The sequence below is a fragment of the Mustelus asterias genome, chromosome 18 (assembly GCF_964213995.1).
Source record: "Mustelus asterias chromosome 18, sMusAst1.hap1.1, whole genome shotgun sequence".
NCBI classification, from domain to species: Eukaryota; Metazoa; Chordata; class Chondrichthyes; order Carcharhiniformes; family Triakidae; genus Mustelus; species Mustelus asterias.
Genome location: NC_135818.1, coordinates 51262928 through 51540035, shown reverse-complemented (window position 1 = coordinate 51540035; position 277108 = coordinate 51262928). Strand labels below are relative to the sequence as shown.

Genomic DNA, 277108 nt, shown 5'->3' with positions numbered 1-277108 from the left:
GGAGGGAGGGCTTTATTTTCATAGACCAATGGGAGGTTTTCAGGAGAGGATGGCACCTGTACAAGAGGGAGGGGTCACAACTAAGTTGGAAGGGCACAAATATCCTGGCTGGGAGCTTTGCTAATGCAGTTCGGGGGGGTTTAAACTAGTATGGCAGGGGGGTGGGGATCAAACTATTAGGTCTATAAGTGTGGTGGCTGGGGACGAGCTTGGGGCTGGGACAAGGCTGGCAAAGAAGAAGAGCACTCTGGGGGAGGACGACCTCACTGAGCCTGGGGGTCTGGAGTGCTTATACTTCAATGCAAGGAGCGTAGCAGGTAAAACAGACGAACTTGGGGCCTTAATGCGCACGAGGAATTTGGATGTGGTTGCGGTGACAGAGACTTGGTTGAAAGAGGGACAGGACTGGCAGCTGAATATTCCAGGGTACAAGTGTTTTAGGCGAGACAGAGGAGGGGCCAAAAGAGGTGGGGGAGTAGCGGTATTGGTTGGAGAGCATATTACAGCGGTGCAGAGGGAGGACAATTCGGAGGAGTCGTGTAGCGAGTCACTCTGGGTGGAGCTTAGAAACAGGAAAGGCGCAGTCACTATGTTGGGGGTGTACTACAGGCCCCCCAACAGCCCAAGGGAAGTGGAAGAATGGATATGTCAGGAGATACTGGATAGGTGCAGGAAAAATAGGGTTGTTGTAGTGGGAGACTTCAATTTCCCTGGTATAGACTGGAAATCGCTGAGGGCAGGGACTCTGGATGGTGAGGCATTTGTAAAATGTGTACAGAATTGTGGTCACTATTTGCCACATGTTCCCCAACCAAAACTTTGAAGACCTGACCGGGCTCATTCCCCAGCACCAGGTCCAGTATAGCCCCCTCTCTAGTTGGGCTGTCCACATATTGTTCCGAACCCAGGAGGGTTCGTTGGAACAATATGTGGACAGCCCAACTAGAGAGGGGGCTATACTGGACCTGGTGCTGGGGAATGAGCCCGGTCAGATCTTCAAAGTTTTGGTTGGGGAACATGTGGCAAATAGTGACCACAATTCTGTTAGCTTTAGGATAGTGATGGAAAAGGATGAGTGGTGTCCCAAGGGTAAGGTGTTGGATTGGGGGAAGGCTAACTTTATTGGGATCAGGCAGAAATTGGCAACTCTTGATTGAGAGAGGCTGTTTGAGGGTAAATCCACATCTGGTATGTGGCAGTCTTTTAAGGAACGGTTGTTAGGGCTACAGGACAAGCATGTGCCTGTAAAAAAGGATAGGAAGGGTAGGATTAGAGAACCGTGGATAACCAGGGAAATTGAGGGACTGGTCAAAAGGAAAAGAGAGGCGTATGTTAGGTCCAAGCAGCTAAAAACGGAGGGAGCTCTGGAGGAGTATAATGAAAGTAGGAAAATACTCAAACGGGGAATTAGAAGAGCAAAAAGGGGTCACGAAATGTTCTTGGCAGACAGGATTAAGGAGAATCCCAAGGCATTTTATTCATACGTTAGGAACAAAAGGGTTGTTAGGGAAAAAATCGGACCTCTCAGGGACAAAAGTGGGGACTTATGCTTGGAGCCCAAAGAGGTAGGGGAGATCCTAAATGAATACTTTGCGTCGGTATTCACTAAGGAGAGGGATGTGTTGACTGGGAGTGTCTCGGAGGGGAGTGTTGAACCGTTGGAGAAAATCTCCATTACAAAGGAGGAAGTGTTAGGGTTGTTAGAGAATATAAAGACTGACAAATCCCCAGGGCCTGATGGAATCTATCCAAGGCTGCTCAGGGAGACGAGAGGTGAAATCGTTGGGCCTCTGACGCAAATCTTTGTCTCGTCACTGGACACAGGTGAGGTCCCAGAGGATTGGAGGATAGCCAATGTGGTCCCGTTATTTAAGAAGGGTAGGAAGGATAACTCGGGTAATTATAGGCCGGTGAGCTTGACGTCCGTGGTGGGGAAGTTGTTGGAGAAGATTCTTAAAGATAGGATGTATGCGCATTTAGAAAGGAATAAACTCATTAACGATAGTCAACATGGTTTTGTGAGAGGGAGGTCATGCCTCACGAACCTGGTGGTGTTTTTTGAAGAAGTGACCAAAATGGTTGACGAAGGAAGGGCCGTGGATGTTGTCTATATGGACTTTAGTAAAGCATTTGACAAAGTCCCTCATGGTAGGCTAGTGAAAAAGGTTGGATCCCATGGGATAAAGGGGGAGGTGGCTAGATGGGTGGAGAACTGGCTTGGTCATAGAAGACAGAGGGTGGTAGTGGAAGGGTCTTTTTCCGGCTGGAGGCCTGTGTCTAGTGGTGTACCGCAGGGCTCTGTATTGGGACCTCTGCTGTTTGTGATTTATATAAATGATCTGGAAGAAGGAGTAACTGGGGTGATCAGTAAGTTTGCGGACGACACAAAACTGGCAGGACTTGCAGATAGTGAGGAACATTGTCAGAGGCTACAGAAGGATATAGATAGGCTGGAAATTTGGGCAAGGAAATGGCAGATGGAGTTCAATCCTGATAAATGTGAAGTGATGCATTTTGGTGGGAATAATGTAGGGAGGAGCTACACGATAAATGGAAGAACCATAAAGGGTGTAGAGACGCAGAGGGACCTGGGTGTGCAAGTCCACAGATCTTTGAAGGTGACGTCACAGGTGGAGAAGGTGGTGAAGAAGGCATATGGCATGCTTGCCTTTATAGGACGGGGCATAGAGTATAAAAGTTGGGGTCTGATGTTGCAGATGTATAGAACGTTGGTTCGGCCGCATTTGGAATACTGCGTCCAGTTCTGGTCGCCACACTACCAGAAGGACGTGGAGGCTTTGGAGAGAGTACAGAGGAGGTTTACCAGGATGTTGCCTGGTATGGAGGGGCTTGGTTATGAGGAGAGATTGGGGAAACTGGGGTTGTTCTCCTTGGAAAGACGGAGGATGAGGGGAGACTTAATAGAGGTGTATAAAATTATGAAAGGCATAGATAGGGTGAACGGTGGGAAGCTTTTCCCCGGGTCGGTGGTGACGTTCACGAGGGGTCATAGGTTCAAGGTGAAGGGGGGGAGGTTTAACACAGATATCAGAAGGACATATTTTACACAGAGGGTCGTGGGGGCCTGGAATGTGTTGCCGGGCAAGGTGGTGGAGGCGGACACACTGGGAACGTTTAAGACTTATCTAGACAGCTATATGAACGGAGTGGGAATGGAGGGATACAAAAGAGTGGTCTAGTTTGGACCAGGGAGCGGCGCGGGCTAATTGTTCCTGGTTTCTCGTTTCAAGGCTTCATTCTATGATCATCTTGCTGGTGCCAGTACAGAGTGAGACTGCGGATAGTTGGGAACCTGTCTCGGGAGCAGGGAATTCATATGGTGTTCGTGGAAGTGGAAATGACTCGGGTTGGGAAGCATTTTCCGATCGGGGCCATTGTGATCTCCTGGACTCGTTTCGATCGCCTCAGGGGGTCGGAGAGGAATTTCCCAGATTTTTTTTCCCCATATTGGCCCTGGGGTTTTTCACTCTGGGTTTTTGCCTCTCCCTGGAGATCACATGGTCTGGAATGGGGGGGTGGGGGTAAGTTAATAGGTTGTAATGAACAAAGCATCGTAGCTGTGAGGGACAGCTCGGTGGATAGGATATTGGTATGTAGATAGGCTGGAAAATTGGGCGGGGATCCTGGATTCAATCCTGGACCGGGGAGCGGCGCGGGCTTGGAGGGCCGAAGGGCCTGTTCCTGTGCTGTATTGTTCTTTGTTCTTTGAAACCCATGCAGACATGGGGAGAACATGCAGACTCTGCACAGACAGTGACCCAAGCCGGGAATCGAACCTGGGTCCCTGGTGCTGTGAGGCAACAGTGCTAACCACTGTGCCACCAGGCTGCCTCATTTTATACACCTGTTAAATGCAGATTGTAGATCAGCAGGATGTGGTCAAATCACTTCACAACATATTCTTGGCTAATAGCTTCAATAATAAGAATTTTATGAAACAATTTAATCACTCCAAGGGCAAATATGCATTTTGCACATATTTTCTTACCATGATATAAAACACTCTTATTTGGAGGCAAATCGTTGATTCCTCAATCTGACCTGGCCATAGCTTCTCCTGATGTCATCTTGGGATTAAATAATGTGCTGCATCTACTCTGCTCCAATCAGTATATGAAATTCCTTACTCAACCATCAAAGTATACAAAAATGGGCATAAGTACATTAATCTTGCCTGACATGTTAATTGCTAGAATCTAATAAGTAGGTTGTAGTAGAATATTTAAATCATTTAATCAGGCAGAGTCAACATGGATTTGGGAAATTGTATTTATTAGAATTTTTTAAGGAAGTCACAAGCAAGCAGGATAAAGGGAGACCTGTAATTTTTATTGGATTCCCTAAAGGCATTTGGTAAGATGCCACATCAAAGATTACCATAACAATATTACATGCCGCAGAGCAGGCAACAAAACGTCCACAAAGCCCTGCTTTGCAACCCCCAGCACCAGTTTAAAACTACTGTCAAAGAGGGGAGTTTCAATGGAAAATTCTGCTTGTAGCTGCTCCTCAGGTCATTTCTCTCCCACGTTTGCTGCTGAAGGCTGACTAGTGAGGCTGTTGGCAGCAAATGAGAGAGACAAATAGTCTCTGATTGGAGGAGCAGCAAATACTGCCATTGGTAAGCGAGCTCAGAGTTGCTGGGCAGAGGGAAGCAACGGTATTGACAGGGCTGGAGCCCAGGGAATACAGTTTTGGTGGGCCCAGGAAAGAGTGCTATGGAGAGTTATGTGCGAGGGATGGAGGGTGTGTGTGGAGGAGATTGAGAAAGTGATTGCAAAAGACCGAGTGGGTGAGTGTGAGTCTTATCTTACACCCAGTCTCTGGTTTCTCTCACTTTCTGCACCACACACTAATATCCACCCATATACTGACCAATAGAGGGCCAGTGTAAGGTTAGATCACATGGGATCCAGGGAGAACTAGCCAATTGGTTACAAAATTGGCTTGCTGCTAGGAGACAGAGGGTGTTAGTATAGGCCTGTGACCAGCGATGTGCCACAGGGATCAGAGCTGGGTCCACTGTTTGTCATTTATATAAACAATTTAGATGACGTTATAGGAGGCATGGTTAGTGAGTTTGTGGATGACACCAAAATTGATGGAACAGTGGACAGTGAAGGTTATTGGAGACAACAGGATCTTGATCAACTGTGCTAGCAGGCTGAGGTCTGGCAAATGGAGTTTGAATTATAGGGAGAGGTTGGGACTTTTTTGCCTGGAGTGTAGGAGGATGAGCGGTGAACTTAAAGATTTATAAACTCGAGGGGTATAGATAAGGTAAATAGCCAAGATCTCTTCCCCAGGGTAGCAGAGTCCAAAACTGGAGGGCATTGCTTTAAGATTTAAAAGGGACCCGAGGAGCAACTTTTTCACATATATGGAAAAAGCTGCCAGAGGTGGTGACAATTACAACATTTAAAATACATTTGGACAGGTATGTGGATGGGAAAAGTTGAGGGATATGGGCCAAATGCAAGCAAATTCGACTAGTTCAGTTTAGGAAACTTGGTCAGCGTGGACAAGTTGGGCCAAAGGGCCTGTTCCATGTTGAACATTGATTATTTACCCTTTCTAATTTAATTTTTTACTATAGCAGCTCTATCCTTAAGCAATTGTTTCTTTCCATAAACCCACATTTAAAAAAAATTCTTGTGCCAAACCGTATCTTTCTGTAATTTGCTCATGAGGCCCCTCGAGTGAGAAAAATATACAAATGTGGGCTCCCGAGCCTGATGTAGGGGATAGCATATTAGCTAGGTTAAGAGGATTGTTTAGCTGATAGGAAGCAGCGAGTATGGTTAAATGCTTTTTCGGGTTTGCAGGCTGCAACAAAATGTCACGGATTGATGCTAGGCCCTTAACTATTTACAATCTACATAGAAAGGAAGTTGTTGAGAAGAGGTAGAGATTCTGCAAAGAGATATAGACAGGTTGAATGGACAAAAAAAAAAATGGCATCTGGAGTAAAACGTGAAGTTGTCCACTTTGGTAGGAAGAACAGAAAAGCAGAATTGACATTTATTGCAAGGGGATTGGAGACTAAAAGCAGGGAAGTTCTACTGTAGCTGCATCGTGCCTTGGTGAGACCACATTTGTGCGTGAATTTTGGTCTCTTTATTTGAAGGATAATTGCATTGGAAAAAGTTTCATTCCTGGGATAGAGGGGCTTATCAAATGAAGAAAGGTTGAACAGTTTGGGCCTACACCCATTGAAATTTGGAAGAATAAGGGGTGACTTTTTTGAAACAAAAGATCCTGGGTGGACTTAATAGCATAGATATAAGGGGGATGTTTCCACTTGTGGGAGACTAGAAGTAGGGTACACAGTTTAAGAGGGCTACATTATAAGAGGTGAGGAGAAATACCCTCTCAAAAGTGCCATTAGTCTGTGGAATTCTCTTCCCCAGAAAGCAGTGGAGGCTGGGTCATTGAATTTATCCAAGGCTGAAATAAACAGATTCTCGATTGACAAGAGAGTCGAGGGTTATGATGGGTTTGGGGGGAGGGCGGGGTGCAGACAACAAAGAGGAGTTAAGACCACAATCAGATCAGCCAGGGAACTTATTGAATGGTGGAACAGGGTCAAAGAGCTGAAAGGTCTAATCCTGCTCCTAAGTCCTACGTAACAGTGTAGAATTTTAGGAGAAAGATAACTATAGCTAGCCCATGGCATAATACATCTGTGGAGATATGCCAATTGAGTTGCTTTCAAGTCGACTGCATCCTAGTTAGCTGACTGGCCGAAGGATTAATGAATACTTGCAAAAATCTATAAGATTCAGTTAACTTTTGTTGTTCTCTGCAAAACAGTAGCCATTGGATTAGCCGTGTTAAAAATGTTGCCTTACAATTAATCTAAGATGCATTTATCTAGCACAATGTAATTAGCTATCAACGTATTAATTATTTTGCTGCTTTTTCCATCTAGTTATAATCAAGGTAAGTAAATATTAGAACTATTTGCTTATGTGGAGGGTAAATGATGACATAGAATAGAATGGTCTTTCTTCAGTGTTGTCACTTATGAGCCATGTTGTAAATGTATTCAAAACTACACACTTCAAGAGATTGATATTTTATTTGCCCTTTGCACAAAAATGGTATCCTTATAAATAAATACATAAATGTATTAACTCTATTCTAAATAACATTAATGAAAAAATAATCTCCAGACCAAAAACTGTACGTAAAAGCAGCCATAATTCCAAAAAAGCATAACATGCTTTCTTGTATGGTTCATGTAGTTTCTTTTTAAAAAGCATATACTACAAATGTAATTGTTGGGCCCAAAGATGGATGATATGTGAAGTTTGTGAGAAAGTAGTCGGTACCGTAAACTGAAAGTGACATTTAACGTTGAACTTAAATTTAGACCTTTGCCATCTTGGTCCCATAAATAATAGTGCCCAAACTGACAAAATCAGTCGTTGCAATCCTTTACAGCATTTCTCAACACCCAAATAATAGATAAAACATGCCCACATCAATAGTAAACCCAAGTTTCTACAAATATTAGCTCTGATGCAGTAGTATAAAACTAAAGCTTAGTATCTTAGACAAAACTCTTAAAAATTAACATAGGGTGAAAATATACAATCTTTTGTAAAGCAAATTCCTTCAGATTATTAAATGTTACCATAGCTGCACCCTTTCACGCTAGAATTTACCTTTACCTATAGGAAATAGTGCTTTCTTTGACAAGTTAAAAACTATATACAATATATAGCCAAACCTCCTGTTCCAATTTTTACTTCAGTATTTTCACACAGCTTTCATATATTTTGTCCTTGTAACAATAAGCAATGGCGATTACTGTTCACTTCCCCAAACCATTTTTAATTTGTACAATATACATATATATTAGAAAAAACTACTGAAGTTGTCTAGATCTGACTAGTCAAATCCCAATGGGGATACTATATTTAAATTTATGAAGCCATCTCAAATAATAATTTTACCAAGTCATAGATTAATTGTAATATTTAGACAAAAAAATTGTAACAAACAAAACAGCCTCCATTGTGTATAGCAGAGAGGTGTGTTGTTACTCCCGTAAACTGGCTAAAAAAAAAAGTAGATTCATATCATTAGGGAGAAATGTGTTTTTGTTTCTGTAATGTTAATTATGTAGACTAAAATCTGACGGGTAACAGGAATTAACACCGAGTTGCAAGCTTCTTTTGCATACAGAGCTCGCCAGCAGTTTAGCTTCATTTACACATATTTAAAGAAAAATAAGATATGCAGTAAATTAGATAAATGTGTACTTTGAAATAATCAAATTTAATTTGCAAGATGAATTAAACAATCTGATTATGTTGGCAAAGTCACATTTGGTCTAATTACACGTCAACAAGCTATCTCAGACCAGCAGCAGAGAGCACTGGTGTTACCTTGTGGGCTGTTTGAGGCTGTGAATAAGTATTCCTGTTCCTGCCAGAAAGGTCCACAAAGGCAAGGTTTCACATAGGCACAAAACTTTGCAACAACGTTTTAAAAAATGCAATTGGGAACACTCACACAAAGCATTTTAGTATTGCCACTTCAACTTGGAAAGTGCCCATAAGGTTCATGCACCGTCAACCCAAGATTCTGACACTTGTACTTTGGACTGATCAGGTCTCTGGTAATTCCTGCAAAATTTGTATTGATGTAAATGAAATTGCTTCCAAGTAATACAAAAGTGGCAGTATAATTGCATCCTTATTTCATTGTGGCAGGCAGAGCATCATCGCAGGCACGATTACCAGTTCAGTTTTTTTTTTAAAGATCAGAAATTAATGCATAGAAATGTTCTGCTCCAAGTTCGAGACAAATCTAAGACAAAGATTTTGGAGCCAGGCAAGCAAAAATCCTTTGCTAAAATTATCTTCATCTCCCGTTTCTAAGTAAAACAATATTCCTTGTAGTGCTTTAGATTGCCCTCAAGCTAAAGTTTAATAAATTTCAAGTGAACTATGCTGCACTTTTCCCATCACCCACAAGATGGCTCAGTCTGAGAATAAAACACATTCTTAAATTTCAACTATATCTCATTACCACTACAAAGGCAGGAGAAATTGCCATTCATAGCAGAATATACTATATGCAATCTTACAGTAATAGGTCAGAATAGCAGTTTACAGCCAAATCTCCAACATCGTTTCAGAAACAAATAAGCAATTAATTCAGCAAATTTCAGTCAAAATATCTGCACTGCATGTACAGTTCTTCTGCAGTTTTAAATCCAAATTTTTGATAGAAGGCTTCATTCTTTGGTAGGCACTCTAATGTAATTTTGTAACAGTTGAGTTTCTTGCTGAGAAGTGTGAGAACTGTAACTAGCCTGTCAATAGGACAAAACACATAGCGACAGTTTAGTAATATAGTTTATTTTCACTTGTATATACAGTAGTATTTTTTACACTGCGTCCCTTCGGACAACATGAAGGTAGATCAACGTGGAACAATCACAATATTACAGAAAATTCAATACAATACAAATGTTTAGGATTAACTAAACGATGAAAAGTTACTTTTGCTGTTAAAGCATGGTCAAATCTAATGTTTTTGTTAGAAATCATCCTGTAAAATTGGAGTTTGCTAAACAGGAATAAGATTTCTCCATGGATAAGAAAATCATATACAAAAGGGACGATGAGAGAGAAATATTAGTCTCTGGAGAAAAAGGTGTCATAAGGTTGGACAAGTGAAGCACAATAGGACTGTGATACTTAATGAAAGCAAGAAAAAAGCAAGAAAAAAGCAAGATCAGTCACACTGACTATTCAAGACCCATTAACTGTTTGATGTTGAAGTGTAGCCATCCTCCCTCATGTTCTTTTTAGGATGCAGTTCCAGAAGTACAAGCAATTCTCCAGTACCTCATAGGAGTGCCTTCTTGGCGAAAAGTAATCAAAAGGCTCTACAACCACAACTGGTTCTTAGCCAAGTTCAAACCCATCCTCATCAGTTGGCGGGATAGCCATTAGGTGCAACCACCCTGGTGGATTCTCCCGTTAGCCTAAACAGTGTACACACATCACCTCAGCCAAGAGTAGAAGGGAGGATGGAAATCTATTCACAAGTTGTGCATTTGGCTCATTAAACCCCAACTTTATGCTAATCAAATGAACCCTTTTAAGTGATGGCCACAGAACCTGATCAGCATTCCAGCTAAACAGTTAATGTTTGATGCTCTTACAAAGGAGAGAGGCTGGGGAGGACAGATTTTATTCTCCTTAAACAGGCAGTTCCTACCTCCAGTTTAACCAGGTTGCGGGAGGGTGAATGGGTGGGTTACCTGCTCTAGAGCAGTGGGCCAATAATTTGATTACATTAACGATATGCATGTCAGACAACTAACAGCTGCAGATCATGTTTCATTTTTCCAGAGCTCAGGAAACTTGGCAATTAGGAATTGGCAACAAATGCTGGCCTTTGCCAGCCATGTTCACACCCCACCAACGATGGTGGCGATGAAAACCAAGATGAGCAGGTTGTTGCTTTACTACCACAGTCTGTGGGTCAGAAGGAGGAGCCTTCAACCCTCAACCCTCCCCACAACCTGGTTAAACTGGAGGTGAGAACTGCCTACCTCTATTCCCAAAGAACAATCAGAAAAACTGACTCATAAGGATTTCCACAATTAGGGAGAATAAGGATATATTTTTGGTTTTGGTTGCAACTGGATGTGTGCTATCTTCTAGTGCAGGGCCAACGGACATAATGATGAGTAGAAATGCTTTGGGGAAAGGAAGAGCAGCAACTAGAAATCATGGCTCATTTAAGAACCAATGCCACAAGAATGAGTATAACAGTGGCCTGTAAAGGCCAGTTTCAGTCATTATGTTCTAAATTGAAGACCAAAACTACGAGGTTGGTATCTCACTATTACTCATGATGTTACATACCGGTCTGGCTCAGGCAGAAAGGATTACGCACATCAATATGTGGCTTAGGCACAAAGTAGAAGGGAGGCTTTCACGTTCAGGGGTGAGGAATGCTGTAGATTTGGGCATTCTCTTGATTTGGACTCATACCAAAGCCTTTGTGGAAAAAGGACAAGCACTGGGAAGGATGTAAACTAGAGTCAGCGGGTGGTGCAAATGTAGAAGTAAAGGAAATAAAATGATGGATATAGAAAAGATACAGAAGCTTAAAAAATTAGGGTACTGAAGGCTGTTTGTGAACAAAATGTTAGAAGGAATCCTGAAAGTGGAGATAATTAACCCCAGATAGACTCATCCAAGATCACTTCCAATATCAAAATACATAAGACTTCAAAACACTCAGACTTACAGTTTCCCAAGTTGTTTTCCTCTGCATTCATCACTCACGACAACCTCTTCTATTCTCCCTCGCTAAATTTGAAAAAGAATCTAGATCTTAATGTGATATTTTAACGGTTAAATGTAGACAAATAAGTTAAAGTTTATTTATTAGTCACAAGTAAGCTGACTGTGAAAATCCCCTTGTTGCCACACTCCAGCGCCTGTTCAGGTACACCAAGGGAGAATTTAGCATGGCCAATGCACCTAACCAGCACATCTTTTGGACCGTGGAAGGAAACCGGAGTACCCAGAGGAAATCCACGCAGACACGGGAGAACGTGCAGACTCTGCACCCACAGTGATCCAAGCCGGGAATCGAACCCGGGTCTCTGGCGCTGTGAGGCAGCAGTGCTAACCACTGTGCCACCGTGCCACCCCTAGACAATGGAATCATTCTGAACACTGATTAAAATTTTTCTCTATGCACAAACGCATTGCCAAATTTATAATATCTTAAGTAAACAGAACAGGTTAAATACAATTGCTTTATCAATAGCAACAATTCCACAACTGAATGGTGTCATGAGGCTATGTTCCTTTATTGTTGAAAATATGATTTTTCAACTTTCAACTGACTGGGAATTTTTCAATTTGAACTGAGACAGAGCAAACTGCCTAAAAATGCAAGGCCACATTCCAAGGTGAAGGCAAGAACAAATAAATCACCCTTAGAGGAGTGTGAAGAGAGACATTTTCTATACTACTGAAACTCATCAAAATTCGTAACTATTTAAGGAAGAGGCATAAAAAAATGCTACGTACTGGATATTGAAACAACAGCTTTCACAGACACACCCACCCAAAACCCATCTTGGAAATATACAATGGATAAAATATTTCAAGGCAAGGCTGCCCAATCACTAGAGAGAGATTGCAAGTGACACAGGTGGTGTCAAGAAAGTCTTCAGCAGAGGAAACAATCTGAAGACTGTACTCTCTTTCTCTTGGAATAAGCGTGTTGCTCGATTTGAGAAGCCAACTCTATTAGAAACCTATTAGTGAACTAAGATCTCAATTATTGCAACAACTTGTACGTCTGACCGCATCGAGTAAACCAGCTAATCTAAATTGGCTGCAGCATTTAAAATCCACACCTTAAGGACAACCAAAGGACACTACCTGTATATTACTTTACCTTTTTTATTGGACTCTGATTACTATGCATGTATGTGTCTGTGTGTGGGCTCTAATAACTGCATGAGGGCTGAAAGCTTGACATTGCATTTTTATTATTTTTCTCTGGCCCCTCATTACTCACAGCTCAAGTAGTTAAATACATTCTGATTTGAAAAAGACCTATCCTGGTGAAAAAGAAACTTAAATCTTTGCTGTGATCAGCTGAGGAAGTTGAATAGAGGGGAGTCAGTTCACCTCTTCTCATCTGGTCACAATAGAAAATTCAGAATCCACAGAAAAACAACATTTTAATTTTACAGTATCAGTTGAAGACCCACCTTTGCACAAGCGTGTATAAATTTATGTTCAATTATTAATGTTGCTGTAGCAATGACCTGTCCAAGGTTAGTGTCCTCAACAACAATGACATAATAGTCTCCAGTTTTCTTCATGTGTTCAAACTTATCTGTGAATTTTTAGAAAATGATCAGCAAAAAATAAAATTTTCACTAGTAAACACACTATTCGCTGTTTTACCTTTTATCGTAATTTATTAATTCTAAAAGGATTTATGCAATTAGCACCAGAGCATTAAAGCATGTAAATCCACCATAGAAATTTTGATTCTTTCCCCCTCCTACTTAGCAGTTAGGGCTTCAAACATTGTCTATATACCATCACACTGATGGTATACAGACAATCTTCTTCAGGCAGACCACTGGTATGTCCCCAAATGCAATTTGTTACAGGGGAAAGATACTAAGAATTGGGGGGGAATGGTTGACAGGAAAAGAGGGCAGGGAGAGAAAAATAATGCATGGGGAGGGTGATGCGGAAGGTGAGCGGTACATTTTCCAGTCCCGCCCACTGCGTGAATCGTTGCGGGTGGGTTGGAAAATTTGACAGGCCTTTTAAAGGTCTGCCTATATTTATTTGCAGCTTGTGTCCTCCCCAGTTTACATTCCCACCCAACCTTCTATCGTCAGCAAACTTGAATATATTATTCTTGATTTCTCTATCCAAGTTACTAATATGGATTGTAAACAGCTGAACCTTGGGACCCTCCATTCGTTACAGCCTGCTAACCTGACAATTCCCCATTTATGCCTACTCTTCAGGTGGGATTTTCCATCCTTGGGGCAGACATGACCTGAAAATCCTGCCCCAGCAGCTAGCAAGGTGGAGTGCACCGAGAGCATGGGTGAGGATGAAGAGCATAGTAGCAGAACTAGAGGAGTGAGAGGAAATCATGGGGAATATAAAAAATAGGAACAGGAATAGAGTACATGGGCACTCGAGCCTGCTTTGCCATTCAATGTGATCATGACTGATCTTCAGCCTCAACTTCACTTTCCCACCAACTCACCATATCTCTTGGTTCTCCAAGAGACCAACAATCTATCTCAGCCTTGAATATGGAGCATCAACAATCCTCTGGAGTAGAGAATTCCAAAGATTCACAACCCTTAAAATAAAGAAATGTATCCTCATCTTGTAAAAATGATACACTCCTCAAGCCGAGATTGTGCCACTGTATGCTAGATTCCATAGTCAGGGAAAACCACCTCACTGCTTATCCAGCCAAGTCCCTTTGAATCTTATATGTTTAATAAGATTGCCTCTCATTCTTCTAAACTCCAGAGAGGACTGTCCAGATTTACTCAGACTCAAAAATCTTGAATAATTTTGTCAATCATAATTTCCCTTCAGTAAAACCATGTGTGTCTAATCATACAAATGATTTTCTAAGTTCATTAAGGCTTTCTTACTAATAGATTCCAGCATTTTCCTTACAACTGATATCAGACGAACTAGCCTATAGTCCTTTCTTGAATAGCAGTCTTACATTTGCTTACTTCAATCTGCTGGGACCATTCTACAATCTAGGAAGTTTTGGAAAATCATAACAAATCATCGACTATCTCCACAACTACCTCTGAAAGGCCCAAAGGATGCAGGCCAGCAGATCCTAGGGATTTGTCAGCTTTTAATCCCTTAAGTTTTTCGAACATCTCTCTAACTATATTAATAACTTTAAGTTCCTCACTGTTATGAGTGGCTTGGTGACCCTCCATTTCTGATATGTGAATTGTGTCTTCTAATATGAAGACAGAAACAAAATATTCAACGTCTTTGCCATTTCAAAGAACAGTACAGCATAGCACAGGAATAGGCCCTTAGACCCTCCAAGCTTGTGCAAGCCATCCTCATTTTCCCCAATAGATTTTTCCAGTCTCTGCCTCTAAAATACTTCAGATATTTTCCTTTTTATATACTTATAAAAAGTCTTGCAATCTTTTTATATTCCTGACAAATGTACTCATATTCTATTTTTCCCCTTTTTAAAATTAACCTTCTGGTGGCCCTTTGCTGGTTTCTAAAACCATCCCATTCTTAAAGCTTATTGCAATTTTACAAGCCTTTGCCTTTAATTTAGTACTACCCTCAACTTTCCTAGTTAACCATGGCTGCAACATTCTAATGGAGTTTTCTTTTTAAATGAAACATATTTTTGTTGAACATTTTTCATTCTACCTTTGTCAATTTAATTTGCGCAATTCATATAAGAAGATTAAAGTCCCCCACGATTATAGTATTGTTTTGTTACAAGTTCCAATGATTTATTTAATGCTCCATCTAACAATATAACTATTATGGGATGGATGACCTAGAAACTTCAACTGGTGTTTTTACTCTCTTGCCTACTAATGCTACTTCCTAATCGTCTGGGACACGACCTTTGCTTACTACTATCCATATGTCACCCTTTACTATCATGGTTGCTCTTCCTCGGTTTTTATTCTATCTTTTCAAAACATTACCCACCTGCAATATTTATTTTCCAAATGTTGTTAACTTGTAACCATGGCCAGGATTTTCTGGCCACGCCGTGGTGGGTCCCGCCAGTGTTTGCAATCAAAAGTCCATTGACTTTGGTGGGAACGGAAGATCCCACCGGCAGGGGGGTTGGAAAATCCTGATGAATGCTTTATGCATTCAAATGGAAGAGACTTTACTTTTTTTAACCATTCTTTGCATGGACCTTATTTGCTGATGCACTATTACCATTAAACTCCTTGCCCCTCCCATATTACCCAAATGGCAACACCGCAGTGTAGCATCGACTCTGCTCTTTAGACTTCTAAGTTTCCCTTTACCTGACTTCTTCTCTCCTCGTTTTGTTTAAAGCCCTATCCACAGCCCAGTCACAATTCACGAGGATGTTGTTCACAGCCCAGTTTAAGTGGAGCCCATCCCAAAGGAAAGGGAGGGTGGACAGGAGGGGGAGCAGGATGGTAGTGGTGGAGAGCGGCAATGGAGGACAATGGGATTGAGAGGAGGAGCGGAGAATACAATATATGATTCATTTGCCAAATGTTCCCCTCTCCACAATATTTGCTGCATTTCTTAATTCTGTATCATGTACAAAATTTAGAATTTAAGTTCACGAATTAAACAAACAGCTTTACGCTGCACTGAAATTCACTACAATAATAACACAGCCTGGATAGCTCCTCGATGATTTGTAATAAAATGTGTGATCATTTTAAAGGTGTTAGTCCACTTACTTATAAATATTTCAGGTGCAACTTGGTCCACTTTTGTTAACTGTGCGAGTACCTTAAAAAGACCTATTTACAAATTAGAATTAAATGAGTTACATCAGCAAAATCAAATGGTTTTTGTGCAGAGTTTTAGACATAAGCTGGTAGATAGTGTAAGATAGATGATAGCATTCTGGCAGGCAATTTCATTTCTCTCTCAACTTTTGTTTCCAACAAAGTCAATAGAAATCAAAATCAGGGAGGAGGCGAGCACTCACCATCACTTGTCTTACACCATTGTATAAAGTCAAGATCTACACCAATCTGACTTACACCAAGTCTATTTAAAATGCGTGACTGGGTTTAATTTATTTACATGTTCCCACTCATAATTAATTTTGCTACAATAGGAAAGTGCTTTATTGCTGCTTATTAACAATTAAGCTCCATTTAAGTCATTCCTTCCACTAAACGGAGGTTGGATAGCAAGTTTGATGAATTGGGAAGATGCAGTAGAAGAGCTTAGACAGCCTGTACAAGATTTCTTGGTGCTGGTGCTTCTTATCCTCAAACAATAACTATCAGCACAGTCCCAGGTTGTCAAATAAAAAACAAAACCAAAAAAAATCCCTTGGTCAGCTTCAAATAGGCGTGCACCTGAGGGGCAGCCATTTTGGGCACAGCAAGATCTCAGAAACAGCAAGAAGTTGATCAACCAGTTAGTGCGCATGCAGATATAGATACTTTTAACTTAGGATTTGATATCAATACTTTTACATGTTTTCTCCAGTCAATTTTCATACTGCCAGTTTTGAGTTAATGAACAAATTTTCACATCACAATTGTCTTTTTTCTTAAACCTTTGAGTTCAAAGACAGAAGGATTGGAAGGTCTCTCTCTTTGAGAGAGTCGTTAAGTGCCTATGGCAATTTAAGCAGAAAACTGCCCATAGTTTTGTATCAGATTGAAAGAGGTTATAAGGACTGTTAGAATGTAACCGGTGACAACTTTTTAATCGGATGTAATATGACCAACGGTAACAAGCTGTAAGGGTCAGCTGACCCAGTAAACCATAGAACCAATTACAGAACGATGTGACGGTCAGCTGACACAGTATAAATAAGAACCTGTTGGGAATTGTGGGGAGCTTGGAATAGCCCAGGGCGAGGCCCCAAGTTTGGAGTAATGAAGTTTCTTTAATAAACCCTTTCTTTGATTTATAAGTTGGAGTAAGTTTTGTTTAATGTTTATTGTTGGCATTTGAAGAGTTCCTTCTGGAGAAACAAGGAACATCTGTTTGCAAAGTGGAAAATTTCACATGAGTGCTAAATTAAAGAATAATGGTTGGTTGTGAATAAGTACAAGAAAATAAAGATGGATGGATAAATGATAAAACTAACCATAACTCTGGAATTTTCTTACCTAATGAACAATCAAGAAAAGTATAAAGTAATTAAAACTGTACTACAGATACAAAAACACGGCTATAGCTGTTTCAGTCCCTTCCCTGCATGTTCCTAAACTATATACACTATCTTACAATTAACCGCGTAGAATGGAAGTTCAAAATATCTGTCAGTTAGCCAAGACAAACTGCCTGTCAATTTATTTTGATTATTTCATAGGAGTTGTATCACAATTCAAGTAGCTAAGTGCAAAACACGAAAATATATATTCAGACAAAGTAATGTGAGAATGAGAAAATAAACTGAACCCTTACAAGTTTAATAGAAAAAAAACATACTTGCACAAATATATTCAACAAAAAAGCAAAAGTCTATCTAAAAATTAGACTGAAATTAAGTTTTAACTTTCAATTTCTTCCATTGATTCTTTAAAAGTTAAACATTTTACATAAACTGAGTTAGTGACATAAATCTGCTCATAACATGTAAATTACATTTCAAATAGTACCTCTGTTGAAGTCAGCTGTACAGAGAGGCCTCATAACAAGTCCATCCCCAGGGTTCAAAGGGGAAATTTCAGGAGAGAATTTCACCATATTCTGGCTCCAGTCCAGGTCACTTAACATTATGGGATCAAACAAGGGTGTGTCATCAAGAATCATGGCAGGAGGAGCACACAGTCTGGACACTGTTGTAAGAAAAATGTAAAACACTTTAAAAGCCCTAATCAAAGATACATTTTTACTTACTTAGATTGATACAACTCTTAAAAAGCAGTTAAGAGAAATATAATTGTCGTTTCTTTTGCTGGTATTGCTCAATATTACAGCAAGTTAGAAATTGTGTGTTGATAAATTCTCAACATAAACTTGTTTGAGGAGTTGTGGTTACTGCACGCGAGCACATTACTAGTCAATCATATTTTGTAGCACTGTGGCAATAAAAGTAATAATGTAAAGAGATCCAAAAATGTCAAAAGCAAAACTGCTCTACTAGGAGGGATACAAAGCACAGATAGATTGGCAAAGGCAGTTGCTGGGTATACCAATCACAGGGTAATGGAGAACATTCAGGGAACAGATAGTTCAGGTGCAAACTAAGCACATTCTTTTTGAAGGGGAAAGGTAGAGTATCCAACCAGGATACCAAAGAAAATAAATAAATAAAAAAACAGGAAAAGTGGGCTCATGACAAATGATTCAGTTAATTACCAGGAAGATTGTGGAACATACAGATGGGAAATTAAAAAGATAACGCAGGAGGCAAAGAAAGTTACCCTGGCAACATTAAACTGAACTTTATAGCATAAAAAGGGTATGCAGTTACTAGGGAAAAAGTTAAATATGTTAAGGACTCAAAGGGACAAAAGCAAATCACTGAAGATGCTGGAATCTGAAGCCCAAAACGAAAATGCTGGAAAATCTCAGCAGGTCTGGCAGCATCTGCAAGGAGAGAAAAGAGCTGATGTTTCGAGTCCAGCTGACCCTTTGTCAAAGCTAAAAGGCCACTTTCTATGCCTGAAATTTGGTATGTCACCTGGTTCAGATAAAATGCACCCTAGGTTGACAGAAGAGCAGAGGCTTTTTATCACCTGTCAATACCCTACAGAACTCCCTATGACTACTGCATTTCTGCATAAAACCAAATCTCTCATTGTGCCAGGGTTTCTTACTGCTCATGCTAAATATACTGTGCCGAGAACCAACAAACAGCGGAATACTTGGAAAGGCTTTGGTGATCCAATTATTTGGCCTTTTCTGAATCATAATTTTATTTAAAAGCAGCATTTTACAAATAAACATTAACGGTTCAGCTAACCCAGGCCATCTGCATCTCATTTCGCTATTTAAAATTTACATTTTATAAATTTCTGTTGCTGATTTAAACATGGGAGTTGGATTTCATTCCAATCTTTCCAAAATTTCTAACATGGACTTCATTCTGGAGGAAGTCTGCACATAGTAAGACTAAAACAAATTGGAATTCTTCCAGAGTTTCTCCAAATCCATAGGTTGTTCTTGTTAATGTTTAATTTAATTTTTAGTCTCTGACTTTAGGGCCTCCAGCAATACCTTTCCCTAATTGAAAGAACAGGCAAGCTAGTAAGCTCTGACACTGGCTAATATCAGTTATTTTAATCCAGTTAGTGGTGTGCAAAATAATCAACTCTTTCCCTTCTCCTGCCCTCCATCATCTTGCTACCCTTTTGTGAGGAAGATGAGAGGTCACATGACACCAGTGTTTACCTGATGAAGGAGCAGCGCTCTGAAAGCTTGTGATTTCAAATAAACCTGTTGGACTATAACCTGGTGTCGTGTGACCTCTCATCTTGTCCACCCCAGTCCAACACTGGCATCTCCACATCATGGCCTTTGTGGGGAAGAATTTAGCTGCTTTACTGCCTTTACCACCAAGCTCCCCTGTCCTATGCAACACATAAGATCACTAACACCATGGCCAATGTCCTGCTAAGGTTTACATTTTTAAACAAACAATACTAGAAACTGTTCAGGTAAAGGATTTTTCACGTAGAGTTTCACAAGATTATTTCAGAGAAAAATGTGGATGCTTAAAAATGTAGATCAGGCAGAAACAAATTGGTATCTCTTTCCACATTGAATGTAGCCATTCACTATTCCACTATTACATTGATATAAATGCTCAAGTGTGCAAATGGTTGAAATCCACAGCTGTGTATATATTAATAACTGGCATCTAAAGAGAATCTACTACTCTAGGTGGTAATATTAAAAAAGTGTCATTTTGCAGCTTGTACATGGGGTATTGGTGCTGCAACCCAGATTCAGAGCGACAAAAAAATAAAGATTTTTGTTTAATATTTAACATGGTATTAGTTTCTTTAATTTTGCCATGGTAACCATAAATTATATCCATTTCATCCAATTAAATGAATAGTTACTCTGTACCTAGAGTGAGAGAAAGGCCAAACTAGTTTGATTCAAAAAATATCTTGCGGTATTTATTCAAATATATATTTGTTTGGGATACTTCTATGAAATTCAACAGTCACTTAACCTGTTTTGTCCTCAGCCATTTTTTTTTCCAAGGAATTTATTGGCCAGACTTGTTCAACTTGGAAAGTTTAAAGTCAGGCTGGGAAGTTTACACAGATAGTGAGAAAAAGTCATTGCACAAGAATATTCGTTTCAGCAAAATGTAGCGCCACAGCTTTAAAACTATTTACATACCATCCAAGGAGCTAAGCAGCCAGCATAATTGAGGATCCCATGCACCCCGGACATACTCTCTCCTACCTTCTTCCGTCGGGAAGAAAATATAAAAGTCTGAGGACACGTACCAACCAACTCGAGAACAGCTTCTTCCTTACTGCCATCAGACTTTTGAATGGACCTATCGCGCATCAAGTTGATCTTTCGCTACATCCTAGCTATGACTTTAACACTACATTCTGCACTCTTTCCTTTCCTTCCCTATGTATGGTATACTTTGTCTATATACCGCACAAGAAACAATACTTTTCACTGTATACTAATATATGTGACAATAATAAATCAAAATTTAATAACTACTGTTAAAAGTATTTTCTCCTTTTTGCTTTTCCTTTTGAGGGTTTAATATATTTGTTTGATTAGTGCAATGTCAACAAGCTAACTTGCTTTGGGTTACTTACGAGATCAATTGTGACAAGCTAATATCAGAAAGTAGAGATTTGAATACCAAGTGACACAGCAGCTGGTATACAGGGCTGATTTCACAATTCAAAATACAAGAGCCACGTAACCAAATTTCCTCCTTTCTCTTTCAGCTTTCTCATGTTACATGGGGCCACCACAATGCTGGTTAATCTTCATATCAGCTATTAGTTTTTTCTTGGATTTGCATGATGGCACAATGGCTAGCACTGCTGCCTCACAGCACCAGAGACCCGGGTTCGATTCCCGCCTTGGGTCACTGTCTGCACATTCTCCCCGTGCCTGCATGGGTTTCCTCCCACAGTCCAAAAAGACGTGCTGGTTAGGTGCATTGGCCATGCAAAATTCTCCCTCAGTGTACTTGAACAGGCGCCTGAGTGTGGCAACTAGGGGATTTTCACAGCAACTTAATTGCAGTGTTAATGTAAACCTATTTGTGACAATAATAAACTTAAACTTAGTTTTACAGCGCAAGAAACAATACTTTTCACTGTGTATTAATAGATATCCTTCCTGCTGCCAAGCCTCCCAATTTATCTGGACTGGGAACTGGTACCGAAACCCGCTGGCTTGGATGCATCAGTACCATGTAAATGAATTCATTTCACATTTTTCTTCAGATTTTGATCATGATGAAAGCTTGCTGTACAGAGAAAGTTTATAATATGATCACTACATAAATAGATCTTTTTCAGGGGTATGGTATATTATTGCATGCTTTAGAATTGATTTGAGTGCTTTGTTAATGCTCGGTGCTGACATCGAGTGCAAGGAGAAGGTGTTTAATTCCCCAACAAGAAAGCTATTTAAAATTTGGTTTTAGACATTTGATTCACATAAGTTTCTAAATGTCAGCTCTTGGCCCATCGTAAGGAGCAACTACAGTTATAAACACAATGGACGTTGTTTTATAATGTAATACAATATCTTATATACTTGACACCTTAATGTCACCATTTACAGGATATCTATTTCACATGGCAGAAAAATGGACTAATAAGAGGTGGAATCGAGAACACAGAATTCATCCTCACACACAAATGAACAAAAGCGACACAAAGCCACTAATGATTGATTTTCAACTTTTTTTGCCTCATGCAATTTTCTTCTCTTTCATTGAAGGCTTTGATTTCACAGGTGAAAACAAGTTCAGTACTTTAGGCATCAATGAACTTGATCAGGAATGAGAACTTTGGCTTATTTTTTCACTTTCCAAGCCCTGATATGTTTGTTATAATGTATGACCTGGATCACTTCCATTTTCTATCTCTAATAGCCTTCGCTGAATTAAAGAACAGATGAAAAAGGAACAGAAGTAGGCTATTTGATCCCTCAAGCCTGCCCCGCCATTCAGTAAGCTCATGGCCTCCACTCACTTCCCTCTCCCCCAACAACCCTGAACTCCCTTGAAGATCAAAGATCTGTCTAATTCAGTATTGAATATATTCAAAGATCCAGCCTCCATTGCTCTTTGGAGTAGTGAATTCAAAAAATCAAGGACCCCTGGAAAAAATTCCTCTTCATCTCCTCCTTATTCTGAAACCATGACCCCCTCATTCTAGATTACCCCACGAGGGGGAGCGTCCTCTGTCAAGCCCCGTCAGAATCTTCAATGTTTGACTAAGACACCTGTGTCTTCTAAACTTCTACAAGTATAGGTCCAATCTGCTCAACATTTCCTCATAAGTCAATCACTTTACCCCTGGAATTACCTTATGAACTTTCCCTGAACTGCCCCTAATGCAAACATATCCTTCCTTAAATAAGGAGACCAAAGATGAATTAGTGCAGTCTCACTAACACTGTACAGTTTAGCAAAATTTCCCTACTTTTATACTCCACACCACTCCATTTCTTAATCACTCATTGTATCTGCACGCTACATTTTGTGATTCATTTATGAGGACACCCAGATCCTGCTGTACTCTACATTTTAAAATTCCACAGTTCTCTTCTTCCCAAAGTGGACAGCCCCACATTTTTCCACATTATATTCTATCTGCCAAATTTGTCCACTCACTTAACCTATCTATATTCCTTTGCATACTCTTTGTGCCATCCTCATAAACTTGCTTTCCTACCTACCTATCTTCGTACATCAGCAAATTTGGCTCAGTGCCTTTGTCTAGTGATATAGATTGTAAATAGTTGAGGCCCTGGCACTGACGTGGCACCCTGCGAGTTACAATTTGCCATCCTGAAAAATGATCCATTTATCCCGACCTGTTTCCTGTTAGTTAGCCTGTGCTAATATATATCACACCCAAAACCATGAGTCATCTTGTGTAGCAATCTTTTATATGGCACCTTATCAAAATCTAATCACTAAACAACTGATACCAACTGTTTCCTTTAAAAAAGGAGAGATAAAAAAGGTGAGATTAAAAATATGCAAGCAAAAATAAGTCACAATTTACTAAATCCCTTTAGGCTCTTTTCCCCCCACTCCCACCAAACCCTCTGTAAATCCTATTAGGCGTGTCAGTGTAGATGCACAGGTAATTTATCATACATAATATATTACTACAGAAAATAGTCTTGTTTTATTAACAATAATTTACTTCAAAATGAAAAAATACTGAGCTCCTGTTTGTGATAGATTCCTATTCCCGTGTACAATGCCCATTAAAATCAATAGCCTGTGAAGAAATCAAATGACAAATGGTGTTACATATAAATACTGGAGGAGCAGTGAGCCAGGATTCATAACGCAAAACTTACAATTCATTGAGCCAAAAAATAATTCCTGCCACAACTACTTCAAAATAAACTGCAACTTTCAGTGTTCCAAAAAATCCCTGTATTATAATACAATATATACTACTTTTCCTAATGTAGTAATCAAGCAATGATCTGGATTATGGCACGGTGGCAGAGTGGTTAGCACTGCTGCCTCACAGCGCCAGGGACTCGGGTTCAATTCCCAGCTTAGGCCACTGCCTGTGCGGAGTCTGCACGTTCTCCCAGTGTCTGCATGGGTTTCCTTCGGGTGCTCCGGTTACTTCCCATAGTCTGAAAGCTGTACTGGTTAGGTGCATTGACCATGCTAAATTCTCCCTTGGGGCAGCCTAACAGGCACCAGAGTGCGACTAGGGGATTTTCACAGTAGCTTCATTGCAGTGTTAATGTAAGCCTACTTGTGACTAATAAATAAACTTTAATTACAAAAGCTATTAATTCTTCAGCGTGAACATGTCACATTGTATTACCCACTGGGGAAGTAATCTCTATATCAGGGAGCGTGCAAGGCATTTTGCAAATTATGAACCTCACCTTACCTCAGCCTTATGTCAGTGGTAGGGAAATTATTGGAGAGGATTCTTCGAGACAGGATTTATTCCCACTTGGAAATAAGTGGATGTATTAGTGAGAGGCAACATGGTTTTGTGAAGGGGAGGTCGTGTCTCACGAACTTGATCGAGTTTTTCAAGGAAGTGACAAAGATGATTGATGAGGGTAGGGCAGTGGATGTTGCCTACATGGACTTCAGCAAGGCCTTTGACAAGGTCCCTCATGGCAGACTGGTGCAGAAGGTGAAGTCGCATGGGATCAGAGGTGAGCTGGCAAGGCGGATACAGAACTGGCTCAAGTTTGTGGATGATACAAAGGTTGGTGGATTTATGGATAGTGATGAGGACCATCAGGGGATGTAACAGGATATAGATCGGTTGGAGGCTTGGGTGGAGAGATGGTAGATAGAGTTTCATCCGGACAAATGTGAAGTAATGCATTTTGGAAGGTCTAATACAGAGAGGAAATATACAGTAAATGGCAGAACCCTTAAGAATATTGATAGGCAGAGGGATCTGGGTGTACAGGTACACAGGTCGCTGAAAGTGGCAATGCAGGTGGAGAAGGTAGTCAAGAAGGCATATAACATGCTTGCCTTCATCGGTCGGGGCATTGAGTTTAAAAATTGGCAAGTCATGTTGCAGCTTTATAGAACCTTAGTTAGGCCGCACTTGGAATATAGTGTTCAATTCTGGTCGCCACACTACCAGAAGGATGTGGAGGCTTTGGAGAGGGTACAGAAAAGATTTATCAGGATGTTGCCTGGTATGGAGGGCATTAGCTATGAGGAAAGGTTGGAGAAACTTGGTTTGTTCTCACTGGAGCGACGGAGGTTGAGGGGCGACCTGATAGAAGTCTACAAGAAGAGGGGCATGGACAGAGTGGATAGTCAGAAGCTTTTTCCCAGGGTGGAAGAGTCAATTACTAGGGAGCACAGGTTTAAGGTGCAAGGTTTAAAGGAGATGTACGAGGCAAGTTTTTTTTTTAAAAACACGGGTGGCGAGTGCCTGGAACCCGCTGCTGGGGGAGGTAGTGGAAGCAGATACGATAGTGAGTTTTAAGGAGCGTCTGGACAAATACATGAATAGGATGGAATAGAGGGATATGGTCCCCAGAAGGGACCAGCTTAGTTCAATCGGGCAGCATGGTCAGGGCAGGCTTGGAGGGCTGAAGGGCCTGTTCCTGTGCTGTAATGTTCTTTGATATTATACCAGGAGCCAAAACCAGAAAATACAGAACTTTACTAGTGACTGTAACTATTTCTTTAGTGGAGCAAAACAGCAATTAAATTATACCTACAATATTAACATTTCTTAGCACTTATAGTGCAGGAGGAGGCCATTCAGCCATCGAGTCTGTACTGGCTCCCTGAAAGAGCATTTTACCCAGTCCCATCGTCCATTGCCTTCCTGCACATTCATTTTCAGATAGCAGTCCAATTTGCTATTGAATACCTTGATCAAACCTGCCTCCACAACCCTCTCACAAAGCTCATTCCAGACTCCAACCACGATCCGGGTGACAAAAAATTCCTCACATCACTGACTCCTTTTGCCAATTATTCTGAATCTGTGCCCCTCTAGGTTTTGATGCTTTCTTGAGTGGGAACAGTTTCTTAATATTTAGCCTGCCCATACCCCTCAGGATCTTGAATCCTCTCAGTCTTCTTTTCTCCAAGGAAGACCGGGCACTGCCCGCTGGCCACTCGCACACGGCCAGACCGGGCACTGCCTGCTGGTCACACACGGCCAGACCGGGCACTGCCCGGTGGCCACTCGCACACGGCCAGACCGGGCACTGCCCGGTGGCCACTCGCACACGGCCAGACCGGGCACTGCCCGGTGGCCACTCGCACACGGCCAGACCGGGCACTGCCCGGTGGCCACTCGCACACGGCCAGACCGGGCACTGCCCGGTGGCCACTCGCACACGGCCAGACCGGGCACTGCCCGGTGGCCACTCGCACACGGCCAGACCGGGCACTGCCCGGTGGCCACTCGCACACGGCCAGACCGGGCACTGCCCGCTGGCCACCCGCACAGCCGGACCAGGCACTGCCCACTGGCCACCCGCACAGCCGGACCAGGCACTGTCCGCTGGCCACCCGCACAGCCGGACCAGGCACTGCCCGCTGCTCACCCGCACAGCCAGACCAGGCACGGCCCGCTGGTCACCCACACAGCCAGACCAGGCACGGCCCGCTGGTCACCCACACAGCCAGACCAGGCACGGCCCGCTGGTCACCCACACAGCCAGACCAGGCACTGCCCGCTGGTCACCCACAGCCAGACCAGGCACTGCCCGCTGGTCACCCACAGCCAGACCAGGCACTGCCCGCTGGTCACCCACAGCCAGACCAGGCACTGCCCGCTGGTCACCCACAGCCAGACCAGGCACTGCCCGCTGGTCACCCACAGCCAGACCAGGCACTGCCCGCTGGTCACCCACAGCCAGACCAGGCACTGCCCGCTGGTCACCCACAGCCAGACCAGGCACTGCCCGCTGGTCACCCACAGCCAGACCTGGCACTGCCCGCTGGTCACCCACAGCCAGACCTGGCACTGCCCGCTGGTCACCCACAGCCAGACCTGGCACTGCCCGCTGGTCACCCACAGCCAGACCTGGCACTGCCCGCTGGTCACCCACAGCCAGACCAGGCACTGCCCGCTGGTCACCCACAGCCAGACAGGCACTGCCCGCTGGTCACCCACAGCCAGACCAGGCACTGCCCGCTGGTCACCCACAGCCAGACCAGGCACTGCCCGCTGGTCACCCACAGCCAGACCAGGCACTGCCCGCTGGTCACCCACAGCCAGACCAGGCACTGCCCGCTGGTCACCCACAGCCAGACCAGGCACTGCCCACTGGTCACCCACAGCCAGACCTGGCACTGCCCACTGGTCACCCACAGCCAGACCTGGCACTGCCCACTGGTCACCCACAGCCAGACCTGGCACTGCCCACTGGTCACCCACAGCCAGACCTGGCACTGCCCACTGGTCACCCACAGCCAGACCTGGCACTGCCCACTGGTCACCCACAGCCAGACCTGGCACTGCCCACTGGTCACCCACAGCCAGACCTGGCACTGCCCACTGGTCACCCACAGCCAGACCTGGCACTGCCCACTGGTCACCCACAGCCAGACCTGGCACTGCCCACTGGTCACCCACAGCCAGACCTGGCACTGCCCACTGGTCACCCACAGCCAGACCTGGCACTGCCCACTGGTCACCCACAGCCAGACCTGGCACTGCCCACTGGTCACCCACAGCCAGACCTGGCACTGCCCACTGGTCACCCACAGCCAGACCTGGCACTGCCCACTGGTCACCCACAGCCAGACCTGGCACTGCCCACTGGTCACCCACAGCCAGACCTGGCACTGCCCGCTGGTCACCCACAGCCAGACCTGGCACTGCCCACTGGTCACCCACAGCCAGACCTGGCACTGCCCACTGGTCACCCACAGCCAGACCTGGCACTGCCTACTGGTCACCCACAGCCAGACCTGGCACTGCCTACTGGTCACCCACAGCCAGACCTGGCACTGCCCACTGGTCACCCACAGCCAGACCAGGCACTGCCCACTGGTCACTCACACAGCCAGACCAGGCACGGCCCACTGCTCACCCACACAGCCAGACCAGGCACTGCCCGGTCACCCACAGCCAGACAGGCACTGTCCACTGGTCACCCACAGCCAGACCTGCCACTGCCCGCTGGTCACTCACACAGCCAAACCAGGCACTGCCCGCTGGTCACTCACAGCCAGACCAGGCACTGCCCGCTGGTCACTCACACAGCCAGACCAGGCACTGCCTGCTGGTCACCCACACAGCCAGACCAGGCACTGCCCGCTGGTCACTCACACAGCCAGACCAGGCACTGCCTGCTGGTCACCCACACAGCCAGACCAGGCACTGCCCGCTGGTCACTCACAGCCAGACCAGGCACTGCCTGCTGGTCACCCACACAGCCAGACCAGGCACTGCCCGCTGGTCACTCACACAGCCAGACCAGGCACTGCCTGCTGGTCACCCACACAGCCAGACCAGGCACTACCCGCTGGTCACAGTGGCGTTTGCTACCAAATAAACCTGTTGAACTTTAACCTGGTGTTGTTAGACTCCTCACTGGTCACTCAGTGAGGGGGGGGGGGTTTATTCACCCTGGGCTATCAGTGTCTGTGGCCACACTGACCGGCCTGGCCAGGTAGCTCTCTGGCCACTCAGTGAGTGGTCACTCAGGCAGTGAGGGGGTTATTCCTCCTGGGCTCTCAGTCTCACACTGACCAGGTTGGGTCTCTGGTCACAGACAGTCCGGGGGGTTGTTCCCCCTGGGCTCAGTCGCGTCCACTCTGAGTGGCTGGTCTGTCTCTGTCTCGGACGGGCCATTTCTCGGCGCTCCAGCTGCCAGCCGGACCCTGTCCGGAGGCTCTGCCCGCGCCCGGGGCTCGGCCATTGGGGCTGGGATAGAGAGCAGCCGGCGCTGCGCCGCACTCACCTCACAGGGTAACCGCTCCTGCAACCTCTCCGCTCCGCCTTTCCGCCGGTTGAATTTCCCGATTCTGCTCGGGAGTTTAACCGTCCCTGTGACGTGGCAGCGCGGGCACGCAGCGGCGTGATGACATCACGGCGGGCCTGGCAACGTGGGGGGGCGGGGCGCGGGGCCTAGCAGAGCGGGGGCGGGGCCTGGCAGAGCGGGGGCGGGGCGTGGCAGACTGCGCGGGGCCTGACGGAGTGGGAGGAGTCGGGCGGACTGGGCGGGGGCCTGACTGAGTGGGCGGGGCTCAGCGGGGCAGGAGGCGGGGCCTGGAGGACTGGGCGGGGCCGGGCGGAGAGGGCGGGGGCCTGGTTGGTGAGTGCTAACAGTGGGTATTCCTGGGTGGACAATGTGTCCCTGGCTGGCGGCCGCTGGGCCGCTGATTCACCCACCGCGCCATCACCTCAGAGCTTTAATAATCACATCGCCACATTTAAATGGCGCACAGCAGCCACACTTCACAGGTCACCGGGAAGAGAGGGCTGCCAGGAAATCTGACCCAAAATTCCCTGATGCCTCCCTGAAGAGCCTCTGTGCTCTAGAGGCAATCTGTAATATCATCTACACACTGGGCAAGAACCCAGCAGCAAGGTCACAGGGTCTTTCTGGTTGTATCACAGCTTGGTATGGCTCCTGCTCTGTTCAAAAGCACAAGAAACAACAACAGGTTGTGAATGAAGCCCAACCCATTACTCAAACCAGCCTCCCACCCATTGACTCTGTCTACACTTCCTGCTGCCTTGGCAAAGCAGCCAGCGTAATCAAGGACCCCACGCACCCCAGACATTCTCTCTTCCATCTTCTTCCATTGGAAAAAAGATACAAAAGTCTGAGGACATGTACCAACCGACACAAGAACAGAGGGGCGGCACAGTGGCTAGCACTGCTGTCTCACAATGCCAGGGACCTTGGGTTCAATTGCAGGCTTGGGTCACTGTCTGTGTGGAGTTTGCACATCCTGTGTCTGCGTGGGTTTCCTCCCACAGTCCAAAGATGTGCAGGTTAGGTTGATTGACCACGCTAAATTGACCCTACTGTCAGGGATTAGCAGGGTAAATATGTGGGATTACAGGAATAGGACCTGGGTGGATTGTGGCCGGTGCAGATTCGATGGGCCAAATGGCTTCCTTCTACACTGAAGGGATTCTATGATTCAATGAACTTCTTCCCTGCTGCTTCAGACATTTGAATGGACCTACCTCGCATTAAGTTGATCTTTCTCTACACTCTAGCTTTGACTGTAACACGACATTCTCCGCATTCTCTATGAACTGTATAGTGCGCAATGTCTGTATGGCGCGCAAGAAACAATACTTTTCACTGTATACTAATACATGTGACAATAATAAATCAAATCAAATCAAAATGCAGCACAGGAGGTAGTGGCACCAGTCGTGAGTGCCAACACCCTCATCCAGTGCCGCAAGAGGATGAATGATCTCCTTCCTTCTATCAGGGTAAGTCACCCTTCTCATCACTCTCAGCTCACGCACTCACACATCCACACGGATCTCACTCAGTTCCAGCTCAAAGGACACCATCACTCGCTATCCCACATACACACCTTCACCTCCCTGGGTTGTGTCCTCATCCCAACTATGATCCCACTCAGCACCCACCCATGCCAGGCATCTTTATCATACATCCTGCTGACACTCTCTCCATCTGTCTTCATGCTGGACAAGCTGGCACACAACAAGAGGGAGAGATCCCAGACGGGCAGTGGGATGCCCAAACTGAAGATCCTCACAGACTCCGAAGAGCGAGGACTTCAGCCAGCCATTAAGGACAGAGACCAAACCTGTGCTCATGCTGAATGCAGCAGCAATAGACCAATTGAGGATCCAGCACTGCATCGGACAAGCATGCTGTGAGTGTTTCTCAGGATACTGCCATGCACTGATGACCTCTATTTTCTTTTGCAGGCACATCTGGGAAGCAGCCTCAAGAGTCCACCAGCCAAGTCATGAACACCAGGTCAGAGCATTGATTTTTCTGTACTCTGAGTGGGATATCCATCACAGTGCTCACCCACACCCGCCACCAGTACGGATACACACAGGTCAGTGGGACCTAGCTTCAGAGCAGCTTCAGGTTCACTTAAAAGCGGACAATATCTAGGTCCAGATGAATTGTGTCCCAGGCTGTTGTGGGAGGCAAGGGAGGAAATTGCAGGGGCTCTGACCCAAATTTTTAATTCCTCCCTGGTCACCGGACTGGAGGACTGGAGAACAGCTAATATGGTCCTACGATTTCATAAAGGTTGTAGAGAAAAGCCAGGGAACTACAGACCAGTGAGTCTCACGTCTGTGGTTGGGAAACTACTAGAGAAGATTCTGAAGGAGAGAATCTATCTCCATTTGGAGAGGCAAGGTTTGATCAGGGATAGTCAGCACGATTTTGTCAGAGGGAGGTCATGCCTAACAAATTTGATTGAATTTTTTAAGCATGTAACCAAGTGTGTGGATGAGGGTAATGTGGTTGATGTAGTTTACATGGATTTCAGCAAAGCTTTTGACAAAGTCCCACATGGGAGACTTATCAAGAAGGCAAATGCCCATGGGATACAGGGTGATCTGATAAAGTGGATTCATAATTGGCCTAGCGGTAGGAGACTGAGAGTGATGACAGACGGCTGCTTTAGTGACTGGAGGCCAGCGACCAGTGGCGTACCACAGAGATCCGTGCTGGGCACCCTATTGTTCATCATTCATATAAATGACATAGATGACTACGTGGGGAGGTAGGATCAGTAATTTTGTCGATGATACAAAGATTGGCTGGGTAGTTAACAGTGAGGTTAAATGTCTTGGGTTATAGGAAGATATAGACGAGATGATCAAATGGACGGATACGTGGCAGATGGAATTTAACCCTGAAAAATGTGAGGTGATACACTTTGGAAGGAGTAATTTGACAAGGAAGTATACTATGAAAGGTCTGACACTCGGAAATGTTTGTCCATAGATCTCTGAAGGCAGAAAGGCAGGTTAATTGGGTGGTAAAAAAGGCATATGACACACTCGTCTTTATCACTCACCTCCCTGACTACCTGGATCCACTACAGTTTGCCTACCACCGCAACAGGTCCACAGCAGACACCATCTCCCTGACCCTGCACTCAACCCTGAAACACCTAGATAACAAGGACACCTATGTCAGACTCCTATTTATTGACTAAAGCTCAGCCTTCAACACTATTATTCCCACGAAACTCATCTCCAAACTCCGTGGCCTGGGTCTCGGCACCCCCCTCTGCGACTGGATCCTGAACTTCCTAACTCACAGACCACAATCAGTAATGAGAGGCTGTGTTCTCAGCCCCCTACTATATTCCTTATACACCTATGACTGCGTGGCCAAATTCCCCTCCAATTCAATTTTCAAGTTTGCTGACGACACCATCGTAATGGGTCGGATCTCAAACAATGATGACACAGAAACTCATCTCCAAACTCCGTGACCTGGGTCTCTTTTGCTACCAAATAAACCTGTTGGACTTTAACCTGGAGTTGTTAGACTTCTTACTGTGTTTACCCCAGTCCAACGCCGGCATCTCCACATCATGGCCACCTAAGTGCCAGCCAGTGTAAACTGTGGCCACATTGTGCCAGTGGGGATAGGTGTACGGCAGATTCCATGTCCAATGGTGGCCTGCCATGGACTTTAAAGGCGGCATGCGGAGGCACCCCTGCGTATGAATGGCCAGCTCTGGTAGACACAGCAGCCAGCAAGAGGACAGCAATGTGCTGAGGGCTCCACACTGTGCTGAGCCCAACACAGAAAGCACTCCCTCAAAACCCCAAAACACCAACTCAGCTCACTCCCTGAAACTCCCAACTCCTCATGCAGATTCGCTCTATTCCCCTTTCACCCTGCCCTCAATTTTAAAAAGCAAAGAAAAAGGTTGGTCCACCTGCCGTGTTTCCCGTGTGCCGAATTGCAAGGGGCACATAAATTGGTCAATTGGGGATTTAATCGTATCGACATGGTGGCACAGTGGTTAGCACTGCTGCCTCACAGCGCCAGGGACCCGGGTTCAATTCCAGCCTCAGGTCCCTGTCTGTGTGGAGTTTGCACGTTCTCCCCGTGTCTGCGTGGGTTTCCTCCAGGTCCTCTCGTTTCCTCCCATAGTCCAAAGATGTGCAGGTTAAGTGGATTGACCATGCTAAATCGTCCCTCAGTGTCAGGGGATCTAGAAGGGCGAGGGATTCTATGGTCACTCTATGGTTCTATGGTCATCAACTAGCATCATAATTGTTGGTTGGCGCACTGCTGATCCGTGCCTCTGTCTGCCGACTGAAATATCGTGCGAGTACTCGATGATATCGGGATATGTGCCGAACACCATCACGCGCTGTTTAATGTGCTTCAGGATCGGGCATGCGCCTAGCAGACATAAAATATTACCCCTAAGTTACTGAGTTTTTAAATTCACACAATTTATGGCACGACAGACTGAGAAAACTCGGAGAAAGGCTTTGACAAATCAGCAGTCTGTGGTTGCCTCTTTATTCCTTTAGCTGCATCATCAAAGACTGGCAAAAAGGTTTTCAAGATTTTAGGATATAAAATGAATCTTAAAATGTTTCAAAGAGAATTAAATTTTTGATAAATTGGGCACCTTGCATGCACAGTAAGCATTTTTTTAAAACTCCAAACTAAGTTGGAGTACTGAGAAATAGGTGCATTTTGAAGCACTATTTTCTGGATACAAAGTGGAAGCCTTCTCCCCATTCAGACACATCACATAGGAGTTCAGAATTGATTCAATCCACTAGTAATTATGGCCCATTGTATTCCGTCCTTGTTGACTGACCAACTCGTCCAACTCACCAGTGCAACTCTTAAGAGAATAGGCCTGTCACTGGGGGCAAAGAGTCCATTCAGCTCCAGATAACCCTACAAGCAGTCAAAGTGATGACCAGTCTTAGCCGCACAAACGATGTGATATCCACCACGCTAATAGGGTGTCTGATTTTTTCTGGTTAACTCAACAGCAGTATCTGTGCACACAATTAAATGCTGATTTTAACCTCGCCCAGCTGGTGGAATTGGAGTGGGTTCAGGTTGGATGTCTGTTGTTCACACTGCCTGATTTATACTCCATTGTCTGCCATGTGGCTGACAGCATTGAGGTACGCGAAACTTGGAAGTTGGGAAAAGAAACAGGATTTGGTGTAAACACCGGGATATGAGTGACAAATCCCATGCACCATTGAAAGCATCCTTTCCAGATGTATCACAGCTTGGTATGGCTCCTGTTCTGCCCAAGGCCATAAGACACTACAAAGGATCGTGAATGAAGCCCAGTCCATCACGCAAACCAGACTCCCATCCTCCCATCCATTGACTCTGTCTACACTTCCCGCTGCCTCGGAAAACCAGCCAGCATAATTAGGGACCCCGTGCACCCCAGACATACTCTCTTCCACCTTCTTCCGTTGGGAAAAAGTCTGAGTCATGTACCAACCAACTCAAGAACAGCTTCTTCCCTGCTGCCATCAGACTTTTGAATGGATCTAATTCGCACTAAGTTGATCATTCTCTACACCCTAGCTGTGACTGTAACACGACATTCTGCACTCTCCTTTCCTTCTCTATGAACGGTATGCTTTGTATAGCATGCAAGAAACAATCCTTTTCACTGTATGCTAAAACATGTGACAATAACGAATGAAAAAGAAAATTAAAATCTTAAAGTTTTTTTATTAGTCACAAGTAGGCTTAGATTAACATTGCACAGAAGTTACTGTGAAAATCCCCTAGTCGCCACACTCTGGTGCCTGTTCGGGTACACTGAGAGAGAATTTAGCATGGCCAATGCACCTAACCAGCACATCTTTTGGACTGTGGGAGGAAACCGGAGCACCCAGGGAAAACCCATGCAGACACGGGGAGAACGTGCAGACTCTGCACAGACAGTGACCCAGCCAGGAAGCATGATGTTGTAACAAAGTGGCACCCTGAAAGAGGGCATATGTGACAGGTTACTGGGAATGTAGTATTTTCACTACTTAGGGCAGAAGTTTACGGTCCTGTCACAATGAGGGCAGGGCTGGAAAATATGATGAGCCGTTCAAAGGTCCATTGGCTTCTTCCGGGCCATGAGGTGGTGGGAAGAGCCAGGAACCTCCACCCTTCGTTTATTGTTTAATTTCACAACGCACACACAATTTTCCCAATAACAACTTCACCAGAAATTAACTTTGAAATTAAAAGATCTTTTTAATTTCTTCCTGCATTTGTGGTTGCCTCCTTATGTTGTTCATCATTGTAATGCTTCATTCTTAAGACCATGCTTCTCCAATGGAAAAAGAATAAGTGCCTTGAGCACATCCTGGTTGCTAAGAGCTTTAAGACAAGGTATTATTCTGGTGATCCTCCTACTGACCTGTTGCAGTGACCTCATTATGCTGCAGCAGGTGAGAAGACCAAATCTGAAACAGTACTCTAGATCAGTGCTCCCAATCGGTGGCAGCGGCGGCACACTGGTGTGCCATGACGATCCCACCCCACCCCCACCCTGCCAAGTGTGCTGCAAAAAATGATTCAAAGTGACTAAAAATTAATGTTATTAAACTAAAACTTAGTGGTGGTCAGCATCTCCAAGACCCGATAAATGTCAGGCCTTCCGCACACTTGCTGGCTGGGGAAGAGCCACACATACGTGGTTCAGATTTCTATGTTGGTCAGACCCATGTGTGTGACCAGTGGGACTTGGAGCTGAAGACAAAGTCCCCATGCGCCCACACAAAAAGGGTGCAAGGAAGTGTGAGAGACAGAGGTTAGAAAATGCTGTTCTGAAAATCACAATATTGAAACCATGCCAAGAACTTGTATCTGCAATTATGTTTAGCTAATGCCTAGCAATGAGATTAACATTATGCTGAGACTTCTGTCCTACATGTCAGCTTTCTCTACCTTTTTTAATGATGTTGCCGTTTTTATCTCATATTTCAGTTTTCTACCTGAGGTACAGTAGTCAAAATATTAAGAGCAAAATATTACAGATACTGGAGATCTGACATAAGAAGAAAAAAGGCTCGATAAACTCAGATAATTGGGCAGCATCTGTGGAGTGAAACAGTCAACATTCATGTTGATGGCCATTTGAAAATATTAAATCTTGCGCGAACTGGATAAACGATTTGTGACACTGAAGGGTTTTTAGAGAAATCAAGGTTCCCTTTATACAGTTTACATTGATATTGTATTTACATTTTCCAAGTCAATGGCTCAGATTTTGTGATAGCTAGGATGGCGTGATGGCACAGTGGTTAGCACTGCTGCCTCACAGCGCCAGGGACCCGGGTTCAATTCCGGCCTTGGGTGACTGTCGGTGTGGAGTCTGCACATTCTCCCAGTGTCTGTGTGAGTTTCCTCCGGGTGCCCCTGTTTCCTCCCACAGCCCAAAGATGTGCGGGTCAGGTTGATTGGCCATGATAAATTGCCCTTTAGTGTCAGGGGGATTAACAGGGTAAATAGGTGGGGTTACGGGGATAGGGCCTGAGTGGGATTGTTGTCAGTGCAAGCTCGATGGGCCAAATGGCCTCCTTCTGCACTGTAGGGATTCTATAATAGAACTGAAACAAACAGTGCTCAGCATTATTATGGTGGAAATCAGATTTGTGGCATCCACACATGCACAGTAAAATATGGAAGTCCATGTTTCCCGATTCTCTCCCGATTTTCTGCTGTTCCCTCTGACAGCAAACACAGGCCGAAAATCGGCCCAAAAAAGTCTATGGCTAGAGGGCAGTTCAGAGAAAATAGGAGGTGTGTCTCAAAATGTTTGCATAGTATGGTAACATATAAAAGCTTGGGAACCAGTGGTCTCGATGTGGATGTACCAAAGTTTTTTATAAAGTAAGCGTTGTACATCTAGTTCAATATTGAACTGTCCCAGTTATCGTATTTCGTCTGCATTCCTAACTCCCATGTCAGAACTAAACTTACTCAATGCCCTCACTTGTATCATTAATAAAGAAAATGAAGAGTAAACATCCCAACACAGATTCCCATGGGAGTTTATTAGTGATGATGTGGAGATGCCGGCGTTGGACTGGGGTAAACACAGTAAGAAGTTTAACAACACCAGGTTAAAGTCCAACAGGTTTATTTGGTAGCAAAAGCCACACAAGCTTTCGAGGCTCTGAGCCCCTTCTTCAGGTGAGTGGGAATTCTGTTCACAAACAGAACTTATAAGACACAGACTCAATTTACATGAATAATGGTTGGAATGCGAATACTTACAACTAATCCAGTCTTTAAGAAACAAAACAATGGGAGTGGAGAGAGCATCAAGACAGGCTAAAAGATGTGTATTGTCTCCAATAAATCCAGTACTCTACTGGCCAGTCTCCCATCTCTCACCCTCCATAAACCTCAGCTCATTCAAGGAAAACAAGGTAGAGGCGGTAAGACATAGGGGAGGAAATTCCAAAGTGTAAGGTCTTTGCAGCTTCAATTGCAGAGCGATTAAAATGGAGGATGCACAACTGGGGCTGGAGCATAAATCTCCATAAATCTTGGAGACAATACACATCTTTTAGCCTGTCTTGATGCTCTCTCCACTCCCATTGTTTTGTTTCTTAAAGACTGGATTAGTTGTAAGTATTCGCATTCCAACCATTATTCATGTAAATTGAGTCTGTGTCTTATAAGTTCTGTTTGTGAACAGAATTCCCACTCACCTGAAGAAGGGGCTCAGAGCCTCGAAAGCTTGTGTGGCTTTTGCTACCAAATAAACCTGTTGGACTTTAACCTGGTGTTGTTAAACTTCTTACTGAGTTTATTAGTGACCCATTCAGACCTACTTCCATTGATTACTGCCCTCTGCTGACAAGAATGAAACAAATCCACTTTCCAGTGTGAAAACTGTCCGAGATTTCTATGGAATGAATCCGCACTCAGCCGTACATCTACCTGCACATGAAATGTTTATGACTGAACACCCCGCTCCCCTCCCCCCACCTTCCAATCATCATCATCCATCCATTAAAAAAAACCCTTAATCTCTCTATTTTACAGATTACCATCCCATCTTCAACCTTCCTGAACATGCTGGTTGCCTCCCAAAAGCCCATCTTTCCTGTATAGACCATGTTTAAATTCTTCTAATTAGGTTTCCAACTCTGCCACAGCACTGCATCTGCCCTTATCAAAGTCACTAATGATTGTGACTCTGGTGAACTATCCCTCCTCATCCTTTGCATCTGTCTGCAACAGTTGCTCACACCATCCTCCTCCAGCACCTCTTCTCTGTCAGCCACTTGTATGGGCTGCCTTAGCCTGGGTCCATTCTTATCCATCTAGTTGTAACCAGAGAATGACCTGCAATGGCTTTCCTTCCCACCACCACACCATTACATCTGGAGTCCCCCCTGCCCCCCCCCCCCCCCCCCCCCCCACACCCCAAGGATCTAGCCTTGACCCCCTCCTATTTCTAACCTGCATAATGCCCTTCGGTGGCATAATCTAAAAAAAAAATCAAGCTCCACATATACACTGTTAATAAGAAGCTGTACCTCACCAGCACTTCTGTCTCTGACTTTTCACGCTGCTTGTCCGACATCTAATTCTAGAAATTTCATCCAGCTAAACATTTAGAACTGAATCCATCATCAGAAACTCCATTCCATAGCCAGTGATTTCATTCTTCTACTGTCTGTGGCTGAACCAAACAGTTCACAATATATATGTCCTATTTGACCCTGAAATGAACTTCCAACCACACCTCTGCTCCAACACCAAGATCGCCTGCTTCCAACTTTATATCATGACCTGACTCTGCCCCTGCTTCAGCTCCTCCATGTGTTTGGTCCCTCTGTACTTGATAAATCCAGTACTCTACTGGCCAGTCTCCCATCTCTCACCCTCCATAAACCTCAGCTCATTCAAAACTCTGCTGTCCTTATTCTAACTTGCACCAAGTCCTATTCACCCAACACCCTAAGTTGGTTCCCAGACCAGTAACTCTTCAACTTAAAAACTCTCAGCCTTGTTTTCAAATCCCTCCCTGGCATTACCAATCTCTATTTCCGTAACATCCTCCAGTCCCAAACTCCTCTGAGATTTATGCTCCAGCCCCAGTTGTGCATCCTCCATTTTAATCGCTCTGCAATTGAAGCTGCAAAGACCTTACACTTTGGAATTTCCTCCCCTATGTCTTACCGCCTCTACCTTGTTTTCCTCTTTTAAGATTCTTCTTAAAATCCATCTCTTTGACAAAGCTTTTGGTCACCTGTCCTAATATCTTTTTACATGACTCAATGTCAAATTTTGTTTGAGAATACTTCTGTGAAATGTTTTAAGACATTTTACTGTGTTAACAATCCTGGATAAAAAAAATGCAGGTGGCAATGTCAGGGAGAGATTACACGGGAGGGGAAAGTTTAACAAGAATCATAGAAACCCTACAGTGCAGAAAGAGGCCATTTGGCCCATCGAGTCTGCACCACCACAACCCCACCCAGGCTCTACCCCCTTATCCCTACATATTTACCTGCTAATCCCTCTAACCTACGCATCCCAGGACACTAAGGGGCAATTTTAGCATGGCCAATCAACCTAACCCGCACATCTTTGGACTGTGGGAGGAAACCGGAGCACCCGGAGGAAACCCACGCAGACACGAGGAGAATGTGCAAACTCCACACAGACAGTGACCCAAGCCGGGAATCGAACCCAGGTCCCTGGAGCTGTGAAGCAGCAGTGCTAACCACTGTGCCACCGTGCCGCCCTAAGAGCGGGAGGTCAATGAATTCAGATGTGAAAGGACAAGGGGAGCCGAGATAGAGAGGTTGAGAAAAGGAAAGAAAGACAATAGAAAACTCTAGGATTGACGTGGTGGGTGAATCAGTGACAATGAGGATTTTAAAGGAGATATGAGACAGGTGAACCAAAGTTCTTGAAGGAGGTGAAGGTACCAAAGGAATAATGGGAAAGGCACTATTGGTGGAAGGGTCAGATCATTACAGTGGGAGTTTAGACAGGTCAGGTAGTGAGTGGAAAGTATAGCCTGTTATGGGGGGGGTCCAAGAGCAGCCAAGAGAAAAAAAGAGAAAGGACTTGAGGTCCAGGGCAGCAAGCAAAATGTAAATGGGAGTGGACACAGATGGAATTCAAATCACATAGTCATGGCAGATATAATAAGAAGTCTCACTGGCTACTCACTCACCTGATGAAGGAGCAGTGCTCCGAAAGCTTGCGATACCAAATAAACCTGTTGGACTTTAACCTGGTGTTGTGAGACTTCTTACTGTACCCACCTCAGTGCAACACCAGCATCTCCACATCATGGCAGATGTAAGGAGATACAATAAACAATGGATATTTCGTATGTGTGAAACATGGAATATACCGTGTATATGCAATAATATCCTGCCAGGTAAATTGAAAAATAATACACTCGTACACTAGCTTTCAGCACCAGCAAGCAGGATCTGAAATAATCCTGTACCACTAACATAACCTTTCAAAAATTGTTAATATGAATCTGGACATATGCATCATATAAACAGAATATGGCAAAGGAAATTGTTGATTACGGTGTTCCACTCATGAAGACATCTGTATAATAATCCACTTGACTTTGTTATGAGTCATGCAGTCTCCTTTGCTGATGGAATAAATATAATTTTAAACAACTTCCTTTGCAGCAGTTTCTTTGCACTGTACGCAGCCCTACAATTAGCTAAATCTTTGACAAAAAGGATTGAGTCAATACAGTTAGAGAAATGCTCTGTTGTATTTCTAATGATGAAAGGATGGCAACAGACCATGAACATTATCGTGTTAACCAATGTTAATCAGGAAATGCTGATCATGAACTGGAGTCATCGAGAGACAAGCATCTGCTGTTTGTCACCTCCATTCGAACTGAGCTAAAATCAAAATTTATTGCATTGTCTCTTAATCCGACTGAACAACTTGCATTTATCTCACACCTCGAACATAGGAAAGTGCTTCAGACATTGAGGCGTGTAATCAGAAACAAATAGACAACAAACCAAAGGCTATATTTGCAGGAATGACTACAGTAGAAGCTTTCTCAGAGAGGTGAATTTTAAGAGGGATAAAGGGGAAGGAATTGTTGAAGCAAGAAATTCCAGATTGTGTACCCTGGGGCAGCTGAAACTACAACTGCCAAAAGGCATCGCATGTTCCTCAATAATCATATGAAAACATGTCTTTCTAACTTGCCCCTTGTTCTAATGATCCAGTGACTATTCGCTTGCTGCAGATTTGACCAACAATGGAAACAAGCTTTCGCTATTTTGCAACATCTTCCATCATTTTTAATCCTCTGCTGGGCCACTTTTCTCTGTTCCATTGAAGTCAAGTCCTTGTTTTCAACATTGTTATGTCTCCCTGTTCCCATAATTTAGAAATGATCACACTTCAGACTTAAAATGCTGGATCTTCATCAAGTGTATTTCTTACAGCTCTGTAGGTAGTTAGGGTCGCTAACTCTTCAGGATTGGCCTGGAGTCTCCAGAAATTGAAGATCAATCTCCAGGACTTTATGCAACTCTGGAGAAAAATCATTCTTACATTAAAAATATATTTTTTGTCCCTTTTTTTCCTTGAACATTTCTTCTTACCAGAATTAAAAATTATTGAAAATGGGGGGAACGGCAGTTTGGCTGACAGTCCAACACCATCCAATTGGATAATGAGTCTTATTGCTTTCCAGTTGGTTGACTCTCAAATGCTCTCTGAAATGGCCTAGCAAGCCACTCAGTTCAAGAGCAACTAGGGACAAGCAATAAATGCTGGCCAGGTAACGATGCCCATATCCCACGAATGAATATTTTAAAAATTGGTGTAGGAAGGCAGTGATACATCACCAGGATGAATGTGTTGGCTGACTGATGGCTGGAGCTTGGCGGCAAGTTATGTGATGAAACCTCCAGGAACACATTTAATCACAGTTGGCAACCTTGCATGTGGCTGGTGGACTGACCCGGCACGTGACAGCAGTGCAGCAGTAAAATGGGGATATACATTCTCATAACAATTGATTCCTTTTTTAACAAATAATGTAACAAACAATTTCTTCATAATTTCACCCTTTTATTCTAATGAATCTTTGCTGTGTCTTTGCAGTGATGGAGTGCCCAATGGTGCCATCCACTGTGACCTAACCAACGTCCTACAGACATTCATCAACATAGTAAAACACAGAATCTTATCTTACCTTTTTGATAGCCTTTCCCAGCTGCACATACAGCCTTGAAGATCTATATATCCCACAATGTATCTGACATTTCTCCACACTAACTGAATCTCTTTGCCAAGCTGTTAACCAGTCCATGCCCTTCTGCAGCCACCTACATTGCAGACTCGATGGGCAGAATGGCCTCTTTCTGCACTGTAGGGATTCTGTGATTCTATGATACATTCTTCCTCACAGTTCACCACGTTCCTTCATTAGGTATAATAACAAGCTCTAATACAGTTCCTTTGGCTCTTCTGGCAAAATAATTCATTTAACTGGGAAGGAACAGAGGTGTTAGAATAAATCCCAGGTGCACAGCACTAGCCAAATCCTACAAATCCAAAATCATCCATTTACACTATTTGCACAGGCTTCCTGTCTGACAGACATATTTCTAAACATGCTGCCTTATTCCCTTTAATAACTTAACATTTCGATTTCTCATTGCACATTTTTTGAAGCACATTAGGTCAAATTTTGTGAAACCAAGTGTAGGTCCTTTGTTACAGTCAGCAAAAACCATTGGGCGGCACGGTGGCTAGAACTACTGCCTCACAGCACCAGGGATCCGGGTTCGATTCCCAGCTTTGGTCACTGTCTGTGCAGAGTTTGCACATTCTCCCATGTGTGCGTGGGTTTCCTCTGAGTGCTCTGGTTTCCTTCCACACTCGAAAAATGTGTGGGTTAGGTGGATTGGCCATGCTAAAATTGCCCCTTAGTGTCAGGGGGACTAGCTGGGGTAAATGCCTGGGGTTATGGGGACAGGGCCTGGTTGGGATTGTGGTCGTTGCAGACTTGATGGGCTGAATGGCCTCCTTTTGCACTATAGAGATTCTATGTCTCTATAACCTAACAGGAGAGCAGCCTGTAAATTTCCATCTGTTTGAAATCTCCTGAAATGACTTCTCTTTCTGTCCTGCAGAGTTAGCGTGGAGTCACCCAAGTGCCTATCTTTGGCCCCTTCCTATTTCTCACCTGCTTGCTGCCCCTCACTGACAATCATCTGAAACCCAGAATGTCAGGATTTACTTGGAATGAAAGAGTCATTGTAGCATTGAGTGGGGCCATGCAGCCCATGAGTCCATGCTGGATCTCCATTGAGCCATCCAGTCAGTCCCATTCTTAACTCTTATAGTCCTGCAAGTTTATTTCCCTCAAGTGTCCATCCAATTTCCTTTTGAAGTCATTTTTTGTTTCCACTGCCATCAACCTTGTAAGCAGCCAGTCCCAGATCATTATTACTCACTGAGTTAAAAATTTCTTCCTCACATCCCACCTGCACCTCTTGCCAAACCTTAAATCTGTCCTGTATTCCAACGGCACTTAACTCTCCCTCACCACATCCCTCCTCAACAAATCCTTCATTTGTCCTGTTGCTTGTCCAACATCCAATATTAGATAGCGGGCACGATCTTATCAGCTGTTCATGACCTACTGCCACTGCAAGCGAGGATGGAGAGTTTGGCATCTCACTGCAGTGGGACCAGAAAATCCCGCTGGTGTGAACAGCTGGAAAATCCTGCCCAAAGTTTCTTCCAATTAAATATCGGAAAGACCAAAGTCATTGTTTGTGGTTAATAGCACAAATTGCTTTCTCTAGCCACCAATTTAATCCCCTGAGCCTGAACCAGACTTGACAATCTTATTTCACCCTGAGCTGAGATTCCTACCCCAACATCATCGTCCATCATCAAGGCTGCTTACTTCCACCTCTGTAATATTGCCCATCTCTGCCCCTCCCCCAGCCCATCAGCTGCTAAAACCATCATCCATGCTTTGGTTACTCCAGATGTCATCATTCTAATACTCTCTTGGTCAGATTTGCATATTCTGCCCTCCGTAAACTTGAAGTCATCCAATTCTCCACTGCGCTTGTCCTGTAACCCACACCAAGTTCCCATTCACCATTAACCCTGCGCTCACTGACCTACGTCTGGCAATGCCTCAAATTTAGGATTCCCAAATTTGATTTCCAATCCCTTCATGTCCATATTCTTCCCTCTGTTTTTAACTCCTCAAGCTCCACAATCCCAAGATCTCTGGCCTCACAGTCTCTCTATTCTGTCATCCCACCATTGGTAAGCCAGTCAGCTCCCTAGATGTTAAATTCCTGAATTCCCGCACTAAAACTCTCTGCCTCTCTACTTCTGTCCCTTTATAAAAACTTTATCAAACCTACCTCCACGACCAGTCACCTGTCCTAATGTGTGGCTTGTTGTCAGATTTAGTTTGATAATTCTCCAGCGAAACAGTTTTGTGTGATTTATTACAGTAAAAGTGCTATCTAAATACAAGTTGTTATCGCTGTTACCCTCTCTGAAAGTCCACACATTCTATCTTTCTGTGGACTTCAGTCATGACTTTAGTCTTCAGCTGAGGAGTGTTTGCGGATGATGGATAATTTGTCCAGTTGTAATTAAGTCACCACTTTTAACAATGTCATAAATTTCGGGGAGGCGGTGGCGTTAGTGCTATTGTCACTGGACAACTTTTCCGGAAAGCCCAGGGTAATGCTCTGGGGACCCGAGCATTTGAATCCCACCATGGCAACGGGTGAAATTCGAATTTAATAACACTTGGAATTAAATGTCTGACCAGGGTCGCAAAAACCCATCTGGTTTACTAATGTCTTTTAGGGAAGGATGCTAAGGCATCCTCCACTTGGAATCCAAGAACAAAGGCCTTTATAAAGTCTTCAGCCTTTGTAAGTGAGCTTATATCATGTGTGTCTTTACAAGTCTTGATTTCAACATTCCTAGTTTTCAGGTTAAATCTCCTTCATGTGACTCCAGACCCACAGCAGCAATGTGCTTGACTCTTAACTGTCCTTAGGAATGGAGAATAAATGCTGGCCCACAGCAATATCCACATCCCATGATGAATCTTTTTTCCACATTTCTAATAGGATTTGTTCTTGTATCTGTGGCTTCCTGATGACGGTGATGCATTGGCATCTCTACTGGCAGGAGGCTGCAATTACACGGTGGCATATTTACATGGGCAGCAGCCATTTTGGATGTAGACACAGAAAGACAGAAAGTGCACAGAACTGAAGATTCTTAATCTATTACAGATGTTAACTCCTCTGCATTCCCTTCACCCATGTGCTCTGATTTCCTTTTTTTTAATTAAATACATCGATCACAGCCAAACCTTTACAAATCCATAAATAAATTAAGCAAAACGCTGCAGATGCTGGAATCTGAAACAAACAGAGAATGCTGGAAACACTCGGCAGGTCTGCCAACAACTCTGAGTTGTTTTCTCTCACTCTCTCTACAGGTGCTGCCAGATTTGCTGAGTTTTTCCAGCATTCTCCGTTTTTTAAAAAACAAATCCATTCTGATCTGTCCATGCTTCGTTCAATGTTCACTAATGTATTCCTATAGTACAGACTTAAGAAGCTCATCAGTAACTGGGTTACAACAACTGGTTTACAATGTTCTGGTGTTTATCCTGCTTGACATTGTTATGCACAATTCCTGTTTCCAAAAGTTTTGAAAATTATGATCAGTGCCGCTGGAAATTGCTCCTAACCTCCGGGAGCCATACCCTCTACAGCTGGTGCCATCTCCACAATTGCTTACACAATGGGTGGGATGGATGGAGAGTGTTTCCCACTGCAGAGGCCAACTGGAAATCTCGCGGTATCCTGTGGCCCCAATGTCATTATTTTTGCAGTTGGGGGTTTCCAGATTTGTCCGCGTCTCCCTCCATGTACCTGCCAATGACCCTTGCTGCCCCTTCACGCGACACCTTTATCTGCATCCTGTTAGCAGGATGCGAATCAGTTTAAGGCCAGCCTCTAACAGAAGTCGTGACCCACCATGGCTAAAGTTTATTTTTTAGTGTCACAAGTAGACTTACATTAACACTGCAAAGAAGTTACTGTGAAAATCCTCTAGTCGCCACACTCCGGCACCTGTTCGGGTACACTATAAGGGAGAATTTAGCATGACCAATGCACCTAACCAACACGTCTTTCGGACTGTGGGAGGAAACCAGAGCACCCGGAGCAAACCCACGCAGACACGGGGAGGGCGTGCAAACTCCACACAGACAGTGTCCCAAACTGCGAATTGAACCAATGTGCCGCCGTGCCGCCCACAGTATCGGAAGATCCCGCTGCCATTTCATGCTGGTGTGAAACTGGTCTTTGGATTTCCTGCCAAATTCTCCGCCCACCCGCCGGTCATCCCACCGGGGACAGGGGGGGATGGGAGGATGGGAATTCTGCCCCTATTTACAGACACATAGCAGCCAATTACATTGTGTTCAGATACCAATATAAAATATAGAGCATCGTAAGGGTATCACAATAGGGGTGAGAGGATCATGATTTAATCATGGTGTTATGTTGTGAACATTAATCTGGCAAAAGGTATGTATTGTACAGCATCTGAATTGATTTTGATTTGATTTATTATTGTCACATGTATTGGTATACAGTGAAAAGTATTGTTTCTTGCGTTATACAGACAAAGCATACCATTCATAGAGAAGGAAACAAGAGAGTGCAGAATGTTGTGTTACAGTCATAGCTAGGGTGTAGAGAAAGATCAACTTAATGCAAGGTAGGTCCATTCAAAAGTCTGACAGCAGCAGGGAAGAAGCTGTTCTTGAGTCGGTTGGTACGTGACCTCAGACTTTTGTACCTTTTTCCCGAAGGAAGAAGGTGGAAGAGAGAATGTCCGGGGTGCGTGGGGTCCTTAATTATGCTTTGCCGAGGCAGCGGGAAGTGTAGACAGAGTCAATGGATGGGGTGTTGGTATGAAATAGTACAGTGCGACCATGACAATAAAAGTTGCCCCTGCCTGCCCTTTACAAATTGAGTGAAAACCAATCAATTTTAATTTGGGTTGATATAGTCCGAGCATACATTTATATGTGTGATAAATACGGTGGCTGGCACGGTGGCACAGTGGTTAGCACAGTTGCCTCACGGCACCAGGGACCCGGGTTCAATTCTGGCCTTGGGTGACTGTGCGGAATTTGCACCTTCTCCCCGTATCTGCGTGTGTTTCCTCCGGGTGCTCCGGTTTCCTCCCACACTCCAAAGATATGCAGGCTAGGTGGATTGGCTGTGCTAAATTGCTTCTGCTCTGTAGGGATTCTATGATTCTATGAGCAATTCTGGAACAGACCACAAGGAGGCAGCATGTATTAACAGTCCTGGAAGTGAAACAAAGCTCTTTGAAATGCTGGCCGTGCTCCAAGATTCATTTGTGTAATTGCATTGTCAGGACGGGAGCTAAATTTGGGTGAAGTGATTCAATGCACTTCCACCGATTCCAGCAAAAATGCATGTAAGCATTTAAAGCTTCTTTTTCCTGAATAATTTAAACAGTATACTTCGAAAAAAAAACCCTGCTGAAGCTGTAGAGTATGGACACCACGTCAGCTATATCAGGAAGACACACTGGGAGGTTTGGATAATCTTATCGTGTCAGCGGAAAGACTTGCATTTATATAGCACCTCTCACATGTTCAAGACATCCCAAACTGCTTTACAGTCAATTGAGTATCATAGAATCCTACAGTGCAGAAGGAGGCCATTCAGCCCATCGAGTCTGCACTGACAACAATCCCACCCAGGCCCTTATTCCCGTAACCCCACATATTTTACCCTGATAATTCCCTGACACCAGGGTCAATTTAACATGGCCAGTCAACCTAACCAGCACATCTTTGGACTGTGGGAGGAAACCGGAGGAAACCCACGCAGACAACGTGCAAACTCCACACAGACAGTGACCCGAGGCCAGATTTGAACCCAAGTCCCTGTGAGGCAGCAGTGCTAACCACTGTGCTACCGTGCCAGCCATGAGTATTTTGGGGACACAGCAACCAGTGTGCACAAAGCAAACCTCCACAAACAGTAATGTGATCATGCTGGATAATCTGTTTTGGATGATGTAGTTTTACTTGAGAAGAAGTAAGGGGTTGGATCCTCAGACTTCGTTCGCAGTCAGGATTCCACCCTCTCACTGCAGTGAACAAAGATCTGGCTGAGTGCCAAAATCTCCATTCTCACTGGCAGCGCGGCAGGGTGTGAATGGCCGGAGAATTCCGACCGAGATGTCACTAACATGGCAGTAACAATGGTTATCATAACACATAAACAGTGCTCCCACTGACAGGAAATTGTAGCTCAGTGTGACAACTTGACCTGGATTATTTTCACCATCAAGGTGAACATAAGAATTTATAAAGGTGAAAGCTGAGAGAAAGTGGGTCAATAATAAGCCATTGAAAGGAAAATCTTCCTCTTCACTATGCCCACCAAGTTTGGTACCGAACCATGAAGAAACTTTTTTCCGCCAGGTGAAAATGGCACCAGCCAATCCATGCCCACCTTTTCCGGATCTCCCTTGGTATGGCTCCTGCTCCGTCCAAGACCGCAATAAACTACAAAGGGTCATGAATGAAGCCCAGTCCATCACTCAAACCAGCCTCCCATCCATTGACTCTGTCTACACTTCCTGCTGCCTCAGAAAAGCAGCCAGCATAATCAAGGACCCTGTGCATCCCAGACATACTCTCTTCCACCTTCTTCCTTCGGGAAAAAGATACAAAAGTCTGAGCTCACGTACCAATCGACTCAAGAACAGCTTCTTCCCTGCTGCTGTCAGAACTTTGTATGGACCTACATTGCATTAAGTTGATCTTTCTCTACATCCTAGCTATGACTGTAACACTACATTCTGCACTCTCTCCTTTCCTTTTCTATGAACAGTATGCTTTGTCTGTATAGCGCACAAGAAACAATACTTTTCACTGTATACTAATACATGTGACAATAATAAATCAAATCAAAAATGAAATGTTTGAACCCCTCGAGTCAGATTTCCAATTTCACACTGTCCTCAAACAATCAAAGTCGCAATCAGCATCCTGCGTGACTGGGACAAAGGTAAACTATCTCTCCTCATTATTACTAATCTGTCTGTGTCATGGATGGCCACACCATCCTCTTCCAACACTATCCAGTGATAGCCAGAGAAACCCCAGCAATGGGTTCTCTTCCCATTCCTACAATGTTATCTTGCAGCTTATAACAAGTATTCTTCCAATGATTAGCACTGATTAGTGTTTTACCACAGGAAGGTGATTAGTCTTGGCGAGAGAGTCGCCAGGTCTATACTGCGGCAATATTTTCTTCATTGTTCAGTACTATATCACTATAATAACATGACACTTTAGAGGCATAATGTCCATACTTAGTGACAGCTTTGGAGTTGAGTCCAGGAACTACTTAATGGACAGAGTATTGGAGGTGATGATGTTGGAGGTGTTACCATGGGAATGGAGCTAGGGGATGTGCAGAATCAATTACAGGACAGCAAAACAGTGGGAGGTCATTATAAGATCCAGATCGCAGAGAAAAGGATTTAGGCCCAGGAGATTGAGATTCTGGCCAGGAAGCACACTGCAGAAAAATTAAGCTCAACATACAGTTGGACAGTCCTAGGTTTCAAAGGCTTCAGCAGTGATGGAGATGATGGGCTTGTCCTGTATAAAGTGACCTTATTATTTCAACAACTGAACTGGAGATCGGTCACAGCAGCTGAATCTTGGGCTGGAACTTTACCCCAGTGCCTTGATGACAGACTTGGAAGTGAGAAGGATGGCAAAATGGTGAAGGAAGGTGCCAGGCAGCATGTCCGTTGTGCCATTTTGCCAGCAGTAGGAAACCTGACAGGTGTGCCACCCACCGGTAGTCCAATTGAGTCACTTGTGGTCAACTAAGGGCCTCTTCCCACCTCTGTGGGCACTCTGTTAGCAGTGGGGAGCCCTCTGCCACATGGAGAGATTGTCCAGTGATGGCTTCCCAACCAGCTCCCTGGGGCCCTGCCACAGCCCTTGGTGTCAGTGGCATGGCAATGGTGCTGGTAGTATTCATCAGTAATGATCAAAACCATCCCCCCACCCCAGCCCAACCCGATCACCAGGGTCCGCCGGCCTGGTCCTGACATCTTCAGACCCCACTACCCCCACTGGGGTCAGCACGGTAGCACAGTGGTTAGCACTGCTGCCTCACAGCGCCAGGGACCCGGGTTCGATTCCTGGCTTGGGTCACTGTCTGTGTGGAGCCTGCACGTTCTCCCCGTGTCTGCGTGAGTTTCCTCCGGGTGCTCCGGTTTCCTCCCACAGTCCGAAACATGGTTAGGTGCATTGACCCGAACAGGCGCCGGAGTGTGGTGACTAGGGGAATTTCACAGTAACTTGCTTGTGACTAATAAATAAACTTTACTTTTACTTTCCGCAGGTGCCAGGCCTTGAAGGCACCTTCACCCAGTGGCTGCAGCCTCAGCATTGGCCACCGCTAGATGATTGGTTCAGCAGCACTTGGCAGCGGGACGATGTCCCTAATGGGACTCAGGACCTCCCCAGGTCCCACTGCTGGCCAAAGCGGGTGGCCACCCTGCTCTCGGCCCCAGTGGTAGGACTTCAGCCTCTGGGAAATGATCTCACTCGCAGTGTCAGAGACTAGCCCCTGCGTCCCATAAATCAGAATAATTCAGAAGATAAGCCCTTAAAAATCCAAAGGTTTGCTATAAAAATCAAAAATTGCTGTTCCTTTTCCAAAGTAAACCAACATAGCTTGACAGCTGGTTTCTAAATCTCAGTAACGGCTTCTTCAAACTCTATTTACAAAAAAAAACTATTGCATTTGAAAATGCTTTACAAAAAAATTTTTTTAAATACCCTACCTGTTATCAGTGGTGCGTTCTGCCTCAACAGTTGGTTATGTTTACCAGCCTGATATCTCTGATTTGTGGAGTAGGTGAATGACTCAGGCTTCTGGAGATTATTCTGTTTTGATTGACATTTTCATGGCCAAAAAAAAAAGCTTCCTACAATGGGAATGACCACCTCCTGTTAATTTATACAGAGTGGTAGCTGGTGTGATTCTCACCCTCTCAGGCCCCTGTTAAATCTCATTACCCTTCAGGGGGTCCCAGCTTGCTGTACACTGAACCAGCACAGTGAGGTTAAAGGATCCCTTCACAAATGGATTAGTAATCGCAGGCCCCTCACCTAAACTCTAATATTAATTGTGAATTTAAATCTGCTGGAAGAGGATCTGGGAAATATTTTTCGAAAGGGCGTTTAATGCCTATAATGACCATTTTAAGCAGGAGAGGCGACTGTTTCGCTAACAAGGTGGGAGTGTGAGCAGAAATATTACTGTGAGCTGAAATTTACTGAGAGACATAAATCTGGCACTGTCTAACCAGCAGCACGGATGTGAAAGCAGCCAGCAGTGAGACCCCAGCAGTAAACCTTTTATGGACAGCTCCCACAAATCTTTCCCCAGCCCGAGAGAGAAGTGGCAGGGATAGTGGAAGCCCGTGTATGAACCAGCATTGTGTCCATGTTTGCCTCCTAGAATCCACGACAGCTCCGAGCAGTGGGGGTAAGGGCATCCAAAGAGAAAATGCTGGAAAACCTCAGCAGGTCTGGCAGCATCTGTAAGGAGAGAAAAGAGCTGACGTTTCGAGTCCAGACGACCCTTTCAAAGCTGACCTGTAAATTCCAGCATCCGCAGTAATTTGCTTTTATCGAGGGTAAGGAGATTGTTTTGTTATCGTCTGATGCAAACTAAACCCGTGTAAAAAATAAGCATCTCCAGAACATTCTGTTTGAATAAAGGGGTTTCTCCAGCTGGAGTTACCAACTCCTCCCACTGCTCTCCGACTGCCATTTCCTTCACACCACCAGACACCATGCTCTGATCCTGCTCCTGAGACATCTGCACCGTCCAGTTTCCCCCCCAACCCCCGCCACACCCCAGTCATTCAGAGATTTCTGCTTCACTTACAAAAACAAAACCTCAAAGTTTGCAAGTCCAGCGCGAGACTCTTGAGCAAGGCCAAAGGTTTTGCCTCACGCAATTACTTTGCAAGAGATGGCATCGGTCTGCAGAATAAGAAGTCTCACAACACCAGGTTAAAGTCCAACAGGTTTCTACATAAACCTGTTGGACTTTAACCTGGTGTTGTGAGACTTCTTACTGTGCTTACCCAAGTCTAATGCCGGCATCTCCACATCATCGGTCTGCAGTCCAGGGCAGCATGGTGGCACAGTGGTTAGCACTGCTGCCTTACAGCGCCAGGGACCCAGGTTCAATTCCGGCCTCTGTGTGGAGTTTGCATGTTCTCCCCATGTCTGTGTGGGTTTCCTCCAGGTGCTCCGGTTTCCTCCCACAGTCCGAAGATGTATGGATTAGGTGCATTGGCCATGCTAAATTGCCCCTTAGTATCAGGGGGACTAGCAGGGTAAATACGCGGAGTTACGGGGATAGGGTCTGAGTGAGATTGTGGTCGGTGCAGACTCGATGGGCCGAATGGGCTCTTTCTGCATTGTAGGGATCCTACGATTCAGTGGAGCAGCCTTGTCTTGACTGCACTGAGGAGTCCAGTATTTGGAAGCCCGGTTTGAGCAAAGACCCAGTGCTCTCAGATAGAAACAAAGGGCAGGTGTGTTTGGGGGAACTGGGCTGAGTAACTCAACTCATAATTCTGACCAACATACACCTTCTAGAAAGAGCAGGGGAACTCGAATCAATGCAAGAGAGGAGAGAGGGGGAAGAGAGCAAATCTTGGTTATGGATTACATAGAATTGAGTTGTCCTGCATTGGTGCTCCCTAGGGAGCTGTTGCAGCTATCTCTAAAAACACTGATCAGCAATGGGCAAGCTCTAACCATAGAATCCCTACAGTACAGAAGGAGGCCATTCGGCCCATCGAGCCTGCACCGACAACAATCCCAACCTTTCCCTGTAACCCCACATATTTAACTTGCCAATCCCCCTGAAACTAGGGTCAATTTAGCATGGCCCATCAATCTAACCTGCACATCTTTAGACTGGAGCACCCGGAGGAAACCCACACAGACATGGGGAGAACGTGTGTCTCTGTGTTGGGAGAGGAAAGATCAACAAAACTTCCTGCTCCAGATTGCTTTGTGTCGGTATTCGATAAGACTTGCATCTTATCACCGATTTCTCCAGACACTTCACAGCCAATGAAGGAACTTTTGCAGCATAGTTTCCATTGTAATGCAGGAAATGCAGCAGCCAGTTTGTACACTGCAATCTCCCAGAAACAGCAACGTGATACAGTAATCTGTTTTTGTGATGTTGATTGAAGAATAACGTTATATTGTGGCACTCGAGTGTCGTCAATAGATTTCAGAATTTGTTAGGAACAAAAAGTATTTATTGATAAGAGAAACTTGGTAAAGAAGGGTTTGTAACTCTAGGCTGTCTTGGAGCAGAGCTCCAATCTTTACAACATGGCTTCCAGATGTATTCTGTCTGAGGGAGGACTTCACCCTCTGGTGTGATCACTCACTCTCAGTTTCCATTGGTCCCACAAGTCAGGTGACTCACTTCAGCTGTACTGTCTTAAAGACCAACAGGTTTATTTGGTAGCAAAGGCCACAAGCTTTCGGAGCGCTGCTCCTTCGTCAGGTGAGTGGGAATTCTGTTCACAAACAGGGCATATAAAGACACAACCTCAATTTACAGAATAATGGTTGGAATGCGAATACTTACAGCTAATCAAGTCTTAAAGGTACGAACAATGTGAGTGAAGACTTAAAGGTACAAACTTAAACAAGACTTAAAGGTACAAACAATGTGACTTGCAGAATTTCACTGGCTGTCCTGTCTGGAGACAATACACATCTCTTTGACCTGTCTTGATGCTCTCTCCACTCACATTGTTTGTACCTTTAAGACTTGATTAGCTGTAAGTATTCGCATTCCAACCATTATTTTGTAAATTGAGTTTGTGTCTTTATATGCCCTGTTTGTGAACAGAATTCCCACTCACCTGACGAAGGAGCAACGCTCCGAAAGCTTGTGGCTTTTGCTACCAAATAAACCTGTTGGACTTTAAGCTGGTGTTGTTAAACTTCTTACTGTCTTAAAGAAACAGACACCACATACACAACAGATAAGTATTAGCCAGGATGCTAGGGACAACTCCCCTGCTCTTCTTCGAAATAGTGCCATGGGATCTATTCTTTCATGGGGTATGGGCTTCGCTGGCCAGACCAGCATTTATTGCCCATCCCTAAATGCCCTTGTGAAAGCGGCAGTGAGCTGCCTTCTTGAACTGCAGTAGTCCATGTGGTGTAGGTACACCCACAATGCAGTTAGGACGGGAGTTCCAGGATTCTGACCCATCTAGTCAAGCAGCAGCTATGGGTTCACATCTGAAAGACGGCCCCTCCAACAATGCAACACTCCCTCAGCACTGCACTCGAGAATCAGCCTAGATTTTTGTGCTCAAGACCTGGAGTGGGACTTGAAGCTGGAGCCTTGTGACTCAGAGGTGAAAGTGTTATTGACTGAGCCACCCATGCAGTTGACACAGAGGGGAATTGGGCTTAATTCTGTAAGGCTATCCCCCCCTCTCTGTCTACGTTCATCCATGAAGAATGTTCATCTGGGTGAAGTAGTGGAAAATACCTGAGGCTTCTCAGCCTTTGTAATACAATGCCTTCAGGAAACAAGGGAAACAATTGGTGGAAAAGTGACAACTCCCCCCTCCCAACACATCACCCCTTAACTCTCCACCCTCAAGTTACGTACGTAAAATCAAAATGCAAAATCTTTAAAAGGTAGACCAGCTTTTAGATACTTGTTCTCACAAATAAAACGTAATGGGATTGTTGCCCAAAATGGAGTTCCCTTTCAAAATGTACAACCCTTTAGTGATAACCAACATTGAATGCTGTTATGCTGAAGTGAGATCTTTTCACATGTCATCTCCATGTTCTGAATTCAGATGGCCATGTGATAGTGGCAACACTTGCTTCTAATTCTGTGACAAATGTGGATGTCAAGGAGAATGGTTCTCATTGGGCTATTCTAAAGTTTAAAGAACAAAGAACAAAGAACAGTACAGCACAGGAAACAGGCCCTTCGGCCCTCCAAGCCTGTGCCGCTCCTTGGTCCAACTAGACCAATCGTTTGTATCCCTCCATTCCCAGGCTGCTCATGTGACTATCCAGGTAAGTCTTAAACGATGTCAGCGTGCCTGCCTCCACCACCCTACTTGGCAGCGCATTCCAGGCCCCCACCACCCTCTGTGTAAAAAACGTCCCTCTGATATCTGAGTTATACTTCGCCCCTCTCATCTTGAGCCCGTGACCCCTCGTGATCGTCACCTCCGACCTGGGAAAAAGCTTCCCACTGTTCACCCTATCTATATCCTTCATAATCTTGTACACCTCTATTAGATCTCCCCTCATTCTCCGTCTTTCCAAGGAGAACAACCCCAGTCTACCCAATCTCTCCTCATAGCTAAGACCCTCCATATCAGGCAACATCCTGGTAAACCTTCTCTGCACTCTCTCTAACGCCTCCACGTCCTTCTGGTAGTGCGGCGACCAGAACTGGACGCAGTACTCCAAATGTAGCCTTACAGAATAAAGTTTATTTATTTGTCACAAGTGGGCTTACATCAACCACTGCAATGAAGTTAGTGTGAAAATCCCCTAGTCGCCACACTCCGGTGCCTGTTCGGGTACACTGAGGGAGAATTTAGCATGGCCAATGCACCTAACCAGCACGTCTTTCAAACTGTGGGAGGAAACCGGAGCACCCGGAGGAAACCCACGCAGACACGGGGAGAACGTGCAAACTCCACACAGTCAGTAACCCAAACCGGGAATTGAACTGGGGTCCCTGGCGCTGTGAAGCAGCAGTTCTAACCACTGTGCCACCGCGCTGCCCCAACAAATTCAACAAATTCTTCAAAGCAGTGCAGGAGCAGTGAAGATTTTACCTTTCGTGAGCAATGTGAGTAAATGATTGAGCGAATGTTGTGGTATTTTTCTCATGTCCTGCTTTGTCACAATACTGACTCCTGTTTCATCTCGGAGCTTTTATCTATGCCTCTGAACCTCAAATATGGCTTAAGGCAAAAAGAAAACTCTTTTGTAATTCTAAAAGGTAGATCATGACAGGCAGGGCTGTAGATAATGGATATAATTAGAAACCGCATGTCAAGAATATAGTGCTGGGAGGGTATAAATAATTGCGAACATTTCTTTTATTCATTTAAGGCATAAATCAGGAATGAGTCAAACATCTAGCATATTAGAGTTGAAAGGAAAGTCTATTGGTTTAAAATGCTTAATTTCAAGGGTTACTCATCGGCACAATCCGCTGCCAAATGTTCTGCACCACATGCTAATTCCTCCTCCTTCCCACTGTGTCTGTGGAAAAAAGAGCTCACTAGCACTCAGCTTTCCCAGTAGGTGGGACACTTTTAAAGTATTTGTCTGCAAACGTCAGTGGAACCAATGCGTACAGTGAAATATTTTGCCAGTGTTTCACCATAAAAACGGATTATAACAGAAGCCAGCTGAGTGAACAACTCTGAAGCGTCTGGAGAAACCTAAAGCTGTTAACGTTACATTAAAGGGCCAACTTCACTCGAATCACTAACTTGTGCACATTGACTCAAAAAAATTATTCAAAGATTCCAACCTTTGGAAATGGATAGAAGAACATTGTTCTGGGAACTGATTTTAAATCCAGAACAGACTGTTGGGATGAAAAACTAATCCCATTGATGGTTCTGTTTGGATGCTGTACAAGATGACTTTTGCGGCAGCCTCAATGTAGTTCCTTTGTTGCATGAATCCATAGCACAAAACTATGACAAGAATTGGCTATATTATTCACAAGTCAAAATGATGGTTATGCAGAAAACTGAAAGGATGCATTATGGAGTGCTTCTCGAAGGTTACGTTAAGATGTAAGATTGGGCCAAAGTGGAAGGAGTTACCTTTTGTTGTTGGCAGTGCCATGTCTATTCTGAACCATAAAATCATAAGATATAGGAGCAGAATAAGCCGATTCAGCCCATCGAGTCTGCTCCGCCATTCAATCATGGCTGACATGTTTTTCAACCCCGTAACCTTTGATCCCTTACCAGTCAAGAATCTATCTATCTCTGTCTTAAATACACTCAATGACTTGGCTTCCTCAGCCTTCTGTGGCAATGAATTCCACAGATTCACCACCCTCTGGCCGAAGAAATTCCTCCTCATTTTGGTTCTAAAGGGTCGTCTCTTTACTCTGATGGGCCCTCGGATCCTAGTCTCTCCTACTAATGGAAACATCTCCCCCGCGTCCACTCTATTCAGGCCTCTCAGTATTCTGTAAGTTTCAATGAGATTCTCCCCTCATCCTTCTAAACTCCATTGAGTACAGACGTTCCGGGGTATAGATGTTTCAGTAAGTGTAGGGAAGCTGGTAAAAGAGGTGGAGGAGTAGCATTGTTAATCAAGGATAGTTTAACGGCTGCGGAACGGCACTTCGAGGGGGATCTGCACACTGAGGTAATATGGGCTGAGGTTAGAAATAGGAAAGGAGCGGTCACGTTGTTAGGAGTTTACTATAGGCCCCCAAATAGTAATAGAGATGTAGAGGAAGAAATTGCTAAGCAGGTTATGGATATGTGTGGGGGTCACAGGGTAGTTGTCATGGGGGACTTTAACTTTCCAAATATTGATTGGAACCTTTATAGGTCAAATAGTTCGGATGGGGCAGTTTTTGTGCAGTGTGTGCAGGAGGGTTTCCTGACACAATATGTGGATAGGCCGACAAGAGGTGAGGCCACATTGGATTTGGTACTGGGAAATGAACCAGGCCAAGTGTTAGATTTGGTTGTGGGAGAGCACTTTGGAGATCGTGACCACAATTCGGTGTCTTTTGTTATTGCAATGGAGAGGGATAGGGCCGTACGGCAGGGCAAGGTTTACAATTGGGGGAGAGGTAATTATGATGCGATTAGGCAAGAATTAGGGGGCATAAGATGGGAACAGAAACTGTCAGGGAAAGGTACTAATGAAAAGTGGAACTTTTTCAAGGAACAAATACTGGGTGTCCTTGATAGGTATGTCCCTGTCAGGCAGGGAGGAAATGGCCGAGTGAGGGAACCATGGTTCACGAAAGAGGTGGAATGTCTTGTGAAAAGGAAGAGGGAAGCTTATGTAGGGATGAGGAAACAAGGTTCAGATGGCTCGATTGAGGGTTACAAGTTAGCAAGGAATGAGCTGAAAAAGGGGCTTAGGAGAGCTAGAAGGGGACATGAGAAGTCCTTGGCGGGTCGGATCAAGGAAAACCCCAAGGCTTTTTACTCTTATGTGAGGAATAAAAGAATGACCAGGGTGATGTTAGGGCCGGTCAAGGACAGTAGTGGGAACTTGTGTATGGAGTCAGTAGAGATAGGCGAGGTGACGAATGAATACTTTTCTTCAATGTTCACCAAGGAGAGGGGCCATGTTTTTGAGGAAGAGAAGGTGTTACAGGCTAATAGGCTGGAGGAAATAGATGTTCGGAGGGAGGATGTACTGGCAGTTTTGGATAAACTGAAGGTCGATAAGTCCCCTGGGCCTGATGAAATATATCCTAGGATTCTTTGGGAGGCAAGGGATGAGATTGCAGAGCCTTTGACTTTGATCTTTGGGTCCTCACTGTCCACCGGGATGGTAGTCATGATGTGGAGATGCCGGCGTTGGACTGGGGTAAACACAGTAAGAAGTTTAACAACACCAGGTTAAAGTCCAACAGGTTTATTTGGTAGCAAAAGCCACACAAGCTTTCGGAGCTCTTAGCCCCTTCTTCAGGTGAGTGGGAATTCTGTTCACAAACAGAACTAAGATGTCCCGAGGCATGGTACATTGGGGAAACTATGCAGACGCTGCGACAACGGATGAATGAACACCGCTCGACAATCACCAGGCAAGACTGTTCTCTTCCTGTTGGGGAGCACTTCAGCGGTCACGGGCATTCGGCCTCTGATATTCGGGTAAGCGTTCTCCAAGGCGGCCTTCGCGACACACGACAGCGCAGAGTCGCTGAGCAGAAACTGATAGCCAAGTTCCGCACACACGAGGACGGCCTCAACCGGGATATTGGGTTCATGTCACACTATTTGTAACTCCCACAGTTGCGTGGACCTGCAGAGTTTCACTGGCTGTCTTGTCTGGAGACAATACACATCTTTTTAGCCTGTCTTGATGCTCTCTCCACTCACATTGTTTCGTCTCTTAAAGACTTGATTAGTTGTAAGTATTTGCATTCCAACCATTATTCATGTAAATTGAGTCTGTGTCTTTATAAGCTCTGTTTGTGAACAGAATTCCCACTCACCTGAAGAAGGGGCTAAGAGCTCCGAAAGCTTGTGTGGCTTTTTCTACCAAATAAACCTGTTGGACTTTAACCTGGTGTTGTTAAACTTCTCACCGGGATGGTGTCAGAGGACTGGAGAGTGGCGAATGTTGTTCCTCTGTTTAAGAAAGGGAATAGAAATGACCCTGGTAATTATAGACCGGTTAGTCTTACTTCGGTGGTTGGTAAAATTGATGGAAAAGGTCCTTAGGGATGGGATTTACGACCATTTAGAAAGATGCGGATTAATCTGGGATAGTCAGCACGGATTCGTGAAGGGCAAGTCGTGCCTCACAAATTTGATTGAATTTTTTGAGGAGGTAACTAAGTGTGTTGAAGGTAGGGCAGTTGATGTCATATACATGGATTTTAGTAAGGCGTTTGATAAGGTCCCCCATGGTCGGCTTATGATGAAAGTAAGGAGGTGTGGGATAGAGGGAAAGTTGGCCGATTGGATAGGTAACTGGCTATCTGATCGAAGACAGAGGGTGGTGGTGGATGGAACATTTTCGGACTGGAGGCAGGTTGCTAGCGGAGTGCCACAGGGATCAGTGCTTGGTCCTCTGCTATTTGTGATTTTTGTTAATGACTTCGAGGAGGGGGCTGAAGGGTGGATCAGTAAATTTGCTGATGACACCAAGATTGGTGGAGTAGTGGATGAGGTGGAGGGCTGTTGTAGGCTGCAAAGAGACATAGATAGGATGCAAAGCTGGGCTGAAAAATGGCAAATGGAGTTTAACCCTGATAAATGTGAGGTGATTCATTTTCGTAGGACTAATTTAAATGTGGATTACAGGGTCAAAGGTAGGGTTCTGAAGACTGTGGAGGAACAGAGAGATCTTGGGGTCCATATCCACAGAACTCTAAAGGTTGCCACTCAAGTGGATAGAGCTGTGAAGAAGGCCTATAGTGTGTTAGCTTTTATTAACAGCGGGTTGGAGTTTAAGAGCCGTGGGGTTATGCTGCAACTGTACAGGACCTTGGTGAGACCACATTTGGAATATTGTGTGCAGATCTATAAGAAGGATGTGGACGCGCTGGAAAGAGTGCAGAGGAGATTTGCCAGGATGCTGCCTGGTTTGGAGGGTAGGTCTTATGAGGAAAGGTTGAGGGAGCTGGGGCTGTTCTCTCTGGAGCGGAGGAGGCTGAGGGGAGACTTAATAGAGGTTTATAACATGATGAAGGGGATAGATAGAGTGAACGTTCAAAGACTATTTCCTCGGGTGGATGGAGCTATTACAAGGGGGCGTAACTATAGGGTTTGTGGTGGGAGATATAGGAAGAATATCAGAGGTAGGTTCTTTACGCAGAGAGTGGTTGGGGTGTGGAATGGACTGCCTGCAGTGATAGTGGAGTCAGACACTTTAGGAACATTTAAGCGGTTATTGGATAGGCACATGGAGCACACCAGGATGATAGGGAGTGGGATAGCTTGATCTTGGTTTCAGATAAAGCTCGGCACGACATCGTGGGCCGAAGGGCCTGTTCTGTGCTGTACTGTTCTGTGTTCTATGTTCTATTAAGTGCCTAAACTAAACATTCCACTCATCCTTTCTTTGAAGACCAGAACAGTTCTCTGCTCTCCAAAAATTCAAATCAAATGTTACATGCCCCATTTTATTGAAGATTCCAGGTTGGACTGGAGACAGGATCCATTCTTTGCAAAAAGGATTACAATCTTCAGGTCAACATCTCGGTAAGTCTGTCCGTAAAGAGAAAGGGCCCAATTTCTGTTCAACCATTCCGTGCTGGTTGAGAGATATTCTGAAGGATTTTCACACAAGATGAGAAATAATTGACAGATGGAGAAGAGAGAAATTGTGATCAGGTGGCCATCGGCCTGTACAACTAGGCCCAGCAACAAAAAGGACATTCTGAATTAAAACACAACTAAACAGCTGCTGCAAGCAAGGCCTGATGGAATGCGGACAAGGTTACCACAGGTCAAAAGCCAACAAGGACCAGTACAGAACTGTCTTACACATTGAACAGAGATGCTTGACCTTAACAATGGGAGAGTTGTTACTACCCGAAATACATCAAAAGATACTCAGCCACAACAATAGAAAAAGACATTGGGACGAATTCTCTCCAAAAATATCTCAGTATCGTAACAGTAAGAATAATAGGGTGTTCCGTGCTGGTCTCTCACGCACACACTACACCGCAATCCTCCCACACTCAGCCGCTTTCTTTGAGAATTGGGAGTTTCACATCAGTATGGGGGGGGCGGGGCCTTAACATGTCGGTGAGCCCAGCTTCAGAGCACTTGTGCGATTTGCAAGACCCCCACTCAGGCCCCCTCCCCTTGGCACACTGGCGCGGCCCAACTAGTGCCGTTGGGTTGTCTGGTGGCCACTGCCGGTGTGCCAACTGCGTACCGCCTATGTGCCAGGTGGACACTGCTAGGTGGGCACTGCTTGGCCATGCCCCTGGCCACCCAAGGGCTTTGGTGGTCTCCAAGCCCCCCAGTGTGGCCCGTGCGAGTGGAGACAATGGTGATTCTCACTGTTCTTGTGCCATGCCCGAAGGTCGGAAAATTCCGTGGGTGGGACTTGAATGGGCTGTGCATTTTTAAATGCTACTTTAAATATACTAATCAGCCTCCCGCCCTTTCTGGGCACAATCCAGTTTGCGCCATTACAAGGAGGGCGGAGAATTGCAAATTAATTTGCACCGGGCACAAAACCAATTTTCTGGGATCAGTGCAATTTGCCCCCAGGCACGGCGAGGTCAGAGAATCCCCCCCCCTCCCCCCATTATGTTTGTGTATTCCTTATTTTCAGTCAGACTCCCAGGAATCCATATCTTGAAAGGAGATATGTGCACTCAGGATACCTAAGAAATGGACACCTAGGATGACCTGGCCTAACATAATTGGATGCTGTGACCTCCGCCCTGTGACGCCTTTGGCTGAAAACCAGAGAACATTCCAGAAGGCCTCACTGAGGGGGATAAAAGTGGACATCTGGAGATGACGCCCAGTGAAGACTTGACTGGTCTGCTGTGACCTACGACCCATGACAACATGCGAGATCTGCCTTCATACCAAGATGACCCTGAGTTCATCTATCGATGCGAGCTCCGTGAATTGAATCCAACAGCCCACTCCAGCTCACCAGAGTGGGTAGCATGTGTGTTTTTAAGGCAGTCAGCCTAGTTTGGGGAAAAGTTAACTTAATTTATTGTGTAAGAGTTGTCTCTTTAACTTGCAGGTGTTTTAATAAAACTAAGTTCGAACCACAGCCTTTGTCAGTCCCATAAAGTAAGAGCACACCTGTGTAAGTGTGTTTTTGAGTAATAAACTGGTCAAAATGTCTGTTTGGAATATTTTACAGGCAACAGAAATAACATAGCAACAATTTGCATAATATAGCCCTTAAAAAAAACATCCCAAAGCAGTTCACAGGAGTGGAATCTTTGAAAATTTAACATCGAGCCATTAAGGAAATAGTAGGACAGGTGACGGAAAACCTAGCCAACAGCATTGGTTTTCAGGAGCCTTGAGAGATAGAGAATCTGGTGAGCTGGTGAGATGACAATAATCTCTCCCTCAATGTCAGTAAAACATAGGAGATAGTAACTGACTTCAGGAAGCAGAGTGGAGGACATGCCCCCGTCTACATCAACGGGGATGAGGTGAAAATGGTCGAGAGCTTCACGTTTCTAGGTGTCATGATCACCAGAAACATGTCTTGGTCCCTCTATGCCAATGCTGTAGTTAAGAAAACCCACCAACGCCTCTACGTTCTTAGGAGGATAAGGAAATTCGGCATGTCCTCTACAACTCTCACCAACTTTTACAGATGCACCATAGAAAGCATTCTTTCTGGCTGTACCACAGCTTGGTACAACTCCTACTCTGCCCAAGACCGCAAGAAACCGCAAAGGGTTATGTACGTAGCCTAGTACATCACGCAAACCAGCCCCCATCCATTGACTCTGTCTACACTTCCCCGCTGCCTCAGTAAAGCAGCCAGCATAATCAAGGACCTCATGCACCTCGGACATTCCCTCTTCCACGTTCTTCAGTTGGGAAAAAGGTACAAAAGTCTGAGGTCACGTACCAACCGACTCAAAAACCACTTCTTCCCTGCTGCTGTCAGACTTTTGAATGGACCTACCCTATATTAAGATGATGTTTCTCCACACCCTAGCTATGACTGTAACACTATATCCTGCACCCTCTCCTTTCCTTCTCCCCTATGTACTCTATGAATGGTATGCTTTGTATAACTCACAAGGAACAATAAGTTTCATTGTATCCCAATACATGTGACAATAATAAATCAAATCTGGAGAGATTTTTTAAAAAAGTATTCCAGACTTTAGGAGCAAAATGGATGAAGGCAGAACCTGCCATGGTATGGTGGGCAGGAGAAGAGATAAGGGCAGAAGGAAAGAGGTGCAGATAAGGGCTATCAACCATTACATTGAAATCCTTTCAAGTCCCATATCTTCTGCAATGGAGTTTAGTCCACTGCTGAATGAGGCAAGCGAGAAAAAATAAGGCTTTTGTTACTTGTCCCATGTTAAGGAGATAACTGCTCGAGAGAACACAGCGCTTTAACCAGTTGATTAGCTTGCTTAAGTTGCTGGGCCTCAATAATGCGATTGTCAAGGCCCTTAACAACCAGAATTGGCTTTACACAAATAGGAAAGGCTTTCATTATATAAGTATATAGCTGATGTCAGATTATTGCAAGAGAATAGACAATACCCCGGCAGGTGCCACCACATTTCTCCTCACTAGATTTGTCTGCAGGCTCCATCTCAATAATCTGGAGTGTGAGTTGATGATTTTGAATGAGGCGATGCAGGTTTGCCACACATGTCACGTCTTTCTCGATGCTTGTGATTAACTTTCTGCTTTCAGAACGGTTTCTTTCAGCATTAGAACACAACATGGGGTGGACTCCAACAACTGGTCTCCGTTCTAAATGGAGTGAACAAATGGCCCCAGTTAGTTTGGGGAGTTACAGGAACCTGCACGTTGTGTGAGGTGGAGAAAGCCTAAGCCACTGGCTTAAGTTGCTGGGCCTCAATAATGCGATTGTCAAGGCCCCTAACAACCAGAATTGGCTTTACACAAATAGGAAAGGCTTTCATTAGATTATTGCAAGAGAATAGACAATACCCCGGCAGGTGCCACCACATTTCTCCTCACTAGATTTGTCTGCAGGCTCCATCTCAATAATTTGGAGTGTGAGTTGATGATTTTGAATGAAGCGATGCAGGTTTGCCACACATGTCACATCTTTCTCGATGCTTGTGATTAACTTTCTGCTTTCGGAACGGTTTCTTTCAGCATTAGAACATGACATGGGGTGGACTCCAACAACTGGTCTCCGTTCTAAATGGAGTGAACAAATGGCCCCAGTTAGTTTGGGGAGTTACAGGAACCTACACGTTGTGTGAGGTGGAGAAAGCCTAAGCCACTGGCTGACACTGAGCCATACTTTTACAGATATGTGAGGATTGGGCCAAGCTGGGCTGCTGATGTGGCTTCATGTTGTGGGTTCAGTGCTTGGTGCAGTCACTCACAGGAATAATTAGTTCATGTCAGTGTTTACCCTCCATACAAGCAAACAGTTCTAAACATATTTACCTGCCCTGTTCCCATATCCCTTCATCCCCTTTCTTTCAGCAACATTCCCAATCTAATCTTGAATGTTGACATAGCTTCTGTCACTACTAAAGCTGGATGTTGAATTTTACAGATATTCAAATCTCTGTGTGAACCGAATTCACCTCTCTGCTATTCTAAATCCCTTAATCTTGCTAAACCTTGTAAGTATGCCCCTCATTCGAGGCCTTTTAACTACTGGAAACAGTCTCCTTCTATCCCATCCTTGCATCATTTTAAATTATTTTTTAAAATACTTTTCATGGGACATGGGCATCACTGGCTAGGCCAGAACTTATTACCCATCCCTAATTGCCCTTGAGAAGGTGGTGTTGAGCAGCTTCTTGAACCGCTGTAGTTCAGGTACACCACAGTGCTGTTAGAAAGGGAGTTCCAGCGACCAACCAACAGTGAAGGAATGGTGATACAGTTCCAAGTCAGAATGGTGAATGACTTGGGGTGGGGGAGCTTGTAGGAGGTGGTGTTCCATGTGTCTGCTGCCCTTATCCTTCTCGGTGTTAGAGGACGTGGATCTGAAAGGTGCTGTCAAAGGAGTTTTGATGAGTTGCCGCAGTTCATCTTTCAGATAGTGCATACTACTGCCACTGTGTGTTGGTGCTGTGGGCAGAGAATATTGAAGGTGGTCATTGGGGTGCCAATCAAGTGGGCTGCTTTGTCCTGGATGATGTCGAGCTTCTTGAGTGTTGTTGGGGCTGCACCTATCCAGGCAAGTGGAGAGTATCCCATCTCATTCCCGACTTATACCTTGTGGACAGTGGACAGGCTTTGAGGAGTCAGGATGTGAGTTACTATCCCCAGGATTCCTACCTCTGACTTGCCCTTGTAGCTACAGTTTTGATATGGCTGGTCCAGTTCAGTTTCTGGTCATTGGTAACATGCGGGATGTTGATAATAGCGGTTTCAACAAAGGTAATGCCATTGAATGTCAAGGGGAGATGGTTGGATCCTCTCTTGTTGGAGATGGTCATTACCTGTGTGATGATACTGTGCTATTGATATATTTTATTTCATGGAAACATTGTAAGATTCAATTACTTTTACAGGCAGTCGGTCTGTCAGGGGGAAGTGCAATTCAGATGCTGGGGAAAGCAGGATAATTACTCGTTTTAGCCATGTGGTGTTTACTTAGGCGAGAGCTAATGGACTCTTGTTTACAAAAGAAAAGGTCCCCAAGGAGTTTTTGATTAAACGAATGGAAGGTGGGTTTAGGTATACAGGGTCATGTGATAATGTGGTTAATGGGAGGAGCTAGGTATGTTGCAGAGAGAGAAACAGTTTCTTGTTCAGTTTCTGGCTGGGGTTGGTTAAAGACAAAGGCTGGAATCGTTCCACCGTTCATGTCAGTGGGATTTCCCATTCTGCCGCAGTGAATGGAGATTTGGCGGCCACCAAATTCTCCAACTTCGCTGCAGTGGGAGCGTGACGTGAACGGCAGGTAAGATTGCGCTCAGAGTCTGCAAGCTGGTCTGAAAATCAAAGTCTCTCTGAAAGCTTTAAGGTTGTTGACACAATTTATAGCAAGTATTCCTGGGTTTGCTAACTGTATTTAAACTGGCAATTGAGTCTAAGAGGACTGTTGCTCATTTGGAACTGAAATAATGATAAGTTAGAAATTAGTGTTGTTTCCTTTCATTTTTTTCACTACTGTTCAACTGTTAAAAGTTAAACTGTTTCATTTTATTAGAGTTATGTTTAAACTGTGTTATGAATAAAACTTGTTTGATAAAAGATCTCTAATTTGTCAGTAGAGTTACTTATGGTGAGAAACTTCCTATCCTCACATTTATGCCAAAATAGAAAAATTGTAAGGGTCCAGTCTGCTTTCAGAATATACCTTGGGGTTCAGGTCCAGGACCCTAACACTTGGCACTTGTGGGGTAAATAATACCAGTTCTCAGCCCAAAGCCTGAATGTTGTCCAGGTCTTGCTGCATATGGACATGGACTGCATCTGTCCCTGAGGAGTTATGAGCGGTGCTGAACATTGTGCAGTCATCAGCAAACATCCTCACTCCTGCCCTTAACTTAAAAATATTTTTCTGAACTTCTGACCTTATGATGGAAGGAAAGTGATTGATGAAACAGCTGAACATGGTTGGGCCAATGAGACTACCCTGAGGAATACCCGCAGTGATGTCCTGGGATAGATGTCCCAGGTCTGGGGTGGCATGGTGGCACAGTGGTTAGCACTGCTGCTTCACAGCACCAGGGACCCGGGTTTGATTCCCAGCTTGGGTCACTGTGGCTGGAATTTTACCGGCACGCCCGCCTCCGGAATTGGGGTGGAAGAGGCAAGGAGAACGGCATTCTCCATTGGCCTAGGGCGAGATTGTATGAACTTCGGGAGGACGTGCCAGTAAAATTCCGCCCTGTCTATGTGGATTCCGCACATTCTCCCCATGTCTGTGAGGGTTTCCTCGGGTGCTCCAGTTTCCTCCCTCAGTCTGAAAGACGTGCTGGTTAGGTGCATTGGCCATGTTAAATTCTCCCTCAGTGTACCCGAACAGGTGCCAGAGTGTGGTGACTAGGGGATTTTCATAGTAAGTTCATTGCAGTGTTAATGTAGGCCTACTTGTGACACTAATAAAATAAAACTAAATGTTTGACCTCCAACAACCACAGCCATTTTCCTTCAGGCTAGGTATGACTTTGTGACAGAGCAACTGATCACTAGATTGTTGTTAATGGCTCTCTCTCTTCAGACATTGTCCCTTTTGCCTTTAAACATGTCGTCATCACCTCTCTCCTGTGACCTCACTGTACTTGCAAACTATCAGCTGATCTCCAACCTCACTTGCCTCCCTAAAGTCCTTGAACTAGTTGTCGCCTCCCAAATCCAGCATTCCCAAATCTTTATATTTGAATCCATCCAAGCAGGTTTCCACCTCTGCCACAGCACTGAAACAGCTCTTATTAAAGTCACAGATGACATCTTACGTAACTGTGACAAAGGTAAACTTTCCCTCCTTGTTCTTCTCAACTTGCCTGTAACTTGTCACGGCGGGTTGATGGTGCGTTAATGGTGGGTTAATGGTGGGTTAATGGTGGGTTAATGGTGGGTTGATGGTGGGTTAATGGTGCGTTAATGGTGGGTTAATGGTGGGTTGATGGTGGGTTAATGGTGGGTTAATGGTGGGTTGATGGTGGGTTAATGGTGCGTTAATGGCAGGTTAATGATGGCTTAATGATGGGTTAATGATGGGTTAGCGGTGGGTTAATGGCAGGTTGATGGCAGGTGATGGCGGGTTAATGGTGGGTTAATGGCGGGTTAATGGTGGGTTAATGGCGGGTTAATGGTAGGTTAATGGCAGGTTAATGGCGGGTTAATGGTGGGTCGATGGCGGGTTAATGGCAGGTTAATGGCAGGTTAATGGCGGGTTAATGGTGGGTCGATGGCGGGTTAATGGCAGGTTAATGGCGGGTCGCTCTTCCCGCTGGCAGGTGACACAAATGCCATTTGCCCTCATTTGCATCTCATGAATGCTCATTAAAACAGCTGCCCGCCGGTATCCCATCAGAACTTTCAATCTTGTGTCAGGCCAATGGGAAATCACGTTTGTCTGAAACCTGATTGGTAAAGAGTGGTGTGCACAAGATGGTCCTCAGTTCACCAGAGACTTTGAGGTGAGTGCAACAACCTTTCTGCCGTAGTGCTGCACTGTTCCTGATGCACTGTTCACCACTCTGCTGGGATAGAACAGTTCCTGCCTCCATCTTCATGCTGAGCTGGTCTTCATGGTCAGCACCATGCTGGTGGACCCATGGACCCTCTTGTGTCACTGTCTGGGTTCAGTACTGCCCCTGGGGTTGGGGAGTACAGGGGTCTCCTTCCCCTTGGTGCCACATACCCGTGTCTATCTGGACAGCACGGTGCTGCGGGACTCATGCAGCCACTGCAACAAAGTTCGACTGGGGGTGGAGTGCAAGATGAGGAGCGGGTGGGGCCTGATGAAGACAAGAGGGTCAATGTGAAAGGAAGGCTGTGCAAGGATGAGAGCTCATGATGGCAGGCAGAGGGGTAAGGAGATGGCTGAAGAACACAAATAACGGAAGGCAGAGGGGAGGAAAGCTGAACCCTGACAAATCTGTGTGAAAAGCTCACAAACAAGGGGCTCAGAGCAATACCACATTGTTTACTGGAAAGAGATGGATAAAGACTCCAAATGCAGTGGGTGGAGGTTCATGTGGGGCAGGGGCACCTCTCAGGTGATGGTCTTGGCGTGGGGGGCGGGGGGAGGGTTGATGAATTGAGCTGCAGACCCGGCTTGGGTCACTGTCTGTGTGGAGTTTGCACATTCTCCTCGTGTCTGCGTGGGTTTCCTCCGGGTGCTCCGGTTTCCTCCTACAATCCAAAGATGTGCGGGTTAGGTTGATTGGCCATGCTAAAATTGCCCCTTAGTGTCCTGAGATGCATGGGTTAGAGGGATTAGTGGATAAATATATAGGGATATGGGGGTAGGGCCTGGGTGGGATTGTGGTCAGTGCAAACTCGATGGGCCGAATGGCCTCTTTCTGTGCTGTAGGGTTTCTATGATTCTATGAGAAACAGATTTCTTCTTGAGGTTTCTAGCCTTTTCCCTCTGGGTTGCTGACATCCTGCACGGTCTGGTGAAGACAGGTGGGCTGGAGAGAGTGATATGAGTGTGCTGGACTGGTCTTCGAACCCATCAGCTGAGGGCGGGCGGAGGAATTAGCTGCCGTCCTGCCAGGTGATTTGGAACTTATCTGTGCAGACTTCATACATTGAAGAGCTTCCGAGCGCAGAATCTCGGGACGGGACCTAGCCATTCTTTCTGGTCGGTCAGACAGACACAACCGGAGTCGCCCGCCACTGCTCTGTCTCAAACTGGGACAATTCCGCCCTTTGTTTTCAAATCCCTCCATAACCTCACTCCTCAATCCCTAATCCCCTCCAACCCCACAACCTCTGAAGATATTTGTGCTCATTCCATTCTGCCCTGCTGAGCATCCCGAGTATAAATGGCTGTGCCTCACCCCTGTTTGGGAATACTTTTCCACTCCGCCAATTCTACCTCACTTTCCTCTTTGAAAACATTTGTAAAACTTACCTGTCGGTCATCTGGCCTGATGCCTCCTTTAGTAACTTTGCGCTTCATTTTTGTTTTGCAATGCTCCTGTCAGACACCTTGGGATGTTTTATATTAAAAGCACTGTATCAATAGAGGTGCTTGTAGTGCTCTTTATGTGAACGTGGGAAACAGGAAACATATTTTAAATATTTAAATAAGATTACATGACCAAATATGGCAACATCTGCTTGCCCATGTGTGCAGATGAGCAAAGAAAATGCAACTGATTTGCCTCACAGACACAGAATGACTCCGATGTGCATAAACAATACTTACTCTCACATTAAGTCCAACGTTTGCTGCTGAAACTATTACTTACACCATTTTTACTGCTTAAATAAAACTCGGTGCTGATTTGCTACAAAATATTGGCTGCACGTCAGTGATTTGCCTGTTTGAAACCGACTATATGAGACTTTCACACATTTGATTGTGGTAGTGATCCACTGTGGAATACGTTAGGTATCAGGAGTGTTGGAAAAACACACCTCTTCACTGTGTCTGAGTTACCAAAGCATGCATAAACTAGAATGCAGTAAGGAGTCTCACAACACCAGGTTAAAGTCCAACAGGTTTATTTGGTAGCAAATACCATAAGCTTTCGGAGCATTGCTCCTTCGTCAGATGGAGTGGAAATCTGCTCTCAAACAGTGCAAACAGACAGAATCAAGTTGCAGAATACTGATTAGAATGTGAATCCTACAGCCAGCCAGGTCTTAAATGTACAGACAACATAAACTAGAATGATCAGAGTTTACTGAACTGTGATTAGGAATGTCTGCAACATGATTACACATTAAATATTATGGTTAATAAGTCATCCTCTTGTGCCGTTAAGTTACCAAACATTCTCTGCTCCTATTGGAGATTTGCTGACAGTTTTTGGCATTGCAGCTCATGGTGGAATACTCTGCTGGGTCCGATGTGTTGCTGCACAGAGCCATTGCAGGGCACAAATTGCAAATCCTTTTTGTTTTTTAAAAAATGTTTTCCTCCATCCTTAAAGTTACAACGCCAATGCTCAGAGTGGACCGGGCGAACCCAAATCCATTCCTTGCTTTCTCAAAAAAAACAAATTCAAACTCCAATTGAATCCAATTCATGGTCCCCCCCAAGGGAGACAAACAAGATCCAAGCTGACAAGATAAGGCATTGCACCCCATCTTCAAATGTCTAGGTGTCCAGATCACCAACAACCTGTCCTGGGCCCACCATGTTAATAGTTAAGAAAGCCCACCAATGTCTCTATTTTGTCAGGAAGCGAAGGAAATTCCGCAGGTCTACTATGATTCTCACCAATTTTCACAGATGCACCATAGAAAGTATCCTTTCCCGATGCGTCACAGCTTGGTACGACTCCTGCTCTGCCCAAGACTGCAAGAAACTACAAAGGGTTGTGAACATAGCCCCGTCCATTACGCAAAACAGCTTCCCGTCCATTCATTCTGTCTACACTTCCTGCTGCCCTGGAAAAGCAGCCAGCATAATCAAGGACCCCATGCACCCTGGATATACTCTCTTCCACCTTCTTCCGTCGAAAAAAAGATACAAATTCTGAGATCACGCACCAACTGACTCAAGAACAGTTTCTTCCCTGCTGCCATCAGACTTTTGAATGGACCTACTTTATATTAAGGTGATCTTTCTCTACACCCTAACCATGACTGTAACACTACATTCTGCACCCTCTCCTTTCCTTCTCCTCTATGTACTCTATGAACTGTATGCTTTGTCGGTTTAGTGCGCAAGAAACAATACTTTTCAGTGTATCCCAATACATGTGACAATAATAAATTAACTCAAATCAAATCAAAATCTTGGACTTGATCTGACTCTTAATCTTAGCCAAAATGCTGAAGAGCAGATTCTTTTTGTTGTCAGGTAAGGGTGCACTGGATCATGTGTGAGCACTAAAGTTCCCTAATAGCAGCTGTTTGAACTCTGGCTTCAGTGATAGCCATTTTAGGTAAGTATAGCTGTAATTTTTAATGATTAGTTGTTTTTCCTATTTGCTCCTCGCTTTCTTCCCCTCAAGGGACACCAAGGAGCAACATAAAACCAAGCACAAAGATTCACAGTAGGCTGTTGAAGCTGGGCAATAAAAGTTTTGGGAAGAGAAGGATGATTGCAGGCATCATTGGATTGGATCCGAATTTGAGTCAACACTTCAGGAGATGGGAACATAGTGGGGGAGAGGGGAAAACAATTGTCTTTTAAACAAAAACAGAAAATGCTGGAAAATCTCAGCTGTGTGACAGTATCTGTGGGGAGAGAACAGAGCCAACATTTTGAGTCTAGATGACCCTTTGTCAGAGCATCCGCAGTATTTTGCTTTTATAATCGTCTTTTAAATCCTCTGATAACAACATGCTGAAGTTTTGCAACAGGGTCATCAGCATCTGAAAAGCAGGAATGCAGCTCAGTGTTTAGGGTGGAGAACCTTTGTCAGAATGGAAAGCAGGAAGTGAGAATTCCTATTACGGGAGTGACCAGTAGAAGGGAGGAGTAAACAATAGATGAAGATTATGGAGCAGATAGTCTGACTACTGTCACAAGAGGTTAATATCATTTGAACAGGTAGATTTTTTTGAAATCTGAAAGATTAACTCCATCATGACAAGACCATAAGACCATAAGAGCAGAAATAGGCCATTCGGCCCATCGAGTCTGTTCTGCCATTCAATCGTGGCTGATAAGTTTCTCAACCCCATTCTCCCACTTTTTCCCCATAACCTTTGATCCCTTTACCAATCCAGAACCTAACTATCTCTGCCTTAAATGCACTCAATGACCTGGTCTCCACAGCCTCTGAAGAAATTCCTCCTCATCTCAGTTCTAACGGGCCATCCCTTTACTCTGAGGCAGTGCCCTCAGATCCAAGTCCCTTCTACTAATGAAGACATCTTCCCCACATCCACTCTATCCAGGCCTTTCAGTATTCTGTAAGTTTCAATGAGAGAGATCGCCCCTCATCCTTCTGAACTCCATCGAGTACAGACCCAGAGTCCTCAGACGCTCCTCATATGTCAAGCCTTTGGTTCCTGGGATAGGGAAAGGCATTAGACAGAAAGTCAGTAAAACCGTTGTATAATAGAGCGAGAAAATGTCATTTTTGCAGAAGACAGTGTGTCTGTCATTTTAGGATATTAGGCCGAGGCAGTTAAGGTGTGAAGAAGTTGAAGCCACCCTTTTACAGAATCACAGAATACTACAGTGCAGAAGAGGCCCTTTGGCCCATCAAGTCTGCACCGACGCACGAAAGGCCCTGACCTGTCCACCTAACCCCAGTTGCCAGCACTTGGCCCATAGCCTTGAATGCTATGATGTGCCGAGAGCTCATCCAGGTACTTTTTAAAGGATGTGAGGCATCCCGCCTCCACCACCCTCCCAGGCAGCGCATCCAAGACCATCACCACCCTCTGTGGTGACCCGCTGTTTTCCCCTGAACCTTGTGTTTTGGTCAGTCCTACAAAAATTCTCTGTTAATTCTCACAAAGTGTCTCCAGAAAATGACCCTGCCTGCTCTTTTCCGATGTTTCTATGAGTTTCTGTGGTTACTGTGCGCCTGGAGTTTTCTTTATCATCTCTGTTTTAAACCCATCACTCATTGTAACTGCATCCTGCACCAAATGAGGAAGGTTCAATGATGGGTCAGAATGGAAGCTTTTTCTGGCTCATTATATCCCAGATGAAATATTAAATTCCATTAAGAACTCGGATCATTTCAGGAATACATTGAGAGGTAGTTTGAATAAAAGTTGCTTCTGGAGCTCGTCAGTGCTTAAGGTGTTCTGTTACAAATGATTTATTTCACCGTTTGCAGTATTTGCCGAGGGTGCCCAGAGAGGTTAAACTGTTGTTAGAGATTAGACCTTTGATAAATGAAAATGGCCATGGAAAGCAAACACATTGCTGATTGTATCATTATTTATGTAACTTTGTAAAGTAGAACTGTGCTAATAGTACCTCTGGTTTAACAAGCGAGGTTGGTGCAGGCCCACGGGGAATCCATTCTCTGTGCCTCAACTCCCAGTACGTCACGCTGGCGGTTTTGTTCTTTTTCATGGAATCATAGTGTGGTATAACACAGGAGGAGACAATGATTGAACTCATTAAGTCTGCGCCATTCCTTCAAAGAACAATCCAGTTAATCCTACTTCCCTGCCAATCCCAATATCACTGTAATCTGGTCTCATAGAGTCATAGAGGTTTACAGCATGGAAACAGGCCCTTCAGCCCAACTTGTCCATGCTAGCCCTTTTTAAACCCCGAAGCGAGTCCCAATTGCCTGCATTTGGCCCATATCCCTCTATACAAATTTTACCTATGTAACTGTCTAAACGCTTTTTAAAAGACAAAATTGTACCCGTCTCTACTCTGGCAGCTTGTTCCAGACACTCACCACCCTCTGTGTGAGAAAATTGCCCCTCTGGACTCTTTTGTATCTCTCCCCTCTCACCTTAAACCTATGCCCTCTAGTTTTAGACTCCCCTATCTTTGGGAAAAGATATTGACTATCTAGCTGATCTATGCGCCTCATTATTTTATAGACCTCTATAAGATCACCCCTCAGCTTCCTACGCTCCAGAGAAAAAAGTCCCAGTCTATCCAGCCTCTCCTTATAACTCAAACCATCAAGTCCCAGTAGCATCCTAGTAAATCTTTTCTGCACTCTTTCTAGTTTAATAATATCCTTTCTATAAGAGGATGACCAGAACTGTACACAGTATTCCAAGTGTGGCCTTACTAATGTTTTGTACAACTTCAACAAGACGTCCCAACTCCTGTATTCAATGTTCTGACCAATGAAACCAAGCGTGCCGAATGCTTTCTTTACCACTCTGTCCACCTGTGACTCCACTTTCAAGGAGCTATGAACCTGTACCCCTAGATCTCTTTGTTCTGTAACTCTCCCCAACACCCTACCATTAACTGAGTAAATCCTGCCCTGGTTCAATCTACAAAAATGCATCACCTCGCATTTATCTAAATTAAACTCCATCTGCCATTCGTCAGCCCACTGGCCCAATTGATCAAGATCCCATTGCAATCCTAGATAACCTTCTTCACTGTCCACAATGCCACCAATCTTGGTGTCATCTGCAAACTCACTAACCATGCCTACTAAATTCTCATCCAAATCATTGATATAAATGACAAATAACAGTGGACCCAGCACCGATCCCTGAAGCACACCACTGGTCACAGGCCTCCAGTTTGAAAAACAACCCTCTATAACCACCCTCTGACTTTTGCCATCAAGCCAATTTTATATCCATTTGGCTACCTCACCCTGGATCCTGTAAGATTTAACCTTATGCAACAATCAACCATGTGACACCTTATCAAAGGCCTTGCGAAGGTCCATGTAGACAACATCAACTGTACTGCCCTCATCTACCTTCTTGGTTACCCCTTCAAAAAACTCAAATTTGTGAGACATGATTTTCCACTCACAAAGCCATGCTAATTGGGGCGGGGCGGGGGGGGGGGCTGGGTTGTGGAGGGGGCAGAGAATCTTGCACAGCGGCACAGTGGTTAGCACTGCTGCTTCACAGCACCAGGGACCGGGGTTCGATTATTGGCTTGGGTCACTGTCTGTGTGGAGTTTCCACATTCTCCCCGTGTCTGCGTGGGTTTCCTCTGGGTGCTCCGGTTTCCTCCCACAGTCCGAAGGATATGCTGGTTAGGTGGATTGGCCATGCTAAATTCTCCCTCAGTGTACCCGAACAGCCACCGGAGTGTGGCGACTAGGGGATTTTCACAGTAACTTCATCGCAGTGTTAACGTAAGCCTACTTGTGACAAATAAATAAACTTTTCTTTCATTGTGCAGAAAGATATTGCCCCTGGTTCTTTTGCCAATGACTTCATATCTGTGTCTTCCGGTTATTATTGCCCTTCAGCCAGTGGAAAAATGTCCCTATATTACTCTATCTGAAACTCTTCCTGATTTTAAACAGTCTTATCAAATCTCCTTACCATTTTGTGCTGTAAGGAGAGGAACTCCAGCCTCTGCAATCTGTCCCTGTAGCTGCAATCCCACATTCCTGAAACTAATCTCAAGTTGCATTTCATTTACTGGCTGAACGATGTGGCTGACAAATACAAGTGAAACAAAGAATGTGGGGGGGATTCTCCCAGCCCGCTGTGCTGTGGATGCCGTGTTACGGGCTTCCCGCTTGGTGCCATGGCCTCCACGTGTCTCCAGCCACTGGATTTCCAGCGCCATCAGCTCTGGGCCAGAAATCGGCGCAGAGCTGTATAGAATATGCTAATAATCATTTAAATATAATTAGCGGAACCGGGACTGAAGTCTCCCAAGGAGGTTGGGGGTAAGAGGGGTGCCACCTGGTCATGGCCAGCCTGGCCCCCTGGCACTGTCCCAGGGGCAAAGTGGCAATACCCAGGGGGGAACCTTGGCACTGCCCACCGAGAAGCATGTAGTGCCAAGGGGGCGGGGCTAGAGCGGGGTGAGGCTTCTGGGGCAAGGACAGTGGAGGTGGGGTGTCCCACTGCCACTCTGCACTTGGTGGTGACAGAGGGAGGGAAGCCAGCGATCAAGGTTGGTCATCAGGGTGGGGTCAGCCTGCCAGGGCAGTAGTCGGGGTTGTTGGGGGGGGGAATCGGGAGATCAGGACTGCTAGGGCTGTGCGGAGGTGGTCAGGGCTGGCGCGGACATGTCCATTGGGGGGGGGGGGGGGGTGGGAGGGGTCACACGGCCAGCGATACAGGGTCGTGGGGCTGGTCGGCGATCGAGCTGGCCAGTGATCGGGAGGCCGGCAGTGCGGGGCTACTGCGCATGTGCAGATTTTGGCACTGACAGATCAGCGCATGCGTTATGCTGCCGGCCTCTCCAACAGGAATAGGCCCCACCTACAGCTTTTTAGCATGATTCACACTAGGGCTCTCTGTGATGCATAACATGTGGGAGATTCAGTCTGAAAATCCCGCTGAAAAAACTAGCATAATTTCATCCAGTTTTTACATGAATTCGACACTTAGAACTTTTTTGGGAGAATCTCAGCCGTGTTTTTTCCTGTGATTGTCCCTTTGTATTTTTCCCTTTCTCTAATTCTTTCGATCTTCATCTTTGAATACTTTCCACTACTCTTTTCTAAGCTTCATTCTTGCACTTGATTTATCACCAAATATTATTCTCACTCTTTCCTTTTTCTGTCTGCAAGTCTTTTGGCTTTGCATATCCAATTTCTATTCTGTATGATTTCTACTATCACTCTCTCTTTTTGGTTTGCCTCCCACACTCTTTTCCTGAGAGATCAGGAGCCAGGCCCTTTGGTGGCTCATAAATAACCTCCTCACGCCTTGGGACATGAGGTAGCTAAGACCCCAACTCAGACCCCACGTCCAAACTCCATGCCATGACTTTCTGGCTAGGGAAGATTGGAGCAAGGAGGGGAGGGAGAGGCAAAGGTTGGGAAGGATTGAGGAGGATGGTGAGGAAATAATTTTTCAGGAAGTTTGAGAGAACGAGAATAGGAAGCCAAGAGAGGAGCAAGTTAGTGTCAGTGGCTCAGTTGGAATTTTATCTGTTAGTGTCAGTGGCTGTTGCCTCTGAGTCAGAAGATTTAAGGTTCCAAAGCAGAATCCGCGTCCCCCCTGGACTGCTGGTGGGATCCGGAATCTTCTCCCGTGTCTGGTTCTCCGTGATGCCAGTGGGAAAACATGCCAGTCCTGAACATGTTTGGGTCAAAGTGGTGCGCAGAAGGTGAGACTCACCTGAAGAAGGCCTGAGCTGGCCTCTGAAGTTTGGAATGGAGGCCACCAGGGACCCTAGACCCTGGAACACGACAGCAGTGGGTGGAGTGGGGGGTGGGGGCGGGGGGGGGGGGGGGTGGTGTCTATCAGGTAGATCTTCCAGTTTCAGTGTCATCGAGTGTCAGAATGCTCCTGGAGGCCCATCTTCTTTCTTCAGCGGTGGGTTGGTGATGTTGGGCGCCTTTTCAACATGTATCTGGATATGACAACGGGATGCATACCATCAAGTCCCGCACTCCTGCCACAGAAGTCATCACAAAACCCCAGATGCATAATTATTTACACTGGGGACAGAGGACTTTCCCTGGCAATCTCCACAACGGGAAACACTCCTCGCCCAGGCTCCCAGGATTCGATCCCGGATGGGACAATTCCATTCTTAACCTGACACCTCAGTGTAGTACTGAGGGAGTGCAGCACTGCAGGGGGTGCTGTCTTTTAGATGGAACATTAAACTGGGGCTCTGTCTGTTCCCTCAGGTAGACGGGAAGGATCCCATGGCACCATTTCAAAGCAGAGAGGTGGAGTTATCCTTGGTGTCCTGGTTAATATTTATCCCTGAATTAACATCACAAAAACAGAGGTCAAGATTTTCCGGCCCTTCCCAATCTGCGGGATCTTCCAGTCCTGCCAAAAGCAACACCCCCACGGCAGGTTCCCTAGCAGCACAGCCATTAAGTTCAGCAGGACTGGAAGATCCCACCAGTGGTCAATGGTAAGCCTCCTTTGCCTCCAGAAACAGTGGGAGAAGGTATGAGCTTGCTGTGTTCCTACATCACAACAGTGACTGCACTTACACAGAACACCATTGGCTGTAAAACATTTTAAGGTATGCCAGAGATTTGAAAAAGCTTTCTTTTCTTTGAATGTAAACTGTTGCTGCAACCAGGCCCCTGTACGTTTTATCCAATTATTCTAAGCATAAGGGTACACAAGCAGGCAGCGTATGTGCTTTCAGCTGTAACAAAAAAATACTTTGTGCACTTCCTTAAACTAGGTCCCATTACAGAGTCATTCAGTGAATGATTGATTGCCTATCTCTGGAGTGAGGCTGATATCCAATAACTCTACGATGTTGACACATATATCAAGGTGAATCCCATGTGAAATCTTCCTGACTCATTAATATATTAACACTAATTGTTGCCCTGCTGACTGGGAGAGGTCTATCGTCTTGTGGACACTTGCTGAAGGTTGTCCTCCTCCCACTTTTGTTTACGGACAGTTCAGATTGACCAGATCTGAGGGCTGTTGATGTTTTAAGGTGATAGGGACAGAATCTTGAAACCTAATTGCTTCTCAGTTGCAATGATTTTAAGATTGCAACCACGGAGCAATTAGATGTAGATTTGGCCAACTCAGCTCAGAGAATGTCTTTGATGTTTGTTAAGTTGAGAATCTGAATGGTGGCATTTAAAAAATGTTCATTCTTGACATTGCACAGGCCCAATTAAGACGGTTAATGAATGAAACCCTAAGGATATCAATGGAAATAGTGAGGTGGGGTTGTGTACTCCTTGAACACAATGGGATCAATTGTCTGAGGATTAGCAAGTATTTTTAATTCCCAAAAGCGCTCAGTTTCACCAACAATGTGGGAAGTTTGTATGTCAGGATAATGGTAATGTTCTTTAGCTAATCTAGTTTGATTGCAATCCACAATATTGATCCATTTCCATATGGTCGCTGCCAATTTCTTTCTGATTTTACTCTGATCCCTCTTTTCAAGGTTCGTGCTGGGACACAGTACCATTTTAAAGTGACCATTTTTTATCTGAGAGTTTAGATGAGAATCAGCATGCTATTCGACCATGAAGAGTATCACAGCCTTATTCAATATCCAAACACAAGCACTATCCCACAGGGTATCACTGGATAGCAATCAAGAGCAGAACAGAGTCATAGAATCCCTCAAGTACAGAAAGAGGCCATTTGGCCCATCGAGTCTGCACCTACCACATTCCCACCCAGGCTCTATTCCTGTAACCCCACATACTTACCCTGCTAATCCCCTGACACTAAGGTCAATTTAGCATGGCCAATCAATTGTTGCCCAACTCCCTCGTTGGTCAGGAATCTACCGCCTCTGCCTTAAAAATATTTGTTGACCCTGCCTCCGCTGCGCTCTGAGAGAGAGAGTTCCAAAGATTCACGATCTTCTGAGGGAAAACAGTTCTTCCCATCTCCATGTTAAATGAGTGTCTTCATATTTTTATACAACTAAAGGAAGATGGACATTAAGCGCTCATTTCAATAGTTTAAAAAATGCATCTGAGGCACCATTGTTTAAGTTTATTTCTTAGTGTCACAAGTACGCTGACATTAACACTGCAATGAAGTTACTGTGAAAATCCCCTAGTCGCCACACTTCGGCACCTGTTCATGTACACTGAGAGAGAATTTATCATGGCCAATGCACCTAACCAGCACATCTTTTGGAGTGTGGGAGGAAACCAGAGCACCCGGAGGAAACCCACGTAGGCACGGGGAGAACGTGCAGATTCCACACAGATAGTGACCCGAGCTGGGAATCGAACCCGGGTCCCTGGCACTGTGAGGCAGCAGTGCTAACCACTGTGCCACCGTGCCGCCCATTGTATTAACAGGTCAAATTCAGTTTTAAATTTGGTGATTTTAAATAATTGGCATTATGCCAAAATTATCTGTGTTTCTTGGCAACAAGATGGAAGTGAGGGTCGGGGCAAGTTTAACCCTTCCCCCAAGAATGAGAATGGACGCAAGTATTTTTAGATTTTGAAAATGAAGAACAATCCACATCCCGTGTGCCGTGCCTGGGTTTAATGGAAATGTATTTGGATGGCAATTGGATTTTCTGATTGGCAGGTACTTATTGGCAGATGTTAATGAGATATTTTAAAATGGTTTTAACTTGGCATCCTGATTAGTTTTTCTGTAGCTTGGGAAACAAACCAGTGAAATGGAGGTGAGATTGAGCAGCAGTTCACATGGTATTTTAAACTATATTCATTGTTCCATCTGAATAAAAGCTCTTATTGTAGCTTATTTTTATTCATCTGTGAGATATGGGTGTCACTGACTTGACTAGCATTTATTGCCCATTCTAATTGCCCTTGAGAAGGTGGTGGTGAGCTGCCTTCTTGAGCTGCTGCAGTCCATGTGTTGTAGGTACACTCACAGTGTTGTTAGGGAGAGAGTTCCAGAATTTTGACCCAGTGATAGTGAAGGAAGAGCGATATGTTTCCAAGTCAGACTGGTGAGTGACTTGGAGAGGAACTTCCAGGTGGTGGTGGTGTCCCTATGTGTCTTCTGCCCTTGTCCTTCTAGATTGTAGCAGTCATGGGTTTGGAAGTCTAAGGAGTTTTGGTGAGCTCCTGAATGCTTCTTATAGGTGGTACACACTGCTGCCACTGTGAGTCAATAGTGGAGGGAGTGAATGTTTGCGGATGGGGTGCCATTCAAGCAGGCTGATTTGTCCTGGATGATGTCAAGCTTCTTGAGTGTTGGAGGTGCACTCATCCAGGCAAGTGGAGAGTATTCCATTACACTCCTGACTTGTAGGGCGGCACGATGGCACAGTGGTTAGCCCTGCTGCCTCACAGCGCCAGGGACCCGGTTCAATTCTGGCATCGGTTCACTGTGTGGAGATTGCATGTTCTCCCTGTGTCTGCGTGGGTTTCCTCTTGATGCTCCAGTTTCTTCCCACAGTCTGAAAGACTGCTGGTTAGCTGCATTGGCCATGCTAAATTCTTCCTCAGTGTACCCGAACAGGCGCCGGAGTGTGGCGACCAGGAGATTTTCACAGTAACTTCATTGCAGTATTAATGTAAGCCTGCTTGTGACACCAATAAATAAATAAAGATAGTGGACAGGTTTTGGGAACAAAAGGTGAGTTACAGAAGGGGAGTTACTCACCACAGGATTACTCACCTCTGATCCAGTTGAAACCCATAGTATTTATATGGCTAGTCCAGTATAACTCCCAGTATGTTGATAGCGGGGGATTCAGTGATGGTAATGCCAAGCAGTGATGCTCTCTTGTTGGAGATGGTCATTCCCTGGCACTGGCGTGATATGATTGTTATTGCTACTTGTCAGCCCAGGCCTGCATATGGTCCAAGTCTAGCAGCATTTGGACATGGGTTGCTTCACTATCTGAGAAGTCCTGAATGGTGCTGAACATTGTGCAATCATCGGCAAACGTCCTCACTTCTGATCCTATGATGGAAGGACAGCCACTGACTGAAGCAGCTGAAGATGGTTGAGCCTCGGACACTACCCCGAGGGACTCCTGCAGTGATGTCCTGGAAATGAGATGATTGACCTCCAATAACCACAACCATCTTCCTTTGTGCCGGGCATGACTCCAACCGGCGGAGTTTTTTTCCTCCTAAATCCCATGGACTCAAGTTTCGCTGGGGTTCCCTGATTCCACACTCGGTCAAATGCTGCTCCAATGTCAAGGGCAGTCACTCTCACCTCACCTCTGAATATCAGCTCTTTTGTCCATGTTGAACCAAAGATATAATGAGGTCAGGAGTTGAGTGACCCTGACGGAGCCCAAACTGAGTGTCAGTGAGCAGGCTAAGCAAACGCCACTTGATAGCGCTGTTGATGACCCCTTCCATCACTTTACTGATGATCAAGAGTAGACTGATGGAGTAGTAATTGGCCGGATTTGATTTGTCCTGTTTCTTGTGTACAGGACATACCTGGGCAATTTCCCACATTGCCGGGTAGATGCCAGTGTTGTAACTATAATGGAACAGCTTGTTTCATGGCCTTCTGGCAAATGTTTGACAGAAATTGCCTCTGTGGATCTAGCTTCTTTCAACTTTTGAGGACTTCAAACTGACAAGATGAGGAAAAGAGCTGCCGGCTGTGTTCATCAGAAGTTGAAGACTTTCACATCCGCAACGGTGACATTGTACTGCAGTAGGATCGGCGCACATAGAGGAGAAGGGTGCAGAAGGAGAGAGGCTAAGGTTATATAGGTGACAATGTCCGCTTCATGGAGTGTACAGACAGAGGCTCAACGTCCTTGGCCTTTCGGAAGAGCAGCACTTTCGCAGGCTGAGGTTGTCGTATCCAGCGGTGGCAAACATCTGCGGCCTCCTGCAAAAACTTTCATTCCCTCGAGGGGGACCCATTCTATTTACAGTCAGCCGTTCCAAGTGTGTGTCGATTTAAAAATAGAGAAAGATGTACCTGTAATAGTGTTCGTCCGTAAATCATTAGCGTAGCCAGAGTCTGCGTGTATAAGACAAAGGAAAATTGCCTGCAGCCCGGAAGCTTCCTGCAAGGCAGCTTTTGTTCATTGTTAAAAGTTGTTGGTGAACCGGATCTTAATGTGAGCGCAATAGATGTTCCAGTGTTGTATTCGCTGAATTGACTTTACTCCTTGCAGCTGCAAACCCGAAGGATTGTTTTTTAAAGAAAATGAATTTATAACTTTTTTGAAAATGTTGTTACTTCGAAGCAATCAACAGAAAAAAACAAATTAAATCTGGTCCTTGCCCATCTGCTTAGGAAGGAAAATGAGGGCCTGAACCTTTCACAGATATTATTGAATAATACAAAGCGGGCACTGAGGAAACATATTCCAAAGAATGCAAACTTATATAATCAGATTAAACTCATTCCTAGCAGGAGGAGGAGCATTTGCATCTGAAACTTTAAAATTGCAGTATAATTCACTGGGAGGAAAGCTTTACTAATATTCCAATATTTCACCCAGGCAAGTGCAGTACAATTAAAATGAAACAACAATGTACAGAGAAGTATTCAAAATCTAACACACTGATTTCAGTACTTTAGGAAGCTTCATTTCACTAAATATTCTTACTCAAAAATTGGAGCAAAGAATTGACTCAACTCATTGCAGCCGAAACAAGATCTGTATTAATCTTCCATTTCAGCAGGGTTAGAAATTGCATATAAGGCACCACTGTATTAGCAGACAAAAAAGTGACTATTTCAAATAACTGGAATTGTGCCAAATGACCCTGTGAAATATATTTGAATCTATTTTTAATGGAGCAGAACTGTGACTTCCAACTGAATTGAGGTTTGTGCACATCTGGGGTAGTACCCCCCCCCCGCCACCGTCCCCCCCGCCCCCGCCGACCGCTCCTCCGCCCCCCCCCCCCCCCCCCCCCCCCCTCCTTTCATTCCAGCAGCATGTGTTCATAATTGAATTCATTATTTTCAGTGTTGGAGTCCAGAGGAAATCAATGTGTTATTTGAAATTGTATATGTTCCAGCACGTATATATGTAAATATCACGGACATTAACCCAAGTCATCTCATCAACAGCAAATTCGACTTGTCTGTCCTGGGCGGCAAGGTGGCACAGTGGTTAGCATTGCTGCCTCACAGTGCCAGGGACCCAGGTTCGATTCCCGGCTCGGGTCACTGTCTGTGCGGCGTCTGTATGTTCCCCCCGTGTCTGCACGGGTTTCCTCCGGGTGCTCCGGTTTCCTCCCACAATCCGAAAGGCGTGCTGGTTAGGTGCATTGTCCATGCTAAATTCTCCCAAACAGGCACCGGAGCGTGGCAACGAAGGGGTTTTCACAGTAACTTCATGTAAGCCTACTTGTGACACTAATAAATAAACTTTAACACTTGTCTTCAATAAACACAGATATTTTGATGCATAAAGACAATAATTAGATTAATGGAGGAAACAAACATATTTTTTCAGTCTTTTTACGTTCAGTATTCAAAAATAATTTTCTCCAACTATACCTCACAACTACAACTAAATCTCACGGTTAAATCTCCAGGGATCCAGGGTGAGGTAGCCAAATGGATACAAAATTGGCTTGATGGCAGAAAACAGAGGGTGGTTGTTTTTCAAACTGGAGGCCTGTGACCAGCGGTGTGCCTCAGGGATCGGTGCTGGGTCTACTGTTATTTGTCATTTATACTAAATGATTTGGATGAGAATTTAGTAGACATGGTTAGTAAGTTTGCAGATGACACCAAGATTGGTGGCATAATGGACAGCGAAGAAGATTATCTAGGATTGCAATGGGATCTTGATCAATTGGGCCAGTGGGCTGACGAATGGCAGATGGAGTTTAATTTAGATAAGTGCGAGGTGATGCATTTTTGTAGATTGAACCAGGGCAGGACTTACTCAGTTAATGGTAGGGCGTTGGGGAGAGTTACAGAACAAAGAGATCTAGGGGTACAGATTCATAGCTCCTTGAAAGTGGAGTCAGAGGTGGACAGAGTGGTGAAGAAGACATTCGGCATGCTTGTTTCATTGGTCAGAACATTGAACAGAAGAGTTGGGACGTCTTGTTGAAGTTGTACAAGATATTGGTAAGGCCACACTTGGAATATTGTGTACAGTTCTCTCACCCTATTATAGAAAGGATATTATTAAACTAGAAAGAGTGCAGAAAAGATTTACTAGGATGCTACTGGGGCTTGATGGTTTGAGTTACAAGGAGAGGCTGGATAGACTGGGACTTTTTTCTCTGGAGCGTAGGAGACTGAGGGGTAATCTTATAAAGGTCTATAAAATAATGAGGGGCACAGATCAGCTAGACAGTCAATATCTTTTCCCAAAGGTAGGGGAGTCTAAAACTAGAGGGCATAGGTTTAAGGTGAGAGGGGAGAGATACAAAAGTGCCCAGAGAACTAATTTTTTCATACAGAGGGTGGTGAGTGTCTGGAACAAACTGCCAGAGGTAGTAGTAGAGACGGGTACAATTTTGTCTTTTAAAAAGTGTTTAGACAGTTACATGGGTAAGATGGGTATAGAGGGATATGCGCCAACACGGGCAATTGGGACTACCTTAGGGGTTAAAAAAAGGAGCGGCTGGGCAAGTTGGGCCGAAGGGCCTCTTTCCATGCTGTAAAGCTCTGATTCTATGACTCTAACTAACTGAACTGTAAACCCAACCTTGCTTTTGAACAGTATGCTGCATAGTGTTTTTAAAGCAAGTCATTCGTCCAATAATGTAACCAACCTTTCTGGATTTAACTTCAGCTGCAGTGTTGCAAATGCCTTTTGTTGCTTTTAATCATCATTATTGATGGATCCTGAGATGAGAGCCTGTGGCCGGAATTCTCCGGCCGTTCACGCCCAGCTGCCGCTGCCAGCAAGAGTGGAGAATTTGGCACTTGGCCAAATCTCTGTTCACTGCAGCAGGACTGGAGAATCCCAGCAGCGGGTCAACTGAAGAATCTCGAGCAGTATATCAATTATTAAAAAGAACACGAGGAAGTTAATCTGCTGGATGTCAGCTTGTGATCATCAGTAGTGAAATTCAGAATCGATAGTCATGGCCCTACATCATAGATACTGTCCCTATTTATAAAGCCCAGAATCCTGTACGCTTTAGCAATTGCCCTGCCACCTTTAATGATTTGTGCATTTTTTTTTTTACACACAGAGTGATGGGTACCCGAAATTTACTGCCGGGGAGGTAGTGGAAGCGGATACGATAGTGACTTTTAAGAGGCATCTGGACAAAGACACGAATAGGATGGGAGTAGAAGGATATGGTCCCCGGAAGGGTAGGGGGTTTTGGTTCACTCGGGCAGCATGGTCGGTGCAGGCTTGGAGGGCTGAAGGGCCTGTTCCTGTTCTGTCATTTTCTTTGTTCTATATACACAGGGCCCTTGAGCTCTGAGCATTCCCTTTAGAATTGTGCCTCTTAATTTATATTGTTCTTCCTACCAAAATAAATCACCTCACACATCTCTGCGTTAAACATCATCGGTCATTCGTCCGCCTATCTCGCTAATCTGTTTATGTTCTTGTGAAGTTTATCACTGTTCTCAAAGTTCACAATACTTCCACAATTTGTGCCATTTTCTCTAGTTTAATTGGACAAAGTTAAGTGCTATCATTTAACTATAATTGAGAAAAATGGAAAGTTTTTTTGTACCCGGCTCATTTTTAAGTTCATTTTTAAATGCAGAGGGTTTCAGCTATATTAGAACCATAAGCTCTAGGCCAGTGTGTGTGTGTGTGTGTGTGTGTGTGTGGTAGAAGGTACAACAGCTTATTGATTTACCTAATGCATTTTCTCCTCTGTCCATTTCGAAATCATGCTGTAAATCTTTGCTGCCTCTGTCAGTCTGTTCATTTAGCAAAAGCTACATAACCAGCTTTATCCTGCCATGACACCACAATAAGAATGATATTGTAATAATTTAATTGCTGTCTAAAGGCCATGTTCCCCCTCATTAGTGAATTTGCTGTTTTTGTATGAACGGAATCGCAACGAATCTTGTATTTAGAAGTAATCGAAATCAGTACTTGTGAAATGAGAACAGAAAATTGCTGCAAGTTCTCAGCTTCTGTGAAAATAGAGATGGTGGTTAATGTTTCAGGCCAATGGGCTTTCATCAGGACTGGGTATCGGTCTATTAGATCGATGTGCGCATTCTCTCACTAGATGCCTTTGTCACTCTGATGCGCGACAATCAAGCACGAGGTACAAGGCTTCAGCGATTGAAGGCTTTTATTGATAAACAATGGAACTATCTAACACGAGTACACCAATCCAGACTGGAGGGGTCCCGCCTGAGCAGAGGGTCTTATACCTCTCCTCAGGAGGCGGGGCCCGACCGGGATGTGCCATAACAACATCCACCACAGGTATATTAATCCCACAGTGTAAACACCCTAACCCAACAACAGTATAACAACCCCCACAGTGGCAACACCCTAACCCACAGTAACATTGGAATAACCCCACAGTGGTAACCAACGATGGTTCACCACATTCACCCCTCCTTTAAAAACAAAGGCCGGCGGGGTGCGAAAACAGATCACATATATACAAAATTCACAAGTCCAGACGGTCTGGAGGAACGCACCGTCGCTGTGATCTCCTCAACACCGGTTGCGACACCGGAGCAGGTGCTTGCGGTGGCGTTCTCTCCAAAACAGCATCCGGCTGTCCCCTCGAGGACTCCCGAGCCGGTTGACCCTGGTGAGGCGATGGTGCAGGGGATCCTGGAAACTTCTGTGGTGGCGCCGATCTCCGAGTCTCAGGCAAGCTGTACATGGGAGTATAACTGTTATGCACTGGTCCCGGTGCTGACCGCGCCACGTCTGGGGAAGAAAGGAGTGAAAGGGGGTTCGTGACTGGGGGTATAGGAGCGACAGGAGTTGCTACGTCCCCTGCGGGCGCCAGGTCTCGAATCGAGACTGTGTCCTCTCGCCCGTCAGGATATGCCACATAGGCATACTGAGGATTGGCGTGGAGGAGTTGGACCGGTTCGACCAAGGGGTCGGACTTGCGGGCCCTCACATGTCGCCGCAGAAGGACGGGTCCTGGGTACGTCAACCAGGCTGGTAAGGAGATCCCCGAGGACGACTTCCGAGGGAATGAGAACATCCTCTCGTGGGGAGTAGCATTGGTTGCCATACACAGGAGGGAGCGAATGGAATGGAGCGCATTTGGAAGGACCTCCTGCCAACGGGAGACTGGAAGGCCCCTGGACTTCAGCGCCAATAGGACAGCCTTCCAGACTGTAGCATTCTCCCTCTCCACCTGTCCGTTACCCCTAGGGTTGTAGCTCGTGGTTCTACTAGAGGCAATCCCGTATGAGAGCAGGAATTGCCTCAAGTCGTTACTCATGAACGACGAGCCCCTGTCGCTATGAATGTAGCAGGGGTACCCGATCAGGGTAAAAAGATCACTGAATGCCTTAATCACTGTGGCAGTCGACGTGTCCGCACAGGGGACGACAAACGGAAACCGGGAGTATTCATCTATGATATTGAGAAAATAGACATTCTGGTCCGTTGAGGGAAGGGGGCCCTTAAAATCCACACTCAGCCTCTCGAAGGGGCGAGTGGCCTTGACCAATTGTGCCCGGTCCGGTCGATAAAAGTGCGGTTTGCATTCCGCGCAAATCCGACAGCTTCTCGTTACTGACCTGACATCCTCCACCGAGTAGGGCAGGTTGCGGGCTTTTATGAAGTGGTAGAGTCGAGTGACTCCAGGATGGCACAGGTCATTGTGGAGGGCCTTCAAGCGGTCCTCTTGCATGATAGCGCATGTTCCGCGCGAGAGGGCATCCGAGGGCTCATTGAGCTTCCCTGGTCGATACATAATATCGTAATTATAGGTGGAGAGCTCAATTCTCCACCGCAAGATCTTATCGTTTTTGATCTTGCCCCTCTGCGTATTATTGAACATAAACGCCACGGATCGTTGATCCGTGATCAGGGTGAACCGCTTCCCCGCCAGGTAATGGCGCCAGTGTCTGATGGCCTCCACAATGGCCTGAGCCTCCTTCTCCACCGCTGAGTGCCGAATTTCGGGACCTTGAAGGGTGCGGGAAAAAAACGCGACGGGCCTGCCTGCCTGGTTTAGTGTGGCGGCCAGGGCGAAATCCGATGCATCACTTTCCACCTGAAAAGGGATGGATTCATCCACCGCGTGCATTGTGGCTTTCGCAATGTCGCTTTTCAAAGCCTTGAAGGCCAATTGGGCCTCCGGCGTGAGTGGGAAGGTCGTGGACTTGATGAGCGGACGGGCTTTGTCCGCGTAGTTGGGGACCCACTGCGCATAATAAGAAAAGAAGCCGAGGCATCTCCTCAGTGCTTTTGTGCTAACGGGCAAGGGAAGTTCAGTAAGGGGGCGCATACGGTCTGGATCAGGGCCGATGACCCCGTTTTCCACCACGTATCCAAGGATAGCTAACCTGCGCGTACGGAATACGCACTTCTCCCTGTTATAGGTCAGATTCAGGCGAGATGCAGTGCGCAGAAAGTTTTGGAGATTCGTGTCATGGTCCTGCTGGTCATGGCCGCAGATGGTGACGTTATCCAGGTACGGGAAGGTAGCCCGCAACTCGTTCTGGTCCACCATTCGGTCCATAGCACGCTGGAAGACCGAGACCCCATTGGTGACACCAAATGGAACCCTAAGAAACTGATATAGACGACCATCCGCCTCAAAAGCCGTGTATTGTCGATCCTCTGGGCGGATGGGGAGTTGGTGGTAGGCGGACTTAAGGTCTCTGGTGGAGAACACCCGGTACTGCGCAATCTGACTGACCATATCAGATATGCGCGGGAGAGGATACGCATCCAGCTGCGTATAACAGTTAATGGTCTGACTGTAGTCGATGACCATCCGGGGTTTGTTCCCGCTCTTAACCACCACGACCTGCGCTCTCCACGGACTAGCACTTGGCTGTATGATCCCTTCTTTGAGGAGCCGCTGAACCTCAGATCTGATAAAGATCCGGTCTTCAGCACTGTAACGCCTACTTTTAGTAGCGATGGGCTTGCAGCCTGGTACCAGATTCTTAAATAAAGAAGGTGTAGTGATCTTCAGTGTGGAAAGATTGCATGCGGGGCACTTTGGGCAATTTGGAGGCTGCGGCTGATTCCCTACTGCCAGTGAAGGGAGTGGCCCACCGTATTGTAGGATCACGCTCTTCATGTGGACCATAAAGTTTAGTCCGAGGAGAATTGGCGCGCAAAGGTGCGGCAACACAAGGAGCCTGTATCGCTCGTAGATTGTGCCCTGCACCTCTAGGGTTACCATACAACGTCCTTGGATCGGTACAGACCGGGACCGTGAGGCCATAGAAATTGTCTGTTTGGCAGGTAGAACCCGGAGTCCACACCTTTTTGCAGTGTCAGGGTGAATAAAACTCTCGGTGCTCCCACTGTCAAACAGACAATACACAGTACGACCATTTACCTTGATGTTCATCATCGAACTGTCAAGCCTGTGATGCTTTGTCTGGTCCAGAGAGATCGACGCCACCGTTGGCCCCCGGGCGTCACTGCATGCAGCCAAGGTTGATACTGAGGACCCCTGCTGGTCGCTCCTGGTCGTCGTCGACCATGATGGCCGCCCCCATGAATCGCACGTGGGCGAGGGCGCCAAGCGTAGCGACTCCTGGTGGTCATCCTCCTCCTCCGTCAGCCACGATGGCGCCGTCCTGGATTCGCACGTGGTCGGGCCTCGCGGGTACTGCGACGTCGAAGGAGCTTGTCTCCGCTCTGGAGGGTCACAGGCTGCACTGCCGTTTTTGGGCTTCGACCTGCAAACTTAAGCATAGTGCCCCTTTTTACCGCACTGACTGCAAATTGCCGTTTTTGCTGGACACTGTTGCCGTGGGTGCTTGGCCCCTCCGCAAAAATAGCATCGCTGGCCGCCTGGAGCTGCTGCCGTCGTCGGGTCGATATGGGAGCGCGAGCCCGTGGGGCGAGGAGGGATTTGTGCTTGCTCCTGCCACATTGTCTCCGCGTGGTCTTCGGGGTACAGAGCCAAGCTTTTCGACGCTGCCTCCAGCATCTCAGCCATCTCCATCGCTTGGGTCAAGTTGAGGTTCCCTTTCTCTAATAGCTTAAGCCGGATGTACGAGGACCCTACCCCTGCTACGAACGCATCTCGGGCGAGGTCGTACATATATTGCTCTGCTGACACATCTTTGCAGTCGCAGCCCCTGGCAAGCTGCAAGAGCTCATTGGCGTAGTCCTCCATGGTTTCGCCCGACTGCCGATGTCGTGTAGCGAGGAGGTAACGAGCGTGAATCTCGTTGGGTGGTCTCATGTATCGTTTCTTCAAGAGCTCGATGGCCCTCGGGTAAGTGGTGGCTGCACGAATCGCAAGATAGACCGTGTCGCTTACCCTCGCGTGGAGGACCTGGAGTTTGTCGTCGTCCGTAGTAACTGCTGCCGAGGCTGCCAGGTAGTCCTCGAAACACTTCAACCAGTGGTCGAAGGTATTAGAGGCACCGACCGCACGTGGGTCCAGCGTCAGCCGCTCTGGTTTCAGCATTTGCTCCATACTCTCTTTACTGTCGAGAGTTTTGTGTTTGTCAATAAAATTGATGCGCGACAATCAAGCACGAGGTACAAGGCTTCAGCGATTGAAGGCTTTTATTGATAAACAATGGAACTATATAACATGAGTACACCAATCCAGACTGGAGGGGTCCCGCCTGAGCAGAGGGTCTTATACCTCTCCTCAGGAGGCGGGGCCCGACCGGGATGTGCCATAACAGCATCCACCACAGGTATATTAATCCCACAGTGTAAACACCCTAACCCAACAACAGTATAACAACCCCCACAGTGGCAACACCCTAACCCACAGTAACATTGGAATGACCCCACTGTGGTAACCAAGGATGGTTCACCACACACTCAGAATTTCCTTTAGTGCTGGAAAAGACGGGCAAGGCTGAGCGAAGATAGAAACTGGAAAGTGATGTCGAAAGGAAAAGACAAGCTGTGACGCTGGAGAATACAGCGAAAGCTGTGACTGCCAGCTGGGTCCTGTGGGACACAGTGAAAAAGAACCATTTCCATCTGATTTACATACAGGTTACCACGCCAAGATGACACACATATATATTTATATATACACACACAAGCGAAGGGCTTACCCACCCAACGTTCTGCTTTAGTGAGTAATGAGGCTGAATCACTGCATATTTTTAAAACCAAGAATCTGCCAACAAATGCAATAAAATGTGGTGGCAGAAATAAGGATAACTATTATAATGAACTGAGAGAGGAAATCGTGTGATGAGAATAAGATTGTCAGCACACACCCTGCATTTAAAATTTTCCCTGTTTTCTTACAGCGTATTATGTGGCAGTGCAAAATCCTGCCAATCAGTCGAATGTTCCCCCGATGGTAAAGACAACAACTAGGGTACGTTCTGAATGCTGAGTTCAATTCCTGCTCTCAGCTGAGTTTGTTGACATCCATGATGTGGAGATGCCGGCGTTGGACTGGGGTAAGCACAGTAAGAAGTCTCACAACACCAGGTTAAAGTCCAACAGGTTTATTTGGTAGCAAATACCATTTGCTACCAAATAAACCTGTTGGACTTTAACCTGGTGTTGTGAGACTTCTTACTTTGTTGACATCAGCAGGGGGCAGGAGATTGCGATTTCCTCTCTCTCCCGCACCAAAACCACATGAACATAGATACCAAAAGGCAGCCTGGCCCTTCACCTTCAGCTGTTGTGCTTTCAGCAAATGCCCAGCTTGACCGCAACCCAACCACACTGCTGTTCAAGATCACGAAAGGTAATATATTTGCAAGTCCTTTCTTTTCTTAATCCCACTGAGGTGGGATTATTCATGATGTGGAGATGCCGGCATTGGACTGGGGTGGGCACAGTAAGAAGTCTCACAACACCAGGTTAAAGTCCAACAGGTTTATTTAGTATCACGAACTTTTGGAGCGCTGCTCCTTCATCAGGTGAGTTAGGTGGGACTATTAGCTAGGGTTCTCACTTGAAATTAGGGGTGGTAAGTTGAGTGTGCTGGTTTAAAATTATATACCAGCGCAAGTACCCAGCAGTGCTTGGGGCGGCACAGCGGTTAGTATGACTGCCTCAAAGCGCCAGGGACCCGGGTTCAATTCCAGCCTTGGGTTACTGTCTGTGTGGAGTCTGCACATTCTCCACGTGTCTGTGAGAGTTTGCTCTGGGTGCTCTGGTTTCCTCCCACAGTCTGAAAGATGCGCTGGTTCAGTGCATTGGCTATGCTAAAATCTCCCTCAGTGTACCCGAACAGGTGCTGAAGTGTGGCAACTAGGGGATTTTCACAATAACTTCATTGCAGTGTTAATGTAAGCCTACTTGTGACACAAATAAATAAATTAGACCAGACACAGGAGCCAGAGGAAGAGAAACCCCCAGACTGCACTGCATCCCTTCTTCACTGCAGACCAGAGAAAAATATCACCCACTATTTAAATACTTCCACCCTTTTGGAACGAAGGTTCCTGTTCAGTAATGAAAAATTATTTTACCGTTACCACATTCGATTGATAATCAATCATTATAAATACTATCACATATTTGGGGATTTGATTAATCCTAACTAGTCATGAATTTGTAGATTTAGCAGGTTTGGTTTCTTGTATATGAAAACATAATATATGGACATACTTATGAAGTTGCAACACAAAACAGGCCAGATCAGCCCAACCAGAGTGTTGGCATTTACCCCTCCAGACTTAATCCCATTGATCAGCCCTTCATCACCCCATTCAATCCAGTCGCGTTTGCTGATGGTTTCTGCTCAATAACCACTAACCTTGGAAGTGAATTCCACAGTCCCACCACTCGGAAAAAGGTTTCTCCTGCTCTCTGTCCAAAGTCTCTTGCATTTGAACTTGCACCTGTGGTTCTTTGTTAGTGGAATCTCAACTACAGCAAATAGTCTGTTATGTCCATCCTCTCTCATTCTCCTGCATTGCTTTTATGTTAGAAGTCACAATTTCTCACCTTTCTTTGTAGCTTTCATTTCCTCATACTCTTATTTTGGTAAATCGGTGTTGTACACTCTAAGCCTCGAACATCTTTCCCGTAGGTGTGGAGGCCAATATTACACAGACCTCTAACTGAGGCTCATCATTACCCATTGGTTTTTATACTGTATACCTCTTGTGATAAATCCTAGAATTCCATTACAGTGACCTTATTAACCCAAGGTATTGCCTTGAATGCATCCTGTGAACCGACACTCTCAAATCTATCTGCTCTATTTCCATTCAGTTCACTGCTGCTTTAAAACAAATGCTTCACCTCACGTTGACATTGACTGCCGCCTACCATATTTTAGCCAATTCCTCCATCTTATCTTTTACTGTTAATGATCAATTATGTCAGTCTTGTCATTGATCAATTCTGAGTCAATTTATATCACTGAACGTACATTTCTAAACAAATGTTTGAAGATTTACAAACCTTTTTCACGAAAACCATGTCAATTTTCTTTACAAGTCAGACCCAACAACCAATGGTACCAGTGGCCCATTAAAATGAATGGATTTCCATCGACAATCAAAAAATCTAGGATCAAATGTCCAGAAAAATGTGCAGTCATAAATAGCTTTTCAAAATCTATTGGTCTACTCACTGGGATTTACTGATATAAAAACGTTACCACAGGAGTTATACTTGTGGTGAATAGTATGGATACATTTAAGGGGAATGAGCTAAGTAAGCCATGCAGCACAGAAAGATGCCCTTCTGCCCGTCATGTCTGGACTGGCCATCAAGCACCTATCCTAATCTCATTTCCCAGCACCTGGTCCACAGCCTTGTATGCTATGTTCTTTCAAGTCCCCAACCCAAAAGAGAAAACGCTGGAAAATCTCAGCAGGTCTGGCAGCATTTGTAAGGAGAGAAAAGAGCTGATGTTTCGAGTCCAGATGACCCTTTGTCAAAGCCTTTGACCCTTTATTTTATGTTCTTTCAAGTGCTCATTTAAATGCTTCTTAAATGTTGTGAGGGCACCCACTTCCACCACCCTTTCAGGCAGTGAGTTCCAGGTTCCCACCACCCTCTGGGTGAAAAGGTTTCTCCTCAAATCCCCTCTAAATCTCCTGCTCCTTACCACAAACCTATGTCCCTTGGTTATTGACCACTCTACTGAGGGAAAAAGTTCCTTCCTATTCCCTGTCTATATCCCTCATAATTTTGTACACGAGAGGTAATGAGAGGGAAAGAAAGAGAGGGTTATGCTGATAGAGTTGGAAGAGGAAGGTAGGTGGAGGTTTAAAGGAAGCACACATGATGGCATGGACTGGTTGGGCCGAATGTCCTCTTTCTGAGTTGTATATTTGATGTCATTTTATGTAATTACTTTTTGCAGCTTCCTTTGTCTTCGGAAGATTTAACTGTACCTCATCTGCAAATGTTGCTATCATTCTCCTAGCTCTATATCTAAATCATGGAGATATAAAGTGATCGGAAATGGTTCTAGAAATTAATCCAAGGGAACAGTGCAACACATTTCCAACCACAGGGGAGGCGATGGTATACTGGTATTCTCACTGGACTAGTGAGCCAGGGTAATGTTCCGAGGGCCTAGGTTTGAATCCCACCGTGGCAGATCACTAAGGAAAAAAATCTGGAATTAAAAGTCTAATGATGACCACAAAACCATAGTCATAAAAACCCATCTGGAAATCTGCCATCCTTACCTGGTCTGACCTACAGATGTTAAATAGCCAATCAGTTCAAGGCCAATTGAACTGACACAGACAATAAATGATGACCTTGCTAACCATGTCTGCTTCCCACGAATGAATAAAGGAAAACTGTGTAAAACTGCATATAATAACTCTTCCTCACCCCTTAATCTAACACACACACAGTCCAGTTTGTCAGCCTCCGCCTTATTCTATACCCTTAAACATTCTTGGTACATGAACTGGAAACTTTGAGGAGTTAACACTATAATTCATTATAAATACAGTATCTACTGTGGTGCAAATGAATTCCATTCAAATATCCAAAAAATGGAAAATAGCAACACGCAGAAAGAAACACCCATTCACCCTGATGAAAATGTCAAATGAGTCAGGAGCACCCACAAAACAATCTAACCCCGAACAAGGAAATACAAACCCACAAAAGCACGCCAGAATAAGACCAAACCCCATCTGCCCTCCCTCTATGACTAAATGCTTAATTATAGGAAGAGATCAGCTTCTGCTGAGAAAGTTGTGCTTCTTTAAATTGCCTCAGTATCTGTAACTGATATTTAGGCTGCGCCACTCTTCTGGTCAAATGTAGCGATTTTTCCATGACGGGTACAAATAACTGCATTGGGAGCATTGCGTAACGTTAAACTTGATGACAACTATGCCTGGTTCAAGGTTTAGAAATAAAGCCAACAAGATTATTGCTCAATATCACAAAAACAGCGATAGATTTCCACAAGCGTTATCTCTTTATGTAGGCATAGCCTTGAGTTGGTTGGTTTTGAAAGAAACATTGACTACTGAAATCGAACCTGTTTATATTCCTGTGCTTCAGCAGCCTTGGTTACATTGCACTGCATGCGATTTCTGCCTTTTGGGCAAGCTTATCACCCACAGAAGCAGCCCAGCTAACCAGAAATGTGGACAACGTTCCACCACACGGGTCTATACTTCATCAGCACATGCTGCAAATTTGCTACCATTACTGATAAAGGCCCCACCGCACCCTCCCCCTCCCCCATCCCGTCCCAAGTGTGCTGGGTCTTAAACAAGTGTTCTGATACACATATCAAATGTGTGAAGTGTCACAGGACAGTGTGTTCATCCCCATTTGTGAATCTCACAGGAAAGGGGGCAGTAAGAGCAGTCAGGGCACTGAGCAGTCAGGGCACTGGGCAGTCAGGGCACTGGGCAGTTAGGGCACTGGGCAGTCAGGGCACTGAGCAGTCAGGGCACTGAGCAGTTAGGGCACTGGGCAGTTAGGGCACTGGGCAGTCAGGGCACTGAGCAGTTAGGGCACTGAGCAGTCAGGGCACTGGGCAGTCAGGGCACTGGGCAGTCAGGGCACTGGGCAGTCAGGGCACTGGGCAGTCAGGGCACTGAGCAGTCAGGGCACTGGGCAGTCAGGGCACTGAGCAGTCAGGGCACTGAGCAGTCAGGGCACTGGGCAGTCAGGGCACTGGGCAGTCAGGGCACTGGGCAGTCAGGGCACTGAGCAGTCAGGGCACTGAGCAGTCAGGGCACTGAGCAGTCAGGGCACTGAGCAGTCCGACTCAGATTTGACATCACGCCTCCCACCTATTGACTCTGTCTACACTTCCCGCTGCCTCGGAAAAGCAGCCAGCATAATCAAGGACCCCACGCACCCCAGACACTCTCTCTTCCGCCTTCTTCCATTGGGAAAAAGGTACAAAAGACTGAGGTCACGTACCAACCGACTCAAGGACAGCTTCTTCCCTGCTGCTGTCAGACTTTTGAATGGACCTACCTTGCATTAAGTTGATCTTTCTCTTCACCCTCGCTATGACTGTAACACTACATTCTGCACTCTCTCATTTCCTTCTCCCCACGTACTCTATGAATGGTATGTCTTGTCTGTATAGTGCGCAAGAAACAATACTTTTCACTGTATACTAATACATAAATCAAATCAAAATAAAGTGAAACCAAAATCTGATACAAGAGCTCTTTGTAAATATGACCAGTGATGGCAAGGGAAGTGAGGAACTTTTATGCACAGGATTGAAAGGAATGATTTGTGTTGCACTTTATGTAATCATATTTGAACTGTTATGTAATGTACTTTCATGAATTCAATGAGTAAAGTATATTTTTGCAAAAAGAAGCTTTCAGGATATTTTCCTTAATACTTTTGACAGCTGAGGGGAAACCAGTGCAGGTTTAACAAGTTAAGTGATACACCTGAACAAAGCAGGATAGGAGCCCCCCCCCCCCCCCCTCGATACCAAAGGACTGCCTTGGAAGAAGTAATATTCATCAGAGTTTTACTTCTTTTGAAACAAAACTTCCCTCCAAAATTGCATGTCCTGAAAATCAGAAACAAAGAACAGGAAATGCTGAAAACACTCAGTGAGTCAGGCACATTATCTGTGGAGAAAACAGAACAGTTAACAGCTTCAGGATATCCCAAAGCACTTTACAGCCAATTTGTAGCACAGTCACTGTTGTAATAAAGGAAACAGTGTCGTCAATTTGCATACAGCAAGCTCTGAGAAACAGCGATGCGATAACGACCAAATGATCTATTTTTAGTCATGTTGATGGAGGGATGAATATTGGCCAGGATGCTATGGAGAATTTCCCTGCTGGCCTTTGAAGTTGTGCCATGGGATCTTTTGAGTCGGGGCCCGAGGCTAAGGTTGTATCCAAACTATAGCATCACTAACAGTGCAGCTCTACCTCAGTATTGCACTCAACTATGGTTTATATTTTGATGCTCAAGTGGGACTCGAACCAACAACTTTCCCACTCAGAGTCAAGAATGCTAGCATAGAACTACAGCTGACACGTTACAACCATCTGCTCTTTTCACAGTCCCTAGATAGCTTAGGGTTATTTGTGCCCATAGCTAGTTTACTTAAGCTATTTAAGTTGAAAAACAGGAGTCACACTTTTTAAAAAATGCATATTTCCACCATGCAGCATGTTGAATGTGAGCTTGGGGCAGGAGTACCAGAGAGGTTTGTGTAGGACCTGGTGTTGTCAGACTTCTAACTAGGACATAAAAGACAGACAGGAAGTGGCCAGCTGCTCCCCCAAGTCTGTCCCATCCAGCTGTCTTGCAATAAACCTCGAACTTCCCCATCCACCAACAGCCACGGAATCTCCTGGGAGAGGCAAAAACAAAACAAATCAAAAACCTCAAAGCCAATTCAAAGAAGAAACAACAATGGAAAATTCCTCTCAGACCACTGAAGATGATCAAAAACCGTGTTGACTTTTGTTGAAGGGGCAATCGTTTGACATTTCCAATTACAATTCAGCCAGGCCTCTGCTGCTTTTCTCAGTGATGTTTATAGCATCAGGGGATTTTGATTACATTGGAACAGCGGAGTCTTTTAATGAGCTGAATTTGCTCATTTCCGATCACAGTGGGCGGAATTTTCCACTGGCGGGAATCCTGATGTCCAGCCGAATAGGGCGTTGGGGCTAAAAGTGGATTCCGAACAGGCATCAAACCTGTCGCTATTCACCTCGCTGCCCCAGCCGCTTCCTGCCCAGACCAGGCAGAAACCCGTTGATTATACAAAACTGCTCTTTGTAAGATCATTGGTTGGCTGGAAGCCAATGCAGCGACCTCCCACAATGCACCCACCTCCTCAGCGGGAAAAGCACAGGGCGGACTTTGATGATAATGGCCTCCTCCTGCTCCTATCTTCTATGTTTCTATAGGAATAGGCTATTAAGTTGGATGATCAGCCATGATCGTAATAAATGGCGGAGCAGGCTCGAAGGGCCAAATGGCTTCCTCCTTCCCCCAACTGCTATGTTTCTATGATTCTGACTTGATTTGATTTATTATTGTCACGTGTATTGGAATACAGTGAAAAGTAATGTTTCTTGTGCACTACACAGACAAAATATATCATTCAGAGTACATAGGGGAGAAGGAAAGGAGAGGGTGCAGGATATTTCTGGACCTAGCACAGTGGACCCTGAGGGGGGGATCATGTTGGTTAATGCAGTGCTTATGGATCCAAAGTGCTAGATTAGGGTCTCACTTCCAGGGTATCAGTGCCAGGGAAAATGCAAGATGGCACTACCGAGAGACGGGACCTGGAGTGGAGGGGCCTGGGGGAAGAGTGTTTTGTGGCAATTCTATATCAGAGTTTTTGTCTGGTGGGGGGAGGTTGGGTAACCCTCATGCCTGCAAGGTGTTGGTTGGGGGGGGGGGTAAGGGGCAGTAGCCTATTCTCTCAGTGGTGGGGGCGGGTCCCTCTGTGTGTGGAGGCTTTGAGGGTGCTCCCGTGCTCCTCTGGGGTGGGGTGTCTTTTCCATTGTGGGGGGAAAGGAGGCCTATGTTGGAATGCTGAGATCAGGCCACCCCTAAAAACGATGCCCCAACCTCTGAAACGTCAGGCTGGCACCGTGCTTCCTGCGATGCATAAATCTGCATCGATCAGGTGGGTGAATGCCACCTGACAGGCACTGTTAATGCCAGTGGGAAACACTCCAGTTTTCCTGTTGGCATGGGCACATAGAGCCGATTGGGGTGAATTGCGAACAAAGGGGCCTATTTTACCATTTTGATTCTAAGTTCTGGGCGGACTTGAAACTGGGAGCGTTTCAGGTCCGACTTTTAGACCCATTCTGAGGCACCCCCATGCGCACTCTGTCTGAAAAAATATCAGTGAGTCCGAATCGTGCTGCACAAGCCTGTGGGTGGGGCTTAATGCGCCCGAAATCCTGCAGCTCCGATCGGCACTTCCAACTGCGCATGCGCAGAAAAACGATGATAGAATGCGGCTCCCCTGCCACATCGCTCCTGGGCTGGATAATGCCCCCCCCTTGGCCCCCACAGACATTGCCCCACCCCCACATCATTACTGACTCCCTTATCCCCCCCCCACCGGCAGCCAGACCGATCGCGGGCCCCTCCCCCCCCCTCATTGATCACAGGCAGCGTGGCAGCGGTCCCCCCTTCCCACCCACCCCCCCCCCCCACCCCCCCCCCCCCAACCAATCTCAAGCAGAGAGCTGTCGGATGCTCGGCACTTACCTCCTCACCAACTGGAGCATCCGAATCGGACTTATATGGAGCTTATCTGTTTTGCGCTGATTCCAGATGGGCGAATGTGGTGGTAAAGGGGGGAGTGTCAGTAAGATTGGGTGCGCAGGCCATTAAGTCAATTTAAATGCATTTAAATGGCTGTCACACCCGTTTCTGGCCTGGTCCTGATCGCGACCATTTTCGGGCCTCGGTAATGGGGGAACCGACATGGAGGCGGGTACGGATCACGCTACTCACCTCACGCCCGACTTTACCAGGTTTTTGCGCCCATTTTGGTAAGAATCAGACTCAAGGTGTCCGTTTCTCACTGAAAACCGGCAAGTTTCACTCCAGGGAAAAGGCAGGTTTTCTCTCCAGATCTTCCAACAGTCTGTCAAAGAAAAGCAGGGGGTTGGGGTGGAGAGGGGAGGATATGTGTTTTGCACCTTTATTGCTGAGGGCAAGGCCAGTTCCACAGGATTTGGGGCACCCAGATCTTAAGTTGAAGTTAAAGACCCTCCCCCAGCACCAGGGCGTCAGAAACCCCTCCCCCTGCTGCAATGCAGGCATCACCACCCCTCCCGCAATGCAAACACCAGATCCCCCTCCCCCTTACTGGGCATGAACCTGATCATGTTGCCAGTGGGGGAAGGGGGTCAGGGAAGATCTCGGAATGAGATCTCCCCAGTGCAAATCCCGTTCTGGCTTGCTCACGACCACACAGGATTCGCACACGTGTCGGTAGGGCTCGGAAAATCCCTGCCAGTGCCTGATTGGGACTTCCAGGCAGACTTTCCCATCTGAGGAAAGCTGCCTTCTGACCTCAGGCCTGGGTGATGAACTCACTGTATATCAGCTTTTTAGATGCAATCCAGATGTTTAACACAAACTCATTCTTCCAGGCGCAAGTCGACCTGAATTTTTATACAAGTCATTTTCTAGTTTCACACTGGGGAAATGTTCAAAAGCAAAAAGAACACCACAGCACGGCAAGGAATATGCAACACAAAACAGGCTCATTGTCCCAACCATTCCAAACCTGTGCTGATGCTTCAATTAAATCTCATCCCAGCCTTTCTCATTCATCTCTACCAAGAAATCAATCAGGATGGTTGGAGTAGCAGCATTCTGCGGTGGCACAGCGATTAGCACTGCTGCCTCACAATGCCAGGGACCCGGGTTCAATTCCCGGCTTGGGTCACTGTCTGTGTGGGTTTGCACATTCTCCCCGTGTCTGCGTGGGTTTCCTCCCACAGTCCGAAAGACGTACTGGTTAGGTGCATTGGCCTTGCTAAATTCTCCTGTTACCTGAACAGGTGCTGCTGGAGCGTGGCGACTAGGGGAATTTCACAGTCAGTTTATTTATTAGTAATAAGCAAGTCTACTTACTACTAATAAATAAACTTTGAAATTTTTAAGTAATTAGGTGGAAAGAAAGACATTTATCTATTTGTTACTTGTGTATAAAATAATAAATGTTGGACGTCTCATCGTTATACAGAAAAAGGTGATTCTCACAACAAACCGCATCGCAGGGGTGAGAAGCTAATGAACCAAGATTGCATGAATTTATTGGTCACTGCTTTCCTTGAGCTACACGCTAAAAATGATTTATGCAGCAAAAGGCCTAATATGAATAACTTGCTCATGAAACAAATACTACTTTGGTGGATCCATGTATTTATGTACAGTGTGTTCTGCTGACTCTCACACACCATTTTAGGTAGTTATGCTTTTCCTGCTTCTTTCGGTAGATATGCAAGGCTCCTGTTACAACTCCTGTTCCAAGCATCAACAGGTTTTTATATTTGCGTTGTTTACAGTTGAACGGATATAATGCGGTTATTATTAGTGTTCCCTATAGAATCATTTCATAAACCAACTGCTCAGGGAAGGAATGGGAACTCATATCCAGGCTGAGGTCATGCAAAGGACATTCTATTAAAAACTAAATATAGGTTTGTTCTGGTAATTTGATTCAATCGCGTTTAATTGAATGAGGTCTCTCTGTCTTGGCTAAAAAAGAACAGAGGAGAAAAATATTGCAGGTATCATGGCTCCAATATTTACGGGAAAGTGGGATGGAAGAGCTGGAGTGACAGATCCCTACCAAATTTAATAGCGAGACTCAAGTTAATCTTTTGGACTCAGTTTCCTGGCTCGCAGCCAGTTAGATTGGACGGTTGGGTGGCTAATGGACAGGAAGGCCTGTGGCACCATGCAGGCAGCAACTGGGGAAGCAGAGAATAGAAAAGGGAGGGAGGGAGAGATCATGAGCTGAGGGGACAAGGCAGGACCAGGGGGCATGGGACGATTAGGGGAGACATAAGAGATCTTTCATAGAATCATAGAAACCCTACAGTGCAGAAGGAGGCCATTCGGCCCATCGAGTCTGCACCGACCACAATCCCACCCAGGCCCTACCCCCACATATTTTACCCACTAATCCCTCTAACCTACGCATCCCAGGACTCTAAGGGGCAATTTTTTTAACCTGGCCAATTAACCTAACCCGCACATCTTTGGACTGTGGGAGGAAACCGGAGCACCCGGAGGAAACCCACGCAGACACGAGGAGAATGTGCAAACTCCACACAGACAGTGACCCGAGCCGGGAATTGAACCCGGGACCCTGGAGCTGTGAAGCAGCAGTGCTAACCACTGTGCTACCGTGCCGCCATAACCACTGTGCTACCGTGCCGCCATGACTTTCCTGGGGCAGTTAGATCAGAGCGGCAGATGTGTACGTGGATAGATTGCAGGGGTTTGATACTGGGGTCATCCAGTCACAGGGAGTGGAAAACAAGTTTGTTTCTGCTCCTCTTTGCCCACAAGCAGTGCTGGAAAGGCAATAATGGGTGCATCTGGTCATCCTCACATCCTTCCAGCTTCCTGAGGTCATCCATTTTGGTAGGAATAACAGCAAAATGGACTATTATTTAAATGATAAATAAATTGCAGCATGCTGCTGTGTAAAGGGGTGTGGGTGTCCTCGTGCATGAATCGCAAAACGTTGGTATGCAGGTGCAGCAGGTAATTAAGGCGGCAAATGGAATTTTGTCCTTCATTGCGAGAGGGATGGAGTTTAAAACAGGGAAGCTATGTTGCAGCTGTATAAGGTGCTGGTGAGGCCACACCTGGGGTATTGTGTACAGTTTTGGTTTCTTTACTTGAGAAAGGATATACTGGCACTGGAAGGGGTGCAGAGGAGATTCACTAGGTTGATTCTGGAGTTTAGAGGGTTGGCTTATGAGGACAGACTGAGTAGACTGTGGCTATACTCATTGGAATTTAGAAGAACGAGGGGGAATCTTATAGAAACATATAAAATTATGAAGGGAATGGATTAGTTAGAAGCGGGGAGGTTGTTTTCTCTGGCGGGTGAAACTAGAACTTAGAGGCATAGCCTCAAAATAAGGGGGAGCAGTTTTGAGTTGAGGAGGAATTTCTTCACCCAAAGGGTTGTGAATCTTTGGAATTCCCTGCCCAGTGAAGCAGTTGAGGCTACCTCAGTGAATGTTTTTAAGGCAAGGATAAATTTTTGAACAGTAAAGGAATTAAGGGTTATGGTGAGCAGGTGGGTAAGTGGAGCCGAGTCCATGAAAAGACCAGCCATGATCTCATTGAGTGGCAGAGCAGGCTTGAGGGGCCAGATGGCCTGCTCCTACTTCTTATGTTTCTTGTTTCCCGAGGCCTAGGATATCTTCTCTGTAGGCATTCATTTAAAACACAGCTAAAAATTGAGGTAAGTTGCCTAGTTAAAATATTAAATTAGGGACCTGAGAAAAATCCTCTTCACACTGAGTGGTTGGGTCTGGAATGCACTTGTGGTGGAGGCAGGTTCAGTCAAGGCATTCAAGAGGGCATTAAATGATTACTTGGGGGAAAGGCATTGGTGACCATGGATGTCAATTGGATTGGCCCATGATTAAGGCAAAACATTGTAGTGGTTTGCCATTGCCTTCTGCAGTATGACTGACTAGGAAGCTCTCCTGCTCTTGCCACCTGCCATCAGGCATATCGGAAAGGTTTACAGGCTGATAATCAGCCTGTTTGGTCATATTATGAGTGCACCTACTGTGGCCATCAGGGCCTAAATTGGGATTCAAATCCAGGATTTCTGGCCCAGAGTAGGGACAATACCATTGCACCACAAGACCTTCTTCACACAAATTACTGGTTTGAATCCAAGAACCTGGGACTACATGTTTGTTGTGGTTGTTAGCCACAGCACTATATAGAAGGAGGAGTTAACATATGTTACGCCCAACTTTAACAATTCATCATACCAGCTGTTATGGAATCGCAGATGGTAAATGTTGAGCGATCCAAATCCCAAAGGAAAGTTTGAATCAGCTGCCAAAACAGCTTTTGAAATTTGCAAAGTATGAGGAGAGGTTCTGAACTCAGGAAATTATATCCCTGACTACTTGAAATGATTTTGTAGTAAAATAAATTTTTATTAATAAAGAAAAACATTAAAATTACAAAACGGCGTCACACAGAAAACAATACTTAAAACAGTTCCAAAAGATCTTAACCACCCTCAGAGCTAACCTTCCCCTTATAGATTTCAGCAACAGATGAGTTGAGATGGGACAGGGTCAGGTTACAAAGGCGGAGATAGATATTCTTGATGGTGGTGTAGATAGGTGGTCTCATCTTTGGGTCAAATGTAACACCAAGAGTGCAAATGGTCAATTGTAGAGAGCTTCCAGGGAGCAGGATGTAATCGAGTATTGGGGACAGAGGCAATGGCTTCAGTCTTTCCATGCCGAATAAGATGTTTATATACATTGTGGTTAGGAACAATGGGGGTCACTTCAGGCGAATTCAACCATGAAGGGAAAGATAAATAAACAAAGTTTGAGCATGCGGTGTAAAAAACATAAAGCTGTCAATCAAAGGCTAGTTAAAGGTACTGGACTTTGAAATTGAATGAAAACAAAGGTTTTCTAAAGATTTCCAGGGATTTCAAAGGTTTAAAGCTTTCTAGGAAGGCTGTATGAGAAGAGGGTGTTTATTGGTAGGTAAGTGGACTCTGATTGGAAGAGATATTGCCATGAAGAGTGCACTAGTTGATGGTGATTGACAGTTAACTGTCAAGCATTATTTGAAATTTAAACCAGCCAGGTTGATCCTGATTGGTCAAGGCATTGACATAGCCATTTGCTGATTCATTCTATCATTTATTTTGTTCAGATGAAACAGGTGTAATATGCATACATATTCTTTCAGTCTGCAAAGAACAGGATACTGTGTATTAATTAACATAAACAATAAATGGTTGAGCTAGTGGTATCTACAGAGTCAATCTCATTCAGATCTTTTTCCCACCAGTTATTTCTCAATTTCCAACTTTTTAAATGCACTCATCTGTCTCATTCTGTCACAATTCACAGCCAGTGATCTTTCCAAGGAATGGAGTACATTCCACTACGATCAGCAGCACTTGCCTTTCCCACTTTTTCTGGAGCTTCCTAGTCTACATACTGCAGCAGCCATCTGCAATCCTTCACAACTTCTCACTCCCTCCGTTAGTGTAAACAGAGAAAATATATGAGCATATTTAACACGCTGCCAAACTAGCACCACTTCTTTATTTGGACAATCAAATGGGGTGCATGTGCTCTGTGACTGGATGATATTGGTGGAAGAGAAGACGGAGAGTGACTGGATATCTAAGATTTAAGACTGTTTAAGAAAGGATTCGATATGGTAGGCACAGAAAATATATTTCCACTTGCAGGGAAGATCAGAAATAAGGAACATAGATATAGGATAACCACTAATAAATTCCTATATGCAGAAATATGGAACTCACTACTTCATGGAGTATTTGAGGCGACTATCATTTAAGGGGAAACTATTTAAACACATGAGAGAGGAAAAAAAGAGGGACATGTAGATGGGGTTAGAAGAAGATTTGGAGGAACCACATGAACCTGTTGGGTCAAATGGCATATTTCTAGGCTGTAAATATTATACAATAAGATGCATTGTATACTTGGGCAACACGGTGGTGGCACAGTGATTAGCACTGCTGCCTCACAGCGCCAGGGACCTGGGTTCAATTCCAGCCTTGGGTGACTGTCTGGAGTTTGCACATTCTGCCCTTGTCTGTGTGGGTTTCCTCAGGGTGTTCTGGTTTCTTCCTACACTCCAAAGATGTGCGGGATAGGTTGATTGGCCATGTTAAATTGCCCCTTAGTGTCAGGGGGGCCAGCAGGGTAAATACGTGGGATTATGAGGATAGTGCCTGGGTGGAGTTGTTGTCAGTGCAGACTTGATGGGCTGAATGGTCACCTTCTGCACTGTAGAGATCTATGATGCATTTTAACTTCGATTTATGAATCATTTACATGTACACACATGCATACATGTTTATATTGTACATACACTTGAATAAAATAAGATGGTGATATTTAATTAAATCGGAATCCATTTTTAAAATGTTAATAGGGCAAGACAGCTTCCAATTAGTTCTAAAGCATAGAATACAGCTGGACATTGCCATGAGATAATTCTCCTTTACACAGAGTGCTTCATTTCCGTCTTGCACATATTCTGTCACCATCTCTGCTATTTCCTCATTATAAATCTCTGACGTGGGTTTGACTCCTGCAGCAACTGGAAATAAATCACTTTACTAACTGTGTCAATTTTGGTAGCAGCCAGTTTTGGAAACACTAATACAAGGGGACTTCGCCGTTATTCCTTTTTTAAAACAGCTATAAAATGTGAACAATAAATTTTAAAAAGTTATACTTAAGAGCTGAAAAAAAATTGTCAATGCATGTTATGAATAGCTCGTAAGGTGCAACAATCTGTAAAATATATTCTCCAAGCATGAAAAATATTAACATATCAAATATTTTTATATTTAATATTAAGAATATTAACTAAAAATGGAATACTTATATAGAGCTATTACATCATTACATTTTAAGTGACTTGAGGTTCAATGATGAGTCAGTCATTGGATGCATCTTTTGATGTGAGCCATACAGAGTATGGTTCCAGAAATAATCCTAGGAGATAGATTTGAACCATTGGTTGATTGGTGGAGTTCAGGCTGCATTACCATAGCAAGAATAGGCTGCAGGTGCCAGACAGACATCACATTAATCACACCAATCTTGAATAGCTTTATGTCAGTGCACAATTGGGCAACTAGGAGACCAACCCGACCAACGGGAAGGTGGATCTCGGGGAGCTGAGGAAGGAAATTGTAGAGGCTGGAAGTCTGGAGTAATAGTGGCCCATCCTGTCCTTGTAGAGAATCATAGAATCTCTACAGTGCAAAAGGCGGCCATCGAGTCTACACCGGCCACATTCCCACCCAGGCCCTATCCCCATAACCAAAGTATTTACCCTGCTAATCTCCCTGACACTAGGGTCAATTTAGCATAGCCAATGCACCTAACTCGCACATCTTTGGATTGTGGGAGGAAACTGGAGCATCTGGAGGAAATCCATGCAGACACGGGGAGAATGTGCAAACTCCACACACAGTCCAAGGAACTCTTCTTCCCCTGACCCACAAAAATCATTTTAAGAGTACCTTTTTTGGTGCCTCTTCCGCGATACCACCTGGAAAACCGGAAGCGTCCATGATACATCCTTTGCTGTGTTGTCCCTCAAAATTACAATCAACGCCCTTTGTATATCATAGCACCCAGATGTGCACATTCTGAGACTTAGCAGCTAAAACAGTTAAGCACCCAAATGCTCTGGTTAAGGACCCTTTGAGGATGATGTCTGCAATAATGTACCAGTAATCATTTTCAAACCACTATCACCCCATTCAAGTCAGGCAGTCCACATTAAAATCTACCCCTTGATCTGTGCTGGACTAGCTGTTCCCAACCATGGAACTGGTGGGGTTGGATTTGTGGGCAGATGTGGAGAGAAATTGACTTCAGTGTCCCTTAATTACTGCAGGAGGGAATAAAATCAGTCCATGCCTCTACCCCAATTGCTACCCAGTTATTCTAGATTTAGGTTGCTACTACCTGCCATGTCTGAAATTGGATGACCATATATCTGGAGTTGAGAGAGGAAATGTCTGTCATAAGAAAAAATGTAGCATTTTACTTCTTCCTTTGCAATCAAGAACTTATTGAAATCCCTAATAAGTTATAAAAATTCCATGCTGGAGTCATTTTTCTAATTTAATACTTTGATTTAGATTTGCAATATATTTGCTTATTTAGATATGAGAAAGTGCTTTTAGAGTCGAATTCCAACCAAAATTTCAGCCGAGATAATTTAAAAATTATTTTCCCCCTTAATATGAGTTAATTTGACAACAATTTCATTAAAATCCTAGTAGACCTTCTCCTAATTGAATCTGGAAAATGTTGAACCTCTGCACATCATTGATTGCTCCTCTTGTGACAAGATGTGAATAGTAGAAACTCCCAACAGCTAAGATGTAGCAGGGTACCCGAAGACAACTGATCACTTGATGCTTCCTGACCTTGATAGTCCAAGAACTGGAACGTGTCGACAGAAGGCTGGGGAAATCCACGTCAGAAAACTAAAGGCAACACAGCTGAAAGATTTTGTTTAACAGAAAATATTTTCTATGGTTAAAAGGCTTCAGGTCATTTTAGTAGCATGTCAGATCGTTAAGGATCATTGCTTTAAATTACAATGACTAGTGTCAGAGATCCTGAGTACCAGCAACCTTAGGCACTCTTAGTCGACTTGAATACATACAGCGCTAGACACCACGCATAATCTGATGAGAGGCCTTTAATGATTTGTGCACAAGGAGAAACCAGCTTGCAGTTGTCCTGCAAGGGTTTCTGAAGTTACAAACAAACAATTTGGCAATTACAGCAAATCAGAAACAGGCAATTTTTCTAATCCTTTATTTGCATGCATATTCGCCAATTAAACCCTGGCTTTTCGCCCCGTCTTGTTCGATGAAAAAAACTGACTTCTGCTAGTCCTTCATTTGCATAGCATATCCCTATAACTTGTCTTTGGTATGCGTTATGGAAAAATCTGGTCTTGCTCACCCTCTGGTGAAGGCCGAAAAACAGAATGTTATGGGGTCTACGCAGATGAAGATTAGCCTGTTCATGCTGAATATCAGATACTGACCCCTTTCGAAATCTGTAAACTGATAAACATTTTCCACTACTGTACAAAGGCAGCATGAAACTTTAACCTCCGCACAATTTAACTTCCATACTATGAAACTTCAATCTAAACATTTTAACTTCCACACTAGCATACTATAAAGGATAAGCAGCTCAATATTTATTTATTTCAATTAATCCTCACTTTTTATTACAACTCCAGCAGAGCTCTCTATTAAAAATAAATACCATTGCATTTTCTATCCGCTCTCTTTGTAATTCTCTTTTAAAGTGATGGCATTGTTGCCTACGCAACAAATCAAACAGTTCATTACAGTATTCATAAGAACATAAGAAATAGGAGCAGGAGTAGGCCATCTAGCCCCTCGAGACTGCCCCGCCATTCAATAAGATCATGGCTGATCTGAAGTGGATCAAGTGAATACATTCTACATTGCTTTGAATACATCAAGGATGTATTCAAATGTAAATGTAGCATAATAAGAGGAGAGACAATGGCCTAGTGATATCGTCACACTATTAATCCACTAGGCATTAATCCAGAAACTCGGCTAATGTTCTGGGAACCCGGGTTCTAATCCCGTCACAGCAGATGGTGGAATTGAATTTAATAAAATTAAATCTGGAATTAAGAATCTATAGGTGACCATGAAACCGTTGTGGATTGTCAGAAAAATCCCATCTGGTTCACTAATGTCCTTTGGAGGAGGAAATCTACCGTCCTTACCTGGTCTGGCTTACATGTGACTCCAGAGCCACAGCAATGTGGTTCACTCTCAACTGCCCTCCAAGGGTAACTAGGGATGGGCAATAAATGTTGGCCAGCCAGCGACGCCCATGTCACACCAATGAATAAAAAAAAAATCAGAATGGATTGTTAATCTTTGTGGTTACAATGTACATATAATTCTATATTTAACATTAAAAATGTTATCTGGCATGAAATCCTGAAAAGCATTCATCGAAAAGACTTCATGGTTCAGTAACTTCACAATAAATAAACCTAGGTTGGCACTCCAGTGTAGCATCAAGGGAACATAGCACTGTTTGAGGTGTCACCTTTTGGAATAAGGCCTGAAATCGAGGCCTGCTCAGGTGGATGTTAAGGATCCCATGGCACTATTTTGGAGGAGGAGAGGGGAGTTATTCCTGGTGTACTGGACAATACTTATCCCTCGGTCAGCATGACAAAGACAGATTATTTGGTCATTTCTACATTGCTTTGTGGGAGTTTGCAGAGCACAAATTAGCTGCCACATTTCCAACATTACAACAGTGACTACATTTCAAATGTACTTGACTAATGGCAAAATGCTTCGAGACATCCAATGGCTATGAAAAGCACTATATACATTTGAGTCTTTCTTTTAGAATGTATATTAAATGCCAAGTATCAGGGCTTGCTGTTGGGATACAAAAGTACATGAGTAAACCTGGCAGAATAAATTGGCACCACATGAGATCTACATTCGTGGATCCACTTTCCACTGCTTCAAGGTACAATTGATCAGAGCTCCAATTGACGATGTGGTTGTACCATTTAAGATGAATTGTTTTAAAAATATGATCTTGAAGTTGGTGGCTGTTTTTGTCATTAAGAAATATACGCCACAGAGCTCTGAAGAACTCATAATATTGTGACAACGCCGATACCCATTGCTCTGTGGGTGCTAGAATTAATTGTCATGGTTGAACAGAGAAGGATTGTGTGTGCGATGCAGTAATTCAGGGCACAACTCTCACATTCTTTTCAATTAGTCTCAGTTAGAATGCCAATATGCATGGTTAAAGTAACAATTTCAAAAATAATGTCTTAGCAAAATAGTACAGAGTTTGTCTAAAAACAGTAAAAAATTGGATTTATATTTTCATCATCACTTTGTTGACTACTTTCAACAACAGTGTTGAATGCCAATTGTGCCAGTTTGAGGGCAGTTTTGTGCCACAGGGATTAGTGAATTTGGAACTAGATGGTAGCTGTTCAAACACGTTTTAGTTAGAGGGGGAGGGGGAGACACAAGAGATCCGTCTGGGATCAATTTGAACAAAAGTCCCAGATGCGGCATGATAATGTTTTTGAATCAGCTACCCCACCCAACCCTTCTGAACAGTTATCCAGAAAAATGATTTTTGACTGCAATCAAAGTAGAAATTTTGAATCAACTTCCTGTACACAATGTTTCCATGGAAACCATAACTGAAATTGCCACAGTAATTCTAAATTTGGGACCTTTGTGATGTGGAATTTCATTCTATGGGGAGTAAATTAAAGTTGCCAAACCTCAAATCATTTGTAACTTATAACAGCTGTTAAAGAGTGAAGGCAGTTAGCTGCGTCATGGACAACATTTGTGTGTTCTTTTTTACTGTTTGTGATTAATATGCTTGAATGTACAAATGTGCATTTTCTTACCCTAACTTAATTTAAACTTAAATAATTTCCAGCAGCAAGCTTAGAGTTTTAAAATAATGAAAGTTAATTATGATCACACATTTTCCATGGAGGCTCACTCACTTGACTCACGCACTAAGACTAGGTACAGGTGATGGTAATACAATACAATTATAATTTATGATTGTCTCAATCTCTTTTGTGGCAAGCCTGCAGTTTCTTAGATATGTTGAAGTGAAGGTCTTCTTGATTTGATTTATTGTCACATGCATTAGTATACAATGAAAAATGTTGTTTCTTGCACACAATACAAAGCATACCGTTCATAGAGAAGGAAACGAGAATGTGCAAAATGTAGTGTTACAGTCATAGCTAGGGTGTAGAGAAAGATCAACTTAATGCGAGGTAGGTCCATTCAAAAGTCTGATGGCAGCAGGAAGAAGCTGTTCTTGAGTTGGTTGGTACGTGTCTTCAGATTTTTGTATCTTGTAGAGGATTCTCAGTAAACGGTGAGGTTTCTATGTAGTCAAATTTCCAGGAGGTTGGTTCTTAGGTGAACTTGAAGTCGGAACAGGTTGCGGTTGGAAGGGGGAGTCCTTCTCCCACTTTCAAGGTATTGCTGTTTATAACCTTGGCTGCTTAGATGACTTCTGATGGAACTCTGTCTTCTTGCTATAATTTTGAAAGCAAACAGAAAGCATGGCCGTCTCATCACACGACCGTTTAAAAGTCCAAAGTCCTTTTCCAAAGTAAGGCAAGTGGTTAAGTAGATTATACATCCCGTGCTGTGGATTTCACACATCGGGAATTTGATTCAGCCGATGTCTTTGCATCTGAATGACGAATTCAATTTGAAATTACCCTTTTGAATTAATTTTCAGGAAAAAGCATCAAGCCAACATCAGTCTGGAATGTCTCTTTTGTTCCTTCTTGAGTGGAGTATTTCAATCCACAGGAGAATTCAGGTGATTCTCAGGTAGCCATCTTTTTGCAGCCATTTGTAGTCAGTTTAACATATTAAAATTAATTTGAAGTTCAAGGCATGACATTTGTTTATTAGAATGAATTCAGTGTCCTGGAAGCACCTAACTATATAGGAATGAAATACTATAATAAATATGTTACTGGAATTGTCCAATTAATTTGAAAAATATGCCAATGATATATTTTCTAAAACAAACCATTTAAAGTAGAAACCATTATAGAAAATAATGTTATTTTATGAGAATTGACACTACTGTTCTTATATATTATTGCATACAGATTACAAGTCACTATGACACAGGTAGAGGCCATTCAGCCCATCAAGTTCATGCTGGTGCTCTGCAGATCCAGTTGCTCTGCAGATCCAGTTGCATTCACTGCTCTAGCCCCACAAGTTTATTGCTCTCAAATGCTCATTCAACTTCCTTTTAAAATCCTCACTTCCACCACCCTCATGGGCAGTGAGCTTCAGGTCATCACCAATTGCTATGTAAAAAAATACAATTCTTCCTCAGACTCCCTGTATCTCTTGTTCAGAAACTTAAATCTGTCCTAGTGTGATCAGCCAATGGGAACAGTTTTTCCTTAGTCTAAACCATCACAATATTGTAAACCTCTCTCAAATCTCCTCTCAATCCCCTCCACTCCCCCGAGAACAACCTCAAGATTTGCAAACTAACAGTGCAATAGAAATCCGCCATCCCTTAAAACATTCAGGTAAATCCTTTGACACTCTATAGGACCCTCAAAACCTTCCTAAGATGCTGCACCTCTTCTAATTGCGAACTAGCCAGAGCTTTATAAAAGGTTCAGCATTTCTTCCCTACCTTAAAGTTTATTTATTAGTGTCACAAGTAGGCTTACATTAACACTGCAATGAAGTTACTGTGAAAATCCCCCAGTCGCCACACTCCAGCACCTGTTCGGGTACACTGAGGAAGAATTTACCATGGCCAATGCGCCTAACCAGTACATCTTTCGGACTGTGGGAGGAAACCGGAGCACCCAGAGGAAACCCATGCAGACATTGGGAGAACATGCAAACTCCACACAGATGGTGACCCAAGCCAGGAATTGAACCTGGGTCTCTGGCGCTGAGGCAACAGTGCTAACCACTGTGCCGCCTCAAATACTCGATACCTCTATTTCTGAAGCCCAATATTCCATATCCTTCGCTAATTACTCTCTCAATATACTCTGCCACCTTCACTTTGGCCATTAACCACTTCACAATCCCTTGGCCTTAGACTATTCATTATAACTGCACAAAAAACAGCTGAATTGAAACAGTGAAAACATTTTTGCTTTCAATAGAAGCTGGGTATCTCTGGACTAGTCTAATAATTATTGGTAAGATATTGGACTTCAGAATTCAAATTCTCGTTTGACCAGCATTCCAATGTAGCAGCACCGGATGAGTGAATTTTCCTCATTCCCAGCCAACCCATAGAGTAATCAAATCTGAGGCAAGAAAAGACAGGAGGTCAGTCCCACCCCAGGGAGATACACATCTTACCAGAGTATTAGCATCAGTCATGAGGGAACTTTACACTGCAGAACAATCTGTCCTTCAACTGTTAAAGGAACCTAGCTAGCGACAGACTAGTTTCACACTAGGAACTGGTAAATAATGAAATGGGTCAGTAGAAACAATTCCCTATAATATTGCAAATTATTGATGTAATGCATGATTGGCAGTCAATATGATCTTGGAATAGGAAGGATGCTTGACCAAGTTGATAAGTGTTCCATCAAACTCCTGTCTTGAGTCTTTGAGGCGGGGGAAGAGGCCGTGAGGGAATAGGCAGAGAGTCAGTCACCTGTCACAAGTGGCCAGTCTCTGCCCTCTTTTTGTTGATGTTGTGTTGATACAGCTGGTGCAGTTGTGCTTTTTCTCAAATGATAAATGCCTAAGATGATTAAGGAGGAAAACAGAAGCTATCCTTAATTGGTCGCAATATAGAATACAAGCATTGAGAAGTTATGCTAGAACTATGTGAAACACTAGTTAGATTGCAGCAAGAGTGGGGAGGCAGTGGCATAGTGGTATTTTCACTGGATCAGTAATTCACAGATCCATGTTAATGTTCTGGGGACTCAGGTTCAAATCCCACCACGCCAGATGGTGAAATTTGAATTCAATTTAAAAAATCTGGAATTAAAAATCTAATGACGACCATGAAAACATTGTCGATTGTCGTTAAAAACCCATCTGGTTCACAAATATCTTTTAGGGAATTAAATCTGCCGTCCTTACCCGATCAGGCCTACATGCGACTCCAGAACCATAGTAGTTGACTTTTAAATGCCCTCTGAAATGGACTAGCAAGCCACTCAGTTCAAAGGGCAATTAGGGTCAAAGGGCAATTAGGGATGGGCAATAAATTCTGGCCCAGCCAGCGACGCCCACATCCCAGAGTACTGCAGAGAGCTCCGATCACATTACAGGAATGAGGTAATCACACAAGTAGGTTCGGAGGAGATTTATAAGGATGTTGTGAGAAGTGGAGAACTTTAGCTCTGAGGATCGATTGGATAGGCAATGTTGTTTGGAAGACAGAAGGTTGAGAAGAGATGTAACAGAGGTGTATGAAGGCTCTAAATAGAGTGGATGGGAAATACTTACTTCTCTTGACAGCAAGGTTAGTGACCAGGAGGCACAGAGGAGTTGAGGGGAAATGTCTTCACCCAGAGGGTGGCAGGCATCTGAAAATTATTAAATGGAGGAGAAGAAGCAGGAATCCTCATCACATCTGCACACTTTACAGATAATGCCGGGTATTTCCAACTTCTTGGATTTTATTTCAGATTTCCATCATGTGAATTTACCACTTTTTTCAACTGTTTCTATATTTTAATCACTTGACAATCAAGTTTTTTAAAGTTTATTTACAAGTAGGCTTACATTAAAACTGCAATGAAGTTACTGTGAAAATCCCCGAGTCGCCACACTTCGGCACCTGTTCAGGTACAGTGTGGGAAAATTTAGCATGGCCAATGCACCTAACCAGCACATCTTTCTGACTGTGGAAGGAAACCGGAGGAAACCATGCAGACACAGGTAGAATGCGCAAACTCCACACAGATAGTGGCCCAATCCGGGAATCGATGCTGAATCCTGGCACTGTGAGGCAGCAGTGCTAACCACTGTGCCACCGTATTAAAAAAAACTGATTAGATATGCTTTTTTTTGAAAAAAGTACGCTTGTAGCTTAACACACAAGGAAGTAGTATAAACATTTCGGTGGGTAAATACACTGCAGTTTGCTATTGAGTCGCATCACCCAGGCAGGTTTGATTTGAGACAAGGGGAACTTTTGTTCTGGAGTCTGAGTTTGGTGGTGTGTGTGTGTGGAGTGCAGTAGGTGGAATTTTGGACAGGAAATCTGGAAGTCTGGGTTCCCCAGTGAGCTGTGGAGCTTTAATCCCACAGCCTGTGTATTTCTGCTCAATCAGAAGTCAGGCTGATTGGGAAGCTTGGCTTCCAGTTGGGTAGGAAGTGTTTTGGAGCTTACTACCTGGTCATGTCTGCCCGATCCCCGACCTGGGCCTGCACGGGGGCACGGAGATCCAATTCAATCCCCAGGTGTCTTTGTATTGGAGTAAGTGGGGATCAGTGCACCCTCTGAAGTTATTTTGTCGTGCGCAGGTGATTTGGGTACATTTACAGGCCATTTAAATATTTCTGCGTGGTTGCACAAATGTGGAATTTCAAAGGGTTGGAGGGAAGCTGCTCCTCCTGGCCTCTCAGTCGCATTGTAAAGTCCTTACCTTCTCTCTTATGCTCTCTTTACCTGGCTTCAGCTGCTAGGTTTCTTGAAGCCTGGGAATAACGAAAACCTGCAAAACAGGTTAAATCAGAGCTGCCGGCCTCAATAACAGATTTCAAATGGCAAACCGCCTCCTGGGAATGGATTTGTTGCCCCTCCCACCCTTGTCCTACCTTGGTAAAACCCAGAAATTAGCGGGTTAGAGCCAGTTTCACAACATAGTGTCAGAGTCATGCAGCCTTAGGCCCACCATGTCTATGCTGACCCGTCAGATACCAATCTGTACTAATTTACCAGCACTTGCTCCATAGTCGATGCCTTGGCGATTCAGGTGCTCATCCAGATGCTTCTTAAAATGTTGCAAGAGTATCTGCCTCCACCAGCCTCTCAGGCAGTGTGTTCCGTGCCACCACCCTTTCAGTGAAATGTTTTTTCCTCAGATCCCCTCTAATCACTTACTCCTCACCTTAAAAACATATCCCCTCTGGTCTTAGACTTAGAAAGGATGTCCCGAGGCATGGTACATTGGGGAAACCATGCAGACGCTACGACAACGGATGAATGAACACCGCTCGACAATCACCAGGCAAGACTGTTCTCTTCCTGTGGGGGAGCACTTCAGCAGTCACGGGCATTCAGCCTTGGATCTTCAGGTAAGCGTTCTCCAAGGCGGCCTTCACGACACACGACAGCGCAGAGTCGCTGAGCAGAGACTGATAGCCAAGTTCCGCACACATGAGGACGGCCTAAACCGGGATGTTGGATTTATGAAACATTATCAGTAACCCCCACAGCTTGCCTCCTGGGCTTGTAGAATCTCACTAGCTGTTCTGTCTGGAGACAATACACATTTCTTTAACCTGTGTTTAATGTTCCCTCCACCCACATTGTCTGTACCTTTAAGACCTGGCTGGTTGTAGGATGATGTGGAGATGCCGGCGTTGGACTGGGGTAAGCACAGTAAGAAGTCTCACAACACCAGGTTAAAGTCCAACAGGTTTATTTGGTAGCAAATACCATAAGCTTTCGGAGCTTGCTGCTCCTTCGTCAGATGGAGTGGTCTCTGTTCTCCAACAGTGCAGAGACACAGAAATCAAGTTACAGAATACTAATTAGAATGCAAATCTCTACAGCCAGCCAGGTCTTAAAAGGTACAGATAATGTGGTTGGAGGGAACATTAAACACAGGTTAAAGAGATGTGTATTGTCTCCAGACAGAACAGCTGGTGAGATTATGCAAGACCAGGGGCGAGCTGTGGGGGTTACTGATAATGTGACATAAATCCAACATCCCGGTTTAGGCCGTCCTCATGTGTGCGGAACTTGGCTATCAGTTTCTGCTCAGCGACTCTGTGCTGTTGTGTGTCGTGAAGGCCGCCTTGGAGAACGCTTACCTGAAGATCCAAGGCTGAATGCCCGTGACTGCTGAAGTGCTCCCCCACAGGAAGAGAACAGTCTTGCCTGGTGATTGTCGAGCGGTGTTCATTCATCCATTGTCGTAGCGTCTGCATGGTTTCCCCAATGTACCATGCCTCGGGACATCCTTTCCTGCAGCGTATCAGGTAGACAACGTTGGCCGAGTTGCAAGAGTAGGTACCGTGTACCTGGTAGATGGTGTTCTCACGTGAGATGATGGCATCCACGTCGATGATCCGGCACGTCTTGCAGAGGTTGCTGTGGCAGGGTTGTGTGGTGTCATGGTCACTGTTCTCCTGAAGGCTGGGTAGTTTGCTGCGGACAATGGTCTGTTTGAGGTTGCGTGGTTGTTTGAAGGCAAGAAGTGGGGGTGTGGGGATGGCCTTGGCGAGATGTTCGTCTTCATCAATGACATGTTGAAGGCTCCGGAGGAGATGCCGTAGCTTCTCCGCTCCGGGGAAATTCTGGCATTCTAATCAGTATTCTGCAACTTGATTTTGTCTGTTTGCACTGTTTGAGAGCACATTTCCACTCCATCTGACGAAGGAGTAGTGCTCCGAAAGCTTATGGTGTTTGCTACCAAATAAACCTGTTGGACTTTAACCTGGTGTTGTGAGACTTCTTACCGTGTTCACCCCCGTCCAACGCCGGCATCTCCACATCTTAGACTCCTCCACCATAGGGAAAATAATTTTACGATCTACCCTCTCTATGCCTCTCATAATTTTGTACACCTCTATCGGATAATCGCCCCCCCCCCCCACCGCTGCTCAGGGGAAAACAAACCGTCTATCCAGTCTCCCATAGCTGAAACTTTCCAACCCAGGCAACATCCTGGTGAATCCCCTCTGCACCCTTTCCAGTGCAATCACGTCCTTCAGAAAGTATGGTGACCAGAACTGTACACAATATTCCATCTGTGGCCTCACCAATGTTTTATAAAGAGGCATCAAGGCCTGCTCCTATATTCTATGCCCCAGCTCACAAAGGCAAGCATTCCATATGCCTTCTTCATCATCATATCTAGCTGGTCTGGTCTAGTTCATTTTATTGCGTAAACTTTCTGATACTCTAAATATTTAGAAATTGAGTGAAGACATTGTTCAATCAGTGGAAAGCATCATGGCAGGCGGGACTGGAAAATGTGTAGAAGTGCCAAAGGTCAATTTTCCACCAGCGTAACAACAGATCACAATTTTCCTCCCCTGACTTGTGTGGGTCGAGTAGCCTGTACGCCACGTCAGGAACCATACTGGAATATCGTGAATACTCAAAGAGGCTGCTCACCAGAATCACATCTCCACTCCAGATCAAATGGCCACATCGGAGGCTAATTAGACTGACGTGAATCATTAAAATGACCTGCACCACTTCACTTGTGCCCTCAAGGCATGTTCAGGTATCTTTCATTGAGTTGCAAGTGTTAAGGGCTGTATCTGTAAAGGTTCAAGCTGAAACTTCATAACGAGTTGCTATTTCCAGAGTATAACCACTAGAGGAACGCACCAATATTGTATATTGCCCTTCTTGTAGAAGACTACTTTTTAATTTTGTTCAGCTATTTGACTATAATTGATTGTCTTGACTAACAACGCAATACCCGATCATTCAGAATTTTAGGGGCTGCTTCTCTGAGCTTTACTGGGGGGATTGACAAGTTCCACTCTGTTTTTGAGCCACAATGTACTGGAACTGCTCGCTGCAACGAGGAAAAACATGTCATTCGCCATTATCAATTGGTGCAAACAAAAAATCTGCAAAATGTTGGTGCACAGTGAATTTGAAGAATGAATCCTCCCCTGCATTAATTTAGGGAGTTTTGTACGGCAGTAACCTTTAATACCAACTCCTTCTGCCCTTTCTTGAGACGAGAGTTCAATGATCATTCTGTTCTTCGCTTGTGAGGATAGTTGTAACTACCAGATGGCAACAGTGCAAAAGTTCACTGAAATCATATTAACGCATACAGCCTATTTTCCTGCCAATTAGTATTACAGTCTTGTCTGTCCTTCAAGGGAAACTATTGCAGAACCACTACTTTTACAACACTGGTTGACAATTTCAAATGCTTAGCAAAGGCTCTCTTCCTCCACTACACCCGATGTTGTTGCAGCTGTTCAGTGTAGACAAACGCAAAACTATGAAATTTTGATCTCTCCAGATTTTTTCCTTCAGTTAAAAGGAACTAATAAGATTTAGTACGAGTGGACAAATGTACTGTTCCAATCAGCTACTGCGGCTACACATTGCTTTTAATAATCCACAGCTTTCAATCCCAAACTACAAAACTTTATTGTGCGCATGTCACACAGTAAATTATTTGCTATGTTAAAAGATACTATATAAATCAAACAATAACAAATTAGATTAACAATGAAAGCACTCACCTTTCAGTTTTCCATAACGCAAGAAGGCCATAACTATATTTATTATGAACACATGAATTTATTTGTGTTAAAAGCCTTTCCCTAGAGTCAAGACCCTGAGAGATGAGGTCTCGCCTACTAAGACTAGCGAGGAAGAGTCTGTTACTGGAAGGACAGGTACTTGAATCCCAGAGTGACCCAGGTCACAGATAAATAATGTCAGGTGTTTTCTGGGGTTGGGGGTTAGGACCAATGTTTAGGGTGTGGCTCTGAATTTACTCCTCCCTTCTTGAAGTCCAGTCCCTCAAACAGGCACAGTGTGCCTTTGCTTGATAGACCATGCCCCCCGCATCTCACCCATCCCTAAAACCCTCCCAGATGACAAGCTGACTGCACAGTTTTAGCTGGTGTGCATGGCAACAGGCCTGCCTGTAGCTGGGCTAATACCTGTGTTGGCTGGATGAGGCCCTGAAGCAGTTAATAGCCTCATTTGACCGCCTCACACGGTAGCAGAGTGGTTAGCACTGCTGCTTTACAGCTCCAGGGACTTGGGTTCGATTCCCGGCTTGGGTCAGTGTGTGTGTGGAGTTTGCACATTCTCCTCGCGTCTGCGTGGGTTTCCTCCAGGTGCTCCGGTTTCCTCCCACAGTCCAAAGATGTGCGGGTTAGGTTGATTGGCCATGCTAAAATTGCCCCTTAGTGTCCTGGGATGCGTAGGTTAGAGGGATTAGTGGGTAAATATCTAGGGAAATAGGGGTAGGGCCTCGGTGCAGACTCGATGGGCCAAATGGCCTCTTTCAGTGCTGTAGGGTTTCTAAGATTTCTAAGATGTGGTTTGCACATGAAGATTCAAGCTAACAACATATTTATTGGAAGAGCTGTTACCTGTAGAGTAGAAACTGGAACTAAAGGCCTGTGAAATGCCCCAGTGACATCACTATCAAATCATGTGACCAGTTCTTAAAAACAATCAGGCAATCACTTAAATATAACATCCCTCCCCCTTTACTTCTGTGGTCATGACAACAAATTACTATGATATTATCCATAGAATCAATAATACTCTAGACACAGTACTAATCATTGGACACAGTCAATCAAAAAGTCAATCAGGAGAATGTCTATTCCTCCTTGGTTGTATTCGATGTTCTGGAACTTGGCTGTCCTTTACCCTATCAGTATGATTTAGAACTTCTGTGGCCACTTCTCAGAACTAATTTTGCATCATTCTCACCTGGTATTGTAGCATAAACACAATCATCAGGCAACTCAGATTCAACTAAGTCTTCTGTAGTAGGGGACTAAAGTTGGTATTTCTTTGGTTTGAACTGTGCAAGAAATTGGACCGGTTTGTGCTAAAACCATGGCCGGTACCCATTTCTTACTCATGGCATAATTACACAATAACACTTGATCGTCCTGTTGAAATGAGCTTTGTTTTGTCCTCACTTCTCATCTAGCAACTCGAGATTGTTGTTGACACCCTATTAACTATCGCTGGAGTTTCTGGAGGTAATAACAAATCATATGTAGTTCTCAACTTTCTCTTTAAGAGTAGTAACAGGTGAAATTTCGATGGTCGCGTGATTAAAACTTCTATAAGATGTCAAAATGCTATTCACACAATGTGATAACGAACCTTGGTCTCTTGAAGCTTTCAAAGAATGTTTCAAGGACTGTACGAATCTTTCAGCTAATCCATTAATTGATGGATAAGGTGCTGATTCTATATGCTGAATACCAAATACTTTCAGATAACCCTCAAACTCGTGAAGTACATTGTGAACCATTATTGCTAACAATATGTTCCAGTTTACCAAATCTTTCAATACTTTTGTCAAGTTTTTCTTATTTGGTCTTCCTACACTAGCATGTCAATCTTTAATCCGGCTGTTGATTTTCCCCAGCCTAAAACTCAAAGTGCAAGGAACTACAATGTTTTTATTTTCTACTTTAATGTTCACGACAAAACAAAATACCGACTCATTGCCTATTTTGTTTTTGTAATGTCCTAACTATGTTTGGGGTTGTGTGTTTTAAACAAAAAAGAAAAAAAGATGTGGTTTGCACGTGTAGATTCAAGCGAATGAGAGATTTATTGATGTAGAAACTGAAGCTAAAAACAGGAGCCTGTGAAAGTTTAGAAGTACAGTGGAGCCCCGTTGTAACGCGATGGTTGGGGTCCATAAAACGTTATCGTGGATGTTATCGGGGTTGCGCTAAATCACTAAATCGGAAATAGTAAAAGGATCCAATGATTCATCGCGTCATATCAGATTTCGCGCTAAATCGCGTTACAACAGGGCTCCACTGTATAAGTTTATTTATTAATGTCACAAGTAGGCTTACATTAACACTGCAATGAAGTTACTGTGAAAATCCCCTAGTCGTCACACTCCGGCACCTGTTTGGGTACACTGAGGGAGAATTTAGCACGGCCAATGCACCTAACCAGCACGTCTTTCGGACTGTGGGAGGAAACTGGGGCACCTGGAGGAAACCCATGCAGACATGGGGAGAACGTGCAGACTCCGCACAGACAGACGGTGACCCAAGCCGGGAAATGACATCACCATTAAATCGTGTGACCAGCTCTTGAAAGCAATCATGCAACCACTTAAATATACAACAAAAATCATTCTTAATCTTATGGATTGGGAATCAAGCAATTCTTGCAAAGACCAATATAAATTCAGTGCAGCACACTTCTACACCCCCCAGCACGATATGGCACCAGTTATACTGAACTCTGAATCTGTTCTGTTGAAAATAACTTTACAGCAGGCAAATATCAAGTACAGCAATCAAACAGATGATAACATACCTTTCTTGTTGCTTGATCACATTCTTGTGGGTCTCTAGAATGGTGTTGTTCTTTTATTAAGGTGGTACTTGCTGCAGTACATAAAAGGTCATAAAATCAATTGAGCTATAAAAGGTCATCAAGCAACAGCCTGACGGTCATACTCTCAGATCAACATCACTGATTCCAGGCTCCATTAATTGTCATGGCCAGCTGTGTCACTGCATTGGGAGAACTGGGTCCTGCCAGGACTTGAAATAAATGGTGGCCACAGTTGCCAGCCTATCATTGAAAACCCCACAACAGGATGGCATGCAGCCTCAGCCTTGTGACACTCCAGTGGGCCACTTCCAGGCACCTGCAGAGCTTTGGCCTGCTGTCAGGAAGATCCCAGCTGGGTCAGAGGTCTACAGGCAGAAAGTCAGCTTTCGTCACATATCTGAATCTCAGCGTCTCATGAGGCACAGGCTGTAGATTGTTGCCAATATCTCCAGGCACGTGGAGCAAGGTCTGTCACTGAATCAAGTGGGCGTGCATTGCCAATCACCATGAAAGGAGTTTTACTGGAGGGTCAACACTGATTCTCTGCCTCTATCTGGAACTGTGCAAAGAGAAAAAGCAGAGAGTTAAGAGTGTGAGAAATGAAATGTGCAGAGAGGGTACAATGTTGACATTTGTGAAGTCTAATTGTAAGGGATGGGCATGAAATAGGCTTCAGAACAAAAGTGCCGTCTTTCAGATGGGGATGCATGGAAGCACCACGAGAGAGAAGAATGAGTAAAGTTGCAAGTGTTTTGGTCTGAGGTGGAGAATCCTGAGGAAGTCAAGCATAGAGTTGGCACTTGGCCACTCACCTTTTCACTCTTGAGGTCCTGGAGCCTCTTGCGGCACAGTACCCAGATTCTAGGAACCAACTCAAAACTGCTCACTTCCTCTGCCACTTCTACCCACAATTGTTTGATTTGAAAGGCTTTTCCTGCATGTGAGAAACAGCACTTCATTCCAATTGCTCAGATCCCAGAGCAAGGCCTCCAGGGAAGTTTGAGAGACATTGCGTGGGGTGGGGTGGGGTGGGGGGCAGAACCAGCCTTTCCACAGCTTTCCATTGTTGTGGATGTTGAAGCCTCATGAAACAACATAGGAATCAGCAACTGATCCCTGCTGGTGGTCTTAAAGATCCTTGCTTTGACAAAGTGAGGTTGGACATTATGCTTGTACTCTAACTGGTTTGGAAACTCACTGTGGCCGAGTTAAGGAAACACGGCAAGCCCACTTTGCTGATGAGTGGGTTCGTGACCCGCTATCGGGGGCAACTGTGCCTATAAACTCCATTTCTCACTCCACAGATGCTGCTTGACCCATTGAATATTTCAGCATTCTCTTTTTTAAATTTCATACTTCTAGCATTTTGCTGTTATATTAGGTTTAGAAAAATATTTGGTATATAATCCCTCATCCTGTTACTGGCTTGGATTGCTAAGATCAGCTATACTACAGTCACATTCAGCTACTTTTTTGAACAATTTATTTCAAACCAACATTCTATTTATTTATTTGTCACAAGTAAGCTTACGTTAACACTGCAATGAAGTTACTGTGAAAATCTTCTGGTCACCACACTCCGGCGCCTGTTCACAGAATTCTACAGTGCAGAAGAGGCCCTTCGGCCCATTGAGTCTGCACCGACTCATGAAAGGCCCCGACCTGCCCACCTAATCCCACTTCGGGAATATGGAGGGAAAATTTAGCACCTAACCAGCATGTCTTTCATAGAATCATAGAAACCCTACAGTGCAGAAGGAGGCCATTCGGCCCATCGAGTCTGCACCGACCACAATCCCACCCAGGCTCTACCCCCACATATTTACCCGCTAATCCCTCTAACCTACGCATCCCAGGAATCTAAGGGGCAATTTTTAACCTGGCCAATCAACCTAACCCGCACATCTTTGGACTGTGGGAGGAAACCGGAGCACCCGGAGGAAACCCACGCAGACACGAGGAGAATGTGCAAACTCTACACCGACAGTGACCCGAGCCGGTCACACTTCATAGAATCCTACAGTGCAGAAAGAGGCCATTCGGCCCATCAAGTCTGCACCAACCACAATCCCACCCAGGCCCTATCCACATATCCCTACATATTTACCCACTAACCCCTCTAACCCATGCATCCCGGGACACTAAGGGGCAATTTAGAATGGCCAATCAACCTCGCCCACACATCTTTGGACTGTGGGAGAAAACTGGAACACCCGTAGGAAACTCATGCAGACACAGGGAGAACATACAGACTTCGCACAGACAGTGACCCGAGGCTGGAATTGAACCCTGGCCTTTGGTGCTGTGAGGCAGCAGCGCTAACCACTGCGCCACCATGCCACCCATTTCTTGCTATTACTATACAAGATTCTTCACATTTCTCCCTTAATCTACAAAAAGTTGGCCTGTACGGAAACTTCTTTGCTAGGGGTGATTAACACTGTTCAGTCACTTGCCATTAGCAAGGACTCCGGTATGCACACATGGCTGATCTGGACGTTGAGTGTTCTACTTGGGAGTTCAGCTATAAAATATAGTTACCTATACTCCCCCAGTGAGTCACCCGTGCAAGACTTAACATGTCACTGCTCGTCTATGGTGTTGACCACAAACCAAACTTTATTTTAAATAAATCATCAAAAGGACATTTTAAATAAAAGATTTAACTTTTATTTAAAATAAATGCTTTTATACAGGTTTTCAAAACAATGTTATGCTCCATTGTTTAGGAGTCTGTGGCACAATTTTCAGCTAGCTGTTACAATGAAACATGATATAATTAAGCAAGGCTCAAAAAATTAATTTTCTTTTAATAAACTTTTACTGTTACCTATGCCTGCAAAAAAGCATATCAAAACCGAATACATTGTAAGCACATTCTGTAACTGATTTGTGATGCCATAGTTTAAAAACTGTACAATTATATAAAACTTGTGTTTTTACATTAGTTACATGAAAAAAAACAAATACTTCATATAGAATTACTTCATAATGTACTGGAAAGATTTTATATTTTAAAAGAAACAAACAAGTAACTAATGCTGGTGATTAAAACGGCTTCACGTAATACTATAAGGTGTAAAAAAAAGGTTGGCAACATAAACTACAGTTAAGTAAATTAAACTAATAACCAGACATTTGGGTAAGCAAGCTAAAACAATGGGCTGTGATTTTTGATTCCCAAACAAAACTATCTTCATATTCCAAGTATCCGTAGTAGTCCTGGATTTGTGTGGGGGATTTTTGTTTTAAAAAGGTTTTTGAAGTTACTAACAGACATGCACAAGTTTGATAAATATTCTGTGTTTTTTTTCTCTGCCTCTGACATTACGCTTAGTGGAAAGCATACAGATCATACTATTTGTTTCAAGACATTTTAATTTTGAAACAGATTTCTAATGAGGGGCCTTTCAAGTTTGCTGTGTTGGTTGGGGAGAACATGCCATTTCCAAAACTGCAGTAGGCTGTTTGGTAGCTGGTTACTGTTAGTGCACATACAGTGTTAACTGATCTGGTAACTAAAAAGAGTCCATGGTAAAAGATTACAGTACGAGGCGCTTGCTGGAATAAGCAGCATATGTTGAGTAACAGCACTCATATCTAATAAAGGCATTTTAATGGCCTGAATATATCTTTCAATATATTTGCTGTCACATCCAACCACTGGTAAGCTTAAAGAACATATCTTCATCCAAGCTTTCGTTCTGATCTTTAGCCCGCGTCGACAGGAAGATGTAACCACCAATGAACTCGTGAACTACCTTGCAGTCGATATCTCCACAGATAAAAGAAAGTCGAACGTCATCTGCAAACTCAACAGTCACCTAAACATAGACAAACAAAATGTAATGCATTTATAACAGTTAGAGGTTTAATGTACTTTCCGCTTTCCAACAGGTCAGGCAGATTACATGCTTTTAATGCAAAATATGAATTCTCACCTTTAGGAGAACTTATAAAGAAATCACAAACTAAAGAACGTTACTTTACAATGGGTTTTGTTGCTTGTTTTTTGATTAAAAGCTAAGGTACGATTAACATGCATTGTGACTTTTATTGAATATTAATGCTAATTAATATGCTGCTTTTCCAATAACAGTTTATCTGTAAAAACCATTGGTTTGCGCTTTCAGGTTTCATTTCTATTTTTTGCTCCTCAAAAATAAAGTAGCAAAAATTAAATATGATTGTCGATCAAATGGTTTCCAACCCTGAAATATGCTCCATAATGTATCTAATAACGGAATATAGCTTATAACTATTTGCTAATGTTTGTTTCATCTGCAACTAAAACTTTTAAACAGAGATTTCAACCTGATTGTGTTGCTTCTACACATGAATTCGGATCCACTTGCTTGTCCCACATAACCACTAATCAAACATAACTATTCAAAATAGTGATAACATCCAAATTATAAATTTGCCAAGTTTCTTGAAAATGTAAAGGAATTGGTACAGTTCTAATTAATCCATACCATTTTGATCTCCCAATTGACATTCCACTGTTTCATGTTGCTGAACCTCCATGTCTTGATTGCATCTCCTGTGCTTGAATCCATCCTGATCAACCTATTGTAGGCTATGCCAATCAGATCATCTTTCTTACTTCCTTGAAATCTAAGGTGTAGCAAATTGCATAACATTTTTAATCACAAAATGTAATGACGGATGGAGCAACATAATTTTTTCAAAATATTCAACATGGTACAGTGGTTAGCACTGCTGCCTCACAGCGCCAGGGAACCGGATTCAATTCCCGGCTTGGGTGACTGTCTGTGGAGTTTGCATGTTCTCCCCATGTCTGCGTTTGTTTCCTCCAGGTGCTCTGGTTTCCACCCACAGTCTGAAAGACATGCTGGTTAGGTGCATCGGCCATGCTAAGTTCTCCCTCGGTGTACCCGAACAGACGCCATAGTGTGGTGACTAGGGGAATTTCACAGTAACTTCATTGAAGTGTTAATGTAAGCCTTACTTGTGACTAATAAATAAACTTTAGTTCTCCATGAATGCCTGTATTTTGCAACTGTCAGAAGCCTGGATAAAGTAAATGATTTTTTGAAGTTTAATGTTCATTTGGGTCGAATATTACAGCAAAACATCAGGCACATAAAAAGCTACTGAATTACATGTCCCCAGAAATATGAATGACTGCAGAGCACAAGATCATTGAGTCATTTTTAAATATCTGATTTGTTGAGGAAAATATTGACAGATGTTAGAATTGTTTATTTAAGATCACAATTTTAATATAGATAACCATTTTAAACAGAGACTACATTGGTGCTATTTCCGATAGAAATAAAAAAATTGGAACGATGAGTAGAGAAGTCCATACATTCACTCAATTATAATGTATTTTTCCTGCTGAAACATTGACACATTGCTAAACTATTTTAAATTGAGCATTTGCGAGAAAATCGCCTTTGAAGATTTTTCAGATTCAAGTGATGTTTCAAGAGGCCCGACAGTGCCGAATTTTTAAACATTCACGTCATGTTAGTGCAAGAAAGTGAATCAACAGAAACTTCTGGAATACAATAATGCAGTCATTTACAAAAAAACTCATGATTCACTTTACCGCCTACAGTAAAATAATGAATGGTGGCAATTACTGTATTCAAACTGGTAAGCGATATCCCAGGGAATTTCCAGAGGATGCATCTCGGAAAAACGTATTTAAATATTTCAGCTTTGCTCCGTGACCCCATTGCTGACCTAATGCAATTACTTGGAGCGTCGTTATTTTGTGTTCTTTAAAGATAATCTGCTTCTCAAGTAGCTTCTAAAGGAGGGAGGGACGACGGCAACTATCTAGGTTAACTATCTCCTCACCCAAGAAAAGAGTATATTTTTATCAATAGTTAAAGCAGTGAGCAACCCCATTAACACAATTTATGAATGACCCAAATGCGAAAGAGGCAGAAATTCTGCAGGTTTTCAAAATTTTGTGCCACACACCAATACAACCAGGAGGATGTATATTTCCAGGCATTGACCAACGCAATGCAAACCAGGCAACGGAAGATGCATAACAGGTGCCAAGAACAGATACTGCTTTCATTTCCCACACGGAGAAGGTACTTGACTCCCAGCTAATAATTAGAAAGTGCAACGAATATAGCCGCATTTCACCCCCTGCCGGGGTTCTGCCCAGAGGAACTAAATGCCTATTTGTGAGTAAGGGATGTATGTCACCTTCTTGAGACAAGTAGGAATATAAAAAATGTTCAAGTTTATTTAGAACAATTCCTGGCAATATGGACTTGGTTGTGTGTTCACCAAGATGGGAGATTATCAAGAAAGGCTTCTGATGGAATTAGTGAAAATGTGGTCTCATAGAACAGTACAGCACAGAACAGGCCTTTCGGCCCACGATGTTGTGCCGAGCTTTATCTGAAACCAAGATCAAGCTATTCCACTCCATCATCCTGGTGTGCTCCATGTGCCTATCCAATAACCACTTAAATGTTCCTAAAGTGTCTGACTCCACTATCACTGCAGGCAGTCCATTCCACACCCCAACCACTCTCTGCGTAAAGAACCTACCTCTGATATCCTTCCTATATCTCCCACCATGAACCCTATAGTTATGCCCCCTTGTAATAGCTCCAACAACCCAAGGAAATAGTCTTTGAACGTTCACTCTATCTATCCCCTTCATCATTTTATAAACCTCTATTAAGTCTCCCCTCAACCTCCTCCGCTCCAGAGAGAACAGCCCGAGCTCCCTCAACCTTTCCTCACAAGACCTACCCTCCAAACCAGGCAGCATCCTGGTAAATCTCTTCTGCACTCTTTCCAGCGCTTCCACATCCTTCTTATAGTGAGGTGACCAGAACTGCACACAATCATAGCAGCTATATTCTCATCATCTACAGAAGATGGAACGGACTGCTTTCCTGCATCTTTCTAGTATCAATGGTAGCTTGGGCGGAAATGCTAGAATGGAATATTTATTTAATTGTCAGTTAAACCCGTATCAAACAGAGCTAGCCAAGATCTTCTTTGAAAGACGACAATGGCCAAAATTCTCCGTCTTGCCCACTGTGGGAATTGTAGCGGGCGAGACAGAAAATTCAACAAACCAAAGGCTTGTTGAGCTCGGGCGGGAATTTCCGGTCTTGAGGCACTTCCGGCCGGAGAATTCCAACCAATATTAATGGTCCACCAAAGCACTCGACCCTTGGAAGAAATATTTGGCTAAACATAAAACTTAATCATCTGAGGGACAGCTTCATGGTATTCGGTAGGGAAAGATTAAGATTTTTTTCCATACTGTCCCTAGTACTACACACATGAAACAGGTCTCACACTGGCATATTTAAATTGATTTAGCGGTAATTTCAATGGCTACCAGGGAAGACCAGACACCAGTCCTGGCGTTAAAAAAAACTGGGAGCCATTGCACACGGGGTGACACAGTGGTTAGCACTGTTGCCTCACAGTGTCAGGGACCCAGGTTCGATTCCTGGCTTGGGGTCACTGTCTATGTGGAGTTTGCACATTCTCCCCATGTCTGTGCGAGTTTCCTCAAGGTGCTCTGGTTTCCTCCCACAGTCCAAAGATGTGCGGGTTAGGTTGATTGGCCATGCTAAATTGACTAGTGTCAGGAGGATTAGCAGGGTAAATATGTGGGGTTAAAGGAATGGGCCTGGGCGGGCAGCCTGGGGAGGTGGGTTCAATTCCCGGCTTGGGTCACTGTCTGTGTGGAGTTCTCCCCGTGTCTGTGTGGGTTTCCTCCCACAGTCCCAAGATGTGCGGGTTAGGTGGACTGGCCATGCTAAATTGCCCCTTAATGTCAGGGGACTAGCAGGGTAAATAAGTGGGGTTATGCGGCCCTGGGTGGGATTGTTGTTGGTGCAGGCTCGATGGGCTGAATGGCCTCCTTCTGAAACTGTAAGGATTCTGTTCAAAGCTCAGAAAAACTTGCAAAAACAAAGACTGCTACCTCACAACTTCTAATTAATTGATTCCAGATTTATCATTGTTACCTTGCAATGAAGTGTGTGATACCAAATTCAGGCAGTGACTGCCAAGCCTGAATAAACCTCATCTTTGCTTCAATGAGACTCATCTGAGCCACATTCTGATGGGCCTCAAGTATTCTGGCAGAGATCTGGAAAAAAAAAATGTAATTGTTACTTGCTTTAGCTATGGGTATTAAAAAAAAACTGAACAAAGGAATAAAAGGATTGGCACAAACCTGAGTAATAAGGTTAAGAACATGGACGTATCTAGGTCTATAAGAAGTTAGTTTTCTTTCGTTAAAAAGCACAGAACACCAGAAAAAAAACTTCCACTGTCACATGATCAAACAGGTCAACTGAATTGGTAGCCGTGCATTCATGTAAACAGTCTTACAAATATGTTAACTGCCTTTAATGGAACACACATTAATTCTTCAGTGTCAGATTTTATTAAAATTGCCAGGATTGCAAAATCCTCATTTACTGATGGTTCTTTGTCTCCAAGTTTGGATCCAGTGGAGGTTTTCACTTCAGTATTAACATTTAACATTTCTGACACACAAAGAAGCCCACATACAGACAAAAATATTTTGTCCCATCACAGTGACTGAACTGCAGACTTACCAAGTCCCTTACATAGCCTGGCTGAAGAGGGCAGCATGAAGAGCAAAAAAGGAAGTTGAAAGAAAATGCAGTGAGAATAAGGTAATAAAAGCGCACAAACAGCTTTTATCCATCTGCCTCCCACCACTCATGAAAAAAAACCAAACAGATGAAATGATTTGCTGAAATCCAAAAAGGTCATTTAGCCAAAAAAACTGTAAAGATTGAGTGCTACAAACACAAAGTAAAAACGCCTGATGAAAAAGTATCAACCCAAATCTTGAACATGATTCAATTTCCAAGTGGTTAATTTTTTTTTGTTGAGGGAAAATGTACCATAAACTCACCACTTACAAATCTAAAGGATTGGCATTAGTTCAAAACTATTTAACCCATAACCTAAGCACACTATATAACAGTAATAATTAAATTACTATTAAAAAAACTATAGTTGGAATGAAATGAGTAGACTCAAACATGTCAGCACTTTTAAACATCAGAAGAGCAATTTCTTATACCAGCCACATGTTCTTCACATCTATTCTTGAGCCATGGGCTTAAGGGAATATAAAAGCAACTTCTTTACAAATATAGTTATACCCAAATTGCTATGTACTCATGCACATAACCAATGAAACCACAATGGATTCATATTCTGTAAATGAGAATATTGTTCACAATGCAACAATCTGACAAAAACAATTAGTTTTGCAGGCTTTCCCTCCACCATACAAATAAGTATTCATTATTCTAAATAAATAAACAGAACTATGGGTATAAAAGAAAATCTAAGAATATGCAGCATGATGAGCTATAGAGAATTCCATTAAAGGACAGTTTGGGGATGAAGAAAGGTTGCAAAGATGACTGATATTAATTTTAAAAATTGGAATTTTACAAATGATGCTAGTGGTGTCCATGTAGCGCCTAATATATGGAACAACTGAGTGAAATATAGGAAAGGAATTGGCTTTTTTGAAAAGGCGGATGTGACATTGGGTCTGGAGGTTGGGCATACTACTCTTCCGAAACAAGTCAGCAGAGATACCAGAAAATCAAAATTTTTCAATTCTCTTTAAATAAGCAAATTTTGTCACTGGTTTGACATAGGCATCATAACATCCTTTTCAGGAGGGAGAGATGGGTAAAATCAGATAACTATGGACTAATTAGTCTAATATTAGTTGTTAGTAAACTGCTAGATTCCACAACTGGAGATAAAATTAGTGACCATTTTGAAATGCTGCACAAGGGTAAAAAGGATAGTCAGGATGGATTTGTTGAAGGCATGTAGTGATCAACACATTTAAAGAGAGATTTGTTTGGAGTGATGACTGGATACATGGAATATAGCGCATACTGGTTTTTAATAATGTGTGTCAAGAGGTTTGTTAGAAAAAAAAAATCACGTTTATGGTATGAGGAAGCAGCAATACGGATAGCAAGTTAGTTAACAGAAATGAAACAAAGCTGGGGTAAAGGGTAGGTCTTGGGATCAATGCTCGGTTCAGTTTTGTTCAGAGTATACATAGATGGGCTTGGATATAGCAAACACAATCCCAAAATTTGAGGCTTGCACAAAAGTAGGGGGTTTGATCAATAGCGCTGAAGACTTCAAAGACTTCAAGACAACAGTAAATGGGATTAACAGAATGGACGCATATTCAATTTAATGTGGATAAATGTGAGGCAATATGTTTTAGAAGAATCACTTGGATTTGGAGTATTCATAGAATATTGCATGTGAACAGAGACAGGGGCCTGCGGTTCACTTCAAGTAGATTATTTCTTCAAAGCGCAAGTAAAAAGTGCCCAACAGAATGTTTGGTTTAGAATAAAAAGTGGCATTGACTAAAAATGTAATGACATATTTATGCAAATCACTGGTTAGACCACATGTAGAGTGCTATTTGCGGCTTTAGGCACCTTATTAAGCAAGGACTTTAAAGAAATAGAGCACATGACAAACTCTTCACAATGGTATCAGGAATGGAAAACATTAATGTAGGAAAGTAAAATAATGAGAATGCTGGAAATCTGAAATAAAAACATATACAGGAAATACTTAACAGGTCTGGCACCCTCTGTGGGGAGAGAAAGAGAAAGTTAACGTTCCAGGTCATTGACCTGAAATGTTAATGTAAAACAGACGCTCAAAGCACTGGGGTTACAGACAGTCCTCAACTTTACGACGTCCAAGTTACAAAGAATGTCACTGACGACATTTATAAATTGACATCTTTTCAACTTTACGGTACTGGTTGTGACTTTACAACACCATTTACCAACTGCAATATGCTCCGTTTTTGACAACCACAGGAAGGGCAAATGGCTTCTCAGCTACAGTACAGGAGTGTCTTTGAAAGTGTGGGCACCATTATATCATGGAAAATACACTACTGTAAGGCAGTTATACTGAAGCAAGATCTCAAACCTCATGCTACTCAGTGAAAATACAATATCATGCTTTCGTTCAGGAACTAATCCCTCACTTAAAACATTGTTCTTATGGGAGAACTGGTTCAGACTTGCAACGCTTCAACTTACAAACTGGTTTTCAGGAACCAATTATGTCAAGTTTGAGAACTGCCTGTACTTCCAGAGGAGGAGGAAAAGCTAAAAGGACATGCAAGCTAAAAGTAACTGGTGTAATCAGCAAGTTTGCGGATGACACGAAGATGGCTGGACTTGCGGATAGCGAAGAGCATTGTCGGGCAATACAGCAGAATATAAATAGGCTGGAAAATTGGGCGGAGAGGTGGCAGATGGAGTTTAATCCAGATAAATGCGAAGTGATGCATTTTGGAAGAAATAATGTAGGGAGGAGTTATACAATAAATGGCAGAGTCATCAGGAGTATAGAAACACAGGGGGACCTAGGTGTGCAAGTCCACAAATCCTTGAAGGTGGCAACACAGGTGGAGAAGGTGGTGAAGAAGGCATATGGTATGCTTGCCTTTATAGCACGGGGTATAGAGTATAAAAGCTGGAGTCTGATGATGCAGCTGTATAGAACGCTGGTTAGGCCACATTTGGAGTACTGCGTCCAGTTCTGGTCGCCGCACTACCAGAAGGACGTGGAGGCGTTGGAGAGAGTGCAGAGAAGGTTTACCAGGATGTTGCCTGGTATGGAGGGTCTTAGCTATGAGGAGAGATTGGGTAGACTGGGGTTGTTCTCCTTGGAAAGACGGAGAATGAGGGGAGATCTAATAGAGGTGTACAAGATTATGAAGGGTATAGATAGGGTGAACAGTGGGAAGCTTTTTCCCAGGTCGGAGGTGACGATCACGAGGGGTCACGGGCTCAAGCTGAGAGGGGCGAAGTATAACTCAGATATCAGAGGGACGTTTTTTACACAGAGGGTGGTGGGGGCCTGGAATGCGCTGCCAAGTAGGGTGGTGGAGGCAGGCACGCTGACATCGTTTAAGACTTACCTGGATAGTCACATGAGCAGCCTGGGAATGGAGGGATACAAACGAATGATCTAGTTGGACCAAGGAGCGGCACAGGCTTGGAGGGCCGAAGGGCCTGTTTCCTGTGCTGTACTGTTCTTTGTTCTTAACATTTAGATATGAAGCTTGAATTGGGAGAAACCAATTACTCTGGTTGTGAGTGTGCGGCTGGAGGTGAGGTGAGGTGGGGTGGGGAGGTCACCAAGGTTTTGGGTCATAAATTATCAGTGTGGGTGAAGAGAAGTTTCAGAATGATAAAGAGGGTTATTAGAGCATGGGCTTTTCTGCAGACAGAATTGAGGCAGAGATTGCTTATATTTTAAGGGGCAATGAATAACTATTTGAAGCAAAGATTGATCACTGCACATTTGCACCCCTAGCTCAACTGAATACCTCTTCCATGCCCTTGTTAAAACTGGTCTATTCTGACACACTGCTGGTCAGCCCCCTCATCTTGCATCCTCCATAAACCAGAGCCCATCTGAAATTGAGCTAGTGCATCCTAACTTGCAATAAGTACTCCAAAAGCGAAATATTACAGACAATGGAAGTCTGAAATAAACAAAGTGCTGGAAATACTCAGGAATTGACAGCATTTGTGGAGAGAACAGTTAACATTTCAGGTTGTGACCCTGCCAGACTGGCTTTGTATTTACTGCATTTTCTTGCGTTTATTGCAATATATACTCAGCTCTGTGCTCACTGACCTCCATTAGCAGCTGATCCAATAATATTATGACTTTAAAATTTCTTCACTGCTTTCAAATCTCTCCCTGGCCTTCCCCTTTCTCATCTCTAGAACTTTCTTCAGCTTTACAAACCATTCTAGATCTCTACACTGCTCCAATTCAGGCCCCTTACACATCCACGATTGTCATCTCTTCATTGGGCACCTTAAAGCAAGCCTTCCAGAGTCTAAACTCTGGAATTTTCTCTCTGAACCTCCCCCATCCACCTCGGTTTTTCATTTACAGTGCATCCGAAATCCTAATCTGCGCTAGTATCACTTTATGTGGCTCGGTGTCAAATTTTGTTTGACAACCTTCCTGTGAAGTGCCTCAAGGTATTCTACTATGTTAAAGGCACAATCATAAATATAAGTTGTTACTGTGTTGAACAAGGCAATAAAATAATCCAAAAATATCCCTATCAAACAGCAGAGACACAGACTGACTAATGTCCTTCTGTTTCATAAACTTTTATGATTCTAATTTAACTCATTAGTAGTTTAGAACTTAGACTAGCAATTTATTTATACTGCTCTCACTGGAGGCAAACTTTGATCTAACCTTGAACAGCAAGAGTCACTAATTCTGTTAGTGACTCCATTTTAACAATCTTTAACTTTCATGATTAGGCAAGTGCTATTTCTAGCTTTGAAGCAAAAACAAACGATTGGCAGTCTTTAGTTCACAACAGTGGACGCGCCCTGTGGGGGGTCAAGAAAGCAACATTTTGTACTTCAGCAAATGTGAAAACATTTCTGAGATGACTGCAAAGTACCACAGCAAACAAATTTGGGTTAAAATTCCATGAAAGCCTTGTGTACTAAAGTGCAGAACTTTGGTTCTAGCTCCATGAACTGAATTTAGCATTTCCCTTTAGATCATAGGCATACATTCCAGGAATTCTCCAGACACTCAAGCTATTTCTTCTTTCTCTACAATAAATTGACAGTCTATAATAAATACAATCAGTGCAGTATATAGTTACTTGACTGCAGAGGCAGCAAAGGGATGGTGCGATTAAAAGCAGCAAGAGAGCTATAAAGATATCAAAAATATCTATTCGTAGTAGTAAACAGAAAAATCTTAGCTCCAAATATGCTGGGCAAATCTTCAGTCTTGTTCAAATCCTCATGAATGAGTTCTCTTCAATCAAGTGGTATACCACAAAGACCTGCTGCGTGTCTCAGTCTCTGTGATTCTGAGAGACTCAGACTTCGGAGTTTCAGTGATGTTTTAAGAAACACCCTGCAAGCCAATCCTACAGTGGCTTCCTATGAACTCTTCTATCCTCCTCAAAGCCCATCTTCATAGCAAATATGAATCACACTGGCCTTGTATCCAGGTAGAAATACTAATTAGCTAGCCTTTAAACTCCAATTTCACTTTGTCTTGAAATAGGCAGTTTAAAGTGCAATTATTTGCAATATCTGACACAAGAACAGAAGAACTAGGAGGAGTAGGCCATCTGGCCCCTCACGCCTGCTCCGCCATTCAATAAGATCATGGCTGATCTTTTCGTAGATTCAGCTCCACTTACCCAAACCATTCACCATAACCCTTAATTCCTTCATTGTTCAAAAAACATGACCTTCCCTTAATGAACCCGTGCTGAGTCTTACCAATGGGACAATTTATATCCAGATGTCTCGCTATTTCTTCCTTGGTGACAGATTCAAGCATTTTCCCTACTACAGAAGTTAAGCTAACCGGCCTATAGTTACCCGCCTTTTGTCTACCTCCTTTTTTAAACAGTGGCGTCACATTTGCTGTTTTCCAATCTGTGGGAACCACCCCAGAGTCCAGCGAATTTTGGCAAATTACCACTAGTGTATTTGCTATTTCTCCCACCCTGGGATGCATTCCAACAGGACCAGGAGACTTGTCTACCTTTAGCCCCATTAACTTGCCCAACACTACCTCTTTCGTGATAATGATAGTTTCTAAGTCCTCACCTTCCATAAATTTTTGATATGTTATTTGTGTTTTCCACTGTGAAGACCGACACAAAATACCTGTTCAATGCCTCAGCCATTTTCTCATTTCCAGTTATTACATCCCCCTTCTCATCCTCTAAAGGACCAATGTTTACTTTAGCTACTCTTTCATTTTATATATTTGTAGAAACCTTTGCTATCTGTTTTGATATTCTGAGCTAGTTTACTCTCATAATCCATCTTCCTTTTTTTTAAAAATAGCTTTTTTCATGGCTTTCTGTTGACCTTTAAAGATTTCCCAATCCTCTAGTTTCCCACTTTGTATGCATTTTCTTTCAATCTGATACCCTCCTTTATTTCCTTAGGATATCCATGGCTGATTATCTCTTTCTACAGTCCTTCCTTATTACTGGTATATACTTTTGCTGAGCACTGCGAAAGATCGCTTTGAAAGTCCTCCACTGTCCCACCATAAAGATTTTGCTCCCAGTCTACCTTAGCCAACGCCTCCCTCATCACTTTATAGTCTCCTTTGTTTAAGCACAAGGCACTGGATTTTACCTTCTCACACTCCATCTGTATTTTAAATTCAACTATACTGTGATCGCTTCTTCCGAGAGGATCCCTAACTGCAAGATCATTAATTATTTCTGTCTCATTACACAGGACCAGATCTAGGATAGCTTGCTCCCTCGTAGGTTCCATTACATACTGTTCAAGGACGCTATCGTGGATAAATTCTATGAACTCCTCCTCAAGGCTGCCTTGACCGACCTGATTTGACCAATTGATATGTAGGTTAAAATCCCCCATGATAATTGCTATACCATTTTTACATGCATCAGTTATTTCTCTGTTTATTCCCAACACCTTCCTGAAACTTTGGAAACAGTCTATACACTGTCAGCACAGGTGCATTGGTCATTGTTGAAAGGCATGAACCTTCTTCCCAATAAAACAATCTTGGCTTCCCTTCAATTTTTAACACAAAAGCCATCAAGCTGGTTGTCACGAGAACTCAGAACAGGTCACAACAACCCTTCATTCCTCCATTTTACCCCAAATTAAAAAAGACAGGGTCCCAAAACATCATAATCTTATAAAACCTAACATTTGTAATACTTGATACGCATTTATCAAAAAAAATCCTACAGTAAGCAAAGACAATAAAACCACAAATTATATGAACATTTGTGGCTGTAAACTTTGACTTTAGCATTTCAGTACAAGGTCTAACCAAACACATATGCACTGTCTTCTATACTGCAGCACAGGCTGGAGGACAAAATCAAGGAGTACAAAAGCTCATTTTAAATTACATCGCACTCAATTACAGATTTTCTCTTTCCTTTCTTTTGTCGTAGGAAGACTTTTGACAACAGGAAGGAAATATTACATGGGCAACAGTAACTGCCTTCAAATAAGCATGAATCATTCTTCCCAGTTCAGAAATGCTAACATAGTGAAACATTTAAACAGAGCGGAATCATGGAATCTCTGCATGGTTTCTTAATGCAGGCATTTGCATTTCAAACCTTTCACCAACTGATTTATCCACACAAACCAACTTAAAGCCCTCAAGTCAACCTATACCAAGTTAGCCAACCTTTAAGCTGACCCCTCTGCATAATAGAGTAAGATTTATCAAGAAGTGCGTAAACAAAAAAACCTCACTGTTAATGAGGTAGTGCAAATGCATTGTATATTAAAAGGAGGTCTACACACTCGTCTGCACCAGCCTCAGTGTTTTACACATTGAATTTGCTGCCTACCCAGAAAACTGTCTTGTATAATGGATTTTAAATGCTTGAACTCAAAATATTTCAGCTATTAAAAAGAGACACTTCAGTCAATAATTTATAGATATAAACCTTCAATTGAGGTAGAAATTACCTTTAAATTTAGTATTTGTTTAAACAATCTAAATTTTTATTAATGATAAATTAATGATATAGTTGTATCCTTCAACAGCTCCAAGCTTGCAAAGCCAGACATTTCACGTGATAAATTGGAGCACATTCTCTGACGGTAATCAAATTTAAACATTTATTATCATGGCTTATGGCATTATGTGCCCGCAATCTAACCTGTCACAATAGGCTCTGCATCTGAAGGACACAGCCTATCAGACTAATCATTTCCAGCAAGACGGTATTTCCTCCCCAAACAATTAACACCAGATCCTTCAAGCTTTCATCTAAACCCACTGCTTCTATGTCAAAAATATTAATTTCACAGCCCTTGCGCTGAAGGTTACTTAAGGAAAAGCATAATTGAGAACAGTTGGCACAAACTAAAACATTATTACTCCTGTAGGTGGTGGAAAAAGGGAGATTCATCACGTGACATTATTTCCAAAATAGGCATGTGCCAATGATAGACAAGAACAGATTGGGCTCAGCACCACAGCTGTAAAGCCTGGCAGTACTTTGTCTAAGTTCACCCACAAATAGTCTGTTTGTGACATACAACAGAATCGCTGGGATCCAAGATACCCCAGCATTAGACCTTTCTAAGAGAAGGGACAAGAAAGAGAAAATTGGCAAATGCACACATAAAAATTCTAGTTTCTGAAGGCCCAATATAATGTCTTACCTTCCGGAGGTTGTGTGTGTCAATTCAGGCTTCAAACAAAAAAGAAAATTGCAAAGCAAAACGGATACTAATAGAAGACAAGGGTTTGATAACAATAAAAGTGTCGAGGGGATCAGGATAAGCTATTAATATTTATGTGAAGATATTAGGGCACATGGAAGTAGGTTTTAGTAGCATCTTAGTAAAGAAGAGAGGCAGAGAGTGACAGAGAGGTTTCTGGAAGGAATTCCAGAGATTAGGGCCTTGGCAGCTGTAGGCATACTACCAATGATGGAGCTATAAAAAGTCAGAATGATTATGAGATCAGAATTGGAGAAGTTCAATTGAAAGGGCTGGAGATTACAGAATTAGGGTGGGTGAAGTCATGGAGGGATTTGAAAACAAGGATGAGAATTTAAAATCACTGGTATTGTTTAACTGGGAGCTGATGTAGATCAGTGAGCAGAGTGGTGAATGGAGAATGGGATTTGGTGCATGTTAGAACATACAGCAGAATGAGATTACCTTGGTTTTTTGGAGAGCAGAATGTGGAAGGCCTGCCTGTTGTACATTGGAAGAATCAAATCCAGGTGTGACAAAAATATGAAGATTTTAGAACAAATATGACAGAAGGTAGTGAATAGTCTGGTTCAGCCCATTACAATTGGCAGGGGAAGGGAGGGGTTGGCACTTCGGGAACAGAATTTAGGGGGCAAATGGAGACCAATAAGCAGAATGTTGTTGAAGTGCTCAGGGGTCTTGCCTGCCAGCAGGAGAGCCAGAGGGAGAGCTGCGGTGCTTCCTTTGGGGAAACCTGCCAAATCAGGCAGTTGAGGCGCCAGCAGGAGGCCTTTCCCAGGAATCAGCACTTGTGGGCTAGAGGCTGGCGGTGCCATAGGGAAAGCAGTGGTTACTGTCAAAGTGACAGTCACTGGCGTCCTAGGATCGCAGAGTGATCCAGGTCTGAGTAATGGTGGGATTGGCTTTTCAAGGTGGCGGTTGTGGGGTAAGAGGGTTTGCTGTGGAAGTGGGGGTGATGTCAGCAGCAAGGGCAGGGGATAGATTTTCCCAATGCCGTGTCCCTCAATCAAGCATTGAATGCTTTTCAAGGAGGAACCTCCCAATAACTGCGATCTTCATTATATTTAGTTGGAGGAAATTTCTGCTCATCCAGCACTGGTATCAGACAAGTAGTCTGATAATTAAGAGAAAGAGAAAGATCAGGAGAGGTGGCCTCATCAGCGTATATGTGGAAATTGAAGCTGCCTTTTCAAATGTAACCCTGATGGGCTGCATGTAGGTGAGAAATAGGAAGGGGACAAGCAGAAGTAACGGTGCGAGAGCAGGAAGAACAATCATTGCGATGATTCTCTGACTATGATTAGACAGATAAAGATGGAACAGGAGAGAGCAATTCCTCTGCCTCTCTCTTCTTCAGAAAGATGCTGCTAATACCTACTTCTCCCAACTGCCCTAATATCTCCATATGTAGCTCAGCGTAAAAGGTTTTGATCATGATCCTAAGAAGTGCCTCAAGACATTATGAAGATACTATATTAATGATAATAGCTTACCCTGATCCTAGATATTGCAGTCTGACAGCAAACCCTTGCCTTCCATTAGTGTTCATTCTTCTTTGCAGTTCTTTATTAATTTAAGCCTGAACAGGCATAGAAAGAAGCCCAAGGAGGCAAGACTTTATACTGGGCCTTCAAAATCAGTTGTTTTTAAGTGTGTATTTGCGCAGTTGGATGACATTGGAGATGTCAGAGGACTATAGTGCTGTCAACCATGTCAAAAGCTAGAGATAGGTCGCAAACAGTGAGAAAAGATAGTTTATCTTGGGCATAATCACAATGAATATTGTCATATATGACTTTGATAAAAACGGTCATGAAGTGCATAGTTATTCTATTAAATCCTCTATGATTTGTACTGCAACTCTATTTACTCACGTTTGCTCCAATCTTGATATCCTTAATTTTAAAAATCTATAAATCTACATCTCAGTCTCTATGGTCATTTCGTGGAACGAGTTTTAGATTCCACTATCCTTTATGTGAAAAATGTACTATCTAATTTCACACACAATTGTCCATATTCGCACATTAAGATTCTCAACAGCTTTCCATACATACCCAGCCTGCTGAATTGATTCCTTTATCAGTTAAAACAACTCAATATCATCCTTCAACCCTCTACATTCAGAGAATACAAGGCATGTAATGCAGCCTGTCCTCATAATTTAACCCTTTTTAGTCCCAGTATCATTGGCTTCTCAGCACAATAACTGTTCAAAAGATCAATATGTTTCAGGCCTCGGGAGGAATAGAGTGCAATACTCTTGCTGGGGTCTGTGTAACTGAAACATCACTGCCTCATCTCTAAATGCCAATCCTCTTAAAAGTAAAGGCCAACATTCTATTAGCTTTGTTGATAAAAAAAAACAACTTTTGAACAATTAAGTAGCTAAACTGTGTGTTTCTATTACTAGGAAAATATTCCAATTCCTCTTTCTTGGGCCAGAGGTGGATGAGCTCGCACTTCCTGAAATTGAAATACGTCTGCCAAAGCTTTGCCCAATTATTTGGGCTTCTGTGTCCTTTTGTAGTTTGCTGCTCTAATTTATATAACTAACATTGCCTCCTTAAATTTTATTTGAAAACTTGGATACACAGCTCCTAAATTTCCGAAGAACAACACTGTCACAACTTGCCAAAATGTTTCCTACATCCCTAATTTCTGTATCCCACCTCCTTACCAATTACCAACATCGCTGGTTAATTTTCAGTTGTTAAGAATATGCATCACTGAGAAGGAGAAGACTCTTTCCTCTCCACCCACCCAAACCAAAACTGAGAACTCAGATTGGGTGCATGTTGTTCCGTTTATCAAGATTTTCACCAATCTTTAGAGAAGGGCTGGAGAAAGCATTTCCAAGCGGTTGATTGCTCCCTAGAACCAGAGAGAGAGGGGATTTGGTTGGTTTACAATCTGCAAACCAGCAGCTTAAAAACAATGGAAAGGAACTCAGATTAATTTGTAGATTCTTGGCAATAAACCAGGATTTATTCATCTGGAAGATTCAACATTTGGTAACAATTGAGTCTACCAAATTGATAAAAGGAATGATGCAATGCTAGCAGTATGCACTATTGTCTCCAATCCCTAAATGATGCCTTATTTTCTCAACCTGCTCGGTTTAAATAAAAGCATTTATGCATTAATTTAGTGGCTTCAATTACAGCAGAAAATGGTCGCATCTGCATTTATCATTTAAGTATGAAACTCAAATGTACCCAGGAGGTGCACAGATGGCAAATACCAGAAGATACTATATCCTCATCAGATTTAGATAACTTCAAACATTTAATCAAATCCACACATTCAGTATCAGCTTTCGGAGATAAAACTCCCATACATGCAGCCCAAAATATCTTCTTGGGGAACAAAATTCTATTCTTAGGATAACAGCAGCAATATTTGCTGTTACATAAAGAATTCATTAATTGTGGAGGGATGACTGGTGTAGGCTGTGGTTCCATAGTAGCATTCTTTCCCGAGATTATGCCTTTAAGTCCCACAGAGAGCTGAGCATAAATCTAGGCCAATGCAGTACCATGGGAATGATGCACAGTCAAAGGTGTGATCTTGCAGTTGAGCTGTTAGACTGGGGGCGTTCCTCGCTAATACCCTAGTCAAAGCTGGTTGTCGCATTTCTGACATAACAGTGACTATAATTTAAAATAACTTCATTGGTTGTAAAATGGCTTCAAGCTGTGCTGAGGTCGTGAAAAACACTGATAAAACTGCATGTCTTGCCTTATTTTCAGAAAATTTCTTAAAATTAATTTAATTTCTACACACTTCAAACAGATAATTCAGTTAAGAAACTTCCTGGAAACAATATTTCAAGAATCTGCCAACAAGCTGCAATAGTGCTTCTGGTCTACACATTTTAGGAACAGTGGTATCATATGATTTAATGACCTCTTTTGAACCACAATCCAAGTCTGGAAACTTCCACTTTAACATACAGCAAGATTTAGTTAAACTTGGGAGTGTACAGAACTACCTCTTGCAACCAACAACAAAACCTTTAGGGCGAAAGGAGATGGGCACTCAGTAGGGAAATAAATTTTTCTGATTCTGCACCATAGAATGAGTGAAAGAACAAAAAGGTCAAATCCATGACTGCACATGAAGTAAAATCTTGGGGATTAGATGGCCACCCAGAAAATAAGTGAATGAGAAAGGGCTGAAGAACAGAATTATAAATGCTGTTTGACTCACAGGATAAGCTATACACAGTTTTGCAGGTTACAAAAAACTGAAGCACCATCCATCATAATGAAGGAATGGTGGTATAGTTCAATAAGAGTTTTAACAACACCAGCTTTAACCTGGTGTTGTTAAAACTCTTACTGTGCTTACCCCAGTCCAACGCTGGCATCTCCACATCATGACTACCATCGGTATAGTTCAAGCCAGGATAGTGTGGGGCTTGGAGGACATCACCACCTGCAAGTTGTCTTCCAGGCCACACAATATCCTGGCTTGGAACTATACCTTCACTGTCGCTGGGTCAAAATCCTGCATCTACCTTCCTAACAGCACTGTGGGTGTACTTACACCATATGGCCTGCAGCAGTTCAAGACGACTCACTAATACCTTTGCAAGAGCAATTAGGGATAGGCAATAAATACTGGCCCATCCAGTGACACCCACATCCTGTGAAAGAACTACATAATGCCATCATTGGTGGGAGGATTGTGAAATTCTCCTGAAAATTTAATGACTCTTTAATTTACCACAAAAAATTAACACATTGCTTTGAAATAAAGTTAATGCTGTCCATGCTTATCACTGTATACATTTTGGGACTTTTAAACAGCATATAGCCCAGATCATAATTTTAACAATGGTAATTATAACAGGTTTGTAGGATGAAATAAGGTTAGTGTAAAATGCAATTTCTCTTGGCCAAGTACCTGCTTGTTTTTGTACTTTTTCAAATAGCGAGGAGACACGAGACACTCTGGATTGATGTCTGTTGAGTTCTGGTCTGGAATAACTTGTGGATCAGGGTTTAAATGTTGCATCTTCAAAAATGACAAGATATTCTGCACCTCAAGACTGTACGAGCTGTCTGCCATGGTCTTGCCCTTTGATGCTAGTCTGCAGGCTGCCATCCACTGTGCATACTGCTTTTCCTAATGAAAGGCATAAGAGTTAACTTCAAAAGGAAGATATTTTATCCCCCTCAAAGATATTTTCTTCACTTGAAAAACTTTTCTTGGATTGCAATATTTAATCAAAGAAAAAACAACTTTATATTGAAAGCTATTCACTATTATAATCAAACATGATCAGACATTTGATCCTATTCAGGCTTTACATCCCAGTTGATGGAGGGAGCTTTCAGTCAGATTTACATCTAATAAAAGAGTGCAAGATATTTACAGCAAATTTATCTTCATTTTTTTTTTAAATAAAAAAGCTATAAAGTCTCCATTGGCATCAGAATCAAAGTGAATATAATTTTCAGTATCACATACAACAGATTTACATGAACCCCACAAATTAGATATGTATCAAATTACTATTGCAATCTATTAACTTGCTTTAAAGTTTCTGACGTATTATTGTGTGCCCTTGTAACATGATTGCACAAAGACATCAACTGGCCAGAGACAAGGGCAACAGAAACAGAAGAGACAGGGAGCAACAAATGATCATTTTATTAGGCTGACTGAATAAATCACATTCTAATTTAATTACACAAATTCAAGGACTTGGGAACAGCAAGTCAAATTCCACTTCTTTCATATGGGATGATGAAATTTTGCACTGTGGTTAGCACAGCTGCCACACACCGCCAGGGACCTGGGTTTGATTCCAGTTATGGGCGACAGTCTGAGTGGAGTTTGCACATTCTCCAAGTGTCTGTGGTTTCCTCCGGGTGCCCCAGATTCCTCCCACAATCCTTAGATGCGCAGGTTAGGTGGATTGGCCATGCTAAATTGCCCCATTAGTGTCAAAAGATATGTAGGTCAGGTGGATTAGCCACAGTAAATGTGCGGGGTTATAGGGATTTGGGGGGGGGGGCTGGGCAGATGCTCTTTTGGAGTCAGTGTAGACTCGATGGGCCGAATGGCCACTTCCTGTACTGTAGGGATTCTATGGTTTGGTATTGTGTTTGGAGTTAGTGCCTATGTTTCAATGATGCTTGTAATCCACTCATCTTTGTAATTTAACCACAGATACTTCATCTGCATCACATTTCACCTTGAATCATAGAATCTCTACAGTGCAGAAGGAGGCCATTTGCCCCATTGAGACGACACCAACATCAATCCCACCTAGCCCCTATCCCTGTAACCCACGTATTTACCCTGCTAATTCCCTAACCTGCACATCTTGGGACACTAAGGGGCAATTTATCATGGCCAATCAACCTAACCCTCGAAAAGCAGAGCAAGAGACGAACAGTGACACAGGAATACTGAAGGGAAAACATTTTGCGTAGAAATGTATCTCAGGGTTACAATTTTGATTTCTGCAACATACTGCTGCATTCTTAAGGTTAAAATTAATCTTTTTTAAAAAAAAAGCTACATTGACAATCATCAGTATGTACCAAGTATCTTGACTAAGATACTATGTATTTAAGTTAATCATATTAAATACTTTACTCAAACAGTCACAATCCCAAAGAACCACGAAATAAAACAGAAACGAGGTTATATTGAAACTAAAAATTATTTTCCAGAATCAAATCAGTGCCTAATAGGACTTTGCTGATTTGAGGATTGGAGTTAATTTGCATTTTCCTCCGGATATATGTTCACAAAAAATAAATGTAAACATTATTCATAAGCGCAAGTTCCTTTTGGATTCCGAAAATACAATCAACGAAATATCAATACATACGTTGTCACAACGGAGCCAGATTTCATTCATTCCCTCTGCCACTGGTATCAGCAGCTTGATATTAAATTTTTGGCCAGATATGTTTACATCAGGGGTCACCTCACAACCTGTTTCATAAAATTATTAGGGAAAAAATAAATTAATCTTAGCTTCATGCTCAAGAATTAAAGCATGGCTTAGTTCAGAAACATAGTTTCACCAACTGCAGCAAGCAGCAACCAATTCATCCATCATTCGGAACAAAATTCCACTAAGCATTTTGAAACGGTCATCACTTAGCTTATCAGATCTAGAATGGCAAGATTGCATTCCGGTCTCACTGATATGGCATTTATTCTTAATCCAGCAGAGTAAATAACATTCTGTACCAAGCATGGGAGAGACATGATGGGCGGGAGGGAAGTAGAAAAAGCTAGCATGTTTTATATTGAATTTATTTTGAAATTTTTTTTGGTTAATGACTATAGTAATTGACTAACATAAGACTATCTATCTAAAGACATTATACCCTGTAAATTTAATGTTTAATTTCTGATGGGAAAGGTTCTACAGGTGCCAGCTAAAGCTCTTACATTGGTTGTAACGGAAAAATCTGTTTCGCTAAAATATTGTTTCATTTGAAGTTGCGCTTTTCACGAACACAACTATAACGTTAAGTGAGGAATTACTGTACAACTGCCAATGGAGAGGTTGATGGAAGGGAATGCATGTCAGCTCGAGTCAGAGGAATGAATGGGCTGAGAGGGGTTTTGCACAGCTTGATGTACAGAAATGGAGGAGGAGGAGGAGTGTGAGGCTTTATAGGGACTAATGAGGATGAAAATTTAGGGACTAGGAACCAATGTAGATCAGTGAGAACTTGGCAAGGGAGGCAAAATGCAGCAGAGGTTTAGAAAACCTATGTGAATAGTGCAGAAGGACAGTGGAGTAAAATGACTATTTACGATTCTATTAGAAATAGTTATCAGAGGAAATCTTCCTGTGTATAGATTTTGCTAAGTAACTTTTTCAGTTCACTGGAAGCGTTCGAAGGTCTGTGTAAATCAGGAAGAGAAAGTATTTGCAAGATACATCCCATTACTTGAAGGTGGGAACACTTGTGAAAATGTTAACCACAATATGGTACAACTGGAACTCTGAACTCTCTTCTCCAAATCAGCTGAAATTTTAGACTGAGATCAAGATGATTTTTGTTAGGCAAGGATATTAAACAAAATGCTGTAGAGAGGAACTGAACAGAGAACTGTTCCTCTGTACAGCATTTTATGGTCTGAACCATAAATTCAGTGTAGTTGTTAATCTGCAATAGATGGCAGTGGTTGGCTTTCCACAATTAGGATGGCAGAAGGAAAGCACACCTGCTAAATCTCCTGTCTTTCCCCCTGGCAAAAAGAAAGCCTTGCTTCTAGACTCTAGGAGTTGGATGCTGGAAGGGAGGGGAGAAATGAAGAGATGAGAAAGAGTTCACCATTCACACTTCCAGATATACCCACTATTTCTGACTCTCAGGGGTTTGTGTTGCCCTGAGTCAATAGGATTACCTACTAGAATGTAGAATGAATGCGCCATTTTGTCCTTCAACTGGCATGATTTTGCACATTCTCGAGCAGATATTGGATATCACTATGTTATGGCACAATAAAGTAGCTCTCACCTCGCAAGTTCATCTGATGAGCGGGGGACCCATGGGATTCGTCTTTGCTTTTGTAGCAGGAAATTGATGTATCTTTAAACGTGCACCAATATGGCTTGTAACCTTTGAGTGTTAATTTCTTTGGTCTATAAAGGGGAAAAAAATATTTTGGAAGTCTCATTTGTGGGTCAACAAGAGTTTAACAATTCTAAAGAAGATTTTGTTAACTTCAGCCTGACAAGTATGGACTATATTTATTGCCTGCAGTCAGTGAAGTCAGTATTTTGGCAGAGAATTTGAATTCAATACAACAAAATCAACTTTTTTTTGCTGAGGGCCACCCCCTCCCCCCCTGAAGAAATGCACCATTTAAGTGATTCTTTTAAAGAGAAAAACATTTTCCCACATAAAAAAAATGAATGTCAGAACTTTGCAATACCTTATCATACCTCACAGGCTTCTGTGAAGGACAACACGATTGTGAAAGGACTTCGAGAACATAGCCTCCCAAATGCAAATACTGAAATTGCTATGCAACAGTGAGATTGGCCCCCTGGGCACTGAGGTTAACCTGGGTGCACCCCAATGCAATTTTTAAAAAGTTGCCAACAGCAAGTTGATTTATCAACTGCTCATTATCAAAGTTTTTAAAGTTTATTTATTAGTCACAAGTAAGGCTGTGAAGTTACTGTGAAATTCCCCGTCGCCACAGTCTGGCGCCTGTTTGGATCAATGCACCTAACCAGCATGTCTTTCAGATTGTGGGAGGAAACCAGAGCACCCAGAGGAAACCCACGCAGACACGATGAGAATGTGCAAACTCCAAACAGTGACCCAGGCTGGGAATTGAACCCGCGGCCCTGGCGCTGTGAGGCAGCAGTGCTAACCACTGTCACTCCAGAAATCGGCAACATATTTAATTGTCGAACAGTTTGAAAAACGGGAGCATAGGTGAATTTTAACTCTCCATGTTCACTGTGAACTGGGCGGAGGAGCAAATGAGCATAGGAATAATATGGGAAAGGGACTTGTTGCAAGTTTGGGTGCTGGTAGAAGTTTTCAATGAGTTTGGGTTTAATGGAGATTGGAGCAACTCGTGCAGTTTGAGAAAAAACATTTGGTGGGTCTGCTGGTATAATGCTTTACCCAAGCCACAGGTCCACAAGTCAAGAGTCACTTTACTGGATATGACTGAGCAACACTAAATCAGAAGACTGTGCTTCAACCAGCAGAATGTCACTAATCTCTGCAGCATCTTACAAGACTGCTGCTTGCTGATCAGGTGGCTATGCTTTTCGAGTTGCTGCCAAAGTCACCAACCACATGTAATGAACAGGTCAGCATGTTACACACATCACCATCTCTCAGAAATGCAGTGTATGGCTGCATCAAACCAATCATTAATGCCCTATTTAATTGGGGTCAACCAATATATTACCGTCCCATGGGTACCAACACTTACATAGATTGCACTCATGTAGCCATTAAAGTACCAGCCGCTTTCATCAACAGAAAAGGCCATCATTCAATTCATGTCCAGATGGTGTGTGATCACCACAGAAAGATCAAATCTTTTAGTTTCAAAAGCAGCAGGCAGAATATCTTCCATCCTGGAACATTTGTCCATTCTATTTATTTCAACCTTCCACTAATACAAGGGGTAGCTGCAGGGAACACATGGGCTGACGACATCCCTCTACAACCTCAGCTCACCTGAACTGATCAGCTACATAGTGTTGTGCAGCCACAAGAACACGACTAGGTATGCTTTTGTGTTTTTGAAAGGGCTAGATGCCAGGTTGGGCGTGGGCACTGCTACAATATTCCTGTCAATGTGATGTGCCGAAGACTTAAAAAGCTATGAAGTAACACTGCAGACAAAACAGCCAAGTGAGACAAAGGTGATTGCCAAGCACAATAATGGCTTTGATTTCCTACCTCAACAAATGTCACCCCATGATGCCTTTACTGATGCTGTTACTTTTACAATGTAATTTCAGCAAAGTTGGTGGAAGGCTCTTGCTGCTTAAGAGGCTTAGAGGCCAGTGACATCTTGGAGCTCGGACCAGGTCATGACTGGAATTTTCTAGCCCCAATGTGGTGGATGTGGCAAGTTGCTCAAACATCCATTGACCTCGGTGGGGCAGGAAGATCCCACTGGCAGGAGGGGCTGGAAAATTCCAGGCAGTGTCTTTCTTCAGACTGCTGCACTTCAGGTGCTGCGAGGGCCATCTCCCTCAGTTAGATTTCTGGCACCATGACAAGTATTGGTTGAGGGGGCAGCAAGGAAGCAGTTGTGATGGTGTCCTGAGAGGGTAACATGCACTGATTCCATTATATTCCTGCAGCTTCCATGAGACTAAGACTCATCATATCCAATAAACTGAGTGCAGACTGAAGATGAGTGACACCTTTAAAACTATCTATTTGGTCCACCAGACTGGATGGCAGCCACATGAACTTCTTTTGAGGCAATTAACCCACGTTGTGAGAGCCCATCTGAATTGGCTAAGAAGTTGGCCACATGCTCCAAGATAGACTATTAGATTGGTAATGTCATGCAAGACGAAAGCACACAAGTTGGAAGGGAACGCCACCATAATTGCAGTAAAGGCACCGACACTTCGGCAGGCCTTCGAATACATGGTATATCTGGCTTGTGAGGGGCAACCATTTTTTGTTTTCTATAAGCAGCCATCTAACATCTCTTTCCTCCTAAGCAGAAGTGATCACAATTAATGTAGAGTCATGAAAATGGCCTGTGGTCACTCAACGTGGGCTCTTTAAACAAATATAAAAATATCAGACCAGGTTTACCCATAGTCTAAAATGCAGAGCAAGCAAATTTGAACTCCAAAAGATGAACCTTTGCAGCACCACTGAGAACTTTACCAACAAAGGGTGGAATTATATTAAATAAATAACTTAATCATTACAATGCTCATTTCACCCCACAAGTGGACCAGAAATGGGAATATATATTTTACCAGCCAACCTTCTACAAGTTTCTGTTTGCTAGCCCCAGAAAGAGAAAGAGCAAACAAATTGAATTGTTATGCAAGAAAGCCTCTCAAAGAGTAATACTGTGATCATATTGGTCAAAGTGGACAGGCAGGATATATTTGCACAAACAATCTTTCCCAGAAAGTATAAAAAGTGGAGAGAACAAAGAAAAAAGTGAGCATGAAAAACGTGAACAAACAAAATCTTACTTGAACACTTTTATATGGTCAGCCAATTCAGGAATAGAAGTGATATCACCCTAAAACAAGAACAAGTTTTCAGTTAGTCTAATTTGATCGAGACCAATGGATTTATTTTACTAAGAAACAAATGCAATTCACTATATATTTGCATTAATTATTTAACAGAATATGTCAAATGTTTCTAGGTCTAAAAGATAAGGACAAGGGGGGATTCAAAGACAAAGTAACAATTCTACTGCAAAACACATCAGGAACCCAGGAAATAGCTTATGCACCACAGAAGCATTACATTTGAGTACATTTACAATTTTCCCCAAAGCTTATTCTGCCAACAGAGCACAAATAACTCAACTAGCTGTCAAAATGTTGGATATATTTAGGGACCAGGCAGTGTGTGTGTAATCCAATCATGGTGACTGAATTGAATTACAACAGAGATTTGTTCACTGAATCACAAGCTAAAAAGGACATATGATTTGATATACCAGAATGGTTGATGTTTTGCCTCCTTCCAAAGTTATTTCCAAATCCGATAGGGCTGCATCTACTTCATCCACTTCTTTTTCACTGTTGTTCATGTGGTTTTCAGATGACATAATGGACAATTTGTTGATGTGGTACTGGGGAAAGAAAGCTGCAGCTTGGTATGAGAGTTGTTGAAATAAGCAACTTTGCTAAAACTTTCATCCTGTTTCATTAGAAGCTATGTCGATTCTAGGCAAACTAATTAGAGGAGGAACATTTTAATTATTTCCTTTATCAAGAGGCAGGTTTCATAGTGCAGCACTGCATTACGTTGAACATTCTGATGGATATTATCAGTTTAAATATTGGTCATGAATAGTCTTAGTCTACTAGATGACAGCTTCGACTCAAATGTAGCACTCTTGGAATTTTAATATTGCTCCACATTACACTGGTGACTAGACTTTAATGTATTTTGTTGACTGGGATGCTCTATGGGGTGTCCAGCGGTCATGATGTGTTCAATAAAAATTGTGCGCATATGAATAACTTGCATTCACACTGTACTTTTAACTAGGTCAGGTGGAGATTGATTAAGGACCAAAGTTTTGGCAATGAGGAAAGGGCCATGGACATGTTCAGAGAGGGAATTCCAACGGGTCCCAGATGGCTGGATAATTGAAAGAACTGATGGACAAGTACAGTTAAGTTGCGGTAGAAGCTGCAATGAAAAATCTTTAAAGAAAAGAAAATGAAATGATCCTTGTGAGAATAGAGGGGTAAAATTAGGGAGTGGCTGTTATGTTTGGATAAGTAGGAATGGAACGCTGCAAGGGCAGTGTCAGAGCTGGACAAAGGAGGAAGCTGAATACATGGCATTTCTAAAGTATGTTGTTTTTAGTTGCGGTTTAGTTTAAATTATAGATGTGTTAGCATATGCATTACTGAAATGTGAAAGAAAGTTTTTTTAAAAATCACAAGCAACCAAGGAGATGTGCCAAAATATTCATCACACACACAAATTCTCTATTCTTCTGCTTAATTTTTTTTGCACACTATTTTATTGCTGCAATTCCAAAGAAAACAGAAGTTTCAACATAATCTAATGCAGCAAACAAATCAGTTGCAATACCTTAGATACATTTCTAACCATTCAGAGCAAATATTCACAAGCATACAAGTCTGAACTCAGTTTTTCATTTTTAAAACTAGTGCATTCACATCAGCTAATTTTAAGACTGGAACCCAGTGTGTGATATGTACAGAACTACACGGTTTACATTACAAATCCTTGGCAATGAACATCATGTTGTCCAAGGTATGTTAAACCATCAATATTCCAGACATTCAAGTTTGTTCATTGTCAGGGAGTGGAAGACAATAGAAGGCTGATGGGGAAACTAATTATAATTGGATGTATCACAACCTCAAATGAATTATCATTTAACTAAATCTACCTAAAGATGGAATGTGTCTTTTTTGGTCCTGCAAATGCAATTCAACACTTTACAAATTAATGCTATGATGAAGTTTTATGATAATGATCCCCATATCTCAACTTCCCAATTGCAATAATGCTGTCACGAGGAACTGTGAAGCAGTTTTCACTTTTCAGTAATGTGAAAATTATATGACAACACTTTGTATCCACTTCACTGATGATCTTTTACATCATCCAACAGATTTATTTAATTAGTCTGCACCCTTTATTGGAAAGCCCAGTAATTTGCATCCATGTATTCCTTTTGTTCCCCAATATTAATAAAATGCCTCTTTAGTCCAAATTTTGAATGAAGGTTATGCACCTGAAGAACGAATATGTCTTTTTGCTGAACTGATACTGACTGACTTGTTGCCGATTTCTGCCACTAGTATTTACTGTTTGTATTTCTTGCTTCCAGATGAGAGTGATGAGATGTTACAAAGGTGGCAGTTTTGCAGCATAGAGCACAACTCCAGAACAGCATCAAACCTAGTTTTAAAAGAATGCTGAAGGAGTGTATTGGATCTCTTTGGGGTGTGGTTGCTTTGCTCCCATAAAGGGAAAAAAAAGTTAACAGAATTTAGAAGTTTCATTTAGAAGATAGAAGAAACATAAAAGTTTAAAAGAGCAGCAGAAATTTTCAAACAGGCAAATAACTGCATCATCAATAAACAATATCTAGCAGTGAGGAGGAGGAATTTGCCTCATTCCAATTACTTTACAATTTACACTATAATAGAATACATCAAAAACTGTTTAACACCATGATGAATTCAATGGCAGGAAGGTGTTGAGGTCCCCACCCTGCCCCATTATATTTTACATGTTAATGCTATGATGCAGTTTTGTGGCTATGATTCATACATCCCTACTTCCCAATCTAAAACTGCAATAATACTGCCACGTTTAACTGTAAAACAGCTACATAAAAATAATAGTTCTACTCTGCAGTTATTAATCCGAACAGAAATTTGCTTCAGTTATTCAAAATTCTAACATTCGGAAATTCAACATAGTAAGCTGTATTGGATTTGTGCCAACGAATCATGGGATGCATCAGAGCTGAATCCATCACTACTTTTTGTGTCTTCGCATCCATTGCTAAAAATACTGCAATAGTAATTTGCTGGAATGTCAGAAATTTAAAAAGCCAATTTTAGTTGAATAATGGAGCGTCAGTTATATACCAGTGTCTGAGTCACTAAAAGATAGCGCTGGAGCGAGGCAACTTCTTACAAGCTGTGCCCAGCGTACCTTCCAATTCTAACTTTTACTCTCGTTCTATACTTCTAAAACTTCACTCTAACTCTTAAACTCCCTGCTGCCATCAGACTTTTGAATGGACGTACCTTGCATTAAGTCGATCTTTCTCTACACCTAGCTATGACCATAACACTACATTCTGCACCCTCTCATTTCCTTCTCTATGAACAGTATGCTTTGTCTGTATAGTGCGCAAGAAACAATACTTTTCACTGTATGCTAATACATGTGACAATAATAAATCAAACCAATCCACAGACAAAGTGGCTGTACTGGATCATTCACATGCATTTTCACACCATTTCCAAGAATGAATGCCATTGGATGGTATAGCACAAGCAACTGAAGAGAGCGATAAGTGCATGGCAAGCTGGAGGCAGGACAGGAGAGATAATTATTAGGTTTCCATGGGAGGAAGCTTCAAAATAAATGTCAAGATAGAAACTGCAGACCAGTGCAGCAAGTCCAATGGCTTGACCAGAGCAGAAAAGGCAACATCACCTCTCATTCACTCTTCTCACTTGGGGACCCACGTACCAATCTGCTCTTTAATTGCCAAAATTAAAAATGACACAGCCGTCACACTCCACTCTGATTAATGCACGTATTAACTACTACATGTGCCACCATTCACCCCAACAACAATTATTTGCACAGATGATAGTTAAAACTCCCTCCTTCATTTCAATAAGCTGATAGCAGTAGATTTATTACATCAACAATCTGTTGGGAGACAGTATTATTAGTCTTCACCTAATTCACTAAACACAGTTGCAGGACAACTTGCACACCATGCCTGACAGGCAGGGGATTGTTGGCAGCATCCTAATAGTCTCCCATTACAAGAAGCAGGTCATGGAGTTGATGGAGAAGCATTCTCCTCCTACTGCAGCCACATTGTTCTGATTGGCACCAACAGGTTCTCATTTAAGGCATTGGAGAAGTTCAAAAAGAAGGGGGATTCCCAAGTTTAGGGCAAAGGCTTGCTAATGGTGCAGTGATGAAAACTGGATATACGCAAGAGTCGATGGTAGTCATGATGTGGAGATGCCGGCGTTGGACTGGGGTAAACACAGTAAGAAGTTTAACAACACCAGGTTAAAGTCCAACAGGTTTATTTGGTAGCAAAAGCCACAAGCTTTTGGAGCCTTAAGCCCCTGCTTCAGGCGAGTGGGAATTCTGTTCACAAACAGGGCATATAAAGACACAAACTCAATTTACATGAATAATGGTTGGAATGAGAATACTTACAGCTAATCAAGTCTTTAAGATACAAACAATGTGAGTGGAGAGTGCATCAAGACAGGCTAAAGAGATGTGTATCGTCTCCAGACAGGACAGCCAGTGAGACTCTGCAGGTCCAGGTAAGCTGTGGGGATTACAAATATAGTGTGACATGAACCCAATATCCCGTTTGAGGCTGTCCTCATGTGTGCGGAACTTGGCTATCAGTTTCTGCTCAGCGACTCTGCACCGTCGTGTGTCGTGAAGGCCGCCTTGGAGAACGCTTACCCGAATATCAGAGGCTGAATGCCCGTGACCGCTGAAGTGCTCCCCCACAGGAAGAGAACAGTCTTGCCTGGTGATTGTCGAGCGGTGTTCATTCATTCGTTGTTGCAGCATCTACATGGTTTCCCCAATGTACCATGCCTTGGGACATCCTTTCCTGCAGCGTATCAGGTAGACAACGTTGGCCGAGTTGCAAGAGTATGTACTGTGTACCTGGTGGATGGTGTTCTCACATGAGATGATGGCATCTGTGTTGATGATCTGACACGTCTTGCAGAGGTTGCTGTGGCAGGGTTGTGTGGTGTCGTGGTCACTGTTCTCCTGAAGGCTGGGTAGTTTGCTGCGAACAATGGTCTGTTTGAGGTTGTGCGGTTGTTTGAAGGCAAGAAGTGGGGGTGTGGGGATGGCCTTGGCGAGATGTTCGTCTTCATCAATGACATGTTGAAGGCTCCGGAGGAGATGAGTCGCTGAGCAGAGTCGCTGAGCAGAAACTGATAGCCAAGTTCCACACACACGAGGACGGCCTCAACCGGGATATTGGGTTCATGTCACACTATTTGTAATCCCCACAGCTTGCCTGGACCTGCAGAGTCTCACTGGCTGTCCTGTCTGGAGACAATACACATCTCTTTAGCCTGTCTTGATGCTCTCTCCACTCACATTGTTTGTATCTTAAAGACTTGATTAGCTGTAAGTATTCGCATTCCAACCATTATTCATGTAAATTGAGTTTGTGTCTTTATATGCCCTGTTTGTGAACAGAATTCCCACTCACCTGAAGAAGGGGCTTAAGGCTCCAAAAGCTTGTGTGGCTTTTGCTACCAAATAAACCTGTTGGACTTTAACCTGGTGTTGTTAAACTCCTTACTGTATATGCAAGAGGCCAGAAATGGAAGGTTGTAGGTTACAGGAGTTAGGAAGGGGTGAAGCCAAAGAGGGATTTGAAAAGAAAGGTGATCATTTTAAAATTGTGTGTCTGGCCAGGAGTCACTGTAGGTCAGAGATGGTGGCTGAATGAGGCCCGATGAGAGTTAGATTTATAACTTCATTGTAACCTTGGGGCTGGGAAGCACCAGACCACAACAGCCAAATAATAAATTTATGTCCACACTGCATATTGGCTGATCCCCATGTCTGCTCAAATTCATTATAGAAGTTGATGTGGTCATAACCTTTATTGCCACAGGAACAGTGCAGGCAGATGTAATAAATTACCATGGATGCTGGAATCTGAAGCAAAAACAAAATATGCTGGAAAATCTCAGCACGTCTGGCTAACTTTTTGAGTCTGAATGATTCTTCGTTGAAGAGTCATCCAGACTCGAAACATTGGCTCTGTTCTCCCTCCACAGATGCTATCAGACCTGCTGAGATTTTCTAGCATTTTCTGTTCTGTTTGAGGCAGATGATCATGCTTGGAGGTCTTTATATAGTAGGGGTACAACTTCTCTTTTTGCTTTAAATTGTTGAAGCCCAAGGTTATATGTGCCTTCATGATAAGATGCTGTTTTAACCTGGGTTGTCTGTATATTCATTATAGTGACGGTGGGGTAATTTCTGGGAACTTACATCTTTATTAAATTCTGCCTTAACCTTTACCCCTCAATGATAGTATATGAAGGTGTGCCTGTAGGGCAGGCGACACTTGCACTTCAGCAGTTCTCAAGTGAAGTTGTGTAGTGTGCAAATGTGATTGAGACACAAAATGCACCAGTAGTCTCACTCACAGAAGCAAATCCAAGGATATGCTGGCAAAATGTCCCCACCATGACTCTGCCCCCCCCCCCCCCCTTCAAAAAGAAGCCAATAATTCTCATCAGCAAAAACCTAATTTCTGCCTGCATCAGTATTGCTAACAACTAAATACCCAATTATGATTGTAATACCAGTGCATTTGGAACTGCAGAGGCTACTGTCTCTCACTAAAATACAATGAAATGAGGAAGGAACAAACGTGTCAGACATGCGACAGTCTGTCAGTATTGACAAGATCTGCAGAAACATGCCCAAAATAAAAAGGGAGGTCCTCATTTTACATGGAAAAAGTACTGAAGAGGGCCTAGACTACCAAGGGGGCTGCAAGGAAATGCTAATCAATCACTTCATTACATGGATTGCATCACCACGGCAGTATAATGGCCAATAGTGATATGATACATAATGCCCACCAAAGTGTTAAAAGCAAATAACAATTGATTTTGGGAAATTAAACACAAGCTTTTCATTGAAGAATTCAATAGCATGCCAGTTTATAGAAATTAATTGCTCGGTTTAAACCTTGGTTATTACTTCACTTGCCAGGGAACGATTAATATGAATATTATATCAAGATCCCAAGAGCATTTGAAATTTGGATGTCAAAGACTCTGGAACAGTACATTAAACCATTAGAAATTCTTATAGTTGAGCAAATACAGAAGCGATATTTAAAATGTTTGACCAAAAAAAAAAGTCAATTGCATTACTCTTAAGTTGCAGCATTTCCTAAAAGATTTGCATGGCCATTTTCTACGTAACTATAAATACAGTTATGTTTAGTTTAAAAGAATTGCTCACCTTGCCAAAAAAGTGCCATGTGTTCCACAAGACTTCAACTAGTGAGGAGGAGGAACAAACCTCCAGGAAAATCACACAGATGTGCAACTAATGGTGACACTGGAGGACTTTTATTACCAAATATAGATTGGAATAATGTAAGGGGAGGAATTTTTGAAGTGTGTTCGGAAGTTCCTTGACCAGTAAGTTCTTGGTTCTGCTAGGAAGGAGATATGGCTGGATCTGGTGCTGGAGAATGACGTGGGTCAATAATTCAAGGATGTCTGTGGGGGAATTGCTTGGTTAAGAATGATCATTGTATCATAAGGTTTTGATTAGTCATGGAGAAGAATAAGGATTAATCTACAGTAGAACTTCCAAACTGGAAGAGGGCTAACTTCAATGGGACCAGAGGATCCAGCCAGCATAGAATGGAACCAGACTGACAGGAAAAATGATAAAGGAACAATGAGTAATGTTCAGGTGCAGGTTAGGTATATTCCAGCAGGAGAACCAAAGTCAGGGTTCCTTGGATGGCGAAGGAGACAGAGAATGTGAACAAACAAAAAAAAAAAAAATGGTGTATGATGCAAATTCTTCAAGCGATTATCAGGCCAAATACACTGCTGGTGAGCAGCACTCTCAGATTTACAGACGCCATGCCCCCCCCTTTTTTTAAAATAGCACTAACTTCCTTAAACCAGGCAAGTTAAATGTCCAGTGAAAAGTCTCCCAGGCCGGTCAAGGAGCTTAAGTGTATAAAACAAGTGAGTAGGATTTGGGGAAGTTGGAGGTGGTGCTGGCCTGGGAGAGAGTCCCACAGAGTTGGGGGAATACCATGGGTTAGGGAATTCATGTCAGGGGGAGTAATCCCTCAGGTATGGATCTGTACAATAGTTACCCAGAAGATGAGGTTTTAATTCTTTTTCTGGGTAATTGTTGATGTAGCCCTTTTAAAATTGTATTTCCCCTGGGGAAGTTTGCACTTCTACGCAATTATCATGCAAACCTTACCTGTAAACCTCCAAAAAAGGGGATTCTATCCTCCCTCCCCACCCCCCACCCAGTACAACACCTTGGCGCTCAGAAGTTACAGCCCAAAGAGTAGATTGTATTTATCCTTACTAAAACAGAATTGGCAAAATATTGGTAGAAGGAGGAGGTAGTAGTGAAAACGGATGGGGTGAAACTTGATCGGCACGATGTACTGGAAGGCTGGCTATTTTTGAAAATAAGTCAGTCACCTGGTCCAGATGACTAACATCACATGTTGCCAAGAAAAGTGGGTGCGGAGATAGCCAAAGGGCTTGCAATCTTCCCCTTATAAGGGGGAGGTGCCAGAGGGTAGGCAAGTTATAGATGCCATTTACGATGGCTCTCAAAATAAAACTCAAGCAAATACCTAATTAAAATATGGACATTTCAGCCACTTGTGAAATTTGCACCTCCCTTTTATGAAGGATGAATTGTCAACATAAAAAAAACCACAGACAAGAGAAACATTGAAGCACAATGGGTATCAAGGCAAATATGAAATGGATATTATATTGTGATGGCTCCTCATCCCAAGCACAAAGATCACAGCTGCCTGAAACACGATGTGAAAAGCCAAAACATAGGATGTTTACCACCTTATTTGGAAAAGTATGTTGGACTTGTGCCATGTCAAAATAACAGTACAAGTTGTTCCGAAACAGAGACTATCAGAAACACCATATAAGCCATAAAACCAGCTGCAAGACAACTATGCAACCAATATGCAGCTGAAAGTGGGAAAAGGATTCTTCTCCCAACCTGTTCTAACTTCAGGTTCACCTGATAGCCAACCTCTTGACGATTCAACGACTAAAGCCTTGCAGCTAACCGAAAATTCTCTGCTTTTGCAAGCCTTCCTCTCCAGTTAAAGCATCAATTTATCCAAGAAACTACAGGCCTGCTGCAAACAAAACTGAAATCCTTCTAAATTATAATAGTGTTTTTTTTCTACTTCACCTGTATCTGATCGTCATGTGTGCACGAGATGTTAAACGTCTTGGGGCAGGTGTGAGAACATAAATGATCTAACTTCACATAAAAGCACTTTGATCACAGACAACAATAAATTCCAGGAACTCTGTGACAAGATCATAAATACACTTCAATAAGGTTGACCAAGGAAAAATTCATTCACTAATATTTTTGCAGCTGCCCACGAGTTCAATCACAAACTCACCTCTACCTTCAAGCCCTTATCCCCAGCAAAACATACACGGTCTTTCACTCTGGGCCTCAATGTCCATTCCCTTTGATGTCAGACTCCAGATTTAAAGTTATACGGCTCTGATGAAAATTAGTGGCTGAGGCCAGGGGTTGGCCTATCCAGGTATCAGACACATTCACTGCACTGTCAGTAGGCTTATACCAACAGATCTTTGGGGCTTTAATGTTGAATGATCATTATGGAACTATATAAAAACTGTGAGCTATGAACATACTTCCTTATATCAGGCCATAACAGCCAAAAATAGAAAAATGAAATCAGGCCAAAAAGGTTGGTTATTGGAATGCCAAATAACTATGCACAGTTATACAGTCAAAATGAAAATGAACAGATATTGACAAAGCACTATTAAACACAGGCCCACGTTTTCTCTCCCAAGTTGACTTGTACAAATCAGGAAATCTCCAGACTTGGCACACCTACCTTGGGAAAAAGTGTCCCGATGGCTGGTGGATGTAGATCATGGTGGCCACAGGGGCTGCTGAGTGCTGATGTATGGTGTTTAAAAGGCTCGTCTTGTTAATTTTGTTAAGTATTAAGCCCTCTAACCCTCACACATCATCCCACCACCTCATGGCTACTTATACTCTCCATGCCAGTTTAATGCCAACCCCTGCCTCTTCCAGCTGCATGGAGTTGGCACAATAATAACCCTTGTGGCAATGTTAACAAATGGCTTTTATAACTGCTAGACAAGATTTGTTTCAACTCTCACTGACATAAAAGGGATTAAATAATTTGACAGCTCTATAGATCACACCTGCCTTTCATGAGATTTTATGACCACTCTTACACTGTGGATTAAGGCTCAAGCTACAGAAAAATGGGGTCCAGTTGAACTCAGTGTTCAAATAGTCCTGCTGAGTTTGGGTTTCTTGCATGCGAGTCATACTCTACTCCCTTTCCCCTGTCGGCAAAAATATGATCTATTGGACATGGAGGCAGGATTTCCCAATTTGGGTCCTGCCCTCCATTTTTAAAGGTTTGCGAAGTCCCCATGATATTGTGAAAATCTGCACCAGAATCTTTAAAGAAAGAAATAGGCTTACAAATTGAAAAGTTCATCAATTTCAACTTTGGGTTATAAAATCCTTAAATAACGAGTGCAGACAATGCTCTAAATATTTCAACATCTGCAAACGAGTAAAGCATGCAAAGCTTGCTGACATTTGACCGAAGGGGGGGAGCACGACAACAGCTGGGAAGTATCATTGCTACTGACGAGATAAGAGACAGACTATAATCTGGGATCATATTCTTCTCAGAAGTACAGCCATACTAAAAATGGATATTATGCACTCAAAGGATCGCAAATGTAATTGTTTACAACACTAACATCCTGAACATGAATTAAACCGGTGGCATAACTGGAATTGGCAAAAACACAGCAACAGGGACAGCAAAAAAGCTTTTAGAAACTCTCAAATTCACAGCCAATAGACATAATGGGACTTGGCATCATTAAATGTAAAGAATCTAAATATTACCATTGTCATAACATTTCTTTAGTACGATCAGTGGTATAGATATGCTGCATTTCTTGTAGCTCCAATAATATGTACCATTCCCTGGGAATCTTACCAAAAAAAATGGCAGTGTTGTTCCCACGAGAAAACCGGCGTGTTCTCTCCCCAGATCTTACGACACTCTGCCTAAAGAAAATGGGGGGCTTGTTTCATACTGTCATGCAGAGGGCGGGGCCTCACACCAACAAAGCTTGGCTGCACGGAGATCAGGGCACCATCTTTAAAGTGTCAGTGATTTCTCAGGCTCAAGCACCTTGTTGTATTACGAAAGGTTTTCTTTTGAATGAGATGCTAAACTGAGAATCCATCTGCCTGTTCAGATGTACATTAAAGATCCCACAACACAACAAGAGGAGCAGAGTTCTCCCATTGTTTTGGCTAACATGCCATTATCAATCAATATGACCAAAAGCAGATTAACTGGTCATTCATTTTGTAGAAGTTTACACAATTGACATATTTTCTGATAAAAGTGACTTTTGCTAATGTAATGTATTGCTTGTGAAGCACTTTGGGACATTTAACGGTTATGACTATAACTATTTTCTTACCTTCATTAAGTTGAAAATCACACTGCATCTTGATCATCATACTTTTTAATCTACTAAACAAATTAACCTTCCCCACAGTGCAGCACTGTAGCTCCCATGGGCAAGTAATTCATTAGATTCAGAAGTCAGGGTTGGATGCTTTGCGTACTCTGGGTGATGCATTCTTCCAATATTTCATTGTCCAAGAAGAAGGACACACATTATGTTCAATTTTCTATGCTATTGATGCATATGAACTGCACAGGAAAATTTGATAACAATATCCAGAAAATGGGACCTGGGACTGTGTTTATAAACTCATTTGCCAATTGACAGGTCGGTAACTACTTGATCAACCTTAATTCTGCTACCCTTTAAGTAATTTGGTTCTGGTGTAGACACTTGAGTAGACTGATTTGAAGACAAACTTGGTCCTTTGTTTCCACATGTGCCAGGCACACAGTTGACAACTGTCTTAAAAGCTTCTACTTAAATTACAACTAGTTGAGCAAACTGGATAAGGGAATCAAATGCTCACTTGTGTGGTGGAATACACAAAGCACCTGAAGACAGAAAGTTCATCTTTCCAGTGCATGAAATCTACCAACATAGCATTTAATAGTATTTTAAATAACCCACAATTATCTTGATTCATTGTTCTATCACCACCAATAAAGTACTATTTGGAAAAAAATTCTTCTAAACTTAGTTTTCACAAATTTCTGTTTCTGCTCAAAAGGTCCCGGTAATCATCTGGGTTTATCACACTTGACTGCAATTTAATCTTTTTCAATAGCACAACTTTATCTGTGGGAGTACGATTGTTTCTGATCTGTACAATTTCTACACTTCCTAAATCAAAGGAATTTTAATCTTTTTCTTGTGGTGACCAAAACTAAAACACGGCATTCTCAGCTGCAGCCTGACCAGTGCATTACCAATTTGCTAGCATAACATCTGTAGACAAGCATTCCATCTTTCTGGTTCTGTAATACTGCATTTATCTCCTTGAAAAAAAAATCTGTTTTGCTACATTGTGGACTCTGAAAATAACCGCACCTAGATTTAGGCAGTGCAATTCTGTGACTCTGATTGAGCACTTGTTCAGATTGCTGAAATAATTCCTACATTGTTGTTGAAGCAGAAATAAAGGTCCCTTCCAAATATTGCATAACTGATTGGGTTCTTTTTCTCTCCAAGCCATTTAGCTGGGTTAGATGTAAAGCCTGTGCACATCTTGTGGGAATCGTTCAACCAGGCCTGATAAAAGACCTCCATGCCATTGCGGTGAGAGTTTCCACTTCCATTTTCTGTAATGATTGTCCTTCCAATGACGTAATGGGAATCCCAATGTCATTTGAATGCATTTAAATCGCAGCATCAGCCCCCGCCAATTAGATTCACAAACGTGGATCATGACAAATCTACCACGGCATGCACCTGGCGATTAGAACGCGTCAGAGAAGAGTACATTGAATGGGGGGTTCTATCTTTAATCTCTTGTATAGGGCAGCCCGATCTTTTAAAACCAAAGTTGCTGGCGTAGCAGTCTATTGTGGGACCTGCCCCTTCATTTTTTTTTGGCAAGAGCCAAATGGTATGGCACAGAAAGCCACTTTTGGGGCTGGCAGCTTCCTCGCCTTGATTCCTGACAAGATAGTTGGCAAAGGATACAGATTTAAAAGCTAATGACAAAGGTGAGATACTGCTCAAGAAGGTGTTCGCAGAATCATAGAATCCTTGCAATGCAGAAGAGGCCATTTGGCCCATCGAGTCTGCACTGACTCTGACAGAGCATCTTATCCAGGCGTTCTCCCCCATCCTATCCCTTTAACCCCATACATTTACCATGGCTAATCCATCTAACCTACACATCCTTGGGACACGAAGGGACAATTTGGCATGGCCAATTCACCTAACCTGCACATCTTTGGACTGTGAGAGGAAATCCATGTAGACACGGGGAGAACATGAAAACTCCACACAAATAGACAGTTAACCAAGGCCAGAATTGAACCTGGGTCCCTGGAGACGCGAGGCAGCAGTGCTAACCACCATGCCGCCGTGCTGGCAGCAGATTCAATTGTAACTTTCATAAAGTGAATTTGGTAACACCCGAAAAGGAAATACTTGCAGGGCTATGGGGAAGGAGCTTTGGACTGGGACTAATTTCAAAGTGCTGGCACAATGGGTCAAATGACAGGTCATTTCCAAACCCACTAGTTTTCTATCAATATGGGATGGATCATCTGATTATTAGAAAAACAGCACTGGTTTAAGTATGCACCCAGGCATTGTAAAAATGAAAGCCTGCTCTGTAGAAGGATCTATACCATTATGGCAGACTAGTTCATCTCCATAAAAAAAATTAATTTAAATATGTTACATGTAAAACCACTTTAAATGGATGTCCAAGTATACAGAAATATTTAACATTTTGATATTTCAGTTGTAAAATATAAATCTTTTTATGGAAATTATGCACTAAACCTCAAGCCAAATTAAATTATATGAAGTGTAATTATATATATTGACTCAATGTACGCACATTTTAAAATCTTCCCGTTTGAAAGGGAGGGAAAATTAACTGTCCTCTTTGACTTCCCAAAAATCAGACTAGCCAAGTTCATGCAGTATCTCCACAGCTTAGAACTAGCAGAATGTACTGGAACACCAACATGGCAATCATGATGCCCAAGCTCAGAGCACTGAACCTCCACATCACAAAGTTCATTTCTTTCAAGTGATTTTTGTAAGCCATTGCTGCCTGATATTTCTGCTTCTGAAAGCAGTCAACCTGTTCTGCGACTTCCACTCGGGTCTGCTGCAGCTGGACAAGGGAGGTAGTAAGCACCATCCAAGAAATAAAATTCACCTTTCCCAATTCTCTGACAACTCCCAGCAACAGCCCTATTGTCAATGGGAAATGCCATAATCTTGGTATGTGGAATTTGGCACAGCTTGGGTAAGAAAAGCAAACTTCGGTAGGAAACAAACACCCAAGCTTTGACAGAGAGCGTCATGGTTCTGAGCTGCACAAAGAGTTTCTGATTTGACCTGAACAACAATATTGTAGAGAGTTACCAAGCAATGACTATACATTTCCCCCCAAAGTGGAAAAAAAAGGCTATACATTCACTTGAGTTACACTCACTTCTTTACTGCCAGTATCAAAACAATGGCATGCAATATACAAAAACAACCTCCTTCTAGGTCATGGGTTGTATGGTACATGCAGATCAGGAAAAAGGGAGAACAGAATTCTCTCTCACTAATGCTTTAAAAATTTCTTTCAACCTCTCTCACTGTGATCATATTTTAGAGAAAAACTGCAGAAAAACAAAGGCATGGGGGCAGGGGGTGCAGGAAAATGAACAAACTAAAGCGAACCAAAGATTCCCAACGCTCATCAGCTAGAATTACAGGATGTAGCAAGAACCAATCACCTCCTGCTCTCTCCGTCCCAACTAAACTTTCCACCCAACAATTTGCACAATGGGAATCTGGTTTTCTAGTATATTACACACAATACTTCTGCACTGTTTCAACCACCCCCTCCCCCCACGCCCAAACCCTAGCCACAAAGCTTTTTTGGTTTTCATTTGCCATTCTATTTAGAAATTCTTGCTTTGTTGAATGGGAACATAATTTGACAAAGGGTACGTCCAACTGGTTATTCCAGATCTGCAGGCCAAAGGAAGCATCGAATTTTCTTGTATTTTATCAGACATATCTCGATATAGAATACAAAGCTGAAATTGTGGGGCTGCACTTTTATGCTTAGCCTGTGTGTTTCCAGGTGCGCATCATCAGGAAGTGATGGGATAACTTGGATTGCAAATACCAACTGACACCTAAATGCACAGTGATAAGGACTCTTTCTGAAGCAAGTCACAATCATAACTGGGCTCAAAACTGCATTTTATAGTATCAGGCAGTTCGCTAGATTTTCAATTAAACGTTGTATTCTTTCTAAAGTTAGAATAGAAAGGATGCTCAAACATTAAAATTCAACTGCTGGTGGACTGTGCTTACTGATCTCATTGTACTTTGCTGCCAACCAAGTTGACAAGTAACATTTGTCTTGCTTCATTTTGTTGATTTATATGGGCATCAACATAACTGGAGCCTTCATTTATCCATTATTGATACGATATTGTTCTCTAACGTGCAAAAAGATGGGTAAAATTTCAATGCTGCAAATGTAAGATTTAACAAAAATGATTAAGTATAGGAAGGAACATAGTCAACCCATGTACTAATAAATTCATCCCAAAATAGTAAAGTCACAAACCATCTGTGCTGTAAAAGGGCAATAAAACAAGAGTAAATGCAAGGCAATAAAAATCATACAAGTGTCATTCAGAATAAGGTTAAATTGTGGAATCAACAGCTATCTTTGCAGAACTTTCATATACTTGCACATGAATAGACTGTCATCAGCTGCTACACCTGCCAAATACAACTGACAAACAGCAACATGAACACTTACTGAATCAGGAGCAAGTTGGTTGAGCAGCATTAAGCAAAACAAAATCATGGGGTTTAGGTTATGATCACCATTTTAAATGGATCATTTTTTCCCCCATTTAGGACACTAAATCTTCAGAATTTCAACGGTTTTCTAAACATAAAGCAGTGGTGGAAACTCTGGCCTTCTATCACAGATAGCAGGTCCCAAAATAAAGGAAGTGAAATAAAGCACATTCACCCCGACAGCCAAAGGCGGCATTGCTCACTCCTCTTTGAGCTTTATATATAGACAAAGGAGGAAAGTAGAAAGGGGGAGAATAGAGGAGAAAGGAAGAAAGCAAAAGACAAGGGGCAGAATTCTCCCAAAATAATTCTAAGTGTCGAATTTGCGTGAAAACTGGAGGAGTAATTCACGCTGGCTTTTTCAGTGGGAGTTCAGAGGAGAATCTCCCACACACTGCGCACTGCAGAGGCCACCAGCGTGAATATCATTAAATTTTGAGGGGCGGGATCTGTTCCCACTCGAGGCGCCGAAATCAGCACACTGCGCCGATCGGTCAGTGCTGAGACGGCACATGTGCAGTGGCCCTGCACGGACAGCCTCCCAATTGCTGGCTAGTTCAAATCGCTGACCAGCCCCACAACACTCCTCCCCACCAACTCTCTCCCCCACCCCCCCCACCATCCATTCCCAGGCCTAATACCGCCTGTCGCAATCTCCACCCCCCCCTCCCTCCGATTGCTGGCCCTCCAGCTTCCTCCACCAATCCCTATTCAGAGTGGCAGCAGGACCACCCCCCCACCCCTAGGCCCCAACCCCATCAGGCCACGCCTCCTGGGCATTAGCACTTTCAACAATGAGAAGACGTGCTTATTTTTGTTCAGTCATAATTGAACGTCCATGTTAGTGTCAAATGTTGTGCTCGTCACTCTGTGGGAAATGACTGAGCTTGCAGGCTTAGCTGACCCTCCCTTCAGCACTGCAAAGAAACCTGGCCAACAGATCCGTAGAAGTGCAGATTAGGTGGATTGGCCATGCTAAATTGCCCCTTAGTGTCCCAAGATGTGTAGGTTAGGAGATTAGCTTGGTAAGTATGTGGGGTTACGGGGATAGGATTCTATTCTGCACCCCTGTGAGATAGTGAATACAGAGGTTTATACGTTTCAACATTACCAGTACCACAACTGCTAAGATCTGAGTTTATTCAGACAGCATCAGGCTTCTCCACATATCTGGCATCATTAATATCTATTCCCTCAAATAAATGCTCTATGTTGGGTATCAGCTTGCCATTCTAGCCTCACTTGCAGCATCTGCGTGCACGACTTTGGGTGCAAGTAACATGTCCACTTCTGGTGAAAATAAATTAATTGGGAGACTACACCAAATATGGCATAATTATGCTGGAAAGTCATGGTCTACATTTGTAATAGCTATATGGTGGGGACAACATAACCTAGATCCAGGCTTCCTCTAGTTGCATGCCCCAAGCTTCAAGAAAAAAGTGATCTCAAAGGACATAGTTGAAGATTGCAGCAACAATTCAATCACACTCGTCTCCGAACATCACTGCACATCTCTCGGAAGAACAGAACTTCCCAAGGTTAGTGGAAGGTACAGTAATAGAAACAACTTTTCAGAAAATTATTGAGATGTTTGACTCAGGTATCACAGTGTGCACTAATCCTAGAATCTGAAACCAGATCCCACTTTAAAATGTTAAAGAGTGACAGATAATTGAATATCACTACTTGCATGGTCTGAAAATGACTTTCTACTTAGAATTCTTATTTTTGCACAAGACCACCAAAAAGCTAGGGACCACATAAATCCATTTCACATTTGAGAATTATGTAAAGCAGTTTTGCTCAGACATACATTAAAAATAGAAGACTGATCTCATCATTCTGCAGTGTGTTTGTGCTCATAAATGCTTTAATGGAACATGCAGAATTGCCCAATGACATTCTGGGCATGGCGCCCATTCCTTTTCAGCCTCTGCCCTTCTCAAGTGCTCCAAAGTTGTTTATAGCTAGCGTGATGATGATATGCATGAGTTTAGACAAACTGAAACTTTCTAAAATGTGACAATTAATCAGAGGCAGCAGCTTTATTGAAATTGTACAACACACATGGATTTTTCTTATTTCGTGCTTACTTACTTGCAAAGCTGCAAACATCATCATTTCCTCCTCTGTGCATTCAATTTCTTCCAGAAGAATACACCACTTAGCTTGTTCAAAAAGCTGGTTGATCCTCACTGCATCATACTGAAATTTCAAAGTAAAACAGATGTTTAGAATTGCCACAGCTTTGTATGAACAAGTGTTCTCGTGTGGCAATAAAAAGAAATAAAACTGATATTGCAGATTTAAAACAAAATACATTTTTTGGTACATTTTAAAGATATTTGTTTAACTGTATTTCCAACTATAAATTATGGAAGTAATCATATGATGCCACCATGAAATATTGATTTTATTTACATCAAATGTTGTCCCATAATTTCTAAGCTTTGTACTTTAACTAAACCAGTGTTACGCATTTTAAAGAAATGAATTGAGAAAAACTGGACCAAAAAAAAAGACTTTAGTGAAAACATATCCTACATCGTCATGAACATGATAGCTGCCTTCCACTATTATTATTTTATGAAGCAATCAGATACAAGTGTTGTAAGCATCATAGCCAAAATAAAGTGTTGGACAATATGGTTGATAAAGTATAACTTGAATATTCACACAGAATTGGACATGGAGAAGTGATTGAACATGCAATACGGCCAGACACCTTACAATGCTTAAAATTATGCAGATTCCTAGTTATAATGCTCTTTTCAGTGACAGAGCAATACACCATGTTACATCATTGCCCTGTACAATATTTGAGAAACATCTTTTGAAGTACAAAATATAAAGCTGCATGAAGGGGTACATATTTTTGTAAACTCATACCTTTGGGTTTAAATCAAAGAAACTGTAATATTTGAATCGGAGCATTAAAACTTCATTGTCTTTTACATCTTGCTCCATCAGGGATCTTGATGAATCTAACCATCTGAAAGAAAACATGCAAAAGTTGGAATAAAATGTACACTACTGTAACTTTATTTAAAACAAAATCTAAAAAAAAAGGGACAGAAAATGTGAACTTGCCCTTTGTTAGTTTTTGCCTTATCAAGTAGAGACTGCGGTTTGAATAGCTGTGCCAATATATCCGGGGAGGTGATTGGCTGGCTCACTGCAAGAACACTAGGATTGCCTTCTGATAGAGGACTGTCACCAAACCAAGCTGAGGTTGGGGAAAGTGGGCTACCATCTCTCGAGTCATATGTTGGTGTCATTGTCTTGCTATACAATCCTGGGCTTGAGTAAATACTTCCTGAAGGAGGAGAGAGAGAGATTCAAAGAAATATAATTGCATTTAGTTAATTGCCAGTTGGGTATAGAGCATTTAACAAGATGCATTCACCGGAGAACCAATAATTCTAATCATTATGCAAATCTGCGCACCAATAGTAAAACAAAACGTCAAGAGTTGTGCATAACACAACAATAATATTTAATCATAAAGTCTATGATAAATTGAAAGCTTACCTTTTGACGGACCAATATAAAGAACATCAGAGCCTACAGAAGAGGAAAACAGAGGAAATGAGAAGGGCAGAAAGAGCACAGAACAGGCAGGGCACAGCATGGAGTGAGCAGGCAGAGCACAGAGTGAGCAGGTGGAGCAAAACATGCTGCAAGAGCATAGCCAGTGATAAGAACAAATATATACAGTAAATTAATTTATCTACAGATTCATCATGTCTCCTTCATAGAGCTTGCTTCATTGTTAACACTAGTGAAATCCTTCAGATGTCAAAGCCATAACAAAAGCATTTGCTGGAGGAAGCACATACTGTGAAAGCTCACATGTAAACAAAAAATAAACACCCAAACTAAAAAAATTACCAGAGCTAATTTTGAATACATACTGGTGATGGCACATGTGCTGTACATTTCCGATAAATTGGAACTTCATCAAATAGTGGAAGCGCCAAATGAATGAAGTAACTGGAAAAAAATGCCAATTCAATACAGCCAAGTAATTGTGCTTGGTTTTTGATATCATTGTGTGTACTTAGTGCAGTGCTGGACTAAATATGTACATTTGAATATCATTCAGCAGAACATTTCATTAAGTTCACAAGGATGGTCCCAGAAATGAGGAACTTCAGCTACGTAGATAGATTGGGGAAGGGAGATTGGTTTCCTTGGAGAAGGTTGAGGGGAGATTTGAAAAAAAGGTATTCAAAAACATGGAGTCTGGACAGAGTGGATAAGGAAAAACTGTTCCCAGTGGTGGAAGGATTGAGAACAAGGTTTAAGGCAATTGGCAAAAGAAGCAATGGTGACATGAAAAAATTGTTTTCGCACAGCAAGTGGTTAGGATCTGAAATACACTGCCTGAGAATGTGGTGGACGAAAGTTCAATCGAGGGATTCAAGAGGGAATTGGGATTGTTATCACAGAAGGAAGTACTACGTGGAGAAAGCAGCAGAGTGACACTAGTCAAATTGATATGTGGAGAACTAGTGCAGACATGAAAGACTGAATGGCCTCCTTCTGTAATACTGTGAAAGCATCTGAAAACTGCACCAGATGTGGTCAATTAGTTTTATGATATGACTAACTTTTTCACTAAGTTTCATCGCTCTCCTTCAAGAAAAATATATTCAAGCAGAAGAAGTTGGTCTGACAAGAGGAGCAGAAAATTATTAAAACAGATTCTAGCATCCTCTACATAATTACAATATTTTATCCCAAAAATCTACACGGGGAAGCATCCTTGAAGACAATTTAGGCCTTTATGGCATTATTACTCAAAAATCTTTTTCCTTACGTTATAAAAGCATTCCGTCTCCCTGACTTTCAAAACCACAGTGGTCTCACCAGATTACTGATGGTCTTCCCCACCTACCACTCCTGCCATAATTCTATGTTTTAGAATACAGCACGGTGGCTAGCGTTGCTGCCTCACAGTGCCACGGTCCCGGGTTCAATTCTAGCCTTGGGTCAGTGTGTATGTGGAGTTTGCACATTCTCCCCGTGTCCACATGGGTTAGGTGGATTGCCCATGTTAAATTGTCCCTTAGTGTCAGGGGGACTAGCGGGGTAAAAACGTGGAGTGAGGATAGGGCCTGGGTGGGAATGTTGTCGGTGCAGGCTTGATGGGCCAAATGGCCTCCTTCTGCACTGCTGGGATTCTATGATTTTCTATAAATGTAGGTTTTTTTCTCAAAAACACTCACCATTTGTTGGAATTTAACACAAATGTCTTCACTCTGATGAAAGATTCTATACAACAATATTGGGAAAAGACTTTTAATGAAGTCACTACTAGGGAATTGGACCCTTCCCAACCTCAAGGCATTAGTCCTCATGGATTCTGGAACTTATTGGTCAACCTCATTTCATCAGTCAGGCCTCTTGTTGCGCACAGGGAGCACAATTCCTGTGACTTCAAAGTTCTTACTAGGGATTCTCCCCACTGGTCTATCTGAATTTTTGATATTGTGGTTCATCATTGTAGTTCAGGAGGGTAAGCTATGGTAGCGGAGCTGAGGAAAGGTCACAGACCTATAACATCTTTCCACAGATGCTGTCAAACCTGCTGAGTGTTTGCAGCATTTTCTGCTTTTATTTCAGATTTCCAATACTTTTCAAGAATTTGCTTTTGTGTTATGCTGATACACATGCTCCTCATGGTGGTCTCCAGCAAGCAAATTCTGTTTGGTAACCCTCAATATTGCAGATGTTCTTATGACTGCCTTCATTGCATGTTGTCTGGTTAGCATTTGAGATTCTTAGCTCTTTGTGGAGGTCTTGTGGTGTCTGTTTCAAGCGTCACTTCAGGACTTGATACCCATGGAAGGTGTGTTCATTATGTGGCCAAAGACTGGTTACTAGCCTGTAAATCTTTCCAATACACCTGATGGCAGGAGGTAAGAGGAGGAGTTTCCTGGTCTGCAAATGTAGCAAAAGCCAATGGCAAAGCATTGCAATACTGTGCCCTGCATAATCGCGGGCCAATCCAATCGCCAAAGCCTACTTAGGGCCATGGTACCTGAAGCAGAAGCCTTTTAGTATCATCTTTTTCTTAGTTGCTTTAGAAACAGTTTAGGACCAATTCTATCCTTTCGCAACAAGGTTAATGGGTGAAGAATCCTCCAGCAACTCCTAGAGGGGGATGGGGGCAGCATACTTGCACACACACAATTTGTGTCCTTTGAATGCGTTCTATTATTGTAGAAGGATGCCAGTTTCAGGTTAAACCTAGTTTCTCCAAACAAGGAGTTCATGCCATTACATCTATTCTGACAAAGCAGAACTTTACACATTTGCTTAAATGGACATGCTGAGCTCTGATCACCAGTGCTAGAATACTGGTTAAAATTTCAAATATTTGAAAGAACCAAATGGTGTTTGATTTGATTTATTATTGTCACATGTATTAACATACTGTTAATACTGTCAAAAGTATTGTTTCTTGCGCAGTATTTCTGCTCTTCACGGTGTAAAGCCAATCTTTCTCCAGATAAATAGCCTAGATTTGCAATATCAGTATATGTACTGAGCGGCACAATGGCTAGCACTGATGCCTCACTAGCACCAGGGACCCGGGTTCGATTCCAGCCTTGGGTGACTGTGCAAACTCCACACAGACATTCGCTCCGTGTCTGCATGGATTTACTCTGGGTGCTCTGGTTTCCTCCCAGAGTCCAAATATGTCCAGATTAGGTGGATTGGCCATGGTAAATGCACAGGGTTATGGGCATAGGGCGGAGGAAGGGGACTGGGCAAGTTGCCCTATTGGAGAGTTGGTGCAGACTCAATGGGCCGAATGGCAGCCTTCTGAACTGTAGGTATTTTATGATACACTTAAAACATTGTATTGTATTAGAAGGTACTAATTCTTTCATAATAACAATGTCGTATGAACATGTTATGCACACAAATTCTGATATCACAATCACAGGTTTCTCAGCATCCAAGGCTAAAACAATAGTCTTACAACAGCAATTATACTACAGTCTGTCCCTTGGCACTGCCCTAGGGGCAAAATGGCAATGCCTGGGAGAACCTTGGCACTGCCCACCAGGCAGTGCCAAGAGGGCAGGTGGAGGCGATTCGACTGCCACACTGCATTGGGACTGGTGACAGAGGGAGGGAAGGGGTTGATTGGTGCTTCAGTGCTGACAGGGAGGGGTCCGGGAGGCCAGCGATCAGGAGGTTGACAGTGTGGGGCCACTGCGCATGCACTGATCTCCACTCTGACAGATCAGCACACACGCAATGGCCCACACAGTGCTATGCTGCCAGCCTCTCGGGTGGGAATAGGCCCTGCCCCCTGATTTTCAGAAGGATTCCCGCTAGTGCACTCTGCAGTGCTCAGATTGTGGGAGATTCATTTTGAAAATCATGCTTAAAAAAAAAAATAGTCGGGAGTCACTCCAGTTTTCATGCAAATTCGGCACTTAGAATTTTTTTGGGAGTATCAACCTCGCCCCACCCTTGCCTTTGTTCGAATTGAACCTAACCAGGAAGAAAGTTAAGCTTCCCTGAAATCAAAGAATCTGTCAGAAGACTGGTTAGTTATCATGACTACATTATACTTTTTCCACCTCATTGTTTGCCAACCATTTCTATTTTACTTTAGAGCTTGGAAACAGTTAAGCACAAAACCTCAATTTTTGAAATCAAAAAATCTTCCAGTTACAATCCATCCCTTACTGGAAGCTTAATTTTGTAATTGTATACATATAATTATGCATTTCCCCTCTTCCCAACTTAAACAATAATGGTCAGTTCAGCTGAAGGGAGACATTATTACACAGGTGGACTGTGTCAAATGGACTACATGCCAAAGTTAGATATCTCTTAAAAAAGAGAAACACCATCACCTTGACTCCTACTCCCTTCAAATCATGGTGGTACAGTGATTAGCACTGCTGCCTCACGGCACCAAGGACCCCAGGTGACCGTGTGGAGTTGACACATTCTCCCCATGTTTGCATGGGTTCCCCCCGGGTGCTCAGGTTTCCTCCCACAGTCCAAAGATGTGCAGGTTAGATGGATTGCCAGTGCTAAATTGTCCATTAGCATCAGGGGGATTAGCAGGGTAAATACATGGGGTTACGGGAATAGCTGTGGGATTGCTGTTGGTGCAGGTTCAATGGGCCAAATGGCCTCCTTCAGCACTGTAGGAATTCTATCCTGTGGAATGCTGAAACTGATTTGATTTGAAGATTGAGAAACAATCTTATACCTGCTCACTAACAAACACGGTTCAGATTTCACAAGATTCAAGCTTATCCAGTTTTGTCTTTGTTTAGAAAGATAATGATAGATTTGTTCACACCTTACTGTATCAGTACTTATTCTCTCCAACTATCAGAACAATCAGCTTTTGTACAACTCAATCATTAAACATACCCAACTTCAAACCAGTTTTCTGTAAGAGGTTCTGTTGGTTGAAAAGGAAGGTATTAAACAGTTTACTACTGCTTCCTGCAACCAAGTTACATTTTTGTTTTAAAAAGCATTCAAGACACGAAAGAAAACTTGAATGGCAGTGTTAAACAAATTTAATGAATCAAAAGAAATGAACACAAATAATTTAATGTCGGATCGGAGCTTTAGAAAATGACATTAAGAAATAAATCTTAGGACCAAGCTGCTTTTACATGACCAAAATAGGCACACCATCCAACCAGAGTGGTAAATAGGACATCCAAGATCACAAGATAATTATGGATCAGGAAGGAAGTTGACCCATCCTGATTCTTCCACTCAGGGGCATCATATTTAAGAAAACACAGCACGGATTTGTGAAAGGAGTTATTAGATGAGGGAAGAGGGTGGAACAGGACATGCTGATGTGATGTACACAGACTTCCGAAAGTCCAGAAAGCATTTGATAAAATGCAACACAATAAGTTTGTCAGCAAAGGTGAAGTCCATGGAGTAAAAAGGGCACCATGCATATAAAATTGGCGAAGTGACAGGAAACAGATAGTGGTGAATGGTTTGCTTTTCAGACTGGAGTAAAGAACACAGTGGGTTCCTCAGGGGTCAGTACCAGGACCATTGGTTTGCTGGATATATGTTAATGACCTTGAATTTGGTGTACAGGGTACAAATCAAAATTTGTAGATGATTATCACAAACATGTAGTTGTGATATAATAGATTTTGTAACAAAGTTAATCTTTCTTTTTAAATGGACACAAGCAATCTTAAAGATGATTGCCAGTGGTCGCCTGATATTTTCCACTGAAATGTGGTCCGACTTGCAGAAGGCTCTACGTGGATTGCAGGTAGACACAGACATATCTGGATATGTGGAGATATTTGAAATTCAATTTTCATTTCCATCAGTGTAAACAGAAACTCATTGTGGCTTCCTTTATCAAACCTGGGAGAATGGCAACTATTCAGCATAATGGCGGAGACACTTAAAGGGTTAATTATTTCCACTAAAAAGACAATTAATGAGATTATGCCCCACTCATACTAACCCAATATCTAATATGGAAGCATGATTTGACTGTTTGGGATAGCAGCCATTCAAAGTTTTGGGACTTTGTTAAATCCGGCTGTGAACCCCAGGAAGAGCTCTCAGAAATAACTTCTGAGAGAGTTCTTGGCCAAGGGAGGACAAAGAGGAAGACATTAAAAAGGAATCAACTGCTGTTCTGCCAAAGGAGTTCAGACAAGCTGCAAGTGCAGAGTTAGCAAGGAATAGAAAACCTTTGGGAGAGGGTAAAGGCGACCTGCTGAATCCACCTGTAATGGCAAACTCCAACTCTTCAACTACAGAAGCCATCACAGCTGCTAAACAGAACCTAACTTTCAACCTCTTCGTTTTGGAAAGAAGGAATTCAAGCAACGTGCCTGCACTGATATCGCAAAGGCCGATTTGAAATCAAGTATCTTTTCATTTTCATCCGCATTCCAGAAAATAACTTCACTTTCACCCAAGTAACTTTCAGCAATAGTTCTTGTATTATCTTTTATCTTGTTTAACACTGAAGCTTGTCTGCTGTTTTTTAAAAAAAATTGAACTTTTCATGAATAGGGGGCTACGTACACACAGACAAATTCTTGAAATCGCAGACCACCAAGAAAATGTGCTTCATGTGATCATGACAATGACATAGCACTTGGAAGTATTGTGAACTGACTGGATAATGATCAGATTGAGAGGACGAGACAGGCTGCAGTCTCTTCAACTAAATCAATATTCTGCTTTTCTATTCTTCCTGCCAGTGGACAACCTCACATTTAGCTACACTATACTCTGCCATTTGTTACTGCTCACTTAATGTATCCACTATAAAGCCTGCTAACAACTGGAAAGGCATGAGGAACAGCTGTGCATGCACACACACCGTACATTATGGTCACTGGTGCCTGTGCAACTGTTGCTCACACCCCACCAGTACAAAAGAGAACCTTGCAGTATAATCTGAGATTTATTCTTGGGGATCAGAAGGCTCAGGGTAGCAATCCAAACTTCCATACAGACAGCATGTGCTGGACAGTTCGCAGAAAAATACACAGTGGCTTTAAACTTTCCTATCACTATGTATCAGATTGAATACTAATTCTCCCAAGGCATCACAATGAAAAAAAGCTCATACATTCCTGTTCATCTTAAATAATTGATTTGAATGAGATTATAATTTCTACAAAAAGTAGTCACTTAAAAATGCATTAAATCATTACAGGCAGGATAAAACTTTTGTAAATAGGAGAACATAAAAAAAACACACTGCAAGATACAATGTGATAGTTGACTTACAGATTATTACATAAAACTGCTTCAATTCAAAAAGAGAAGCTTTTTATCTGTATGATAATAGCAACCAGATTCCAAAACTAAAAGATGGAAGAAACTGGTTATAACTGTTTCCCATGACTCCAAATGAAACATTGTAGGAACTCAGACAAGGTCAGAAGCAGATAAAGATAGATGGTTCACAACCATTACATCCCAAGATCCAATGCAACAGCAAGTGAATAGGGACCAGGCACAAGCCAAAGTGAATAGACAGCTGTAGGCCCCACCTCTTATTGGTAGGTTTCCACAAATGTTTCTGCTACAAGGACAGCGCGATGGCCCGTGGTTAGCACTGCTGCCTCACAGCCAGCCTTGGAGGACCGTTTGCATGTTGTCTTTGTGTCTGTGTGGGTTTCCTCTGGGTGCTCCAGTTTCCCCCCCACAGTCCAAAGACGTGCAGGTTAGGTTGACTGGCTATGCTAAATTGCTCTTTGTGTCCTGAAATGTGTAGGTTAGGGGGATTAGCGGGGTAAATACGTGGGGTTATAGGGATAGGGCTTGGGTGGGATGCACTGTTGGAGAATTGGTGCAGGTTAGATGGGCCAAATGGCTTCCTTCTGCACTGTAGGGATTCTATGAATCTACTACTGACATTTAGTAAAGAATTACATGAAACATTTCTAGGCCTGAAACATACTGGGGAAGGGGATGGGGCAACAGATCTGCTCCTCCAGGTCTTACAAAGCAAGCTAGATTTGTTGGTCAATTTTTAAGTGTTTATGAGGAGTGCAGACATGTCTGGATTTGGTAACACAGGGTTAATTTGGTTCTGAGATTTCAATTTTAGACATGGAACCTTGAAGTCACCTCAATCTCAAAGAGACTGTACTTGTTTCCATTCGTACAAAAGTTACAAGACAAACGAAGGGCATAGGTTTAAGCCTTCAATGCGAGGTCAGTAAATACTTGGAACTCCTCAAGTCAGGCAATAAAAATACAATTCACAAGTAGACGATCATCGTTGACACTATATCGGATAGATAGTTTGACAAGTTGGAGGTGTGGAACTTTAGCAAGTACTCATTTGTCAAATCACAACAGCACTTAAAATATTGGATATAGGAGCCTGTGTTCTCCAGATAATCTCATTATGTAGCATCTAACCCCAGTTTTTTGAACACAGATGATCAGGCAGAATCTCATTTACCAGTTTCAGAAAGGCAGCTCCATTGGTAATTGAGTAGTTTCTGGCACTGTTGCCCAGGACTTTTGTAATTACTCTTACCCACCTCCTCCACCATTTGCCAGAATAGCATAGCAAACCAGACACCCTCTGAGTCACAATACATTCTATGACCAGCTATCAGACACCACCTCCAAGGCACTCCAATAGCAGACCCGCAAATGGAGAGAGCAGCAAACGCCTCAATCTTGCTATCCCATTAATTTCCTTGCCCCTAGCTCAGTTTTCAAGTCTGTATTGTCCATGAGTAATTTTAACTACTTCTAGTTTGTACTTGCATTGAATCTCTACTAATAAAAATTCATAAAAACTTACAAATATAATGATTAACAAGTTGTTGTTGAAAGTGGACATGGTTTGCAATGAATTTCAAGAATTTAACTAGTTTATAAATGAAGACAGACAATATTTAGCAATTAATAAATGATAGGAAATTGAGATCAGAATTGAAAATGCTACCTCCCAAATTCTTCAAAGTATTTTACAAAGTCTTAATGAAGGCCCATCATTGAAGCTGAACAGTTACTCTCTGTGGTTTAAAAAGAATTCTATTCTCATTTAATCAAAGATAAATGTGTCATTCATTTTGAAATCAGTGAAAAGGTTAAAACATAGGTACTACTCATTTTATAGAGCATGGAGCGATGCTGGGTTAAAATAGCTGGTATTCATTTTTCTTGCAATTCATTTCGTATACTATATATGGAAGAAAAAAATAACCCACACTGAATCTGGTCTCTAGCAATTACGTAATACCATGTGTGAGCTTTGGATACACAAAGCATTAGCAATGAGATTTGATATATTTCCTAATGCAGCCTTTGAAATAACAGTTCTCCAGCTGCCAGGGATGACCAAATCTTCCAAACCAAGAGTGAAGGCCTCCATTTTATGAGTTCTATTAATTCAATTTTTAAACTGCACAAACATGCACATAAAATACGCTGCTCCAATATGACAAAAGAGCTTCACCAGCTTATAGTGGTAATGTATTTTGTTTACAGCTTCTAAGAAGAGGCCGCAAAAGAAAACCCTTGATATGGGGAATACTGTTATTCCATAGGAATCCAATTCTTTTGGTCAAAAGAATGAACATTTAAAAATTGTGTGGAAAAACATTTATCATTTTGGGTAATGCACATCTGTAATAAGCTCACTAGAACCAACCGGTTATATTTCTACCTTGTTGACTTTGAAATAAAAAGGAAGATGACATAATTATTCACAGGTTTAACATTTCAACAATACAAATAATATTTTATTTACTCCTATTAAGGGACTTGCTTATTTTTTCAGCTTATGCAAGAGATCTAAACCCAAAATGTTAACCTGTAATTTCACCAGTATTCTTCAGGCAATCATGGATCTGCTATACATTTCCAACAACTTCTGTTTTTTAATTAAACATTCCATCAAAAATTATAGCTGTAACATAGATATTTTCAGACACAGTCACACAACCAAACAAACTGGATTCCTTCCTTCTGTTACCTCAATTAGACATACTTTAAACATGCAAAGGATGATAATCCCGAGTGATATTTTAATTTTGGAGCAGTCACACTGTACCACTGAGCAACATAATCCACATCTGCAGCCTTGATATCCTACACAGTAAACTTGACTGAAGGATCATCATGTCCGTCAGAGGAAAAGGAGGCAAAGGGCTGGGGAAAGGCAGAGCAAAGCGGCACCACAAAGTGCTTCGTGATAACATCCAGGGCATCACCAAACCAGCCATCCACCACCCAGCTCAGTGGCAGGGGTCAAACGGATCTCGAACTTGATCTACGAGATCATCCACGAAATGCTAAAAGTTTTCCTGGAGAATGTGATCAGGATGCGGTCACCTACACTGAGCACGCCAAGTGCAAGATGGTCACCACCATGGGTATGGTGCACGCCCTGAAACACCAGGGCCGCAATCTCTATGGATTCGGCAGCTGAACAAATCAATCCAATTCTAACAAAACTCAGCAAACTTTATTCATAAATACGATGCCCCTGCCTACACTTAAACCACAAAGCAAAAAAAGTTCATTTTTGAATACAGCAGTGTCCTACTTTAAATTTCAATATCTAGCCACACAAAAAGTTCAGCTTGTTCTAGAATCCTGAAGAATAAGCTTCACTCACCACACCACACATGACTTCAACTATGAGGATTGCCTCTAAGCTCCAAGTTTAAGTTTTAAGTTTATTTATTAGTGTCACAAGTAGGCTTACATTCACACTGCAATGAAGTTACTGCGAAAATCTTCTGGACGCCACATTCCAGTGCCTGTTCGGATACACTGAAGGAAAATGCACCTAACCAGCAGGTCTTTCGGACTGTGTGTGGGGGGTGGGGGTGGGGAGGGGGAACTCACAGACATGGGGAAAATGTGCAAATTCCACACAGACAGTGACCCAAGCCGGGAATCAAACCCGGGTTCCTGGCACTGAGAGGCAGCAGTGCTAACCACTGTGCCACACTAACTTGTGTTACCTCTCAATTACACAATATTAACTTAACAACAATCAACGAGTGATCAGAAGGGAAAATACTGTCATAAAAACATCCTTAACTTCTTTGAGGAAGTGACATCTCGGATGAATTATGGCAAGGCAATCCCATTTCATGCTGCACTTAGACTTGCTGGAAAGCATTTAACAAAGTCTCGGGTAAAAGACTATTAATTAAACTCAAAATAGTAGGGAGTCAAGATAAATGTTAAGTACGAATAAGCAATTTATTGAAGGTTAGAAAACACCAGGTACTTTGTGGAGGAGTTATTTATGCTAAATTTGGGGGGGGGGGGGGGGGGGGGAAAGAGAGAGAGAGAGAGAGAGAGAGAGAAGTATTGAGTTTAGATGACCAGGGACTTGGTGTTGGGGTCACTAGTAATTCAAAGTCCTACAAAGGACTTTCGATTCAGGAACCTTTCAGATGATTCATTCAGGAACCCAATGCAATTTGGCAAAGTGAATGTGCTAGACAAAGTATTTAAATGAGCAGACTGAGAGCAGATGAAATTTATTAGGGCTGCATGAGGTATTACACATCGGAACGAAAATAGATAACACATGGTTGGATGTTGCATAAGATTAAATCTCACGGGATCCAGGGTGAGGTAGCCAATTCGATTGAAAATTGACTTGATGACAGAAGACACAGAGGGTGGTTGTAGAGGGTTGTTTTTCAAACCTGGTTGTGACCAGCAGTGTGCTTCAAGGATTTGTGCTGGGTCCACTGTTATTTATATTAATCATTTGGGTGAATATTTATGGGGCATGGTTACTAAGTTTGCAGATGATGCCAAGATTGGTGGCATAGTGGACAATGAAAGAGGTTATCTAGGATTGCAACAGGATCTTGATCAATTGGGCCAGTGGGCCGACGATTGGCTGATGGAGTTTAGTTTAGATGAAATGTGAGGTGATGCGTTTTGGCAGATCGAATCGGGGCAGGACTTACTCAGTTAATGGTACAACGTTGGGGAGAGTTTTGAACAAAAACTAGGAGTACAGGTTCATAGCTCCTTGAAAGTGGAGTCAGGTGGACAGGGTGGTGAAGTCATTCAACATGTTTAACTTCATTGGTCAGAATATTGAATACAGGAGTTAGGATGTTTTGTTGGAGTTGTACAAGACATTAGTAAAGCCAGACTTGGAATACTGTGTAAAGTTCTAGTCACCTTATCATAGAAAGGATATTATTAAACTAAAAAACAAAAAGAGTGCAGAAAAGATTTACTAAGATGCTACTGGGCCTTGAGATTTAGACTACTAGATCAGGTCCTTCCGACTTCAGCTTCAATGTTATTCAACAATTTTTCTTTCCAAATAGAGATAGGTCGGCTAAAATAAAACCCTATAAATAAGTACCAATCAAACTCAGGAGATAACTCCAGCCATGCAAATTCTGAACATTTTTCCCCAGCTATCAATCTTAAACCATTTTTTCAATTAAAATGAACGCAACTTCAGAAAGAAATCCTTTAGCAACTTGCACACCTTCAGACTAGATTATCACAACACCAGGATGCTATGTACCAATTAGAAAGCTGCTTCATCAACAGTCCAAGCTGTAATTGGGGAGCTACCAGAAGAATTATCTGTTCTGTATCCATATATCCAGATTATGAGTGAAAACAACTGTGGTTGAATCTTGGCTCTAGCAGTTCTGAGAACCTAGTTTTCCCCCCCAAGGGAGGTTGAACATCAGAAGTTTGTAAATTCTTGGAACAAGAAAACATTTAAGGAAAGGAATTTCTCCCTAGGAAGACAGGTCAAAAGGACAACAGTTCAATATCTCCAATTTATTTTCCAGATATGCTCTTCTAGTTAAAAAGCAGCCCCTTTTGTTCTGGTAACGGTTGCATTCTGCATCCAGATGTCCCGTGCAAAGGCCCTTCATTTGACTTTTAACCCTAGCTTCAATCATGGAATGTCATTCAACAATTTTGTTATCCAATTAGGGATGGTAAACTAAACTAAATCCCTATAAACTAGTCCCGATCAAATTCAGGACATAACTCCAAACATGCAAATATTGAAAACTTTTAACAAAGATGTATCTACAATTAAAATGCATTTCAACACAAGGCTGATGCCGTCTCTCTGATCTTTGAAACCTTACAGAACTATACCATATAATGAATAAAATAAGGTCATTCAGCCCTCAAGCCTGTTCTGCCATTCAATTAGATTAGTACCAATGTGTGTCTTAATTCAGTGTATTCTTCAATATCCTGACCTAACAAAAATCTACCAATCTCAGGTTTGAAATTTGTTGATCTAGCCGGAACAGCTTTTGCGGTGGAACAGAGATGCTAAATTCTCCCTCGGTGTACCCGAACAGGCGCCTAAGTGTGGCAACTTGGGGATTTTCACAGTACCTTCTTCGCAGTGTGAATGTAAGCCTACTTGTGACTAATGAATAAACTTTACTTTACGTCCATTGCACGTTGGTCTGGTTCAGATTTTAAGGTCATGCCCACTTGTTCTGGACTGCTCCCACAGTGGAAATAGATCTGTCGTAACAGCTCCTTTAATCATCTTACCACCTCAATTAGATCAAACCGTAATCTTTTGTAATCAAATGAAATAAAAGGCTAGTCTAGACAACATTTCACTTTATAATTTAACTCTTAATCAGTATTATTTGTGCTATGGCCCCTCCAAACCAGATGTACTCTTCCTGAGGCTTGATGCCCAAAGCTGAAGGGAAAACTCTAAAATGGGGTCTAACCAGAGCTTTACATAAGTAACATAACTTTTACCCTTTTGTAGATCAGTCCCCTTGAGAAAAAGACCAACATTCTTTTATCTTTAATTATTCTTTGTACTTCCTACTAGCTTTGTGTGTGATTTCTGTACTTTAGCTCCTACATCTTGCTGTTCCTCATCAGTTTCTAGACGTCACCATTTAAAAAAGGCAGATTAAAACACTACAGGAGAAATGAGAATCAGGTGTTTTGTGATGCAGGGTGTTAAGATTGCAAAGACTTAATTTACATCCTAAATTAAATGTAAAAAAGCTTCAACAAATGATTTAAACAAATTAGTAAATGCAGTGGTGTGGTGAAAGCTTAAGAAAATACGCAATACTTACTTTACATAATGTACATTTTCCATTCCTAAGTAGCACATAAATGATATATGCAGGTTTTGAAAGCAGTAAAGGCCTTTCTAATATATGGAAGGTTCCTGGCAGAAATTAGTTTCCCATTTCACGATATACAACTTTTTCAGTCCATCAACTGGAGACTTCCTCTTTACAAATTGAATTGTTGGTAAACATTTGGCTACTAGGTTACCTCGTTAAACTTTCAATGGGTTTAACAATTCACTTAAAATTTCAAATTAACATGCATTAGAAGTTATGCTCCCCCATTTTTCTAAAACAAATATGAAGGTGGAAGTGCAAAATTTAACCCTTGTATTGGAGGCCATAAACATACTGTAGCTGACAACTGCTAGCTAATAACTGTTTGTTAAGACGGACCTTAAACAATTAGGTCCATATGCTTTCAGCAACTTGAACCTAGCAGGAAGCTTAATACTTTCCATTTGATGCTGCAATTGTGTAGTACTAATACTTAAATGCTCCAGAGTTGCAATTTGCAGCTACATGTGCTGCACTCTTAATGTTGCCAACCCAGAGTTTTTACATTTGAAAATTACTTTGCATGAGCAATGCAGATGCTACTCAGGCCAGAATTCGGATATCATCTTGGTGCCCCTGGTGTATGCAATGAAACTCAAAGTAGAACTTCAGGAGGAGGATTTTAAAGGTGACTTTTTAGTTCTTTTATGACTTCTCGTATAACTCCTCTGTGCAGGGAACATTCAGTTGCCATGTGTCAGCTGAAACAAGTGTCAGATTACCAAGCGGTCACAGGTAAAAAGTCAGAATGAAGCTGTCTTTACACAGTTGTGTGGGTTCTGTTGAAGTGATATTACTGATATAAGTTTGAGGAGTGTAATGTAGAATGCCAGGTTCTACTGTTTCCCGGTCATGTGGAGTAACAAGGACTTGAGCAGCAATTGAATCCCGTTTCAGGATCCACTGCTCTGCAAAGATCAAATTTGCACATTAGATTTCTACTTTAAAAATCAATCAGTTTGCACATTCGAGCTTAATTCAGTGTGCCTGAAAAAAACCCAAATTGGTTCAAGCACAAGTTGCTTTTTTTAAAAAAATGAATTAGCTTTGCATTTAATCAGGATTTATCCCAATTCTTTTCTTTCTCTGCTTCCCCATACCTAATCATAGTGTTTGTGTATGTTCTAATACTCAAGAAAAATGATACTGTATTGTGACTGTGGAATACAAGTATTACATGCCCACATCTAGCTTCCCTCTGGTGTCGTATGACAGATTATGTAAATTGTATTGATTTGTAAGTCATTGGGTAGAATAGGAGGTGGCATGTAAATTCTGCAACATATCTTGCAGATGAGGAAGAATACAGCCTCTGTCGATCAGACTGAAAGGTCAATATTCATTTTGTTCACCCCCCAACAGCATATATTTTTCTTTTTTGTAGAGAGCACACTTTTACAGACCTGATCCTGGAGTAATTAAAGGTCCCTCCAACTCCAATGCATCATCTTCACCTTGGTCTTTTTCTTCAACTTTTCGCTTTTTCTTCTTTGTTGGATCTTTAGGTTTCCTCAGGAGTGAGAGTTCTTCAGGATGCCTTATGTCTGTTAGAATAAGATAATTAGGAATTGACAAGACATTTAAGCAGGTAAATTAGCAATAAACAATGCTCCCAAAATTCCCTCTGGATATAAAGCTGGTTGAGCAAGGTGTACAAATTAGAGCAATGAGCCACAAGAATATCATGCTGATGCCAAGTCTTCATATAATTTTAAAACACATTTGGATTTGGCATACTTGAAAACATCTCCAAGTGAGCAATAAAATGGTACTGTGGGGTTACAGCACTGTCTTGGCACCATGAGAACGGGATTTGAATCCAAAGGGAAAAGCATGTGTTTTATTTCTGCTCTAAAGATTAAATTCAGTTCATTGTGGTTATAAAACATTAACTGAACTATAATGCACACTTCAAAAAGAAGTCAGAATGTCATGTGAATGACAAGCTTGTGAAATAATACAACAGTGGTGGAAATTGAAAACTTTGGGGTTGGGAGAGTCACAATAGAGAAGTGGACTTACAATCTGTAGTGAAAAACAAATAGATGGTAAATTCTATTAAAGAGCAAATAAAAAGTTATGCATTGAATGCTACACATTGGCGACCACTTAGTGGTATTGTCATTAGACTAGTAATCCAGAGACCCTGGGTAATGCTCCGGGGACCCGAGTTCGACTCCCACCACAACAGATGGTGGAATCGGAATTAAATTAAGAAATCTGGAATTAAAACTCTAATGATAACCATGAAATCATAGTCAATTGTCGTAAAAATGCACCTGGTTCTTTAGGGAAGGAAATCTGTCATCTTTACCCAGTCTGTCCCACATGCTACTCCAGATCAGACCCGCAGCAATGTGGTTGATCTTCAAATACCCTCCGAAATGGTGTAATAAGCCACTCAGTTTAAGAGCAATTAGGGATGGGCAATGAATGCTGGTTCAGCCAGCAATGCCCTCAATGAATTAAAAAGTGCGAGATAAATTAAAGGAATATGCGCTTATCAGCCTTGTAAATTAGGTCATCATTTTTGCTAAAAATGTCAAAAAATTGAGTTTGGGATTTAAAAGATGCAATCAGAGATGGATTATGTGCCAGTTTTGATCCCCAATGTATGCAGTTTTAACTAATTAGCCAGTTTTTGTCAGAACAGAAGTTTGGTTGGGGTAGGATATTACAAGGAGGAGATGAAAGAAAACCTTTGGACATTGGGCAAGAACAAGTTCAAGCTCAGTTCTGATTAGCTAATGTTGAATTAACTCAACATTCACCATTTAAGATAATGCAAGACAACAAGCCATCAGACCAAACACAAAAGAACAAATTTATGCGTTGGAGAAAGAAAATCCACTACTATGAGTGAATTACAATAAGAAGTCTCACAACACCAGGTTAAAGTCCAACAGGTTTATTTGGAATCATGAGCTTTTGGAGCGCTACTGCTTCCTCAGGTGAAGGAGCAGCGCTCCGAAAGCTTGTGATTCCAAATAAACCTGTTGGACTTTAACTTGGTGTTGAGACTTCCTACTGTGCCCACCCCAGTCCAATGCCGGCATCTCCACATCATTAGTGAATTATGCATGCAAGAAAACTTTTCATGCCTGTGCAGGACCTTTTAATAATGTGCAACATTCCTGTTCTACTGTCTTATGTTGGTTAACATGCTACTGCAGATACTGCAAGAGGGCAGCATAGTGGCTAGCTCTGCTGCCTCAGTGTCAGGGACCAGTGTTTGATTCCGTGTGTGTGCGTGTGCGCGCGTGGAGTCTGTATGTTCTTCCAGTGGGTTTTCTCCCACAATCTAAATATGAGCAGGTAAGGGGGATTAGTGGGGTAGCGGGAAGAGTGGGCCTGGGTAAGATGCTCTGTTGGAGAGTTGGTACAGACTCAATGGGCCGAATGGCCCCCTTCTGCACTGTAGAGATTCTATGATTTTACTAAGGGGAAATCTGTTTCACAAATTTATTGGAGTTTTGAGAGGATGTAATAAAGGTAGATAAATGGGAACCAGCAGATGTAGTACAAGGTGCCACTCAAAAAGGTTAATAGGCATGATAAGTGTACGAAGTTGGAGATATTATAGGTTGAGTATCCTTTAAAAGAAACCATCCTGGGCGGATTGTGTTTCGGATTAATTTTGTTTTATAGATACCACATAGGCATAGGCCTCCTTACATTCCAATAGCTGGAGCCTAGGCTAGCTATAATTTAAAGTACAAGTAACTAAAATAGCTAGAAAAGATGTACCACTGAATAATAAATAGAGTACCAGTAATAAATTCCCACCATGGTGCCATATGAGATTTTGCTTGTAGAAGAGGGTTTGCAAGATAAACAACGCAGACAAAAATTACAAGGGAAACAGTGCAGACAAACAATTAGACTTCCTGCACTAAAGGTCAGGTGTGGTTGATGAGGTGAGTGTCAGCTTGAGTCAGACTTCCTGTGCTGAAAGGCAAGTGAATTTCAAAGAAAGTGTGGTTTTTGGATTTATGGACTAAAGATAATTAACTAGTATGGAGAGGATTGGTCAACAGATAATAAGCATAGTTAGAGTACCACAAGTGTCAGTGCTGGGGTTCCAGCTATTACACAATCTGTACTACTGACTTAGATGAAGAGACAGACAGTAATGTATCAAGTTTGTGGATGATACAAAGAGATGGAAAGGTAAGCTTTTGGGAGAAGATGGCAAGGCTGCAGTGAATTATAGACAGCATACGAGTGAGTAAGAGAGATTGTTTCCACAAGTCAGGAAATCCAATTTTGGGGCTGTCTCAGGATAAAGGGCTGATCAATAATGTCTGAGATTAGAAGAAATTACTTCACTCAAAAGGTTGCGAATCTTTGGAATACTCTGCGATCGAGGGGTTGTGGATGTCCCATCACTGAATACAATGAATCTGTCTGGGACAGACAGATTATCTGATGCCCAAGGACACCAAGGGCCAGAGGGAATCAAGGAACATGGTGAATGGGTGGGGAACGGACAGGGAAATGGAGTTGAAGCCCAAGTTCAGCCATGATCATATTGAACAATGGAACAGGCTCAAATGGGCCATGTGGTCCACTCCTGCTCCGATTTTGTGGTGATTGAGGTTTTGCATATGACTTTGATGCAACATTAAAAGCTTCCTGTGCTTTGTTTAGGTTTGGAGCTATTAAATGATTCTGTTCATTGAAAGTTGAACTTTTCTGAATGCTTGTTTTCACCAATATAAGTACAATGACAGGTGAAAGAGATGAACCACAGCAGTACAGAAACAGTTTATACAGAATCGGAAAGCCAGTGAAGCAATAAATCCATTAGAAATTTTAGATACATTACATTCAATATAAATTGAACCATTATCTTCAGTTAGATTTTGCAAGTTTTACTTCAGAATTATTTCAAGCAAATTTCAATGGAGTTCATACTTCATGATTCATGTAAAAACAGATCAAGAAGAACAAAGAACAAAGAACAATACAGCACAGGAACAGGCCCTTCGGCCCTCCAAGCCCGCGCCGCTCCCCGGTCCAGGATTGAATCCTGAATCCCCGCCCAATTTTCCAGCCTATCTACATACCAATATCCTATCCACCGAGCTGTCCCTCACAGCTACGATGCTTTGTTCATTACAACCTATTAACTCACCCCCACCCCCCCATTCCAGACCATGTGATCTCCAGGGAGAGGCGAAAACCCAGAGTGAAAAACCCCAGGGCCAATATGGGGAAAAAAAAAATCTGGGAAATTCCTCTCCGACCCCCTGAGGCGATCGAAACGAGTCCAGGAGATCACAATGGCCCTGATCGGAAAATGCTTCCCAACCCTAGTCATTTCCACTTCCACGAACACCATATGAATTCCCTGCCCCCGAGACAGGTTCCCAACTATCCGCAGTCTCGCTCTGTACTGGCATCAGCAAGATGATCATAGAATGAAGCCTTGAAACGAGAAACAAGGAACAATTAGCCCGCGCCGCTCCCTGGTCCAAACTAGACCACTCTTTTGTATCCCTCCATTCCCACTCCGTTCATATAGCTGTCTAGATAAGTCTTAAACGTTCCCAGTGTGTCCGCCTCCACCACCTTGCCCGGCAACATATTCCAGGCCCCCACGACCCTCTGTGTGAAATATGTCCTTCTGATATCTGTGTTAAACCTCCCCCCCTTCACCTTGAACCTATGACCCCTCGTGAACGTCACCACCGACCCGGGGAAAAGCTTCCCACCGTTCACCCTATCCATGCCTTTCATAATTTTATACACCTCTATTAAGTCTCCCCTCATCCTCCGTCTTTCCAAGGAGAACAACCCCAGTTTCCCCAATCTCTCCTCATAACCAAGCCCCTCCATACCAGGCAACATCCTGGTAAACCTCCTCTGTACTCTCTCCAAAGCCTCCACGTCCTTCTGGTAGTGTGGCGACCAGAACTGGACGCAGTATTCCAAATGCGGCCGAACCAACGTTCTATACATCTGCATCATCAGACCCCAACTTTTATACTCTATGCCCCGTCCTATAAAGGCAAGCATGCCATATGCCTTCTTCACCACCTTCTCCACCTGTGACGTCACCTTCAAAGATCTGTGGACTTGCACACCCAGGTCCCTCTGCGTCTCTACACCCTTTATGGTTCTTCCATTTATCGTGTAGCTCCTCCCTACATTATTCCCACCAAAATGCATCACTTTGCATTTATCAGGATTGAACTCCATCTGCCATTTCCTTGCCCAAATTTCCAGCCTATATCCTTCTGTAGCCTCTGACTATGTTCCTCACTGTCTGCAAGTCCTGCCAGTTTTGTGTCGTCCGCAAACTTACTGATCACCCCAGTTACTCCTTCTTCCAGATCATTTATATAAATCACAAACAGCAGAGGTCCCAATACAGAGCCCTGCGGTACACCACTAGTCACAGGCCCCCAGCCGGAAAAAGACCCTTCCACTACCACCCTCTGTCTTCTATGACCAAGCCAGTTCTCCACCCATCTAGCCACCTCCCCCTTTATCCCATGGGATCCAACCTTTTTCACTAGCCTACCATGAGGGACTTTGTCAAACGCTTTACTAAAGTCCATATAGACAACATCCACGGCCCTTCCTTCGTCAACCATTTTGGTCACTTCTTCAAAAAACACCACCAGGTTAGTGAGGCATGACCTACCTCTCACAAAACCATGTTGACTATCGTTAATGAGTTTATTCCTTTCTAAATGCGCATACATCCTATCTTTAAGAATCTTCTCCAACAGCTTCCCCACCACGGACGTCAAGCTCACCGGCCTATAATTACCCGGGTTATCCTTCCTACCCTTCTTAAATAACGGGACCACATTGGCTATCCTCCAATCCTCTGGGACCTCACCTGTGTCCAGTGACGAGACAAAGATTTGCGTCAGAGGCCCAACGATTTCACCTCTCGTCTCCCTGAGCAGCCTTGGATAGATTCCATCAGGCCCTGGGGATTTGTCAGTCTTTATATTCTCTAACAAACCTAACACTTCCTCCTTTGTAATGGAGATTTTCTCCAACGGTTCAACACTCCCCTCCGAGACACTCCCAGTCAACACATCCCTCTCCTTTGTGAATACCGATGCAAAGTATTCATTTAGGATCTCCCCTTCTTCTTTGGGCTCCAAGCATAAGTCCCCACTTTTGTCCCTGAGAGGTCCGATTTTTTCCCTAACAACCCTTTTGTTCCTAATGGGTTCAAACTGTTGCTTTCCTAGCTACCTTTAACCTAGAAAAAAATGTAATGGGTTAGCCTGCGTTTAAAAGAATTCTACAGCAGATCGATTCATAGTTCTCTCTCACTTGCCCCAACAGAAGCACACAGGGTAGTAAAGTTTCAAATTTCAAGCATGCCATCTTGGAGACTTAGGCACCAAAAAAACCCTTCCTTGTACAGTACCATCTAACTCTCAAAATGCAAAATAAACAAAAGAAATAAATAAAAATACATTTAGATTTTATAGACAGTGACATATGGCCAGACTTTTGCACAGTTAGAAAGATTCTGCAGACCTTAAAATGGATGTGGAAATCTTTCCCACGTTTCCAACAGATCTAAATTTTGTCAGTGGGGAAAAGGAGGTAGGATGCGATTCACATGCGAGGGGAAACCCAAACTCAGCAGGTCCAGTTGATGAATTCAGACAGACTCCTCTTTGGCTGTTGCAAGGTCTTTAACCCACAAAGAGTCACAAATATGTAGTAGGTGCAATCACTTCTGAAGTGACTACAGACAAAGTCTAAATGACGGTCATGATCTGAAGGTTTTTAAAAAAAAAATACCCATCTCCCTTAAAACTTTGGAAACAACAAACAGGCAGTCAAGAGTGAAAGGAAACCTTTGCTGGACTACCTTGATCAACAGGCCAGCTGCTGTAAGTTACAAAAAAAGTATCTGGTGATACATTTTATTATTGAAATTTCTTCAAAATGACCATGATATCATTATGAGTGCTTGGCTGGATTTCAAAAGCTATAATTATCACAGCAGGACAATGAGTTCACAGTTTGATTGACAATTCAAAGAGGCTACTGTAGACAAAGTTAACCTTTGAAGCCTCCAAAATTCATTCCACAAATGGGGATCAGCTTATATGCAGAGTATAAAATATGAACTGCCAGGTGTTGACTGTTTTGAAATGTGATTCATTTTAAATTAATGTGGTACAGTTTATTAAATTAATTGTACAAAATGAAATCGTTTTAAAACTTGTAAAATTTAGTCTTTAGCATCCAACACAGCATTCATCATTCTGAATCACTTTGGCTACGGAATCATCGTAAGGATCCCAATCTGGATCAGATGTGGCACTTTCCATTTCAGAATAATCTCCACAACAAATCACCTTTCTCTCCATTCACCGAATTGAACACTCTGCATTTTTTGAACGATTCAATGACAAATTTTGCACTAATAGCATCCTACAATTTGATGATGAAAACCATACAAGCGATCCAGCGGGGCAGCATGAATATTCCAGTCTTGAAGATTTTTTTCTCCATCCATCTATTCTACTCAGTGTGAACATGATTTTTGAACTACAGCTGTTAGATCTGTTTTGCTGAATAAGGAAGGTGATAAAGGGGGCTTTAAAAAGTGGGGGGAGGGGGCAGGGAGGAGAAAAAGAGATCATGTGAAAATTAATATGGTAGTAAAGGGAACTCGCATGGTAGCATTTTGGGTAATGATAGCCAAATAGTGGCAGGAAGGGACAGAGCATACAAACTTAAAGAACACCAGCAGATGAGGCCAGAGTTTGCAAAATGATAAAAAGACAAAAAAGTTAAAGTCTCTGTATCTGAAACGTGCACAGAATTTGTAACCAAGTAGATGAATGGTGTGTACAGATAGAAATAAATATGTATGACCTGATAGCCATTAGAGGCATGGTGGTGAGATGACCATGGCTAGGACCTGAATATTCAAGGGTATTTGACATTTTGAAAAGGTAGAAGGCAGCAAAAACATGATATGATAACTCTGAAATAAAAGCAAAATACTGCGGATGCTGAAGATCTGAAATAAAACAGAAAATGCTGGATAAACTCAGTAGATCTGGCAGCACCTGTGGAGAGAGAAAACACTGGTAGCTCGGTTAGTTAAGGATGATGTTAGTACAGTAGTGAGAGATGACCTTCGCTCAAAGCAAGATATTGAATCACCTTGAATAGAGATAAGAAATAGAAAAGTAAGAGCCCACTTGCAGGAGTTGTTCAAAAGGCCCCTGAATAGTAATTTCACTTTTCGACAGATCATACAGGAAAAGAATAAATGTAAGGGGCATGTAAGAAAGGTACTGCAGTAATCAAGGATGATTTCAATCTATTTACATATTGGGCACATTACACATTTTCAGGGGCAGCAAGGCCATTGCCAAAGTAATAAATATATCAAAATTAGCTTGGTTATCAGTCTGGAAGGTTAAATTTTAATCAAACTAAATTTGGCAAATGACCAAAAAGGGGGAAGGTTCAAGGAGCATCTGAAAAGAGAGTGAGGTTCAGCTGCAGATAAGTTTAGAGTGTTCTAGAAACAAACTCGCCCTCACGAGCAGAGGGGAGAAACAAAATTGCAAGAGAAAAACAGTAGAGCAAGACAAGATAACGGAAGTTAAAAGTAGTCTAATTAGGCACACTTCATGTGAAATTCTAAACAGCATTCACTGGGTCAAGAAGATTCAAAATAATCTACTTTCTAATCTTGTTATTCAGGTTTCATTCTTCCCCAAAGGAAGATATCTCATGCTACTTTCCTTAAAATTCAATCAATAGCCCTGTTCTGTGTTTAAATCAGGTCTCTTCAGAGAACTTATGAAAATTATTAAAATATGGAATTCATTAACTTTTAAAGTGGCCATTAAGTCAAGTTAAATGTTAAGAGGAAATTAGATTAACACTTCAAGGAAGTCATTAAAAACCGACAGAGAAAGGCTATAAACGGAAAGCTCTGATGTGGACAGGGTTGTTAACTCTGCCTGTGCATGAACGTGCACATTGATTGTGACCCATGATTGATCCAATTTATCAAATTTCATAATGTTGGTAGTAATCATGAGCATATCTATTAAATCATGCTAGTTTTAAAATTAAAGCAAATTCAGGTCATCAGTAACACTGGGGGCGATTCTCCCATCCCACTGCACTAATCTTTTAGCGCAACGGGCCAGGAGAATCGTGTGGGGGCCGTTTCACGGGATTCGTACATGCGTTCCCGCCTTGCGTACATCTCCGAGCACTGGATATCTGGCGTGGTTGGGACCACGCTGGAAACCAGCAGAAACGGCAGGCAAGTGATTTAAATCTGATTTTAATGTTATTTTAATGTGATTAGCGGGCCCGGGACTGAAGTCTCCGGGCCCTCTAGCATCTCCCAACCCACCAGTACAATTTCACTCCAGCGGGATTCAGACTAGCTGTCCACTTTCAGGGATGTAGCGGGAGAACATGCTGGAGTGAAGGGGGGTTAATTGGGGCTCCCCTGGGCATGAGCACCCTGGCAGTGCCAGCCTGTGCCTCCTGGCACTGCCAAGGGGCAAAGTATCCATGACTAGGGAGCACCTTGCACTACCCACCAGGCATGGGGCAGTGCCAAGGGGACAGGGCTTCCTGCTGCCACTCTGCGTGGGGATCGGTTGGGGCTAGAGGAAGGCCAGCAATTGGGATGGCCAGGAATGCTCGTGAGGGCCACAATCAGGGCGGCTAGCAACTGCAGGCTGACAGATTGCGCATGCGCAGTGGCCCGGAAAGGTCAGCCTCTGGCGTGAATAGGCCCTGCCCCCCTGAGCTTCTAATGATATGCGACCTCTGCATTGTGGAAGATTTGAGTGTGAAGTTGCACTGAAAAAACAATGATTTACATCAGTTTTCCGGCAAATTCAGCATTTAGAACTTTTTGGGGAGAATCACCCCTATTATTTTTCAACTGTAACCAAAAGTGCAATTAAAAACACATTTGACAACACCTAAATTATAGATATCAGTGTTTACCTGCATTGCTGGCAGCTTTTTTTAAAACTAAAGTGCATCACTGTATTTAAAACAAGTAAATTTTAAAGTCACAGGTAGGCTTACATTAACGCTGCAATGTAGACTGTATTAAGAGTTGCAGTAATGCAGTACTAACGAAGTGTTGGAATATTTTTCTCCTCCATATTTCTAACATACAAGTTACTGAAACTGTAGTATTCCCCCCGCCCCCCAACAGCAAAATGAGGGTTAAATCATTCTTCATTTTTCAGAGATTTTGTAAAATTAATGGCGCAATTGATTCATGCATGTGGCTAAAAAAAATCTACTGTTGAAATGAGTTGCACATGATACAAAGGAACACTCTTTACTTCAACTGGAGGGGCTGAATTTAAAATGGGATCGATGTACATAGGTTACACGTGACCATGGTGAAGATCACAACAACACATTGAATAGTAAAACCTACACGTTTTCAAAATTCATTATTGCACAGCAAGCCCACGGAGGCAAATATCCCAGGATTGGCTGCATCTCGGAATGTTCAATTTTTCCCCTTTCACCTGGATTCATGCTCAGTTCTAAGGTCCCGCCTTTGGGATGCGATTCCAGTACATGTTCTAAATGATGGGTTTCCTCATTTCATTGCCATCCAGTGGTCCTTTTTCATTGTGGGAAATCCTTGGAGCCACTATTTTGGCAGCCAGGAAGAAAACAAGGTGATTGCTGTAGGGCTGAGGTATCTGGAAGATCCCAGCTAAGTTGAGGGGAATATGTGCTGGAGATCCTTGTGCAGGACCCCCCCACCCCACCTTTTTGGAGGGTTGCCAATTCTGGCTGGAAGCCCTCCTGGGGCATCAGATTATACAAACATTACTCAGTTCATGCATAAAGCTTGGGTTTCCAGTGGGTTGAAGACCTTTACACGCAGCTTTGCAGCAATGGAGACATTCCAAGAACTAGGAGCCCACCCTGTGAGCCAGTGAAGAGGAGAATCCCTGGAGAACCTCTCCCAGATGCACTCCATGAGGTTTTGGTGCTCTGCAAGTAAGTCACCAAATAGGGGAAGCTAGTCCAACAGCAGCTGAAGTTCTTTGCACAGCACCTAGTGTGACCAACAAGCCACTGTCATGGGATAGAACCCTGCATGTATCAATCCTTGTTCGTTGAGCATATCAGCATAAACCTGCTACATTTTGCAGATCATGAATGAAGCATAATAGTTTCTCCTCCTCTCTTGAACATGATCACAGTTCTACTATGTAGTAAGTCCACTTCTAACAGGATTAATTTCCATGCAACCCTTTTGAGTTGTTTTTGAAACACTGAATACGATGCTAAATAAATGCAAGACTTCCTTATACATTTCAGCACAAGCTGAATCTAGGCAATTATAAACAGCAGCCAAGTAATTTACTATTGTTTGTAAATAATTAGTTACTTCAGTGGCTATAAATAAATCATTGATGAGTAAACTATGTTGAAGCATAAAATTGTTAACTTGAAAGCAGTGACTAAAAAGGCTCAGATTACTCACCTTGATGTAAAAGAGGAAAATCCTTCAAATTCCCAGGGATTAAAAATAATTGAACATTGAAAAGCTTTCTAAACAACAAATTCTGCACGGCATATTTTGCAACATCATGAAATTTGACTCCCACCATTAATCCACTTATGGAAGCAGAAGGAAGCCCTTCCAATTTTATCTGATAAGCTACAAAGTTCAGGCCAGAATCAAAAGTTTAAAAATTGCTCGAGTTCCATTTGTCACAATGGAAATTAAATAGAGTGAGTTGAAACCAACCGATGGTTTTTTGTTCAACTAAATTTTGGTTGCGATCCTGTCTTAACAGATGCCGATTGTGGGCAATTTGTCCCAGATATTAAGAGACACTTTCCCAAATCAGTTCAGGTAAATCTTTAGACCCGATGGCCTAGACCTTTGTGGTCAACAGCAAACAAACGGCACTCGCCATTCATTGGCCCTTCACACTTGCCCACAGATTGTCTAGGCTTTTATGTTGCGATTTGCAGCAATTAGAGTGCCAAAACAACACAACTACTGGGAACTGGGACTTTTGTAACATGGAAAGCAATGGCGCTTCTCCTCAAATCAGATGGAACAGAATCAGGACTGCTGAGGCAAGCATCAAATGTTTCATGTCAAATCATATACGTAGTGAAATAAAAAAAAGGGGAGGGAGTGCAGAAATGGAATTCAGAGATAAAAGAGAAAAAAAAAGTATAATTTTTTAATAACACCTTCAACTATAATGAAAATCTGAAGGAATGAGACTCCAGATTTTAAAAAGAATTTGGTACCAAATTAAAACGCTTACCATGCTATTAAAAGGTTTACATGTTTTCTGGTGTGATTAGACAACTTTGCGCCGTTGTGTTAATGCTGAGCTTCTCAAAATTAAGAGGAGCAGTGCACCTCGAAAAGCAACTTCCTGATTTCCACATTTAACCATGTATGTGCAGTTGTTGGCGCAGCAACATTGGGAGGAGTAATGCAGTCATCCTAAGGGGAAATGGTTGGCTAAGGCCCGAAAACAGGAAAGATTTAGTCACAAGTTCCACTGCAGAGGATGCATGCGAGTACATTAATGGGGTAGAGAAAAGTGTTGATGGGTATGCTAAATGAAATGCTTGGTGCATCGGCAAGTCTGTCATTAAGCCTGCTGTCATCATTCAGGAGTGTGGAGAAGTGTAGCACCAATCTGGTGTAGGGCTCTGTATAGAGCTTGTAGCTTATTTATTTCCAGTTTGGAAGTGCTGACCAATTCCACAACAGCACTTGTGGGCCCAATCTTGATGCAGTAACTGAAGCCTGATGACTCAATTTCTGCTGCTGCTAAAGCAGACATCCAAGAGCAACAGCGGAAACAGAGACCGAGGTCACTTAATCTCAGCTGGTTGTCATGTAGACTCATGTAGCCACCACCATGGCTGCAAAAGGCAGTTATCAAAGACGTTTGCAGGGTCGCAGCAGTCGAGCAATCTATCTTCCCAACAGATATCAGGATTACATCAACTGAAGTGGCATTGGTTCTGTGGAGAATGGACCTGGTGTCCCCTTAGGATGACTGCATTACTCCTCCCAATGTTGCTGTGCCAGTACCTTTACTGGTCAGCCTGCCAACCCAAATTGCCAAGGTGGTGCAGTCTGAAGTCAGGTCTTCTAGGCCCAGAGCTGCTTGTGGGCATCCTGCAGTTCTCTCACTGCAAGTCAGCATCCATTCACCAGAAAGACATTAAGGGAATGCACCAAAGGTGATAAAATATGTTTTTTTAATGAAATATTAGGTGGTTTGTGTGATGAACTTAGTTTTGAATGGTATGTGTTGGCTTATATTTCAGCATACTATGGGTGGCACAGTGGTTAGCACTGCTGTCTCACAGCACCAGGGACCCGGGTTCAATTCCAGCCTTGGGTGACTGTGGGGAGTTTGCACATTCTCCGTGTCTGCACGGGTTTCCTCCCAGAGTCCAAAGATGTGCAGGTTAAGTGGATTGGCTATGCTAAAAATTGTCCCTTAATGTCCCAGAATGTGTATGTAGGATGGATTAGCTATGATAAGTGTGTGGGGTTAGGGCATGGGTAAGATATTCTTTCAGAGTTAGGGCAGACTTGATGGGCTTAATGGCCTCCTTCTGCACTGTAGGGATTCTATGATTCTGGCCAATAATTTGTAGTGATCAGCAAGATGGGATGCAAGGCATTTAACTGTTCTAATGAAGAGATCTCAAGTAGTGCGCAATGGAACTGCAGTCAAATCATGAGCAACCCAGCCAGAAAATGGATGCACTGCTCTGTTCCTCTTTCTGCTCATTGTACTAAGTGCTGCAAGGCTCCTCCAGAGCAGTTCAGGCAATAGAACATCTGCCTAATCACCTAATGGTCTTCTCCATGTTAAACATGGCCACATGGCTCTCATTATGCCACATGTGGTTAGATTGTGCAGCAAAGTCCTCAGCCAAATGTTAAGTAGATAGCTATCATCATCAGCACACACCCTCTGGTTTGACAAAGTGGTTCAAATACTGAGTGAACAGCAGACTGATGCAGAACAAAAGCATCACAATAGCTGCTAGGATAGTGGGCATTCACTAGCATGATGTGCTGAACATAGTTGCACACCAAGTACATGTTCAGCATGTGGTAACCTTTGCAGCTGGGGTATGTCTCAGCATTTAGATACACTCCTGCAAAGCCACATCTATGCAGTCGATAGCACCCTGCACCATGGGGTAATCTATTATCCTGGTAAACACATGCATATTCAGGCTGCTATTTGTTCACAAAGACAATTAACTCTCTGGCATCACCAGTCATCTCCATAATGCAACATGAACAGCAAACCAAGACATTGGGATCCTTGCAGACTGGAGCAGGCAATGTGAAGAAATTGATGACTACGGCCACTTTCACAGCCACCGGCAGTTCTGTCCTTGGCCTGCTTGGAGGTCTGGTTACAAGAGATGACATATTTCTGTGACCACCTCCTTTGTAAAATACAGATGATGCAAACACTGCTCCTGGTTTAGCCCGGGGTAACAGGAATGAACCCAGAAAGACTCTAAGGTTCAGACCCCTAGGGCTGAAGGAGCCCTTCTCACTCTCTTTGCTCTGTGAGCAGCCCATCCTCTTCTGTGCTATCTTTGCTCCACCTCCTTTCATGCTGCAGGTGAACGGGGTAGTAACTACAGAGCCCATGACTGGCAGCAAGTGGTCTAACCAGACTCACTGGAGTCAGAACCAAGGCCTTCTCCACGTGCAGTACTTGAGGTTGACTTCACCAACATTAAACAACTGTGCAAACTACCAAACACTTCTGCTGGATCTGTTGGAGTGTGTAGAAGCTAATTCCTTTAAATAGCACTGTTTGAGGGGGGAGGGAGAAGAAAGAGATGTGTTCCAATGAGGTCAAGTAGCAGCACTGGCATCAAATCAATGTTTCATCCTGTCTGAAGTCACAATCTGCCTATTCTGTACATTTCCAAGTCATGGTCCTAAAACTCGTGGAATTATTTTACAATTTATTCTTTCACAGGATGTGAGCGTCGTTGGCTAGGCCAACATTTATTGCTCATTCCTAATTTCCCTCGAAGATGGTGTTGAGCTTCCCCAACATGGCACCCAGCATGGGCCATGTTGGAAGTGTGGACATGCAACACAGATCCCATGTTGGAACCAAACTCCATACGCAGCATTGAAACTCTGGGCAATATGTCCCATTTGCCCCAATAGTTGCAAATGCTGATAGCCTTACCATCATTCTCAGTGTAAAATTTGATCCATATAAACTAAATGACTGCGAACTTTAATAAAACCTTTAAGTTCAGTCTATGTTGATAAGAAAAATGTTGATCTTAGCAATGTAAATATCGATATAAAACTTTACCATTAGGTTACTACCTAAAAACCGTAGAAAGTACACAAACAGGGACTATAACACTGATACTCACTGAATGTCTTGGAGATGTCAGACACGGCTTTGAAGACTCTGTCTGAGAAGTTGACCTTCACCTTCACTGTCTTCATATTGGGCAGCTGGAGGCGAAGTACTTTATGCTGAGGTGTGAACATTAGTTTGGCGTCCGCTTGCACACCATACTTATCCAAGGTCCAGTGGGTTTTCAGGAGCCAAGTTTTTTTCTTCTCCCACCACAAGGCATGATCTGACCAGTCTTTCTTCACGTCTGTAAGGAAAATTAGCTCATTAGTTCACAAAGTTATAGGAAACAATAAAATAAAAATAATTGCTTTATACACCGTTTAAAGCAATTCTCCCTCCCAAAAACGTCAGGATGGGTGCGAGATAACAGGTTATTGTAGTAATTTGTCTGCCAACTTTACTGGAGCATTTAACTTGCTGCACTCTCTCAAGCAGCAGAGGATACCAAGATTGACTGGACAATGGCCATATGCTTGGATGCAGAATTTCAGTGGTAAATATAAAATGTGGTCATTGAAGCTACCAGGCAACTGACCACCAGGAGAGGGTCAGATGAACAGAAATCAAACTACATACTCCAGCCACACCTGATAAGACCCTGACTTGAGAGAAAGCGATGTTTACGTGCCAATGTTTATTGGCTTTCTATACAAGAAATGGGTGGGGAAATTGAACAATGTTAACACTTTCTTTTGGAAGCTAGAACAGGGAGTCCTCAAGACTGAATCAATATTTGTATGGGAGTTCTTCCAAAGAGAAAAGTTTGAGATCAAGTTTTTCCAGAATTGAAAATAGGATAAAATTAATGATGTATAAAATCATATTCACGTATAAGCTTATGAATCAGCACAGTTCAACAGTTTCAAACTAGCTGCGAGCTTCTGGAATTTCATTTATGTCCCAATAAACATTATCACACATGTGTTCTCAGCAGTCAACCGGGTAAGAGTAAACAAACCCTGCCTGGTCAGTGACTCTCGAGTAAGTAAGTTACTTAATTCTCACTTACAATTTCAAATCTCCCCACGACAATTCAGCCATTTCTCTTCCCATACTGATCTTGCCACCCACATTCACTTTAACCCACACTTCCCCAACCCCACCCAGAGCCCCAGGTGCTCTTTTGCCAACACATCAGCAGCTTGGGTTCAATAATTATCAGAATGCTTTTGTATTCCATTTTTACTAACATGCAGCTTTCAGTTAATACATTGTCCCAAAATTAGCCAAGTTGTAAAAGCAGTTCAAAGAAGCTCCGTTGTTTAAAAAAAGGTTCCAAAAGAAATCCGGGAAATTATAGGCCAGTAAGTTTGACGTCGGTGGTGGGCAAGTTATTGGAAGGTGTGATAAGGGATAGGATCTACAAATATTTGGATAGACAGGGACTTATTAGGGAGAGTCAACATGGCTTTGTGCGTGGTAGGTTATGTTTGACCAATCTATTAGAGTTTTTCCAAGGAGGTTACCAGGAAAGTGGATGAAGGGAAGGCGGTGGATGTTGTCTACCTGGATTTCAGCAAGGCCTTTGACAAGGTCCCTCGTGGGAGGTTAGTTAGGAAGGTTCAGTCGCTAGGTATACATGGGGAGGTAGTAAATTGGATTAGACACTGGCTCAATGGAAGAAGCCAGAGAGTGGTTGTGGAGGATTGCTTCTCTGAGTGGAGGCCTGTGACTAGTGGTGTGCCGCAGGGATCGGTGTTGGGTCCATTGTTGTTTGTCATCTATATCAATGATCTGGACGATAATGTGGTCAATTGGATCAGCAAGTTTGCTGATGATACAAAGATTGGAGGTGTAGTGGACAGTGAGGAAGGTTTTCAAAGCTTGAGGGGGATTTGGACCAACTAGAAAAATGGCAAATGGAATTTAACGCAGACAAGTGTGAGATATTGCACTTTGGAAGGACAAACCAAAGTAGAACGTACAGGGTAAATGGTAGAACCCTGAAGAGTGCAGTTGAACAGAGGGATCTGGGAATACAGGTACAGAATTCCCTAAAAGTGACATCACAGGTGGATAGGGTCGTAAAGAGTGCCTTTGGTACATTGGCCTTTATAAATCGGAGTATCGAGTATAAAAGTTGGAGTGTTATGGTAAGGTTATATAAGGCATTGGTGAGGCCGAATTTAGAGTATTGTGTACAGCTTTGGTCACCTAGTTACAGGAAGGATGTAAATAAGGTTGAAAGAGTGCAGAGAAGGTTCACAAGGATGTTGCCGGGACTTGAGAAGCTGAGTTACAGAGAGAGATTGAATAGGTTGGGACTTTATTCCCTGGAGCGTAGAAGATTGAGGGGAGATTTGATAGAGGTGTATAAGATTTTGATGGGTATAGATAGAGTGAATGCAAGCAGGCTTTTTCCACTGAGGCTAGGGGAGAAAAAAAACCAGAGGGCATGGGTTAAGAGTGAAAGGAGAAAAGTTTAAAGGGAATATTAGGGGGGGGGGCTTCTTCATGCAGAGAGTGGTGGGAGTGTGGAATGAGCTGCCGGATAAAGTGGTAAATGCGGGGTCACTTTTAACATTTACGAAAAACTTGGACGGGTTCATGGATGAGAGGGGTGTGGAGGGATATGGTCCAAGTGCAGGTCAGTGGGACTAGGCAAAAAATGGTTCGGCACAGACAAGAAGGGCCAAAAGGCCTGTTTCTGAGCTGTAATTTTCTATGGTTTTAAGGCTTACTAGACTAATACCTGGAATGGGAAGGCTGTCTCATGAGGCCCCATCCTGTGAATAAATTGTGAAAGAAACTAGCACTGGTGTCAGGACTACGCACCGGAAACAGGCAGATTGTGACATCGAACAGGCTCAACTTATATCTGCTGGAGTTTGAAAGGGCAAGGGCCAACTTGATTGAAATATAGAAGGTTCCGACAGGTCTTGACAGAGTGGATGTGGAGATGTTGTGGTTTCCTCTTGTGGGAGAATCTAGAACTAGGGGGCCGCTGTTTAAAAATAAGGGATCATGCATTTAAGACAAGGAGGAAGACAAATTTTCTTTCCATGGATTGAGTGTTTGGAAGATTCTTCCCCATGGTGCAGAGGACGGGATCTTGAGCCCACACTCCATCCACAAGATTTGACAAATCCCAGAAATAGCAAATATCGTAGAAAGATTGTGATCTCCGCCCCATGCCAGCAACTTAATCAGGTTCATGCCCATAATAGACAAAATCCTGGTTTGCATAAGACCCCATTGCCAGATCTTCCCTCCTCACTTGATTTTCGTACCTCATCGACCTGACAATCTCAGTGGAGCCAGTTCATGGTTCTACGAGTCCCACCTCACCATAGTTAAAGTAACAAGAACTGGAGAAAACTGACCAGTGGAGCTGGACAGTCACACGCCAGTTTTCTCACCAGAACAGACACTCTGCCAAAGGCTCATAAGATTCTGCCCTGAGTTTTGAATATTTTTAAGATGTGGATGCCAGCGTTGGTCTGGGATAGGCACGGTAAGAATACTCAACACCAGGTTAAAGTCCAACAGGTCCAATGGCGAGTGGCTCACCTGATGAAGGGGTAGTGCTCCAAAAGCGTGCTCTACCAAATAAATCTGTTGGACTTTAACCTGGTGTTGTGAGATTTCTTACCGAGGGTATTTTTAAGGCAGCAGTAGATAGATTCTTGTAAACGAGGGAGTGAAAGGTGGGAATGTGGTGTTGAGATCATCAGATCAGCCATGATCTTACTGAATGGCAGACCAGTCTCATAAGCCACTCCATCCCTTCCTGTTCCTAAATTTGTATACTCGTAAAATTCAAAACCTGGGCAAGCTTAAAACTTTTAAGAAATCCTGCTTTTCTTCTAATGCTCAAGATTTAGTTGCATGCTTTTCAGTGGCACATTTCCTGAGGTCTACAATCTGTCCATCGAGTCTTTCTTTTGACCACTGCAACCAGCCTCCAACACAATTTCCATCCGGCTTAAAAGGTAGTAGCTACAAATACTATCTTATTTAGTGCCCTGAATGTTTGATACTGTTTTTGAAGTACTGTACAATGTTTGCTTATTCCCCCCACCTCAACCCATGCCTGATTCTAATTTTCTAATAAAATTAATTTCAATAATCCAAGAATAAAGCCAAAGGTGGGATTGGACTATCCTGGCAAGTTTCCTTTTAAGAATCAGTCCCAAACCATAGACTTCTACACAGTTCACTATTTAAATTAAACAGTTCTACAGTACAGCTGGGATTCTCTGACCTCATCTCCAGTCCTGCTGCGGTGAATGGAGATTTGGCTGAGCGCCAAATTCTCCGTTCTTGCTGACAGCAGTGTTGGGACATATGAGACTGGTCAATTCCAGCCTACATCTACAAATCAAGTTAATTAGACTTGCTATTTTTCAACTACATTGTGTGTGGAGTTTGAGGAGATCAATTATAATAAAAGATTTAAATACCTAACCATGGAATCACAGTACAATTAGTATAATTAATATATCCTGTGCCCTCACAGTGGGGGCAAGTTTCCCATTTAGAGGTCAGACAGTCCAAGCAGAAGAGCAGCAGGGATCCACAAAATGGTTCTGCCAGGGCTATTCAAGTTCCAGATCTCATTACAGCTTTGGTCCAAACATGGGCAAAAGGGCTGAGTTCCAGAGGAGAGGTGAGAGTGACTGCCCTTGACACCAAGGCACAAAGTGTAGCATCCAGGAATTCTAGCAAAAATAAATGGGAATTGGGGAAAACTCCACTGGTTGGAGTCATACCTAGGAAGATAATTGGAGGTTGTTGGAAGCCAACCATCTCAGTCTCAGGAGTTCCTCAGTGTCCTTGGCCCTACCATCTTCAGCTGCTTTCATCACTGACCTTTCCTTCATTTTAAGGTTGCTGATGGTCTTTTTGTCAATGATAAAAAAAATGAAGCTGCCTATGTAAACTTTACGATTGAAATAATGTAAACAGTAACTGTAATTAGTGTGCATAGTGTCACCTAGCTTGTCACCAGGTGGCACTGTACACCAAATTTCTTCTTGAAGTTTTCTAATTGCATCACCATTTTGTTTTTCTGTTGGAAGTAAAGTCATTACAGCAATTACCTTTATATGTATTTTTAAGTGTCAAAAGTATTATCATACATCTTACTTATAAATCATTTGGTTCCTTATTTCCAGCCACCCTCATTTATCATAACCTTCAGTCCCCTTTGTACCTCACATATCTCCATTAGGATAGAGCCCAATTCATGTATTTCAATAAAGACAATTTAAGTTTTAAGAAGTATTCAGAGAGAGAGCTACTCAGTGTTCAAAGATAAAACCAAATGAGTAAACTCTTTGGAACTTTTAAATTGCAAGTGCTTGTCAAACACAAAAAGTCCCCCCCCCCCCCCCCCCACCCCTGCAAACAAAATGGAAGGCTCGCAACCTTCATCAGCACGTTTCCTCTAACACCTGTGTAGCAGATGGGACCATGCATAATAAACACAATTTTACTGCAAACACATTGCCTGATATAACCAGGGAAGAAACACCATGTGTTTAACAGAAATTCATTTACCAGTTTTTCAGGCAGCAACTATGCAACAAAATATATTTTCCCCACCAGTCCAGAAAATCTTGAGCAGGGAAGAGGGGTGGGAAATGAGTGCTGAGCAAAACAATAAATGAAAAAGGAATGTTGTTCAGAAATCAAATCAAACAGACGGCTTCATAAAGAGAGAATGATGTAACAGGATAATGTTTCAGAATGCATGGGTTGAATTTCATGTGGGCAGCAGAGGCCCCAGTGATGGAGCCAGGGTCAACCGGCCTTGGCCAGTTCGGTGCCAATTGGGCAGCTAATGTGCCTTCACACCCCTTTAAAGGTTGAGTTCTTATCTCCTTGGTCCCAGCAACGCCACTAGGTGTGGTGGCCACTGCTGGGATTGTACACAGCTCAGAGTAGCATAATGGACGGTGCCCTGGAACCAAGGTACATGCAGTATCATGAGGGTGGCAGGAGCATGTGCTGCTGCTGCCCTGGGGGCCCTTTCATAAGCCACAAGGTTCTCAGTTAGGAGGACTGACACAAGTCTCCAGGTCCCTTCCACCACCACTGGTAAATGCTCTAATTGGCCATTTAAGTTGCAAGATTGGGCTCTGGGCATGATGGCCATCCTCCATCTTCCCAGTCACTGGTGAAATGCCATGGCGACTGATTTTTCAGCCTTCTCCCCACCTTCTTGTCTCCCAGCCCATTCCTGCAGACCCTATAAAATTCAATCCCAAGACTAAAATAACAGCAGTTGATTGTGGGACAAAGTGAAAGCAGAAGAGCAGCACAGCTGAAGGAATTCAAATATTAAGTTACAACGGCTGTTTGCTTCCTAGCTATTGATGCATGAAACAAATAGAAAAAATCATCAAGCCCAGATATGTAAATGCATTTTGACCATTAAAACTTTTGGGTAAAAAAAAAAATCACTAAAGAAAACAACTGAAATTAAGGGAAGCAGAATTACACGCCAGTCTGTGCACTTACCATCCATAATAAATAATTTGCTCTTGCCCAATTTCACATTTGTGATCATGTGGCCTGGAACAACATCCCTCCCAAAGCAAGCAACTGGTTTGATGTTTCCTAGAAAACCATATTAATTCCTTACCTATATTAGAAATGGCATGTATTCCAAAAGTCTGTGTACCAGTAGAAAAAAAAACCTGCAATACTTTAGAAAGCAAAAAAATGGCAATATGTTGAGGAACTACTCAATGACAGAGTCAATGTTCAAGGTTTTGTTCCGTTCCAGGTCTCCCTCTATTTTGCAGTGTTGCTCGAGTCGCTGAAATATGCGGGACAAGAAATGTTTGCCAAAGAAAGTACAACTCTCCAAGAATCAGAGAGAGACTTATTCATTTTAATGCAAAGAAATGCCATAGGCAATAAGATCATAAGATATCAGCGCAGAATTGGGCCACTCGGCCCATCGAGTCCACCTCATCATTTAATAATGGCTGATGTTTCTCAACCCCATTTTCCCCCCGAAACCCTTGATCCCCATACCAATCAAGAACCTATTGATCTGTCTTAAATACACTCAATGACATGGCCTCCACAGCTTTCTATGACAATGAATTCCAGATTAACCACCCTCGCCAGCCCCCCCATTTCCTCAGCCAAACAGCCCCCCACTCCTTAGCTCCCTCCTTCCCCAGCCCCTCTCTCGCTCTCTCTCCAGTTCCCCCCTTCCCCAGCCTGAGAAATTATTCTCTCCCTTCCTCTCCCCAGCCTGACAGCTCCCACCCTCAGTCTCCCCCTCTCCAAACTCACCTGCCCAACGGCTGAACTCTCACCCACACTTCCCTCAGCAGCCGCCAGGCTGCCCACCCAGAGCCAGTAGAGGAGCTGTGGACCGGGCAGGGATTTGAGCTGCAGCGCCTGGGCAGACCACCTCAGAAAGCCAGCTTCCCACTCTGTGATCGAGGTCACAATGCACCTTAGATAACTTGATATATCTTTACACAGCAAATCTATTGAAGGCTTTCTGTATAAATATAGATAGACATCGATTCCAGCTGCAGTGAAAACAAATATTAACAGTGCTTGGTTCTATTAGATTCTGCTTGTAAACAATGATTGTGACTGTGAACATTTTTTCTATTGGCTTAGGCAAGTGACGATAATGGTCCACAACAGTCAAAGCCATAATCATTCGAAGAAGTGAACTTCTGGTGATCAATAACCAAAGGATATCAGGGTCTGGAATAGATTCATGCCAGCCTATTGGCACAAACTGGACCCAAGGCACATCTGATATTGGGCATCTATAAATGAGGTTGGTAAACTATTGAGCATCCCCAGTAAAAGTTAATTGATATTTGGGGTTGAAAAGTCACTTTGCAGCAACTGTTTACTCAGGTCCACAAAAGCAGTTATGGATTTAGGTTCTCTTTTGCTGAAAGGAGCTGGAGTTATGATGTTTATTGCCACTTGTGCAGGGCAAAAAAAGTCTCCAAACATCACATTGCTAGAATGCTAATTGACTCCACTTTACAGCATCTGATTCAACACGGTGGCACAATGGTTAGCACTGCTTCCTTCCCTGGATTTAAATGTCTATGCATTTCGTAGGTTGAAAAACAATCCAAGTATAAGAACTGGCTACAGTATAGCTAATTTAGCAGCTTATTCTTGTCTAGAGCCAAGGACTGAAAAAGAATTTAATCATTGCCAATTGGTTTGATGCGCAGTTGCTCATGTTTATGAAAAAGAGAAAATATCTTTCTCTCGATCTTCTTGTAACCGTGGCTGTGTCTCCCTAATTCTTTGCTTCTCCATTTCCATCTTCTGTTCTTTCTCCCTCTTTAGACAGTTGAGACACTTTCTCCTGTTATTGCTACCCGTCTTCCAACCCTTCATCCTTTCTCTCATTCTTTTGTAAATCCATCTTTCCCCCTTTCTCTCTAGATTTCTACTCACGTCATACTATTTGCATTGGTATGCATGCCCAGCACACAAGCCGTTCTTAATTCATTAAATGTTCCTGAATATTTTCTCATTGTTTCCTTCTTTACAGCAGCACAGTGACTAGCACTGCTGCCTCACAGCACCAGGGGCCCAGGTTCGATTCCAGCCTTAGGTGACTGTTCTTCTTGTGCCTGCGTGGGTTTCCTCCCAGTCCAAAGATGTGCAGGTTAGGTGGATTGGCTATGCTAAATTGCCCCTTAGTGTCCCAAGGTTAGGGGGATTAGTGGGATAAATATGTGGGATTACGTGGATAGGACCTGGGTAAGATGCCCTGTCGGAGGGTTAGTGCAGATTCAATGGGCCAAATGGCTTCCTTCTGCACTGTAGGGATTCTGTGATAATGGCTAGCAAGACAAGGTCAGTTTAATTGAATCATAACTTCTCAATCAAATTCATGCTCTGCACTTCAGAATATATTTAGAGAAACTTCTTCCTTTCTCAATAATAGCAATAATAGCATAATGTTATTCATTTTTCAACCACCTGATATAGGTTTTCCACAGCTAGTATCCAAGCAATAGACAAAATGAGTGCAGTTGGTGCAAAGCCAAATTCAAAAATCATTAGATTCAGGGACTTATCCTGAAACATGTACTGCAAACAGCACGATAAATGATCACACCACAATGCTGCTTTTACTGTACTTCAATGTCAAAGTGACTTATGAAAACCCTACCCTGAAGAACAGCTGTTCAAGATTAAATTGGTATGAAGCCACACAAACAATAAAGGTAGACCAACCATGCATTTGTTCTGGTGTCTGAATGTGGTGTTACTTTTTAAAATATAATTGCAGACTACTTAAGTGCATCAAACACCAACAGTGGCTAAATTGTAGATGATGGTCTCAGAGAATAGTTCTCATTCTCAAAAACTTTGAAGATAACACCACCGCATGAAAACACTGAAATGGGACAAACAACAACTTTGAATCTGATGGCGGAGACACGTTAATACATTCCAGAAACAGAACACAAGATTTAGGAATGTTTATGGGAAAAATGCATCCATTATATACTCACATACATGGTGAAAACAGTTAAAGCACAGGAGGTCATTCACTTCATTGTATTTGAGCTAGCTTTCTGAAAGAGCTATTCACTTCGCTCATTCCCTCTTCTAATAGGAATTCAAATATTTGTCCTCTGTTCTTTTACAATTATAGATTCTGCTTCCCCCATTATTGCAGGAGTTAGAATCATAGAAACCCTACAGTGCAGAAAGAGGCCATTTGGCCCATCGCGTCTGCACCAACCACAATCCCACCCAGAGCCTACCCCCATATCCCTACATATTTACCCGCTAACCCCTCTAACCTATGCATCTCAGGACACTAAGGGGCAATTTTAGCATGGCCAATCAACCTAACCCGCACATCTTTGGACTGTGGGAGGAAACCTGAGCACCCGGAGGAAACCCACGCAGACACGAGGCGAATGTGCAGACTCCACACAGGAGTGACCCAAGCCGGGAATCGAACCCAGGTCCCTGGAGCTGTGAAGCTGCAGTGCTAAACATTGTGCTACCGTGCTGCCCTAACAACGCAGAATCACTGAGCAGAAACTGATAGCCAAGTTCCACACATGAGGACGGCCTCAAGTCACTATCTGTAACCCTCACGACTTGCCTGGACTTGCAAAATCTCACTAACTGTCTTGGCTGGAGACAATAGACATCTCTAACCTGTGCTTAACCCTCTCTCCACTCACATTGTCTGTACCTTTAAGACTGGATTACCTGTAAAGACTCACATTCCAACCATTATTTTGTAAATTTAATTTAGTTTGAACAAAACTCCCACTCACCTGATGAAGGAGCAGCGCTCTGAAAGCTTGTGGTTTGTGCTACCAAATAAACCTGTTGGACTTTAACCTGGTGTTGAGACTTCTTACTGTACATACTAGGTTAACATGGAACTCCGTACCGCCCACAGTGACACAAGGACTAGACCCAGGGTCAGTGGGGGATTGGCCAGAGATGTATTAAGACCTAGAATGGAAATAGCTCTAGGCCAGTACCCTTTGTCTATTTCTATATAGTTACAAGCAATTAAAGACTTACTGTTAACGCACAGACGACTTATTTAAATGTTCTGTAACCAACACCATCCCAACACTAATTATTTCAGCTGCTTCATTAGGACTTGCCATCCAAAACAAGGTCAGAAGAAGTGAGGATGTTCACTGATGATAGAACATAGAACATAACAGCGCAGAACAGGCCCTTCGGCCCACGATGTTGCACCGACCAGTTAAAAAAAAAAATGTGACCCTCCAACCTAAACCAATTTCTTTTCGTCCATGAACCTATCTACGGATCTCTTAAACGCCCCCAAACTAGGCGCATTTACTACTGATGCTGGCAGGGCACTCCAATCCCTCACCACCCTCTGGGTAAAGAACCTACCCCTGACATCGGTTCTATAACTACCCCCCCTCAATTTAAAGCCATGCCCCCTCGTGCTGGATTTCTCCATCAGAGGAAAAAGGCTATCACTATCCACCCTATCTAAACCTCTAATCATCTTATATGTTTCAATAAGATCCCCTCTTAGCCGCCGCCTTTCCAGCGAAAACAATCCCAAATCCCTCAGCCTCTCCTCATAGGATCTCCCCTCCATACCAGGCAACATCCTGGTAAACCTCCTCTGCACCCTCTCCAAAGCCTCCACATCCTTCCTGTAATGTGGGGACCAGAACTGCACACAGTACTCCAAGTGCGGCCGCACCAGAGTTGTGTACAGTTGCAACATAACGCTACGACTCCTAAATTCAATCCCCCTACCAATAAACGCCAAGACACCATATGCCTTCTTAACAACCTTATCTACTTGATTCCCAACTTTCAGGGATCTATGCACACATACACCTAGATCCCTCTGCTCCTCCACACTATTCAAAGTCCTCCCGTTAGCCCTATACTCAACACATCTGTTATTCCTACCAAAGTGAATTACCTCACACTTCTCCGCATTAAACTCCATCCGCCACCTCTCGGCCCAACTTTGCAACCTGTCTAAGTCTTCCTGCAAACTACGACACCCTTCCTCACTGTCTACCACACCACCGACTTTGGTGTCATCAGCAAATTTGCTAATCCACCCAACTATACCCTCATCCAGATCATTAATAAATATTACAAACAGCAGTGGCCCCAAAACAGATCCCTGAGGTACACCACTTGTAACCGCACTCCATGATGAATATTTACTATCAACCACCACCCTCTGTTTCCTATCCGCTAGCCAATTCCTGATCCAATTTCCTAGATCACCCCCAATCCCATACATCTGCATTTTCTGCAGAAGCCTACCATGGTGAACCTTATCAAACGCCTTACTAAAATCCATATATACCACGTCCACTGCCTTGCCCCCATCCACCTCCTTGGTCACTTTCTCAAAAAACTCAATAAGGTTAGTAAGGCACGACCTACCTGCCACAAAACCATGCTGACTATCACCTATCAATTCATTACTCTCCAAATAACTATAAATCCTATCCCTTATAATTTTTTCCAACATCTTGCCGACAACAGAAGTGAGACTCACCGGTCTATAATTCCCGGGGAAGTCTCTGTTCCCCTTCTTAAACAATGGGACAACATTCGCTAACCTCCAATCTTCTGGTACTATACCAGAGGCCAACGACGACCTGAAGATCAGAGCCAGAGGCTCTGCAATCACTTCTCTTGCCTCCCAGAGAATCCTTGGATAAATCCCATCCGGACCAGGGGATTTATCTATTTTCAGACCCTCCAGAATATCCTGCACATCCTCCTTATCAACTGTAATACTGTCTATTCTACTCCCTTGCAACCCAGTGTCCTCCTCAGCTATATTCATGTCCCCTTGCGTGAACACCGAAGAGAAATATTGGTTCAATGCTTCACCAATCTCCTCCGGTTCCACACATAACTTCCCTCTGCCATCTATAACTGGCCCTAAACTTGCCCTAACCAACCTTCTGTTCTTGACATACCTATAGAACGCCTTAGGATTCTCTTTAACCCTATCCACCAAAGTCTTCTCATGTCCCCTTTTAGCCCTTCTAAGCTCGCTCTTCAACTCCCTCTTAGCCAATCTAAAGCTTTCTAGTGCACTACCCGAGTGCTCACGTCTCATCCGAACATAAGCCTCCTTTTTCTTTTTAACCAACAACGAAACTTTTTTGGTGCACCACGGTTCCCTAGCCCTACCAATTCCTCCTTGCCTGACAGGGACATACCTATCACAGACTCGCAGTAGCTGCTCCTTGAAAAAACTCCACATGTCGGACGTTCCCAGTCCCTGTAATCTCCTAGTCCAACCTATGTTTCCTAATTCTCTCCTAATAGCCTCATAATTACCCTTCCCCCAGCTAAAACCACTGGCCCGAGTTTCATGCCTATCCCTTTCCATCACTAAGGTGAACGTAACCGAATTGTGGTCACTATCACCAAAATGCACACCAACTTCCAAGTCTAGCACCTGGTCTGGCTCATTTCCCAGCACCAGATCCAATATAGCCTCACCTCTAGTTGGCCTGTCTACATACTGAGTCAAAAAACCTTCCTGCACGCTTTGAACAAAAACTGACCCCTCTAACGAGCTAGAGCTATAACAATTCCAGTCAATATTAGTCAAGTTAAAATCCCCCATAACAATTGCCCGATTACTTTCACTCCTAAGCAGGATTGACTCCGCAATCCTTTCCTCAACCTCTCTAGAACTTTTAGGAGGTCTATAAAAGACTCCCAACAGGGTGACCTCTCCTCTCCTATTTCTAATCTCCGCCCATACTACCTCAACAGATAAGTCCTCATCAAACCTCCTCTCTGACACTGTGATACAATCTCTGACCAATAATGCTACCCCTCCCCCTCTTCTACCTCCTTCCCTACTTCGACTAAAACATTTGAACCCCGGGACCTGCAGCATCCATTCCTGCCCCTGCTCTATCCATGTCTCTGAAATAGCCACAACATCGAAGTCCCAAGTACTGATCCACGCTGCAAGTTCACCCACTTTATTGCGAATACTCCTGGCATTGAAGTATACACATTTCAAACCCTGCTCCACCCCACCTCTGCAATGCCGTGCATTGCAGTCCCCATCCATGCATCCCTCACTTTCAGCCCCACTACTCAGGATCCCTCCCCCCCCCCCGAATCAGTTTAAACCTCCCTGCATTGCCTTAGCAAATTTACCCCCCAGGATATTGGTCCCCTTCTGATTAAGGTGTAGACCATCCTTCTCATAGAGGTCACACCTTCCCCAGTACGAGCCCCAATTGCTTAAGTACCTGAACCCCTCCCTCCTGCACCATCCCCTCAGCCATGAATTCAAACCTTCCCTCTCCCTATTCCTCTCTAAACTATCCCGTGGTACAGGCAAGAGTCCAGAGATAACCACTCTGTCAGTCTTGGCCTTTAGTTTCCACCCCAACTCCATAAATCCCTGCCTAATATCCCCTTCCCCTATCCTCCCTATGTCGTGTGTCCCCACATGTACAATAACTTGTGGTTTATCTCCCTCCCCCCTAAGAGTCCTGAATACCCTGTCAGACACATCCCGGACCCCAGCCCCTGGTAGGCAACACACCAACCCTGAGTCCCTACCTTTAGTTCCGACCCTCCTATCTGTCCCCTTAATTGTGGAGTCCCCAATCACAAGGCCCAGTCTTTTACAGCCCCTAACCACCTGAGCTTTCTCACTCGGCTCACCCCCAGAGATCTGCTCTCTATGCTCAGTTGATTCCTCCTCAACTGTAGCCTCCAGCACCGAAAACCTATTATGATTGCACAATGTTCACCACTGTTCGCGTCTTCTCAGAAACTGAAGCAATCCATATCCAAATTTACGAAGAGTGGGGAAATTGGAAGCAGGCTGGTTAGAAAGCCTCTCTAACACAGCAATCCAGATCTCAACATTTCTTTAAAAAAGTCCTCAAAACCTTATCCTGCACACCCCAACTCCTATGCCACCCCATTCCACCTCAATGTGCCTTCAACCCCCAAACCCCTCAGATCCATCATGTCTTCCATGTATCCTCCATCGCCACTCACCCAGTATACACTTGCTGTGGAGAAAGGCAGAGCTGTGACTGGTGACAGGATTTTTGGGGTAAGAATTAGTTTTAAGTACTTTTCCGCGGGTGTTATTTATTTATTTAATTTAGTTTTAAATTTTGGCGCGCAACCGGCAGTGGCCGCGGGGTTTACTGGGAAGGGTCAAAAGTTCTATATAAGTCAGTTAGTTGGGAGGTTAGTCCTCTTGTTGCTGTGGAGAAAGGCAGAGCTGTGACTGGTGACAGGATTTTTGGGGTAAGAATTAGTTTTAAGTACTTTTCCGCGGGTGTTATTTATTTATTTAATTTAGTTTTAAATTTTGGCGCGCAACCGGCAGTGGCCGCGGGGTTTACTGGGAAGGGTCAAAAGTTCTATATAAGTCAGTTAGTTGGGAGGTAGTCCTCTTGTTGCTGTGGAGAAAGGCAGAGCTGTGACTGGTGACAGGATTTTTGGGGTAAGAATTAGTTTTAAGTACTTTTCCGCGGGTGTTATTTATTTATTTAATTTAGTTTTAAATTTTGGCGCGCAACCGGCAGTGGCCGCGGGGTTTACTGGGAAGGGTCTCTTGAGTTTTTTTTTAGTGCACAGGAGGTTTAAAAGGCAGGTCCCACTATCTAGCGGGCAGCGGAGTGAGACGGAGCTGAGTGAGAACTGAGGGGCTTTGGCTCATCGGGCTTAGGCAGAAAGGGCGAGCAGGGGTGAGTTTCTTATTTTTAAAAAATTTTATTTATAAGTTACTTTTCTCCGGGTACCTTGGTAGAAATAATTTGGAACAGAGAGGAATAATCTTCATTCACTTTTTTCCCTGTGTTTAAAAGGGCAAGTATGACTGTCAGGCCAGTATGTTGTTCCCAATGTAGGATGTGGGAGGTCCTGGAGGCTCCTAGCCTCCCAGACGACCATATCTGTGCTGGGTGTGTTGAGCTGCGGTTCCTAAGGGACCATGTTAGGGAACTGGAATTGCAGCTCGAGGACCTTCGCCGGGTTAGGGATAGTGAGGAGGTCATTGACAGGAGCTATCGGCAGGTGGTCACACCGGGACCACGGGAGGAGGGTAACTGGGTAACAGTGAGGAAGGAGAAAGCTCGGGTGATGGTGAGCACCCCGGTGGATGTGCCCCTTAATAATAAGTACTCCTGTCTGAGTACTACTGGGGTGGACAGCCCACCTGGGGGAAGCAGCGGTGGCAGTGTCTCTGGAGCTGAGCCTGGCCCAGTAGTGCAAAGGGGTAAGGAAAGGAGGGTAGTGCTAATTGGGGACTCTACGGTGAGAGGGTCAGATAGGCGTTTTTGCGGACACAGACGGGACTCTCGGATGGTGGTTTGCCTCCCTGGTGCAGGGGTCCGGGATGTCTCTGGTCGAGTCCCAGAAATCCTGAAGGGGGAGGGAGAGGAGCCCAAGGTCGTGATGCATATAGGTACTGCTGACATAGGTAGGAAGAGGGAAGGGGTCATGAAAAGAGAATATAGGGAGTTGGGGAGACAGCTGAGAAAGAGGAATGCAAAGGTAGTAATCTCGGGATTGCTGCCTGTGCCGCGGGAGAGTGAGAACAGGAATCGGTGGAGAATTAATGCGTGGCTGAGGGACTGGAGCAAGGGACAAGGATTTGGGTACTTGGATCATTGGGACCTCTTTAGGGGCAGGTGTGACCTGTTTAAAAAAGACGGGTGGCACTTGAATCCCAGGGGGACCAATATCCTGGCGGGAAGGTTGGCTAAGGCTACTGGTGAGACTTTAAACTAGAAAGGTTGGGGGGAGGGAATCGAAATGAGGGGACTGAGAGCGAGGAGGTTAGCTCGCAAATAGATAAGGAATGTAGACAGGGTAAGAGGGAGGTTAGACGAGTGAGGGAGAAGGGAAGTGCTCAGGCTGAAGGTCTGAGATGTGTCTATTTTAATGCCAGGAGTGTAGTGAATAAAGTGGATGAGCTTGGAGCGTGGATTGCTGCTTCGAATTGTGATGTGGTGGCCATTACGGAGACTTGGATGTCTCAGGGACAGGACTGGGTGCTTCAGGTGCCGGGTTTTAGATGTTTCAGGAAGGACAGGGAGGGAGGCAAGAGAGGGGGGGGGAGTGGCACTGTTGATCAGGGATAGTGTCACGGCTGTAGAGAAGGTGGACGCCGTGGAGGGACTGACTACGGAATCTCTGTGGGTGGAGGTTAGGAACAGGAAGGGGTCGGTAACTTTGCTGGGTGTTTTCTATAGGCCGCCCAATAGTAACAGAGATGTTGAGGAGCAGATGGGGAAACAGATCCTGGAGAGATGTAGGAATAACAGAGTTGTCGTGATGGGAGATTTTAATTTCCCAAACATAGATTGGAATATCCCTAGGGCTAGGGGTTTGGATGGAGAGGAGTTTGTTAGGTGTGTCCAGGAGAGTTTCCTGACACAGTATGTGGATAAGCCTACTAGAGGAGAGGCTGTTCTTGATCTGGTGCTGGCTAATGAACCTGGACAGGTGGAGGATCTCTCGGTGGGTGAGCATCTTGGGGATAGCGATCATAATTCTATCTCCTTCACGATAGCATTGGAAAGAGATAGGGTCAGGCAGGCTAGGAAAGTGTTTCTCTGGAGTAAAGGGAAATACAGTGTCATCAGGGAGGAAATTAGACGGGTAAATTGGAAGGAGGCATTCTTGGGGAAAAGTACCGAAGGAAAGTGGAGGATTTTCAAGGAATGTTTGTCTGGAGCTCTGCATGACAACGTTCCGATGAGACAGGGGGGTGTTGGTAGGGTACGGGAACCGTGGTGCACGAAGGTTGTGATGAACCTGGTGAATAAGAAAAGAGAGGCATACAGAAGGTTCAGAGAGCTAGGAGGTGTTAAGGATTTAGAGGAGTATACGCGATGTAGGAAGGAGCTTAAGAAGGAAATTAGGAGAGCGAGAAGGGGTCATGAGAAGACCTTGGCGGGTAAGATTAAGGAGAATCCCAAGGCTTTCTACAAATATGTCAAGAGTAAAAGGATGAGATGTGAAGGCATAGGACCCTTAAAAGGTGAAGGGGGAAAAGTTTGTGCGGAACCGTTAGAAATGGCGGAGCTGCTTAATGAATACTTTACCTCGGTATTCACGGTGGAAAGGGATCTGGGTGGTTGTACTGCTGGATTGCGGAGGACAGAAAGGATCGAGCATGTGGACATAAAGAAAGAGGATGTGTTGGAACTATTGAATGGCATCAAGGTTGGTAAGTCGCCGGGACCGGATGGGATGTACCCCAGGTTACTGTGGGAGGCGAGGGAGGAGATTGCGGAGCCTTTGGCGATGATCTTTGCATCGTCGATGGAGACGGGAGAGGTTCCGGAGGATTGGAGGATTGCGGATGTGGTCCCTATATTCAAGAAAGGGAACAGGGACAGCCCGGGAAATTACCGACCGGTGAGTCTAACCTCAGTGGTTGGTAAGTTGATGGAGAGGATCCTGAGAGACAGGATTTATGATCATCTAGAGAAGTTTAGTATGATCAAAAGTAGTCAGCACGGCTTTGTCAGGGGCAGGTCGTGCCTTACGAGCCTGGTTGAGTTCTTTGAAAATGTGACCAAGCACATTGACGAAGGAAGAGCGGTGGATGTGGTCTATATGGACTTCAGCAAAGCGTTCGATAAGGTCCCCCATGCAAGACTTCTTGAGAAAGTGAGAGGGCATGGGATCCAAGGGGCTGTTGCCTTGTGGATCCAGAACTGGCTTGCCTGCAGAAGGCAGAGAGTGGCTGTGGAGGGGTCTTTCTCTGCATGGAGGTCAGTGACCAGTGGAGTGCCCCAGGGATCTGTTCTGGGACCCTTGCTGTTTGTCATTTTCATAAATGACCTGGATGAGGAAGTGGAGGGATGGGTTGGTAAGTTTGCTGACGACACCAAGGTAGGTGGTGTTGTGGATAGTTTGGAGGGATGTCAGAAGTTGCAGCGAGACATAGATAGAATGCAAGACTGGGCGGAGAAGTGGCAGATGGACTTCAACCCGGATAAGTGTGTAGTGATCCATTTTGGCAGATCCAATGGGATGGAGCAGCAGTATAAAATGAAGGGTACCATTCTTAGCAGTGTAGAGGATCAGAAGGACCTTGGGGTCCGGGTCCATAGGACTCTTAAATCGGCCTCGCAGGTGGAGGATGCGGTCAAGAAGGCGTATGGCGTACTAGCCTTCATTAATCGAGGGATTGAGTTTAGGAGTCGGGAGATAATGCTGCAGCTTTATAGGACCCTGGTTAGACCCCACTTGGAGTACTGCGCGCAGTTCTGGTCACCTCATTACAGGAAAGATGTTGAAGCCATTGAAAGGGTGCAGAGGAGATTTACAAGGATGTTGCCTGGATTGGGGGGCATGCCTTATGAGGATAGGTTGAGGGAGCTTGGTCTCTTCTCCCTGGAGAGACGAAGGATGAGAGGTGACCTGATAGAGGTTTACAAGATGTTGAGGGGTCTGGATAGGGTGGACTCTCAGAGGCTATTTCCAAGGGCTGAAATGGTTGCTACGAGAGGACACAGGTTTAAGGTGCTGGGGGGTAGGTACAGGGGGGATGTCAGGGGTAAGTTTTTCACTCAGAGGGTGGTGGGTGAGTGGAATCGGCTGACGTCGGTGGTGGTGGAGGCAAACTCGTTGGGGTCTTTTAAGAGACTTCTGGATGAGTACATGGGATTTAATGGGATTGAGGGCTATAGATAGGCCTAGAGGTGGGGATGTGATCGGCGCAACTTGTGGGCCGAAGGGCCTGTTTGTGCTGTGGCTTTCTATATGCAGTCCTTGGGAAGCATGCAATAACAGTGGGCATCATTTTAAAATCAAACGGGAAAAGAAATAAACCTCTAACAATCTAATAAAACCCTGAATTCAAATATACTACAATCACATTAAGGAAAAAACGCCAATAAAGTGTAACCCTTCAAGTGCCTATTTAGTTATGTAAAGAAACCATCTCAAAAGACTATTACAGTCTCACTTGTTCTTGGATCAGTAAATTACCGGCAGTGCTGAAGCCATTGAGCATTTGAAACCATACCAAGCATTCATAATTATTTTAATGTTCATAACAAAAGCTTCTAGTTACACAGGTTAAAACTGATGGAACAGAATTTCCATTTTAAAGCAGATTGCCCAATCAATTGATGGGAGCAAGTGCAAAGATTTTTTAAAATTTTCAACAGCAGAGATTTTTAAAAAGACTTGCGTTGTCAGTGGATTTAAATCACAGCACAAAATATGACAGCAGAGACTGACAAATTAATTTTTTTAATGCATATAGCACTTTCTCCAGCCAAAACATGAGACTTCCGTAAATTTAGTTTGAGTCAAGAAATTGTACCAGCTTGAAACCTTCTTTAAAATGGAGGCAAGCAGGCTTAAAGGTTTCAGCAACAGTTGCCTCCTGATGAAATCCTTCATTCTCAAATTTTCAGATTAATGCATGTTATGCACCCATGAAATGTAAAATTTTAAGTACAACAGTAGTATTCTTGCCTATGAGTCAGAGAGTTAGAGGTTCAAATCCTATTTGAGGACGTGAGTTTATAACCTAGGTTGATACTTCATTGCAGGACTAGTGGATTGGTAGAAGTGTTCTTTTAGACAAAACAAAAGGCCCAGATTTTGCGGTCTGTAGCAATCTGTGGTATGGCTTTTCCCTTTCCTAACAGCAGTTTAAAATCTGGCACCAAGTCAAGGGGATACCTTGGCATGCAGCAGTAGCGATGTAAGCAAGCAGTTCAGAAACAATCACATTGAAAAATTCACACACAACAAACCAGGAAATCTAAAGCACTTCACACCCCTCACTTTTAGTTCGAATTTTCAGACAGCAAAAGAAAGGAAAAGAGATTATATTAGAAGCTACAAAAAAAACAAATTCAAACCTTTTTTTTAGAAAAGTGACATTTTATCATTATGGAGAAATCTGACATTCCAGATATAGAAAGTTAGTTTTCAAAGGAAGTGAAGTCTTTAGCAGTAATTATGTTAATAAACTGTTAAAAACCCCATGCACTTCATTCAACAAAGTATAACTTGATGGTTTTTTAAATAGCATAACAGAGGCAGTTCTCATCAATTTATTTGCTCATCCATGGATTACAGTTCGGGGAAGGGAATCTCAGCAGCACCCTATGGAAAAGGGCAGAATCATCAACAGCAACTTCTAGATTTCTATGTTATTCTGCACATGTGCAAACTCCGCAAGTTATCGCCAGTTTCAGTGGAGTCTGGTGATGCAATAGTTTCACTGACCGTGTCACCATCATTACCACAACAAATACCAAGTTTTCAGGACCTTGGTTCTATATTGGTTTACATGGACTTTAAAATAGCTGAAGTGCAAAAAGTGTTCCTTATGTCCTGGTCAAGTTGCCTTCCTCAATCACCACCAATACAAATAAAATAGTTATTCACCTCAGTGTAGTTTGTGGCATCTTTCTGTACACAAATTTTCTGCTGTGTTTTCTGACAAGGTAACAGTGACTGCACCCAAGTGCGAGAGAAATGCTATTCTTTGGGGGATTTCATAAGATTGCACGTAAATCCTAGTTTTTTGTTTAATCTTTTGTTGCGTCAGATCTAAAAATGTGATGTCAAATAGATCTGAAAACCAAACCAAAAGCAGATTCAAAATAAGCTACATCTGCAACAAGTCTTTTCAATATACAATGGAATTCATCTTTCACTAATAAGTTTGTGTAGCAATGTAGAAAGGTCATTATTTGATACATCTGATGTATATAAAGACTTTACCAATGAATTAACTGTCTCAAATGCACACTCCTGCAATATACTACTGTTTCTATAACATGTACAACTGCCTCATGACTCATCATGTAAAACAAAGAACCATTCTGGAAAAAGGTTGGCACAACTGGAATCCATTATTAAAGAGGAGATAGCAGGGCATCTGGATAGAAATGGTTCGATCAATCAGACGCAGCATGGATTCATGAGGGGAAAGTCGTGCTTGACGAACATGTTGGATTTTTATGAAGATGTGACTAGGGCGGTTGATGGAGGAGAACCGGTGGATGCGGTGTTTTTGGATTTCCAAAAGGCGTTTGATAAGGTGCCCCATAAAAGGCTGCTGAAGAAGATTAGGGCACACGGAGTTGGGGGTAGTGTGTTAAAGTGGATTGGGGACTGGCTATCCGACAGGAAGCAAAGAGTTGGAATAAATGGGTGTTTTTCCGGTTGGAGGAAGGTAACTAGTGGCGTGCCGCAGGGATCGGTACTCGGGCCGCAACTGTTTACCATTTATATAGATGATCTGGAGGAGGGGACGGAGTGTAGGGTAACGAAGTTTGCAGACGACACAAAGATAAGTGGAAAAGTGAATAGTGTGGAGGACGGAGAAGATCTGCAGAGAGATTTGGACAGGCTGAGTGAGTGGGCGAGGATATGGCAAATGGAGTATAACGTTGAGAAATGCGAGGTTATACACTTGAGGAAATAATAACAAATGGGATTACTATCTCAATGGAAACAAATTAAAACATGCTACCGTGCAAAGGGACCTGGGGGTCCTTGTGCATGAGACGCAAAAGCCCAGTCTGCAGGTACAACAGGTGATCAAGAAGGCAAATGGGATGTTGGCCTAAATTGCGAGGGGGATAGAATATAAAAGCAGGGATGTCTTGATGCACCTGTACAGGGCATTGGTGAGGCCGCAGCTGGAATACTGTGTGCAGTATTGGTCCCCTTATATGAGGAAGGATATATTGGCATTGGAGGGAGTGCAGAGAAGGTTCACCAGGTTGATACCGGAGATGAGGGGTTTGGATTATGAGGAGAGGCTGAGGAGATTGGGTTTGTACTCGTTGGAGTTTAGAAGGATGAGGGGGGATCTTATGGAGACTTATAAGATAATGCGGGGGCTGGATAGGGTGGAGGCGGAGAGATTCTTTCCACTTAGTAAGGAAGTTAAAACTAGAGGACACAGCCTCAAAATAAAGGGGGGTCGGTTTAAGACAGAGTTGAGGAGGAACTTCTTCTCCCAGAGGGTGGTGAATCTCTGGAATTCTCTGCCCACTGAGGTGGTGGAGGCTACCTTGCTGAATATGTTTAAAGCGCGGATGGATGGATTCCTGATCGGTAAGGGAATTAAGGGTTATGGGGATCAGGCGGGTAATTGGTACTGATCCACGTCAGATCAGCCATGATCTTATTGAATGGCGGGGCAGGCTCGAGGGGCTAGATGGCCTACTCCTGCTCCTATTTCTTATGTTCTTATGTTCTAACTCAGGAACCAGGAGTCCATGGCGACATTTAGACGCAATTCTTCACACTGATGTGTCCTACTAGCTCAAGGTGGAGAAAGTGAATAGAGCACACCAAATAAAGTGCAAAGAATATAAACAAAGAGACTTCAGCTCCCTTCTAATATATACTCAATAATTATACCTATATAATACATTCATTTAAAAACTCAAAAATGCACCGTACATCAATACAACTTTCTATCCAAATCCAAAGCAACACTGGGCCACATCTTGAGATAGCAGGATTCTGACCTGAAAAAATTAAGGTTGTCTCTTCACAGATCTGCTGAGTTATTTCCAGTACTTTCTGCTTTTGGATCTGTTTTAGCTTTGTATTATTACTCATTGCCATTTGGGAATTCACGTTTTAAAATCTCCCTCAAATGGTAGTAGATAATTTTATCAGGTGTTGAAGAACAAATAGGAAATTTGACCAACTTGCATTGATCAAAGAGAAAATTTGGAATTGTACATCTTTGAAATGGCTGTCAACTGGAGCAGATACCACCTCCAGACTTACTTATTCCAATCCCTTTCTAAGCTATTCAAGCATCAGTTCAGCCAAAAATCTGCTGCCAAGATAAAATCTTGCTCTCATCCTGACCTTGCTGACACTGGCTCCAGAACATCCCAACACATCCAATTTAAAATTCTCATTCTCGTATTTAAATCTCAGCCCATTGCTGTAACATGCTCCAGCCCTAAAACTTCCCATACCCATGAACCCTCTAATCCTGCAACTCTGGCCTCATCACTCCCAATGACAGGTATGTTTATATAGATTGCAAGATTTGCTTGGGGGTGCATTTGGCTATGAAATGGCATATTCTGGCTAAATTAGAACAGTTTACCCCTCCAAAATCCTCAATTACACAGTTTGCAGATGTATTCTCCCAGCCCATGTTAACACCCCTCTCTCACACTCAACTCCCTCCTAACTGGTTCAAGCTCGCATATTGCAATCAGTTAGCATCTACTCTGCATTATGTTTCTTTCCTTTCTCATTTCCCTCAATACTGCTGTAGCTCATTCACTGTCTCACTATCCCATGCTACTCCCCATAATCACAATTCTCTAGCTTCTACCTTCCCATCACTCTTTCTTCCACCCCAACCCCCACGAAACCCACTCTGGTCTTTCCCTTCTCAGCATAGCACAGGGGATCTTATTCAGTTGTTGTTGCTCTATTTTTGGAGGACTTTATTCCTTGGAACAGAGGAGAATGAGGGGTGACCTTATTGAGGTGTATAAAACCATGAGGGGCATAGATAGGATGAATGCACAGTCTTTTTCCCCCCCAAGGGAGGGGAATTGAAAACTAGAGGACATAGGTTTAAGGTGAGAGGGGAAGATTTAAAAAAGGTACTGAGGGGCAACTTCTTCACACAAAGGGTGGTGGGTATATGGAATGAGCTGCCAGAGCAAGTGGTTGAGGCAGGTACAAAAAAAAATAATATTTAAGAAGCATTTGGGCAAGTACATGGATGGAAAAGGATTAGAGGGACTTGGGCCAGACCTGGAGCAGAGCTGAGCTGAGCTGGAGGTGGGGAGTCATGAATGGTGCTGGTTTGCATCTATAAATACGGACTTATGATCAGTAAACCCAAGATACCGAGTGTCTGTATCAAATTCAAAGTTGCACTTTGCATGTACCAATGTTAAATTCAAACGGTCCAAGAATGCTAGCTTGATTTGCATACAGTATAGAAGTAAATATGATACTCATTGCCCACTGCAAAAGATCATGCATCTCTATTTATGCTGATTTTTCTTCTACATTTAAAGATAACATTTTGTAGGTTCTCCCTCCCCAATAACAATGGAGACTGGGCGTCTGATAAGGAACATGGAACCCATACAGTTGGGGAAGGTATTAAAATAACTTGTGTGGGACACACATCACATTCACATGAACAAACTTGATTCATGTTACTTTGATACAACTGTGGAAGTGTCGAGTTCCAACAGAATGCTAGGCACCTGCTAGTAGTCCTTGGGAACAAGGGACGTGAAAAAAAAGCGAGGAAGAGAAAGAAGGGGCAGAAAGCAAAGGCAAAATGATTGAAAAAAGGTCAGATATTCTTGCAGGTCATGCACCATAAATTCAAAAATGTTGACACTTTAAAATGGTAGCATGAACTGTATTCACAACAATTTAAAACAGATTAGCTACTGTCATTTGAAAACCTCAATGTCAATAAAACAAAGGGGATTGTCATCGACTTCAGGAAGCGTATGAGAACATGCCCCTGTCTACATCAGGATGAAATAGAAAGGGTCGAGAGCTTCAAGTTTTTAGGTGTCCAGATCACCAACAACCGGTCCTGGTCCCCCCATGCCGACACTATAGTTAAGAAAGCCCAACGCCTCTATTTTCTCAAAAGACTAAGGAAATTTGGCATGTCAGCTACGACTCTCACCAACTTTTACAGATGCACCATAGAAAGCATTCTTTCTGGTTGTATCACAGCTTGGTATGGCTCCTGCTCTGCCCAAGACTGCAAGGAACTAACTACACAAGGTCATGAATGTAGCCCTATCCATAACACAAACCAGCCTCCCATCCATTGACTCGGCAGCACGGTAGCACAGTGGTTAGTACTGCTGCTTCACAGCTCCAGGGTCCCGGGTTCGATTCCCGGCTCGGGTCACTGTCTGTGTGGAGTTTGCACATTCTCCTCGTGTCTGCGTGGGTTTCCTCCGGGTGCTCCAGTTTCCTCCCACAGTCCAAAGATGTGTGGGTTAGGTTGATTGGCCAGGTTAAAAATTGCCCCTTAGAGTCCTGTGATGCGTAGGTTAGTGGGATTAGCGGGTAAATATGTGGGGGTAGGGCCTGGGTGGGATTGTGGTCGGTGCAGACTCGATGGGCCGAATGGCCTCCTTCTGCACTGTAGGGTTTCTATGATTTCTATCTACACTTCCCACTGTTTCGGAAGAGCAGCCAGCATAATTAAGGACCTCACGCCCCTGAACATTCTCTCTTCCACCTTCTTCTGTCGGGAAAAAGATACAAAAGTCTGAGGTCACATACCAACTGACCCAAGAACAGCTTCTTCCCTGCTGCCATCAGACTTTTGAATGGACCTACCTCGCATGAAGTTGATCTTTTTCTACACCCTAGCTCTGAATGTAACACTACATTTTGCACTCTCTCGTTTCCTTCTCTATGAACGGTATGCTTCTTTGTCTGTATAGTGCGCAAGAAACAATACTTTTCACTATATGCTAATACGTAACAATAATAAATCAAAAATCAATACTAAATCAAATTTTACCATTCCTGTAACCTAGTCCAATTCAGGAGATGATTTGACAAAGGGACACCTCAATTCACACATGGCAAGGTACACGCATATTGGAAGCAAATCTGTGACATGCATTTCAGATTTATAAGATGCCAGAAGCATGCCAAACCTCAGCTGTCCGTTAAATGCTAGCCTGGAGATAACTGCTCTTGTTCTCCTGCAATAAACTTACAAAGAGGGGGAGGGGAGAGAATATAACAAAGGGAACACAATTATCAACAGCTTCCTGTAGCACCCACATGGCTAGTGTTAGAACTTAATGACTCAAGGTATATTTTAAAATATACTCACGAAAAAAAGATTGAGATCAAAGTAGTTAAATTCCAAAATACCCAACAGTTATGGAGAAAATGCAGATACTCAAATGCAAAATCCTTACTGGAGCATTGATAAAATTTTGTTCTGTGGGTTTCCTGAGGGCATTATACATTTTTTCATTAAAAAAGGCTGCCACAATAAAGTACAAAAGATCGGAGGAGGAGGAGGAGGAGGGGGGGGGGGGGGAATTTGCACAAAAAAAAAGTTAAAATATAAATTGATAGAAATACTCAAGTGAGTCAGGCAGCATATGTGGAGAGAAACAGAGTTAACATTACAAGTGAATTCAGATGCGGTCTGATTTGCTGAGCATTTCCAGCATTTTTGTTTTTATTTTGTTTTCCAGCATCCACAGTATTTTGCTTTTGTATTGAAGTACAGGTGTTTCCACCTCACAAAACTGCTCAGTCCAGTTAATGAGTAATTAATGGCATTTCCTTCCTTGTGGAATGCATCTCATTCACAGCCCCATTAGAAGAAATCAGGAATTTACAAAAAGGAAACTATAGAGACAATCCTATTTCAAAACAAATCCGTGGTAAATTGAGGTACACATTATTACTGCCAATTTTGGCTAAGATCAAACACGAGATCAGGTGTAATACCAGTTCTTGCCAGCTTGGATGCAATATGTTTGTGTGGGGACCACGAATTGGATTCAATTTTGAACTGGTTTTAGGAGCAAGCAAGGAGATGAACAGGGAGACTTGCCTTGTCCACTCTAAGAAGTCTCACAACACCAGGTTAAAGTCCGACAGGTTTATTTGGCATTAGCTTTCGGAGTCTCCGAAAGCTAGTGCCAAATAAACCTGTTGGGACTTTAACCTGGTGTTGAGACTTCTTACTGTGCTTACTCCCAGTCCAACGCCGGCATCTCCACATCATGGCTGTCCACTCTGCACAGAGTCTGGGTTTGTAATTCAAAAGGAATTTTTAAAAAAAGATTTTTCATCGTCTCAGAGTTAGCTCTCACACTGCTAACACAACCAGCATAGCATGCACATTCTGGAATAAATCTGACATATTTAGAGCACCTTACAAATCAGAATTCCTGAAGGATTTAAATGCACGATGAGAGAGATGTGTTCCTGTACTAATCCATGACAACTATTTTCAGCAATTGGCACTTGTGACTTGGAAACAAAATAAAACCCACAAGCACTGCAGCAAAGCTGCCAATACTGTACATTTGAGATTTTCAGTTACAAGTTGTGTACAAGGCATCCCTTCTCAAAACATATTGGTCACTTTTAATTTTAGCATTAATATATTCTCTTGTGTGCTCAATTCTTACTATTTCTCTCTGTACATGGTTTAAAAGAAACTTTTCATTACTACAATGGATTCTGGGAGAGCCCTGCCTGAATAGCATTCCCTTGCTTTGCCTTCACTCCTTAATGAGTAGATGCAAGGGGAGTGCCAGAAATTAGCAACTCAGGCAGACATGTGATTGTGAGATTCAAGTGGAATGTTGTTTTGCTCGAGTAGGACAGTTATAGAAATCTTTTTTAAAAACCTTCATTAACTTTGTCATGCAAAACTTCACTAAACTGGCCATCTTTTATTATCCAACAACACATTTAACACAACTCAAATGGTACTTCACAGGAGGATTAAGGAAGTATGACAGAACCACATAAGGAGATGGAGACAAAAAGCTTGGTCAAAGAGGTGGGTTTTAAAGAGTGCCTTAAAAGGAGGAAAACGAGGTAGAGAGATGTGGAATTCCAGAGCTTGGGAGTCTAGGCAACTGAAAGCTTCACCATTGCTGGCCAGGCTATTGTAACTGGGAGTGCACAAGAGGTCAGAATTAGAATAGCACAGATATCTGAGGCTTGAAGAGATCACAGTTGTTGGCAAAATTCTAGAATCCATCGTTAAGGATGAGATTTCTAAATTCTTGGAAGTGCAGGGTCGGATTAAGACAAGTCAGCATGGATTTAGTAAGGGGAGGTCGTGCCTGACAAACCTGTTAGAGTTCTTTGAAGAGATAACAAATAGGTTAGACCAAGGAGAGCCAATGGATGTTATCTATCTTGACTTCCAAAAGGCCTTTGACAAGGTGCCTCACGGGAGACTGCTGAGTAAAATAAGGGCCCATGGTATTCGAGGCAAGGTACTAACATGGATTGACGATTGGCTGTCAGACAGAAGGCAGAGAGTTGGGATAAAAGGTTCTTTCTCAGAATGGCAACCGGTGACAAGTGGTGTCCCGCAGGGTTCAGTGTTGGGGCCACAGCTGTTCTCTTTATATATTAACGATCTAGATGACGGGACTGGGAGCATTCTGGCCAAGTTTGCCGATGATACAAAGATAGGTGGAGGGGCAGGTAGTATTGAGGAGGTGGGGAGGCTGCAGAAAGATTTAGACAGTTTAGGAGAGTGGTCCAAGAAGTGGCTGATGAAATTCAACGTGGGCAAGTGCGAGGTTGTACACTTTGGAAAAAAGAATAGAGGCATGGACTATTTTCTAAACGGTGACAAAATTCATAATGCTAAAGTGCAAAGGGACTTGGGAGTCCTAGTCCAGGATTCTCTAAAGGTAAACTTGCAGGTTGAGTCCGTAATTAAGAAAGCAAATGTAATGTTGTCATTTATCTCAAGAGGCTTGGAATACAAAAGCAGGGATGTACTTCTGAGGCTTTATAAAGCACTGGTTAGGCCCCATTTGGAGTACTGTGAGCAATTTTGGGCCCCACACCTCAGGAAGGACATACTGGCACTGGAGCGGGTCCAGCGGAGATTCACACGGATGATCCCAGGAATGGTAGGCCTGACATACGATGAACGTCTGAGGATCGTGGGATTATATTCATTGGAGTTTAGGAGGTTGAGGGGAGATCTGATAGAAACTTACAAGATAATGAACGGCTTAGATAGGATGGACGTAGGGAAGTTGTTTCCATTAACAGGGGAGACTAGGACGCGGGGGCACAGCCTTAGAATAAAAGGGAGTCACTTTAGAACAGAGATGAGGAGAAATTTCTTCAGCCAGAGAGTGGTGGGTCTGTGGAATTCATTGCCACAGAGGGCTGTGGAGGCCGAGACGTTGAGCGTCTTCAAGACAGAAATTGATAAATTCTTGATTTCTCGAGGAATTAAGGGCTATGGGGAGAGAGCGGGTAAATGGAGTTGAAATCAACCATGATTGAATGGTGGAGTGGACTCGATGGGCCGAATGGCCTTACTTCCGCTCCTATGTCTTATGGTCTTATGGTCTTATGGGAGGAGAAGGGATTTGAAAATAAGGATGAGAATTTTAAAGTCAAGATGTCACTTGACTAGGAGCCAATACAAGACAGTGAGCACAGGGGAGATAGGGGAACAGGATTTGTTGCAACAGGCAGTTGAGTTATGGATGACTTCAAGTTTCTGGATGGTAGAATGTGGGAGACCAGCAGAGTGTATTGGAATAGTCAAATCTCAAGATAACAAGAACTTTAATGATGTTTTTAGCAAATGAGCCGATTTCATACGAATCCCTATAGTGTAGAAGGAGGCCATTCAACAAACACAATCCCACCCAGGCCCTAGCCCAGTAACTCCATGCATTTACCCTGCTAGCCTCCAACACTAAGGGACAATTTAGCATGGCCAATCAACCCAAGCTACACACCTTTGGACTGTGGGAAGAAACTGGAGCAAACCCACGCAGACATGGGGAGAATGTGCAAACTCCACACAGACAGTCACCAGAGGTCAGAATTGAACCCGGGTCCCTGGTGCTGTGAGGAAGCAGTGCTAACCACTGTGCCACCCACAAGAGTGAAGTTACAGAAGTAGAAATAGACAATCTTATTGGCAGTATGGGTAGATGAGGTTGGAAGCTCATTCCCAAGATTAAATACATCACCCAAGTTTGCAAACTCACTGGCTTAATGTCAGATAGTTGCCAGGGTTGGGAAAGAATTGGTAGTTAGGAGTCAGAGCTTGGAGTGGGGACCAAAAACAATAGCTTCAATCGTCCCAATATTTAATTGGAGGAAATTTCTGCTCTGTACATATAGAACTAGGAGTTGGATAAGCAGCCTGTTAATTTAGCTAGTCGAGAGTGCTGCTGGCAAGGTGAAGCTGGGTATTGTCAGTATACATGCGAAAACTAACTGTGCCTTTGGATGACGTTGCCAAGAGGTAGCATGTGAAAAAATAGGAAGGGGCCTAGGCTACAGCCTGTGACCAGAGGTCAGAATGCTGGAACAGGAAGAGAAGCCATTGCAAGTGATTCTCTGACCATGAATAAATAGATGTGAATGACCTCTTCTTGGGAAATAAAAGAGAGCAGGTGACAGAAGTCAGGTATCACTTTGGGACCCGTGACCATAATTCTATTAGTTTTAAGATAGCTATGGAGAATGATAGGTCTGGCCCAAAAGTTAAAATTCTAAATTGGGACAAGGCCAGTTTTGATGGTATCAGGCAGGTACTTTCAAAAGTTAATTGGGGGAGTCTGTGGGAAGGCAATGGGACATCTGGTAAGTGGCAGGTTTTCAAAAGTGTGTTAACCAGGGTTCAGGGTAAACACATTCCTCTTAGAGTGAAGGAAGGGCAAGGCTGGCAGAAGTCGGGAACCCTGGATGACTCGGAATATTGAGGCCCTGGTCAAGAAGAAGAAAGAGGCACATTACGTGCATCGGCAGCTGCGATCAAGTGAATCCCTTGAAGAGTATAGGGGGTGTAGGAGTAGAGTTAAGAGGGAAATCAGGAGGGCAAAAAGGGGACACGAGATTGTTTTGGTAGATAAGGCAAAGGAGAATCCAAAGAGTTTCTACAAATACATTAAGGGCAAAAGAGTAATAAGGGAGAGAGTTGGGCCTCTTAAGGATCAACAAGGTCATTTATGTGCGGACCCACAAGAGATGGGCGAGATCCTTAATGAATATTTCTCATCAGTATTTACTATTGAGAAAAGCATGGATGTTAGGGAACTTGGGGAAATAAATAGTGATGTCTTGAGGAGTGTACATATTACAGAGAAGGAGGTGCTGGAAGTCATCAAGGTAGATAAATTCCCAGGACCTGATGGGGCAGCTCGGTAGCAGTGGTTAGCACTGCTGCTTCACAGCTCCAGGGACCTGGGTTCGATTCCCAGCTTGGGTCACTGTGTGGAGTTTGCACATTCTCCACATGTCTGCGTGGGTTTCCTCCCACAGTCCAAAGATGTGCAGGCCAGGTTGACTGGCCATGCTAAAATTGCCCCTTAGTGTCCTGGGATGCGTAGATTAGAGGGATTAGCAGGTAAAATATGTAGGGATATGGGGGTAGGGTGGGATTGTGGTCGGTGCAGACTCAATGGGCCGAATGGCCTCTTTCTGTACTGTAGGGTTTCTATGATTTCTATGAAGTGTATCCCAGGACATTGTGGGAGGCTAGGGAGGAACTAGCCGAGATATTTGAATCATCGATAGTCATGGGTGAGGTGCCTGCAGATTGGAGTGTGGCAAATGTTGTGTCTTTGTTTAAAAAGGGCTGCAGGGAAAAGCCTGGGAACTACAGGCCAGTGAGCCTCACATCTGTGGTGGGCAAGTTGTTGGAAGGTATTTTGAGAGACAGGATCTACAGGCATTTAGAGATGCAAGGACTGATTAGGGACAGTCAGCATGGCTTTGTGGGTGGAAAATCATGTCTCACAAATTTGATTGAGTTTTTTGAAGGGATAACCAAGAAGGTAGATGAGAGCAATGCAGTTGGAGTTGTCTACATGGACTTTAGCAAGGCCTTTGACAAGGTACGCATGGTAGGTTGTTGCAGGAGATTAAATCTCACGGGATCCAGGGTGAAGTATCTAAATGGATACAAAATTGGCTTCTTAACAGAAGCCAGAGGGTGGTTGTGGAGGGTTGTTTTTCAAACTGGAGGCCTGTGATCTGCAGTGTGCCTCAGGGATCAGTGCTGGGTCCACAGTTATTTGTCACTTATATTAATGATTTGGATGAGAATATAGGAGGCATGGTTAGTAAGTTTGCAGATGATACCAAGATTGGTGGCATAGTGGACAGTGAAGAAAGTTATCTCTGATTGCAATGGGATCTTGATCAATTGGGCCAGTGGGCTGACGAATGACAGATGGAGATTAATTTAGACAAATGTGAGGTGATGCATTTTGGTAGATTGAACCAGGGCAGGACTTACTCAGTTAATGGTAGGGCGTTGGGGAGAGTTACAGAACAAAGAGATATAGGGGTACATGTTCATAGCTCCTTGAAAGTGGAGTCACAGATGGACAGAGTGGTGAAGAAGGCATTCAGCATGCTTGGTTTCATTGGTCAGAACATTGAATACAGGAGTTGAAATGTCTTGTTGGAGTTGTACAAGACATTGGTAGGCCACACTTGGAATACTGTGTGCAATTCTGGTCACCCTATTATAGAAAGGATATTATTAAACTAGAAAGAGTGCAGGAAAGATTTACTAGGATGCTACCAGGACTTGATGGTTTGAGTCGTAAGGAGAGGCTGAATAGACTGGGACTTTTTTCTCTGGAGCATAGGAGGCTGAGGGGTGACCTTATAGAGGTCTATAAAATGATGAGGGGCACAGATCAGCTAGATAGTCAATATCTTTTCCCAAAGGTAGGGGAGTCTAAAACTAGAGGGCATAGGTTTAAGGCGAGAGTAGAGAGATACAAAAGTCTCCAGAGGATGGAGAGTGTCTGGAACAAGCTGCCAGAGGTCGTAGTAGAGGCGGGTACAATTTTGTCTTTTAAAAAGCATTTAGATAGTTACATGGGCAAGATGGGTATAGAGGGATATGGGCCAAATGCGGGCAATTAGGATTAGCTTAGGGGTTTAAAAAAAAGGGCAGCATGGACAAGTTGGGCCAAAGGGCCTGTTTCCATGCTGTAAACCTCTATGACTCTATAACCAAGTGAGAACAGTCTCAACTAGCTGGATATGGGTGGTGGGGTATTGGGGGAGATTAATGTGGTCAACCATGTCAAAAGCTGCAAATGAAGAGGAATAGTTTCCCTTTTATCAAAGTCACATAGGGTCATTTGTAACTTTGAAAAGAGCGGATTTGCTATTGCGGCAGGGGCAGAAACGGGATTCAAACATGAAATTTCTGGACAAATGGAAGTGGGTTTAGCAGTCGACATCATGTTCAAGGAGGAAAGGATGGTTGGAGATAGCATGTTTGCAAGGGCTGAGGGGGGGTCAAGGATTTTTTTTTTAAAAAGAGGGGCAATGATGCCAAAATTTAAAAAGGAGAAACACACCTCATGGGCAAGATGCATACAGGGATCAGAGGGCATGCAGGGAGATGGGAGAACAAGTAGAGAAAGATGCAAGTTCAGGGCTACGGTGGGGTGAGAAGGTAGCATTAAAGGAAGTTTGACGAGTTGGACTAGAGGAAGGGAGGGATGCAGCAGAAGCAGTTGACTGCTTTGTCTTGTTCTTCGGGACCAAGTAGTTTGTGATTGCCTCGGACGTTGGGGGTGAGGGTGAAGGGGAGTGGGGTTGAGGAAGAGAGTTTTCATTAGAGAATTAGAAGCCAACGTTAATTTTTGTTTTCCAGAATTATCCTGGAATATAGTTTTAGCAGGCAAGAGCAGGAGCCGATAGCGTTTCAAGTGATCCAGCCAAATCTGGCAATGGGTGGTTAACCAGCTGTCACCATATTCTTTCAATTCTGCATCAGACTTGAGGGAGAGATGACCAAGCTGCATCAAGGGGAACGGCCAGGGTGAGAGAATAATGGTTTATTGGGGACTAGGACACAAAAAGGTGAAGGTTAGAGTGCAGATGAGTAAATCAGTATCTTGAGTATTGCTGAAGTGAGAGATATATTATTGAAGTTTTTATCTTGCTCTCATCAGGACAGATGCACGAATACTAAATTTCAAAAGAAAGTGACAATTCATACTGCATGAAAAAAGGGGTATGGATTGGTTGGCAAGTGGACTGATTGGTTGAGGTGTTGCCATGGAGAATGCACCAAGGATCATCTCCCCTCCCCCTCAAGATTTTGTTTATGCATGATGCCTTTGAGGAAAAGGAGTTCGTTGGACTACTCCAATTCAACGCACTAGTTGAGAAATCCACCAATGGATTCCCTACCACAAGTCTACGTTCACTGGTCCGTGCACATGCTGGAATTCCACCCGCTTATAAGATTGGCCTCAAATCAACAACTTGAAACAGGATCTGAGCTATTTACTCACTGTGCAAGCTTGATGCCGAAATAGGTACATCAAAGCTATAGAATCATAGAAACAACTGTCCAAAGATGTGCAAGTTAGGTTGATTGGCCATGCCAAATTGCTCCTTAGTGTTTAGGGGGATTAGTAGAGTAAATATTTTCAATTAAATAAAAGCTTGGGAGACAACTGTTCCCTGGAGCAATCCCCATGACAACACCTCAACCAGAATCGACTTGCTAACCAATCAGCACCCTTTTCATGAAGCTGATCCCTTTGAAATTTGGTATTCTTGCAACTGTCCTGATAAGTACAAGATGAAAAGTTTCAATAGCAGGTTTTTTTTCCCCCCAGCAATAGTCAAATCAGTACCTGGAGAAATGCTGGGTAAAAGGGCCAAAGGTTGGCAAGGGGATTTGATTAGAGGGTAATTCAAAGGAGTGATCACAAATGCCTTGATCTGTAATTGGTATGATAGGGCTGGCAAGATCACAAGATGGCATGACCAAGGGAGCCATGAATACGAGTTTGGGAATTTATATGGAGGGAGAGACATAGGAAGAATAAGACAGCAGTGAACTCAAGATGACAGAAACTATGTTGAACTAAGATGGAGGTTGAAATTACCATGCAAGATGGTGTTCAGAGTAAGAGGATGAGAGAGGAAAGCAGTGAGAATTTTATTGGTACCAGAGAGGGTGGTACCGAATGATCATTGTAATGACTCAAGGCAGCTGACTGGAAAGGAACACGGTTTGAGAAGTAAAACCCACTACTGTGTCACACTCAGTGTCAGGGACTACAATTCAGCAGGCCCAGTCTTGGGCCTGCCTTATAAGAGGTTCAGTTAATGAGTTCCAGCTGGACAGGTCACTGCCTGTACCAAGGGAACTCATACTCAATGAGTCCCACAGGGAAATATATCAGTGATTCCCTATGGGGGGGGTTATCACAATCATTTTGAACGAGGGATGAGAGAGTGTAACAAGGCAAGTCACTCAAAGGAGAAGAAGTGTCAGAGAAATAGCAGGGTGAGGTTAAGGTGTGACCTTGTAAAGAACACGTAACACCACTGTAGCAGTCATGGCAGGGTGAGTGATGAAAGATGTAGCCAAGCAGGAATGACATCATTAAGGAAGGGGGGGGGGGGGGAAATCATCACCCCCTCAGCCTGGTTTCCACCAAGGCCATGATATTGATCCAATATCCAGAATAAGTTATTGGATAACAAGGGCCTTGTTCACAAGGAACATTCTGGAGTAAGATAGAAGGGTGGTTAGAACTGATCTGCTGGCAAAGTTCACAGAGTCAGTAGTGGGAAGGCCAATGAGATGGACAAGTTCACTGCTTATGATGATCCAGCACAAGGTGCCTCCATGAGCCAAAAAACCAACAGCTTCCCTCTGTACCTATCTAACAGGGAGTCAGGTCTGGGATGGTGACACCGTACTGCCAAATGTGTATCCTAATGTTTATGAACTAAACCTATATAACGTCATCTCCCTGCACTCATTTGCATGTGCATTTTGATTGCCATTCCAGTCTGGACTCAAAAGAACAAAGAACAAAAAATTACAGCACAGGAACAGGCCCTTCGGCCCTCCAAGCCTGCACCAACCATGCTGCATAACTGAACTAAAACCCCCTACCCTTTAGGGGACCATATCCCTCTACTCATGTATTTGTCCAGATGCCCCTTAAAACTCACTATCGTATCTACTTCCATTACCTCCCCTGGCAGCAAGTTCCAGGCACCCACCACCCTCTGTTAAAAAACTTGCCTCATACATCTCCTTTAAACCTTGCCCCCCGCACCTTAAACCTATGCCCTCATGTAATTGACTCTTCCACCCTGGGAAAAAGCTTCTGACTATCCATTCTGTCCATGCCCCTCAATCTTGTAGACTTCTATTAGGTCGCCCCTCAGCCTCCGTCGTTCCAGTGAGAACAAACCAAGTTTCTCCAACCTCTCTTCATAGCTAATGCCCTCCATACCAGGCAACATCCTGATAAATCTTTTCTGTACCCTCTCCAAAGCCTCCACATCCTTCTGGTAGTGTGGCGACCAGAATAGAACATTATATTCCAAGTGAGGCCCAACTAAGGTTCTATAAAGCTGCAACATGACTTGCCAATTTTTAAACTCAATGCCCCGGCTGATGAAGGCAAGCATGTTATATGCCGTCTTGACTAACCTTCTCCACTTGCGTTGCCACTTTGAGAGTGACCTGTACACCCAGATCCCTCTGCCTATCAATACTCTTAAGGGTTCTGCCATTTACTGTATATTTCCTGTCTGTATTTCTTCCAAAATGCATTACTTCACATTTGTCCAGATCACCACTGTTTCTCTCTTTAACTTTTCTCCTCTATCGTCAGTGGTTAGCACTGCTGCTTCACAGCGCCAAGGCCCTGGGTTCAATTCCCGGCTTGAGTCACTATCTATACAGAATCTGCACGTTCTACTTGCGTTTGCGTGACTTTCCTCTGGGTGCTCCTGTTTCCTCCCACAGTCTGAAAGACATGCTGGTTAGGTGCATTGGCCATGTTAAATTCTCCCTCTGTGTACCTGAACAGATGCCGCCGGAGTGTGGTGACTGGGGGATTTTCACAGTAACCTCATTACGGTGTTAAATGTAAGCTTACTTGTGACACTAATAAATAAATAAGGACATCATAAACAGGCGATAGGAAATAGGTGGTGATAACAGGAAAGAGTCCAAATAAAGTCAGTCAGAGGTGACTTACGGAATAATGCAATCAGCTTGAAGCATTAATGAGCTGTTATTAGTTAGAAGATAGGTGAAGCAAGTGAAATCCAGAAGCTGTTTAGAAGGCAGACATATCAGAGGATGCACAGCTAGAAGTAATTTCACTGGAAAGATCCAGGAGGTCCACAGAGTCTACTGTAGGGCAGTAAAAAGGTGATGGCAAAATTGGAGGATACCATAAAATTCAAAAGCAGCAGAGGTGTACTCTTCTGATATTCTGGCCAGAAACAGACCAAAAAAAAAAGTGGCCAGTTACAGGTTCAGCAGAAGACTTCAATCACAGCAGTTGCTGGGCAGGAGTGGAAAAAATGGTAGTCGACTAATTCAGGATACTTTAAATTTCACAAAACAGCAGCAAGTCATGTCTTGCCCGGATCTCACAAGGTAGATCAGACAGAAGCCACTTAAATTGAAAACTGGCTCAAATGCATTTGTCGTTGGAATCAGGGGAACTTTAATCACGAGTGGTGAGGATTGAGTGCAAGAGCAATGGGTGGCAGCAAATGCCCACGGATGAATGGACATGGTGAGGAAGCTATACTGGACCTCGTACTGGGGAATGAGCCCGGTCAGGTCTTCAAAGTTTCGGTTGGGGAACATGTGGCAAATAGTGACCACAATTCTGTTAGCTTTAGGATAATGATGGAAAAGGATGAGTGGTGTCCCAAGGGTAAGGTGTTGGATTGGGGGAAGGCTAACTTTAGTGGGATTAGGCAGAAATTGGCAGCTCTTGATTGGGTGAGGCTGTTTGAGGGCAAATCCACATCTGGCATGTGGGAGTCTTTTAAGGAACAGTTGTTAGGGCTACAGGACAGGCATGTGCCTGTTAAAAAGGATAGGAAGGGTAGGATTCGAGAACCGTGGATAACCAGGGAAATTGAGGGACTGGTCAAAAAGAAAAGAGAGGCGTATGGTAGGTCCAGGCAGCTAAAAACGGAGGGAGCTCTGGAGGAGTACAAAGAAAGTAGGAAAGAACTCAAACGGGGAATTAGAAGAGCAAAAAGGGTCATGAAATGTTCTTGGCAGACAGGATCAAGGAGAATCCCAAGGCATTTTATTCATACGTTAGGAACAAAAGGGTTGTCAGGGAAAAAAAAAAAATCGGACCTCTCAGGGACAAAAGTGGGGAATTATGCTTGGAGCCCAAAGAAGTAGGGGAGATCCTAAATGAATACTTTGCGTCGGTATTCACAAAGGAGAGGGATGTGTTGACTGGGAGTGTCTCGGAGGGGAGTGTTGAACTGTTGGAGAAAATCTCCATTACAAAGGAGGAAGTGTTAGGTTTGTTAGAGAATTTAAAGACTGACAAATCCCCAGGGCCTGATGGAATCTATCCAAGGCTGCTCAGGGAGACGAGAGATGAAATCGCTGGGCCTCTGATGCAAATCTTTGTCTCGTCACTGGACGCAGGGGAGGTCCCAGAGGATTGGAGGATAGCTAATGTGGTCCCGTTATTTAAGAAGGGTAGGAAGGATAACCCGGGTAATTATAGGCCTGTGAGCTTGACGTCCGTGGTGGGGAAGTTGTTGGAGAAGATTCTTAAAGATAGGATGTATGCGCATTTAGAAAGGAATAAACTCATTAATGATAGTCAGCATGGTTTTGTGAGAGGGAGGTCATGCCTCACTAACCTGGTGGAGTTTTTTGAAGAAGTGACCAAAATGGTTGACGAGGGAAGGGCCGTGGATGTCGTCTATATGGACTTTAGTAAAGCGTTTGACAAAGTCCCTCATGGTAGGCTGGTGAAAAAGGTTGGATCTCATGGGATAAAGGGGGAGGTGGCTAGATGGGTGGAGAACTGGCTTGGTCATAGAAGACAGAGGGTGGTAGTGGAAGGGTCTTTTTCCGGCTGGAGGTCTGTGACTAGTGGTGTTCCGCAGGGCTCTGTACTGTATTGGGACCTCTGCTGTTTGTGATTTATATAAATGATCTGGAAGAGAGTGTAACTGGGGTGATCAGTAAGTTTGCGGACGACACAAAATTGGCAGGACTTGCAGATAGTGAGGAGCATTGTCAGAAGCTACAAAAGGATATAGATAGGCTGGAAATTTGGGCAAAGAAATGGCAGATGGAGTTCAATCCTGATAAATGCGAAGTGATGCATTTTGGTAGAAATAATGTAGGGAGGAGCTATATGATAAATGGCAGAACCATAAAGGGTGTAGATACGCAGAGGGACCTGGGTGTGCAAGTCCACAGATCCTTGAAAGTGACATCACAGGTGGAGAAGGCGGTGAAGGTGGCATATGGCATGCTTGCCTTTATAGGACGGGGCATAGAGTATAAAAGTTGGGGTCTGATGTTGCAGATGTATAGAACGTTGGTTCGGCCGCACCTGGAATACTGCGTCCAGTTCTGGTCGCCACACTACCAGAAGGACGTGGAGGCTTTGGAGAGAGTACAGAGGAGGTTTACCAGGATGTTACCTGGTATGGAGGGGCTTAGTTATGAGGAGAGATTGGGTAAACTGGGGTTGTTCTCCCTGGAAAGACGGAGGATGAGGGGAGACTTAATAGAGGTGTATAAAATAATGAAAGGCATAGATAGGGTGAACGGTGGGAAGCTTTTCCCCAGGTCGGTGGTGACGTTCACGAGGGGTCATAGGTTCAAGGTGAGGGGGGGGGGGGGGGGGAAGAGAGGAGGGGGGGGGGGAAAGAGAGGAGGAGGATGTTTAACACAGATATCAGACGGACGTATTTTACACAGAGGGTGGTGGGGGCCTGGAATGCGCTGCCAGGCAAGGTGGTGGAGGCGGACACACTGGGAACGTTTAAGACTTATCTAGACAGCCATATGAACGGAGTGTGAATGGAGGGATACAAAAGAATGGTCTAGTTTGGACCAGGGAGCGGCGCGGGCTTGGAGGGCCGAAGGGCCTGTTCCTGTGCTGTATTGTTCTTTGTGACTGCCCAGGAGCAATATTGAAATCAAAAACCCAAAAAAGTTTTTATACATTTGTAATTGGTTTTGTCTCTGAATTTATGGAATAGAAACGGAAATGCTGGAAATAGGCAGCAGCAACAGAGTTAACATTTCAGGTTGATGATCTTTCATCAGGGTTTCAGTATTTTGCTTCTGAAATTATGGGGATTGCTTACACTGGATTTAGTCCGAGTGGCCTACAATTACCTTGGTTTATTCTTTTTGACAAGGTTTGGAGAATAGCCAACCACACAATTTGTATACAAGTAGTGAAAAAGTGTGACTTTACCACATTTTCAACAGCCTGGGCTGCACTGAATCAGATCATAGTGACCTAGCAATTTTCAAGTTACACCAATTATTTCAGAATCGATTCACTGTCTGCAGTTAACTCAGCAAATATTATCCACCTCCAGTACAACTAGGTTTTCCATAATTAAATTTAACACTTTCAAAAGTGATCCTCCCTAATTAGCCACACTTCATCTCTAAGCAATTAATGTTCCTTTACAAGCTTTTAACATGTCTTCATGGAGTACCCTAGGTACATTCTTTCCACCCCCCCCCCATTCCTTTCTAGCCCTTCTAGACTCCTTTTCTCCTCCCCATGCAGTGTTTATCCTTACAAAAAAGAGAATCTTTAACCCTAATGCTTCCCTGCTAAATTTGCTTGGGATTAATCTATTAATCCACAGATTTTGTCTGCACAATAGAAATACTTACTCTTTATTCTATCCAACTTGTACTGGAAGATTATCTGTTGCAGATATTTGCACAATGTTTTATCCTGTTAAATTTAATGCCAGATCTGGCCCCACCATCTTGGACCCATATTTCCATTTCTATTCTAACACAATGTAATTATATTGTGGCTGCTTTTAACCACACATTCTCCCAATCTCACATCAGACATTATCCCCACTTTATTAAATATCTGAATTAAAAGCATACCTTTCAGCACAAATTCATGATACCACACAGTGTGGTTATTACTAGGCTCATTTCAAAACCATAATTAATATATAGTATACTAATCACTTCAAACAAGCCTTGTAACCACATGAAGGGTGGTTAGATCTCACATCCAACCTGGCGACAGATATGAGAAAGAAAGCCAAATCATTATGGCAAGTATCTTTTAATGTATTTCCCTACGTTGGAAGGATAGTCATTTGTTCTAAGGTACTTCAGTGGCTTTGAAGCGTCAGTGATTGTGAAGGCCATGGAAGGCTCACTGGATACAAATGCCAGTTTAAGCTTCAAACTGTGGAAGATTTCCTATCCACAATGCCAAAAAAGGATAAACCTTACTTGGCCAAATGCCACCTTATTACTTCCTCTCAATCATACGTGAAGTGATGCAAGAAATCATCAAATAACACTTACTCAAACAGCATATTCACCCCCAGTTCAGAAATCATTTGGCTCTAGATCTCCATCAGCTATGGAGGTGAGAAGTGAAATTGCTGCCATTACCCCATATTTCACCCTGAAGCACACAGCATTCCAAATTGCCATATCACCACCAATCTGTCATTGCCACTTGGTCATTCTCCCAATACAATTATGGGAGCATCATTGCAATGACTGCAACAGGTCGAAGAGAAAGCAAACCCTGCCAGTGCTATCAAGCACAATTAGGGATGTACATAATAAATGCGACCATGCCATATCACCAACATCCTGAAAACTAGATTAAAATACAAGAAAATAAAGCCATTAAAATGCTGATGACACCAAATAACTTCAGGAAGGAACAATTGCACCTTGTAAAAGGATACACTCTGTTACCAGCTATTCTTTAGCAGCTAAAAGACTTTTACATTATCTGCTCCTGTCCTTCTAAAACAGCACATTCACCAACTTAGTGAACATTATGGCAGTAGCAGGAGGTTACATGCCATAATAAAAAGGGGCATTCATAACTAGAATATTGTGTGCCTTTTAAGTACCTTTGTTTGTCCAACTGTAACAATACAATTACTGGGTTCCATAAAATACAATAGAAAATGAAAACACAATTATACTGCAATAAAAGGAGCAGGCAACAGATTGTCACTTTAGAAATAAAAAATAAACATGCATATTAAATCCCTGTAGAAACTGAACCTTTTATCTTTTTTAAAAAAATGTATGTAACAGTCATTGTTACTACAACCCAATAGGCAAAATAACTTGCTTCAAATACAAAATCACAACGGAACAGTCTTATAACCGGAAACCACTGGGCTGGGCACAGCTCGCAATTCTGACCAAATTGCTTCCTGTGTTCAAGGAGGGATAAAATTCTGCTTAAACGAAGGAATTATTTTCACTAAAATCACAACAAAAAATATATTAATCTCTCCAAGATTTAAAACAGAAGCTTTCATTCCTTATCCCCAACCAATTTCACTAGTAGGGAACGGGTTAAATTTTTCACAATAGGAATGTTTAACAAGTGAGGGTAATCCAGCAGTTATAACAAACATGCTTTTATTTAAGTTTGTATACTACACAACTTGGCATTACATATCAATAATTAAAGTAACAAAGCAAATTACACCTACATCTCAAACTCTGCTAACTTCTTTATAAACATCCTGAATTGGATTATAAAAAGCAACTTACAACAATTCAGTCATTAACAAATATTTTTCAACAAAACTATGAAACGTGTGTTTATTATTCACACAAACATGAAATTAGCTCAGAAAAAGTTATTGAATTGTCTATTAAATATAAAGTGTTACAAATTCCATGAAGGCAGAGCAAAAAAAAACCGAATCTAAAAAGTGAGACACAGTCGGTTCAACACTCAATCCAGATGATGAGGTGCCATCTTTCCTTTTGTGGCTGTCGCACTCCAAATTGCCAAAAGCAGCTCTGTAGAATTCTCTCACTTCAATAAACTGGCCTCTCCCTGGGGGTCTACAAGTAGCTGTCAACATACAGAAACCACGTTTAACAATAAGCCAGTAATTAATCTGCCAGTATGCTCTGGTTTGGACCACTTCCCAGTAGGGACCATCAAGCAGTTACCTTAAAGGGACCAGGCGAATTAAACACTACTGAATCTCAGCAGCTAAATGTGGAATGCCCACTGCCCAGGAGACATGGTAAAACGAAAATCTAAATGATCTTTAAAACAAAATCATATTGCCTTCTTCTGCGTAAACCAGTTATGTTTACCCGGACAACACTAAAAAAAGTAACTCATTGGTTGTGAAGAACTTCAAGGTGTCCAAAAATGCAATCGGACACCATATATAGGCAATTTTGTTTCTATCACAGAAGTGCTCCAGACACAAGCTATTCATCAACACAATGGAGATCCACTGGTAATGCTCCAAACTGGGGCTTAATCGTTTGTATAATTATGATGTGACAAAGAAATTCTTCAATTACAACACGGGGCTTCTGATCACCCAATTGCAATCAAATCCCTTGAAGGTCTCACACCACATCTTATTTGTATATCCACCAGCAGCTTTACAATCCCTTAACTAAACTCTCTGCTTTGGCATAGTGCATTTCCAGTTTCCTTCTGCCAACCATCAACATCCCTACACTTAGATCCAAAACTCTGTTTGGAGAGGGGAGAGTTGAAGAAGCAATCAAGTGTTTGGTCAACCTTCCCATCATCTCTTTCTTGGTCTTGTGTTTTTTTCAAGTTATGCCACTGTACAGCACCATGGATAATTTTATACAGACAATTAAAGCTTGTGGCAATAATATACATTGATTTGAAGGATTGCATGCAAAAAAAGTGAATTTGAAACCATTTTTAAAGCAGTGGGACCATGTAGAACAAAATTGAGGTTTGGATTGGCCGCATTATAAAACTGTTCCCATGGTTAAAATTAAAAAAGGTAGTGTCACATCTTTCATAGCAAAGGTGAAAAAGTGGGTATGTGCCCATTAAAATGCATTGTACGGATGTCTAGAGGTTATAAGCAGTCTCCAAAATTAGGAGCCACCAAAATAAAACTGAAGATTCAACATTGAGAAAATTATTCACCGCAGCCCTCCTGAATAAACATTTTTTTTTAAAAAAAAACTTTGAAATATTCAATGCTGTTCTATTCAACTACTTTCAAAAGAACTAGAAAACACACCCATGGCTAAGAAAAATATTTAGAGACTGCTATCTGTGTCTGGGAAACAGCAGGGAACATAATGAATTAAAAAGTGAGCAATTAAAAGCACAAAATCGGAGGCGCTTTTAGACTATAAAAACATCAGTATATTGAACCAGAAAATAATTTATCTTTGATTCCCAATATAAAGTTTGAAGTGAATGCCGTTTTACTTGAGTATAGACATACCTCTTTCAATCTTTAAAATATTAAGTTCTATTAATATTCAAGGTAAGCAATAAAAAGAAAAATCTGTTCATTAGCGTTAAGCACTGCAGAAATTACGTATACATGAATGACATGGTTCAGTACAGCAGAAATCTATAAACTTTCCTGAGCAGGAAGTGAGTTGTACTATTTGGCATGTTTTACTGCTCAGCAGCAACATTCCTGGAGGAAGCAGCAATTTTGGCTACAGCAGCTTTTCCTGTGTAATACGCAACTTATATCATGGAACATAGAGATTTTTTTTGCAAGGTCATTTAATGACATTTAAAATATTTGCTATGTGTGGATCATTCCTAATTTTAATAGTCTGCGTCAGATTTTCTACATTGCTTGTTCTATTCAGCTGTTCAAATTATGTAACAAATGAAAACCAGAAATAATCACTTAGTCTTTATTAAGGAAAGCTAATGTGAAAATATGGTTTTTACTTCTTGCATTTATTAAATTCATTAATTATCCTTTATAAACAGCATGACCGAGCAGGGGGAAGGAAGAGGAAAAGAAAGTTACTTTAGGAAAATGTTGAACATTCTGCTCAAAAGCTGCACAAGGTCATAAGGAAGGCCACCCGACCTTCATTAGCTCACAGAATGAAAACCCATGATCTCCAAAAAAAAAAATCCATATTATACAGAATTCAACTGTAACTCCGAGCACCCAAGTATAAACAGGCAAGTCACAGAACAAAAACACCCTAAACATCAGTAAAAGTCTCATCCCTACGTAATAAAAACAAAAATCAGACTTGAAAAATCACTTCCCTTCAAGCAGTGAGCTTTAAATATGCTCAGTCGGTAATAACTGACAGGGGAGTTAATAACAGAGGGGACGGAGAGAGGGGCTCCCAACTTCCTAATGGGTCCCTTGATCAAAGGCACTCACTCAGTGCCTTTGAATGAGAGACTCGCCCTACCCCCACCAGGAACCTGCAAGCAAATACAACAGAGTTTGCTTTGCAGGCTCTTAGTGTGGTAACTCCACAGGTGGGAGGAGGCCCTCAGTTGGCAATGGGGACAGATGCGAAGGTTGTCCACGAGTCTTCCCATCCTGGACTTAAATCAGGCAGAGATAGGAACGTGGCAGGGTCCCTCAGAATCTCTCATCCAATTAAAAGCTACCCTACATCAAACTCCACCCATATATAGCAAGAAAGTGGCCAGTGCCCATAAACTAGATCATAGCAATTGATTAACAATTTAATAGCTGGTAAAGTTTGGGAAGAATTGAAAATAATTTTAAAATATAACAATGCAACTTATTCATATAATTATTTTGACAAAAGTGCCAGCAATTTTGTTTCCTATGAATAGTAGCTAGTTTTAAATATATAGAAACTACTCAGGAACATGAGCCCAGTTCAGCATAAAACCTCCAGATTTGTGGTTTGCTGTTGATAAACCAGCAAGTCAAAAAAACAGTATGTTTGGAGAGAGAGAAAACAGGCTGACTCCTTGTGTATTATCTTATATACCATCAATTTAATTGCCTTGTTCAACGATTTACAATGGCATAGTTGCTGCAATTAAATCAATAATTAATTTAATCACAATTTTTAAATTACATTGATGAATGCACAAAATTTCTTTTCCATCTAACTCAGTGCCAGAATGCACTCACCCTCTTCCCACTCAATTCTCCTATCTGGGACCAAGTCTCATGGCAGGGGCAGTGAAGGGGGATGTTTCCCTCTGCGGAGATTCACCAGGCCACATTAGTTAAATATTCATCCTGTTGCTAGAGGATCCATCTGATAGATGCTTCCCCCACCCACTGCTGTGGTGTTCCAGGGTTGCTTGTGGCCTTCATCCTGAACTCCAGGATGAAGACAGTCCCAGGCCTTCAAGTAAGTCTCACCTTCATGCCAGATTATTCTAGACATGTTTTCCCGCTGGTGTTGAAGAATCAGGCACTGGGGAGGAGGGAGAAAATTCAGTCATGGGCCATCATCTGCATTCCACAAGCAAATCAGTTTTTGACCACCAGCGGATTTCCCGATCTGCTGGTGTAAGAAGATACTGCGGGAAAATCCTGCCAACTCAAAACCAATTTTTGGGCCTTCTGCCAAAATCACTTCTATCATTGAACCCACCAATTGGGGCGTGGGAGAATTTCACCTCATATGTGCTTTATTCTCTTCTTTCTCAGATATGAAACAGCATCAGGAAGCAGGTAAGCTGACCTAGAAAAGTGATATTGGAGGAGGACCGGAAGGAAAAGCAAGTTCCCAAAGGTTTGTCACTGTGTCTAGAACATAATCAACAACAGACCATCCAGTGCTGCGGAGTAGGGAATCCCAAAAGATTCACAACCTTTCGAATGAAGACATTTCTCCTCCACTCTGCCCTAAATGGCTGTTGCCTTGTTCCTAGGCCATTTGGCCCCTCGAGCCTGCTCCGCCATTCAATAAGATCATGACTGATCTTTCCTTGGACTCAGCTCAACTTACCCGCCCACTCACCATAACCCTTAATTCCCTTATTGTTCAAAAATTTATTTTTACCTTACAAACATTCAACGAGGTAGCCTCAACTGCTTCACTGGGCAGGGAATTCCACAGATTCACAACCCTTTGGGTGAGGAAGTTCGATTTTCTACTAAAGACTCCTCGAAGAGAATTGAACTTTGTTCAAATGAAATTCACAGAAGTTTGAATCTACAGAGAAGGCTTAAAGTGGATTCAATCCACAGTCCTGTAGAGGAGATGGTATAGAAACAATGCATTATTTGGGATACACACCTGATCCGTAGAACCATCTCCTACCTCAATTCCATCAACTCCCACAGCTTAGTCAAGATGTCTTGGTTCAATGTAAAGTTTAGTTTATTCCCTCACACCTGCTCAATTACCAACACTGTCAGCCAACCCTCCCGCCAAATTCTAGTTCGGGTCTTCATCACTCAAGCCTCCAATTTCTAGAGCTTGAACTCGTGCCAAACATTGCAGTCCATAGCTCACCTGCACAAGGTTACACATTCTCCATCACTAGATCTTTTCCCAATACGGATTCCCAGAGTCCCAGTGCAGATTTAGAAATTGCCAAATTCCTCTCTGGCCTCATCACCATGTGCTACTTTTACAAACTCTTCCTGGACCACAATCCCTATGCAAACCCGCATTTACAATAGGGAAGGACAGCAGCTGCATGGTAATACCATCACATCCAAGTTCCTCTTCAAGTCACCCGTCATCTTGACTTGGAACAATAAATCGCCATTCTTTCACTACATGGATGCAGCAGTTCAAGAGGGCAATTAGGAAGGAGCAATAAATGGTATCCCAGCTTTAAACCACCATATTTTGGACACTCAGGTATTATCTACATATACCATCAAGCCATTAACACACCCAACCCCCATAATTCACCTCAAAATCTAAACTCTGGACAACTAGATTGGATTTTTGTTGTCCACACACCTGCCATTTTTAGTCCTGCTTCTATTATGTTCTTATGACTAGGCCACTGTGGCCTCATCCTCACTTTTCATCTGTCTGCCATAACGATGTATTCAGTAACTCAGCCTCCACTGCTCAGTGGGGAAGAGAATTCCAAATATTAACTTTCAGATGAGAATTTCCTCCTCATTGCGATCTTAAATGGAGACCCCTGATTTTGAACTGAGCCAGAGTTCTAAATTCCCCCATGAGGGGAAACATCCTCTCAGCATCTGCCTGGTCAAGCCCCCTCAGAATCCTATGTTTCAATAAGATCACTTCTTCTAAACTCCAATGGGCAGCAGCCCAACATGCTCATCCTTGGCAAACATTTCACCCCAGGATTCAGCCTAGTAAACTTCCTCTGAACTGCTTCCAATTTCATCCGCAATGGAATACATCTTGACAGAGTTATGGAATATCTCCTTAGGTAATCAGTGTATTCTTCCTTCTAACTTGGTGCATTAGAGCCCGCATTCAACTTAGCATCTACTATCCCTCTTTCATACACCCAAACTTTTATTCTTTTTGAATACCATATTTCCCCACACCCAACCAACCATTTTCCACTTCCCTTTCACGAGTTCAACAAGTTGCCGCTGTTCCTGTAGGCTCTATCAAGGAAACAAATGTCAGACCAAATGAAGCCCATCATCTAAACAGCTTTTCTTGCCTCAAAAATCATTCTAATTTTGTGGGAACTTAAAAGACTTTGTATGCACATTTAAGTGCCAGTTGACACGCCAACTTAAGTTTAGTTTTAAGATGACAAGCAATTTGAAGAATCCCACAAAAATAGCTTACATTGATATAGCACTATTAACATAGTAACATGCTCAGAGGCACTGAGTTGTTGATCTACTACCCTCCCCCAACTCCTCAAAGACACTCTGCCCACTCATTCCCAAGCTGATGAATCCTTCATGAACCACAATTTTTATTCTCCCACCCACGTCAGGAAACTTTCCATCGCACCATTATGTCCTTAATCCTCATATCTGGAAAGCACCACAAGCCGTCTATACGCTTAATCAACAAATTCTCTACTGAACAGCTACCATCAGGGATAGTACAATTCCACTGAAAGAACATAGGATTCTCAGGGAAAAAGTTGATAAAATACAATACTCCCAATTTCCCAGATAATTATACTATCAGACCTTTAAAAAAATATTCTTTCACAGGATGTGGATGTCACTGGCTAGGTCAGCATTTATTACACAGCCCAAATAGTCCTCAAGGTGTTGGCAAGCCGCCTTCTTGAACCGCTGCAGTCTCTTATGTAGGGAGTTCCAGGATTTTGACCTAGCAACAGTGAAAGAACAGCAATATGGTGTTTATCTTGGAAGGGAACTTGCAGGTGGTGATGTTCCCATGCATCTGCTGCCCTGGTCGTTCCAGGTGGTAGAGGTCACAGGTTTGGAGATGCATTCAAATTTCAAAAGGAGTCTTGGTGAATTGCTGCAGTAGATCTTGTAGAATGGTACATGCTGCTACCAGTGTGCATTGGTGATTGAGGAAGTGGATGTTGAAGGTGGTGGATGGGGTGCCAGTCAAGCAGACCACTTTGCCCTGGATGGTGTTGAGCTTGGAGTGTTCTTGAGACTGCCAACAGTCATGATACAACAGCCTCACCTTAGTGTTTAATTTCCTGATTATCCTTCCCGTGACAGAGAATTCTGTGCAAGTTTAAGACTTCTAAAAAAGTGTTGTACATCAGCATCTCTAGTCTTCTCTTGCTTCCCTGCACATGGGCATGCAATACCTCTTCCATTCTGCCCTCTCATTCTGGTGGAATGCATGCCATGGAGAGTTTTCCATCCTCTATACAGTATTGTATGCAGCCAGATAGTCCTTGAAGTGCCTCAGAACACACTCTCCGGATCAGGATAACTCATCATACGTGTTAGATGATCCTTCCATTCTTACAATTAAAGCTGTAGTGTTCCTCATCTTGAAATCTTCTAGGATATTCGTCTCCAATAAAGAACTCTTCACTTCTCATTGTTTTAACAGAACAAAAAAAAGGTAACTGCTTCTACGCAACCAAAACTTATTAGCATTCCATTCCTACACAGAATCCTATCTATGCTGGTCTTACAATTGCTTATCTATGCTAGTTATTTACATATCACAAAGACTCCTTAGAGATAAAACGAAATGTTACTAAGGAGTATAGTTTACACTGCTACCCCTGAAGCCACTTATCATTGATAAGCAAAACTACTGTCTGTTTCTCACATGCACTCAGTTCTATTCCAAGCTTCACAAAAGAATCAAATGCAACAGTTTAGAAAAAAAAAAGGCATTTTATATAAAAAGGCAAGAAGAAAGAAGTTATTATCTTTGGTCCCTGCCATAAACTCCATCCATTTCTCTGGCAACTGAGTTGGTTCTCTGAACCAGACTGTTCACAGCCTTGTGGTTACATCTGACCTCAAGAGGAGATTCCAACCACATACCCATTCCACCAGACCATCTATTTCCATCTCCATAACATTACTAAATTCCACCTCGCATCAGCTCACTTGCTACCAAAACCATCATCAATGCTGCTGTGACCTCACAACTTGACTATTTCAACGCACTTGTGGCTGGCCTCCGACATTCTACCCGCAATAAAATTCAGGTCGTCCACTCCTGACTTGCACTGTCCCATTCATTCACTGGCCAGAGTCTTATGATACTTTTAAAGAGTGTCAGGCTCTGACTGAAAATTGGCATGTAGCTCTCGCAGTTGATCAGCCAAGGTTTTACTCCAGATTTTAGTGCACACTGAAAAAGGGGTGTGGATTACATGGTCACTGCGGCTGGGCGGGGCCCGATGGAGCCAGTGAGGCCGGCTGCAGAGAAGATCCGGGCAGCCTGATCAGCACAGAAAATAAATGTATGGCAGCCCTCCCCCTCCATGGGCATGTGATCACAGGCATCAGGGTCTCCCCTCTCCCCCACCAAACACAGCACAGGCATCTCGCCCCCCCACCACAAAGAAATACGACGGGAACTCCTCCATGAGTGGGACTCCCCTAAGGGACTGCCCTTGCACTGACCAATGGCAATGCCAACCTATACACCAAAGGCATGCCCCCCTCCCCCGGGAGCTATACTTACCTTGGCACCCCATGGGAAGGAACCCTCGGCCGATTCTCATTTTGCAGAACCCACTGTAAACCTTGTTGAGTGACATCATGTCGGTGAGGTATGGATATTCAGTGTGTGTGTGTGCGCGTGTGTGTGGGGCAGGCAGGGCAGGGAATGACAGATCATGCGGCTGGGGGCTCAGTAGTATATTGAACTATATTTAAATGAGATTCCACCTGTGCTTGAACCCCGTTACATCACTGGTGTGGGGCATCGATAAATCGGGAAATAAGATCTCAATTCTCGCAGGATTTTGGGCCTGTGGTACCATTCTCGCTGATGGCAGGCACAGGCTCAAAATTCCACTCACTATCTCTACTTCTTGACCAATGTTGGCGTTCAGTCAAGCAATGCCTAGATTTAAAAATTCTCTTCCTGTTGTCAGTACATGGCCTCACCCCTCCCTATCCCAGTCCCACAACTTTCCATGATACAAGCACTCCTCTAAGTCTGCCCTGTTGAGCATCTCAGATTTTAGCTACTCCAGCATTGGTGGCTGTGCCCTCAGCTGTCAGGGGCCCTTTCCTCCTTTAAAGATGCCCCTTAAAACTGATCTTTTTCAACAAGCCTTTGACCAATTGCCCTAATAGGCTCGGTGTCAATTTTGCTTCATAATGCTCCTGTGAAGTGCCTTGAGGTAGCTTATGTCAGGGGTGCTTTATAAACACAAAAGTTGTTGATATTTGGAATTTAGAGAAGACGTTACCCATTAGTTATGATAATCATTAAACAAGACTATCTTGTGTCAGGAAAGATGAGACTAGCTAGGATACATTCCATTAAGCTGGAAGTAGTCAGTTTTCTGTTGCTTAGGGTGGAGTTAAACATTGAAATACAACCCACGGTTATAACGGCAGTGAGTCCTTCCAACTCTTAATAAAATATTCAAGACTAGATTTCGCTTATTCCAAATTTCTCCCCTCCCAGGTAACATTTGTAACCTGCGAGAATTACTGTCCCAAATAACTGAAGGTTCAATCAGGATTCTTTTACAAATCTATATGCTTCAGGATATCTAAGAATTTTACAATACAATTATTTACGTTGGTGGGTGGAGAGTCTCGGAACTCATTTATCCAACATTACACCATCCAACTTGAAACCATTGAAATGACAAACATTTTGAAATGAGGGCCGTCGTGATCTGAAAGGACATACAAGGAGTGTTACCCTTTCCCGGTGAAGTTCAACATAACGCAGTGCTTGGTTGGCAGCAATTTAGCAGAAAGGAAATATTGAGGTTAGCCTCAACATTAGGAAATGCTTTCTCAGCACCACCAGCGTATCAAACTAGTGAGAATCCGCTTATCTCGACAACATCCATGTCGTTTTTTCGGTTTGCAAGTGGCCAAAGTAAGTGAGGACTCACCCAGTTTCTCCACCAGCTTGAGCATCACTCCACCTATGTGCACTTCTCCGGTCACTCGGAGGGAAACGTCGCGGCTCAGGTCGGTCACCAGAACATTGAGTTCCCACGTCCCATCCGCGTAGCAGCCATCCGGCATCCGGATACCGTCCAAAGCCATAATATCTTTTAATCTGGGATGGGATGTGGGGGGGGGGGGGGGGGAAGAGTTAAACGAACTGGTTTTTAAAAATTGTCAGACTAAACTAATGATCGGCTATTGGAATAAACGGGTAATGTCATTTAGTCTCCCCTACCCCAGCCCAGCTATGCAACAACATATGGTGACAGCACAGCAAGAGTGATCTTGCAACCAATGTGGATCACAGGGAGTCAACGGTTTTGAAGAACTGAAGCGCTTCGCATGGACAAAAAGTGAGTGGGCTTTCCGCTGCTGTGCATTTCCCGTTAGAGGGGTTTCAAAAACCCCACACTGACAGCGGTGCCACAAACCTGTTGAAATCGTTTCTTATTTATTGAAAAAAAAACATATTTAAAAGTTACACAGAACAAAATGAGGCTTCGCAAGGTTTGTAACACACTTTAGAAAAAAGGTGAGGGAGTGGTGATCACTGAGGTTTCCCCCTCATTAAAAAAAAAGAATTTGGAGTGAAATTAAAAACCATTTTCATTCCGGGGAAGGGGGAGTCCAAATACAATAAAATAAATAAATCACGGAATGTCTTTTTGTTTGAAAAAAGGCGCTTTCCGTTTTATAATCAACCCATCCTCAAAAAGGTGAATGAAGCCCATGGTGTGAGAAAGAGACCCCCCCAAAAAATCCTCCCGCCTGTCACTGCATCCAGATTGGGAGGGGAGGGGAGGGGAAAAAAAGGACAAAAAAAAAGCTCGACGACCAAAATCACCCCCGCCAAAAAAAGAAAATATCCCCCCCACCACCCCCTCCCTCAGCCCGAGTAAAACTGCCCCCCTCCCCGGAGCCGAATGGAGTCCGCCTCTCTCCCTCTCCAGACTCCCCCAGAGTGAGAGTGTGGGCCCACAGCTAACGGTGGCGATGGGGGGTGGGGTGGACTCCCACAGCAACAGTTATTCCAGGATAAATAACGCCGGAAGATAATTACCTCAGAAAATCCGCTGCAAACTAATGTTGGCGGCAACCCCAGCAACGGGAAGATGATGATGAAGAAAAAAATTATATATGATTTTTTTTTGACAGTTTTTCCCTTCACACACACACAGAGAGAGGGAAAAGGAAAGTGTCCGGGCTGCCGGCTCCTCGCCTTCCCTGCTGGACCTTTAATGGAGTCTCAATCCCGGGCTTTCTCTCTCTCAGCGTCTCTGACTCGCCTCAAAGTTCAATCTCAGCGGCTCCTCTCTCTCTCTCTCACAGCCGCCTGTCCATGGCTGCGCTCGAACCCGGGACACACTCACTCTCTCCCTCCTTCACACTGCGCCCCCACCCAGTCCAGCCCCTCTCTCCGGCTGCGGCTACTGCTGCTCCCACCGGGATCCCTCCACTGCCCCGCACTCACAGCCCGAGCCTCCGCTGCCTTTTATGGAAATGAGCAGCAGCGCCGCACATCCGGGCCTCGAGCTCCAGGGATAATTTACACACACACACACAGAGACAGACATTCCCGTTAGCATTGTGTATGGAGCTCAGAAATCCTGCACCCTCTCTCCCACCTTTTTGGCTCAAGATCAAGCGTCAGATCAAGCCCGGGGATGGGCGTGCAATGCCTCATCTTGTCAGCTTGGATCTTGCTTTGCTTTCATTGGTGTCTCAAGTCGGCTTACATTAACACCTCAATGAAGGTACTGGGAAAATCCTCCTCCCCACCCCCCACCGTCCCCACACTCCAGCGACTGTTCGTATACACCGAGGGAGAATTTGGCGTGGCCCCATGCACCTAACCAGGGACCCGGGTTCGATTCCTGGCGTGGGTCACTATCTGTGGGGAGTCTGCACAATCTGCCCATGTTTGCACGGGTTTCCTCTGAGTGCTCCGGTTTCCTTCCACGGTCCGAAAGACGTGCTGGTTAGGTGCATTGGCCATGCTAAATTCCCCCCCAGTGTACCCGAACAGGCACCAGAGTGTGGCGACAAGGGGAATTTCACAGTAACTTCATAGCAGTGTTAATATAAGCCTACTTGTGACACTAATAAATAAAGTTTAAACTTTAACCAGCATGTCTTTCAGACTGTGGGAGGAATTCTTTTGATTTATTATTGTCATATGCATTAGTATACAGTGAAAAGTATTGTTTCTTGCATGCTATACAGACAAAGCATACCATACATAGAGAAATAAAGGAGAGTGTGCAAAATGTTGTGCTATAGTCATAGCTAGAGCGTAGAACAAGATCAGCTTTCTGAGGTAGGTCCATTCAAAAGTCTGATGGCAGTAGGGGAAAAGCTGTTCTTGATTGGTACGTGACCTCAGACTTTTGTTCTTTTTCCTGATGGAAGAAGGTGGAAGAGAGAATGTCCGGGGTGTGTAGGGTCCTTGATTATGATGGCTGCTTTTCCGAGGCAGTGGGAAATATACACAAAGTTAATGGATGGGAGGCTGGTTTGCGTGATGGATTGGGCTTCGTTCAAGACCCTTTGTAGTTTCTTGTGGTCTTGGGCAGAGCAGGAGCCATACCAAGCTGTAATACAACCAGAAAGGATGCTTTCTTTGGTGTATCTGTAAAAGTTGGTGAGAATTGTAGTGCACATGCTGAATTTCCTTCACCTTCTGAGAAAGTAGAGGCATTGGTGGGCTTTCTTAACTATAGCTCCGCATGGAGGGACCAGGACAGGTTATTGGTGATCTGGACACGTAGAAACTTGAAGCACTCGGCCATTATCACTTTATCCCCGTTGATGTAGACAGGGGCGTGTCCCCCACTATGCTTCCTAAAGTCAGGCTAAGATCAAGCATCAGATCAAGCTCAAAATGGGGTGCAATGCCTCATCTTGTCTGCTTGGATCTTGTTTTTTTTATTAGTGTCATAAGTAGGCTTACATTAACACTGCAATGAAGTTATTGTGAAAACCCCCTAGTCGTCACACACCGGCTCCCGTTTGGGTACACTGAGGGAGAATTTGGCACCTAACCAGCATATCTTTCGGACTGTGGGAGGGAAACTGGAGCGCCCGGAGGAAACCCACGCATTCACAGGGAGAATGTGCAGACTCTGCACAGACAGTGACCCAAGTCAAGAATCAAACCCAGGATCTTGGCACTGTGAGGCAGCAGTGCTAACCACTGAGCCCCCCTTTTGTCCATTTTATGGGGACCTTGAATTGGATTCAATTGGATTTTTAATTTGTTTTTTGGAGCAAGCAAGGAATGGATTTGGGTTTGTCCAGTCCATTCTGAGCATTGGCTTTGTAACTTTAAAGATGGAGTAAACATTTTAAAAAATATATCCTACACCCTCTCCTTCTCCCCTATGTACTCTATAAATGGTACATTTTTGTCTGTATAGCGTGCAAGAAACAATACTTTTCACTGTATCCCAATACATGTGACATTCATAAATCAAATCAAATCAAATTCAAAAAACGCCAGCCCCTGTGGAAGAATCATTTACATCCATCCATGCACAAATGTTAATACTCTTTCTCCATGGATGCTACCAGACCTGCGGAGTTTATGCAGCATTTTCTGTTTTTAACTCCAGCCACTCCACACTCACACACACACACACACACTGTTAGTTAGGCTTCATTCACCTCAGAAAGTCCACTCATGCCCCATCCATTTTATTTTATTTCGAGACAATTCAATTTCCAGCTCATCATTTGTCATGATTTCCCATAACCAGCATTCAGAGTTTATATACACTGTGATGTAGGCATTTATTTTCTGGAGTGGATTGCCCTACCCAGGTTCAATTTTGTTCTGGGGTCCCATTTGATGACAGAAATGCAGCTTTGTGATTGTCTGTATGCTGAACAACTTTCATGTATATAATGCCTCTATCATAGTAAAACACATCCCAAGGTGCATCACAGCAGTGTCACCAAACACAATTTAAAACCGTGCCACTTAAGGAAAGAAAAGTAGCTCGGTCAAAGAATTACGATTTAAGGGTTATCTCAAGAGGAGTGAAAGAGGCAAAAGTTTAGGGAGGAAATTTTAAAGTTTAAGGCAGGGCAGCTGAAGGCATCATCACCAATAGTGGCGCAATTAACATCAGGGATACTCAGCAGACTAGAATTAGAGTAACATAAAGATTCCAGAGCATTGCAGTGTTGGAGGAAATTAGAGAGATAAGATGGTGTGGTGCTATGGAGGGATTTGAAAACAAAGTTTAATTTAAAGGGAGAGGAAAGAAATTGAGTTAAAAGTCCACATCAGGAAAGCAGAAATAGCTGAGGTATTGGTTCAACATTTGAACATTAAAAGAAGAAAAGGTGATGTAGATAAAATGCTGATTGAGTTAGCCAGGATTCAATTGCAAAATGAAACAACTCAGATTGGAAAGAGGTAGAGAAAAGCAAAAATTTGAATTTGAGAAAGAAAAAAATGAAAAACATTTGAGAGTGTGAAAGAGAGGACAAAGCAAGAGAAAGAGAAATGCAAAAACTTGAGTTCGAAGTTCAAAGAGAGAGGGAAGCCAGGGACTTGAATTGGACGGAGAAAAGCTTTGATTACATAAACATGGATGACATGGAAATTTGACATGGCGTTAGATTTAACTCCCAGTCTTGATTTGGCAAGGAATGCTCTCGTAGTGCCTAGATTCAGTGAGGAAAGAGGTGAAATGTATTTTTTATGATGTGAGAAAATTGCTGCAAAGCGACAATGACCACAAGGAATTGAGACAATCCTGTTAAAAAGCGTTTTGTGAGGAAATACATTGGAGGTTGATTTGACTCTTTCTGGTGATCAGTTTACAGAATATGACAGATGTGCTCAATATGTGTGGGCTAGTTCCAGAAACTTATGGATGCAAATTTAGAAACTTGAAGAAGAGACAGAATCAGACTTTTGTGGAATTTGCTCGAGAAAGTGGGATGATCCTTGCTCGGTAGTATAAGTCAATGAAGTAGTGCAAGATTTTGAAAACTTTAGAGATGAGCTAATAATGGAGGAAATCAGAAACAGTAATCCTTTAGGAATCAAATCCCACCTTGAAAGTTAAAGTTCCTAATATCAGGAAGGCAGCTGTTTTAGCTGATTGTTATGACTTATCTCACAAACACCTGGGTGGCAGCAAACCTTTGTTTGCAAACCTGTGCAACAAGCTGCCGAGGTCAACTATCTGACAGTGAACATAACACGAATTATAATGAGGAGGATGGCGCAACTTAAAGGACAGGTACTTCCCAGAATGGTGAAAAAGACAGTATTGGAGATAAAAATGATTCAAGGGGATTAATATAAAATAAAACTGGACATGTGAAAGTAATATACTGAAAGTTGAAACTAGGGTAAGTGTGTCCAGTATTTTCCAGTGAGTGCTGTGTAAGTAGGGAGAGCTGGTGAAAAACTGCTTCCATTTAATGTATTTACAGTAGGTGTAAAGTGGAGCATAAAAGATTACAGGAGTTTTATATTTAAGTGCAAAGCAACTTAATTATTCAATGATAAAAAAATTATTACCCTTAGGGATATAGGTTCGGCTTAAAGCCTGATGCTGGGAAAAGATGAGAATTTCTTTCCAGAGAGTTCACTAAATAACGTATTGATACAAAGTATAGATGGAAATTGGTTACCTGTTCCATTGTGTAGGGTGAAATTAATTTGTCCTTTAATCAATGAGTCTGTTATTGATGAAGTAATATCTGAATTGTCTATTGGTAATGTTGATTTCATATGAGGAAATGACTTCTCAGGGGATAAGGTGTTGCCAGCTCCTGGGATGGGAGCAGGTGGATTGAAATTGACAATGTACTCAAAGAATTAGGGACTATTTGTATTCCTACTGTTGAAAGAACTATCTCAATTAAAGATATAGATGGGGTAGCACGGTGGCACAATGGTTAGCACTGCTGCCTCACAGCGCCAGGGACCTAGGTTCGATTCCTGGCTTGGGTCATTGTCTGTGCAGAGTCTGCACGTTCTCCCCATATCTGTGTGGGTTTCTTCCGGGTGCTCCGGTTTCCTCCCAATCCGAAAGACATGCTGGTTAGGTGCATTGGCTATGCTAAATTCTCCCTCACAGTATACCCGGACAGGCGCCAGAGTGTGGTGACTAGGGGATTTACACAGTAACTTCATTGCAGCATTAATGAAAACCCACTTGTGACACTAATGAATAAACTTTAATTTTAAATGTAACAACCCCATTAATGAACTTGGAAGAACTTATACTTGTCATTGTTGCAAAGGACAAGGGTTTGACTCAAGGGATCAAAACTAGAGTTAAAAGTTCAAACTTTTAACATGGAAGAGACAAAAAACCCTTAGATTAATGGCTAAGGGTTAAAGTCAAATGCAAACAAACGGACTCTGTCTGCTTTGAACTTGCCTGCAGACTCTAAGTCACAGGAGTGAGAACAGAATAAGGCAGCAGGATTTCATGCTAATGAACAAAGGAGAGACAGTGTGATAAATCAAAATAATTTGAATCTGGTGAATACAATTATTTTAGAACTGTAAGGGCATATTAAAGTTTTGGAAAACAAAGATGAAACCGTCGTACTTATAAGGGAGTTGGAATCTATAAGGGAACTTGCTGAAAAAAAGTACTAAGATTTCTTCACTAATCATCAACGTGATTCTAATGAACTTCTTAAAGCAGCGAAGAAAAATCTTAATCCTGTGTTTAAACTTAGAAAATATTTTTCAGAGATTTATTTGACTGAGTCTTTTTTGACCTGGACCTTAAAGAATCTACGGCCCTGAAAGAAAATGAAGATCAAGATAAAATCTGAACAGGGTTATTCAAAGACTCAGTTAAAAAGTCAGCACATTCATTTTAATGAAGAACCAAAGGAAATACTGAATCCAGAGGGTAAAAAGCATAATTTCTTTTGACTCTACAATTTATATCTGCTGGTATTCAAAAACCAGAAGAACTGTCAGAAATCAACAATATTGTTCTTGACAAAGTTTCCCAGGCTGAATCAATTGTGTCACATTTTATCCAAGGACATTAAAACAAAATGGACTTTCATCACCATGAAAAAGGAGTTATTAGCAATAAAACCACTTCTCTACCATTTGAAAGGATGGACTTTCAAAATCACTGTAAAAAGAACCTTAAAACTTGACTGCTCCATATATTTGATTGATACAGATTCAATATTGTGATGCTGTCAGGATGGACCGTTTAATGGATGTGACATTATGGGAAGAAAATGTTACTTCTGCTATGTGTAGTAAGTTGTTAAAGCGTATAGAATGTTATAAGTTGTTATACTTTGGGTACCGTTTATGAAAACATGTAACTATGGTGATTAATTTTTATTTTCTTAGGGGGAAGGTGTTCATGAATAATCTCAGCCGGTAGGCGAATTGAACCCACACTGTTGGCATCACTAACCAGCTATCGAGCAAACTGAGCTGAACCAACACCTCTGGGTGGCATGGTGGCACAGTGGTTAGCACTGCTGCCTCACAGCGCCACAGACTCAGGTTCAATTCCGGCCTCAGGTCACTGTCTGTGTGGAGTTTGCACTTTCTCCCTGTGTCTGTGTGGGTTTCCTCCAGGTGCTCCGGTTTCATCCCACAGTCCAAAGATGTGCAGGTTAGGTTGATTGGCCATGCTAAATTGACCCTAGTGTCAAGGGGATTAGCAGGGTAAATGTATGAGGTTACAGGAATAGGTCCTGGGTGGGATGTGGTCAGTACAGACCCGTTCGGCTGAATGGCCTCCTTTTGTACTGTATGGATTCTATGATTATATTCTATGTTGTAATTGTGAGGCTTCTATGATTATTAGATCTTATTAAATTTCTGTCCTGAAGTCTGCCTGGCAGCGAGTTTGGGTGCCTTGATTGTTGGAGATCAATAGGAGAATCCAATTGTTTTACTGAGAAGAAGGTGCCACTTGAAATCAAGGGAGCATTTAACTGAGTGAGGCACAGTGGTCTCCTAGCAAAACTAAAGTCAACGGAAGTCATGCGGAAACTCTCCACTGGCTGGAGTCAGATCTAGCACAAAGGAAGATGGTTGTGGTTTTTGAAGGTTAATCAGCTCAGTTCAGGAACTTGCTGCAGGAGTTCCTCAGAGTAGTAGCTTCATCTGCTTCACCCAAGACTTCCCTCTATCATAAGATGAGAAGGAGAAGGGCATCAGATGCATGAGAACACCACCGCCTGCAAGTTCCCCACAAAGCTACACCCCATCCTGATTTGAAACTATATTCCCATTCTTTCAATGTTACTGGATGAAAACCATGGCACTCCCCTCCTGACAGCACTACAAGACATGGTGCTGATTTACATGGGATTCAAGCGGTTCACTCACCACAACCTTCTCAAGGGCAATTGGGGATGGACAATTGCTGGTACAACCAGTGAAGCTCAACTGGCATGAACAAATACATTTTAAAAATGATATTTACACTTGGATTCAATGGCAGCATTCCCTTGAGTATTCCATAAGTAGACCTTAAGCCTCCCAAAGTCCCGGAAATGCTATAAACCACCCATTTACTTCCAGGATGAAAGGGAGTTGGCATCAAAAGTAGCAAATTCGCAACTGTACCTATATATATAAGGCTAGCATGTTTCATGTTGCTATGGGAAGGTCCAGGCTTTTCTACAAATCCAGGAAGATCACAGGCTGACATCTGAGAGGCAGAAAGCAAGAAATAGTCACAACCAATTCACTTTCCGAAGCAGAGAAAATACCTACTCTACTGTTTACCACACAGAATGTGGAAGGAGCTAGCACTCAGATTAAAGACTGAATTCATAAGGATTTAAAGGAGGCTGGAAGATTCACCTAGCTTGGGGCTAGAAAATAAATTGAACACTCAATTGAAAGTCAGTTTTGGAATCAGATCATTGGGAGCTGAGAATAAATTTAGACTGGATCCTAGAGGATGAAGTGTCCAATTAAATGACAATGTAACATATAACGACGGTGGGAGATTTTCAGTTAAATGGGGAATCTCCTTTCTGTAGTTTAATGTACAAGTTGCCTAAAAAAAGGAGTGTTTGCTCAATAGTTTATTTTTCGTTATTTATTACAGTAAAAGTTGTAAAACATGAAATCTTGATGTGTAATTTTTTCAACTGTTAATTGGAAGTTTGAATTTCTCGTTAAGGTCCCTAAAGAGATCATAGCACTTTACCTTTTCCCAACTTTTACGAATTGAAAAAATACACAATTAAGTTTCGCCACAAAAATCTGTTGTGGTGGTGAGTGTTTTAGACATGGTGTTGTTCATCGCACTGCAGGAGAAACAGAAAAGAGGAGTCTTCAACAAACCCAGAAAAGGGCTGCCTTTTTACAACATTATTTTATTTGTTCTTAGAATATGAGGAACACTGGCAAATCAGTAATTTCTGCAAACTCTATAGGCATTAAGAGTCAATCATATGGGTTAGAATTAATCCCATGTAAATCAGAGCCAATAGGGGTGGGAGTAAGTAACACAGTCCCGTGCTATGGAGCCCCAGCAAATCTGAAGTCAGTGGGAAAATACTGAGGGGGATTATTTCTCTGATGGCTGGACTCGTATCTAGCACAAAGGAAAATGGTTGTGGTTCTTGGAAGCCAATTATCTCAGCTTCAGGACATCACTGCAGGAGTTCCTGCAGGACCTAACCATCTTCAGTTGCTTCATCAATGACCTTCCCTCCATTATAAACTCAGAAGTGAGAATGTTCACTGATGATTGCAGAGTGTTCAGCACCATTCGCAGCTCCTCAGGTATGAAGCTTTCCATGCTTGTGTGTAGAAAGACCTTGGCAACATTCAGACTTGGGCTGTTAAGTGGCAAGTAACATTTGCGCCATACAATTGCCAGGCAATGGCATTGGCAGTAGGAGAGAATGTATCCATTTGTCCATGACACTCAAAGGCATTCCCATCAGTGAATTCCCCATTGTCACCGTCTTGAAGCTAAAAAAAACAGAAACCTAACTGGACCAGCCACATTAATTTTCTATCTACAAGGGCAGGCCAGAGGTTGTGAATTCTGTGGCAAGTAACATACCTCCTGACTCCCTAAAGACTCTCCATTATCTACAAGGCACAGGTAGGAGTTTGATGGAATACTTCTTACTTGTCTTGATGATGCAGTTCCAAAACACTCAAGAGGCTGAACATCATCCAAGTCAAAGCAGCCCCTTAATTGTCACTCTATCTGCCACCTTAAACATTCACTCCAACTATCACTGGCATACAGTGCATATCATCAAGAAAATACACTGTAGCAACTCAGAAAGGTACCTTCAACAGCACCTTCCAAACTTGCCTCCTCTCCTACCTACAGGAACAAAGAGATCACCATGAACAATTTGCCCTCCAAGTCTCATACATAGAATCATAGAATCCTACAGTGCAGAAGGAGGCCATTCGGCCCATCGCGTCTACAGCAACCACAATCCCACCCCAAAACCCCATGCATTTACCCTAGCTAGTTCCCCCTGTCACTAAGGGGCAATTTAACATAGCCAATCCACCTAACCTGCACATCTTTGGACTGTGGGAGGAAACCGAGTGCCGTGGAACTATATTCCCATTCCTTCACTGCTGCTGGGCAAAATCCCTGAAATCCACCAGTGTGGGTGTATCGAGATCACATTTATTGCACTGGTTCAAGAAGACAGCTCCCCACTACCTTCTCAAGGACAGTTAGAGACAGACAATAAATGATTACCTTGCCTGCAATGCCCATATCTCATGAACAAATTTTAAAAAGTGAACAAATTTAGAGGAAGTTTACAGAGAGCAGACTAAAGTGGTGAAAAGCTCTGCACCAGTGGAGGGATGAATAGATGTTGGGGAAGGGATGGTACTGATGGTGTGGAAATGCCAAGAATAAAAAATGGAACATTGAGGAGGAGGTCGAAGACTGAGGAATATGTCACATTTGGGGCACAGTGAGGCCATGGAGTGAGAATTTTAAAATCAATGTGTTGGTGTACATGGAACCAATAGAGATCAGCAGGAGTGGGAAAATGGGTCAACAAATCTTAATTTGAGACAAGGTAACAGAGTTGCAGAGTCTTGCAGAAGTTTGTTGTGGTTGGAGGATAGGAGTCAACAAAGTTGACATTGTATTAACATTGTCTGGAGGTGATTAAGGCATGTATACGAGTTTCCATACTCTCTACTATCTGATTTGGTCTGAGGGAGGGAAATGGAGTCAGTGGCAGTTTGTAGCAGGGGCCAAAGATAATACTTTGACTTTCTTGATGTTGAGCTGAAATAAATGGCAACCTATCAATGATTGAATGTTGGGACAGGCTGAGTGAGGGAGCATATGCATGACAGATGCAGTATAATGTTGATAAATATGAGGTTGTCCACTTCGGTAGAAAAAATAGGAAGGTAATTCTTTGGATGGGTGTAAATTGAGAGAGGTGGATATTCAGTGAGATATTGGTGTCCTTGTGCATCCATTGCTGAAATTAAGCGCACAGGTACAGCAGGCAGTAAAGAAGTCAAATAGTATGTTGGCCTTCATAGCGAGAGGATTTGAGTACAGGGATAAGGATGTTTTACTGAAATTCTATAGGCTGCCGGTGAGACCACACCTGGAGTATTATGTGCAGTTTTGGTGTCCTTATTTGAGGAAGGATGTTCTTGCTATAGAAGGAGTGCAGCAAAGGTTTACCAGGCTGATTCCTGGGATGGAGGGCTGCTATATGAGGAGACACTAAATCGGTTGGGATTATATTCAGTGAGAGAGTACTCACAGAAATGTAGAAAATTCTAATAGGATTAGAGAGGGTAGATTCAGAAAGAATGTCCCCAATGGTGGGGGAGTCCAGAATTAGGGGTCATAGTTTGAGGATAAGGGATAAACCTTTTAGGACTGAGATGAGGAGAACTTTCTTCACCGAGGGAGTGGTGAATCTGTAGAATTCACGAACAGAAATTAGTTGAGGCCAAAATGTGTGATTTCATGAAGGAATTAGATATAGCTCTTGGGGCTAAAGGGATCAAGGGATATGGGGGGAACAGGGGCGATCAGGATATTGATTTTGATGATCAGCCATGGGCATAAAGAATGGTGGAGCAGGCCTGAATGGCCTACTCCTGCTTCTAGTTTCTATGCATGTTCTTATGTATAAACCTTAATAAAGTGGTCAAGAGAACTGGAAGAAAGATAAAGACCGTGAGATTTGAGAGTTCACGGAGTGACCAGGCATATGATTACAGGAATTATTATGATTTATTTATGGGCAGCTCACATTGCCGACAAGGCCAGCAATTATTGCTCATCCCTAATTGCCCTTGGGTAAGTAGTGGTGAGCTGCATTCTTGATCTGCTGCAGTCCTCGTGATGTTGGTACACCCATAGTGCTGTTAGGGAGGAAGGTCCAGGATTTTGACCCAGCGATAGCAAAGGAAGGGCGATGGAATTCCATGTCAGGATGTTGTTTGACTTCAAAGTTTTTTCAAAGTTTATTTATTAGTGTTACAAATAGGCTTACATTAACACTGCAATGAAGTTATTGTGAAAATCCCCTAATCGCCACACTCTGGCGCCTGTGGGAGGAAACCAGAGCACCCAGAGGAAACCCACGCAGATATGGGGAGAATGTGCAGACTCCGCACAGACAGTGACCCAAGCCAGGAATCGAACCCAGGTCTCTGGCGCTGTGAGGCCTCAGTGCTAACCACTGTGCCACCGTACCACCCTTGGAGGAGACTTTGGAGGTGGGGGTGGTCCCTTGCACCTGCTGTACTTGTTCCTCTGGGTGGTAGATGTCACGGGTTTGGGAGGTGCTGTCAAAGAAACCTTGGTGAATCGCTTGTAAGAGCATAAGACCATAAGACATAGGAGCGGAAGTAAGGCCATTCGGCCCATCGAGTCCACTCCACCATTCAATCATGGTTGATTTCAACTCCATTTACCCGCTCTCTCCCCATAGCCCTTAATTCCTCGAATAAGACCATAAGACATAGGAGCGGAAGTAACACATTCCAGACATAGGAGCGGAAGTACACATTCCAGCCACAGTCCACCAGTGGTGATGGGAGTGGATGTTTAAGGTGGTGGATGGGGAGCTAATAAAACAGGCTGCTTTGTCTTAGATGGTGTTGAGCTGCTCTGTGCTGTTGGAGAGTATTTATTCCATCTGTCTTGTCAGGTTTTATGGAGTCAGAGGGTGAGTTATTTGTTACAGAATTCCCAATCTCTAACCTGCTCTTAGAGCTATAGTAGTTATGTGACTGGTCCAGTCAGGTGACTGATCAATGGTAACCTCCAGGATGTTGATGATGGGGGATTCAAAAATAGTTATGTCATTGAATGTCAAGTGATTAGACTCTCAGAAGATGGTAATTGCCTGGCACTCGTGTGACGTAAATGTTACTTGCCACTTATCAACCCAAGCCTGAAAATTGTCCAGGTCTTGTTGCATGTGGGCACTGACAGCCTCACTTACTGAGGAGTTGTGAATTGTCCTGAAGATTGTGCAATCATCAGCGAACATCACTCCTGACGTTATGATGGTGGGAAGGTAATCAATGAAACAGCTGAAGGTAGTTGGACCTAAAATGCTACCCTTAGGAACATTTGCAACAATGTTCTGGTGCTGAGATGATTGGCCTTCAACAATCACAGTCGCCTTTTTTGCTAGTTATTCCTCCAACCTGTGGAGAGCTTTCCCTCTGATTTCAAATTCTACTAGGGCACCTTGATGCCACACGCAATCAACTGTTGCTTTGATATCAAAAGCAGTCACTGTCACCTCACTTCTGGAATAAGACCATAAAATGCAGGAGCAGAAGTTGGCCATTCAGCCCATCGAGTCTGCTCTGCCATTCAATGAGATCATGACTGATCTGATGTGATAATCCTCAACTCCATAACCCTTGATTTCCTTACTGATTAAAAACCTATCTCAGCCTTGAACATATTTAATGACCCAGCCTCTACAGCCCTCAGCAGTAAAGAATTCCACAGATTCACCACCCTCTGAGAGAAGAAATTCCTCTTCATCTCTTCCTTAAATGGGTGACCCCTTACTCTGAGATTATTCCTTCTAGTCTGAGACTCCCCCACAAGGGAAAAGAACCTCTCAGTATCTACCCTGTGAAGTCCCAAGAATCCGGTATGTCTCAATTCAGCTCCTGTGTCCATGTCTGACCAAGGCTTTAAAGAGATCAGGAACCATGTTGGCCTGGTGTGTTACAAACCAAGCAATCTTGAGCAGTTTATAGGATGAATGAGAAAAGAATGAGACAAATTCCTTTGAATTCTTAATGTTCTGCCTAGAGCTTATCATGATCCACTCAGTAAGGTTCACTGTTTGCTTGATGTGTTTTGTAGACAAATTGACTAGAATTTTCTCAGAAGACCTTTTTCCATTACCTTTTCTTGGATAAATGTCACTGTCTGTGTGGAGTTTGCACGTTCTCCTCGTGTCTGCGTGGGTTTCCTCCGGGTGCTCCGGTTTCCTCCCACAGTCCAAAGATGTGCGGGTTAGGTTGATTGGCCAGGTTAAAAATTGCCCCTTAGAATCCTAAAATGCGTAGGTTAGAGGGATTAGTGGGTAAATATGTGGGGGTAGGGCCTGGGTGGGATTGTGGTCGGTGTAGACTCGATGGGCCGAATGGCCTCCTTCTGCACTGTAGGGTTTCTTCTATGAAAAGTTGAGAGTCTATCAAAACAGAGACAATACAAGACCATTGCAAAGTAGCTACAGAATCAGTATTAAAGATATATATTGTAACTCATTCTAACGAAAGTATACAAATAGACACATTCCCTACAATAAAAACAAAGATAAATTAAAATCATAAAATCTGTTTTAACTCAATAATCTCTGTAATCTTTTCCTGACAATGTTAATGTATTATCCAACAATTTTAAAATAAATCCAGGAGTTATGCACTTTGGTGAAATAAAAACCTTTGTTCTGCAAAAACCAAAATGGCAAAATTTAATTACTGGGGTTCAATTCCCAGCATGAGTCACTGTCTGTGCGGAGTCTGCACATTCTCCCCATGCCTGCATGGGTTTCCTCCGGGTGCTCCGGTTTTCTCCCACAGTCCAAAAGGTGTTTCGGTTAGGTGCATTGGCTATGCTAAATTATCCCGCAATGTACCCGAACAGGCGCCGGAGTGTGGCGATTTTCACAGTAACTTCATTGCAGTGTTAATGTAAGCCTACTTGTGACACTAATAAATACATTTTAAAGCTGTTATTAAAATTTGGAATGCAAATCGTGAATCATAGAATCCTACAGTACAGGAGGCGGCCATTCAGCCCATTACATCTGCACCGACCACAGTCCCACCCAGGCCCTATCCCCATAACCCCCTGCATTTACCCTAGCTGATCCCCTTGACACCAAGGCGTAATTTAGCATGGCCAATCCACCTAACCCGCACATCTTTGGACTGTGGGAGGAAATCGGAACAGCCGGAGAAAACCCACGCAGACACGGGGAGAACCTGCAAACTCCACACAGACAGTGACCCAAGGCCAGGAATCGAACCCGGGTCCTTGACGCTGTGAGGCAGCAGCGCTAACCACTGTGCCACCATGCCGCCCCCTTGGATCTCTCATAACAATATTGCCCCCCTATATTTTTTAGGAGGATTGCTTTTTGGAATTGTGCATTTGAAATCGCGTATCTATTCATGGGACCTCAGGATGTAACTATCTCTCTGAAGTACATGATTCTGAGTGGAGTTCTGGAGACAATAACAAACTCCAAATAGAAATGATTTCTGTTGCCATTCAGTTCTTCAGGAATATAGTTAACAATGGGCTTCAGTGAAAAAAATTTAAATGATAAAGTTACAATCTCATACAGGAAGGAACTGCTCTGTCCTGAATGCAGGGGATGGAGTTTATGATTGATTGTTCTGCTTGGAAAACTTCATTTACCATATGAGTGCGTGTACAATCTCATGAGTTGGCGACCAGACTGCATTTTTAATAAAACCACAAATAAAACCTCAATGATTAAAAACAAATGTATCATCACACCAACTATAAACGTTCACAAAAGTCATATCAACTATTAAAAGACTGTGTAATTTTAAAAAATCCAAAACATTACTTCGGTAACGTTTCAAACACTAGATATACTGTGGTTTATTTTGTACGTTGCTAATTTCCAGGTGTTGCGTACCTTTCAAGGATTTATTTCAACAATTAAAGATAATCCTATGGAGTGAACAGATTTCTGTCTCAGTTAACATTAACTTTTCAATGGGTTTGAGAGCTTGGTAATCCCGTATTCTGCTTTATTACACTGAAGAAACTATATTTTATTTTGATGCCTATACACACTGCGCATTTTGATTCTCTGAACTTGTATCGAGCTCACGTAGAACATCAAATTCAAGTTTCAATTCTATTGCCTTATGTCATAGATGAAAACCCAACAATTCAATTTATTTTTAATTGTTAACATACCCGGTTTATTCATTCTGATTTTAGAGGAAATGTCTCCATCTTCTGGTAATATTTATAATGCAGACTTTCAATCAGCAATGACAATTAAAAGAAATCGCCGCAGTTTACCAGCCCAAATGTTAGGGGCAGACTTCAACAGAATCCCACCCCATCAACCTGTTCAGGGGCAGTATAACATTTATTTTATTTGGCATGTTTTTTTATTCTTTCATGGGATGTGAATGTTGCTAACAAGGCCAGTATTTGTTATTCATCCCCAATTGCCCTTGAGAAGGTGATGGTGAGCCATTTCTTGGTGATGGTGGGCCAAAGGGCCTGTTCCTGTGCTGTACTGTTCTTTGTTCTTGAACAGTTGCAGTCTATCTGATGTAACTAGGGTGCTTTTAGCAAGGCGGGGTTCTAAGATTTTGACTCAGTGACAGTGAAGAAATGGTGATTTAGCTCCAAGTCGATGGTTTGTGGCTTGGAAGGCAATTTATGGTAATGGTGTTGCCACGTGTCTGCTGCCCTTGACCTTCGAGATGGTAGAGGTCGCGGGTTTGGAAGGTGCTGCCGAAGGAGTTCCTGCAATGTATCCTGTAGATGGTACACACTGCTACCACTGTTTGCCAGCAATGGAGTGAGTGAATGTTTAAGGTAACGATGGATTTGTATTTTATTGAAAATGTTCATGACCATCTTAACATTATGGGGAAAAACTTTGATCAAGACTTTGCAACAAAACACTGGCACTTACCTGAAGGGTCAATCGTATGATGGAAAGAAAATCAAAGCCTCTACTATCACCACTCATAGCTCCCGATTACAACATGCATACAAAAAGTGCATGTTGCCACGACAACTCAGTCTTCTTGGCAGGGCAGTTGGTTGGACAGCTAGTGAGGATCAGATTGGTGCCAACAGTACTGGGCTCGATCCTTGTTCTGGCTGGGGTGGATTCAAGGCCTGCCGCCTTGCTCTACCTGCAGTGGAGGTCAAGGCACTGTAGATCAGACCTATCTGCGGACAGTGAATTGAAGAAGAATTTCAAATCTGAAGGAATTAAACTCCACACTTGTAAAAGTTAACTTTCAGCATCACTTGTCAATAATTAAGACCTATCACACCAATAAAAATGTACTTACGTTGGATTGACAAGTCCTAACTTTTATCTGGCATATTTAGAATTTATTTATCATATCAGATATCACAACAGATTCACACAATTTCATCAGTGAGACCATACTTGGTGTACTGTCCACAGTCTTGGTCTCCATATCCAAGAAAGTTTTATTAGGCTGGCTCCAGAGGTGAAAGAGCAAAATAAATGGGGTCTCTATTCTCTGGAGTTTAGAAAGCTGATCTCATTGAAAGCTTCTGAAAGGTTTTGACAGGGGCGACTGAGAGAGGTTGTTTTCCCTGGCTGAGGAATCTAGGACATGGGGCACAATCTCAGGATCAGGGGTTAATCATTTAGGACTATGAGGAGAAATTGCTTCACTCATAGGGTTGTGAACCTTTGACATTTTCTACCCATGAGAGCTGTGGATGCTCCATCATTGAGTTAATTCATGCCTGAGCTAGAAAGATTTCTGGTTTCTTAGGCAATCAAGGGATATGGGGAGCAGCCAGTGCAAAAATTCTTTGTTCATGTAAATCGTGTGTAGCCCAGCATTGACATTTGTCTGAAAGTGTCAAAAATCTGTAACACTGTTTCTGCATTGGGCTGTTTTGAACCCCAGACTGATCCCAGAGCTGTAAAGGTGAACAGAGAACCTAATTTCTGACACATGCAGGAACCTAATGGACTTCTTTGTCACCAAGACTGAGAACATCTATTGCTTTTCCCATTTTCCTTGCTGATGAAATTACATCTTCACCAAGACAGCTTACTGTTCACCTCTGCAATGAAACTCTGCGCTTGGTCCCTTGGGGAATTTCACAGTAACTTCCTTGCAGTGTTAACGTAAGCCTTACTTGTGACGAATAAATAAACTTTAAACTTTACTTTTTGATTCCTTCCCATTGAATTGCTGATCACCCATTGTAAATGATTACTTTCCCTCTTGTGCTGTCCACGCCGCTTTCAAAGCCACTGTTATAGCCACACTCCTCAAAAGAAAATCATCCTTGGACTCTGTTCTTGCAAACTACCAGTCTCCAAATTCCCTTTACTTTCAGGTCCTTGAACATGTTTTCTCCCATATCTGCATCCCACTTTTCCACTCATACAGATTTAAATCTTCCCAATCAGATATCCTCCCCTACCACAACAGCTTTAATCAGAATCATTAATGAAATCTTGTGATCTGCGTGCTCTTATCCTCCCCCCTTGTCCTTTTTGCCAATAATGAAATGATTGACTTCAATCCTCTTCCTCCTCTGCTTTGTCGTCCAACGCCGTGGAATTGCCCCAATTTGGTTCCAAATTTATTTCCTACTTTTAATCTTGCTCTACAGGTAAGAATCATTCAAATGTAATGAGCAGTGCGTCATAGGGATCAGTGCTGGGATCTCAACTTTTACCACATATAAATCACTTGGAAGAAGAGATCAAAGGGAGGGTTGTTAAATTTGATGACACAAAATGGGTCGGAAAGGAAGTCATGAAGGGGACATAATGAGGTTACAAAAGGATAAAGTGAATGGGCAAAGCCCTGGGAAACACATCGATTTATCACGTATTGGTATACAGTGAAAAATATTGTTTCTTGCACACTAACCAAACAAAACATACCATTCATAGAGTACATAGGGGAGAAGGAAAGGAGAGGGTGCAGAATATAGTGTTGCAGTCACAGAAAGGTTGTAGAGAAAGATCAGCTTAATATAAGGTAGGTCCATTCGAAAGTCTGATGGCAGCAGTAAGAAGCTGCACTTCAGTCAGTTGGTACATGACCTCAGACTTTTGTATCTTTTTCCCCAATGGAAGGTGGTGGAAGAGAGTATGTCCGGGGGGGTGTGGGAGCCTCGATTATGCTGGCTGCTTTTCCGAGGCAATAGGAAGTGTAGACAGAGTCAATGGATGGGAGGCTGGTTTGCGTGATGGACTGGGCTACATTCACAACCCTTTGTAGTTTCTTGTGGTCTTGGTCAAAACAGGAGCTGTGATACATCTAAAAAGGATGCTTTCCATGATGCATCTGTAAAAATTGATGAGATCATAGCAGACATGCCAAATTTCCTTAGCTTCCAGAGAAAGTAGAGGCGTTAGTGGACTTTCTTAACAGTAGTATCAGCGTGGAGGGACTAGGACAGGTTATTGTGATCTGGACACCTAGAAACCCAAAGCTCTCTACCATTTCGTTTGTTAGAGGGATAGATAGGAGGTTCTGTGGCAACAAGAGAGACTCACGGATGGTATGTTGCCTCCCGGCTGCCAGGGTCCGTGACATCTCCGACCGTGTCTTCAGGATTCTAAAGGGGGAAGGGGAACAGTCACAAGTCGTGGTGCACATCGGCACCAAAGACATAGGTAAGAGAGGGGACGGGTATTTAAAACAGGAATTCAGGGAGCTTGGGTGGAAGCTGAGAGTCAGGGCAAAACAGGTTGTCATCTCTGGTATGTTGCCGGTGCCACGGGATAGCGAGTTGAGGAACAGGGAGAGAGTGCAGTTAAACACATGGATGCAGGGATGGTGTAGGAGGGAGGGTTTCAGCTATGTGGATAATTGGAACACTTTCTGGGGAAGGTGGGACCTGTACCAACAGGACGGGGTGCACCTGAACCAGAGGGGCACCAATATCCTGGGAGGGAAATTTGCTACGGCTCTTCGGGGGGGGTTTAAACTAATTTGTCAGGGGGATGGGAAAAGGAGTTGTAGTCCGGAGGTTAGTGAGGTACTGGGAAGGGTATCATGGTCAAAGGTGGGTACCAGCAGGCAAGAAGGTGAGTTGAAGTGTGTCTACTTCAATGCAAGGAGCATCCGAAATAAGGTAGGTGAACTTGGGGCGTGGATTGGCACTTGGGACTACGATGTTGTGGCCATTACGGAGACATGGGTAGAACAAGGACAGGAATGGTTGTTGGAAGTTCCGGGGTATAGATGTTTCAGTAAGTGTAGGGTAGCTGGTAAAAGAGGTGGAGGAGTGGCACTGTTAATCAAGGAGAGTGTAACGGCTGCGGAAAGGCATTTCGAAGGGGATCTGCCTACAGAGGTAATATGGGCTGAGGTTAGGAATAGGAAAGGAGCGGTCATGTTGTTAGGAGTTTACTATAGGCCCCCAAATAGTAATAGAGATTGGAGGAAGAAATTGCTAAGCAGATTATGGATAGGTGTGGAGGTCACAGGGTAGTTGTCATGGGGGACTTTAATCTTCCAAATATTGATTGGAACGTTTATAGGTCGAATAGTTCGGATGGGGCAGTTTTTGTGCAGTGTGTGCAGGAGGGGTTCCTGACACAATATGTGGATAAGCCGACAAGAGGTGAGGCCACATTGGATTTGGTCATGGGAAATGAACCGGGCCAAGTGTTGGATTTGGTTGTGGGAGAGCACTTTGGAGATAGTGACCACAATTCGGTGTCTTTTGTTATTGCAATGGAGAGGGAGAGGGCCATACGGCAGGGCATAGTTTACAATTGGGGGAGAGGTAATTATGATGCAATCAGGCGGGAATTAGGAAGCATAGGATGGGAACAAAAATTGTCAGGCAAAGGCACTAATGATAAGTGGAACCTTTTCAAGGAACAAATACTGCGTGTCCTTGATAGGTATGTCCCTGCCAGGCAGAGAGGAAATGGCCGAGTGAGGGAACCATGGTTCACAAAAGAGGTGGAATGTCTTGTCAAGAGGAAGAAGGAAGCGTATGTTAGGTTGAGAAAACAAGGTTCAGTTGGCTCGATAGAGGGTTACAAGTTAGCAAGAAATGAGCTAAGAAGGAGCTTAGGAGAGCTAGGAGGGGGCATGAGAAGTCCTTGGCAGGTCGGATCAAGGAAAACCCCAAGGCTTTTTACTCTTGTGTGAGGAATAAAAGAATGACCAGGGTGAGGCTGGGGCCGGTCAAGAACGGCAGTGGGAACTTTTGCATGGAGTCAGAAGAGATAGGTGAGGTGATGAATGAATACTTTTCTTCGGTGTTCACCAAGGAGAGGGGCCATGTTTTTGAGGAAGAGAGGGTGTCACAGGCTGATAGGCTGGAGGAAGTAGATGTTCGGAGGGAAGATGTACTAGCAATTTTGAATAAACTGAAAGTTGATAAGTCCCCTGGGCCTGATTAAATATATCCTAGGATTCTTTGGGAGGCAAGGG

General features: G+C 43.2%; 2 protein-coding genes and 2 long non-coding RNA genes across 5 annotated transcripts; 2 read left to right on the top strand and 2 right to left on the bottom strand.

Moving 5' to 3' along the window:
• Nucleotides 1-4770: 4770 nt before the first annotated feature.
• On the top strand, nt 4771-42091 carry LOC144507134 (uncharacterized). The gene is made up of 3 exons (XR_013500036.1): nt 4771-4813; nt 30839-30890; nt 42027-42091. It is a non-coding gene; the product is annotated as an uncharacterized LOC144507134 (long non-coding RNA).
• gnpnat1 (glucosamine-phosphate N-acetyltransferase 1) lies at nt 7084-29013 on the bottom strand. The gene is made up of 6 exons (XM_078233918.1): nt 28875-29013; nt 17912-18091; nt 16022-16084; nt 12791-12918; nt 11305-11366; nt 7084-9349 (listed from the first exon to the last, which is right to left on the bottom strand). Exons 2-6 carry the CDS (start codon nt 18063-18065, stop codon nt 9202-9204), a joined length of 555 nt encoding a protein of 184 aa, XP_078090044.1. The 5' UTR covers nt 18066-18091; nt 28875-29013; the 3' UTR covers nt 7084-9201.
• A 34477-nt stretch (nt 42092-76568) lies between the features above and the next one.
• On the top strand, nt 76569-113270 carry LOC144507132 (uncharacterized). The gene is made up of 3 exons (XR_013500035.1): nt 76569-76641; nt 86243-86366; nt 113187-113270. It is a non-coding gene; the product is annotated as an uncharacterized LOC144507132 (long non-coding RNA).
• Nucleotides 113271-126329: 13059 nt separating this feature from the next.
• Nucleotides 126330-257058, bottom strand: fermt2 (FERM domain containing kindlin 2). Of its 2 annotated transcripts, XM_078233916.1 has the most exons (17): nt 256496-257058; nt 255378-255547; nt 202922-203155; nt 187888-188028; nt 172359-172391; nt 171918-172143; nt 171717-171819; nt 170925-171032; nt 153203-153337; nt 152724-152773; nt 149533-149657; nt 147879-147985; nt 145937-146158; nt 132278-132298; nt 131678-131802; nt 128162-128303; nt 126330-127510 (listed from the first exon to the last, which is right to left on the bottom strand). In XM_078233916.1, the coding sequence occupies exons 2-17, from the start codon at nt 255532-255534 to the stop codon at nt 127337-127339; spliced, it is 2103 nt and encodes a 700-aa protein (XP_078090042.1). In that variant the 5' UTR covers nt 255535-255547; nt 256496-257058; the 3' UTR covers nt 126330-127336. The 2 variants fall into 2 exon arrangements, with proteins under 2 accessions (XP_078090042.1, XP_078090043.1); XM_078233917.1 differs by lacking the exon at nt 132278-132298.
• Between the last annotated feature and the right edge of the window lie 20050 nt (nt 257059-277108).

Coding starts and splice junctions, on each gene's coding strand:
- fermt2 (XM_078233916.1), bottom strand. CDS start 255,534: ATGGCTTTGGACGGTATCCGGATGCCGGATGGCTGCTACGCGGATGGG. Junction 172,144..172,358: donor TTATATTGGTCCGTCAAAAG/GTAAGCTTTCAA, acceptor CTCCTCCTTCAG/GAAGTATTTACTCAAGCCCA. Junction 171,820..171,917: donor AAGGCAAAAACTAACAAAGG/GCAAGTTCACAT, acceptor GTTTTCTTTCAG/ATGGTTAGATTCATCAAGAT.
- gnpnat1 (XM_078233918.1), bottom strand. CDS start 18,065: ATGATTCTTGATGACACACCCTTGTTTGATCCCATAATGTTAAGTGAC. Junction 16,085..17,911: donor TACAGCTGACTTCAACAGAG/GTACTATTTGAA, acceptor ATTTGTAAATAG/GTCTTTTTAAGGTACTCGCA. Junction 9,350..11,304: donor GGAAAACAACTTGGGAAACT/GTAAGTCTGAGT, acceptor TCCTATTGACAG/GCTAGTTACAGTTCTCACAC.